The sequence below is a fragment of the Polypterus senegalus genome, chromosome 11 (assembly GCF_016835505.1).
Source record: "Polypterus senegalus isolate Bchr_013 chromosome 11, ASM1683550v1, whole genome shotgun sequence".
NCBI lineage: Eukaryota > Metazoa > Chordata > Cladistia > Polypteriformes > Polypteridae > Polypterus > Polypterus senegalus.
In genome coordinates this window covers 162,076,354-162,364,711 of record NC_053164.1, presented here as the reverse complement: position 1 = coordinate 162,364,711, position 288,358 = coordinate 162,076,354, and the positions used below count along the sequence as shown (strand labels likewise).

Genomic DNA, 288,358 nt, shown 5'->3' with positions numbered 1-288,358 from the left:
AACTTAATGTAGATTAATTTAGCCTCCCTTCATGCAACCGAGTCAGGGCTAAATTCAGCCCGGATAACCAGAAAATCCCAGCTTAATTCCTTATCTTGGTTTTGTGCAATACCCCCCTGAAGTGGTTGCTGAGACATACCTGGTAGAAATAATAAGCCAGCACTTAAAAGCCCTTCTGGCAATTGCACCATTGAGCTTGGAGACAGGATGTTACTTTTCAGCAAGTGCTCAACTCACAGGAGGTATTGTATAGAGGTGGTAAAAACTAATAAATCAAGAATACCCTACAGTATGTAAAGAAGTTAATGACTGAACATTTCATATTTATAGAAGGAGGACAATAAACTGAGAAATTCTAAGAACTAACGCTTTAAGCTTTCTATAAAAGGAAAACGTATTCAATTGGAAATGTATAGACCAGCAAGCTTAAACAGCACTCCAGCACATATAAAAATCATTAAAATAATTAATTATAATGAACTAAACATGTGTACTAAGAATCAGCTTGGATTTAGAAAAATAACCTTAAATTGTACAGGGAAAAAAATACCAGCTGTGAGCAGCAGTGCTCAACAGACTTTGACCATATAACCACCATCATGAACCTTAAGAAGGCAACACAGTGAATTAAAGCTGAAAGTCTATACTTCAATCACATCTTGATTTCTTTGTTTCAAATCCATTGTGGTTGTGTACAGGGCCAAAACTATGAAAATTGTGTCACTGTCCAAATACTTACGGACCTGACTGTATGACAGGGAGGAATAGTCTGTATTGTTCTCTCATTGCATACAGTTTAAAAAAATACATATTGTCTCCAACAGCTGACAGAAGTGGGTCAACAAAATATTCACTCAGGAGGATGAATACCTAAAATAAGATATTTCAGGGTGTTTTTTATTTTTTCATTGTGAGATGGCTCTACAAAGGTTTAATCAATCACATATAAAATTTACCAACCTAATGTATCAAAATTTCAAGCTGTCACACTTATAAATGAAAAAAGGATGAGCACTCAATGTATTTTTCAAAAGCACTACGTTCTCACTATAATACTGGAGAGGGAGAAATCCTCATTTATCCATTTTCAAAACTTTCTAATCCAGGTTAGAGTGGTTCATAGTGATGCCACAGGAGAACCATTTCAAGTTCCCAAAAGACACACGAAATAACACTTCCAGAAAGAACCATTATTTATTCAATTCCATAACAGGCTCCATATAGTAAATAATCATAAATAGACAGGTCATGATTTTAAAAGGACATCTGCTGCATACAATTAACACAGGTAGCTTAGCATAGATTAAAGATTTCAGTTTTCTACTTATAAGGAACTTTTTCAAAGCACAAAGGAAGACCTTCATATACTAAGATAACTCTCCATAATGAAATGGTGATTGGCCAAGCAATGGCTCTATAAGGAATGACACAACCTAGTAAAAAACTATATAGTACCATTAAGGAATCATTATTTCTGAGAAAATAAATAGGGTGCCAGTTCATCGTTTAGCACACTCAGATAATAATGCACTCTTACAATGGACCAATTTAGTGTTTCCAACAAAACCTAACCTGCATATTTTTGCAGTGAGGGAATAATACTGGTGTAGCCAAAGAAAAATTCCATGCGGAAATGGGAAAATTTTTGGATATATATGGAGATATATAAATGAGAATAGTTTTTAGATATATACCCAGTGTTTTGGAGTTATAAGGCAGAAGTGTTAAACACTGTATTACTGCTCATAGCCCTTACAGTCACAGTGCATTTTACAAAACAATCTCCAAATGCAGCAATATTAAAAATCAAAAAAATAAAAAATGAAAAAAAGACAAAGTCAGAGAAAAAATTAAACTCAGTAAATTCAATATATCTAAGACAGAGTTGTCGGAAGGAATGCCAAGCAAGTAATCTGAGCAGCCTGTATCCATTTAAGTTAAAAATTGTTTTCTGGGGATAAACTTGGAGTTAAAAATATGTGTGGATTTTGATCATTAAATTTCAGTACGCAGCTTCAATCTTCAGTAAAGTTAAATGCAGAACTAATGCAGAAAAACATTATACTTTAAAAATTCAATTGAAGGACACAAAAGCTCAGCTTGCTACAGCAGGCAATTCAAATTAATTGATAAGCCAAGTATCCTCTATGTGTCCCTGACACAAATTCTCGCACCTTCCAGGTCAACAATCCATTTCACCAGTGACACCGAGGTGAGCTGGTTCAACTCATAGATCAAAACACTTGTTCCTCATTTGTCCTTAAAACTAGTTGGTTCATCTTTCTGCTCTGTCAACAAGCTGCCTGCTGCCAAAAAACAAATGACACATTAGGTTCTTATTTCAAACAAATGGGTGTATGCTCCTGATTTCTCAGTGGTTATAAAGAATGATTTAATACAGTGGTTCTCAAGTTCAGCCCTGGGCACCCTCTGTGGCAGAGGATTTTTGTTCCAGGCATCTGCACTGGACTCTACCCTAATAAAGCAAGCTATTATTTACCAGTTTACAAGTATATGTTTGAAGTAAATTAAGAAATTACAAAATTGTGTTTGCTAATTATTATTGGAATGCAGCAAGCACTGAAAGTTTCTGTTATCGTTTTATAAGATCTTCATTATCATCATGATGTTAATTCAGCTTCTTCAGCTGTTCTGGTTATTTAACCTATTATTTACTAATGAGCACATCAGTCGGTCTGACACTAAAGTAGTTTCAGCCTTTCAGTATTTAGTGTCATTAGCCTTGGTGTCTACTTCGCTTGTCATTGTCATTATTAGAATACAATTAAGGAAGCAAACTATAATGAAAAAGGTGAATTAAAAGAATACTGTATTTATAAACTGTTACTAACACTCCCCTATTCAGTTTCTGTTCCCTGTATCCTCATGTAGGACTTGGTACCTCTGCTTTATTGCCAAGTTGTTTGCCTGCCATGGCAAACTCACCTCAGACTAAGAAACATTGGAATCATTGGCTACAAGTGTCCTTTAATCAGACTGGCTGGCCCAGAGCTGTAGAATGGCTAATAGTGGGGAGCTGGGGCCTCATGTATAACGCCCTGCATAGAATTCTCACTATAACATGGCGTAAGCACAAAAGCTGAAATGTGCTTATGCACAGAAAAATCCAGATGCAGGAATCTGGGTGTACTCCAACTTCCACGTTCTTCTGCTACATAAATCCAGCATGAAAACTAACGTACGTGCACGTGCCTTCTGTTCCGCCCCAACTCCTCCCAGAATTACGCCTCTTTGAATATGCAAATCAATATAAATCGCCCTTAAGCTCAGCCTTCCATGAAAAGACAATGGAAGAAGCACAGGGGAAAATATAAGAATTTCAGTGAATACTAAGAGGAGGCAAAGGAAAAACATGCTATTTGTTTAATTAAACCGTGGTATAATCAACAAAAGGAAGTTGATCGAGTGACATAGCGTGTTGGAGAAACTTGAAAGCTCAAGTTCAAAAAGTCACACAATGCCAAAATAAAAAAGAAATCACATATCAAAGTCACAGTGAAAAGGCGAGTCGTAGCCCACTGTCTGAGTGTCATATGAAAGCTTATTAGGGTACAGACAGAAAAAAAATAGGCACACAGTGGGAAAAAAGCACGAAATGTCAACTTCAATCTCAAAATTTCCACTTTAATCACGTAGTTTATTTTGTTATTAATGTAGAACATCATAAACGTCATCTTAAAATCGTTTAATTAACCAGTTTCTCAAATCACATCGTAGTTAAAGTAGCACGTTAAATGCTTTGTTTTGTATGTGATCTTCTATGTGCTCTATGTGTGTGAATCACTACTTGCTTCTTAAACCGGCTCTCTTCCTCCGACTGGACACAGAATCCATTACATTTGTGATATTACAGCTCTCTGAATAACTAAAATACTGAGATGTATACGTGATATCATTTTAATGATGATAGGAGTTAAAGCACGTTTTTAAACATGGGTTTCACGGCGCAGTGATTGTGTTTGACCTTCGATGAAATTATTTATTGCAGCAGTACTCATGGGCGGCTCTAGGCAGAGAAAGAATTGGTGGCCCCTTTGCCCACCAATGTCAGTATGGTATCTTATGCACGGTGGATGGCCACGTCCGTTGCAGACACTGTATAGCTGCCTCGTGCTCATGACACAAGTGTTTAACTTTTGTCGAAATTTGCAGCTGCGTTTTTAGCTGTGTTGTTATTTTCTCTTTCTGTTTTATATTCAATATATATTGGCATGGCCGCCCCTGCAGTCATTGCTTTTCTTTCTCCAAGTAACCGATCGCCACACAATCAGCTCTGTAATAGAAGTTAAGCCATCTGTAAGCTTAGAGCGGCGATTCTTCAAAACGTTTAAGGAACATTGAACTATCTTCGTAGTACATGTTTAATTATTCTATCCTTTACGCCAGTCCCAGTGAAGAATATGGATTATTTAAATGAAGTTAAAGTTTTGCCTGTATAATATAAAAAACATATTTTGCTTATTTCATCTTAAAAATGATATCGTCATCATATGTAAATACGCGCTTTATAAAGTGGTGCAGGTTGTGCAATATTATAACTGTAGTGCAAGTTTACAGTGAGGTGATTGTACTTATAAGTACAAACAGTTCTACAAGGAGCAATTGATTGAGTGCGTTTATAGTTCTTGGGATAAAACTGTTTCTGAACCGCGAGGTCCGTACAGGAAAGGCTTTGAAACATTTTGCCATGGCTGAGGTAGCGTGTGCTTGATTCTGTATCCTGATAATTCTCTTTCCGATCAGCTGCTGCTGTGATTCACACTCAGATACAGTGATATAAATACTCAGAGTGGTGCAGTGAGAGTAATATGGAAAAAGATGATCCGCTGTGGCAACCCTAACGGGAGCAGCTGAAAGAAGAAGAAGAAGAAGAAGGTGCAGTAAGAGTAACAACGCTAAAGCAGTTATGGTATTTGGAATACTATGGCTATTCCCTGGATCATTATATTGTTACAAGTTAATTACAATCAGATGCATTACACTAATAAACGATATGTGGTTAGTTTCAGTGTCTTTATAAAGCCGCGTCAGGAAAATAAGGAGTAACCATACAGGAACAGTAGCACTGCTTTGACGCTGGGTGCTGCCAGTCTGCAAAACCGACCGGAGAACTTTCGGACGACAAGGTATGAGGTACCGTGGAAAAGTGCGTGGCTTTACGCCAAGTGTAGGTTTTATACATCGCGATTTGAACGTGGAAAAGTTCTTACGCAACATTTCTGTGCGTACATACCGTTTATACATGAGGCCCCTGGCTTTTTGGCCGAGGTCTCCAGGACTGTGACTCCTTTTCTATAATCTGGTAGCGATTCTACAATATAATTAGCCGATGGACAGATATCGCTTATTAGTTTTGTTGATTCGTTTTTAATTTGTTTCTGATGTATTTGAACAAATGTGTATGTTCATATGTGACAGTTCTGTATTTACTGAGTGGTATAATCTATTCTTGCATCTTGCAGAGATGTCACAGAGCTCTGTGCCTGCATTTGCTGGGGAGCGCTGTGCAAGAATAAAGTAGTTTCTACAATTATACTGTATTTCTGAGGCGGCAATGATAGATTTACCATCTTGCTCTGTGAAGAGGATTATTTGTGTTCCCTTTTGTGCAATGTATTCACCTCTGTTTTCGACACCCATGACATGCCCAACCTAGCTGGAAGGGGTTCTCTTTCTGAATTGCCTTTCCCAAGATTTCTTGCATTTTTTTCCCTACAAGCTTTTTTCTTGGGAGTTTTTTCTTGTCTTCTTTGAGAGTCAAGGCTGGGGTCTATCGAAAAACAAGGCCTATTAAAGCCCATTGAGGCATTCCTTGTCTGACTTTGGGCAATAAAAGAAATAAATTATTCTTGTTGTTATTGTTCTTTATGTGAAAACCATTCCATTAATTCAACTAAATATCCCTCATGAATTACATTTAGCTCCTTTAAAATTCTCCAAACTATACCCAGGCAAGAAAAAATTGGGAGCATTGGAATCTAGCTCCAGCATCACCAGGCTATACGTTTCGGTAATGCATTAAATTAAAATAAATTTAGAAAAAAAACTCTTTAAACACTTCTCAGACAGTCCTGCTATCACAATTACTCCTAACTGAATTGGCAGGATTTGGTGTACTCTTTGCATAGCTTTAAAGTACGCACAGAGATAAATCAAATGTAATGACCTATACCACACTACTAGCAAGCAGAGTTGTCTTGTTCAGATGGAAGAATCTCAAATCACCTTCTACAGCTCAGTGATCTGTAGAATCTCAAATTTGAATGAAAACAAATTCTCTTTTAGGGGATGTGTTGAAAACTTTTTAAAATAACATAAGATTCATTAATATTATTTTAGAATAAAGATGTTGGGCATATCTTTGAATTTTTATCCTATTAATTGTTCTATTGTACTCAAAAAGTTAGATTTTTTTTCCTTGTGTATGGGTTGAATCTTGATTTTTCCCTTTGTATTTCTATTTTTCTTTGTTGCCTCTTTACTCATTTTTTAGTAAATGATTGTACAGTATATGTTATGTTATTATTATATATTTCATTGAGTAAAATGCCATTGTAATGTTTTGGTTTTCAAAAATAAAACAAAAGGTATATTTTTAAAAGTTCTGTTTTGTACTTTTCACAATTAGTATTCCTGTTACTATTACTATCTTTACTCTTAGCTAGAGGGCAATGTAAACTGTTACTATATGTCCTAATAACTTGGAAAAAGATTCAGTAAAAGTGATTAAAATTTAATATCATCTAACTCTTTTACTGACTGCTGATCAAATACAAAAGGTGGTAATGAAAATTTTACAGAAATGAAAATGAGCAAACTCTCAGTCAATATGCCAGAGCACAGAGAACAACCTTTTTTAATGACTTCAATACTAATTTTTCATGGGATCAATTATATAGCCTACATTATGAATATACTTCTAGTTCGCCATGGCTCAAGTGGCAGCACACATGCTAATAAGAAGGCAGTTTCAGCAGTGTCCATGCCTTCACCAGTACACCTAACTGTGCAGCAGGAGCAAGGGTCTGAAAATACTCTGGCTTTGTGGCAAATGGGCACAGAAAACCAGAAGATACGTGCAAGCCTGTATGCAAGATTTGCAAGCGAGTCAATACAAAAAATTAGAGATTTATGTTTTTGCTCAATTATGGAAAAATTAGAAAGTATAAACTTGTAAATTGTTGCATTTGAAGTAGGGATGTGTTGTTTATTTTTTTCTACAAGTTAAAATATATTTCACAGTCAGTTAAATGTTTAATGCTTTAAGGCAAGGGTTTTCAATTATCTTTATCATGGTCGTTCGGGGCAGCACTTTTTAGCAATTGAGCTCCGTCACGCCCTCAATTTTTAAACACTCTCAACAAAGTCTACTACCATAGCATGTTACTTTTATTTTATTATGTGCAATTTTAAAATGATAATTTAACACATTTACTATATAATGTAAAGTGCAATAACTTTCAGTGCTCAGTTGCATAAACAGTGATACTCCTCTGCCTACTCATATATGTCCAGCTGTGCTTCAGAGCATGCAGTAAGTCAGAGCTCATTTGCAGCCCAACAAAAGCATGCCACAGCTTAACGGAAGAGCATGTTGACATGCTAGTCTTTCTTGCAAAAAATTTGGAAGTTACAAAGACATTTTTTTATACAAAACTGAAATATGCATAGTTTGCCTTTATGCTAAGTCTTTAAGTCTGTTAGTGGTCTGTTTGTGTGTTACTTTTCTGAAAAAATGTTTGCAAAAGACCACATTAATGACCATTTTACTTGAATTTTTATTTAATGTTTGGTTTAACATTTTTACTATACAGTTTACAAAAGATTGCAGTACGTATTCAATTAACATTTAATGACATTTGTAACATTTCATTGTACTACCTCAGTAACAGCATTTGTCTCCAATGTAAAAAAAAATGTAGAGGAGTTAAACTTCTTTACTTTTTATTCTTCACAGAACTTTATCCTTACCTTTTACAAAAGGCTGCACTACTTTAAGTATTTACAAATTTCTGCTATATTATTTGTTTACATTAGTGTTAAGATTTTAAAGCAAACAGAACTGTAATTTATTTAAATAAAAGTTTTATTGAGTTACCTTAAATGCTGATTGGGTATCAGAAATGGTATCAAACTTTTTTAGCATTGTATAAAAAGATTGAAATTTAGTATTATGACAACCCTAGCTACTGCTGTGGTGTTAGCTAGTAACAGCCAGTCAGTGCTGTTAAATGTAACCACCGTGAGGTAGATGGATAGACTCAGTGGTAAGAATGGCTCATAAGAGAAACATGCAGAGAGACACGAGAGCTTATTGCCAGCAGATTTAATGTGAATTCTGGGAAACCAATGCTGCTTTTATTAAGTGTGCCAGCTACAGTAAATCTGCTTTACATTTTCTGCTTGTGTTATTCCAAGCAAGTAAATATTGTAAACAAGTACACGTCTGGTTAACCTGAAATTGATTCTACATTGTTTAACATATCCATAAAGTTCCATTAATGGGTCAGGTGTCTACAGAACAGTTCACAGTGTTAAGGAAAGATGCAAGAAAATGTTTTTGATGTCATAGAAACCAAAGCTGCTGTGTGTAAATTCAACAACTTTTTTGAGTCCTGGAAGTGGTGGTAGCATCAGACTCAAAAAGCAAATATGGTAATGCTAGATAGCTAGCATGAATATGTACTGAACATCATGTCAGTAAAACATTATTCCCATTAAAGAAAATAAATACATGAAATTTCTATGTAGGGCCAAAGATTCATTGAAAAATGCAGTTCTACTAATGAATACTTAATATTTATACACTGTGTCCACCAGGGGGCACAGCAGCTCCCCAAACACCTGACATAAAAAACAAGTGCAGCACAACACAAGGTTTTTATTCAGTGGGAAACATTTTCCCAGTTTCCCACCAGCAATGAGCACAGTGCAGAAGCACAATATAGCATTTTTCATCTTCCGTTTCCTTCTGTCTTCTGCCTCCACTTCTCCTCAGACAAGTGTCATCCTCTCCCTCCTGACTCTGGCTCCCTGAAGTGAGGTAGACAGCTCCTTTTATTTTAGCCACCCCAGGAAGTGCTTCCCAACATCTGCCCACATGGTCTGTCAGCACTTCCGGGTGAGTTAGAAACCTCACAATGTAGGGCTCTTCAGTCATGTTTAGACTTTACACTTTACATGCTTCCATTGGGAACTATAATTAGAAAACATTAATTTCACTTATATGCAGATGATACCCAATTACACTTTTATTTCAGACCAAATGACATTTCTTTCTCTGATGCTATCCTAAATTAATTGTGCCAGTGAGTTAGAGGATTAGATGGATGAGAACTATTTGTCTCTGAATAAAGAAAAAACATAAATATTAGTTATTGGAGGGGAATAATGCTGACCTCATCCTGAGTGACAACATTCTGTCACTCTTTAACTCAGTTGGAATCACTGTTAGTTTTATTGAACAGCATGCAATTTAGGTATTTTTAATACAGATTACAAAACTGTCCAAAACATGTTTTTTCTATCTTAGAAATGTTGGAAGATTAAGATGTTTTCTAAATGTGCAAGAATGTTTGAATTCATACAATTATTTTTAGTAGGATTGACTATTGCATGCATTATTCACTGGCTACTCGAATTGTTTTTATGCAGCTTTCAGTGAATCCAAAATGCTGCTGCAAAAATTATTGCATGAACCAGAAAATACAAACACATAACTTCAGTTCTCAAGTCCTTGACTTGTTTAGGGCTGATTTTAAAAATCCTCCTTTTAACTTACCATTACTTACAAACCAAAATAATCATTAAGATCTTAAGATGCTGGCCTATTTAAGATTGTAAGATTGTTACAGGTCCCCAAAGCTGCAGAGTAATCTGCCTGCTTTAAGAGATGCCCTTTCAGCCTCATCTTTTAAATCCCAGCTTAAAAGTAATTATTTTTGCCTAGCATACCCTGACTGGAGATGCTGATTAACTGTGCATACTGCATTTCTGTTTATTATTAATCATTTGTACAGAAATATAAGTATCACAATATTTTTTTAACTTTTACTAACCCTTGTCTGTTTTGTTTCTCTTCTCAGTATCTGGATGTGGCACTTAATGCCACTGCTCTACTGCCAGACTGCTCTCCAGCATGAGGAAATATCACCTTAGATAAAGGAGCATTGGGATCATCAGATAAAAAGACTTTCTCATAATATTGGACATCCAGCACAGACTTTACTACAGGAAACCCAGGAAGGGGCAGGCATTCAGTTGGCAGATGCCTCCAGGACTGTGACTTTGTTTTGGACTTTCTCTTTTACAATTTTAATCTCCTTCATTGTCAACTGGTTATAGTTCATCAGTTTATTAATAGGCAGATATTGTTGGATTCCATTGATGTTTAATCAGATTCTACTTTGTTCTCTGTGTGTTTTAACAAATATGTGTTTATTGTGTACCACTTTTGTGTGTAGTAATTAGCCTAATATATATTTGCAATTTAACTAAGAATTCGTCACTCAGTAAAGAGCGCTTTAAAAAAAAAATGTAAATGCCACGGGAGTCAGGACAGAAAATGCATCTGTGATGATACATAAAAGAGGCAGTAGGCAAATGATTCAAGCCCCACTACTGCAAACTGTAAAAGAAAAAGGGATTCACTGCATTTATTTTAATTATGAATAGGCATGGATAACTACATAATTCAATATGGATTGCATAAGAAACATAGCTAAGTAAAAAAAAAAGTCCAGCACAGAAAAATATGAAATAACTTAAGAGACCACAGTTGTAAGGAGGCAAAATCAAACGGTAACTATTTTTCTATAATTGAAGCTTAAATATGAACATCATAAAAAACTGGAAATTTCTCCTTATTTAGTCATGCTGAAATGCACTTGCAATACTTCACCTTTGTAGGAATAGTAACATGGCAGCTTGAGCCTGATTGTCTGCAAAATAATTTTTAAAAATAACCCCCTTCAAGAGGTAGAATTAAGAAGAAAACCTAAAAGGCACGGTGATTATGTTTTTTGCGTCAGCTGTGAAAAATAAAACTCCGAAAAACATGACCTATCCTTGCAATTTTAAAACCACTTTAATGAATTAAGGGCTATGCAGAGGACTGAGTCTGTCCTTGCAACACTCGGCCCAATTGAGGAACCAAATCTAGGTAATACAGCAGGGCATTGCATGGCACACTCGCTAATGAACCATCAAAATAGATTAACTTATTAACATAAACCATGTCAAGAACATGAAAACTACACACAAACAGTGACCAGAGTAAGATTTGAGTTCCGTCTCCTTGAATTGTCAGGGAGCTGCAGTAAATACTGCATCATGATGGTGCCCAAAACTACAAATTCAGGCATGCATGCTATTAATATTATTAGTAATAGCAGTATTACAATTAATTTTTCATTTAGAAAATAATTCTTTAAATTGCCCATGTTATGTAAGTACAATCTATTGTTTACTGTAAAATGCTACATTACAGAAATGCTAACATATTTACTGTATGTAAGTCGACTACTAAATTAATTGACACTGAAACTATATTTCAAATAATTTTCAATTAAAATTAATAATGATTCCACCAAAACATGTTTATTTTTTATGATTTTATTTACGATTATTAAAAAAGCAGATTTTGATTGAATTTTGCTTGTGTGATCTATAAAGCATTGCACCAATACTCAATAAAATAATAAAAAAAAAAACATTTTAACAATTCACTACAAAAACAAAGTTGAAACCATCATATTAAAAAATGAATCATGTGAATGCCCTTCAGCAGCATGAACTGCCAGGCTTATAAAGATTGACAGGAAGATGAATGAGGCAATATAAAAAGAAATACTGGGGAAAAAAACTGACCTTCACTGAAAGCTGAACCTGGAGAATAAGTGTGTAAATAGAATAATGATCCAAAACACTACCTTAGCAGTGAAATAAAATCAAGAAAAATTTGCATTCATCCCAGATGGCATCCTGATTTAAATGTTATCAAAAATCTATGGCAAATTCTGGCAATTGCTATCCATCACTAGTTCATATGTAACTAAATACAGAATGTTGAAGCTTTGCAGTAAGGAATGGGCAGATGCTGCTCCACGACAATCTGCAATGCTAATACTTTTCTGAAAATATTATTGAATTATCAGCAATCAAATATGCATCAACAAAGCTTTCACCCAGCGTGAGGTGAATACTTAGAAATCCATCCATCCATCCATCCATTTTCCAACCCGCTGAATCCGAACAAAGGGTCACGGGGGTCTGCTGGAGCCAATCCCAGCCAACACAGGGCACAAGGCAGGAACCAATCCCGGGCAGGGTGCCAACCCACCGCAGGACACACACAAACACACCCACACACCAAGCACACACTAGGGCCAATTTAGAATCGCCAATCCACCTAACCTACATGTATTTGGATTGTGGGAGGAAACCGGAGCACCCAGAGGAAACCCACGCAGACACGGGGAGAACATGCAAACTCCACGCAGGGAGGACCCGAGAAGCGAATCCGGGGCTCCTAACTGCGAGGCAGCAGCGCTACCACTGCACCACCCCAAATAAAATATATATATATATATATACACACACACATATACTGTATATCTATTGTAAGAATGGACGCTGTGTAGCGCCCGACCCAACACAGATTGGACATGGGAGGCACATGTAAAATAAAAACAGTTTTATTTTTCTTTGTCTGTGGGCTACGCCTTCCCCGTACCCACAGACACAACACAGTCCCAAGCACTTAAGCACACAAATAAAGCAAAGCACTCTTCTTCTCATTCTGGCACCACCACTCCTCCCAGGCAACCTTGTCCTCCTCCACTCGACTCTGGCCCTGAGTGGTGGTCGCTGGCTCCTTTTATAGTTCACCCGGAAGTGCTCCAGGTGCTTGATCAGGGGCCGCCTGCAACACTATCTATCTATCTATCTATTGTGGCGGACGACCGGGTTCCATGCCCGGCCTGGACGCCCCTTCACTATATATTCAGGGGGAGCAGCCCTAGACAGTGCAATACCTCCCACTGGACGCTGGATGGCTGCCCCCCACCCGGGTTGGAGCGGTGCCTCAGCTTCCCGCAGGGCTCCATGGGGGATGGAGTTCTCCATAGCCCTGTTGGGTTCTGCAGGCACTGTTGGCCCATTTTGGGCACTGGTTTCGCCACACCTGGAACTGCAGCCGGATGTTGGCAATCAACCACCTGCAGCACTTCCGGGTACCCAATAAAAGGAGCCAGCGACTACCACTCAGCGGCCATAGTCGGGTGGAGGAGGACAAGGTTGCCTAGGTGGAGTGGTGGTGCAGGAGGAAAAGTGTGCGGTTTAATTTGTGAGTTTGTGCTTGGGACTGTGTAGGGCAGGGGTGCCCAATACGTTGATCACGATCGACTAGTGGATCGGAAAGGTAGTGCAGGTAGATCGCATTGCATTCAAAAAAAAATTTGTAAACGTTAGTCTATATATCCTCCCTATGGCATTTGCCACTTGATTAACATACGGGGCGGCCAGTCTGAGATCTCTTTTCTTCTAACACACTGGTCATCCCGCACGCACAATCAAACACACGAGCTACTGCAAAACTAACACACTGGTCATCCCGCACGCACGATCAAACACGCGAGCTACTGCAAAACTCTGGCTATCTAAGTGATCTAGTTAGACTTCCAATTTATATCGACTAAAGAAGGGATTTTAAAAAAAAATTTGTTTGGGGAGGGTATGGGCTGGATGTGGAATTGGAAGAGGATTTTTTTTCTCACAATGTCACAATCGAACTGCATTTGTCTGATTTGTCAATCTATCATTGCTATTTCAAAGAAGGAAAATGTGGAAAGGCACTTTCGAACTGTTCATAAAAACTACAAAGCTGACTTCCTTCCGAAAACTGATCTGAGAAAGAGAAAGCAGAGGGAACTAAAATCGCAGTTAATTGGACAGCCGTCATTTTTCACTCGGCTGAATTCAAAAGCAAAGTCACTCGATCATTATGCGTAAGAAGTCCTTCCAAGATGGAGAGATGATAAAAGAGGCCTTCGTTGAGACAGATGGCTAGGGAGAAATTCCTGCTGAGTTTTCAAGACCCCTGGCCGGAGAAAAAGGAGTTTCTCCTTATCATTAACATGCAGAATACAAGCAACTTAATAACGATCAATGGCTGCTAGACATGCCATTTTTTTTCCGATCTGACCAACATGTTGAATGAGCTTAATTTACAGCTGCAAGGAAAAGAGAACTCCATGGTCAAAATGATAAGCTCAGTTAATACTTTCAAACGAAAAATGCAACATCTGTCCTCAAAGCTGCAGCGCCTTGATTTGGAGAACATCCAAAGCTTCGCGTCAGAGCTGGAGACGCAATGGAAGGCGTGTGCACAACTTGACAGCATACGCCACACAGAGCAAATTGAAAATTGCCTATCAGACTTTGACAGACGGTTTCAAGACTCAAGACCATTTAGGGAAGATGTTGAGGATGATTCACTTGCATCAGAAATTGCAACACTGTTTCACCTAAAACTCCTCTACAGTGGAGGATAAGATTTTGACACTACAGGATAACATTCAGCTGAAGTCTGGGGCTCATGGACAGTTTTGGAACTTACTCACAGAGGAAAAGTACCCAAACATGAGGAAATGTGCTACCTCCTTGACTGCATTATGCGGCTCTATTTATTTATGCAAGTCAGCCTTTTCCCACATGAAGATTATTAAATCCAAATACAGTAGTGACCATAAATGTATTGAATTGTTATTGTGCCATAAAGGTTATTCAGTTATGCAAGGTACAACAACAACATATATTTTATGTATAAAGTAAACTCAGTATATACATATATATATATACATATATATATATACATATATATATATATATATATATATATATATATATAGCAAAATACCAGCAGCAGAGAAGTAGTGTGTTAAAGAAGCAATGAAAAGAAAAGGAAACATTTTGAAAATAACGTAACCTGATTGTCAATGTAATTGTTTTGTCACTGTTGTGAGTGATGAGTGTTGTTGTCATATATATATATACACATATATACATACATATATATATCTACATATATACACACACATATATACACACAAATACATATATATATATATATATACATACATACACACACATATATAAACATATATATACATATACATACATATCTACATATATACACACACAGCTATTTCGTATCAGTGCAATACGCTGTTTGTTAAAACGGTTGACTCCCGCTCTTACGTGCAATAACAAATCAAATCATTCAGTTGTCTTTGCTCATATGTCATTTTAGAGCTGGACGCCTGGCATCTTTTTTTGGCCACAAGTTCGTTTATGTTTGGTGTGAGGTTCTGTGTTGTGGAGATTCTCAGGATGGATTGCAGGTGCTCATCAGTGAGGCGACTCCTGTGTGCTGTTTTGTTAGTCTTTATCACTGAGAAGAGCTTCTCACACAGATATGTGCTACCAAACATGCACAAGGTTCGAGCCGCATGTAGACGGACTTTTTTTGTGCCGTGCAAACTCAGTGCGCAATAACTCTAGCTTCGCAATAACTTGCAGCATCATAAGGTAGACTTGATTAACGCGGTAAGTGTTCGGCAAGGCAGCTGAAGCGCTGCATTATGGGATCTGTAGTTTATTGTGTTACCAGCGCTTCATATACCCGGGTGTGGTGTTATGGGTCCACAGCTCGTTGAGAAAAGGCCAGTCATTTTAAATAGATAATCACCGCACCGAGGCGGCCGTGAGGCGCGTTGTGCGCCGCGGGGCAGTCGTCGATGTGGGCGTTTCTCACCGTGTGCACAGGTGAGGAACTGCCCACATTCGTGATTGCTCCCGTGGCTAATGCTACAGCTGTAATGGCCCCTCACGTTTTAAAAAGAAGCGCGAGTCGGTTGTGGGGGGAGAAAGAAACGTTCGCGGTAAAAAAATGGAGAGAGGAGAAAGGAGATGAGGAAAGAGGACGGAGGTTACAGGGAGGGAGGAAGCATGCGGTGCAAGAGAGACGGACAGGCGGTGTGTGCGTCTGGTGAGCGCGCGATCGAGCGCTCGTGGGCAGCTGTATGGAAGCTGGGTGTTAGGCCAACACCTAGACGTTTGAGTTGAGGTTGCTCCCGCTGAGTGAGCAGGTAGCGGGAGTGCCTAGAGGAAAGCGACGAGCCGCAGAAGGCCGTGGAAAGGCAGCGGAAGTCGGGAGGCTTGGTGGTGGAGTCCCCAATGTGAGCGTCCTGGCTATTGGGGTAATCAAGTCTCGGGGACTGGGATGAGTGCCAGACCGAAGCCAGGGATCGGGAGGTCTCCAGTCTCATGCGTGTGTTTCAGGAGGGCAGCTGCAGAGAGCATCTTGCCTGCTGCTTGGCCCAAACGGGATTAGGAGGTGAGACGCTAACAGAAGAGCACCGGATTTGTTGTTGGTTTTTAAGACTGCTTCCTAAAGAAGATTTTAACCTCTCGTTTTTAAGGATGTGTTTTTTTTTCTATTTATTGATTTTTAACCTCCACGTGTTCTTTTTATGGGTTATTTATTTAATGAAGAACTGTGAAGAACTGCACTATTTATGAACACTGTTTTTGTTGGTTTTAAATAAAAGCACTTTTGCACTTTCTACCTTCCCCTTGCTCCGTAATTTGCCTCCATTGACTAGCTCACTCGGTGACATTATCGACGGTGTTGGGTTCAAGTGCTTCCAACAGCAAAGGGAGTGTGGAGCCTGAACCCACATCGTCACACCGGGCCATTAATAACAATAATACAGTATATAAAATGATCTCGCGGGCCGGATATAATTACACGCCGGGCCGGATGTGGCCCTTGAGTTTGACACATATGGACTAAATAGAACTTGAAAAGATATATTTTTTCAAATGTGATCGCGCAATTCAGATAGAGTTGACGCGCACTACAGCCTGCATGCCTCAATGAGTCATCCTCCCCTCGCTCTTACTTTTTTACCGTTCATCTAATGAATACACTGAGTATGGCTTTACCAAAACAATCATTGATGGCGAATAAAGTATCCATTATTCGAGTATGTAGATCGGGATATATATATACATATATATATACCCGCGTATCGCAGCGGAGAAGTAGTGTGTTTAAAAGCTAGAAAAAGAAAAGGGAACATTTTAAAAATAACGTAACATGACTGTCAATATACAGTATTTGTTTTGTGAGTGTTACTGAGTGTTGCTGTCATCAAGGATTTGATTATCATTATTTCTTTCAATCAGGTTCGTATTTGTAGGATGTGTTGTGTTCAAGTTACATTCCGTGTTTGTCAATCGTTGTAAAGATGACAGGTTTCATTCATCGATTCGTTTCTTACTGCATCAATAAACAGCTCGTCTTCTTCTTTATCTGAGACCTGACACACTGCATGCACGGGTTTTTTTTACACTGTCTTCCTTTAGCGGGACATTGACTTTTTCCAACGTGTGCTTTGTTTCCGCAGTAGCTGGATTTATGAATATGCTTGTAAGTATCAGGCGCTTCATATTTTTGCTGCCTTTTCAATTGTATAATTCGGTTTTGTTCAGCTCTTTGGAACTGTTGCTTTTATCTGTGCACTGCGTCAGTTCACGTGAGCCACTCGGTGTACATGCATCGAAGGTTCCCAGCTGTGCTGGTGCCATCTCGTGCTATGTCCATGGCTGTATTTAATGTTACCTTAGTCCTGGCACTTAAAACTTTCTCTCGCATTTTCGCCGAGTTTGTACCAAACACCACCCTGACCATCTCATCTTCCTCTCCATAAGCACAGTCCTTCACCCGTGAATATTTACCCGTGGCAGTTTGCTATTGGATTGCCGCTGACAGACGGCCTTATATGGGCAGGCACTAAATTACAAGCGCCAGCGCAGCCTGTCTATGAACTTAATTTAAAGTGTAGGTTTACATCGTGCTTTGTTTCAGTAGCAGAACTCATGAATATGGTTGTATATGTCACTCGCCGCTTCTTATTGTTTAGCTGCCTTCTCAATTATATAATGCATGTTTTCTTCAGCTTTTTGAGGTCTTCCTGGTTTTCTATGTACTGCGTGATTACGTGGGAGGCGTGATGATGTCACACGAAACTCGCCCCACGGCGTTGAAGCTCATCTCCATTACAGTAAATGGAGAAAACTGCTTCCAGTTATGACCATTACGCGTAGAATTTCGATATAAAACCTGCCCAACTTTTGTAAGGAAGCTGTAAGGAATGAACCTGCCAAATTTCAGCCTTCCACCCACACAGGAAGTTGGAGAATTAGTGATGAGTCAGTGAGTGAGTGAGTGAGTGAGTGAGTGAGTGAGGGCTTTGCCTTTTATTAGTATAGATATATATATATATATATATTTATTTATTTATTTATTTATTTTGTGGTCCCCGGCCAGGGCGCCCAGGAGGACAAGAGGAGGGCTTGTGCCTCCTCCAGACCGAGAGGGGGCGTCCGTCCTGGTTATGCTGGAGGCCTCGGGTAGAGGGCTTGGAAGCCCAGCCCTGTAGGGATCCGTGGCCACCGCCAGGCAGCGCCCCAGTGCCTGATTATCCCGGGAGCCGGCACTTCCGCCACACCAGGAAGTGCGGGGGACGACAGGGGACACCGGACGGCTTCCTGGTGCGCAGCCGGCACTTCCGCCACACGGGGTGTTTCCGCGGGAGATTGCCAGGAAGCAGCTGGAGCCCATCCGGGTTCCTATAAAAGGGGCCGCCTCCCTCCAGTCATTGGCGGAAGTCGGGTGGAAGACGACGGAGCTAGAGTAAGGACTGGAGGCGGCCAGGAGAAAGAGAGGCACAGGACTGTGTGGCCTGGACATTGGGGGATCGGTGCAAGATGCACTGGGGTTTGTGAGCACGGTACACTTTGTAAATATTGTAAATAAACGGTGTGTTGGGTGAAACTATGTTGTCCGTCTGTGTGTGTCCGGGTCAAAGTTCACAATATATATATATATATATATATATATATATATATATATATAAATTTTAATGTAGGTAGATCATTTCAACCTGGTCATTTTAAAAGTATCTCGCAAGCCGAAAAAGTGTGGGCACCCCTGGTGTACGGCCAGTGGGGCACGGGGAAGACTTGTCCCACAGCTGAAGAAACATAAAAGTCTTTGTATTATATACATGCCTCCATGTCCATCCGTGTAAGGTCGGACACCTATGTTACCCTATATAGCGCCTTTGTTAAACTATCTATATATATATATATATATATATATATATATATATACACATACTCATTCCTAAATTAGCATTTATTCATAACTTAAGGTTAACAAATTTAAATGTTTCACTTTAATAATTAAGAGTACTTTAATTAAAACAATTTCATCATTAGAAATTAAATACACCATGTATACTGTACTCTTACTTTGATCGGACTCTGATTTGGACTCACAAAGGCTGACATGTTATCTTTTAAAGGCTGAAACATTAAATCAAGTTAACAGTTTGCTATATTTTTATAAGAGTTTTCTCTAGGAACCTCATATTAACTGAATACTGCTAAGATCAAAAGGAACCTCCCGTTAGTCTAACAATTATTCAGCCTATTCCTGGTATGCAGTTAATATTCTTCCATACTCCTTTCTCTAATTAAAAGTAAACATAATGATACTTAATAAAGGCTATCTTGATGTCAGCATTTGCCTTCTTTTTAAAACAAACAAAATTTGCCTCCATCATCAGAATCAGTGAAACCCTCCCCTCTCCAAATTTATTGCACTCAGTGTTAAGTAACATTCAGAATGGCAGCTGGAATCAGTTGAGACAAACTGTTCAAAAAATAATCTCTACTGCTCTTCTGTGAAATATCTGAAGCAACATTTTCATTTAAGGAAAGCACTAATAATGATTGCAGGGTGTTACATACATATGTTGCTCTTCCTTGCTGGAATTAAAGAGTTTCACAGCTGTGTTTTACAAATATATAATATTTTTATTTGTACATAAAAAAATTGCCTGAATTTATTTTTCCTTTTTAATGTACTATTACATTACCTGGTATTAGTGCCATATAGAGCTTTTTGTACACACACAGAACATACAGTACAACACCAATGAAATATGAAAGCTTGTGCAAAAACTCTGATAATATTGGCTATTGCAACAAACAAATACAAAAAACCTAAGAACATTATGTTGACCATGAAAAAAGAACTTTAAAAAGACATAAAACTTCAATATTTCTGCAAAATTTATTTTAAGAGACTTTCTGCTTATTACCCATTTGATAATGAATTTCTATGGAAACCCAGATTTGAAGACAATAATTTTCAGTTTTCTTTTGAGAGAATCAGTTTTTTGGACAAGTTAAATTAAACTGCCATGAAAAGACAGATATCGATGTTGCTCACAATATTTTTTGACAAATGTGCATAAATGGATTTAGAGTAAGCCTCTCACTAATAGTAGTGGTTGTTTTAATAAAATTAGGTAAGAGGCAGCTCTTTAATAAAAACTTAATCTATAGTGAGGATATTTTCCGGAGAAGGTACACAGACCATTCAGCCAGGATGACTTTTGGCTGCAATATCAATGCGTTCTTATCTTTTATGCTGTACAGTCATGGCCAAACGTTTTGAGAATGACACAAATATTAATTTTCACAAAGCTTGCTGCCTTAGTTTTTATGATGGCAATCTGCACATATTCCAGAATGTTATGAAGAGTGATCAGATGAATTGCAATTAATTGCAAAGTCCCTCTTTGCCATAAAAATTAACTTAATCCCAAAAAACTCATTTCCACTGCTGTTGTGAAGAAGGCTTCAGGGCACCCAAGCAAGTCCAGCAAGCGTCAGGACCATCTCCTAAAGGTGATTCAGCTGCAGGATTGGGGCACCACCAGTGCAGAGCTTGCTCAGGAAAGGCAGCATGCAGGTGTGATTGCATCTGCATGCACGGTGAGGCAAAGACTTCTGGTGGATGGCTTGGTGTCAAGAAGGGCAGCAAAGAATCCACTTCTCTCCAAGATAAACATCAGGGACAGACTGATATTCTGCAAAAGGAACAGGGATTGGACTGCTGAGGACTGGGGTAAAGTCATTTTCTCTGATGTATCCCATTGTTCGGGGCATCCAGAAAAAAAGATTGTCTGGAGAAGAAAAGGTGAGCACTACCATTAATCCTTTGTCATTTCAACAGTAACGCATCCTGAGACCATTTATATGTGGGGTTACTTCTCAGCCAAGGGAGTAGGCTCACTCACAATTTTGCCTAAGAACACAGCCATGAATAAAAAATGGTACAAAAATATCTCTGAGAGCAACTTCTCCCAACCTTCTAAGAACATTTTGGGGATGAAAAATGCCTTTTCCAGCATGATGGAGCACTGTGCCATAATGTAAGTGATACTAAGTGGCTCAGGAAACAAAATATCAAATTTTTGGGTCCATGGCCAGGAAACTCCCCAGACCTTAATGCCATTGAGAACATGTGGTCAATCCTCAAGAAGCGGGTGGACAAACAAGAGCCCAAAAATTCTGACAGACTCCAAGCATTGATTATGCAAGAGTGGGCTACCATCAGTCAGGATTTGGCCCAGAAGTTGATTGACAGCATGCCAGGGTGAAATGCAGAGGTCTTGAAAAGGAAGGGCCAACACTGCAAATATTGACTCTTTGCATAAACTTAATTTAATTGGCAATAAAAGCATTTGAAACTTATGAAATGCTTGTAATTATACTTCAGTATACCACATAAACATCTGACAAAAAGATCTAAAAACACTAAAGCAGCAAACTCGTGAAAACCAATATTTGTGTCATTCTCAAACCTTTTGGCCACAACTGTATTATGGAGAGGAATCACATTTTTAATTCCACAATATCCATGATTGGTTCTGACTTGCACCAAATGCTGCCAGATTAAACTGATTTGAGTATATTGGAACATTCCAATTGGTACGTAAATAAGTGTCGAAGTATAGGGGTGGACAACGGCTAGGCCACATTTTACAGGCATAATTACATGTTCATATTAGCACTGAATCTTCCAAGTAGTAGGGATAAGGTCTATATATATACTGTATATCCAGAAAAAAAACATAGTTTCCCATTAAGAAAGGCAACAAGAAGCAAACAGAAAGAAGAATGTAAAAACTAGCATATCTGATGAACAGAGATAGCATAAACCACAAAGAAAGACTGATGTAAGGGCTAGAATGTCAAATGAACAAAAGCAACAAGACACACAAAGACACCAGCCACTTACTGTCTTTTAAAAAGGCTGACCACCTGCCACAGTCCTTTTCATGGCAAAATGATGAAAGGGGTCCTATGTACAATGAAATTCTCAATGAACATCCAACACTCAATTAATCGATAAACCAGCTGTGTCAACAAAAAAAGCTAAAAATGCTAGCACCATGCAGAACAAAATTACCCATCACAGTGTATTCCAACATGCACAAACACATTTGTTCATACCAGGTCATTTCAGCCACCAATAGACTTAACGTGTATGCTTTTGGAATAAATGAGGGTATAAGGAAACCCAGTGAACACTGTGGGAGAACAGACAATCTTTCACACATGCCAATCCAGATCCCACTCAAGTTAAAGTCTATGGAGAGCACTTCTGAGACCCACCAAGCAAAGGAATTTTAATGACCATTTGAGCCTAGTGTTGTGGAGACCCAGAACCTATCTCCACAGCATTTGACACACGGTTTTATTTATTTTTTATTGCTAATCTTTCGGTTAAAATACTTAGGTGTCAATAGGTCAAAGCAGTATATTATTTTAATCACTGACAAAAAAGTTGCTTGTATTGATACAGAGAAATGTTATATTCCTGTAAACAACAACTTTAAATTCTGACTATTAGGGAAATGAGAAAATACAGGTGTCAATGAAATGGCACTGGTTTACGGTAATACAGACCTATTACTAAATCTGTATCTGAAATGTAGTCTTCACGTGACCTTTATCCTGGTGCTCAAAGTGATTTAATACAAGATTGCTCGTAGACACTCACTTGGTTTTGTGTTTATTTGAATGTGTTCTGTAATTCACAGAAACTGGCATTAAGGCCAGGTATTGCCTGACACTCATACAGCATGTATAACCTTCAGCATCACAACACTACAAATTTGATCAAATCAAATTAAGAGATAATAAACAGCTATTTTAACATAAAAAAATGTTCAAAGTGTTTTACACAATTTACAACACTTCAAAGCCAAAGGTTGACAATATTATTATGAACTACAACCCTGTACTGGATGCGGTTTTCCAAATGCAAAACTAACATTTGGCTTTGCAGCAGTGAAGAAGTAAAATCCGAAGTATTATTCTGTAAAGTCCTGAGTTATAGTAAACTTTTAATGTGGTGCCTGATACATTGATGTGTTTATCAACAGTGATTTAAAAGATTTCAAAGAGCCTCAGTCATTCATCACCAAAAATCTAGACAAAAAACACATGACTAAGAACTGGAAGATATGCCTGTCCATCACATGGCATATATGTAAACACAAAACACTTGCCTGCTCCTGGGCAAAAGTCTGTTAAAGAAACAATTATCTTTACTAAATAGGAAAAGAACAGTATGAAAGGCATAAGGCTCAACCAATGTACTGAATGGCACATTTTATACAGGATCATTTGCTGAATAGTGTGATCAGAAACTAAAAATGCAGATTTTCCTCTTTACAACATTTCTCTAATTGAATATTCGACAACATTTGAGAATTATATGCAGACAAGAAGTCACACATACTCCACAATCTTACATGATTATGTACACCAGTTAATAAACAAACAGGGCAGATATAAAGCACTACAACCTTTGATGAAATATCAACAAACATAACTTACAAACATATTTACAACCTTGATTAAAATCCTAAATTACGTAGAGGACTGCGCAAAATGGATCCAAATATTGAATGACATTCCACCAGATTTTTTTTTAAATGTAAGTGAAGGACTGAAACGAACTTAAAGTAGCTCCGAGCGTTTTTATCAAGAGGTTCACGCGTTAAATTCCCCGAACAGCAGCATCAGACACCATTTAGGAGCTTTAGATCTCGCGACATCAGCTCTCAAATGCCGTGATTTTAGTCAAGCGAGTTGGATTTGTGAATATTATTTATGGTTGAAAACCACGGCGAGAAATTCACATGCATGCAACCACATTAGGGCTCCAAATTGAAAAAGCTCTACAAACGCGTTGACTACAATTTTATTTTTCACAAACTTCAAAATAATAGGTCCTTTCTCTGTCACCCTAATAAAAACACGTCCAGCTGACCCATCCCTCGACATGTAAATTAGTCCCGACAGGAACTGGAGCTAACAAGTGCTCGCTAAAGCTAGCGGTACCCGGCTTTTGGTCAGTCTCCTCCGCAGTGCTCATAGTGGAGGAGTGTCATTGGACGCTGGTCAGATGCATCTTACCTGTATGGTTAGAAGCAGCCATTGAAAGCATAGCGTAGCGGGTATGTGCGCTCTTTTGTGCGGGTGGCTGCGCATCGCAGCTTGCAGGATTTGGACTGATCTCGGAGACAACCACGTCGCTGGTACGGCATACAATGTCGAACTGTCTGCTGCATAAGTGAGCCCATCAAAAAGAAGAAAACACCTTCATCGAGGCCAGTGAAATACACACTGGAAAAAAATGACTATTTGCCTTGATATCCAATGATTTACCCTATAACTGTAATCCAGCAGTTTCGCCTGCACAATTAAGAAACTACACTCCCCTTCATATTGCTGACAACACCTCAGTCTCTTCTTTCTCTGTCTCTTTCTCTCATACACGTTCACTCCCTTCCCCCTCCTGCACCAGAAAATCTCCACGGCTTTACAGCGGTTATTTAGCTTGGAGGATGGGAAATGTGTCTGTTGGCTACGCCCACACTTACATATGCAATATCCAAATTGCCGATGCGATTGACGCGACCTGGCTATTCAGCAAGACTAATCTGAAATATTATCATGAAATCTTAGAAAAAATACACTTTATTACGCTTTGGATTGATTGCTTAATTCAGAGGTGTGATAAAAATAGCATTTAGGTTTTGATCAGGATATTGTGGCTCGCTACAACAGGCACCTTCTTTCTATAGTCGTTTTGTTTAACGTTTTTTTCACTTACTATGCCTGGTGAACTTATGGCTTTCTAAATAAAAGCTGGCATACGTTGGGCACTCTCGGTATTTTTGTTTGACTTTTACATCAATGTCACTGCATCATGCTCCCGATGTTCAAAGTATATTTTCAGATTTTCTTGGTTTTGTATATTTCAAACAGTGCCAAATTCTTTCTTAAATAACAGACACACCAAGCATTTTTACGATTAATTTAAGCACTTGTTTTAATTTCCACATATGTGGGTTACAGTGAACGCATGTGTTCACCTTTCGATTTCAGTGAGCAAACCCACATCAACCTAAGCACGAATGAACTTCCCTTAAACCAACAGACCCACCATCCATTGTTTCAGCGGCTCTTCTATTTACGTGACGCGTTTAGGTGGAAGACTCACTTACTGTAACTGATCAGGGCACAGTATACTTTTACTAAACATCTTGACCTCCACAGAGTGGCATCCCGTCTGATGATAAGTTCCAAATATGCCGCAGATTCTGCCGAGAAGGGTTCCTGCTCCCCGCGATCGTTGACCTGGACACGCGAAATTGTGCACGACCGGACACAGGGGTACATGAATGCGTAATTTAAATTTAAATAGAATTGTCAAATTCACGGTAGTGCTGGACGTAAGCACATAAAAGGACAGGAATATGTACACTTGATTGCAGATCTGGGAGGAACTCCCATCCAGGCCCTTAGACCTAAGCCTTTGTGCAGCAATAAAGTCCGTTTTCATTTTTTTCCCTTTGTTTTCCTTTTGGAACAGTCCCCTTAAAATATTCACCGTATTCACTACATCAGCGTTTATGCATTCATATCACCTTCGCCACTGAAAGGGTGACCTGCTTTAATAATCACTAATCACTTAGAAGTTTAACAATACATCACAAACAGAACCTTTCAAACACGTTACAAAGTTGGGTTAAAGAATGTCCAGAGGGAGTTATAGGAGGTTAAGGACTGCAAAAATGCTTGTGGTACAACAATAATGTACAAAGTACATAATGACTTGATAATATGAGAAATTAGTGGAATTGTATGGTTACTGTTCGGTTGCAATTAGTGCAGAATGCTGCAGCAAGAATCTTGATTAGAAAAAGAAAATTTGTGCACATTTCACCAATTTCAGCATTATTACATCGGTTAACAGTGTCACTTAAAATCTGACTTTAAAATACTGCTAATTTACTCTATGTATATAAAAAATGATCGATATTGTGTGATATTTTCATGTAACCTTTTCATGTAATATTGTCATGCAACACTCATTTTCTTCAAAACCATATGTCATATAGTATACATATATATAACATTTATTTCATCTTATGAGAATACAATGATACTCTCATGTCAATATAACCAATGTAACTCACCTGCATCAAACAAAATACCTTATGTACATCTGCTCTGCCCCTCCTCAAACTGCCACCTTATCTTGGTGGAGGGGTTTGCGTGTCCCAATGATCCTAGGAGCTCTGTTGCCCAGGGCTTTATGCCCCATGTAGGGTCACCCAAGGCAAACTGGTCCTAGGTGAGGGATGAGACAAAGAGTGGTTCTCAACATAACCTCCTATGAAGAACAAAAAATCTGGATGGCATTTTCCCTCGGCCGGACGCAGGTCACTGGGGCCCCTCTCTGGAGCCAGGCCTGGAGGTGGGGCTCGATGGCGAGCGCCTGGTGGCCGGGCCTGCACCCATGGGACCTATGGGAGGGGCCAATGAGGTTGGGTGCAGTATGAGTTGGGTGTTTACCCCGGTGGACGAGAGGGTAGCCTCCCTCCACCTTCGGGTGGGGGGATGAGTCCTAACTATTGTTTGTGCGTATGCGCCGAACAGCAGTCTGGAGTACCCACCCTTTCTGGAGTCCCTGGAGTTGATGCTAGAGGGCATACCTTCTGGGGAATCCCTCGTTCTGCTGGGAGACTTCAATGCTCACGTGGGCAATGACAGTGAGACCTGGAAGGGCGTGATTGGGAGGAATGGCCCCCGATCTGAACCTGAGTGGTGTTTTGTTTTTGGACTTCTGTGCTTGTCACGGATTCTCCATAACGAACACCATGTTCAAGCATAGGGGTCTTCATATTTGCACTTGGCACCAGGACACCCTAGGCCTCAGTTCCATAATCGACTTTGTGGTTGTGTCATCGGACCTGCAGCCACATGTCTTGGACACTCGGGTGAAGAGAGGGGCAGAGCTGTCAACTAATCACGACCTGGTGGTAAGTAGGCTTTGATGGTGGGGGGGGGGATGCCGGTCAGGCCTGGTAGGACCCTTTTGTCCTGTGGGACTCTGGAGGCAGCTGATAGGTACCAGCAGGCCAAGCGGAATGGGGCTTCAGTGGTTGCTGAAGCAAAGACTTGGGCGTGGGAGGAGTTTGGGGAGGCCATGGAGAACGACTTTCACATGACTTTGAGGAGATTCTGGTCCACCATCTGGCGTCTCAGGAGGGGAAAGCAGTGCAGTGTCAACACTGTATGTGGTGGGGATGGTGCGCTGCTGAGTTCGATTCGGGACGTTGTGGGTCGGTGGGGGGAGTACTTCGAACACCTCCTCAATCCCACTAACATGCCTTCCAATGAGGAAGCAGAGCCTGGGGACTCGGAGGTGGGCTCCCCCATCTCTGGGACTGAGGTCACCGAGGTGGTCAAAAAACTCCTTGGTGGCAGGGCCCCGGGGGTGGATGAGATACGCCCAGAATTCCTCAAAGCTCTGGATGACACGCCTCTGCAACATCGCATGGACATTGGGGACAGTGCCTCTGGATTGGCAGACCGGGGTGGTGGTCCCCTTCTTTAAGAAGAGGGACCGGAGGGTGTGTTCCAACTACAGAGAAATCACACTCCTCAGCCTTCCAGGAAAAGTCTATTCGGGGATCCTGGAGAGGAGGGTCCGTCAGATAGTCGAACCTCAGATTCAGGAGAAACAGTGTGGTTTTCGTCCCGGTCGTGGAAAAGTGGACCAGCTCTACACCCTTAACAGGGTCCTGAAGGATGCATAACAGTTTGCCCAACCAGTCTACATGTGTTTTGTTGACTTGGAAAAGGCGTTCAACCGTGTCTCTCGGGGAATCCTGTGGGGGGTGCTCCGGGAGTATGAGGTACCGGACCCCCTGATAAGGGCTGTTTGGTCCCTGTACAACCAGTGTCAGAGCTTGGTCTGCATTGCCGGCAGTAAGTTGAACCCATTTCCAGTGAGAGTTGGACTCCGCCAGGGCTGCCCTTTGTCACCAATTCTGTTCATAACTTTTATGGGCAGAATTTCTAGGTGCAGCCAGGGCATTGAGGGGTTCCAGCTTGGTGGACTCCGGATTGGGTCACTGCTTTTTGCAGAAGATGTTGTCCTGTTTGCTTCATCAGGCTGTGATCTTCAGCTTTCTCTGGATTGGTTTGCAGCAGAATGTAAAGCAGCTGGGATGGGAATCAGCACCTCCAAATCCGAGACCATGGTCCTCAGCTGGAAAAGGGTGGTGTGCCCTCTTAGGGTTGGGAGCGAGATCCTGCCCCAAATGGAGGAGTTCAAGTATCTCGGGGTCTTGTTAATGAATGAGAGAAGAATGGAGCGTGAGATCGCCAGGCAGGTCAGTGCGGCATCTGCAGTGACGCGGGCTCAGCGTCAGTCTGTCGTGGTGAAAAAGGAGCTGAGCCGTAAGGCAAAGCTCTCAATTTACCAGTAGATCTACATTCCTACCCTCACCTACGGTCATGAGCTATATGTAGTGACTGAAAGAATGAGATCAAACAAGTGGCTGAAATGGGTTTCCTCCGCAGGGTGTCTGGGCTTTCCCTTAAAGATAGGGTGAGAAGCATAGTCATCCGGGAGGGGCTCAGAGTAGAGCCGCTGCTCCTCCGCATTGAGAGGAGTCAGATGAGGTGGCTCGGGCATCTGATCAGAATGCCTCCTGGACGCCTCCCTGGTGAGTTGTTCCAGGCACTGGAGGAGGCCCCGAGGAAGACCCAGGACATGCTGGATGCACTATGTCTCCTGGGATTCCCCCGGAAGAGCTAGAAGAAGTGGCCGGGGAGAGGGAAGTCTGATCATCTCTGCTCAAGCTGCTGCCCCCGTGACCTGATCTCGGATAAGCGGAAGAGGATGGATGGATGGATGGATGGATGGATGGACATCAGCTCTGCTAAGAACAGTAAGTAGTTCAGTTGTGAGTTAGCAGTCGACAAACAAGGCCTATGTAATGTCACATGCTTATGAATTGTAAAAGTGCATAAACATTCAATTGTTAGCGAAATCATGACTGGTGATCTTACAGAAGAAGACCTTACACAAATTAAGTTAGATACCTGTAATACTACAGAAAGTAGATTACCATCCATCTTGCGTAGATGACAATACCCAATAGTTTCAGCATTTGTTATAACTAAACAAATTCTTGGGGCCACAGTTTTGAACGTGTTGGAAAATACCTGTGGACCGATAGCAAGCGAAATGAGCTATCGAGGGGGAGGGGTTAGGCTGCCATAAGTGCTGGGTGGATATATCTCCCCTAGTGGTGTATAATCTTGTCCTTTCCTACATTTTAGAATGCCTGTCCTCCTACACTTCAAGTCATAACCTTAGATCTTCTAATGTTGGTCTGTTTATAATTCCAAGAGCCAAGCTTAAAATTAATATTGAGGCAATCTTTTGTGGTTATAAAATCTGAAAATCTTTACCAACAGAAATTCACCAGGCTAATAATTAGGAACATAAAAACACTGCTAAGAACCCATTATTTTAATTTGGCTTCTTGTAGCTATATTTTAGTTGCAATCTTAACAGAATAAAGGTATAGAATTATCATATTCTTCAGGTATTTGCAGTCTTTACTAATCTCTACTTTTCTCTGTCGTTTCTGATTCTTCTGTGCATGTGTTTTGCACCACAACCACCTGATCAAGGCATCTTAAAGCCCCATGCAATGCTGGAATGAAGACAGATGCCACAGCTGTCTATGAGACCGACTTCATTGAATCCTCTTAAATGAAGCCTAAAATTACTTAAGAACATTTATGTTAACTTGAATGCCCACTAGGGACTGGACAATCTTTTGTCCATGGAACTCCTGCAGATTTTGTTTTTTTTTTCCAGCATAACTGGATTCATAACTGGACTCATCTTTAAAGGCCTTCATCATGATATGTATATAAGGATGATACTCTTCTACTAGTTATCTATCTTTTTTATAAGACTGTATAGATTTTTTTTCTTTGTTACATATTCATTAATATTCTTGCCCAATCTTATTTGTTTTTCTTTTCTTTTAACTTTCATTATGACATCTAGGAAGGCACTTTTAACTACATTGCTTTTATGAAAATGTGCTATATAGATAAATGTTATTATTGTTAGCATTATGTGCTATAGAAGACAGGTGAACAGCCAGTGCAGGTACACAACAATCTCTCAAAATATTTAACTCAAACATTTTTATACCGCCCTATCATTTCTTTAACCTCAATCTCCACTTAGCCTTCAATATCATCTCAGTGCTGTGGGTCCCCGACATCTACTTAGTTCTTCAATCCTGTCAACCCTAAATCCTCCTGCTGCTTTCATTAATGCTTGCTCCCTCCCTACCCAAACATCTTTTCACCCATGGTGCACATTCTTAAAGATATAGATGATCCATTTTCCACAACATAATGTGTTCATCAGTGCTGACCAGATCTTAAAATATGTAGGGGTAGTAATTCACATGGGTAGTAAAAACACCCCGTGCAGTTTGCCTATCATTCATACGCTGAAGTGAACTAAATTTATTTGCAAATTATTGCCTACTCCAATTTGGAGTGTGGATCATTATTTTGACACCTCTTACTCAGTTAAACATTGCTTCAGACCTTCTAGTCTCAAAAACTATAGTTCCTTTTTAGTTATTTATTGATGTTAATAATACATTTCTTATTTTCATACCTATAAAAGGCACAAAAAGATGCCAAAAATATTCATTTTTTTTCCACCTCTAGTGGTTATTGTAAAATATATTCTAATGAGCTGGTGTGCATGAGATGGAGGAATGGTTTTAGCACTTTTGCTTTACAGCAGGGAGACCCATAACAAGTGCTGTTTAAGTGCTGTCTCAACACACCACCCTTCACGCTGCTCATGAAGTTCCTTTTATGGCCAAGCTTTTCCAGGTAGCCTCTCCCTTTCTGAATTAGAACATGTCCGTCTCAGATCTGGACCCAGGGCACTACAATATATTTAATGAAAAATGTGTCTTTTTCAGGTTAAGAAAACAGAAGTTTCAAGGTAATGTCATTACACTCACTAATCATGGCAACAGAGAATGGAAACATGTTACAGGCTAAATTACATAAGCAAGTAAAAATGTAATTGTACTCTGCACAAATGACAATAATGAACCAATGAAATTATAAAACTGTTATTAAGGAAATTCTGGGTCATGCTATATTATCTGATATAACAATCTGGCCTTTAAAATGAGTGGGCCATCTCCTGTTCTTTTTTGGCTAGTTTGTCATCCTCTTAAACTCAGTTTACACCACTAAGCTTTATTGCATCTCCATTTATATTGCTGGATAATTTTAATATTCATATTGATCCATGAATGCATTATTACAGGCAATTTGCAGCACTTGTCATAGTAGTTTGACCTGATTAATTTCCATACTCATATTCAAGGACTTTTTAAAATTTAGTGTGTGCTACAGATCAGTGGGACACAAATTTATTTTTCATTGATGCAGACATTTTAAATAACAATGCTATTTTATTTCCCTACAGGTGATATTTACTGTAAACATACTACATTTCTTTTGAAATGTTTTACCAATAAATCCAAGTAAGGTCCTGCATGATATGTGGTGTCCCTGTCTCAGACTGATTTACTCTTACAGCTGATAATAAACTACCATGCCTTACTATGTTTTACTTGGGATAACTTAGCTCACACTAAATGACATATGATTAAGTTTTCCTTCATCCTTTTATTTGTAAACTGTAAAGTTTTATTCTCAAGGATAATACAGTGCAGTGAGCTACAGCAACCAGCATGCAAGAAAGTATACATCTCTAGAAGAACACAGTTTGGAAATGGTTATGTTTAGCAATAGAAACCACACAGATTTCTTTCCTGTTATTAATAAACTTACTTAAGACCACTTGGACCACTTACTTGGTTTTCTACTCCAGAAATATGTCTAAAGCTTTGCACTTTCATGTGAATAAGATTGCTGCTATAAACAGGAAGGGGGCATAATTTGACACATGTCTACCAGCCCAGATGACAGCATTCAAGGCCACTTTCATCCGTTTACATGTATTGAAGGGGCTATCAAAGAAGATGGACAGCAGCATGGAAAAAGGGCAAAATAAATAAATCACTCAAGTATAGACATGTTCAAAAAATGAGTAGTAAACCATGATAATAATAATTTCATTTCTATCATGTAGTTAAAAATATAAAAATCACCGTCGTATGCAGGTAATGCCTTATTTGACATTCACACTGGTAACTCAATAATACATGAAACCCCAGGGTGTTAGCCATGTTCTAATTTTTGTTTCAAAATGGAATTTGTTGCCACATGCAAACAGTACAGAATATAACAATTCCGTGAGTAGCATTCTGCATTTGGTTATAGCCTTTATAGATGGAAGAAACCCCTTTACATGTTGAAATGACAAAAGCAACACATACAGTATACATTTTCTAAAATGATCTGTTTACTTGCAGATTTGTCAGAATGGGTGTGAGTCTGCCCAGCTATTACAGGTTTTCACTATACTAGCACTTTTATTTACTGGAGGAGTATGATTGCTGCTTGAAAACAGGGTTGTTATTACACCAATAATATTTTTTGTAAAAGCCCAATATCAGCGAACAAAACACTACTTGCCTCTGAAGTAGTCCTGAAAATGAAAAGAGTTTTACCCCAACACAAATTAATTAGGTTACAATGAAAGCCTCCACACAACTAACGATCCAAAATAGTATCAGCCCATCCAGCTAAAATAACAACTGGCACTATTAGATGACTTTGTTCCACTAATGTGAGTAGGAGATTGTCTACACAAACTGTGCCAAAGTGCTGATGTAAGGCCATGGAACAAGGCAAGCATACCCGAATAATAACAGTTTATGATGACAGGAAACCAACTGAACCTGAACCAACATTTAAAAAAAGTTATTTTAGTCTAATTAACATTGCAAACATAATTTTCACATTCAGCTCAAACAGGAAAATTACAATAAAAAAATTACACAACTGGCACTCATGAAGGTGACCATTTGAAATTAAATGTCCATCATCTTTAAAGTGCTGTTAAAGTCTGGATACCTTGAATTTCAAAGCCAAACCCAAAAGTCACACTAGAATGCAGTGTAATGGAATAAAGGTAAAAAGAGAGAGCCATATACAGTAGATAACTTCAAAATATAATGGGCCCACTTATTCACTCCATAAATCTGCTGTAATGCATCTGCAAGTCAAAGGCCTTCTATCCCTTACTGAAGGCTTAACAAGAAAAGTCAGTTTAAAATTGTTTTCCATAAAATTGATGAAAAAAAACCTAAGCCTCCTTTTCCTATTGATTTGGAAATTAACCATCTACTTTCAGAAACAATTCCTTTATATAAATTACAATAAATGATAATTCTTTTTCCAATTTCAGTTCCATCGATCCATTCACTTTCTGAACAAAGCTGCTATAATAAACAAGACTCTGTTCTGGTGACTTTGGATGAAGGGTCACACGTACAAATCCGCACACATACCAGTAGATAAGCACAGACTTTAGGTTCCATCTCATGTTTAGGTTTTTCAAAGGTGCTTTTAGTCAGAAGTGAATACAGAAGAACTCATAGTGTCTATGTGGACCAGATGCCTATACAACAGCTGGATGCTATTGAGACTTTCATTGATTTAAAGAGAGTTGGTAAATAATTAACCATTTTAATTTATTTCAACACTGTGCATTTCTGACACATACAATTGGCACTCTTATCTGAAAGTGGTCATCTGTGAATATAGTTTTGTAATAGCACCAAGTGTGGTGGTCTACTTTGCTATTGATGACCCATTCTTGCAAGGAAGCCATAACCTGACAGGAGTTCTTTCATAAAAGATGACCACCTCCCATTTTACCAAGAACCTATGTATTATTCCTTTAACACAAACATTTTGTGTACCATCAACTGCTAAATTAAATCCATGACTTTTCTTATATTTGCACAGTTCAGAAGTGTTTGCTGATTGTTTGCAAAATTGTTTCCTGGAGTTGCTAAGCAATGTGGTAGACAGCAGGACTTTAGGGATCTTCAGCCTTGACACTATTTCAGAAGAATTTAGTAAGAAGAAATTATACATTTTGTTTTGCTGAATTGCCTGTTTTCATTGAAATTTTTATAATGTTGTAGTGCTCAGGAGTAACATTTTTTTTCATCCATTTGGAAACCATTTCCACCAAGCCCCTCCCCACTTAGAGGTTGTGTAGAATTGCTGTGATGGAGCTAAAAACAAGAGTGGCAAATTAAATTCTTGGGAGGATGCACTTGATGACAAATTTTGATTCATCCATTTGGTAGTATACATTATTAGTAGTAGTAATAGTATTAGTATTGATAATAGCTGTGTCTGTTGTCTGGAGATACTTTGGTTTTAAAAGGTTGGATGTGGACCAAACAACTATCCATCCATCCATCGTCCTCCGCTTATCCGAGATCGGGTTGTGGGGGCAGCAGCTTGAGCAGAGATGCCCAGACTTCCCTCTCCTCGGCCACGTCTTCTAGCTCTTCCGGGGGAATCCCGAGGTGTTCCCAGGCCAGCCGGGAGACATAGTCTCTCCAGCGTGTCCTGGGTCTTCCCCAAGGCCTCCTCCCGGTTGGACGTGCCCGGAACACCTCACCAGGGAGGTGTCCAGGAGGCATCCTGATCAGATGCCTGAGCCACCTCATCTGACTCTTCTTGATGCGGATGGAGCAGCGACTCTACTCTGAGCCCCTCTCGGATGACTGAGCTTCTCACCTTATCTTTAAGGGAAAGCCCAGACACCCTGCGAAGGAAACTTATTGCAGCTGCTTATATTCGCGATCTCGTTCTTTCTGTCACTACCCATAGCTCATGTCCATAGGTGAGGGAACATAGATCGACTGGTAAATTGAGAGCTTTGCCTTACAGCTCAGCTCCTTTTTCACCACGACAGACCGATGCAGAGCCTGCATCACTGTGGATGCCGCACCAATCCGCCTGTTGATCTCACGCTCCATTCTTCCCTCACTCGTGAACAAGACCCCGAGATACTCCGGTACTCCTCTACTTGGGGCAGGATCTCGTTACCAACCTTGAGAGGGCACTCCACCCTTTTTCAGCTGAGGACCATGGTCTCAGATTTGGAGGTGCTGATTACCATCCCAGCTGCTTCACACTCAGCTGCAAACCGATCCAGAGAGAGCTGAAAATCACAGCCTGATGAAGCAAACAGGACAACATCATCTGCAAAAAGCAGTGACCCAATCCTGAGTCCACCAAACCGGACCCCCTCAATGCCCTGGCTGTGCCTAGAAATTCTGTCCATAAAAGTTATGAACAGAATCGGTGACAAAGGGCAGCCCTGGCAGAGTCCAACTCTCACTGGAAACTCTTGACTTATTTCCGGCAATACAGACCAAGCTCTGACACCGGTTCTACAGGGATCGAATAGCCCTTATCAGGGGGTCCGGTACCCCATACTCCCGGAGCACCCCCCACAGGATTCCCCGAGAGACACGGTTAAACGCCTTTTCCAAGTCAACAAAAAACATGTAGACTGGTTGGGCAAACTCTCATGCACCCTCCAGGACCCTGTTAAGGGTGCAGAGCTGGTCCACTTTTCCACGACCAGGACGAAAACCACACTGTTCCTCCTGAATCTGAGGTTCGACTATCCGATGGATCCTCCTTTCCAGGACCCCCGAATAGACGCTTCCAGGGAGGCTGAGGAGTGTGATCCCTCTGTAGTTGGAACACGCCCTCCGGTCCCCCTTCTTAAAGAAGGGGACCACCACCCCGGTCTTTCAATCCAAAGGCACTATCCCCGATCTCCATGTGATATTGCAGAAGCGTATCAACCAAGACAGTCCTACAACATCCAGAGCTTTGAGGAACTCCGGGTGTATCTCATCCACCCCCGGGGCCCTGCCATCAAGGAGTTTTTTGACCAACACAGTGACCTCAGTCCCAGAGATGGGGGAGCCCACCTCCGAGTCCCCAGGCTCTGCTTCCTCATTGGAAGGCATGTTAATGGGATTGAGGAGGTCTTCGAAGTACTCCCCCCACTGACCCACAATGTCCCGAGTCGAACTCAGCAGCGCACCATTCCCACCATATACAGTGTTGACACTGCACTGCTTCCCCCTCCTGAGACGCTGGATAGTGGACCAGAATCTCCTCAAAGTAATCTAAAAGTCATTCTCCATGGCCTCCCCAAACTCCTCCTACACTCAAGTCTTTGCCTCAGCAACCACCGAAGCTGCATTCCGCTTGGTCTGCCGGTACCTATCAGCTGCCTCCAGAGTCCCACAGGACAAAAGGGTCCTGTAGGACTCTTTCTTCAGGTTGACGGCATCCTTCACTGCCGGTGTCCACCAACGGGTTCAGGGATTGCCGCGGTGACAGGCACTGAGCACCTTACGGCCACAGCTCTGGTCAGCCGCCTCAACAATAGAGGCACGGAACATGGCCCATTCGAACTCAATATCCCTCACCTCCCTTGGGATGTGGTCGAAGTTCTACCAGAGGTGGGAGTTGAAGCTACTTCTGACAGTGGACTCTGCCAGACGTTCTCAACAGACACTCAAAATACGTTTGGGCCTACCAGGCCTGACTGGCATCCTCCCACACCATTGAAGCCAACTAACCACCAGGTCGTTATCAGTTGACAGCTCCGCCGCTCTCTTCACCCAAGTGTCCAAGACATGTGGCCGCAAGTCTGACGACACGACCACGAAGTCGATCATCGAACTGAGGCCTAGGTTGTCCTGGTGCCAAGTCCACATATGAACACCTCTATGCTTGAACATGGTGCTCGTTATGGACAATCCGTGATGAGCGCAGAAGTTCAACAACAAAACACCACTCCCAATCATGCCCTTCCAGGTCTCACTTTTATTGCCCACGTGAGCACTGAAGTCTCCCAGGAGAACGAGGGAGTTCCCAGAAGGTATGCCCTCTAGCACCCCCTCCAGGGACTCCAGAAAGGGTGGGTACTCCAGACTGCTGTTCGGCGCATACGCACAAACAACAGTTGAGACTCATCCCCCCACCTGAAGGTGGAGGGAGGCTACCCTCTCGTCCACCGAGGTAAACCCCAATGAACAGGCTATAAGTTGGGAGGCAATAAGTATGCCCACACCAGCTCGGGTATATCTAGCCGGAACCTCTCGACCTCGCGCACTAGCTCAGGCTCCATCCCCTTCAGAGAGGTGATATTCATGTCCCAAGAGCCAGCTTCTGTAGCCGAGGATCAGACCACCAAGGTCCCCACCTTCAGCCACCACTCAACTCACATTGCACCCGACCTCCTTGGCCCCTCCCATAGGTGGTGAGCCCATGGGAAGGGGGACCCACGTTGCCTCTTCGGGCTGTGCCCAGCAGAGCCCCATGGGTGCAGGCCTGGCCACCAGGCACTCGCCATCGAGCCCCACCTCCAGGCCTGGCTCCAGAGGGGGTTCCCTGGTGACCCACATCCAGGCGAAGGAAAACGGCATCCAAAATTTTTATTCTTCATAGGAGGTTTGATGAGCCGCTCTTTGTCTCATCCCTCACCTAGGACCAGTTTGCCTTGGGTGACCCTACCAGGGGCATAAAGCCCCAGACAACAGAGCTCCTAGGATCATTGGGACACGCAAACCCCTCCACCACAATAAGGTGGTTAGCTAAAATTGTCGCCAGAGGCGGCAACACAAAAAATTTGCTGCACCACCTTAGTGCAAATGTGCTTTGAAGTACCATGAATGTATGGAACTAAGATTGGCACCCTCCACGTCCTCAGGTAAAACTGAAAAAGCTAGAGGACACTCGAGTCAGATGTCACTTGTAGATGCGTTTGCTAGAGGTACAGCCTATGACAAAAAAAGCAAGTGGTGGACCGAGATAACCAACGCCTTTACAATCCATATAGCTAATGTGTCAGCGGACAGAGATTGTTAATTAATAGAAAGTGTAGATGGTTTACAAAAAATATTTACTATTTATTCCTTTTCTAAGACATGTTCAGTGCAATACAACTTTTGATAAGCACCTCTGGATATTTTACTAAGTCTAAATGCCTCTTTGGATCGTTGAAATTATGCTGTCAAAACTATAGTTTAAGTTGTTTGCAAAATTTGTTCAATAAAAAGGATTTATATTTTGACTGCAACTGTCATGCAATGTGATTCCTTCTCTTCATTAGTGCCACCCCTTTGAAAACTATCACTTCATGGGGCCAATGTTTTTTTGTACAATGCAATTCTCAGGACAGTGGCATAGGTTATTCTTAGCCAGTCTACTGCAGTAATTGCAGTGGAAAATGTGGTTAACATCCACTAATGCATGGGAAAAAAATACTGTCGAATACAGTGAAACTGGTATAATTTAGAAAAACACAGTGATATAGAATTTTGGTCATACCGCCCGGCACTAAATAAAATAAAACTGGTGGAATTGTGATCTACTGTGAATATTTTAATGTTATTTGTTTCAGTACATTTCCTGGATGAGGTCAATGTAATTTTGGTCTGATTTTTTAAATTAAATTGAAATTATTCTGCTTTGTTCTACTTGCAGTGCTATTTGTGTATTAATGTATGGTTTAACTATTTCTACTATGGCATTACAACTTTAAACTCATTTGAGTGCTACAAGACTGTAATCATTACAGAGCGCTATAAAAAAATTGAATTCTCCTAGTTCTAATTTTCCACAGTTTCCTATTTTTCCATTTCTCTTTGTCTCTCAATTTTTCTATCAATTGCCATGCTATGGTCTTAGTTTACAGCATGTCTTGCTATCTGTAAGTAGATTTCTACAATTAGGCTTACTGACATATGTTAGCCCAATTTTCCTCATGTTCTACTTGAGTTGTTTATGCTTTTTCAGGCATGTTGGATACATATAGATAATAGAAAAAAGTCATCAGTTCATTTAAAAATAATTGTCTCAAAATCAATTTATATTGTACATTGTTCCATCAATTTAGTAATTTGTAAATAACATATCTTTATCATCAAAATTCTTTTTAATATTTTGAAATAAAAAGCATAACAACATCCAACTGAGCTGTCTGAACTTTTAAAAGGAGGAATAGAGATGTGTGAAGAATAGTCCAAATGTGACCAGTAATACTTGATGATTAGTGCACTGGAGAAGAGCAACATGTTACTTGTTTGTTGGTCACACTAGCAAGCAAGAATTTTAACTGTACCCTCTATACCTGACAATATCGAGTCAAAGGTCAATCATCTTTGTCAGAGGACAAGTTATGCTATTAAAGTTCCTTATTGATATTTATCACATATTGATATATTGATAGTCAGTGCCCTCATTCAAACATTTCAGGCCTTTCAATATAGCTGATTGTTCTAAAAACATCATCACAATGTTTTGTTAACTGGATAACACTAGTATTATTTAGTTATTTAATTTTCTTTCCAAATCTTTTATGGAAATTCTGGTTTATTATAGAAATCCATTTAATTAAATTTATTCTAAAGCACATTTATTTGGAAAACCCAGCACACTATATCAGAATTACAACTACTCTGTAGTTAGAAAATAATACAAAATTACATGTATTTAAAACACAAAAAATGCAGAAGCTCCAACAAAAAAAAACACTATATAATACAGTATATACCAAAAAATGTCTGTCTGGGTGAAGATTTTATGGTGGCTCCTGCAAAATGGGTACTGTAGTACAGGGATTCTAGTGACCCCCAAATTTTCCATTGCCAGCATTGAGATTAGGACTAGTTGAAAGTGACAGGATGCAATGGAGCTGCCTGAATCTTGAATACTGCACAAGGAGGCAGTGGAAGCTGTTTTCATTGGGAGAACTGGTCTTGGCAGTGGCATTGCAGTTTGGCATAGGCAGGTCAACAGCAAAGATCAGTGCAGGCTGGTATAGGAAGAGGTATGGGTAGTACCCAATGGCGGCTCATGCAAGCATGGTGGTCTCCATGAGAAAGCAAAGAGCATGGTTAAGAAGGGAGCCAACAGAGGAGTATAAGGTCACTTGGTTCAAGCCCTGTGAAGCAATGCTGTTATGTTGCCAAAATAAAACAGGACAATGGTCAGTATGCATGGAACAATTTTTTACTTTACCCAGTATATCTCAATTTCCAGAAAGTGGGTGCTTCATCAACGCATGCAAAGACAGCATGAAACACGGCACTGTCGCAAGGCTGTGCGTATATAACAAATGCCACAGCAGATCACATTCCTGATACAAGCTGTCTATAATGTTCTGCCCATTCAGCCTCTATACGCAGAGCAGTGCAGAAGTTCCAGCATGCCTGCTGTGCCAAGGTAAACAAATGCTGCAGCATATCCACTGCCCCAGGACAATATGAGGAGGACAGTATTAATGCCGCCATGGTGAGGTTCTCAAGGAGTTACCCAGAGCCATCTGCAGTGCAACAAGTAACATCAAATGCTTCCAGCTGATTTGATCAGATTTGTTGAGAAGAAGAGCCAGCCCAGTCCCAGAAGTGGGAAGCATTTGACATTCTGGCTATGGCTATGGATGAGGAGGAGTGAGCGATGGAGTGTTGATTGCTACTGAGACACTGGCCAGGGCCAGATCAACCTTGGATTGGTTGTTTGGGTGAAAATATCTAATTTTAAAAGATCCAAAATACCCGATGACCCCAGGTTACATCAATGATAATGTGTCCCAGTGCATCAGAAGCTGTATAGTTTAACAAACTGGGTCATCAACATTTTTTATTTTATTGGGCACTGGCAGGGATAATTTTATAGTGAGTAATATCAAAAGCTGCGTTTAATTTTAAAAATGTAATAAGAATGAAATTTCCTGCATCAGGGAAAAATAAAACATCATTTACAATACAAGATTAAACTACATATGTGCTGCATCATTAACAGAGCAAAATACAGGCTGAAATCATTTTTCAATGCAATATATATATATATATATATATATATATATATATATATATATATATATATACTGTATATATATATCTTGACATAGTAAATTCGTCACTAGATACTGGGGTCTTCCCAGACTGTCTTAAGACTGCTGTAGTTAAACCCCTACTTAAGAAACATAATCTTGACCCTCAGCTCTTGAAAATTTTAGACCCATCTCTAACCTGCCTTTCTTAAGTAAAGTTCTGGAGAAGGCAGTCATTATGCAGTTAAATGACCACCTAAATAAACATGCTATTCTTGATAAATTTCAGTCGGGTTTTAGAACAAATCACAGCACAGAAACTGCACTCGTTAAAGTAGTAAATGACTTGCGGGTAAATGCAGACAGAGGCCATTTATCTGTTCTCATCCTCTTAGATCTGAGTGCTGCATTTGACACCATTGATCACAACATTCTTAGAAATCGCCTTAGTCAATGGGTGGGCCTCTCTGGCAGTGTCTTAAATTGGTTTGAATCCTACCTGACAGGGAGAAAATATTTTGTTAGTTGTGGGAATTACAACTCAAGACACATGATATCCGATATGGTGTTCCACAAGGCTCTATCCTGGGTCCGCTGTTATTCTCAATCTACATGCTTCCGTTAGGTCAGATTATCTCAGAGCACAATGTGAGCTACCACAGCTATGCTGATGACACACAGCTGTACTTATCAATAGCACCTGATGACCCTGATTCTATTGATTCACTAACAGAATGTCTGACTAGTATCTCAGAATGGATGAATAGTAATTTTCTCAAGTTAAATAAAGAGAAAACTGAAATCTTAGTGATCAGCAATAATGGATACAATGAGGCTATTAGAAATAAACTGGATACATTAGGATTAAAAGTCAAGACGGAGGTAAAAAGCTTAGGGGTGATTGTTGACTGTAATCTGAATTTTAAATCACATATTAATCAGATCATTAGGACAGCATTTTTCACTTAAGAAACATAAGTAAAGTTAGACCGCTTATATCACTGAAAGATGCTGAGAAATTAGTTCACGCTTTTTCAGTCGACTAGATTACTGTAATGCACTCCTCTCAGGACTACCCAAAAAAGATATAAATCGTTTGCAACTAGTGCAGAATGCAGCTGCTAGAATCCTAACTAGGAAAAGAAAATCCGAACACATTTCTCCAGTTTTAATGTCACTACACTGGTTACCTGTGTCATTCAGAATTGACTTTAAAATTCTGCTTATGGTTTATAAAGCCTTAAATAATCTCGCCCCATCTTATATATCGGAATGTCTGACACCTTATATTCCAAATCGTAACCTCAGATCCTCAAATGAGTGTCTCCTTAGAATTCCAAGAACAAAACTTAAAAGAAGTGGTGAGGCGGCCTTCTGCTGCTATGCACCTAAAATCTGGAATAGCCTGCCAATAGGAATTCGCCAGGCTGATACAGTAGAGCACTTTAAAACACTGCTGAAAACACATTACTTTAACATGGCCTTTTATAACTTCATTTTAATCTTAATTTAACTTAATCCTGATACTCTATATGTTCAATTTCCTCAAAATAACTATTCATGGTGGCTCTAAAATCGGTACTGACCCCTACTCTCTTTTCTGTTTCTTTTTCTGCGCCACCACCACCTACTCAAAGCTTCATGATGCTCCAACAATGATGGACGGATTAAAAGGCAGAAGCCTACGTGACCATCATCATCATCAAGCCCTTCCGTGAGAATCCTAAATCCAAAGAGGACTGTTTCATTTATGTTAGGTAGAATGCCCAGAGGGGACTGGGCGGTCTCATGGTCTGGAATCCCTACAGATTTTATTTTTTCTCCAGCCGTCTGGAGTTTTTTTTGTTTTTTCTGTCCCCCCTGGCAATTGAACCTTACTCTTATTCGATGTTAATTAATGTTGATTTATTTTGTTTTATAATTGTGTCTTTTATTTTTCTATTCTTTAATATGTAAAGCACTTTGAGCTACTGTTTGTATGAAAATGTGCTATATAAATAAATGTTGTTGTTGTTGTTGTATATATATATATATATATATATATATATATATATATATATATATACACAGTATATATATATATATATATATATAGAAAGAGACAACTTGGGACGTTTTTCTCACCATCCACAGCAAGGCCCATCTTAACCACAGGTGGGTGTTGTATCTTTCTGCAGTTTCTAAAGGACCAGTACAACCCTAGTATGACAGGATAAGGGGGATCTCAAATCACTGCCATGGTAAGCATACAGGTATTCCCTTGAAAGGTGACCACACAAGAGGCAAACTTATACCAACAGGTTTCCCCATGTATTGAAGAACATATCAGCAAGCAATAATTGAAATGTTACTCCTGGAATCAATGACAGTAGTCACTTTATAACCATTTACCACCACCACACCCATATAGGGAAGTGAGAGCAGGTTAGCTAATACTTAGTACATTCCTCCCTGGGTCCAGCTACAGTGCATCAGCTCACCCAGACAGGGGCAGTTGGGAATGCTGAGCTCTGTCTTACCACACCCCAAACAACACAGGAGTGATGGAAATGTGTCCTTGGGCTCTGTGTCTCACTAGTTGGGCTCAGCTCTTTGTTCACAATCCATTCTGGGCTTGTAACAATCTTCCAATCCAAATAATTTATATATATTAAAAACAGCAGCGGCCCTAGTTCTGACCACTGTGGAACACCACTCTTAACGTCAGACAATTCTGATAGGGTTCCTTGCAACATAACCCTCTGCTTTCTGTGGCTAAGCCAATTTTGCATCCATCCACAAACAACACCCTGAATTCCCACTTCTTTTAGTCTGATGCACAACCTCTCATGTGGCACGTTATCAAATTCTTTCTGAAAGTCAACATAACTAATATCATATGCTCCACTTTGATCATATTCTTTTGTTGCTTCCTTATAGAATTTCAGCATGTTGGCAAATCATGACCTCCATTTTCTAAAACCAATGAATGCTGCTCAGTAAAACTATGTGTTGCTAAGTCTTATCCTTAATAATGCCACCCACTAATTTACCTGTGATACACGTTAAGTTTACTGACCTATAGTTGCTTAAATCTACAAAGACACTCTTTTCATAAAACAGGATAATATTTGCCATTTTACAGTCCTAAGGAATTTCTCCAGTGTGCAGTGACTTCCTAAAAGTATGCATCAAGGGTTTATATATGTACTCACTAACCTACTTAAGAACTCAAGTGCAAAGATTATCTGGTCATGGTGATTTGTTTGATTTCAGCCTATTTAATTTTAGTACTTCTCCCTCTACAATGTCCAAATCATTCAGTACCTCCTTAGTAGTCATTATTACTGCTTGGAGGTATTCACTTCCTCACCTGTGAAGAGCAAATTTAGAGCATCTGTTATTTCACTGTCTGTATTTTTCAATTCCCCTTTAATATTCCTGATGTAATTCAACTCCTCCATGACTGTTCTTTTCCTATTAAAGTACTGAAAGAATCTCTCTGGGTTGCCTTTCTCTTTAACTGATCTATTAATCCCTACCTGCCTTTTAGCCTCCCTAATATCCTTTGTGGAATATTCAGACCTGGACACAAACAGGCAAACACAGAATGTCCCAAAATACACGTTTTATTCTTTTCTGCACCTGCACAACACAACAACAGTGCAACACGACTCACGGCTGCCCTCTCGTGGCCCAGGGAAGGTATTGCTCCTCTCCCGGTCCCTTCAGGCATACCAGCTGGGTAGGACCCCCAGCCATCTGCCACACTGCCCCTCCTTAAGCTGAAGCCCTTAGGGTGAAGCAGCCCATCCCGCGAGGACAGGTTTTCCTCCATGGCAGGGCACCGATATTTTTACGTCCACAGTCCAGTCCTGCAATAGACAAAGCAGAAAAGGGTGCAGAGACATTGTCACAACACCAACTCCAGGCGCCTCTGTCACACCGTACGTACAATGCCTCCACAGATGTCCAGTACTATGGCACTCATAACTCTGGCAAACACCCCTTCTCTCCCGTGCCCTTGGTATATGAAAACAGGATGGGTACGCCTGTACCCTCAGTACCCCAGCCAAGTTTGGGGGGTCTCTCTGCTCCTGCAGAGAGAGGATCCTGAAGGAATGTGAGCATACAGGCTCACATTTCCCCTTGTCAGGCAACCCGCTCTTTTTTTTCCGGGTCCTCCTTTTTTTCTGGGAAGCCCTGACAGTTTGGATCTCCTTATGGGAAACACGGAGACCCCTTGCCACCTGCGTCCCTGTAGAGCTATGAGAGGCTGCAGTCAGATCCTGAAGCAGGGCGCTGTGACAACCGGCCCACAACAGCTGGTGTCTTGCACACGCCTCTGTTCTTTCTGCCCCCACTGTGCGATCAGCTCTCACCACAGCGTTCACTGTAAGAGGTGTGGCTACTTGATGACCGTAACTTTGCTCAACTCTCCAGATTAATTTACGGTACCAGTAATACTTACCTATCAGTACCTATCTCCTAGGTCTCCTCTTCAGAAGGCTGCTGCTCTCTTCTGGCCGCACCTTCCAGCATGCCGACCCTTTTAACAACGGGCTTTTTGGAAATGGCCGTTGTCTTCTGGCTACGCCATGGCCATTTTCTTTCTCATTATGGAGAATTGTGATCATGCAGACCGGGTGCAGTGGTTGCAGCACATGTGCGTGTCACTCTGTCCACAAAATTATTTTTTTCGACGAGTCCCCGCCTTGTATCAAGCAGAAAGTCCTATTTGGGATGCCATTGTGGAATATTCGGACCTGGACACAAACAGGCAGACATAGAATGTCCCAAAATACACACGTTTTATTCTTCACAGCACCTGCACGACACAAAAAAAGTGCACCAACCACCAATAATACAGTCTCTTTGGACTTCTTCTCTCTGCTGCCTCCAACTCCTCAGTTGCAAGCTCCTTCCTCTTCCATCCGACTCCAGCTCCCCGAACGGGGTGAGGTGGCCTCTTTTATATATCACCTGGATGTACTCCGGGTGTACCTGAACTCTTCTTCCGGCAGCACTTCCTGGTGTGGCAGAAGTGCTGCCTTCCAGGGCTCCATAATTGTCTGAGCGCCCCCTGGCTGCTGCCCTCTAGTGGCCTGGGGAAAATACTGCTCCTCTCCCATCCCTTCAGGCATCCCGGCTGGGCAGGACCCCCAGCCATCTGCCACACCTTAATGCTTGCCCTCATGTTCTCATACAACCTACAATTCACATTGGTGTTAATAGTCTTATATGCCTTGTAAGAGCCATTTGCTAGTTATTTAAGTTATATTAAATGTTTGCCTATACATTAGTGCATAGTCTATGGGAAATTCTTATAATCCTCACATGCTGAATTGAATTGGTATATTCTAACTCTGGGGTCTCCAACTCCAGCCCTGGAGAGCTGCTGTGGCTGCAAGTTTTCATTCTAGCTCTTTTCTTTATTAGTGACCAGTTTTTGCTGCTGATTAACATTTCCCTTTATTTTAATTGACTTTTCTTTAGACTCTGACCGCTAAACTGATTTAGGAGTTAAGGAGCCTTATGTTAAATGCTACCAGACGGCACCTGTTTAAGTTTATTGAGAAATTTGTGAGAATTAAAAGGGATTACCTGGCTGGTGCCCCAAATATTTGTAATTTGTTCTGGCTTTGTTTGAACCTGTGTTCAGCCAGCTCACACAATTTAGCATGTCCTGTACCAAAATACATAAACTGGCATTGGTCCGTGGGGAATTTAAGACAGAAAAGGCATAACTAAATAAAATTTTAAGGAAAGATAGACAATAAGTGAGAAATGAAAATTCTAAAGAACCACTGCAGAAGGACAAAACCACAACATACAGTATATGTGCCAGTCACACCAAGGTTCAGAGATATCAGAAAGAATTAGGAGAATGGGAATGATGGGAATTGATGTACAAGGCAAAATCAAAATATGAAATACAAGAATGACCACAACACACACCTGAAGCCAATTCTGGGCCTTCCTATGGCAGTTGTTGTGTTCTTGACTATCTGTGGGAGGGCTTGGCCACTTTGCTACAACTCTAAACTTTCACTGCTTCACTTTGATTTTCTTTTTCTTTTAGCAATTATGTCTGAATAGTAGTTGATAGAAAAGGCAAAATCAAAAGTGGAAAAATAATCACAACTGGAGAAGACAAGAATACCTCCACAATGCAAAACCTGAGACAGAAATCAAAGTCAAAATTAGGAGCATAATGTGAAAACAAGAGAATAAAAAACAATCAAAATATTTAAAGGCTTAAAGAGTGGTATTATTTTTTTCAATCCACCAATTGTTAATGTATTATTAAACAAACTCAAGCAATCACTGGAAGGAGGATGCCTCCTAGAACTACCAAGGCCCTCTTCTTAGAACCACACTACTGTTGCCAGGGTTCTTGCAGCCCCTCCACATTTAAAGAACCTTGGAATCTCTAGTTTGTGTGTCCCTCATAACTTATTGCATGGAACCAGATATTGTGCATAAAGCACTGTGCCGTCTCACACCCTTCTACAATGTTTAATAAGTTTGAAATATGTCACGTGTGACATTTCTCATGACTTTATAAAAAGATTAATATGAATAATGATTAAAAACACAGTGCAGTACAAAAGGGCATTTAGTTATTGTAGTTGATTTAGTAATAGAGCAAGGCGTCGGAGAGAGGTGACGTGTTGCGTGCTGCTCCTCGCAGACTTTTCTACAATCAGTAACCTTGTGTCACCTCCACTGCTACCTGCACATATACTTCTGCCACTGTCTCTGTTTATTCCTAGGATTCTGGTTTTATTTATTTACTTATTTATATTCAATTATTTATTGTGCGTGGGTTTTTTTTTTGTCTATGTTCACTGTCTGCAGGGGCACATGCAAGCAAGCATTTCATTGTACATGGTACTTGTAGTTGTACACATGACAATAAAGAATTGAAAATGAAATTAATAAAAAAAATAGGCAATTATTACAGGAGATAATAGATTATCTAAATAGTTGCATACTTTTTGTTTCTTCCAGAATAATATATTATAATTGTAAAAAAGTAATTTGGGGTTCAGATGTACAGCTGGTTTTCAAGTAGTTGAATTGTTGTCATAAATGTTAGTTACAAAAGGAAGGTAGACCTCCTCCTAAAGCTTCCTTTAAATATATTATGTGCATGGTGGCACAGAGAAACGGGAAAGTTTGGAACTAGGTGTTGGCGACCTTGGGATGTTGGCAGTTATTTTGGTCCAATGCAATCTCATTTAGAACGCCTTACCATTAGTTATAATGGAGCAGTGGAGTGGTGTGCAACGAGTGTTCGCTGTGAAAGCCTTTTATAAGAAAGGTGATAGTGTGACTGCAGCGCAAAGGGAATTTCGGCATCATTACCAGTTAGGACATCATGATCGTGTCCTTTCTGCTCATGCGATTAAAAAATGGGTGCGTAATTTAGAATACACAGGTTCAGCCTTAAAAAAAAGTTCCCAAATGATAGCTATTCAACAATTGTTTGGAAGGCGCATCATTTCACGCAACAGTGACATTCCATGACCTCCGAGATCCCCAGATCTCATTGCTTGCGATTTTTTCCTGTGGAAAATCTTAAAAGCCAAATGTAATGCACGTGTCCTACAATCACTGCTGATCTAAAAGGGAAGACTGAAGAGGAAATCACTGACATTCCTCTTGATATGTTACGTTGAGTAATGCAAAATTTCCACAACAGGCTGTCACAATGTGTACGGAGAAACAGGCAATATCTTCATGAGGTTTTCTTTTAAACATAAAATGAAAATTGAATAAATATTAGTTACCATCTTTAATTGTATATCCTGTACAATACATTTCATTATATGTAGCTTGTAATGTGTTTATTTGTATATTGAACATCAATTGAAAATTTATCGTTTCCCTGCGCTTCCCTGTATTATATTGTAGCGACCCGTGGAGGAGTCTTTTAAGATTTCGAGCCAAACTCTGCCGTGCACCTCTCCGAAGCTGTCGGCTAGCGGCTTGCCAGCGTCATGCACGCAACTGCACCCAGCTCTTTAAGAAAGAGAACACTCGTGCCCCATACACCGCACGACTCCGAGTGTCTCGGTAGTTTGCTTAGATAAAATCTTAGCAATAAAACAGCTCTGTCCTGTTGTATCTTTTTATTACAGAAGATAGTCAGAAACAAAAGCTCACATTATTGCTCGGCCATTGCCAAGGTCACGCACAGAGACACATTTCAATAAATTGGTACTTTTTACAAAATAAATAACCCCCGGACGGCGATGTCCCAAACCCACCCAACCAATTAAATACAAACACACCATTATTTACAACACAAATGACAATACGTAAATGTCGACATACAATAAGCTTTTTATAAATTACCCATAAATTCCCCACAAACTATTTACATAAATTACCATGAGGCGTCACTCCGCCAGCGCTTGCTGCCGGGTTGTTACACAGACTGTAGTAGTAGGGACGAGCCAGACCAGCCACGAATTCTGGCTCATGGACATTAAAGACAAATGCATAATTGGGTTAGACTTGCTGGCCCACTGGGGAGCATGTGTTGATGTGTCCAGGGCCATCCTCTGCGTAGGTAATGAGACTGTGTCGCTCCAATCGGGCTGGAATCATCCTGGAAGGGCTGTTAGCTTGATTTGCCTGGACGCCACGGCTCACCGCTCCGACCGTTGTTCGGAAGATGCAGGGACTGAAGAGGACCCCCAGGAGAGTATTGCAGCTCAGACCAGTGCTCCCCAACGGTTTTCCTCACACGACCACCCATCCACTGAGACGGTTGCTGCTGTGGAGGAATTGGGCCATCGAAGTGGTGAACAGCTGAGCACGCCACAGCAGGAGCAACTCCAGAAAGTATTGAACGACTTTGTGGACATTTTTGCGGCTCGAGAAGAGGACTGCACCAGAACCTCGTTAGTCAAACACCACATTGACACTGGCCACGCCGCCCCCATTCGGTTCGCCCCACAGATTGCCTCTTGCAAACGCCAAGCTGCCAAGAATTGATTCGAGATGGTAACCAACGACATCATTGAGCCTTCGGACAGTCCCTGGGCCGCACCCATGGTCATGGTGCGGAAGAAAACGGGGGGTTGGCGCCCTTGTGTGGACTTTCGTAAATTAAATGCAGTCACTCGAAAAGACTCTTACCCATTGCCTCGCATCGATGATGCATTGGACTATGTGGCTGGATCCCGCTTGGTTCAGCACTTTGGACTTGCGCAGTGGATATTGGCAGGTAGAACTGGCAGCAGAGGACCGACCCAAAACTGCATTCACCATCGGACAAGGGCTGTGGCAGTTTAAGGTAATGCCGCTTTGGACTTTGTAATGCGCCGCCACGCTTGAAAGACTAATGGAGCGGGTCCTAAAAGACATTCCCCGAACCCGTTGTGTGGTCTATTTAGATGACCTGCTGATTCATGCCAGAGACTTTGACCAGGCGGTGCACAATTTAAGGGAGGTCCTGACCGCCATTCGTAGCGCCGGGTTGCGGTTAAACCCTGAGAAATGCAATCTTCTCGCCCGACAGCCGTGAGCAACTGGCCCCCACCAGCCAATATCACTGAACTGCGGAGCTTTTTGGGTTTAGCCTCCTACTACCAAGATTCAGAAAAACTTTGCGACCATTGCCAGCCCTTTGCACCGACTAACGAGTAAGGGCCAACAGTTTGGGTGGACGGAGGACTGCACAGCCGCCTTCCAACAGTTAAAGGCTGCCCTCGCAGCGCCTGTCCTGGCGCACCCTGACCCCAACCAACCTTTTGTGGTGGACACTGACGCTAGCAATGTGGGATTGGGGCCGTGCTCTCACAGAAGGGGAGGCTGGAGAAAGAGTGATAGCTTATTACAGCTGCAGCCTCAGTCGACCGGAGAGGAATTACTGTGTCACTCGGCGGGAACTGTTGGCAGTGATCCTAGCGGTACGGCACTTTCGGCCCTACCTATTGGGCACTAGGTTCACACTGCGGACTGACCATGCTAGCCTCACCTGGATGTTGAATTTCAGGCAACCAGAGGGCCAGGTGGCAAGGTGGATGGAGATTCTACAAGAATATGACTTTGAGATACAGCACCGACCGGGACGGCAGCATGCCAACGCTGATGCCCTCTCCAGGCGTCCATGCCTCAGCAATGAATGTCGATATTGCCGCCGACAGGAAGAAAGGGGGCTGGGGCCATCGTCCGCATCCGCAAGGATAGATGACACTGTTGGAGTAGGGGAGCCGTACACTATTGACCAATTGAGGCAGTTACAGGCGACGATCAAGCACTAGAAAAGGTAAAGGGCTGGTTGGAGACACAAGAACGTCCCGACTGGCAAACCGTGTCGTCACAGGGGCCTGAACTCAAAATACTGGGCAACTTGGAGTTGCACGATGGCGTAATCTACAGGCGGTGGCACGCACCCGGGGGAGGAATTGACCGGCTACAACTACTGGTTCCCCAGGCTTTGCGCGCCGAGGTCCTCCGATGGGTCCACGGAGCGGCTGGATCCGACATTACGGGAACGCTAAGACAGTGCGTCGACTACGGCAGCGGTTTTATTGGCCCGGTGTCGGCAAGACGCAGAGCTACACGCCCACTGCTGTGACGTCTGCACTGCACAAAAGGACCTGGTCAACGCTTCTCACGCGCCATTGCAACGATACCTGGTCGGGCACCCATGGAGAGAATTGGCGTGGACGTACTGGGTCCTTTTCCTGTAACGGAAGCCGGAAATCGCTACGTTTTGGTAGCAATGGACTACTTTACCAAATGGCCAGAGGCGTATGCAGTTCGGATCAGAGTGCCCCACAGCTGCCCAAAAACTCGTGGATGAAATGTTCACTCGATTTGGAGTTCCGGACGAGCTCCACAGCGATCAGGGGCGGAACTTTGAGAGCCGTTTGTTCAGGGAGGTGTGTCAGCGACTGGGGTGAAAAGACCCGGACCACCCCCCTTCACCCACAAAGTGATGGATTGGTCGAGCGATTTAATCGCACCCTGGCCACTCAACTGGCAATTCTGACCAGTCAACACCAGCGGACTGGGACCAACATTTGCCTTTGGTCCTATGGGCATATCGGACAGCAGTGCAGGAGTCGAGCCAATGCACGCCAGCGGGCTGATGTTTGGAAGGGAACCACACGCCGGTGGAATTAGTGTTTGGCTCACCCCCTGAGCCTGAGATTATTGGTGGGCCCGAAATGGATTATTTTAGACGGCTAAAAGAGCGGCTGGACACCGTTCATCGACTGGCCAGGGAGGCCCTGGAGGGAGCTGGAGCGCCAAAAACGGGCTTACGATTCACGGGCTCATGGCCCGACGCTGAAGCCAGGGGACAAAGTGTGGGTATTTTGCCCGCAACGGAAACGGGGATTGTCCCCAAAACTAGCTCACCATTGGCAAGGACCGGGGGAAATATTGGACAAAATATCGGAGGTCGTTTTCCGAGTCCGAATGCCAGGACGAGGCAGACGGGTGGTGCTGCACAAGGACCGTTAGCACCATACCACCCACTGGCCCCAGAACAACAACAACTCGAAAATACAAGCGGTTCTCCAACCTCCACCCCCGGCACCAAATCAGACATTGACAGGACTGAGCCCGACACAAGTGACGGCACCTCCGGCAGGACAAAGCGTATCCGTCGACGGCCAGGACATTTACGTGATTTTATCTGTGATGAGTAGGGTTGTGGGGACACTAACCCTCTTAGGAGGGGCTGTGTAACAACCCGCAGCAAGCGCTGGCGGAGTGACGCTCATGGCAATTTATGTAAATAGTTTGTGGGGAATTTATGGGTAATTTATAAAAAGCTTATTGTATGTCGACATTTACGTATTGTCATTTGTGTTGTAAATAATGGTGTGTTTGTATTTAATTGGTTGGGTGGGTTTGGGACATCGCCGTCCGGGGGTTATTTATTTTGTAAAAAGTACCAATTTATTGAAATGTGTCTCTGTGCGTGACCTTGGCAATGGCCGAGCAATAATGTGAGCTTTTGTTTCTGACTATCTTCTGTAATAAAAAGATACAACAGGACAGAGCTGTTTTATTGCTAAGATTTTATCTAAGCAAACTACCGAGACACTCGGTCGTGCGGTGTATGGGGCATGAGTGTTCTCTTTCTTAAAGAGCTGGGTGCAGTTGCGTGCATGACGCTGGCAAGCCGCTAGCCGACAGCTTCGGAGAGGTGCACGGCAGAGTTTGGCTCGAAATCTTAAAAGACTCCTCCACGGGTCGCTACAATATATACATATACCCTTTCATGGCAACAGTATCTCCTGATGACAGTGGTCTCTTTCAGCAGTATAATGTGCCCTGCCATCTGCAAGAATTGTTCACGAATGGTTTGGCAAAAAGTTCAAGGTTTTGATTTGGCCTTCAAATTGCCAAAATCACAGTGAAATAGAGGATATGTGGGATGTGCTTGAAAAGCAAATCTGATCCAGCAACTTACAGGACTTAGAAGATCTACTGTTAATGTTTTGGTGCCAGATACCACAGAACACCTTTAGAGGACTTGTGGAGCCCATGTCTCAATGGGCCAAAGCTGTTGTGGATTATCAGTGTAAATCTGAAATATGCATATACATCCAGTTGATGTGTTTTGACTATTTTAATCCTACACTGCAAAACATTTTTCTTAACAAGTAAAAATTTCTTATTTTAAGGTAATATATCTAATATTTTGCTCCAAGAGATTAAATATCTCATGTTGCAATGATACTTGCAAGATTATTTTGCTCAATTCAAGATAACTGGTATGAAGATGTCTGACTTAGATATAAAAGTGTAATTCCAAGACAATTTTGACTTAAAAAAGCACAACTGTGAGAGAAAAGCCTGTTATCAACTACAGCGATGAGCATAGCAGGATATATATTCTTATTTCAAAAACCAAAACTTTCTAGGTTTGTCTTGTTTTAAGAAATGAGTAAGACACAAGCCCAAGATTTAAATTAAATTCTTTTTATTCCAGAAAGGTTTTAGAATACAACCTTGATTTTGTTAACAACTATGACATTTCAGATTAACACTTGCCTAATTCAGTGGCCTTTCTCTGTAACTAGTATGACTTAACAGCAGGATTCCCTGCAAAGGGTAGTACTTTGTTATATTCAAATGGTAATATTGTACTTCAAATCGAAATGGTTTCCACATTTTAAAATAAATGACCCTTGTATAAAAAATGTGTCTGGTGGTTTGATGCAAGAGTTTTTTCACTGTGTCAAATAAATGGCTTAATCCAAACAGTGTTGCTGGAATTTATTAACATAAAAAGAAAAGTTAAAGAATTTAGGAATCTTTAAAAGTTTTATATAGTTCAATGATATCCCCATGGTAGTACTTCACAAGAATATATATATTGTTTTTCACTCATATAGTCTCACTGGAATCAAAATTAACCAGCTTCATAGCATCAACAAAACAGGTGGATTTATCCAGGTTAGGGATTTTAATTTCAAATGACAAAACATCTCTATCAAAGAATATAATGTGTAGTGTTGATATGGTTCAAAAGTCGTTTTAAACTGAAAGCCACAAATGAGCAGCAAATAAAACAATGCAAAATCATCTTTGGTGTTAAACAGCAAAAAGCACGAGTGCTGAGCAACTGAAGTCGTTATGTAGTGTAATATACAGGATCGTTCCATTATTTTAGGAAAAAAAATTATTTATGTCAATGACATTGTTGAGTTTATAAAAAGCTAATGGTATAAATACAGTTTCTTTGAAGTGTCCAATTGTTTTTTTAACAAATACGTTTGTTTGTTTTTTTTCTTCAAATATATCCAGCGCTGTTTTTGACCCCTTCTTTGGGTGTAATGGAACGTACCTTTCTTTGAGCATGCGTAAATCCGTTCCCTGTGAAGCGTCCTTAGCTTTCCCGCGCATTAGACACTACATTTCGAAACGTTCTCATCGTAAGGTTATTAACAACGGTACATAGATAGGTAAAAATTCTGCTTTGCTTTCCGCATATAAACCAATAGATGCGCTTGACGAAGTCACACTGGAAATATTAAACGGTAAGTTTCTAATTGACATTTACTGTTGCAGCAGTGCATTCTGTTTTTATGAATCTATCTGTCCACGTTGATACCTATAATCATTACGACATAAAACAAAAGTAGTGGGGCAAGCTAGTTCGTGTAACCATTGCATAAAATTTTAAAAATAAATGTAGGTTTTTATAAGTATTTATTTTTTCATTTCCGGTTTTCACCTTTGCAATTTATCCCGCAAACACTGGCCTGAATGATAACTTCCACCGCACGCAGTTCTTGCATTCGAACATATTGGTACATTTAGCACTTCTCTTGCCATTTTAGGCATAAATGAGTGGTTTGAGGCCGCACAGGAACACCGGACTTTTTTTTTTTTTTTAATCGAGCGCCATGATTGTTAGATTCCATATATACAGAGAGTTATTATGAAATAAATGTTGATTTATTTGTTACAGTGATTTATTTAAAAAGGTGTTAAAGACGTTCTGATACAGACTTCTGCTTGTTTAAAAATAAATTGAAATGTATTTTTTAAAAATGTGCCAAGTTCTAACTGCATTGCACGCGCCTCATGTTATTACCGGTACTAAAAGCGAACACGACCCAGGTCGCTTCTATTTGAGATAAAAAGAAAAACTTTAAAATTTAGAGGCCAGTATTTTAAAATTATTATCGATTTTGTGGTATACACAATTGAAAGCTCATTGCTCAAATATAAAAAGATCGCTGCACTTGAAACTGCAATGGGAGCACATACCCCCTTAACTTCGTTATCAATACCATACATGAGCGAGTCATATAAATATACAGGTATATATTCTAGAGTCGGCCTGAGTGAGACAGTGCTCTTTATTACTTTAATGGCACAGGTGAAGGCCCTAGTCTGAGTGAAATGTTAACGCCCTGCTAATTTTATACACTCACAAATGAAGTTAGTAAGTCGTATGTATCGTGTCCTTGATCAGGCAACACGGTAAATACACCTCTGTAGGATATCGCTACTTGCCTAAAACCTCAGTATGATATACTTGTTCAGAAAGGAAACAAAATCTAAAACATTTATAAAATGGCATGATAATTTGTACTTGTACCATCTTTCAAGAAACTTAAACTTATAAAAATTTGTAAATTTAGCACTTAAAGCCTAAAACCTGAGTTGAAAATGACTGCCGGCAATTTGTGCTGATGACGTCCAAATATGAATGAATTACTGGTCTTCTCTGTTGCTTTCAAGTTGCAAATGTTACAGAAGATCTTCCAGGGACTCTTTCCCATGAAGATCTGAATATTTTCTTCAAAGAAAACCTCATGGCCAGCTGTACATCAAGCGGTCAGCATTACTTATTTATTTTTTAAAGAAATATTGTTGAGCGAACAATGTACTGTAGTTATTATCCCTTTTGCTATATTCTTTTTGTTGAGATTAAAGGCTTATGTAGCAACTTTTATGTCAGAAGTGACCATGTCCTGATGATATTTGAGATCAAGCAGGGGAGAAATATAAATGATAATAGGGAAAAGGAGGACGTTTGATATGAAAGTGATGACAATATAAATATATTTATAGATGTGGAAATTTGAAGAGTAGAAACTTGGGCTTGGTCCTTCTCAATTAAAATTTTCCATAATTCAATAAAAGCAGTTTGAAATGTCACACCTGGGCACAGGACAGCTCATGCATCCATCAAGGCTGTTGCCCCAACATGTTCACCTCACCATATGAATCTTTGCGTAAACACATATTTATGTATGTTTGTCATTTATACAAAGTCTATATTAATTTACATATGTTTTGATAAATTTTATCATGGTGCCAGAGAATAGCGTGTTACATGTTAATTAGCACACAGAAGTAAGAATTTCACAGTACTCATGTAGCACTTATTTAGTTCAATACAACATAATGTGAAAATACTCCATATCAATAGCACATATTGTTTGTGTTTTATCGGGGGGTAAAGATGATGACTACTATCTTGTTTTTAGTTACCTAAAAATTGTAACAATGAAAATATAAGCGGTCAGATATTTGAGCAATGCTGTCTTTGATTACTAATTTCATTTACGTTAAATAAAAGTAAATATTTCCATTTGTCAGGCTTCATCAAATTTCATAATTCATAAACAGTTTATTGATAACTGGTGACTACTTTCAATGTCCTTTTCCTGGTTTTTTTTATAAACAGGAGCTACAGTTTACTGTGCAGCAAGATAACTTACAAGACAGCTGCACATCTCCCTCCTCTTTCTGAATGCAATACTCTTGCAAAAAAAAAAAAGAAATGCCAGTCTTTAAACTACCCCTCAATCCAGTGAGCAAGAATGTTCCAGAAAACTTTGAAGAGAAGCCAGCCCCTCTAAAATCATTCAACTACCAAGCCCTGAATACATACTTCATAGCGACAGTGAGTTGGAGCAGGTCAGACAACACTACAGCGCATAGGGAAAGAGGGGTATTGTATTCTTTCAAAGGATCTGCGCTGTAGATTAATTAGAAATACAGTGACCAACATAGTGCATACACGGAGGACAACAACAAAGGAAGACAAATATACCTCCAAACATGAGGTTTCTTCAATGGTAAAATGTATAGTCATGTATTATCCAAACCTATGTGCAGCTGAAGATCAAAATTCATGGGTGAGTGTAACTAGTTTTTATAGGGGATTTAGACAGAGCAGTCACAACTTGTATTCACTTGCACACTTTTTAAAAGAGTGTAATCTCATTACAGGAACCTGTGTTTAAACAACTCCTGAAAAGGCTACAGAATATCTGCACACGTCAGAAGCGACAGGACTGTATGCCTCAAATAAATAAAGAGATGTCTCGGCATCACCACTGACAAGCCTGATGCTGCTGAAGTCGAGAATTCAGGCGAGGCCGATTCCACTGCATCTTCGGGGAATTCTATTGCTTCAGCGACGCTTGTTAACGTGTCACCTTCTAGTCGTACCCAAGAAGGTACAGCAGAGAAAGAATGTGTACCATCTGGTAAGTGCACAATAGAGATGATCATATCCTATCTTAGTTCATACTGTTTAGAAAACACAAATGATTGGATTATTCATTTACATGTTTTTGCAGCTGTTGACACAATAGTTGACAGCCACTAAATACAGGTCGGGCACTACAAAACACTACAGGACCTTTACAAGAAACCAAAGCCAAATAAATTTGCAGTTACCCAGCTCCTTGATCATGAATTTAATGCATAAAGGTCATTTATAGATTATATGGGAGGCTTACTAGAGATAGTAAATCTCTCTCTCTCTTCCTAGGGTACGAAGCGGAAGCAGACATGGTCGGCAGTGAGGTGAATCGCGTTGTAGTAGAAGAACTCCAGGCACTCGATGAACAGATTCAACAACTCCTGTCCAGACGAAGATACCTTAGAGATCTGAAGGCTCGGCTACTGGATAAACCGTCCTCGCCATCTGTAATCGGCATAACATCCAACCCCGGGTTGTGTTGCTCAAATGAACTTCACCCCCGCACTTCGTAGGAGTGACACCGATGATGACCTCGGCGTATTTCACCTATGTAGGTGGGGGTTCAAGGCCAGAACACCGCCATCGGCACAGGCGAGCATCTTAACTCGGAACTGGTTCGACCCTCTCTGTGTCCCCAGTTCGCCTTCAGCCTCTGGTGATGTAATAGTGGTAGGTGATTCTATTGTTAGAAACCTCAATATCGCATGCCCTAGTCGAAAATCGTTTTGTTTCTTGTCTTCCCGGTGCTCGTGTCCGAGATGTGATGAGACGTACGCTGGCAATCCACAAGAAGCACAAGAACAGGGCAGTTGGAGCAATTGTTTTGTATGCCAGCATAAATAAGGCACTGTCAATCGGAAATCCTCAAGGCTAACTTCGCAGCATTAATTAAAGACACAAAGGAAAGGACCCCATCGGGAAAGATCTTCATTTCAGGTCCACTACCTCTCGTCAGATGATCAAATGAGTACTATAGTCGTATGCTAGGATTAAACAACTGGCTGCAGAGCTTCTGCAAGAATCAAGACATTGGATTCATGAACAACTGGGACTTCTTTTTGGGAAAGACGGTGTTTCTTCAAGCGAGATGGTCTGCATCTGAACAGTTTCGGCACCTGGGTCCTCTCTGAAAACATATCTAAGGTAATCCGTTTATCTTGACTATCTCTGCGCTTAACCCCTTCCGAAATGCTACTGTTGTGCTAGGACATGATAATCGTTTAATAAAATCTTCCGTAAAAGTGCACAACATTAATACTGTAATAACCAATCTCAATGCATGTAGAAAATCTAGGCAATACGGCATAAACACCAATAATTTTTATTAAAATTACTACTTTAGATGAACAATGTATTAAAACTATAAAAAAAGATGATGGCACTGCTCTGTGTATTTTTTGTTTAATCTAATAAAAATAACTTGTGCGTTATTGATATTTGGAACAGGAACTAGTATTCATCTCTGCCCCTCCAAAACATTAAATATGGCACTATTAAATGTTAGAACTTTAATGATGTTTTTTATCAACAATCTTATTAGTGATAAAAAAAAATTGATTTTATTGCGCTAAGTGAAACGTGGCTTAGCTCAGATGGCGCATCTGTTTTAATCTAATCTGCGGCTCCGGATTACAGTTTTATTCGTGCAGATCGCCAAGGAAAAAGAGGAGGTGGCTTGGCAAACATTTACTCGAGCCGGTTAAAGTGTAAAGATGTCAGTTTTGGTAAATTTAAGTCCTTTGAGTATCTCGCCGTTGTTATCCATGGAGATTCTCAAGTTCTAGTATTATTCGTGTATAGACCTCCAAAATTCAACGCGTCTTTTTTTGATGAATTCTCTGACTTAATGTCAATTTTAATTACAAACTATGACACTCTTAATAGTTGGCGACTTTAATTTTCATATAGAAAATCAGCATGACCAAACAGTAAAAATTTATGAACCTCCTGGACTCTTTTGATTTGAGACAGCTCGTTAATCAGCCTACACATAAAGCAGGTCATACGTTAGACTTAGTGATTACTAAAGGACTAAAAGTTGATATAAAGCAGATCATTGATATTGGTCTATCAGACCATTTTCTTCTACTTTTTAATATAAGAAATAATGATAGAAAACACTCATGAGAAGCATATTGTTAAAAACGCTTCTTTGACTCTCAGCAGCTTTAAAACTTACAAACATTCTAAGCAATCAGTCTGTTTATAGTGCCAACTATAATAGCGAGGATAATGTAAATAGTAAGGTGGAAAGATTTAATACTAAAGTGAGAGCTGCTGTTGACATAGTTGCACCTGAAAAGACTGTTAAAAATCTTCTAGCATTATTATACCATGGAAGACCCAAAGAGTGTCTGATTTAAAGAGAACATGCCGTAGAGCTGAGCGTAAATGGAGGAAGACTAAACTAACTATCCACCATGAAATATTAAAAGTTAAAATAACAGAATACAATAACACTGTCCGTCTTGAGATGCGCTGCTATTTCTCTAGGATTATAAATAACAATGCTAGTAATCCCAGAGTCTTATTCTCACAATTGATCGCCTGCTAAACCCAGGTAACTCAAAGGAATGCCTCCTAAGTACTTCCAGTAAAACCTGTGAGGCTATTGCTGTATTTTTCAATCAAAAAATGAATGATATTAAAAAAATAGTATATCTCCCCAACATTAAGGATCCTCCTAAACCCCAGCATTCCGTTATAAACAAATTAAACTCTTTCACTAGGATAGATTTACCTGATTTGCATAATTTCTCAACTAAAACCCTCCACCTGCGTCCTTGACCCAATACCAACAAATTTTTCAAAGAAATATCCGGCGTGCTAATTGATAATGTTTGACATAGTAAATTCGTCATTAGATACGGGGTCTTCCCAGACTGTCTTAAGACTGCTGTAGTTAAACCCCTACTTAAGAAACATAATCTCGACCCCTCGGCTCTTGAAAATTTTAGACCCATCTCTAACCTGCCTTTCTTAAGTAAAATTCTGGAGAAGGCAGTCATTATGCAGTTAAATGACCACCTCAATAAATTTCAGTTGGGTTTTAGAACAAATCGCAACACAGAAACTGCACTGCACTGCACTGTTAAAGTAGTAAATGATTTGCGGGTAAATGCAGACAGAGGCCATTTATCTGTTCTCATCTTAATAGATCTGAGTGCCGCATTTGACACCATTGATCATCATATTCTTAGAAATCACCTTAGTCAATGGGTGGGTCTCTCTGGCAGTGTCTTAAATTGGTTTGAATCCTACCTGGCAGGGAGAAAATTCTTTGTTAGTTGTGGTAATTACAACTCAAAGACACATGATATCCGATATGGTGTTCCACAAGGCTCTATCCTGGGTCCACTGCTCTTCTCAATCTACATGCTTCCGTTAGGTCAGATTATCTCAGGGCACAACGTGAGCTACCACAGCTATGCTGATGACACACAGCTGTACTTATCAATAGCACCTGATGACCCTGATTCTCTTGATTCACTAACACAATGTCTGACTTGTATCTCAGAATGGATGAATAGTAACTTTCTCAAGTTAAATAAAGAGAAAACTGAAATCTTAGTGATTGGCAAAAATGGTTACAATGAGGCTATTAGAAATAAACTGGATACATTAGGATTAAAAGGTTTACGGGTATCTGACTGTAATCTAAATTTTAAATCGCATATTAATCGGATCACTAGGACAGCATTTTTTCACTTAAACATAGCAAAAGCTAGACCTCTTATCATTGAAAGATACTGAGAAATTAGTTTCAACATTTTGTTTTCAGTCGACTAGATTACTGTAACGTACTCCTCTCAGGACTACCCAAAAAAGACATAAATCGTTTGCAGCTAGTGCAGAATGCAACTGCTAGAATCCTAACTAGAAAAAGAAAATCTGAGCACATCTCTCCAGTTTTGATGTCACTACACTGGTTACCTGTGTCATTCAGAATTGACTTTAAAATTCTGGTTATGGTTTATAAAGCCTTAAATAATCTCGCCCCATTTTCTATATCGGAATGTATGACACCTGAGATTACAATTTGGAATATAAGATCCTCAAATGTGTGTCTCCTTAGAATTCCAAGAACAAAACTTAAAAGAAGTGGTGAGGCGGCCTTCTGCTGTTATGCACCTAACATCTGGAATAGCCTGCCAGTAGGAATTCGCCAGGCTAATACAGTGGAGCAGTTTAAAAAAAACTGGTGAAAACCCATTACTTGGCCTTCTCATAACTTCACTGTAATTAAAATCCTGATACTCTGTATATCCAACTCATTATAATGACTATTCATGGTGGCTCTAAAATCTGTACTAACCCCTACTCTCTCTTCTGTTTCCTTTTCCGTTGTCCTTTTGCCACCGCCATCTACTCAAAGCACCGTGATGTTCCAACAATGATGGATGGATTAAAAGCCAGAAGTCTGTATGACCATGAACATCAAGTGACTCGGTGAGAACCCTAACTACAAAGAGGGCTATTTCATTTATGTTAGGTAGAATGCCCAGAGGGACTGGGTGGTCTTGTGGCCTGGAACCCCTGCAGATTTCTTTTTTTTTTTTTTTTTCTCCAGCCGTCCATAAAGACCAAGTCTATATTATAGTAAACCAAACTTTGAGAACTTTTCATGCAAAATATTATTACTGCTCTTTGCCAGTGACTGTCGATTTGTGAATTCCAGGTTCCCTTTTCTTCATTGCATTAGAAAGTTGTATACGTACTGTGTTATTCTGAAATAAATGTTTCACATTAATTGTTTTTAAAAAGCCATTTATTACCATTGTAAATAGTCTTGTCTAGCATCTTTTTAAGACCTAACAGAATAATAAACTGACTGACACTATCCTTTATTAGGTATAAATAATGAAGGAAATTTTTAAAGAATACTTAAAACTTTAAATATGATCTATATAAGGTTCATTTCAATTGTTCTTTCGTGTTCTAGCATATTAGTAGGTAAAAATAATACCAGCCATCATCATTTTTGTTATAAATCATTCTTAATGGAAAACTTGCTGTATGTTGTTTTAATTAAAAGGAGAATGTTTGAGTTATATTAGAACATAATGCAAAAGATATTTAATAAGATTTTTTTTTTTTCCCATTAGTGAAAAATGCCATCGCCATGATTAGAGCTCTGCCATCTATATCTTTCCTTCACTTTCTCTACCCCCAAAAAAGCTGGGAAACAAAACATGAGGCATTAGTTCATGGCCTTAAGGTAAAACTTTGCATTTGTACATTGTTTAAAGGAAAAATAAAGACAGTTACTGCAATTCTATCCATCTGTGACTGGTAGCAATTTTCAGGGTTGTTTTTAATGTTAGCTATAGGGACAACATTGTCCATTCATCAGTTTGATTAAAAGGGTTCAACAGAATATAACAATCTTCAATTTTTAGTGATTTCTCTGCTATTTCAATTACAAGCTGTGTATAACTGCTTCTGTTAAAATTAGCCCATTCAGTATTATAAATAAGTAAATGTATAATAAATCTGTATTGGACTACAGATGATAAAATAAATTCAGCCTATTTTCTTTGTTGGTTTTTGTTTTGTCCTGAAGACCTCCAAGAATCCTGATGCCTTTCTACAGCAAAGACTGACCACTGTCAAGCGCTGCCCTTATTGTGGACCAAGATAACTGCATGCTAGCTATTGGCAGTGACCATTTGACAACTTACCTTCCTGCAACATTTCTTGAGGGTATCCTATAGCATACTATTCTGCACTACATCTAACATGTCCTAAGTGCATTGCCGCTGTCCTCTCTGCAGTTCAAACTAAAATATTACTGGGCACAATTTGAAGGGAAAATACAAATACTGTATGCTAGAAGAAAAACTGTGTGAGCCAAATGTAGAACAGGAAATGCATGTCTATGATGTACTGTATACAATTACCATAACATTTGAAAATCAATTAGATAAATTGTAAATAATTTGATATTTTGTGGATTTTAACATGTTAGGTTGTATTTTCTTTGCCCTGTTTTTTGGCAAAGTTACCACTGTTAAAATTTTGTTTATGCATTTCTGATTGTGACAAGATGACAGTCCTGAACTACAATGTACAATAATGATATGGATATGACGTTTGTGTTATATCATCCTCTTTAATAAAACCCTTGTGTGCATCCAGTGTGTGTGTCCTGGTGAAGTGTGCATGCGCGGGGCCACACAGCACGTGTTCAGTCTCTTCCTGTGCATTCCCTGTGCAGAGAGATTCACACACAGGTGCGCACGACAGACAGACAGAGAGGCGTGTGCTTAAGAGACACACACACAGGCACGCACGTGCATTGTTGCAATGTTACTTTTCTTGGTTGTTTATTAAATTACAGATTTTTCAAATGTTCATTTTTTCCCCTGTGCTTAAAACTTTTTAAAAGTTTTTAGCGAGCGGGTCATAAGGCTATAGCGCAAATTCTTGCAGTGTTAGTTTTCTCTGTTGTTCAAGGTTTTCTTAGTGTTAGTCAATGTTTTTACATTTAGTTTACTATTACGCTGTGCTTTCTATGGTATAGTTAACTATATTTGTGCTTAAAAACGGATTATGGTCGTGAACCGAGGTTCCACTGTATCACTGTCAGACAAAATTACAAGCATTTCACGGAAATACAAACCAGTATTACTGAGAGAGAAAATTAAAGGCACACAATACAGTGACACATATTACAGCCACATACAAGGTCCCTTGCCATTTAATATAGACTATTCATACAAATGTTTATGCACTGCTGTTCTAGCGCCCATAATTTTAACCGGCTTAATGTCTAGTACAAGATAATCTTCCTTTGTCAACTAATTTTCATGTGCTTATGTTTTTCTCTGTTTCTGTATTGTAAACACAGCAGTAGTGCTGTTAGATACTGATGTAATACTTAAATAAAGAGCAATGCTAATGATTGTCTTTATTGTAAGTTATCTATTCAGGAAGCCAACATATATCAGGAAATTCTATATTAATTATGTGTCTTGAATGTAGGAATGAATTCCTGTTTCAAACCTCTGCTAAAATATTTGGTTTCAATTTGAAATGAAGACCATCCTAAAATGAATAAGGTAAAAATAGCACAGTGCTCTCTTTTGTAGGTGGACTGAAATTTGTTGTATATGCCATGTTGTATATGTCATATATATGTGTTGAAATTACTTTCATGAATTTTTAAAAATCCAAGTCATATTTCACCCATTTGGCATATAATTTTGCTTATTTCAAGCATTTATTTATTAATCGTGTATTTTTTTTTTTTTGGTGAAATTTTCCTGTTTTAAGATATAAGCTCTGAGAATAAATATAGGACTAGCTATGTCAAGATGAGCTAACTTGTTTCAAGTAAACAAGACTCTTTCTCCACTGGTATTAAGAATTTTCCACTTATATTAGTTATTTATTCTCTTGTTCCTTGCCCTTCACTTTTCAGTGTACTAAAATTAAGAATGCAAAACAACTGAATTTAAATTATTTTCTCATTCAGTGTATTTCCACTGTCACGTCTAATCAAGTAATTTGTTCTAAAAAAACAGCATTTTCTACTTATTTCAAACCTTTGAACACCTATCAGAGTTTTCTTATTTCTAGACTGGAACTAACTTATTTTAAGATTTCTTGGCAAGTAAAATTATCTTGTGGCATGGACAGAATTTCACTAAAGTAATTTTCTCCTGAAATTTAGTGTTTTTCTTATTTCGAGGCTGATTTTGTGCAGTGTATATTACAGCTGTTTTTCTTAAACTGTGACTGTAAAAGAAGGTCCTTAAACATAAAAATGAACTCAAATATGGAATTAAGTTGGTTCTATGGACAACAAAAACAGAATGATGAATAAACCCAAGAGTGACAAATGAACAAGTCCAAGTAATGATGGTCAGTTGGGATAGCTCGAGAAATGCAACACAGTAAATGAAAATTAGGATTTAGTATTTATAATTAGGGAGACAGAAGAACAGGGTGTGGTCTTCTTAGCTTTTTCAAGAGCTTATTCTAAGGTAATACAGTTATTTAATTGATTTTTCAATGAGGTAATAATGAATAAGACAATGAGGAATAATAATCTGTGAATTCTAAGCAATTGAGAAAGTTCAGTTGTAGTCACGTCTGCCTTTGTCAAGTCCAAGACAAGTCTAAAACTGCAACTAATCGAGATGGAGTCAAGACCAAGTCTAAAACCAAGCATTAAAATTGAATTTAACTATTATACTAGACTCCAGTCTACTGAACCTCTACAGATTCACTTTAACCAATGAATTAAAGCATGGAAAAGGACCTCACCAGTCTGAGCAGGAGTGTACACAACAGGACACTGAACTGTAGTAGTGGACATGTAGCTGGAATATCAAACATAAATTTGATATTTCGTCAAACTATAGAAATGAACAAATCCAAATGTTAACGTGCTTGTGCATCTCAGTCCTAAATGCTGAAACCTGTTGGAGTTATTTAAAGTACGACAGAAGTCAGTGGTTACACTTGAGAAACAGGAGGACAGATCTTCTTTCATTTTAAATTTCAACACATTACTGAAAACAAGAAAAACATGTAATTTAACTTTTTTCGTCTAAACAGAAAAACAGTTTGTGGACAAACGGATTGACTTTTTGCAATTATTCTGCAAAATTGAAAACAAATTAAAATTGCTAACCACATTTTTCAGCAGTTGTATAAACCTTCCAACTGCAGTATTTGCAATTGTCTGCTAACTCAAGTCTGCCTAAGTGATAGTTTATGGATTATTACTTTCTTTAAAAATACACAAAGTTCAAATAATCTAAACAGCAGTGGACACTAGTATATTTCGTATCTAGGTAGCCAAAATATTTTAATCCAATTAATATGTTTGTGTGTATGTATTTATAATATACAAATCCAGAGAAGTATAGATGTTTTCAATCAAATGAAACTATGCCTGTTACATGTATCTATCTTCTATCTTCTATACTAATAAAAGGCAAAGCCCTCACTCACTCACTCACTCACTCATTCACTCACTGACTCACTCACTCACTCACTGACTCATCACTAATTCTCCAACTTCCCGTGTGGGTGGAAGGCTGAAATTTGGCAGGTTCATTCCTTACAGCTTCCTTACAAAAGTTGGGCAGGTTTTATATCGAAATTCTACGCGTAATGGTCATAACTGGAAGCAGTTTTTCTCCATTTACTGTAATGGAGATGAGCTTCAACGCCATGGGGGCGGAGTTTCGTGTGACATCACGCCTCCCACGTAATCACGCAGTACATAGAAAACCAGGAAGACCTCAAAAAAGCGCTGAAGAAAACATGCATTATATAATTGAGAAGGCAGCGAAACAATAAGAAGCGAGCGAGTGACATATACAACCATATTCATGAGTTCTGCTACTTGAAACAAAGCACGATGTAAACCTACACTTTAAATTAAGTTCATAGACAGGCTGCCGCTGGCGTTTGTAATTTAGTGCCTGCCCATATAAGGCCGTCCGTCAGCGGCAATCCAATAGCAAACTGCCACGGGTAAATATTCACGGGTGAAGGACTGTGCTTATGGAGAGGAAGATGAGATGGTCAGGGTGGTGTTTGGTACAAACTCGGCGAAACTGCGAGAGAAAGTTTTAAGTGCCAGGACTAAGGTAACATTAAATAAAGCTATGGACATAGCACGAGATGGCACCAGCACAGCTGGGATCCTTCGATGCATGTACACCGAGTGGCTCACGTGAACTGACGCAGTGCACAGATAAAAAGCAACAGTTCCAAAGAGCTGAACAAAACCGAATTACACAATTGAAAAGGCAGCAAAAATATGAAGCGCCTGATAAGCATATTCATAAATGCAGCTACTGCGGAAACAAAGCACACGGTGGAAAAAGTCAATGTCCCGCTAAAGGAAGACAGTGTAAAAAAAACCTGTGCATGCAGTGTGTCAGGTCTCAGATAAAGAAGAAGACGAGCTGTTTATTGATGCAGTAAGAAACGAATCGATGAATGAAACCTGTCATCTTTACAACGATTGACAAACACGGAATGTAACTTGAACACAACACATCCTACAAATACGAACCTGATTGAAAGAAATAATGATAATCAAATCCTTGATGACAGCAACACTCAGTAACACTCACAAAACAAATACTGTATATTGACAGTCATGTCACGTTATTTTTAAATGTTCCCTTTTCTTTTCTACCTTTTTTAACACACTACTTCTCCGCTGCGATACGCGGGTATATATATATGTATATATATATATCCCGCTCTACATACTCGAATAATGGATACTTTATTCGCCATCAATGATTGTTTTGGTAAAGCCATACTCAGTGTATTCATTAGATGAACGGTAAAAAAGTAAGAGCGAGGGAGGATGACTCATTGAGGCATGCAGGCTGTAGTGCGCATCAACTCTATCTGAATTGCACGATCACATTTGAAAAAATATATCTTTTCAAGTTCTATTTAGTCCATATGTGTCAAACTCAAGGGCAGGGCCACATCCGCCCGGCGTGTAATTATATCCGCCCGAGATCATTTTATATACTGTATTATTGTTATTAAAGCCCGGGTATATGAAGCGCTGGTAACACAATAAACTACAGATCCCATAATGCAGCGCTTCAGCTGCCTTGCCGAACACTTACCGCGTTAAATCAAGTCTACCTTATGATGCTGCAAGTTATTGCGAAGCTAGAGTTATTGCGCACTGAGTTTGCACGGCGCTTTGGTGACTTTGAAGAACAAAAAAAGTCCGTCTACATGCGGCTCAAACCTCGTGCATGTTTGGTAGCACATATCTGTGTGAGAAGCTCTTCTCAGTGATAAAGACTAACAAAACAGCACACAGGAGTCGCCTCACTGATGAGCACCTGCAATCCATCCTGAGAATCTCCACAACACAGAACCTCACACCAAACAGAAACGAACTTGTGGCCAAAAAAAGATGCCAGGCGTCCAGCTCTAAAATGAACATATGAGCAAAGACAACTGAATGATTTGATTTGTTATTGCACATAAGAGCGGGAGTCAACCGTTTTAACAAACAGCGTATTGCACTGATACGAAATAGCTGTGTGTGTATATATGTAGATATGTATGTATATGTATATATATGTTTATATATGTGTGTGTGTGTATGTATGTATATATATATATATATGTATTTGTGTGTATATATGTGTGTGTATATATGTAGATATATATGTATGTATATATGTGTATATGTATAGATATGTATATGATATATATGTGTGTGTGTGTAAATATATATATATATATATATATATATATGACAACAACACTCATCACTCACAACAGTGACAAAACAATTACATTGACAATCAGGTTACGTTATTTTCAAAATGTTTCCTTTTCTTTTTCATTGCTTCTTTAACACACTACTTCTCCGCTGCGAAGCGCGGGTATTTTGCTAGTGTGAAATAAAAAAGGCTGCAGGTATTGTAGAGACAGGAGGGCAGACTAAGCTGGTGTGCTTTTAGGAACAGATTGTGAGAGCCACTTTTTAACAGGCAGAGCTTGGTACAGTTTATTCAATTAAGCCAAGATGCTAATCAAAAATCAAAGTCACAAACACCAGATTTGAACCCAACTGTCACCCAAGAGGGCTGTTTTCCTGGGCAGTGTTCTGAAATGTACCCAACAGCCATGCTTGAGTAAAAATAGAGATACCTTTTCTAGTAAATGGCTCAAGTAAAAGTTGCCCATTAGAAAAATGCTTAAGTTTTAAAGTATCCAATACAGTATATGGTTTCTTATAAGCATCAAAAGTACAAGAAAAAATATAGGATCTTTACTTGTTTTATATATAGTCAAACAAATTCTTACACACTGAAATAACATAGGCTTTGCCAAATAAACATTTTTTCAAAATTTAAAAAAAATGCTAACAACAATAAACCTTTGTAATATAACAGAGCTAACAAAGCTGTTTGTCCTTTCCTCCCATACTTCAGCTGACTAAAACCAAGCCAGAATAATGTGTATGTCTGTGTTAGGAAAAGCTAATATGCAGTAGAGAGTTGCTTAGGGCAGGATGGGTTTAATTATTACATTCATGCATATTTTCATTAGGGTACAGCCTTAAAACATTTATGAGGAAAAACACCCGTTTATTTGGGATTTATTGTTGTAACATAATGGATCCATTAGGATGGGCCAGGTCCCCCTAACAGGTTAACCAGGTGGGCAACCTGTTTAGCTCCTGTTTTTACATAGCTGGCTGCATCTGAGATCACAGTCCACTTGAATAGAATGTCAAAGTTGCCTGCACCACACATACCGTTATAACATTCTGTTTGGTGTCATTATAAACGATTTTGGATGTGCTTTCAGTCTTTGCTTGGGCAAGGCACTTATTGTTTATTAAACATTTTCTTTAGTTGAGGACACATTTTTCTTATGTGAATCCCCTCTGAACTTATTTTACTACATATGCATGAAAATTGTGGGCTGCAGTGATTTATTAAATGCATAGAACACAAAAGGTTGGTCGAGTGTGTAGTGGTTGACTTATTACCAAAGAAGGTAAACAAGTTCTGTTTTGGTTGATTGCATTTTCCATGTAATCTTAACATTGAATATATTGTTTTATTAGAAAAAAAATGAGGCAGGGTGGGTGACTTGTATCAAAAAGAAGTATGAATACATAAATCGGTTTTCACAAAACCATGGCATTTGGAAGAAAAAACAAATTTACTAAAAGTTTTTAACTTTCTTTCCGATTATACAAAGGGATGGGGTCCCTCAGAATGTATTATCACAAAAGGGACAGTTCTTAATGCAAAGTATAATACTTTATGCAACTCTGAGATAGTCATGCACATAAAACTTGAATATTTTGAGCTAAACCAACTTTATTTGACAGTACAGGGAAAATGGGAACAACACATTTTGAAGACTAGACGAGTATTAATTTTGAGTAAAATAACATAAAATAAGTGAGTAATGATAATAGTCCATGAGACAGTGTAACTATCGAAAGAAAATATTGTAACATCTAATAAATATTAATATAATTAGAAAAAGTTAAGTAATGACAGCAAACATAACTATCTTAAATGAAAGTTACTTAAATTAAATACATAAATTGATCATCACCAATAGTTCATGAATAGACACGTCAGTAATTGTAGTTCTTCTTAAAGAAATGTCTATTTTGGCACAGACATTGAGGAAACCACCAGTAATTTGGTACCATATATGACCATTATTTTTTGTGCATGATACATTCAGCAACAATTTATTCCGATCTAGAAAACTGAAGTACAATGTAAAATTATTTTTTTATGTTGTATTAAAATTGTTTAGTAACAATAACAAAGGAAAAATAATAATACCTGTTTTTCTTTCTAGGTTTTGTCAGCTGTTGGTTTTGCAGCAAAAAATATTATTTACATTTTGGCTCCTGCATATTTGCTCTAGGAGAAATGGGCTAATATAATGAAAACAGAACCACGTATAACAATAAAGACATGTTCACTCAAACAGAATCCTTAATATACAAAGCAAATAAAACTGTTTAAAAATCCATCCCACAAAAAAATTCCAATTCATCGTTTATGTGTGCTAACAGATTCTTGCACATTTAAATTCAGTGTCACTTTGCAGTCTTTTGAACATGAACACACTTTTTGCTCATTACATTTCCAGAAATGCTTTTGTTAAGTCTTACAGTTAATACGTTTAGTGTTAATTCAATAAGACTGTCACACATATCCTTTGAAGATGCTTTCCTGCTTCTCAAGAGTTCTTATGTTGAAATTATTTAAAAAAAGAAGGAAAAGATCAGCCCCCTGTGTTCTGTCTCTTCATTACAGCCTATATATGCAAGCAACAAGAATTACAAGAAAGAGTCTCACTTTAGAATGGACGCCAGTCCATGACAGACCACTGTTACTGCCACACATGCAAATATTTCTAGAATTATCTGAAAATAACAGTTTGTATATGCCTTTGAACAGAGGTAACACACTGAAATCAAAATGAATGCATTTAAGAACCAGGGGAATGTGCAATCAAGGATATACATTTTCTATAAAGAAATGAAAAAAAAAAACGCGACTTGTTTAAAACATTTGTTTCAGCTGTGCAGCATAACTTGTGTTTGCATATTCACTGTTATAGCTTTGAGGCTTTGAAGTGTAACAACACTAAGGTGAGCAATTCTGCTCTGAGTTGTTTGAATGTGTCATCTCTCTTCAATGTTAAAAGCACACAGACTAGAGTTCTGTTTATTATTTAAAGCTTGACCTCTGTTAACACATATCAAGGACACAACAATTGCTACTATAGGCAGTCATGCTATACGATGGTCAAGCAATAGTTCTGTCACAAAGAAATCATCTCACTGATGCCATGATGGCATGATCTAGATTCAACAGATGCTTATTTGTTATGTATGAGGATGAGTATGTGCAAGAAGCCATAAGACAGATGTATTTGGCAACATGTTTATGTCCTGGCATCTGACAAAAAAGATAATTCTAACTGGCATTTGCAGAAGATGCCTAACAGCTTTTGTGTCACTTCCTTGGCCTGTGCCTAGTAACTTGCGATTTTCACTTTAAAACATTGATATTCTGAGAACACTTACTAAAGTCAGGTAAAACATTCTCCAGCACAACACGAACAAAATAGTTGTACACCTTAATCATCATTTAGCCCTGGTTTCTGTGAAATAGCAGATGCTTTTCGTATTTTGCAGGTCCTACACCATTATTTTCAATCCTTAAACATTACAATGCCGCTAGACCACAATCACAGACCTGAAAACAGCACCTCTCAGTCTCACCAGAACTTGCATTTTGTACAGTAGCCAAAGGCAAATACCGTCATTTAGAATGTTTTCCATTAAAAATGCAGATAGAAGACTTTACACGACCATGGCTTGTTAGTTTCTCTGGATTTATTATGCACTTTTACTCACATGTGCATAACAATAGATTTCGTGGAAAACTCTGCTGCAATGCAATATAGCTGAAAGGCAGACAATGCTGTGTGGTGTGAAAATCATTTGTTTAATAAATCTCAGATAGTGTGGAGTGACTGGAAACTGTAAGAAACAAACTAAAAATTATATGATGTTATAATCAAAGTCAATATGTGCCGCTTAAGCACTGCAATCACCGCTGTCATGGCTTCATACAAAAAAACACAACCAGCGCACTAATATTTATTATACATTTATTTTTGTTGGATTAATAGCAATAATTGTGAAAGACCATATTCTATGTTGATGTGGCATAGTAAATAGTCTACCTATCTTTAACAAAGAATTTTTCTTATCATTGCATCGGTGTGCTCTTTGTCATGTTTTACAAGTGAGTTTGACTCTGCTGTGAGAATTTAATAACTTTCATTTAACAAAAACAGCATTTTACAGCCAAAGCACTTCCTGCCTGACCCTGCCCCCCCCCACTCTCTGCCTGTTCCCCCAGAATTACTCCACCCTACTTTATACCCTAACACTTAACAGTATTATACACAAATTATCCCACATCTCCCTTTCTTAGAAAGCAATACTTTTCCTTAAGCAATATTTATAATCAATTATATAATTTAAATTTAGCAAAAATTTTCATTTATTTCCTTTGTCCTTATAAGTCCAGTTTCTTAGGCTTAATTATCTCTCTCCTACATCTGATTCTTGGTGTTGAGGGCTGGTTTGATGAAACTTTTTGACTATGGTGATGCAGTGGAAAGCAAATGTTTTGGCACCTGTGTTCTTCAGTGACATCCTTGTTTTCTGCAGCAAGTGGCTGCGTGGGGATCAAGTGACAGTGGTTGTGGCATATTGTTCCATGAGGCACATCAACTGAGTATGTTCAGAGGGATGGATGTTATTGAACAACTGTTCCATGTATGTTAGAATCAGTCACCCAGACTTCACTTCCAACTGGCAACTTGCTGAGGTCTCTGACTCTGGGCCTTTTGTTAAAAATCTGTATATCTGCTATCCTCTTTTCCCATTTCTGCAAAGTAGTACAGGGTCATCTCCCCATGAACAGCTGACCAGCGCTGTACCTGTTGTGTCAGGTCAGGCCAGGTCAGGTCAGGTTGGGGAGAATGCATTGGTAACAGCGTGTTGCCGGACCAATTACACGATGAAACAGCTTGGGATCCTGGTTGACAACCTCCCGAAGCAGACACATGGTCCAGAACCATTCTCCAGAAATAACCCTCTATCTGCCACAGCCAGGTGTTACTTGGAGCCCCTTTGGACTGGTCCAGCCACTCGGGTCCTCAACAGTGAGGATCCTATGAGACAGATCACCTTCAGGGAATTGCGCCACATGTTTGTAGTGCCATAACTGACACTCCCTCACAATGCAGGTAATGTGCCTCATTCCAGACTCCATGAGCAACCACTCATTCAAAACAAAGTCAAACCAGCAGTACCCAAGGATTTCTCCAAATAGGCACAATACCAAAGGATTTCAGTCTCTCAGGTCACTGGATAGCGTCCATGTCTTGCAACCATCTGGCAAGACAGGAAACACCAGTACTCTAAAGACTTGGACCTTTGTCCTTTTGCACAGACATTAGGAGCACCACACACCCCTTTCCAGTGACCTCATGACCCCCATGCTCTCCCAATCTGCCTACTGACTTCATAGGAACAGTCACGAGAGACATGAATGTCACTGCCGAGGTAAGTATTACATAAGTTTTTATCCAGGACACTTGCCTGCTCCATTGACAGACTGAGGAGATCATTCCTCCCCCACACTATGCGACTCTTCAATTCCACCCGAGGGGTAAACGTTAACATTATACAAAGTTATTGTCTGCTTTACCTGCATTTTTATCACTCTTTAATTTAATATTGTTTTTTATCAGTATGCTACTGTTGGAGTATGTGAATTTCCCCTTGGGATTAATAAAGTATCTATCTCTCTATCTATCACATGTGGCATAATAAAGAAACCATATTACGGCAAAATTCCATGATAAGTGAGCATGTAAACGTTTGTGATTGTCTCTATCTATGCATCAAGTAACGGTGTTATTTTCAAAAGGGATTTCTTACCAATGCAAAAAGTAATGAGTAACAAAATACAAACAAGTTTTTAAGTCATGATTTGCTGTCCATAATGCATGTCAAATGATGGCTTTGTTGAGCAGCTGCTCGGCATGACATCAATCCTCTGGTGAAGCCTGGATTTTGCTTTTAGTGCATGCTGCTCAGTGCCAGCTCTACCCTAGACATAGAGTTAGTGGCCATGGTCCCCAACAGGATTGAGCTTCCAAGCTCCAGTCTCGTGGCCCCGATGCAAACCAGGAGGGCTGCCCTCTTGTGTCCCGGGGAAGGTATCATCTCTCACTCAGACCATCCAATCTCCAGGTGTCCTGACTAGGCCAGAATCCCAGTGTTCCATCAAAATAGTCAATATCAGTATTATCAATGCATAAAACCATATACCAATATTGGAACCGTAGCACATCAACAATAGCGAGCCTCAGTGCCAGAATCATCATATATTTTAACAAATAAAAACAAATGTCACACAGGTATAATGCCCCCACAGATGAACTAAGTACCCCACAATCTCAAATGAAAGCATGCTCATAGTAAAGTCATCCATATAGAAGAAAAGTTAAAAAATAAAGGCAAAACATCTTTCAAATGAATGTATTGTAGGCTGCAATTCAGTACACAACTCCAACAGGATGGCTTTATGAAGTCTAAATTAGCTTATAAAGCAGTCATCATCATGAGGTGAAAATTAATTGTCAGGGTAGGTCAGGTTCAGGGAGCATGCATTGGTACAGCATGTTGTCACACACACCATAGGATGAAGAAATGACCGTCTATCTGTCACAGCTAGGTGTTACATGGGTGTCCCCTTGCCCTGGTCCAGCCACTCGGATCCTCAGCAATGAGGATCCTGTGAGCTGGATCACCCTCTGATGCTCCCTCAAAATGCAGGTAATATGACTCATTTGGGTCTCCATGAGCAACTGCTCATTTGACACAAAGTCAAACAATGGTACCCAAGAATTTCCCAAAGAGACACAGTGCCAAAGGAGTCCAGTCTTCCTCTCAGATTAAGAATAGTGTCCATGTCTCGCAACCATAGAGCAAAACAGGAAGCATCAGGACTCTAAAGTCTTGGACCTTCATCCTTTTGCAGAGATATCGGGAATGCCACACACCCCCTTTCAGAAATTTCATGACCCCCCATGCACTCCCAATCTGTCTACTGACTTCGTAGGAAAAGTCATTGGAGATGTGAATGTCGCTGTTGAGCTAATTAAACCTCTAGATGCATTTGACATTCTCTTCATATACAGACATGCTGCTGAAGGCTGTGCCCAAGAGGTCATTAAAGGCCTGGATCTTGGTTTTTATCCAGAACACTTGCAAGCCAATACACTTAGACTCCTTGCTCAATCTCTTGACAGCCCCTATCACAGCCTCCATTGACTCTCTCTTCACAAACAGTTGCCCCACAACCGTTCAATCCCACAAACCAGCCAAACACCCAGTCCATGCAAGCTTTTAACGCAGAACACACCTCTGATGAACCTCAGAACTGGGAAAAACACAGAGGTTCTGCCTCCACTCTGCACAGTAATCACAGTACCAGTGTACAGACAGGCTTTGAAATCCAGCAACTTCAGGAGAATTCTGCGAAATCTCAGGATGTCCCACAGGGCAGCTTCCTCAACTGAGTGGAATGCTTCCCAAAAATCGACAAAGGCTGCAACTCTACCGATATTCACGTCTGCGCTTGATGAGAACCCTCAGTCCCAGGATGCGGCCAATGGTAGACTTCTTAAGTGTAAAACCAGACTGCTCTAGCCACTGATAGGTGAGCGAGTGATCATGGATCCTATTGAGGACAACCCTAGCAAGGACCTTACCCTGCACCAAGTGCAGTGTAGTTTAATGTATATAGTGTAGACAGCCTTACAACCAGCCTGGAGAAGTTCACCCCAGATACCACAGATCCCTGCAGATTTCCCTACTTTCAGCTGGTTCACAACCTGTGCAATCTCAGTGAGATTGGGTGGTTCACCACTTATTGAAGGATCAACTTCAAGAACCCTGGAACCAGACATGTCCATTGTCCTAGCTGGAGGATCAGCTTTAAACAGCTCCTCAAAGTAGCCAGCCCAGCCATCCATAGCTGCAGTGTCATCCATAATGTCCGTTCCATCACATGCCCTGACTGCAATTCTCTGAGGAACAGATTTGGATATGCATAATGCTTTGATTCTTCTGTAAGCAAGACGTGAGTCATTAGGCTCTAGATGGTGTGTCACTTGTTAACAGACTGCTCTAACAAACGCCTCATTATCCACTCTCAGAGCCCTAGCAGCCATACTTCTCAGTTTCCAGTATAAACCGGAGTTGCCATCAAGCTGTGTACTGCAGCTCCTCTCTATGATATCCAGATCGCCCTGTAAGATGAAACACCTCCTTCTGGGAATACAGGTAACACCTACATAACCCTCAGGAACCTTCAGGTTCTTATCACAGAAGGTCTCCCATATCACATTAGGATCGGTAGTTGCACCTAATTCTGCATGTTCCTTACACAAACTGTATGTAAACTTATTAGAAACAGCCTGATCTTGGAGTCTGGCCAGGTCCAGCCTCATTATTCTAGTATGTGGTAGACTACTGGACCTAATCTGGATCTTCAGCGATCCACAGAACTTGACATTTTACAAAGTCAAAGAATATGGGGCCACTCTCACCACAGTGGTCAGACCCATGGGGACTGACACGATCCTAATGCCAGCCCTGTCAGTGCCAGTGGTTGCACTGAATTCGGCCATGACCAGAGGAGTGTGAACTCGCAGGCACCCATCAACCACCAACCAAAGTTGCAAATAAAATGTTTCCCTCACAAAAGATATCACTCACCACAGTTGGAGCATACACTGAGACAACATACAAGGCACCCAGAGAGTGCCTTAATCTGAGTCTCATAATACACTCATTGAAAGGATTGACATTGCTCCACCACAGCAACAGCTACTCCCTGAGCATGACAGCCATCACACCAACCAGACCAATAAAAAGTGTACCCTCCCACAGAGATCTGGCCAGTCCCAGGTCTGCGCACCTCAGAGACTGCTGCAACTGAAATGTGGAGTTTACAATGCTCCTTCAACAGAAGAGGAAGATGATCATCATCCTGGAGAGACACAACTTTCCACGTAGCCTGAAATTGGGACCTAAGTGCTGCTGTGCAGCGGGCGTCGCCTCAGCACCACACCAGTTGTGATCCTCAACAAGCATGACCCCGCTGAAAACTCCATGAAAACTCTCTCTTTGTATACCCTTCCATTGATGATATTTTCCAAAAGAGCTAATGCTGTCATTGCCAGTTGTGTCGTACAACACACACTTTTTTTGTGTAGACAAAATTGATATACTTAATGTTAATCACCTTATTGTGCAGCCTATTGTGATTGCCATGGTTGGCTAAGCTACTATGACCTGCTTGAACCCAAATAAGGCGAAAGAGGACACAAAGAGATTCTTTCAGTATTTTAACAGTAAAAGATCAGTCATGGAGGAGGTAAAGTGCATTAGGAATATTAAAATAGCGGATGCTCTAAATAAGCATTTTTCTGAGGTCTTCACAAATGAGGAATTAAATAAGCTCCCAGCAGTAAATGGAACTGCTAAGGAGGTACTAATTGATTTGGAAATTGTACAATGAGAAATACTTTTCAAATTAAATATGCTGAAATCATACAAATCTTCAGGACCAGATAATATTTACTCTTAAGTTCTTAAGGAGGTTAGTAAGTACACATATAAACCCTTGACAAATATTTTTAGGAAGTCACTACGCACTGGGGAAATTCCAAAGGACTGGAAAATGGTAAATATTATCCCTTAATATAAAAAGGGTGATAGGACAGATACAAGCAACTAAAGGCCAGTAAGCTTAACATGCATCAGAGGAAAATTAATGGAAGGAATTATTAAGGATAAGATTGAGCGGTGATGTTTTTAGATGGGTGTGGAATTGGCTCAGATACAGGAAGCAGAGGGTGATGGTGTGAGCAACCTTATCAGAACTGATTGATTTTAAGAGTGGTGTTCCACAGGGGTCAGTGCTAGGGCCACTGCTATTTTTAAGATACTGTATATTGTCACAAACTTGACAAAGAGCCATAGCAAGGCTTGGGGCAGCCACCCATATATTGTTTCCTGGCTGCAAAATTGAATAAAGTAAAAGCCCTGATGTGCATAAATGAGAGTCTAAAACAGAACTGAGGGGATAGGGGAAAGGTGGCGGCTTTTAGACGCCAGTATAGGAAATGATGGCAGAGGGGCCGGAACCGGAAAGGTCTTCATTTATAGGCTCAGACCCGGAAGTGATGTCAAAGGGGTCAAAACCAGAATTGACATCATCAGGATCAGTTCGAATTTCCCATGAATGGTCTGCAGAAAACGAGAAAAAGAATCCGTGCACTCTGCTCCATCCCGGTCTAGCTCAGAATTACCCTCATTCAAGTCCTTTGGCTGCCTCCCATATGCACATTTGTGACAATATATAAATAACTTAGGCAGGAATATAAGTAACAAGCTGGTTAAGTTTGCAGATGATACCAAGATATGTGGATTAGCAGATAATCCGTTAAATCATTACAGAGGGACTTTGACAGCATACAGGTTTGGGCAGACTTGTGGCAGATGAAGTTTAATGTCAGTAAATGTTAAGTATTACACACAGGAAGTAAAAATGTTAGGTTTGAATATACATGGGGATGGTTCTAAAAATCTGCCTTGCAGTTAGGGGACCCGGGTTCGCTTCCTGGGTCCTCCCAGCATGAAGTTTGCATGTTCTCACGGTGTCTGCAGGTGTTTCCTCCGGGTGCTCCGGTTTCCTCCCACAGTCTAAAGACATGCAGGTTAGGTGCATTGGCGATTCTAAATTGTCCCTAGCGTGTGCTTGGTGTGTGTGTGTGTGTATGCCCTGCTGTTAGCTGGCGCCCTGCCCAGGGTTTGTTTCCTGCCTTGCGCCCTGTGTTGGCTGGGATTGGCTCCAGCAGACCCCCGTGACCCTGTAGTTAGGATATAGCGGGCAAGATAATGGATGGATGGAGTTCTGAAAATTGAGCATACATCTTATGAGAAAGATTTAGGAGTCATAATGGACTCTATGGTATCAACTTCCAGACAGTGTTCAGAATCCATTAAGAAGGCTAACACAATGTTGAGCTATATAGCATGATGTGTGGAGTACAAGTCCAAGGAGGTTATGCTCAGCCTTTATAATGCACTGGTGAGGCCTCATGTGGAGTACTGTGTGCAGTTTTGGTCTCCAGGCTACAAAAAGGACATAGCAGCACTAGAAAAGGTCCAGAGAAGAGCGACTAGGCTGATTCCAGGGCTACAGGGGATAAATTATGAAGAATGAATAAAACAGCTGACCCTTTTCAATTTAAGCAACAGTAGATTAAGAGGTGACATGATTGAAGTGTTTAAAATTATGAGAGGGATTAGTAACAGTGGATAAAGACTGTTATTTTAAAATGAGTTTGTAAAGATCAAAGGAACACAGTTGGAAACTTGTTAAGGGTAAATTTCGCACAAACATTAGGAAGTTTTTCTTTACACAGAGAACCAAAGACACTTGGAATAAGCTATCAAGTAGTGTGGCAGACAGATGGACTTTAGGGACTATCAAAACTCAACTTGAAGGTTTTTTAGAAGAATTAAGTGGATAGAACTAGCAAGCTTTGTTGGGCTGAACTGCCTATTCTCATCTAGATAGTTCCAATGTTCTAATATGAAGTGCAGTCCAAAAATGTGCAAAGCAATGCATTCCAAAAGTCATTAAATAAATGCTTCAACAAACACTTAAAATTGTGTGTGTAAAATTGTGCCATCAAATCAATAAAGATGTTCTGAGGTGTTTAAAATCCTGGAACTGATCAATAAGATCAAATCCAAAGCGAAGTCAGAAAGATAAGATTACAAATGCTCTTTATCCACTCCCATCAACCCTGTTATTACAGATAGTCATCTGCCAGATGTATCTCGATACATCTCTCATCTATCTGTCACCTCTATCAGTACCCATGCATCTGAACTGCCGCTGTGTCTCGTCACTGCAGTCCAAGAAGCTGCCACCCCGGATGATAACCACAGCTCCCCTAGAACATCGTGTCCTCACTCCAGTGTGCCTCCATGTCAGGACTCCATCCTTCATTCTGCTGCTATGGCTGCTCTCACCTTTGCACCAGCTCTACCTTTCAGCTTAATCAGCTGCAGATAGTGCAAACATCCCTCGTAGCTCTGACCTGCGCCCAGAAAAGTGCTTAATAGTACAGATGCTACCTCACTCATCCTCCACAGTTTACCTTTCTAATATTCATCAAACACTTTTACAGTATCATCTCTGCTTTCCATTTCTTGCCTTCCCTCTTACCCTAACTCACTCTCATTTATACTCTCTTTTGTGCTTGGCCAGTGCCTTCTGACACTTGAGCAGCTGCCACAAAGCACTTATCAATTAACAATGGCACGTGCGTGTCCCTACACTCACCTGAGCCACCCTGGATTGTACTGCTATGAAAATGATTACATAATTTTAAAAAATTACACCCCTTTTGCCTCACAACAGATATGCATTAGGCATTATTACAAACCCTGAAGACAGCTGTATTGACAGAACATGTGAGTTAACAGTGTAAGTCTAAGAACATCAGAATGTGACTGATGCATCATTGAAATACACAATAAGGTGAGACTTCATTGTCCTACCGCCTGGAGTTGATAAAATTCCAACATTAAGAAAGTCTACATAGGACTTAGAATAGTCAAAATTTAATATAACATTCAGCATATTTTCATGCCAAGTTCATATTTTATAAATCCTGACTTTTGCATAAGAAATGACTTATGTGCTTTTAAAAGGTTATGCATGTTTGATATGAGTTCCATGGGATTGTTTGCTGCCTTCATTATTGTCTGCACAAAAGTTGAATGGTCTTCTTTTTGTATATTTTGCAGTATTTCTCTGTTTATTCTAGTTAACTGTCATTTCAGCGATGTGCTTGTTAGGTTACTTGATGACTGTCAACATGGCTCAATGTCTGTGAGTATATTTTATGATGCATTGCCATTCTGGCTAGGCTGGCTCTCGCCTAGCTCTTAATACAGATGCATCCCTGTAATCTTCAGCATCCCTGAGACACTGATGAAATAAATGGGTAGCAAATTATTAGCTAGCTTGCTTGTTTTTTAATGTTTGCTTAATTTATGAATTTTGATGATTGAAACAGCCAAGTTCCATTTTGCATGCTTTTTTCAAAAGTTGACCCAAAAACTCTTTGGTATTCATTTATTACAGCTCCTGCCACCATCCAGTGCCCTGATCTTCCACGGTTCATTGTTTGTGGCTTTACATACTCTCATCTGCCTTGTGCACCGTCTGCCTGCACATTTCTACCTCACACCACGTATTTTGGGTCAGATATAACACAATCTGTGCTTACTTTCTGTACCTCCTTAAGATGATAAAAGCCAGGATCCTTCTGCAGCCTAGCTGGCAGATCAATGGACTTTACCAGCAAAGCAATCCTAAAGTGTTTGCAGATAAGCGGCCTGTATTTGTGCCCCCATCCTCCTCCTTTTCTCAGACTCTGCACCAGAATAAATGTCCCCATTCTTTTACACATGGAGAAAAAAGGCTCTAGATGAGATGAAAATGTGCATAGTAACGATACCAGTTAGTTAGTAGTAAAGCACCATTTTTGCTTAATGATTTTTTTGTGGCAAGCAAAAATTCATGTTCTGCTGCGAATTTAATTACCATATATACTCACATATAAGTTTGATCTTGAAATCATAAAATCAGACCCTGACTTATACACCCATTCAAAAATATGACACTTATTATTATTATTATTATTATTATTATTATTATTTTACATCTTCTTGCTTCTTTCAATCTCACACCAGTTTCTCAGACACATCGAATTTTGTTCCAGCAGCATAGTTACCAATTTCTTTCGCCAATTCAACAACGTTTAATTTAGAACCAGCTTCATATTTTCTTGTGATCGAATGCTCCATTGTAGATAAGGGATGCTCTTACAATAAAGGTGTATGAGGGTGTGAGATACAAAAAACACAAAACCGTGCAAACGTTGCAATGGAATAGTTCAGGTATTACCATGTAGTCACGTAGGCACAATACATAGAAAAAAAGGCAGTCTGCTCCATGGTTACTCTCTCAGGTGGGCGTTAGCATATCATAATTTCTTGGGCCAAATAGCAAGAGTTTTCCGCATTTGACTTATACGACCGACATTATAAAATACCGTAAATTATACGGTAAAATCAAGCCCTGACTTATCCACGGGAAAACTTAAACATGAGTATATACTGTAAGTGAGAATCAGTTTGCTCATCACTATCCAAGAGCTTTACCTGTTTATTTGAATTAAACATTTTCTCTGCATTCTTCCATTAATATGTGTTGGTTGCTATAACACTGCAATTTTCATTTTCTATAAATAAGGTATAAAGTAAATAAAATATTGCTATAAATATAGTATCTGTTTATTAAAAGATACATCGATTGGAGGTTATCCTATTTATTTTTAAATGAAATAGAAAATTAGAACAATCTAGATGAGAACAGGCTATACATATCCTGTTTTATCAAGTTCCTGGATTCATTTAATCATCGTTGGTAAATAAACCAAACAGTTATTACTTTAAGCTCCTTCTGCCTTACCTTTTTATAAGTTTGATGTAAGTAGAAAACTTTGAAACAAAGTAAAGGTTATCTCCTTATATAGACAAAAATATTATGTTGATAATGTGACAAAAAGGGTGCAGAGGACAAATCATATATATTTTTTTTAAATCTCGCAGGTGCAGGGAAGAAATAAAGGGTCTAGAAAATTGTGACAAGAACAGGCCATTAATTCCCACAAGCTATTCACCTAGATTGTCCAAAATAACATCAACTTGAGATCTAATGTCCCTAATGTCCTACTTTCTACCATACTACTTGGACATTTCTAACATTTGTAAAAAATCATCCCTTAGCAATTTTCAAGCCGTCCTCCTGTTGTAGACTTTATTTTAAAGTGACAACTGTGACCTATAAATTGGTTCATAATTTTAAACTCTTCAATTATTTATCCTCTTAATCTGCATTTGCTTAAACTGAAAAGGTTTGACTTCTTCAATCTCTCCTCATGGCTCACATCCCTTACTCCTGAAATTAGTGTAGTTGCTGTTGTCTAGAATTTCTCTAAGCGCTGCTATGTCTTTTTTGTAATATGGAGACCCCAAACTGAACATGGTGCACCAGGTGAGGCCTCACTAGTGTGTTATATATCTTAACTATAACCTACCTAGACTTATACTCACACCTTGTAATGTACAACCTAACACCCTATTTACTTTTTTTGATCACTTCTATGTATTATCTTATTGTAAATAGCGATGAGTCCACTTTAAATCCTGGGTCCTTCTAATAAAGTATACTTTCAAGTTTCAGATCTCCTGTTGTTTATTCAAATCTAACATTTATACTTCCCACATGTGATGTTCGCATTTACTTAAATTAAATTTCATCTGTCACAAATCTGCCTAAACCTGTATGTTATCTAAATTCTGTCTAACAATTTAGCTAATTCTGCTCTTAAGCCTAGTTTCGTATTATGGGATACTTAACCAGCTTATTGATTACATCCATCCATCCATTATCCAACCCGCTTTATCCTAACACAGGGTCACGGGGGTCTGCCGGAGCCAATCCCAGTAAACACAGGGAGCAAGGCAGGAACAAACCCCGGGCAGGGCACCAGCCCACCGCAGAGCACACATACACACCCACACTTCAAGCACACACTAGGAACAATTTAGAATCGCCAATGCACCTACAGTTGTGCTTGAACGTTTGTGAACCCTTTAGAATTTTCTATATTTCTGCATAAATATGACCTAAAACATCATCAGATTTTCAATTAAGTCCTAAAAGTAGATAAAAAGAAACCAGTTAAACAAATGAGACAAAAATATTATATTTGGTTATTTATTTATTGAGGAAAATGATCGAATATTACATATTTGTGAGTGGCAAAAGTATGTGAATCTTTGCTTTCAGTATCTGGTGTGACCCCCCTTTGCAGCAATAACTGCAACTAAACGTTTCCAGTAACTTTTGATCATTCCTGCACACCGGCTTGGAGGAATTTTAGCCCATTCCTCCCTACAGAACAGCTTCAACTCTGGGATGTTGGTGGGTTTCCTCACATTAACTGCTCACTTCAGGTCCTTCCACAACATTTCGATTGGATTAAGGCCAGGACTTTGACTTGGCTGTTCCAAAACATTAAAAAAGATAGAGAAAGAGAGCAAGCTATATCTAATCTATCGTTTTAATCCTTATAATTATAACTTCCAACGTAACAATAGGCTGCTTGGCAATAACTCGTGGGGAAATTGGAAATTAAGGTTAAAGCTGTCTCACTTCCAGTTAAGACTACAAAATGACATCAAAGATTCAGAATCAATGTCTCCATGATGGGACAGTTAACTTTGTGAGCAGGAATGTTAAAGGCCTGAATCACGAATTAAAGAGAAAGAAAGTATTCTCTCACCTAACAGGTCTAAACTAGTATTTTTACAGGAGAACTGCTTACTAAGTAAGGATCAGTTCCGGCTGTAAAAAGGCTGGACTGGCCAAATGTTCCATTCCAGCTTTACAAAAAAAAAAAAACTAGAGTTGTTGGAATTCTTATACGTAGAACAGTCTCACTTGTAGTATCAGATATAGTACCTGATCCGGAAGGGAGATATGTGATTGTCATGGGCAACTTATTTAACTGTAAAGTGATTTTGATAAATGTTTATGCACCCAATGTCAATGATAGGGAATTCATGCAAAATGTATCTGCATCTATTCCCAATGTGAACACTCATAAAATTATAATGGCTGGGGACTTTAATTGTGTTTTAAATCCACTCTTAGATAGGACTTCTATCACAGGGGGGATGACATCTAACACTGCAAAGACAATTACACAGTTTTTAACTGACAACAACTTATCAGACCCCTGGCGGTTTCTAAACCCAAACTCAAGAACATATTCCTTCTACTCACCAGTCCATCACTGCTATTCAAGAAATTATTATTTCTTCATAGATAATAATTTCTTGCCTGCAATTAAATCTTGTAAGTATGACACTATTGTTATTTCTGACCATGCCCCTCTGATCTTGGAGCTGAAATCATTATGCCCCACATGCTCATCTCGTAGATGGCGTCTTAACCCACTTCTATTAGCAGATGAGAACAAATCAGTTTTTTTCTAGAGACAAATACATCCTCAGAGGTCTCTACAGGAATACTCTGGGAAACTCTAAAGGCCTTCTTAAGAGGACAGATTATTTCATATCTTTCCCACAGAAATAAATTAGAAATCAAGAAGGTATCAGAGCTAACCAGCGAAATTACTAGAATAGATCAAGAACATGCCAGGTGGTCCAAGTGAAGCTCTTCATAGGAAAAGACAGGCTCTGCATTTAGACCTTAACCTCTTAACAACCAAGGAAACTGAACAATTCGTTTTTAAATCAAGGCATCATCACTATGAACTTGGCGAGAAAGCTAATAAGCTGTTAGCTCAACAAATCCACAAGCAAGATGTTCACAGTACAATCCCAGCAATCACCAACACAAACAGAGATAAAATCATTGACCATAAAAATATAATGCACACATTTAGAGACTACTATAAATCTTCTACTGAGTTCAAAGAAGACAAAACACAATCTAATGCATTTCTGGATACATTACGGATACCACAAATAGATACTTTTATTGCAGAGGAATTGGATAAACCTCTGGTGCTATCAGAATTACTAGATGCTATAAAGTCACTTCAGAGTGGGAAAGCAGCAGGCCCTGATTGCTACCCTGTCGAATTTTTTCCAAAACAAAACAAGGACTTATTACAATGTGCATCATACAGACCAATTTCACTTATGATTAATGATATTAAATTACTCTCCAAAGTCCTAGCTAGAAGGATATAGAAAGTGCTGCCTTCGGTAATATCACAAGATCAAACTGGATTTATTAAAGGCCCACACTTAGCTTCCAATCTCCGATGCCTGTTTAATGTAATATATTCACCTGCAAAGTCAAACACCCCGGAGTTATTATTATCATTGGATGCAGAAAAAGCATTTGATATTATTGAATGGAACTACCTTTCACTACATTAGAGAAATTTGGGTTTGGCCCGAATATTTGTGCATGGATCAAACTACTATATAACAATCCAGAAGCCTCAGTTTGTATTAACAACATTTGCTCAGACTACAGTACTTTAAACTAGAACGTGGTATCAGACAAGGATTCCCCCTGCCACCACTGCTATTTGCCATAGCCATTGAACCACTGGCAGTCCACTGTCGAAATGCTTAACAGATAAAGGGGATTATCAGAGAAGGACTGGAACAGAAAATTTCTCTATATGCAGATGATATGGTTTATTATATACAGTGCATCCAGAAAGTATTCACAGCGCATCACTTTTTCCACATTTTGTTATGTTATAGCCTGAGTAAAAAAGTTTACTTGAGGTTTTTGCAAATTTATAAAAAATTAAAAAAATTGAGAAAGCACATTTACATAAGTATTCTCAGCCTTTGCTATGAAGCTCAAAATTGAGTTCAGGTGCATCCTGCTTCCCCTGATCTTCCTTAAGATGTTTCTGCAGCTTAATTGGAGTCCATCTGTGGTAGATTCAATTGATTGGACATGATTTGGAAAGGCACACACCTGCCTTTATAAGGTCCCACAGTTGACAGTTCATGTCAGAGCACAAACCAAGCATGAAGTCAAATTAATTGTCTGTAGACCTCCGAGACAAGATTGTCTTGAGACACAAATCTGGGGAAGGTTACAGAAAAATTTCTGCTGCTTTGAAGGTCCCAATGAGCACAGTGGCCTCCATCATCCGTAAGTGGAAGAAGTTCGAAACCACCAGGACACTTCCTAGAGCTGGCCGGCCGGCCATCTAAACTGAGCGATCGGGGGAGAAAGGCCTTAGTCAGGGAGGTGACCAAGAACACGATGGTCACTCTGTCAGAGCTCCAGAGGTCCTCTGTGGAGAGAGGAGAACCTTCCAGAAGGACAGCCATCTCTGCACCAATCCACCAATCAGGCCTTTATGGTAGAGTGGCCAGACGGAAGCCACTCCTTAGTATAAGGCACATGGCAGCTCGCCTGGGGTTTGCCAAAAGGCACCTGAAGGACTCTCAGACCATGCTGTGGGGATGTTTTTCAGCGGCAGGAACTGGGAGACTAGTCAGGATACAGGGAAAGATGACTGCAGCAATGTACAGAGACATCCTGGATGAAAACCTGCTCCAGAGCGCTCTTGACCTCAGACTGGGGCGACGGTTCATCTTTCAGCAGGACAACGACCCTAAGCACACAGCCAAGATATCAAAGGAATGGCTTCAGGACAACTCTGTGAATGTCCTTCAGTGGCCCAGCCAGAGCCCAGACTTGAATCTGATTAAACATCTCTGGAGAGATCTTAAAATGGCTGTGCACCGATGCTTCCCATCCAGCCTGATGGAGCTTGAGAGGTGCTGCAATGAGGAATGGGCGAAACTGGCCAAGGATAGGTGTGCCAATCTTGTGGCATCATATTCAAAAAGACTTGAGGCTGTAATTGCAGCCAAAGGTGCATCGACAAACTATTGAGCAAAGGCTGTGAATACTTATTTACATGTGATTTCTCAGTTTCTTTACTTTTAATAAAATTGGAAAAACCTCAAGTAAACTTTTTTCACATTGTCATTATGGGGTGTTGTGTGTAGAATTCTGAGGAAAAAATGAATTTAATACATTTTGGAATAAGGCTGTAACATAACAAAATTTGGAAAAAGTGATGCGCTGTGAATACTTTCTGGATGCACTGTATTAGACCCACAAAATACTGTGTCTGCAGTCTTAACAGCACTTACAGAATTTTAAAAGATCTCCGGTTTCAGAATTAATTTGAATTAAAGCACTGAGGAAGTAGATTCTCTCCCCATTTCTTTTTCTCTCCATTATCTGTTTCCACCTAATAAACTCATCAATTTATTCATTTTTACTATTTTTAAGTTTTAGTCCGTTAGCCTTGCTCTCTTTCTCAGGGGTGGGGGTTGATTTGTTTTCAGTCCTATTTTTTTTGTAAAAATTTAACTATTTGTATGGAATGATTACAATAAAATCAATAAAATGTAAATGCCCTAGCTAATACATTTGCCCTATTCAAAGAAAAGAATATTATCTTGAATGCTTGCTTTAATGCATTTCATGGTGAAAATGGCACCAAGTGTAAAACTTAGGTTTCCAAATGTTTATTAATATTATGATTTTTTTTTTTTGTGTTCTGTGTAACAATTGCCACCTGCGGCTGCTCTCAGCGCAAGAGGAAGTCTGTTTAAGAAGCACACAGTGGTTAACAACTGGGTCAATGAACAGTTACAATATGAATCATTTAATATGCTAAATTGGTTACAATGGGGTTTGAGAAACTAGTAAAATAAACATCAGTTTTAAGATGATGTTTATGATGTTCTTCTTTAATGACAAGATAAAATACAAGATTAAAGTGGAAATTTTGAGATTAAAGTCAAAATGTTAACTTTTTTTTTGATTTTATTAAAATCAAATAGCATTCCATACAAATAACTTTAGTTTAGTTTTACAAAAAAAAGGTTCAAAACAAATCAACAATCAAAATTTCAACTTTTAATCACAAAATAGATTTTATTTCCCACATTGTGTCCCTATTTATTTATTTTTTTTCTATTCTGTGGCACTAATAATCTTTCGTACCCGGGCCCATATTTATCAAGTGTCTCAAAATTACTCCTAAGAATTGCATTTAAAGTCACACCAGGATAAGAATTTGTAGGAAATAATTATATCTAAACTTTCATAGTCCTAGTCCCAGTTAAGAGTAGGAATTCACGTCTAAGAATGCATGACGTTACAATTTTACAGCACCTCTTGCTGTAAATTACCACTCATGATTAATGTTCTGTAGTTTTCTGATATTAACAGTAAGGCTTCACCAAAAAGATGATAATAACAATAATATATTCAAAGTAATGAGAGAAGAAGACACACATATTAAGGTAGGATACTACACTAAGCTTCACTTAATTGTTGCCACTTGATCACAACAATAGTGTAATGCTGGACCTCCGAGGAGACCACACAGGTGAGGTCAATGGTGTAGCTGAGGATGGAGATACAGCTGTGACCAATAAGTGACATAAAAAGGGACTAGGACAGCCTACTTAGAGACTACCCTCAAAGAGAATCTGGAAGGAAAGACTGCACGATTGGTACTGCACTGCCTGACAGCGCCAGATTCCTGCTGCCTTTTGATCACTGACGACAGTGTCTCTCTTGGCTATGTTCAGGACGACAATTTAGCTTCTAGCAGGGCATACAATAAAGAAAGCATTTAGCAGTTACTGGTGTTTTTCAATTAGTATTCTTTGCCATCAGGTCATTATATTGGTGTTAGGAGCGAGGCTGGAGACATTTTAAATGACCTGAAAATGTAGTACTGGCTCTGCGCAGACTTTGGCAACAACGAGCCAAAAAGCCAACGCCACTCAGGGACAGCATTGTGCCCAAGGACACGGCAACCTGATCGGAGATCTGGAAGACTTTAGCAACGCCTGGCCTGCAATTAAACAACAGCCTCAGGAAGAAAGGTCTGCATCAGCCAAGTGGGGTTCCTTGCCAGGGCTAGAACACCCCAGAGAAGCGTGATGTGTCCCACGTGTCCAAAGAGGTATGGACTGAAAATGGGGCATTATGATGGAACAAGCTCCTGGGAGGTGTACTGGAGACGTTTCTAGGTCATTTCTGTGGCCAATGGATGGGAATCAGAAGAGCAGGCAATACATCTAGTAGTAACTGTAGATGGGGAGGCTATAAATGTATTAAAAGACCTATCCCACAGAGATGATGGAACTAGACACACTGCTGATTGCCTCTAAATGCCGCTACGGTCATGTGGAGACACCACTGGGCCTAGAGTGGCAGCTACATTCTCAGTTATGTCTACCAGGGGAGCAGCAGGGAATATTTGCATCCCAAATCCAGACCTTAGTAAGACATGCCTATCCCCATTTTCCTAGTATGGCCCAGGATGAGTCTGCATGGGGAATATTTTTACACCTCACTCAACCCACTGCCTTCAGTCAAGCATTAAGGAAGGCAGTCAATTGGAAATTTTTACAGGGGAAAGAAGCCACCTTAGAAGGGATAAGCACAACGCCCATACAAAAACACAATTTTAAGATGATGTTTATGATGTTCTTCTTTAATGACAAAATAAAATACAAGATTAAAGTGGAAACACACTTCACACTCCACACCAGCCCACCCAATTCGTCTAATGCATCAGTCTTAGCCAGACACTATCTGAAGTGGAAAGAGGCAAATCCATCTGAGCTGTCCAGCTTGCACAAACAAAGCTGAATGCCCAAAGTTCAGGCATAGCATCTGGGCCACAGAGAAGCAGTGGTTGCTAAGAGCTTCTTTTCAGTCCCCAGGCAGACAACATCATGCTGACATCCCCTGCCATCTCCCCCCAAAGAATGGCACCACTGATATGTTCGCTCTGTAGCCACGTGGGCCACATACAGAAATTCTGCATGTCTGGCACAAGAAACATGATCTTTGGCAAGGCAAAGCAGGCAGGAAAATGCAATGGGTCTGACGTGAAGGGAACAGCTTTTGACCCAGTAACAGTCCCAGGAGCCCAGAGGCCCACTGAATCATGGCTGCTGGCTGCCATAGGGCAATTTTGACGTGGTATTAAAACTGCCACTTGTACACCTGGATCAGTGGCTGGGCGGTGAAAGCCTTAATTGACATGGAAGCTACTTAAATAATGTGACATAATCCCCAAGGGCACACAGGGAAGTGGTTGCCTTGAAAGAAGAAGCAAACATAATTGAGCTCAACGGGTTTGGGAGGCAACATATGAAACCCCTGTATATTGGGGGGTGGGCTTTTTAAAGGGCACTGGGGCACAACTGGATTTTGACACATTTATTGCATGGAAGCAAGAGGCAGCAAGGGGCACTTTACCACTCTGCCGCCCAGGTACAAGTGGATGCTCTTTTGCCACAACCACAGTGTTGTTCTACTTGGAACAGCATTCTCAAAACAATGTGGATAAAGAACTGTGAGGGACTGACACCCCCACAAAAGCAACAGCTGTATGAACTTCTGGCTAAATACCAACAACAGATTTGCTACCTCCCCTGAAGATTTAGGGCAGACCCACCAGGTGACACACAAGATTAAAATGGGCGAAGCCCTTCCCATAAAGCAAAGCCCTGGCAGATTCCCCTGGCTCACCACAAGCCGCTGATTCTGTACTGAAGGACATATTAGACGCGAGAATCATTGAACTGTACAAATCTCCTTGAAGCTCACCTGTACCATTAGTAAAGAAAAAGAGCGGCAGCTGGAGATTCTATGTAGATTAGAGGCATGTGAACACAGTCACCCACAAAGACCCATACCCTCTGCCATGCATCGACAAGTCTTTGGATTTGATTGCAGGGCTAAGTTGGTTCTTATTACTTGACCTCCAGAGTGGTTACTGGCAGGTAGAACTTGCAACTGAGAAAAACAGCATTCTTTATTGGAGGCAGACTCTGGGATTTCCATGCCTTAAAATTCAGATTATGCATTGCCACTGCCACTTTTGAACGATTTATGGATTGTGTCCTAGCCAGATTTCCCCCCACACAGTGTCTACTACACTTGGATGACTTACTAGTATATGTTCAGTTGTTTGAGATGGCCTTAAGTGCACTACAGGATGTGCTGGCAAGGCTGAGGGATGCAATTTAAAACTGCATCTAAATAAATGTTATCTCCTGTTCCTGAGTTGCGTCTTTCTTCAGCCCTGTGTTGTGTCAATGGCATTATGGGGGCAGAGAATATTTGTCTTAAAAATGGGGGGTTTGTGTGCTCTAACTGATTTATTAAATGGCAATTATTTCTGCTTCCAGTAATGCCAGACAAGATAGGGAACAGCAAGTACCTTTCTCTCTCCACCCCTTCTTTTCCATTACTGAAGCATATGCTGCCTATCTCCCTTTTCTCACTCACTCACATATTTCTCAAGGGCTTGATATTGTGTATGCGTACTCCATATTTGATAATGTAAAATATATTTTGTAAAAGTATAATGTCGTATGAGACTATTGAACTGGAATACAGTAGAAAGTCAAGTGTTTCCACCTATAAATACCCAAACTTTCATTTAAAATGGATGTATTTCTGAAAATGTTGACTGAATTATTTATGCCAGTACAATGAGTAGTATAAAATTTACTTTACTGCTCTTAAAATTTAGCTAATGAATGGCTTCATAGGCTTGCTTTTGTGGAGTGAAACCTTTTGATTGCTTTCCTTGTACTTCAAAGATCAGTTTCATCTGAGGCATTAGGTAGCATTAACTGAATTTGCAGGTCAGCATATTTATGGTTATGTGTAGTTGTTAGATAATTATAAAGTATTAAAATTATTGAAATGCTACATAATAGATTTGCAGAAATGCATAATGTTATATACAGTATAAACGTCTACTACTGGAAGTGAGAGGACGAGTCGGGGTAAGGGCTCTACCTCCAAGGAAACAGAGAACTTTCTTAGCCGCTAATAACACAAGTGATGCCAGCACGTCAGCAAAACAAAACCTCAGAAGAAAGACAAAGTCGCTTAGCTACTAACATCAGCAAAACAGTATCCTTTTACTTTTCCTTCCGCTGCTAATACACAAGTGATGTAAGCATGTCTGCAAAATGAATCCTCCTAGGAGTGAGACACCCAGAGTAGTTCCTTTCAATTACCTGACATCTCCACATTTCAATTTTTTTTCTGGCAATTTCAATGGTTTCTAGAACCCCGGGCTTTGTACAACTGCAGCGTACTTTGCAATAAGCGCACCAATACTGTCTTAAAGAGGATATGATGCGAGTGACGCTGGAAAAGAAAGTTACAATAATCACTTCATTACACGTGCTGTCAAGGGCGTTCCGTGACTGATGCTATGGGTGTTCCGTGTCTGACGTCAGAGGTATTGCGGTCTGCAGTTTCACTCTGTTGACACAAGATGAAATTCTGTTCGCAACATTACAGTCTTGCTGTTTGTATAGAAGCCTGTGCCACTAGATCTGAAGCTACTTATTTACATAATGGAATGCAAGCTCACACTACGGGTAACTCATCCCTGGCTGAAGAAACTTGTCAACACCTTTATATAGCCCTCCCTTCAAAATCACATTCCCCAGCGTGGGAATCACAAAATTAAGGAACATTCATTCAGACCAATAGTACGAATAAGAAAACAAAAGACCATGTTGTGCTGAAATCTATAGAACACATGTAAAAATAGTATTGTGTAGTGACCCGGCAGTCAGCGCTGGCGGCATGATGCATTATGGGTAATTTATGTAAAGTTTACTTTTGTGTTAAATTAGCAAGGCAATCGAATTATTGTTCCTGTTGTAATTGTTGTATGTGTTTGTGTTCAATTGGTGGGGTGGGTTTGGGTTATTGCCGTCCGGGGTTATTAAATTGTAATAGTTACCATCAATGAGAAAGATGGCTTTGTTAATGACCTTGGCAATGGCTTTGCAATGAGTTTGAGCTTTGTTTTCTGACTATCTGCCTAATAAAGAGATACAACAGGACAGAGCTGTGTATTGCTAAGATTCATCTAAGCAATTATTGCCGAGACACTCGGAGTCGTGCGGTGTATGGGACATGAGTGCTCGTTACTTAAAGAGCTGGGTACAGCTGCGTGCATAACGCTGGCAGTCCGCTAGCCGACAGCTTGGGAGAAGTGCACTGCAGAGTTCGGCTCTAAAAACTTTAAGACTCAACCACGGGTCGCTACATTGGTGTCAGAACTGGGATCCCAGGCTGTTTAGAAGACGCCGTTATGGAACAGAGTCTTGAAGATTTAGAGCGAGCCATCTTAGAGAACAGCGTTATGTTAGAGCGCCTGATCAGCGTAACTGTGCGGAGAAAAGAGGCAAACTGGCCTGATGGTGCCAGTATTCCCCGGACAGTGTTACGATCTTCTAGGCATGGCCAGAATGAACCTTCAGCTACCGCAACGATACCCCAAGTTACCAGTCGGCCGGTCCTCCTCACACGGTCACCTGCTAAGCTGCCGCGATACAGCGGATTGACGCCCTTGGAGCCATACCTTGCACAAGTAGATCTGGCTGCCCTCCACAATGGATGGAGCTGCGAGGAAGCTGCGACACACTTGGCCCTTGCCTTGGAGGGTCCCGCACTTCAGGTACTCATTGATCTGCCACCGGAGGAGTGTCGTGATCTTCAGGCTCTCACCACTGCTCTCACCCGTCGCTTTGGACAGAGAACCTCAGCAGAATACAGCAGAGAGAAGCTGACTAACCGACGTCGGCGTGAAGGTGAGAGTGTGGGAGCCTTTGCAGCTGACATCAGGGTCTATACACATAAAGGTTACCCTACTTTCTCGACAGCAGCGAGGGAGGAACTCAGTCTCCATGCTTTCCTGCGGGGCCTTACACCAGAACGTCTCCGCCAGCATGTCTGTCTGTTGTCACCCCGAGATTTGAGTGAGGCACTGCGAGAGGCTGAGCGGGCTGAAGAGGTGCTACAGGCTGAGTCGCCGACAAGTCGAACGCCACTCCCGAGTCGACTAACGAGAGCAGTTAAACGAAGGGTGGAAGGGGACCAGTCTGAGGGCGTGGAGGTCAGTCGCGCCCAACCAACATCAACCCCCCGACAGAGACAACGAGTAGACCGCTGTTTCCGATGCGGAGAACCAGGGCACTTTGCCAGGGACTGCCCTGCTCCAAGTCCTTTGCCTCGTACAACATCACCGCCGGGAAACGACCTCGGAGTGAGGCTGTGAGGGAACCCTCGCTCCGTCTTTCAGCACCCCTCCACGATGACTGCCCTAAAGTGGGGCGCTGTGGGTTTTCCACTGGACTGTACCTAGACTGCACTATTGACGGGCGGCCATGCAGTGCTTTAGTGGACACGGGGTCCACTATTTGTTTGCTACAAAAAGGAGTGTTGCCCGAAACCGCTGGTCCTCTTCCAAAGGACTGGACCCCCACCAATAGCGAACTGCGCACTGTTACGGGTGAACGGACAGTAATGCCCGGAAAGAAACTGTTATCTGTGGTAGTAGGGACGAGCCAGACCAGCCACGAATTCTGGCTTGCTGACATTAAAGACAAGTGCATTATTCAGTTGGACTTGTTGGCCCACTGGGGAGCACGTGTTGATGTGTCAAGGGCCGTCCTTTGCCTTGGTAATGAGACTGTGCCGCTCCGGTCGGGCTGGAACCGTCCTGGAAGGACTGCCAGTGTGGATTCACCTGGACACCACTGCTCACTGGCTCCCAACCGTTGTTTGGAAGTTGCAGGGATTCAAGAGAACCCCAGGAGAGTATTGCAGCTCAGACAAATGTTTCCAAATTGCTTTCATCACACGACCCCCCATCAGCTGAGACAGTTGCCGCTGTAGAGGAATTGGGCCGTCGAAGTGGTGAACATCTGAGCACGCCACAGCAGGAGCAACTTCAGCACCTATTGAAAGACTTTGTGGACATTTTTGCGGCTCGAGAGGAGGACTGCAACAGAACCTCTTTAGTAAAACACCACATTGACACTGGCCACGCCACTCCCATTCGTTTACGCCCCCACCGATTGCCTCTTGCGAAACGCCAAGCTGCTGAAGAATTGATTTGCGAGATGGTAGCTAATGACATTATTGAGCCTTCGGACAGTCCCTGGGCCTCACCCATGGTCATGGTGCGGAAGAAAACGGGGGGTTGGCGCCCTTGTGTGGACTTTCGTAGATTAAATGCAGTCACTCGCAAAGACTCATACCCACTGCCACGCATCGATGATGCATTGGATTATGTGGCTGGATCCCGTTGGTTCAGCACCTTGGACTTGCGCAGTGGGTATTGGCAAGTAGAACTGGCATCAGAGGACCGGCCCAAAACTGCATTCACCATCGGACAAGGGCTGTGGCAGTTTAAGGTAATGCCGTTTGGACTTTGTAACGGACCGGCCACCTTTGAAAGACTAATGGAGCGGGTCCTAAAAGACATTCCCCGAAACCGCTGTGTGGTCTATTTGTATGATCTGTTGATCCATGCCAGAGACTTTGACCAGGCTGTGCACAATTTAAGGGAGGTCCTGACCGCCATTCGTAGCGCCGGGTTGCGGTTGAACCCAGCAAAGTGTAACCTTCTCGCCCGACAGACCCAGTTTCTAGGACACGTAGTTAGCGAGAGTGGGGTGGCTACCGACCCAGCGAAGGTGGCTGCCGTGAGCAACTGGCCCCCACCAGCCAACATCACTGAGCTGCGGAGCTTTCTGGGTTTAGCCTCGTACTACAGGAGGTTTGTAAAAAACTTTGCAACCATTGCCAGCCCCTTGCACCGGCTGACGAGTAAGGGCCAACAGTTTGGGTGGACAGAGGACTGCGCAGCCGCTTTCCAACAACTAAAAGCTGCCCTCATCAGCGCACCTGTCCTGGCTTACCCTGACCCCAACCAACCTTTTGTTGTGGACACTGACACTAGCAATGTGGGGGTTGGGGCTGTACTCTCCCAGAAGGGGGAGACCGGAGAGAGAGTGGTAGCCTATTACAGCTGCAGCCTCAGTCGACCGGAGAAAAATTACTGCGTCACTCGGCGGGAGCTGTTGGCAGTGATCCTAGCAGTATGGCACTTTAGGCCCTACCTATTGGGCACTAGGTTCACGCTTCGGACTGACCATGCTAGCTTCACCTGGATGTTAAATTTCCGGCAACCAGAGGGCCAGGTGGCAAGGTGGATGGAGATCCTCCAGGAATACGATTTCGAGGTACAGTACCGACCAGGACGGCAGCATGCCAATGCTGATGCCCTCTCCAGGCGTCCATGCCTCATCAACGAGTGTCGATATTGCCGTCGACAGGAAGAAAGAGGTCTGGGGCCATCGTCAGCATCAGCAGGGCTAGATGACACTGATGGAGCAGGGGAGCCGTTCACCACTGACCAATTGAGGCAACTACAAGTGAACGACCAAGTGCTAGAGAAAGTAAAGGGCTGGCTGGAGACCCAAGAATGTCCCGACTGGCAAACCGTGTCTTCCCAGGGGCCTGAACTCAAGCTACTACACTCCCAGTGGGGCAACTTGGTGCTTGCCACCGTCTGTAGATCACGCCATCGTGCAACTCCAAGGGGGGGAATTGACCGTTTACAACTTCTGGTTCCCCAGGCTTTGCGCCGAAGTCCTCCGATGGGTTCATGGAGCAGCTGGATCCGGACACTACGGAAATGCTAAGACAGTGCGTCGGCTGCGGCAGCGTTCTATTGGCCCGGTGTCGGCAAGATGCAGAGCTGCATGTCCACTGCTGTGATATCTGCACTGCGCAGAAAGGACCTGGCCAACGCTCGCATGCGCCATTGCAGCAGTACCTTGTCGGGGCACCCATGGAGAGAATTGGGGTGGATGTACTGGGTCCTTTTCCTGTCACCGAAGCCGGAAACCGTTTTGTCTTGGTCGCGATGGATTATTTCACCAAATGGCCAGAGGCGTATGCAGTTCCGGATCAGAGTGCCTCCACAGCAGCTCAAAGATTAGTGGATGAAATGTTCACTCGATTTGGAGTTCCGGACAAACTTCACAGTGATCAAGGGCGGAACTTCGAGAGCCGTTTGTTTAAGGAGGTGTGTCAGCGGCTGGGGTGAAAAGACCAGAACCACCCCCCTTCACCCTCAAAGTGATGGACTGGTCGAGCGTTTTAATCGCACCCTGGCCACTCAACTTGCCATCCTGACCAGTCAACACCAGCGAGACTGGGACCAACATTTGCCTCTGGTCCTGTGGGCATATAGGACAGCCGTACAAGAGTCAAGCCAGTGCACACCAGCGGGGCTGATGTTCGGGAGAGAACTTCGCACGCCAGTGGATTTGGTGTTTGGCTCGCCCCCTGAGCCTGAGATTGTTGGTGTGCCTGAACTGGACTATTTTAGGCGGTTGAAAGAGCGTCTGGACACCGTTCATCAACTGGCCAGGGAGGCCTTAGAGGGATCTGGAGCTCGCCAGAAACGGGCATATGACACCCGGGCTCATGGTCCGACGCTGAAACAAGGGGACAAAGTGTGGGTGTTTTGCCCACAAAGGAAACGGGGACTTTGACTCACCATTGGCAAGGACCTGGAGAGATTTTGGACAAAATTTCGGAGGTAGTTTTCCGAGTCCGAATGCCTGGACGGGGCAGACGGGTGGTGCTGCATAAGGACCGGTTGGCACCATACCACCCACTGACCCCAGTACAAGAAAGACCTGAGAATCAAAGTGGCTCTCCAACCTCCACCCTCGGTGCCGAGACAGACATTGACAGTCTCAGGACTGAGCCTGGCACGGGTGATGGTCAGGCAGGCCGAAGCGTGTCCGTCGCCGGCCAGGACATTTGTTCGATTTTTACTGTGAATATTAGGGTTGTGGGGACACTAACCCTCTTGGGGTTCTGTGTAGTGACCCGGCAGTCAGCGCTGGCGGCATGATGCATTATGGGTAATTTATGTAAAGTTTACTTTTGTGTTAAATTAGCAAGGCAATCGAATTATTGTTCCTGTTGTAATTGTTGTATGTGTTTGTGTTCAATTGGTGGGGTGGGTTTGGGTTATTGCCGTCCGGGGTTATTAAATTGTAATAGTTACCATCAATGAGAAAGATGGCTTCGTTAATGACCTTGGCAATGGCTTTGCAATGAGTTTGAGCTTTGTTTTCTGACTATCTGCCTAATAAAGAGATACAACAGGACAGAGCTGTGTATTGCTAAGATTCATCTAAGCAATTATTGCCGAGACACTCGGAGTCGTGCGGTGTATGGGACACGAGTGCTCGCTACTTAAAGAGCTGGGTACATCTGCGTGCATAACGCTGGCAGTCCGCTAGCCGACAGCTTGGGAGAAGTGCACGGCAGAGTTCGGCTCTGAAAACTTTAAGACTCAACCACGGGTTGCTACAATATAAAATAATGCTAAAGGCTGACGTGTGCTCTGCAAACGTTAGAGACTGTTGAGTTTTTGGTCTATTCTGTGGTGTGAGATTTAAATAAAAAAAAAACATTTTGCTCTTTTGGGTTTTGGTTGCCACTGAGGAACCGTGTGGGAGTTTTTAAAAGGTTTTTTTCCCTTTAGAAGGGGTTTTTTTTTTTTTTTTTCGCCCGCACAAGAGCAAAAGTAGCTGGGTGTTTGGAGTTGCACTTGGAAAAGTTACTTGTACTTGTACATGTACTTGTTTTTGTTATCTGTATTTGAATTAGTATCGAGGAGGCAGGGTAGAAAGCAGCAGTAACTGACATCGGCATTTGTAAGCAAATAACCGTGTCGTCGTAACAGCGATTCCTTAGTTTAAGAGAAAAGGAAAAAAAGGCTGCGGCTGACTTCAAAGCAGTAAAAGGTGGAAGCTCAGTAGTGCGAAGGTAAGCGGCCTGCGTTAAGATGCCGATCAGGTAGTAAAGTTCTATGTATTTGTTTATTTTAGATTAAACAGTCCTCAGCAGTCCAGAGGTAGAACAGTTAAGTAGGCGACAGCGTATTGGTTCATTAATACGGGGGAATACAAACAGTGCGAGTGAAGAGCTTATAAGTAAGAGGAGCACAAAGTTAGGAGAAGAGACAGAGAAAAGTAAAGTTAACCTCATAGACAAATCATCTAAAAAGTCCAACATCCAACAGGACTTGCATTGTACTGGTCTCATTATTAAAAGTTTTGATATTAAAATTTGATTTGGGATTACTAAACTGCCTTAACTTTTTTTTTTCTTAAAATTAAATTTATTCTTCTTTCAGTTGCTCCTTAACTTAAATGGTAACACTAAGATCTGCTACGGATATTTTACACCTTTTCCCTTTAAGCTCCAGTACTGTTCTCCCTCTCAGCTGCCTGCTGTTAAAGTTAAGGAGCAGCTGAAAGAAGAAGAAATTTAATTTTAAGAAAAAAAAAGTTAAGGCAGTTTAGTAATCCCAAATCAAATTTTAATAATGATGCCAGTGCAATGCAAGTCTGGTTGGATGTTACTTTTTAGATGATGATTTGGAAGAGCCAGTTGTCTATAAGGGCTACATCTGCAGGAGATGCCAGCTGATCCAGCACCTCGAGCTCAGGGTCGCTGAACTGGAGGAGGAGTTGGCTGACCTGCGTTGTAATAGAGAATTGGCGGACTTGGCCCAGGTGTCCTTTAGAGAGATAGTGTGCACCCCTAAGGTGGCGCGGGAGGAGATTCCAGACCAGACAGGTAGGAATAGGTGGGTCACGGTCGCAAGGCGTAAGGTAAAGGGTGCACACTGTCCGGGGGCATCAACCCCAGAATTAGAAGTGTCTAACCGTTATCATGTCCTGGCGGAGCTGGACGGTGACTCTGATAATTCTGAGGTGGTAGGCAGGGTTGAGGAGCCCCAACAGGCCACCGCAAAACCAGTTCCCAAAAAGAGAGAGGTACTGATAGTTGGGGACTCAATCATTAGGGGGATTAAAGCACAGGTGTGTTGCCTTCCGGGAGCACAGGTGGGAGACCTCCCTGGAAGGGTGGATAGGCTTTTGGCCAGAGCAAGGGTGGATCCAGTTGTCATTGTCCATGTTGGAACAAATGACATACATAAGGGTAGTCTGTAAGTTCTGCGATCCAAATTCAAAGAGTTAGGTGCCAAGCTGAGGAGCAGAACTGACAAGGTAGTCTTCTCCGAAGTTCTGCCTGTGCCACGCGCCAGTCCAGGTAAGATTGAGGAGATTAGAAGGCTTAACATGTGGCTCAAATCTTGGTGCAGGATAGAAGGGTATAGGTTTATGGGGCATTGGGACTCCTTTTGGAACAGATGGGACCTGTTCCGCCATGACGGTTTACATCTGAACTGATGGGGCAGCAATGTATTGGGAAGGCGTATGTGTAGGCTAGTCGAGGATTGTTTAAACTAGGAAATGGGGGTGGGGGTAGGGAGTTTAGGACAGGCCAAGTTTAGATCTATACATGGAAGAACAAACAATGGTGTAGAAATAAAAACGCACAGTAATGTAAATTCTAAGCAAACATTTAAATGTAGAAGGAGTAACAAAGTATCAAAAATAAGGTAAGTTGGAGTTGTATGTAGCAGAGCATAATTATGATATTATAGCAATAACGGAAACCTGGCTAAATAACAAAGATGGGGATGAGTGTAACATAGAGGGATACACATTTTCTTAGGAAGGATAGACAAAACAGAAAAGGAGGTGGGGTTGCTGTTTATGCCAAACAGGGTTTAAATGTAAGACCTCTTCAGTTGGATGATCAGCCCCATCTTAGTGAGGACATGTAGCTTTGTCTGGAAAATATTAGGGAAACAGGTCTTATTTTAGAAGTGTGTTATAGACCACCCAATTCAGACACTAATTTCAACACACATCTTTTTAGTAATATCAAAAAGGCAAGTTTACAGGGAGATATTATAGTCATGGGGGACTTTAGTTTTTAGAAGTAATCAGCGACTGTTTTTTAACACAGCATGTTAAAGCACCGACATGGGGTGAAGCCTGTCTGGATTTAGTGGTTTCAGGATAGAATTGAGGGTGTAGAGGTGATTGAACCACTAGGGTCAAGTGACCATAATGTAATACAATTCTCAGTATTTTGTAAGAGTACAGATGCAAAGACTAAAATTGTTAAGTTGAACTTTAGTAGGGCTAATTTTGAGCAGATGCGACAAAGTCTAAGTAGGATAGACTGGAATAAGCTTTTAAATGTGGAGACAGTCGAGGAGCAGTGCAACAGGTTTAAAAATGTTTTACATGTAATGCAGGACAGATACATACCTAAATTTGGAATTAATAGGAAATTAAAAAAAACTCCACAGTGGATTAATAAAAATTTAAAAAAGAAGTTGCAAAGGAAAAAACTGCTTTATAAGGCATCTAAGACTAATGACTGCAAAGTGAATCGCAGAGCGTATGAGAACATGAGGGCAACCATTAAGAAGGATATCAGAGAGGCTAAAAGACAGTTGGAGAGGAATATAGCAGATAAGGCGAAAGAAGACCCCAAGACATTCTTTCAGTATTTTAGTAGTAAAAGAACAGTCAAGGAGGAGGTCAAGTTCATCAGGAATAGTAAAGGGGAATTAAAAGATACAGACAATGAAATAGCAGATGCCCTAAACTTACATTTTTCTGAGGTGTTTACAAGTGAGCAAGTGGATAACCTGCCAGCGGTAAATGAGACTACTAGGGAGGTACTGAGGGATTTGGAAATTGTAGAGGGAGAAGTGCTGCTCAGATTAAATAAGATGAAATCAAACAAATCACCAGGACCAGATACTATTTAACCTTGTGTTCTTAAGGTAATATTACTTAATATAATATATTTCTTAATATAAACCCTTGACACATATTTTTAGGAAGTCACTGAGCACTGGAGAGATTCCTTGGGACTGGAAAATGGCAAATATCATCCCATTACATAAAAAGGGTGACAGGGCAGATCCAAGCAACTATAGGCCAGTAAGCTTAACATGCATCGGCGGAAAATTAATGGAAGGAATTATTAAGGATAAGATTGAGCAACACATGGCAAGGACAGGAGTTATTCTGAACAGTCAGCATGGGTTCAGAAGAGGGAGGTCGTGTTTTACAAACATGCTGGAATTCTATGAGGTTTCAACAAAAGCATATGATCAAAGTCGAGCTTATGATATTATTTATCTGGACTTTCAGAAAGCATTTGATAAGGTGCCACATGAGAGGTTGGGCATCAAGTTAAAAGAAGTAGGAGTTCAGGGTGATGTTTTTAGATGGGTGCAGAATTGGCTAAAACACAGGAAGCAGAGGGTGATGGTGCGAGGAACCTCATCAGAACTGGCCGATGTTAAGAATGGTGTTCCACAGGGGTCAATGCTAGGGCCTCTGCTATTTTTAATTAATATATATACTGCTCAAAAAATTAAAGGAACACTTTTTAATGAGAGTATAGCATCAAGTCAACAAAATTTCTGGGATACTGATCTGGTCAGTTAAGTAGCAGAGGAGGTTGTTAATCAGTTTCAGCTGCTTTGGTGTTAATGAATTTAACAACAGGTGCAGTAGAGGGGCAACAATGAGATGGACCCCCAAAACAGGAATAGTTTAACAGGTGGAGGCCACTGACATTTTTCCCTCCTCATCTTTTCTGACTGTTTTTCACTAGTTTCATATTTGGCTACAGTCAGTGTCACTACTGGTACCATGAGGGGATACCTGGACCCTACAGAAGTTGCACAGGTAGTCCAACTTCTCCAGAATGGCACATCAATATGTACCATTGCCAGAAGGTTTGCTGTGTCTTCTAGGACAGTCTCAAGGGCATGGAGTAGATTCCAGGAGACAAGCAGTTACTGTAGAAGAGCTAGACAGGGCCATAGAAGGTTCTTAACCGATTAGCAGGACCGGTATCTGCTCCTTTGGGAAAAGCAGAACAGGATGAGCACTGTCAGAGCCCTACAAAATGACCTCCAACAGGTCACTGATGTTAATGTCTCTGACCAAACAACCAGAAAGACTTCATGAGGGTGACCCAAGGGCCCCATGTCCTCTAATGGGCCCTGAGCTCACTCTGCCCAGCAGCATGCAGCTCGATTGGCATTCGCCATAGAATACCAGAATTGGCAGATGCACCACTGGTGCCCTGTGCTTTTTACAGATGAGAGCAGGTTCACCCTGAGCACGTGACAGAAGTGAAAGGGTCTGGAGAAGCCATGGAGAACATTATGCTGCCTGTAACATCATTCAGCATGAGCACTTTGGTGGTGGGTTAATGATTGTCTGGGGAGGCATATCCATGGAGGGTCACACAGACCGCTAAAGGCTTGACAAAGGCACCTTGGCTGCCATTAGGTATCAGGATGAAATCCTTGGACCCATTGTCAGACCCTATGCTGGTGCAGTGGCTCCTGGTGCACGACAATTCCTGGCCTCATGTGGTGAGAGTATGCAGGCAGTTCCTGGAGGATGAAGGAATTGATACCATTGACTGGCCACCACACTTTCCTGAACTAAATCCAATAGAACACCTCTGGGACATTATGTTTTGGTCCATCCAATGCCACCAGGTTGCACCTCAGACTGTCCAGGAGCTCAGTGATGCCCTGGTCGAGATCTGGGAGGAGATCTCCCACAACACCATTTGTCGTCTCATTAGGAGCATGCACCGATGTTGTCAGGCATGTATACAAGAACACAGGGGCCATACAAAGTGCTGCGTACAATTTTGAGTTGCTGCAATTAAATTATGGCAAAATGGACTAGCCTGCCACATAATTTTTTCACTTTGATTTTTGGGGCGTCTTTGAATTCAGGGTTCTGTAGGTTGATCATTTTCATTTCCATTAAACGATGTGGCATCCTTTCTGAGTAAATCAACATGGACACATATGCATTCAAATCTGTGCATTTTTAGAGAAATAGACTAATTACAGGATGGAGGACAAAGTATAATAGCCAACTCCATCCATCCATTATCCACCACTTATCCGAGGTCGGGTCACGGGGGCAGCAGCCTAAGCAGGGAATCCCAGATCTCCCTCTCCCAGGCCACCTCCTCTGGGAGGTCCCCGAGGCATTCCCAGGCCAGCTGGGAGATATTCCTCCAGCATGTCCTGGGTCTGTCCCGTGGCCTTTAACCAATGAGGCATGCCTGGAACACTCCCCCAGGGAGGCGTCCAGGGGGAATCCTGACCAGATGCCCGAACCACCTCAACTGACTCTTCTCAATGCAAAGGAGCAGCGACTCTACTCAGAGTTTCTCCCGGAAAACTGAACTCCTCACCCCCTCTCTAAGGGAAAGTCCAGCCACCCTGCGGAGAAAACTAATTTTGGCCGTTTGTATCCACGATCTTGCTTTTTTGGTCACTACCGAAAGCTCATGGGCATAGGGGAGGGTAGGAACGTAGATCGACTTGCAAATTGACAGCCTCACCTTTTGGCTCAGCTCTCTCTTCACCACGACGGACTGTTGCAGTGCCCGCATTACTGCGGATGCCGCACCAATCCATCTGTCAACCTCCTGCTACATTCAGCTTATAATAGCCAACTATCAAAAACTCCTAGTTAGTTTAAAGGTTGTGAAACCCTAGAAATTACTTCCCTCCATTGCTAGACACACCTGCACCTACATCCACAGTGGGGTAATTTAATGTTGTCAAAATAAGGGTACTTTTGTGGTCCAAGCCCACAACACAGTCGGTAGAACGTGCAAGTTTCACTTATAAAATGAACATACATGAAATCTAACTCCGTCTCATTCAACCATGTGGTACATCTATTAACATGAAATGCATAGCGCAGGTGCTTGATGTATATTAGTAACATTTAACTAAATAAAAAGCTATACCTTTTTATTAAAAACCACAAGAGCACCACAGATGCAATGTTTGTTGATGAAGTATAGAGAAGGCCAGAAGGAGTTGCACTGCATCTTTGTTGACCTGGAGAAATCATATGACATGGTACCTCGAGAGGAGCTGTGCTATTGTATGAAGAAGTCAGGAGTGGCAGAGAAGTATGTACAAGTTGTAGAGGATATGTACAAAGGAAGTGTGATAGTGGCCAGGTCTGCAGTAGGAGTAACAGACTTATTCAGTGTAGAGGTGGAATTAAATTAGGATCGGCGCCTGGTGAACTACAATGTTTAGTAAGGACATTGTAATCTGTAGTGACAGTAAGGAGCAGGTTGATGAGACCCTGGAGAGGTGGTGATATGTTCTAGAGGAGAGAAGAATGAAGGTCAGTAGGAACAAGACAGAATACATGGTTGTGAATGAGAGGGAGGTCAGTGGAATGGTGAGAATGCAGGGAGTACAGATGGTGATGAATGAGGAGTTTAAACACTTGGGATCAACAGTACCGAGTAAACATGGATTGTGGAAGAGAGGTGAAAAAAAAGAGTTCAGGCAGGGTGGAATGGGTGGAGAAGAGTGTCAGGAGTAATTTGTGGCAGATGGATATCAGCAAATGTGAAAGGGAAGGAGGGTCTACAGGATGGTAGTGATGCCAGCTGTGTTATATGGACTGGAAAAGGTGGCACTGACCAAAGGGGAAAACAAACAAACAAACAAACAAAAAAAAAAACACAGAAACCGGGCTGGAGGTGGCAGAGTTTTAGAGATGCTAAGATTTGCATTGGGTGTGACGAGGGTAGGTAGGATTAGGAATAAGTACATTTGAGGGTTGGATAATTTGGAGGCAAAGTCCGAGAGGTGAGATTGCGTTGGTTTGGACATGTGCAGAGGAGAGATGCTAAGGATAGAGCTGCCAGGCAAGAGAAAAAAGCAGGCCTAAGAGAAGGTTTATGAAAGTGGTGAGAGAGGACTTTCAAGTGATCAGTGTAACAGAGCAAGATGCAGAGGACAGGAAGATATGGAAAAAGATTATCCGCTGTGGCAACCCCGAAAGAGCGAGCCGAAAAGAAAAAGGGGATTAAAAACCACAACTATTCACTAATTTTACATTTCACACAGAGGCTGCTTTAAGAATATGGACCGAGTAAGATCAAAAATGTGGTTATGTCATTTCAGACCTGTATTCTTAAGAGTTTTTTGAAGCATTATGAAAATGTAACATCATGCATTTTAAAATTAAAAATTAACCTCCAAAACATTTTAAAATGCTGGTTAGTGTTTTAATCAAATGCAAATTTATTTATTTAGCTAATGTAGGCACTGTACAAATACCTATCATGTCTGTTATTATGCAACCTAAAATTAAATATGCATTACAATAAGAGAAAGGAGTTGAAAGCTACTATTTCAATTTCACATTTTTCATTAAAAAATGACCTGATTATCCTATTTTAATATTAATAATAAAAACAATGTACTCAAGCCAATATACAAATTAAACATCAAACCTACAACTTAACACTCAATTTAGACTTGGCATACTATACATTTCCTTAAGTTTCTTTGTGAAACAAAATTCAAGAAGGAAAAAAAGTGAGATTTGCTTCACCTCAATAGTAATACAGAAAGAAACTTTTACTTCTATTTAGACTTTAATATTAAAAGATTAGTTAAGCATCACTGTTCTACTCTAGAACACGATCAATTAGGCACTAATTTGAATTTAGTTAACCTAATTACAGCCAACTACTGTTAAGGATATTTTGGTTCTTGGCACAATAGACTTCCAAAGATGGACACTTCTTTGAAAGAAGTAACAAACACAACCATATTCATACTTTGTATTTCTGATGCTTTTGGAAAAAATAAAGAAAATTGGTCAAATAATGTCACTACAATATTAGGCAATCACAAAACTACTTAATTTGGTTCAGTGTCTTGACCGTTACGAGTTCAGGCTCCCAATACTGACCACAAGGGCCAACCCTGGCTAAGATACCAGTTTATATTTTGGCACACACAAACACACCCACATATTGGGATGATCGGCTATCCAGATTTGGGAATTATGAAGTCTACTACATCACCTGGATCAACAATGAAGTGCAGGTCTTTGTAGCAGATTTTCCCCAAAAGAAAGGAGGGGGAAAAAAAAACAAAAAAAAAAACCCATACACCACACCTCACAAATATGATTAACAATATGACTTCAAAAAACACTACCATGCAGTTTCCATAAAAAATAAAATATGCAAAGAACAAGAAATTATTTACAAATTCCTTTATTGTCCAGAGGCTTCATACTTTTCAATATGAAAAAAAAAATTACATGGAAAAAAGTGGAAAAAACAAACAAAAACAAATTAAGTGTTTTTAAGAGGAGACAGTAAAAGGATAAGATTAAGACAGTGCAAAAACAAAAAACATACTGAGCTTTTCTCATTCAGTAAAGAGTTCCTTTATTAGATTTTTAAAATTATCATTAAGGCATGTATTTTAGTTTGCCAGTTTTAGAGTTTAGGTAAATGTTTAATATTTTTCATAATTCACTCTGTCTGCACTATGTCAACAATGATCTTCCCAAATTTATACCTGACAAATATTGCAATATTACAAATTTCGGTCAGCTTTTCATGCCTACTTTTAAAATCCAACCTGCTGCTTACTGAAAGATCCTTCACTTTATTCCACTAACCTCTATTTCTGATGATCAGGACCAAACGTTTCTCAGCGCTAGCCAAAATCACACCCCTTTTCTCAGGACTTAAATGTTCATCTGTTTGGATCCAACCTACTACCCACCTTCTGAATCCAATTTCATAATGCGAGACGCATTCACAAACCAGATTTGGAGTACAAGCAAACACATAAAACGTCCAACATGTGTAATTTGATGAAGTAACCTAACTGATGCCTGTTTCTAAAAATGAAGCTGTTCAAAGTGAAACGATTACCCCAATACTGAATGGTAAAAAGCTCAGTGACAGAATTAAGATCAGCCTTTAAACAACTCTACCCTGCCCTCTATTCTTCCCAACTTTTTCTTTAGGGCTCAAATTTTAAGCATCCTCTTCAGCTTCTTCCTCAAATTCTCCTTCTTCTTCAGCAGTAGCATCCTGATACTGCTGGTATTCAGACACCAGGTCATTCATATTGCTCTCTGCTTCAGTGAACTCCATCTCATCCATCCCCTCTCCAGTATACCAGTGAAGGAAAGCTTTGCGCCTGAACATGGCAGTGAACTGCTCTGAGATACGCTTGAAAAGCTCCTGGATAGCTGTGCTGTTGCCAATGAATGTGACTGCCATCTTAAGCCCTCTGGGTGGAATGTCACATACTGCAGTCTTCACGTTGTTAGGAATCCATTCTACGAAGTAGCTGCTGTTCTTGTTCTGAACATTGAGCATCTGTTCATCAACTTCCTTCATGGACATTCTACCACGGAAAACTGCTGCCACAGTGAGGTAGCGACCATGGCGTGGATCACAGGCTGCCATCATGTTTTTAGCATCGAACACTTGCTGGGTAAGCTCAGGCACAGTCAGAGCACGATATTGCTGGCTGCCTCGGCTAGTAAGGGGTGCAAAGCCAGGCATGAAGAAGTGTAATCGGGGGAAAGGGACCATGTTTACTGCTAATTTACGTAGATCAGCATTAAGTTGACCAGGAAAGCGCAAACAAGTGGTAACACCACTCATTGTAGCAGAGACAAGATGGTTGAGGTCTCCATAAGTGGGAGTCGTCAGCTTGAGAGTACGGAAACAGATATCATAGAGAGCTTCATTATCAATACAGTAGGTTTCATCTGTGTTTTCCACAAGCTGATGTACAGATAGGGTGGCATTATAAGGTTCTACTACAGTGTCTGATACTTTTGGAGAGGGCACTACACTGAAGGTATTCATGATCCTGTCAGGGTACTCCTCTCTTATTTTGCTGATAAGAAGGGTACCCATGCCAGAGCCTGTGCCACCTCCTAGAGAATGAGTAAGCTGAAAGCCCTGGAGGCAGTCACAGCTTTCTGCCTCCTTCCTCACCACATCTAGAACAGAATCCACAAGCTCAGCACCCTCTGTGTAGTGACCCTTGGCCCAGTTGTTTCCTGCTCCACTTTGACCTTAAGGGGGGGAAAAAAAGGGGAAAAAAAATAGTCAAAATAGAGTGTACAGTTTTAATTATGTATCAGTTATGCTATGCTTGGCACTGTTTTTATACTCTTAAAAGAATCAAGTGAATTTCCCCTTCAGGGATCAACAAAGAACTATCTGGGTACAATCTGCCTATCCATATTATGCATGACATGACCAGTAACCTTTTCTGGAGCAACCATTATGACGCGTTAGAAGTTCCTGCTTGAGACAACTCCATGGTAAACATGCAGACAGAATGGGGTTAACATTAAACTTCCTTATCAAGCTCAGATGGCGTAATAGTACAAAAATCTACACCAGCCAACAAACCTAAGGAACTTATGCAAGTGGACACATGTAATGTATGCAGATACTTTTAATTACTTAGGTTTATACCTCAGTGAGGATAATGAAACAACAAGTAATCACTGTATGAAGTATACCATTACTTCCAAAGTAGTATATTGGCCCAGTGGTTTTCCACCCAGTTAGTGGTATGTACTTTTTTTTTTTTAATCATTAAACTAAACCATTTGAAACCATTACAATAAAGCCTCCCCACATACCCTATGGGCATTACAGCCAAGTAACCTTTCTAGGTTGAGGGTGAGCATCTGTTGGCTTCTTTTACACAAAGTAGAAAACGCACACATACAGTTTCTTCATTGTCTTTTTCAAATGAAGTAACTCCACCCATAAGACTGCAGCCCCACATATCCCAACATGTTTTAGATGTGGGTGAACAGCAAAACATGTTCATTCATATTCTGGTTAGTGTAGTGGTTTATGCTCAAAACATTTTCTTCCTGTGGCAACCTCTAACAGTGCTACATTTTTGATAGTTCATTGATACCTGCACCATCGGTCCCCGATTTGGACAGCTTAAGCAGGAAATATGTACAAGTTTTCTAAAAACAATGGTGGAACCAATATTACTGCAGAAAACACAGTAGATATACAACAATTTAAAACATGTATTCGGAGACAAACAGGATCTTTGAAAAAGGGTATATATACAGTATGTTTGTGATAAACCATAATTAATTATTTTAATTAAACTTACACTTACACTGGTAATTCAAGCCTAGAAAGACTAACATAAGTCAACAAGCAAATTTTGAAGTGACCTGGCTTAATCTTCATGCTGGGTCTATTAAACTATAAAAATTAAATACAGTACAGAAAACAATGCTGCTGGAAAGTAAAGGAAGGGGAAAAAATACATTCAAGATATTTGACACACTGTAAAAACAATTCTGCAATAAAAACTAGAAAAAATACTGCATGGCATTTGGGTTCCATTAGGCTTTTTGACTTTATTTTATCTATGGCAGCACATGTTAAAAGCATGGCACAGTAGTTAGATCAATGGCCTCACAGTTCCAGGATATTCTGCCCGAGTCCCATCCCAGGGACTCTGTGTGGAATTTGCCAATACTCCCTTTGTCTGTGTTTGTTTTCCTCCAAGTACTAAAGATATTATCCCCATCCCAAAGCAATACCCGGTTAGGTGACTGGGCAATGTGTATTACAGTTGTGTTGTTAGTAAATGTGGCTGTGTGTGTGAAATTTGAATGCACCCCATGCCTTGCATCTGACGCTGCCAGGGCAGGGCCCAATTCCTTGTAATGTAACAGACAGCACACATGAACTGGTTTCCCTATAAAGACAAGTTTTAGTCCACTGCCTGGCCTAGAGGCCAGGGGATGAAAAAAGCAGGATGTTCCCTGCAAGACAACTGGTTATCCTGGTGTCATTGCCGGATAGGTTCAAGGTTCTTACCTGGCCTGTTGGCCAACTCAGCGGTAGAATCTGGGGAGTTTAAGCTTGGACTATTTACTTCCAAAATATGCTTGATGGCAGCATCCCTGGGTTAGGATTCCTACATAGACACTTACAGGACATGCTGGGACCTATAGTCCCATGGGGCAGCCCTGTTTCGTTACATGGAGGCTGCCAGGATAAGCTGGCAGGGTTTGTGGTCCTTACTTTTCCCCAACTAACCTGGACGTGCTTACAGCAGGATAAGGTGAAGCACTGAAGTACTCCTGGGTAGGAGATGGAGTCATATTGTAGAGGACAAAGCTTGCATGGGATTAGTGGAGGAAAGAATGAAGAAATGAAGAGAATTATTTATATTGTAACAGTGCTTATGCAACCTTGGAAAAGAATCCTGTTAAAGATATTTGGGTTGTAATAAATCTCACATTTGAAGCCAGACTTGTCTATATGATTTTGTCTGGGGTATGGGCTCATGTAACTGAATTGCGCAGGATTTACAGTGTATGGATGGATGTGTGTTAACAGTGTATAGCATTCTTGGAAGACCACTTTGCAAATATAAGTTGACTCAAATTAAATTACCACACTGAAATCTTACCAAATACAAAGTTATCTGGTCTGAAGATTTGTCCAAATGGTCCAGAGCGCACAGAGTCCATTGTTCCCGGCTCAAGATCAACCAAAATTGCCCTAGGTACATATTTGCCACCTGTAATAAAATAATTTTAAAAAAGTAAAGCCCAAGCCGTTTTTGCTCTGTAACATACAATTTACAACTACAGTGATTTTTATTGGTAGAAAATAGTAGTAGTAGAAGAATGTACATTTAAACTATCAACTAAATTTAAGAATACAAATAACAAAAAGGGGAGGTTTGGTAGTGAAGTACATCTGTCACACTGTAAAAAACCGCATCCAATCAGTGCCCCACAAAAACTTAATGAATGTTACTTATCCCCATCTGACTGAGCCAAAACAGTCACCATGTTCACCACATCCTCATGTTTGAATAAAAGATTGGTTGGTTTTATCAAGACAATTCAGTTGTCATGAAATAGTGTAGAATATGCAGTGCCCAGTCACTGCAGAGAATTTTCTGCTATGAAGTGTAGCCCTTATACTCCATAAATGGATTGCTTTATAGATTCACATATAAGGAGCAGCCAAAAAAATAACACTGTATTTGCCCTGGCTTTATTTTCACAGATTGGTTATATGTGTTAAGATGCTTCCATTTATGTTAAAATAGTATATCTGTTTTAAAGACATGCAACACTGTGTGCCACGTGCCACATCACAGACCCTAGATTGGTATTGAAGTCACTGTCACTATTTTCCTGGCAAAAGGTTTATGATCAACTTCATTTCTCTGTCTTCATACATAAAGGCAATTTAAATTTCATATAAAATCATGCATTTTAAGCTTTTTAGCAATATAAGAGATTTCCATATACTGTACATTCAAGAGCCCCTTTTGAAAAATGGCATATTGTACGACTTTTGTATATTTACTGTTGATGTTATCAGCCATTCAGAGGGCTGTTATAATATGCTGTATTTTAGATAAATAGATACAAGGTTCAGGTTCTTCCATGACAACCTGGCTAGTATGACTGGATCAGCATTATGTTTGACCAAGAGTATATCTTCTTTAGTGTGATTTACTCATACCAATTTTAGTATTCAATACAAAAAAAAAAAATCACTGAAAGAAAAGATTTTAGATGTGAATTGTGAAGATGTTGCACTAACTTACAGGTTCACAAAATTTTATTTTATGCATTCTGTCAATGTTCCCATTGTTTACAAAACCAAAACGTAAAAAATTCACTTCAGTTTGTTTAATTTTTCTGCTTGCAATTCTACACTACATAGTTTCATTCCTAATGAATATAACTACAAGGCTTAATTTTTTTTGAAATTTTATTAATTTTATTGCAATCATTCCATACAAATCAATCAACTTTTACACAAAGTAGGATTGAGAACAAGTCGACCCTCACCCCTGAGAGAAAGAGCATGGCCAACGGAGTAAAACTTAAGGCTTGTAAACATACCTAAATTGATAAGTTTGATAAGCCAATAGAGATGAATGGAGAAGAAAAATACAGAAATTGCTTCCTCTGTGCTTTAAGAGCTTATTCTAAATTACTAATTAGATCCTGCCATATTTTTAAAAAAATCTGTACAGATCCTGAGTATTTGATTTTTTCCAATTTCAAATAGTATAAAACATCAGTTTCCCACTGACTTAAAAGAAGAGATTGGATTCTTCCAGTTTAGCAAAATAAGTCTGTGTGCCAAAAGTGTAGTGAATGCAATCAGTTTGTTTGTCCTCCTCCAAAGGCTTAATTTATACTGGATCAGAGAACATGCAAAATGTGAGGATAGTTTGAAAAATTGAAATTTTGTAAATCTGTACTTGAAACAATATAAAATTACCACAAGCAGCAAACTTAAAGGTGCACAATTCAAACATGACAAACTTTTAAATTAATTCACGGACTACTCTGATCCAACAATAACTGGTGCTGATCTTACAGCATGATATAGGCATATTGATAATCCATTTCAACTTGTGTATTTCGCCCATGCCATTTGGCATGCTTTCTAATGCTTTTCCTGGAGAAAGCCTCAATCCTTAGAATTCGCAGTACAGGTAAGAAATTTTCTCAAAAAGACTAAAGTCATTCCTTTGCCCCTCTTCCTCTAATTACTTTTGTCTGCTACATTTCTAAACTCTGTTCCCTGTGTATACTTCTATGCTCTGCTGCCTCAATCAACTAATACTTTCCTCTGTGTTGTGGTCATCTTTATTTTTTTTTCATTGTACAGTTTAGATGGCAAAAATAGAACATTACTGAATGGTTAAGTATTAGATTGTATTTTGTTTGATTCTGGCATTTCATTGATCAAACATAAAAACTAGTGCGCTAAGCTGATGGCACAGTAAAAATGTGAAAATATAAAAATTACAATTTAAGTTAAAAACTGTGTGTTAAATGCTGAGCCATACATCAATCGAGTATCTAACTCATAGCTGTCACAAAAAGGTAGATTGAAAAAAAAAAATAAAATTAAAAACATCAGTTTGACAGTTCTCAGTAGCTAATTTTGCTTTTATGACATCAGGTAGCATGTTTCTACAATGATGCTGGGAGTGCCTAGCCAAGTGTGTAAGTTGCTTTCCTAGTGAAAAACAAAGCTATGGGTTTCTTTCCTTCTCTGCCTCACTTTACCTCCAAGTATCAACTAAACTCTGACTGCTCCGTTGTTAATGAGGAAATCAATATACAGCTATTGTGTTATTGCATTACTTCACCTAGACCCAACCTGCATTGTTAAAATTTGAGTGAACTGAAACATGGTTGGGGGAGTCTATATTAAAAATTATAATAAAAATAAATAATCACACAACAACCACATTTTTGAGGATAACAGGCCAGACAATAGGGATAAGACACTTTACTACTATAGGGGAAATACCATACAGATCACCACTTATTAATTATGACTGAAAAATCACATGATGTGATGCTAAATACTTAGTTGAAATGTAACAGTCCAGACATGTATAGGAATGAGGTGAAGAAACCCTTGTAGCTTGAAATACGCCCTACCCTGTGGATTGGAAAACATCTTCATTCTGTTGATCACCAATATTAGTGAACTCCTTTATAATTCAGACACCCCAGATTCATGGTGAATGGATGGCAATTAGACACAATGACAACAAGAAATTCTGGACCGAGAAAGTGTTAAAAATATATATTGATAGATATAGACACATACATATACTGCTTTGAAAAGTGCATTAAATTGAACACAAATGTGACATTGATCACACTTTAATTACCTGTGGCTTCATTGTAGTAAACGCTGATCCTGTCTAACTGGAGGTCACTATCACCATGGTAGGTTCCTGTTGGATCAATGCCATGCTCGTCACTGATAACTTCCCAAAACTGTGGGGGCGGGTAGGGGGGAATGGATTTTGGAATAAGCATGAGAAGACCAATCAGTTATTAACCTAAGCAGAACAACATGCATACTTATTTTCATTGACATTTTGCTTCTTGTGATTTACATACCACAATTTACTAAACATGAAAGTTAAAATTGGAAGCCATAATATGTATATGAATGGAGATAAGCATACTTTAACCTTATGTTTTAATGTCATCCTCATGATTGTCAGTCACTCTCTTCAAATCTAAAAAGATCTTAAAGTACAAACACTATAAAAGGGTTAAGAATTACCAGCTATTTCTAGGACCAGCAGCAGTAAGAATTTCTTTGCCAAATTGCCATTTGACCTTCATTTAAAGTCTGGTTTAGTTTCTGCATGCACAAACATCTCCCCAGAAGCGGTGCCTCAAATAATGTACGTATTATAAAACCCATCTACCTTCCTTTGAATGAGACAACAAATCATCCCTACAACAGCCAATACATAGTTTGATACAGAAATATCCTGAAAGCAATGCCATGCCTGATACTACAGTATTAAACTGAAAGCAGGCATACGTACTGAACACAAGTATATAAATGTATGATTTTAAAATGTTTAAATTGTATTACAAAGTGAAGGAAAAAATAAATATGCTGTTTATTCAAAATTTTCATATCTGTGTAACATCATAAGATATTTACATTATAACTAAGGCATTTAACAGATTTTGTCCTTCACTGTAAGTTATGCCAAAGCAAGACTTGAGCTTTCATTTAAATATTCTGCCCGACTGTAATTGAAGGATGCCAAAAATACATTTTTGCGCAGAATTGTGCAACTTCTACTTTTTCTTCTTTAGTGTTTGGCTTAAACAACCAGTACTGCGTTTGGAAAAAATAAGACTGATAATATGTGGATTGTTGACAAGTAATCAATGCTGCTTGCTCAAGTTCATTAAAATAAATGTCCATTGCTTTTCCTTTGAAGAACACAGTAAACCTTCTATTTTTGTATAAAATGTGTTATAGATAATCTCAGAATTTGCAAAACTCTGTCTAGGGAAAGAAAACCAAAATTCTGATTAAAGCCCTTTCTTAACTCAAGGGATCTGTCTTTCTTTGATCTAGAATATTCATCTTTCACTCCAGTCTGTCAGGAAAAGGAATTAATATTTTGTATTTTTTCTGGTTTGCTTGTTAGCCTAAGATCTTTTTAGCAAAAACAAACTTGCCCACTAAGAGGAAAATAGTAAATCTAAAACAGTTCACATTTGTGTTTAGGGTAAGCATAGTTTGGGTCTACTACATGATAAAATAATGAAGTTTGACAAACAAGACCACTGAATCTTAATTGAGTTAATAGCTAATTTGTTGCAACAATTCATTCAGATACTTTATAACCGTTAACAAGCTTTCTGGTTTTACTACATGATTGGGTGGTTTGTTCTGCATGACCATTTATTTATGACTGATTAACTGTCTTGTTTACTGATGCTCCTAATGCATTAGGATATGACAATACTACATGATTCCATGTCACAGAGAAATAATTTCTTAAATACTGTCTGCTTTTCCTTTTCTCCTCTCATTACAATTTTAAGAATAGACTTTGAATGCTACACGCTATGGATATGCTTTTTTTGATGCATGCAATTAACATGTTTAACTTTACTGTAATACTGCACGACAACTGAACTATTCTTTAACACCGTACATCACTTTAAAAATACTTGTATCAGACTGAACTAAACTTCTGAAAAACATTCATACACATAACATGCCATTCTTATTATACCAAAACCTCCTAGCCTACAATTCCAAGGCATGCCAGCATCACTAACTTAGCAGTTAGCAGGTTTCTCTGAAACTAGGTCAGCTAACATAGCTTCCGCCAGCAAAGCCACACAAAAGTGGCAGCCAGTGTGATCTGACAATCAGTGTGCTTTACAGTCCTAAAACGATGGGACAAATTAAATTTTCCGGAGGATATACATGAAGAAAATTATATCAGTTACCTGTAGAGTGTGTAAAAGCTGAAAAATCTTGACAAAATACTTTATCTAATGAAAACCTAATTGAAAATTATTTGTTTAATTTCATTTTAATTGCGTCGAGGGGTTTTTGATCAGAAACAACTCGCGTCTCACATACTACTGCATATGCATTAAACACGAAAGCCTTTAACACAAATATTCACCCGATAATCTAATTTTTGGTGCCACCTAGTGGTGCTGAATAGCACTGCTTCGCCACATCACTATAGTCGCTAATGCGTTCCTCAGCTTGAGGGTTGGCAGCACTGTGGGTGTCTGTTCCCATCCCCTTGCTTTAATTTGTCTAGTCTGTAAGATTTCCATCAAGGCCTGATGTTTCTTCAAAGCCATGTTAGCTCGAGTAACAACTCTAAATAATCATAATGTATTTAAGAGTGAGCCATCCTAGACAGGTATACTGCTTTGGTCGGAGTTCAGAAAAAAGATGGCCAGCTTATTGATATTAAAAACTTTCGCACATAAATTTCTCCTTGAAGACAAACAAAAGACATAACCAGATATAACCTATGTATCACATTTGACAAAAACGTTATTAATAAGGTTTTGTTTTATTTGATTTAGTATGCATAACCTAAAAAGTCAACGAACCCGGCTGGAAACGTAACTATGAGCTAAAATAAAATCGCTAATCGATTTCCTCCCTATAGGCAGATATGCGCATTCATTCCCCTCCCCCGTACTAGTCCCTTGCCCGCCTTTCGTATTGGCGCATGCGCAACGATACAGTGTTCTAGTTACTGCATCTGAAAAATGGAGACACCTCCCCCTACCACTACCGTTCATAACCAACACCCATCTCTCCTGCAGCGTGGGTACACATAAGCAATATCACCACGTCCAATACATAACCTAGCATTTGGTGCAACATTGCCATCAGCAAGTGCACAAAAAATTGCACTAGGATCGATCAGGAAACCACCCCTGTAACATTTCAGAAAGCAAAATAAATAGATCGATCATTCACGTAGATATGAAAAAGTACATATTACCCAACGATACATTTGCGTCATTTTAGTAATCAATAATACTATCATTTTGTCTACTTTCTAGGTAGAGATTCAAAATGAAAGGCACACCTCTCTCACAGGCGGCAAATGGCTATTCGTCGATTTCCTGTGGTAATAAAATATCTTGATCTAAGAAGTTAAACTCAAAAGCCGCCCAACTAAAGCACAAGAGTTTGCAGCGCATGCAAATGGCGCGACGTGCCCAGCCGTTAGGGAAATTGAAGCTAAGCGGCGCGAACAATGGAGATTAAAGATTTAAAAATGAAACGATAAAATGGCGCTAGTTTCACGTTGGCGAGGTTCAGGAATGCAGTACAAAGAGAAAAATAAAACGCCTCGCAATAGAAGCCTAGATGGGTGCGGACGGGTATTTCCAAAAAAATGTATTGGATTTACCGCATTATCAAACAGTCTCCAATCAGCTCCCGATCTCAGTCTGCAACCCTATTGCTGATTCGTACTTAAATAAGCGGCCATTTTATTCCGTTCAGATAACGGTTCTATTCTTCAATTTGGATAAAGATGAATGTATATCTGCCATATCTTTTGAAAATTAACATCTACGCCAATAATAAATTGCATGTCTACTAATTATATTAAAGAAATAAGTACAATAGAATGAACGCGCATCGTGTTATTTGAAAATAAATTATTCCTAAAAACAGATAAATTGTTCAAATTAATTATAACGCCAAAAATATGCATTAGTTTTACATGTCTTATTTTCTACCTCACTAGACCTCACGTTCACCAGCTATTCCGGCACTTTCTCGTTCTTAACTTAATGCATGTTATTTTTATATCGACATGCACGACAGGCGAGCATGCTTTACTAAGTACGGCAGCTACTAATCCCAAAACCCAACATTTACTTTTTTGGAACAATGAGAAACAAATTACATTTGGTAGAACCATATCCAGACGAACCTGCCTGTTTTAACAATCAAATGCTCCTTAATCAAGAACACATCTCTGGTTATTTTTTTGCGTCTCTCACCTTGGCGCCTATCTGATTTCCGCACTGGCCAGCTTGAATGTGCACGATTTCCCTCATGGTTACAGCTCAGAAAGCGTTAGTTGATAATTAACAGAGCTCTGGTTCTTTTACTCTTGTCAAACAGAAATCAGGATGAAAGGAACCCAGCACCCGACTGCAACTCGCACACCACCGCTCCCGTCCGAAATGCGCAGATGGGACGGCCTAACCGGGACAAAGATTTTATACCCCTGGATTATGGCCAGAACGAGGCTGCCTCTGGCGATTGGATGTTCATATCACGAGCGACTGTAAAGTGACTTCTTTTTGGAGGACAGTTGAAAGGAGGGCGTTACTTAGCAGAAACTGGGCTGGAACGATGACAGGAAACCAAAAGGGAGTGCCGTTTGGTAGCATTGTGGGGAATGTAGTTAAATTTTAATTATCAATGACTTGATTTTTTTTTTTAAATCTCAGCGATTGACTCCCGTTCTTTTAGGAAAAAACACAGTCACCAACCACACTGAAGAGAGGACTCTATTTATTGCTGAGGAAGCTGGGTACGTAAAAAATAATTTTCAACTATTATTACATTATTACTTATTACACTTCTGTCCAAATACCAGCAGTTCATGAATTCTACGCCATCTTCTTAGGAAAATCCCTGCCTTGAGTTCTGGCCGTTTAACATTTTGCAGAAAATTAAGACATCCTTTCTTTTGGTTTATCGCACAGTACTGTATGCATGACTGTTGAAGATACACGGTGAGAGAAAAGGAAAAAAAAATAACCGCGAGCTCATGGTTATATTCATAATAGCAGAAAATGAAAATGTAAAAAATGATCCCACTTTGAATGGTTATCAATCAGATGTGTAAACAGGTACTTTAGTAAAATAATTTTCAACTCAATTTCTTTACGAGAGACAGCAGATCATATTGATACTTTGCACATATATATGCAACAAAGCCAAAATAAAACAAAAACGTGAATATAACGGTTTTTGCTTTGCAGTTTTAAAAAATCAATTGATAGACACGATTTTAACTGCAGAAGACAAAGTGTACAAATATATTCAAATATATTTGGCAATCTGTACTATTATATCCGTGTGTATCCCACCCTTTAAACATTTTCCGCGAACATTTAATCTAGCGTCAAAATGATCTCACTGTGCGTGGCAAACTAAATTAAATGTAACCTCCCATTTTTATACCCCATCTCCAGCCATAGCTAGAGTTCATTTTTAATAAATGGGAGTATTTGATATTATATGGCTTTCTGGTAGGATTATTGCTGTAATTTCCTATTGTTAAGAATTACGTCATGTTAAGGGTGTGCGCAGAAGGCTGCACCCATACAGCAGTGTATGGGGTTTTGCTTTACTGCATTACAGCACCCAATTTACAATTTCTCCAGTAAATGTGGTTACGCGGATAAATAACGTGTTACGAGTCTAGACAGAAACAAATCTAGGATAATCGAGATACACCTTCGATGCTACAATACTAATACGACTAAGTAACAAAACAAGAAAGCAAGAATACAGCATAACACCTCTCACTAAGAAGTAAAAAAGAAACGGCCCGTGTAAACAAAATGTCTTTTAATGCTGAACGCGATTATCTTTTACACTGAAACTTTTCCTGTGTGAAATCTGCACATAGCAGTACACTTCCTACAAGCCCCAAAAAATCCCCTTTCTGTGATGGGGGTGGTATGAAACAGATAGAAGATTGATTTTGTCGTCTTTTACCAAAAGGAATTTATTTATTTATTATTGGGTTTCGAGGCGAGGACTGCTACAGGTTGTGTTACAGGGCAATCAATACCGAATACGGATTTTTTTTTGCTGTATGATATAAACCGAAATAATATAATCACATTAACAAAACACAAAATAAATTGCATCTCCTCGTAATGAAGAGGGTTTGATAAAAACAACAGCCTACCGCCTAGACTGAAAAAGAAATGCAAAAACAAATTAGCAAATATAATAAAAAATGATACAACGAGGAGAAAAAAAATATCGATACCTGTTTCATTTATCTCAAAATTAACAATACTGTAATGGGTCATATGCTCAAGACATTAATTTATTATATCCGATTCATTTAGCACTTTGTGTGTTTTTGCAGTAGATTATTTTAATGCGTAGTATATTACTGTTTTGAAGTTTTAAATGTCTATGTTTGTGACCTTAATGTTTCAATCCTGCTGACTCAGTTTCCGCTGTGAAGCTGTAGGCGACGTCCGGCGCAGTGTGGGCGTTGGTATTCTTGGTGCATCCTTCTTTCAGTCTGAAGCATTGCTTTTCCATTGTGCTCAATCACATACTGTACGTGATTTACACATATTAATTACTATACGAACACTTAATAATACGTAAAACACAAATATTAATTCGTGCTTTATGTATTTTTTTATTTATTTTTTTTAACGCAGGCACCGTATTTATACTCCAGTTGCTTTGTTCAAAAAACCCGACTCCACCCTTTCCCAACACCTCGTGAATTTCCATGTTATTTTTACGAGTGTCTGTTGCACAATGGTGCAATTATTATCAATGCTCCCTCTCGTTACACTACCTCTGGAATGCTGGAATACCAAAACCAGTAACCGTATGTGTGATCTTTTAACGGTTTATCTCGTGTTTCGTGATGGGAAGGGTGTTGATCGCTTCTCTTATTTCCTCTTTCTTATTAAAATTTGCAATAAATCCTACAGGTCAATAAATAGTTGCGTATAAAATGCATCATACATTTCTTCTGACTGTACCAGAGCAATCCCAGCAGTACTGACCACAAAACAGCCCCAGACTGGACATCATTCCTTAACTGGGCCCACTCACAAACACCTGTGCTCACTCTGCACGACTGAAAAATGTATTCTTTTATGGCACTTTACTGAGTTGTGTGGTTCATTGAAGAACCATTTCATGCCGGGAAGGGTTCTTTGCATTAAAATGGTTGTTTGGGCTTTGAAAAGGTTCTTAATAAGAGGACAACACAGAAATGTTAAAATATCTACTAAGATACTGACAGATCAAGAAAACCTGCACTTAGCTTGTGTTGCTATACAGCAAGAGTTTATTCAAAATCAGGAGCCCATTGGTATTTCACAAGTCTAATCATTTATGGAACCTGTTACTTATCTAAATAAAAAGTTCTTTCTGAAACCTTCATATGTATGGTTCCTTTGAGAAACAAAAATGGTTTCTCTATGACACCGCACTTTGGCACTTTTGTTGTTAAGAGTGTAGGACCAGTTTTGAATTGACAACTAATGTAATGTATATGTCTTTTTGATCTGGCAGGAAAGCAGTACCCAGAGAAATACCCACATAGAACAGGGGGGACAACAACAACAGAAATTTCTATAGTACATTTTCATACAAATAATTTAGCTCAAAATGCTGTACAAGATGACAAAGAAGTAGTTACATGCAAAGAAAAACATTAAAAATATATAAGAATAATTCATAAATAGCATTCAAAAATAAATAATTCCCATTTAAATAAGACAGATCTATATTTAAGGACTCTTATTTCTCTTAATTATATAAATGTTTTTTTAAGTCTCAAAATGGTAGTCCGATGATAAAGTCAGTTGGCCAGGGTAGACAGAAAAAAAACCTTCAGATAAGCAGGAGAAAGAAAAAAATCTGTAGGGGTTCCACGCCAAAAGGCTGCCCAGGTCCCATTGGGCATTCTGCCTAAAATAAATGTACTTAAATAGCTCTTTATTGTGTGTTTGTTTTTTTAAGACTTCATCTTAGAGGATTCAATGCATTGGGCAGTGGGTCTTAAGGCAGGTTGGGGTATCCACTTTCATTTAAAACTTTAGATGTCACAGGTGGCTGTATAAGAATTTGATGAGCTGGTGGAAGTGCAGAACACCACCAGAGAAGAACCAGAAAAGAAATAAAGAAAAGTAAAGATTCAAGAAGATTCCACGTTCACTGAGATTTATGAAAATTCTATCTATATCTAGTTTATTATTGGTAGAACTAAAATTTAGCTACGTAAAATGCTAAAAAGTGGCTTTTTTGGGAGTTTTTAAAAACGATCTGCAGTGTTAGCCTGAAATATTTCTATTTCTAAAGTATTCCAGACTTTACCCATTTGGAGTATACTACAGTAATCTAGGGAACTACAAACAAAATCATGAATTACTGTAACTTCTCAGCATCTTGCAATGTAATAAGAGGTCCAACTTTCACAATTTTCCTTAAATGGAAAACTTCAGTCTTGTTAATATGGTTAATATTTAATTTAGAAATGTAAGTTTAGGTCAGAAGTCCATGGTTACATCTAAATTGTTTACTACTTTTCTTATAAAGCATTAAATGTATTTCTAATAGCCTCATTAATTTCATTTTTATTAACAAAAAAGCTTTCTGTTTTTTCCTTATTTAGCTTGAGGAAAGTACTACACATCTATTCAGAAATACAAGACAGACATTGGGTCAGAAAGCCCAGATCATCAGGGTCATCAGGTGCTATTGAATGATAAACCTGCGTGTCATCTGCAAACCTGAGGTAGTTCACCTTGTGTTTTTAAATAATCTGGCCTAATGGAAGCATATACAATAACAGCAGGCCGAGAACAAATCCTTGTGGGATGTCATATATATAATATCAGGTATCTCTAAACTACAATCACCACAACTAACAAAGAACTACCTGTTAAATGAGACTGAAACCAATTGAAGACACTGCCTGAGAGGTCCACCCATTGACCAACATTGTGGTCTGTTTTGTCAAGTGCTGTATTCTAGTCTTGTAGAACAACAATATGGCCTCTGCCTACATTAAGGTCATTTAAGTCATTCACTACTATAAGCAGTGCAGTTTCTGTAATATGATTTCTTCTAAAATCTGACTGAAACTTATTAAGAATAGAATGTTTATTTAAATAGTAATTTAATTGCTGAAAAACTACTTTTTCTCGAATTTTATTTAAAAAAGGTAGGTTAGAAATACAGTCGTCTGAAAAAGTTTGGGAACCCCTCTTAATTCTTTGGATTTTTGTTTATCATTGGCTGAACTTTCAATGATAATATGACATGTCTTATGGAACAGTAGTATTTCAGGACTGACATTAAGTTTATTGGATTAACAGAAAATATGCAATATGCATTATAACAAAATTAGACAGGTGCATACATTAGGGCACCCCAACAGAGATATTACATCAATACTTAGTTAAGCCTCTTTTTGCAAATATAACAGCCTCTAAATGCCTCCTATAGCCTTTGATGAGTGTCTGGATTCTGGAAGGAGGTATTTTTGACCATTCTTCAATACTAAATCTCTCCAGTTCAATTAAAATTGATGGCTGCCGAGCATAGACAGCCTGCTTCAAGTCATCTAATAGATTTTCAATGATATTCAAGTCAGGGGATTATGACGCCATTCCAGAACATTGTACTTCTCCCTCTGCATGAATGCCTTTGTAGATTTCAAACTGTGTTTTGGGTCATTGTCTTGTTGGAATATCCAACCCCTCAGTAACTTCAACTTTGTGACTGATGGTTGAACATTATCCTGAAGAATTTGTTGATATTGGGTTGAATTCATCCGACCCTCGACTTTAACAAGGGCCCCAGTCCCTGAACTAGCCACACAGCCCCAAAGCATGATGGAACCTCTACCAAATTCGACAGTAGGTAGCAGGTGTTTTTTTTGGAATGCGGTGTTCTTCTTCTGCCATGCAAAGCGCTTTTTGTTATGACCAAATAACTCAATCTTTGTCTCATCAGTCCAAAGCACTTTGTTCCAAAATGAATCTGGCTTGTCTAAGTGAGCATTTGCATACAACAAGCGACTCTGTTTGTGGCTTAAGTGCAGAAAGGGCTTCTTTCTCATCACCCTGCCATACAGATGCTTTGTGCAAATTGCGCTGAATTGTAGAACGATGTACAGATACACCATCTGCAGCACGGTGTTCTTGCAGGTCTTTGGAGGTGATCTGAGGGCTGTCTGTAACCATTTTCACAATCCTGCGCATATGCCACTCCTGTATTTTTCTTGGCCCGCCAGACCTGGGTTTAACAGCAACTGTGCCTGTGGCCTTCCATTTCCTGATTGCATTCCTTACTGTTGAAACTGACAGTTTAAACCACTGAGATAGCTTTTTGTAGCCTTCCCCTAAACCATGATGCTGAACAATCTTTGTTTTCAGATATTTTGAGAGTTGCTTTGAGGATCTCATGCTGTCACTCTTCAGAGGTGAGTCAAATGGAAGCACTTACAATTGACCACCTTAAATACCTTTTTTCATGATTGGACAAACCTGTCTATAAAGTTCATGGCTTAATGAGCTAATCCAACCAATTTGGTGCTGCAAGTAATCAGTACTGAGCAGTTACATGCATTCAAATCAGCAAAATCACAAGGGTACCCATATTTTTGCACAGCCAGTTTTTCACATTTGATTTAATTTCATACAACCAAATACTGCTTCACTAAAAATCTTTGTTCGGAAAACACCCCAGTAGTCAGATGGTCCTAGGAAATGAAACCACCATTATCTTTTTTGTTGAAAGTAAATTATTATGCAAACTTTTTCATATGACTGTAGGTCTAAGATTGTTAAGTACAGAGGAGTTGAGAGTATTTTTCTTAAGCAGGGGTTTAACTACTGCAGTCTTTAGACAACCTGGGAAGATCACTGTTGTGACAGATAGGGGGCAGTATCGCTCTCTTGAACCCCTGTCCAAGACTCCAGACACCAGATAAAAGTCCAAATGTTGACTTTATTCTCATGCAACAGTGCACAAAGCACCTTCTCCTCCACAATACTCATACAATAAACCAATAATCACTACAATAAATGCTCCACCACTCCCAGACGCATTGCCACCCTTCCACCCAGCTCAGCTTGGCGTCTGGGAGCTCCCACAGTCCTTTTTATAGTTCGTGACCCGGAAGTGCTTCTGAACCCTCAGTCCATGTGACTTCTTAGCACTTCCGGGTCAGATCAAAACTCTTCTTTTTCTTCACCCTGGAAGCACATCATTCCCCTTGTCCATGTGACTCAGACGTACATCCGGGGCGTAGGGCAAATGATATTCATTGCTCCTCCGTGCAGCTCCATCTAGCGGCACCTGGGGTATCCAGCAGTGCTGTGTATGAAAACACCATTGTCCAAGATTCCCTGCTGGTCTTCGGGGCACCTCCATGCTGCAGGGAGGGCTCCATCTGGCGGCCTGGGGGTACTGGCCGGGATGACAAGCCGGCCATAGACCACTCTGTATGTAATGACAACTTCATTATGTCAAGTACACTATCAATTAGCACATCCAAAATTTATTTTAAAAATTCTGTTGGGACTAGGTCAGGGACACAAGTGGTAGGTTTTAATTGAGAAATTATCTTACAGAGTTTAGGAAAACCCGTATCAGTCAAGGAATTTAATTATCTAAACAAGCCTGATGTTGTTCTACAGATTTCAATGTGGAGGCAGGTATTATAGGCTGCTGAGTGAACTAGGATTAGAAGACAATCAATCGTTGAGAATAAAAATCTTGCATTTCCAGCACTGCCTTTTAACATTTTAGAAACATAGGAATGCATCTCAAGACAGACTATTCTGTTATATTCAGCTGTATGTGTTTCAATATTTCAGAATGGATTGTTAATTTAGTTTTCCTCCATTTATGCCCAGCCCTATGACACTTTCCCTTAAGATCTGACACTGTATAGAGTTTTCCAAGGTATTATAGTGCTCGATGATATCCTAACAATTTTTTCATTGGTCACAATGTCAGCTGCAGTTCTCACTTCAGAAAAGAAAACCCATTTTACTGATAACATTGCTGGCTGTGCTAGGACAAGCTCTACATTCAGACTGATGATTGAGAATATGAGCAAACATAGATACTCCAGATTCATTACAATAAAACCTTTTAACAATATACTGCTTTTTAGTTCTAGTTTCCAGTATTTCTACATTCAAAAGAATACAGAAATGGTCAGATATGCCGATATCCACAACCTGCCTCATATCCGCTTTTAATCCTTTTGAAATTAAATCTAGTTTCTGCTCTTTCCTGTGCATAGGATGGCTGACGTGCAATAAGTTAATAAATACTCTTGTTTATTGTCACACTAGAGCTGAAACAACATCACTATTATTCATTAATGTTTACATAGAAGGATTTACTAGCTAGAGCACTAATGCTACATAAGGTCATTTTATAAGTCATGGGTTGGAATGATTTCATCAAACAATTAATGATAGGGATATTTTTTAAATTGTAGGCGTTAATCCCTCATCATATACTGTTTTTAATGTGTTTATTACTGGTTACATGTGGCTTAGCCAATTCAAAACCAGCTTGGCTAGAGATATAATGTATTGTAAAATAGGATACAAACAAATATAAAGAGTTAGGGCACCACCTTGGTTATGCTATATAATTGTATTTGCCAAAAGTAAATTAAAATATGCAATAAAATCAGAGTAGTCTTTTCAGACTGGAGTTCTGTTTAGGAATTGAAATAAGTTGATTTCCAGGTTATGAGTTCAAGTGGCAGGAAAGGGAGTTTCCAGCTGGACAGATGCAGAAGTGATATCAGCTGTGGATTGTCTAATGTTCTCACAGTTACTAGTGTAATCTTCCAGGACAAGAGGATGCATTAGTACACAGTACCCTGTTTCAGCAGGTAATTATCATCACTAAAGTAAATAAGCTGTCTCTCATGCACATATATGCAGCAGTTTAATAGTATTAAATTTGATTTCAAATTGTCAAAGCTGATAAATTACTTTGCAGTCTCAATATATGCCAGGAATTAAAGGAGAATCTGAACCTAGGAGGTGTGAAGCAGCAGTGCCAAGGAGTACTCTGCCATGTGCCAAGGCGGAATGGACAGAGATATCACACGGTATAAACTTTTCAGGCATAAAGAATAGGTTTGTTTGTGCAATCCACTTAAACAACTACATAAATCTTCCCATGATTTGGTCTACAGTGAATTCTTCTAAAACATCAAATATGCACCAAGTCACATTGCTTCTCACTTTTGGGACCACATCATGTTAATGAAGGATAATTGCACTTACACTCCTTTGTGCATTGATAGATGTGAGGACAGCTCCTCAAACTCTCTTCTGACACTGAAAAAATAAGGTTGCTGCAGTCCAATTTTTGAATGAGTTAAACTAAGCCTACTCCTAAATCCTTCTCATAAGATGTACTTTCAATTTTCAGAACTCCCATTGTGTATTCAAACCTAACATTTTTACTTGCTATGTGTAATACTTTAAATTTACTGACATTACATTTTATCTGCCACATATCTGCCCAAGCCTATATGCTGTCCAAGTCCCTCTGTGATGATTCAACGGACTCCAGATTATCTGCCAATCCATCTATGTTGGTATCGTCTACTAATTTAAGCAGCTTGTTACTTGAAGGGCGGCACGGTGGCGCAGTGGTAGCGCTGCTGCCTCGCAGTTAGGAGACCCGGGTTCGCTTCCCGGGTCCTCCCTGCGTGGAGTTTGCATGTTCTCCCCGTGTCTGCGTGGGTTTCCTCTGGGTGCTCCAGTTTCCTCCCACAGTCCAAAGACATGCAGGTTAGGTGGATTGGTGATTCTAAATTGGCCCTAGTGTGTGCTTGGTGTGTGGATGTGTTTGTGTGTGTCCTGTGGTGGGTTGGCACCCTGCCTAGGATTGTTTCCTGCCTTGTGCCCTGTGTTGGCTGGGACTGGCTCCAGCAGACCCCCGTGACCCTGTATTCGGATTCAGCGGGTTAGAAAATGGTTGGTTGGTTGTTACTTGAATTCCTATCCAATTTATATATATTAGAAATAGCAGCAGTCCTAGCACTGCCCCATATGGAACACCACTCTTAACATCAGCCAATTCTGATAAGGTTCTTTACACCATAACCCTCTGCTTCCTGTGTCTGAGTAAATTTCACACCCATCTACTAATATCATCCTGAACTACCACTTCTTTCATTTTGATGCCCAGCCTCTCATGTGGAACCTTATAAAATGATTTCTGAAAGTCAAGATAAATAATATCATATGTCCCAATTTGATATTCTTGTGTTGCTTCCTCATATAATTCCAGCATGTTAGTAAAACATGACCTCCCACGTCTGAACCCATGCTGACTGTTCAATAAAACTCCTGTTCTTGCCAAGTGTTGCTCAATCTTATCATTAATAATTCCATATATTAATTTTCCTGTGATGCACGTTATGCTTAGTGGCCTACAGTTGCTTGGATCTGCCCTGCCATCCTTTTTATAAAACAGGATGATATTTGCCATTTTCTAGTCCTTCAGTCTAGTGCACAGTGACTTCTAAAAATATGCATCAAAGGTTTCTATATGTATGTACTTACTAACCTCCTTAAGGACTCTTATGTATTATCAGGTCCTGGAGACTGGTTTGATTTCAGCCTGTTTAATCTAAGCAGTACTTCTCCCTCTACAATTTCTAAATCCCTCTGTACTTCCTTAGTAGTCCCATTTACTGCTGGGAGGTTATTTACTTCCTCACTTGTGAAGACCTCAGAAAAATGCAATTTTAGAGCATCTGCTAATTCACTGTCTACATTTTTTAATTCCAATTTATTATGCCTGTTGCACTTCTACTCCTCCTTGACTCTTCTTTTACTTCTAAAATACTGAAAGAATCTCTTTGGGTTATCTTTCACCTTATCTACTATATTCCTGTGTAACTGTCTTTTAGCTTCCCTAATATCCTTCTTAATGGTTGCCCTCATACATCCTATGATTCACATTGCTGTTATTAGTCTTAAATGCCTTATACAGCTGTGTTTCCATTGCAGCTTCTTTTTTAACTCTTTATTATCCCATTGCAGAGTTATTTTCATATTTCTTACTAATTTCAAATTTAGGTATGTACCTGTCCTGCATTACATGTAAAATGTTTTAAATCCTGTTCCACTGTTCCTCGTCTGTCTCCACACTTAAAAGCTTATCCCAGATTATCCTCCTAGACTTTGCCTCATCTGCTCAAAATTTGCCCTACCAAAGTAAAACTTAACAGGTTTAGTATCTGTATCTGTTCTAAAACACTGAGAATTGTATTAATTATTACCAGTAATGGTGCACTGCACGATCAAGTGCGTGAAAACACTTGACTTGATCATTCATAGCTTTCATACTTTTTCTGTATGTTTAACATTCATTTGCTCAGAGGTTGATGTGTTTGCTGCTTCCTGAGCAGCTCTTCTTTTCTCCACCCTAGCGGCCTGCTTGTTCTCTTCTTTTGTCATGTTAAAACTGATTAAGTCAGTGTTTGTGTTCTAATTATTTAGTACGTTTTCTTTAATTTTTCACTTAAGCTGGCATTTAAGTCTTCAATCTGCCTCAAGAATGATTTATGATATGAAGAGGTAGGGGAAGTGACGCCGAAGGTGGTAGGGATGAGATCTGTGCCCGTACACATACGTCGCACTGCCGCCCTACTGGACACTGCCGAGAGTTGATTCTACAATAAAATAAAATAAAAATAAAAAGAGGAATAACCTTGGAGGTCAATCATCACCCCGAAAGCGGATAGTACACGTCAAGAAGTATATGTTTACCAAATTGCAGGTCAATAGGTCAAACGGTTTGCGAGCTACAGGTGATTTAAAATCCTGGGCAGCCAAACAACCAGCCATGGTAGTGTATTATATATAAAGATATTTTATCACATTGCTCTGGCCAAGAACCTATCCATCCTTCCATGGAGGTCTCCCACCTGTGCACCCAGAAGTCAACACATCATGTCAGACTCTCTGTTTCTGGAGCAAACCTGTGTTTCACTCGCCTTAATGACTGAGTCTCCAATATCACTGCCCTCTCACTTTCTGGGAACTGGTTTTGATGTGGCCTGTTGGGACTTCTCATTCCTGCCTACCACCTCAGAATCTTCAAAGACACTGTCCAACTCCGAAAGGATGTGAAAATAGTTTGACACTTTTAATTCTGGGGTTGATGCCAATGTATACCCTTTACTTTACACCTTGTGACTATGACCCACCTATCTTTACATGTCTGTTCTGGAATCTCATCCTCCACTAAGTTAGGTGTGCACATTATTCCTCTAAAGGACACCTGAGCTAGGTCCACTAATTCTCTACACATGCTAGTCAACTCCTCTTCCAGTTCACTGACCCCAGGGCTGAGGTGCTTTATTAGCTGGCATCTAATGGTATCTAATCTAATTTTTGGATCAATTGATTAGATCATTACAAACAAAGTGACTGGATGAAAAGCAAACATGACAAGGTGGTCTTTGGAGATGTTCTGCCTATGCAACATACTAGTCCAAGTAAGACAAAGGACATTAGAATGTTTAACATATGCCTCAAATCATGGTGTAGAATAGGATAGCATAAGTATGTGAGGCACTGGGGTCTTTTGTGGAACAGATAGGACTTATGCAACCACAACAGCTTGCATTCAAACTGGAGGGGCAAAAATGCATTGAGAAGACATATGAGTGGGTTAGTTGAAGATTGGTTAAACTAGAGAACAGGAGCAGAGAGTTCAGGATGGACCAGGTTTATATCAGAGCTTAAGATTTTCTGGTAACATGTCAGGTTTCTGTCATATGCCCATTTTATATTCAAAGAAATATTCACCATTACATTATTTTATTAAAGCAGCAGTAACCATTTAAAACAGCAAGAATATGGGTTTTGGATACATTTAAAAACATGTAATTGTGTTCTCACAGTTACTAGTGGCAAACAAGCAGGGAAGCCTTTTAACTAAATCCTCAGCAATCAGGAAAAACACTTACATTTACAGTTGTATTATGGCAATCATGATTATAATTTAAAATCATGCATGGTTTCACTGAAATATAATAAGAAAACCTATCTGCTCATTCAAGTAAAAAACAAGCCTTTTGTTATTACAATTTTTTCTTATTATGGAAATAGCTCTGGTAGAAAAAGTAGACAATGTGAGCACTCTTTTAGAGTGCATTAATGGGGGCCAATCAAATGTACAGTGGTGTGAAAAACTATTTGCCCCCTTCCTGATTTCTTATTCTTTAGCATATTTGTCACACAAAATGTTTCTGATCATCAAACACATTTAACCATTAGTCAAATATAACACAAGTAAACACAAAATGCAGTTTTTAAATGATGGTTTTTATTATTTAGGTAGAAAAAAAATCCAAACCTACATGGCCCTGTGTGAAAAAGTAATTGCCCCCTGAACCTAATAACTGGTTGGGCCACCCTTAGCAGCAATAACTGCAATCAAGCGTTTGCGATAACTTGCAATGAGTCTTTTACAGTGCTCTGGAGGAATTTTGGCCCACTCATCTTTGCAGAATTGTTGTAATTCAGCTTTATTTGAGGGTTTTCTAGCATGAACCGCCTTTTTAAGGTCATGCCATAGCATCTCAATTGGATTCAGGTCAGGACTTTGACTAGGCCACTCCAAAGTCTTCATTTTGTTTTTCTTCAGCCATTCAGAGGTGGATTTGCTAGTGTGTTTTGGGTCATTGTCCTGTTGCAGCACCCAAGATCACTTCAGCTTGAGTTGACGAACAGATGGCCGGACATTCTCCTTCAGGATTTTTGGTAGACAGTAGAATTCATGGTTCCATCTATCACAGCAAGCCTTCCAGGTCCTGAAGCAGCAAAACAACCCCAGACCATCACACTACCACCACCATATTTTACTGTTGGTATGATGTTCTTTTTCTGAAATGCTGTGTTCCTTTTACGCCAGATGTAACGGGACATTTGCCTTCCAAAAAGTTCAACTTTTGTCTCATCAGTCCACAAGATTTTCCCAAAAGTCTTGGCAATCATTGAGATGTTTCTTAGCAAAATTGAGACGAGCCCTAATGTTCTTTTTGCTTAACAGTGGTTTGCATCTTGGAAATCTGCCATGCAGGCCGTTTTTGCCCAGTCTCTTTCTTATGGTGGAGTCGTAAGCACTGACCTTAATTGAGGCAAGTGAGGCCTGCAGTTCTTTAGACGTTGTCCTGGGGTCTTTTGTGACCTCTCGGATGAGTCGTCTCTGCGCTCTTGGGGTAATTTTGGTCGGCCAGCCACTCCTGGGAAGGTTCACCACTGTTCCATGTTTGTGGATAATGGCTCTCACTGTGGTTCGCTGGAGTCCCAAAGCTTTAGAAATGGCTTTATAACCTTTACCAGACTGATAGATCTCAATTCCTTCTGTTCTCATTTGTTCCTGAATTTCTTTGGATCTTGGCATGATGTCTAGCTTTTGAGGTGCTTTTGGTCTACTTCTCTGTGTCAGGCAGCTCCTATTTAAGTGATTTCTTGATTGAAACAGGTGTGGCAGTAAGCAGGCCTGGGGGTGGCTACGGAAATTGGACTCAGGTGTGATACACCACAGTTAGGTTATTTTTTTAACAAGGGGGCAATTACCTTTTCACACAGGGCCATGTAGGTTTGGATTTTTTTTCTCCCTAAATAATAAAAACCATCATTTAAAAACTGCATTTTGTGTTTACTTGTGTTACATTTGACTAATGGTTAAATGTGTTTGATGATCAGAAACATTTTGGGTGACAAACATGCAAAAGAATAAGAAATCAGGAAGGGGGCAAATAGTTTTTCACACCATTGTAACTTGCAACCATTTTAACTTGTATCAATATGCTTTTGAATGAAGGAGTAAAGAACGGTAGCAAGATTAAATTATCATTCTTCTCTTTGAAGGTGACGGACATGTCTACAGTTGTCCATCCAATAATCTGTCCATTTTCTAACAGGTTTAATTAGTTAAGGGTTGTGGGGAGCAAGTTCCCGTTAGGCTGTAATAGGCACAAGGTAAGAACAAAATTTGCAAGGGACATCACAATCACAGACATCCATATATCTTCATTCTGTTATGATTGGTATTAGTTTTTATTTAATTGTGAGCATTTAAGACTGTTTGCTTTCCTTTTTATGTGAATATTGGTTTTGGAGGTTGTAGAATTCAATTCCATTGTTACTATCTTTGTAGAGGATTATTCTAGTATGTTAATAACTATTTTGAAACTTTTTGATGCCATTTTGGATTCTGTAAATTTGAATGAGTTTTGTTATGGAGTTGTTACACAATTGATCTGGAAGTGTTTAGGTTTCACTTCCAAGATCAAAGGTATAAAGTTCTTGCCAAACACTTCCTCCCTATCTGAGTCTGTGTAAAGATAAGAAAAAATAATGTGTTTATTTAGTTAGAGCTTCTGGTAAATTAATTCTACTCTGTGTATTTTTGACTACACATTTGGGTTTTTGGTTTTGGCTTGATTGTAGTGTTTAATTGACTTCCTGGTTATAATTTTTTCTTGTTTTTACTGGTTCATGACTCTTCTTCTGCTCCTTTATTTAAAAAAAAATCTCTGTCACCTACATGGTGTCAGAACACATACAGGGGGACATTTTACAATATTCAGATAATCTAATCTATGTCTTGGAATGTGTAAGGAAAATCTGTGTATCCAGGTAAAAATAAAGCAAGTGTACAGTATATGTTTTGCATGTTTTGACTGTATACTGTATGTAGATTATGTGACACGAGTACTGTAATGTGAGTTTTTTTTCTTTTATCTGTGGATGTTTTTCATGTTATTTGCCTTTACACAACTCTGGTGCCTTCGGTGATGTCATAAACTTCTTTCTCTATGTTCTGCTTGAAAACGTGAGATTTTATTTCTGCCACTACTACAAAGGGGTAAGTTGCATAAAAAATAGTATTTTTATGTTAATTATTAATTTAACAAAACAGATTTTGGGCAGATGTGGCAAACATAAAAAAGACAAACTGAATAAGGATATTTGTGGAATTAGTTGATGAGCAGTGGAGCAGGTTACAATTATACAATGGGTATAAAGTTTATTAAGAATGTTAAAAGGTAGTTAGAAATAAATATTGTGGAAAAAGCAAGAGCACACAAAAAGATTCTTTTGGTATTTTAGACCAATCAAGGAGGAATAACGTGTATAAGGAATAGGAAGGGTAAAGTAAAATATACAGACAGTAAAACATTAGATGCTCTAAATTTGCATTTTTTTTAATTTGTATTTATAAGTGAAGAAGTCAACAACCTTCCATCAGTTAAAGGGACAATTAAAGGGGTATTAAGGAAACAATCAAGCATTACTTGGAAAGAATGGTTGTGTTAGTGAGTAGTAGCATTTTTGAAATTCTAGTGTGACCAACATCAGAATTTTCCTTTATATCAGCAGACATTTCTAATGTTATCATAAATGTATGTACTGTAACTGATGCTATCTGTTCCTCTGACTAGCAAAACATCTGCAAACCATTCACATCGCAAAAGAAATAATAAAGCAATGTGATACTGATGTCTGATGTTTCTCAATTTATATCACACCATTGTGATACCCTCAGACCATTTTCTGACAAAATACAGCAAATACAGATCTAAACTTTAAATAAGCTGAGGCCTCACAACCATTCATTAGCAGGAAACTGGCTATGGACAGCCTAAACTGAAACAGCAACACTTTACATTTAGAACAATAACATGAAAAGAACATGCAGACTACACACTCCGCATGACTCAAACACATGTCTCTTGAGCTGTATGACAGGATTGCTAGATGTTTGCTGGATAGTGAACGTCCATCAAATAATTGAAAAAATGTTTTTCAGCGTATCTGTGTTTTTTCCACTCTAGGACTCATTGCTTTTCTTTAAAACAGGGCCATTTTACTGCTGTCTTCTTTTTCATGCAATGGAGGAAGCATGTGTAAGACTTCCTTGGTATCTTTACTCAAATTTAGTGCAACTGGTCAATTCTCTGCAGTATATGAAGATTAAGATACCACTCAGCCTCATCAGCATAATTATTGTGCTCAATGAAACTTTGATATTGAACTGTTTTCTTCTTCTTTTTAAATTACTATTTCTGCCCTTAATGGAGCTGATGGTACTGGAATGTTCGTAGCTCTTTGCTATCTTACAAAGCTCAAACCAGAAGTGTAAACATATGACTACAAAAAAAAAGAAAGAAAAAGACACTATTCATATTAAAACTGAGGAGAATGTAGGCTTAAATGGAAAAAAATAGTTTATACCTGTGCACACACAGTCATAATTAAACCTAGAACACTGTAGCTCAAATTGGACCATCTCCATCATCCAAAAACAGGTTTGAAGCATCTGGCATGAAGATATTTTCACATAATATAAAAAGCAATATTTTGTAGATAAGAAATTATCTTAAGGATAGAATTTTTTATAATTGTTTAAAGACAGAAGTAACAGTTGTTATAAACATTTTAATTAATTATTTTGCACAACAACTGGTGAGGGTGTTCTCTACTGGAACATAACAAAGAAGTTCCACTGGTGGGTAGTCAGCATTGATTTCAGTGAGAAAGACCGTTTCATAATATGCTGGAATAATATGAGGAAGAAACAAAAGCATATGACGAGAACATTATATATGATATTATTTATTTTGATTTTCAGGTTAAGAGGACTTTGTTTTGAGTCAATTATTTTTTCAACAATAATATTTCAACCAGGGGAGACTGATATTTGGAAAAACATATTCATAACCTGTTTAAAGTAGGAAATGGGAGGGCAGGGTGATTAGGGCAAGCCTGGTTTCAAAGCTAACCATGCATCTGTAGAAGCTAGTTATAATACATAGAAACATTCAGGCATTCTCAAGTGTCTAAGAAATAAAGGTGTTTTTGAGTGTTTTTGACTATTGCCAAGATGTATTGTTTGTAGGAGCTGAGCCAGGAACTAATTTTAAGAGGAGTTACAAAGTATATACCATATTTATAATTTCATTTATGATCAATAATTTGGAACTGTCATATATTTCACATGTAGGATATGAACCTAAAATTTGTCTCGTAACTGTGCCTATGATTGTTTATAGATAGATAGATAGATAGATAGATAGATAGATAGATAGATAGATAGATAGATAGGTCAAATGGACATGTTGATCGCTGGAAACATGTCTTTAAACAGGACTGATTGAAACACGGTACCTCAATAAAGAGTGATACTGTATACTCATCCATCTATTTTCTAAACCTGCTTTATTCTGAGCAGGGTCATGAGGAAGCTGGAGACAGTCCTAGAAAGTATAGGGCACAAGGCAGAAGAGTTCCCAGACAGCCTGTCCAGTATATAATGTTCATCTTAATTGCTGAATGAAGATTAAGAATTGTGCAAAACTAATGATTATACTTTACCATAATGCTCACATGTGAGGCTGAATGGAGAATAAGGATTGTGCATCACTAATGATTATACTACTACTACTTCTACTACTACTAATAATAATAATAATCTTCTTCTTCTTTCAGCTGCTCCCATTAAGGGTTGCCACAGTGGATCATCTTTTTCCTTATCTTCATGTCCTCAGCATCTTGCTCTGTTATAATAATAATAATTCTTTACATTTATGTAGTGCTTTTCTCACTACTCAATCTTCTACCACACAGGGAGGACCTCAGATGAGAATCCATGATCTCCTGTACCATATTGTTCACATTTGAATTTGAATAGACATCTTATTTCAAAAATGTCTTTAACAGGAAGTCAAGATGTAGCAGCTTGTATAATGATAAAGGTATCATAATAAAAACAATTTAGCTCCATTATTTGCCAGTTTAATATTTAATTCCAAAGCTGTTTCAAATTGTCTTTGGTTTTGACAGGTTTTCAAAAAGTATTTGTAGCACACTCCAAACATGAATTCTGAAATTAGAAGATATTGACACAAGTTGGTTAACTGGGAGGAGACAAAGAGTACATATATGAGGAGAATGCTTTTTGTTTGGCAAAATCCTCAGTGGAGCCCCTCAGGGCTCTGACATTTGATTCTTACTTTTTCTGATTAAAATTAATGTCTTACATTCCAGTGTAATTACTAAATTTGTGAAATTCACAAAAGATACTAAAATTGGAGGGCTAGCCAAAACCTAGAAAGTAACAAAAATAATTTAAAAACACCCAGGCAGACTTCAAAAGTCAATAAATACTTGTAAAATAAAGTTTAGTATCAAAAAATACTAATTTCCATGTGTAGGTAAAGGGAAAGGTAAGTATAAATCAATATAAGAGATACTGTCTTATAGGAAGAAACTTCAAAAATGATTTAGGAGTATTGTTGAAGCATCTATCTCATAATCTAAGCAATGTACAGAAACAATAAAAAAAGTATATAAAATATCTGGTTGTATCATAAAACTCAGGGGACATTATGCTCAGTCTATTTAATGCACTAGTAAGGAATTGTAGTGGACTCAACACTATGAACAGAATGAGCAGTATTCAGAAGCAATTAAGAAGGCTAATGGAATGTTGGATTATACAGTATAGCACAATGTGTAGAGTATAAGTCCAAGAAGGTTATGCTCAAGTTTTATAATAGACTGGTTTGACATTACCTGGGGTACTGTGTACAGTTTTGGTCTCCAGGCTACAAAGGTGATATAGCAGCACTGGAAAAGGTTCAGAGAAGAGCGACTAGGCTGACACCAAGGCTACAATGGATGAATTATGATTGAAGATTAAAAGAATTGAGGCTCTTCAGTTTAAGCAAAAGAAGATAAAGAACAGACATGATTGAAATATTTAAAATTATTAAGGGAATTAATGCTGTGGGGTAATACTGTTACTTTAAAATTAGTTCATCAAGAACATGGGAATACAGTTGAAAACTTATTAACGGTAAAATTTGTACAAATATTACTAAGTTTTTCTTTACACAGAGAACCATTGACACATGGAATAAGTTACCAGGTAGTGTTGTAGACAATAGGACTTTAGGAACTTTCAAAGCTAGACTTGACATTATTTTGGAATTATTAAGTAATAGAACTTGCAAGCTTGTTGAACTAAATGGCCTGTTCTCACCTAGATTGTTCTTATGTTTTAATGCTTATGTTGTCTCCTTTTTGTTACCTTCCTTGTTTATCTTAAATAATTTTATATGTAGTAATTATTTAATACAGTCAATCCTTAACTTTTGTGGGGGTAACTTTTCTACAAAATGGAGTAAAGGGTCAAAGACATGAATGCTAATACTGTACATTGAATCCATGGAAAATAACAGGTTAGATTCCCGTGACCACCAAAAACTGTAATCTTTTGCTGGGGATTGCTCAAAATACACTTTTCTGCATAGAATTCTTTTTAAGGAAGAATTATTTCTGGTAACATGCAGTTTTAATAGCACAGTAATTATACCACTAGTCATTCCCTAGAATTATGTGACCTTTCATGCTAACATCTCAATAAAGAAAACTTTATTGCTGCTATCGGAAGATGCTGAGGCTGGAGAGTTCTCAGTATCACCTCCAGCGCTGTGTCCTTCACAGCTGGTGGATGGTGTTGGAGATTATGAAGGATGCACTGGCTTGAAATAATCCATTGGCAACGTGTGCTTCTTCTGCAGGGGTGTTTCTGGACATACAGTGCATCTGGAAAGTATTCACAACGCATCACTTTTTCCACATTTTGTTATGTTACAGCCTTATTCCAAAATGGATTAAATTAATTTTTTTCCTCAGAATTCTACACACAACACCCCATAATGACAATGTGAGAAAAGTTTACTTGAGGTTTTTGCAAATTTAATAAAAATTTTAAAAAAACGGAGAAATCACATGTACATAAGTATTCACAGCCTTTGCTCAGTACTTTGTCGATGCACCTTTGGCAGCAATTACAGCCTCAAGTCTTTTTGAATATGATGCCACAAGCTTGGCACACCTATCCTTGGCCAGTTTCGCCCATTCCTCTTTGCAGCACCTCTTAAGCTCCATCAGGTTGGATGGGAAGCGTCGGTGCACAGCCATATTAAGATCTCTCCAGAGATGTTCAATCGAATTCGTCTGGGCTCTGGCTGGGCCACTCAAGGACATTCACAGAGTTGTCCTGAAGCCACTCCTTTGATATCTTGGCTGTGTGCTTAGGGTTGTTGACCTCAGACTGGAACGATGGTTCATCTTTCAGCAGGACAAGAGCGCTCTGGAGCAGGTTTTCATCCAGGATGTCTCTGTACATTGCTGCAGTCATCTTTCCCTTTATCCTAACTAGTCTCCCAGCTCCTCCTGCTGAAAAACATCCCCACATCATGATGCTGCCACCACCATGCTTCACTGTATGGATGGTATTGGCCTAGTGATGAGCGGTGCTTGGTTTCCTCCAAACATGACGCCTGGCATTCACACCAAAGAGTTAAATCTTTGTCTCATCAGACCAGAGAATTTTGTTTCTCATGGTCTGAGAGTCATTCAGGTGCTTTTTGGCAAACTCCAGGCGGGCTGCCATGTGCCTTTTACTAAGGAGTGGCTTTTGTCTGGCCACTCTACCATACAGGCCTGATTGGTGGATTGCTGCAGAGATGGTTGTCCTTTTGGAAGGTTCTCCTCTCTCCACAGAGGACCTCTGGAGCTCTGAAAGAGTGACCATCGGGTTCTTGGTCACCTCCCTGACTAAGACCCTTCTCCCCCGATCGCTCAGTTTAGATGGCCGGCTAGCTCTAGGAATAGTCCTTGTGGTTTCGAACTTCTTCCACTTACGGATGATGGAGGCCACTGTGCTCATTGGGACCTTCAAAGCAGCAGAAATGTTTCTGTAACCTTCCCCAGATTTGTGCCTCGAGACAATCCTGTCTCAGAGCTCTACAGACAGTTCCTTTGACTTCATGCTTGGTTTGTGCTCTGACATGAACTGTCAACTGGGGGACCTTATATAGACAGGTGTGTGCCTTTCCAAATCATGTCCAATTAACTGTATTTACCACAGGTGGACTCCAATTAAGCTGCAGAAACATCTCGAGGATGATCAGGGGAAACAGGATGCACCTGAGCTCAATTTTGAGCTTCATGGCAAAGACTGTGAATACTTATGTACATGTGCTTTCTCGATTTTTTTATTTTTAATAAATTTGCAAAAATCTCAAGTAAACGTTTTTCACGTTGTCATTATGGAGTGTTGTGTGTAGAATTCTGAGGAAAAAAATGAATTTAATCTATTTTGCAATAAGGCTGTAACGTAACAAAACGTGGAAAAAGTGATGCACTGTGAATACTTTCCGGATGCTTTGTATGCACACCAGGCAAGGGCCTAGAAGGGCCTCTAGTGGTCAGAGTGCATTACTGCAGCCCTCACAAGATATTCCTATCTTTATTTTGTTTAGAAAAATTTGGTCACACCAGACCAGAGCACAAAGAAATGTTTATGTCATGCAACTTCATGGTGCCTGCACTGTCTGCACTATGCACAGTACAATCTGTGTGCTGTTGCATACACTAGTACAGGATGGGGTGTCAGGCGTCTCATGCAATGTGCAGTCTCCTCACAATGTGTGCGCCATGCACATGACAGTAAGGTAGAGCCGCTTTAACTTCAGTAGTTAGCCACTGCCAGGACCAGAACTCATGACTCACCTTATGCTCTTCTCACCTGACACAAAGCCTGCCAGACAGACACACAGCTGGGTCCCAGCCCCTCCTCCTCTTCAAACGTGGTGCCACAGGGTGAGTGACGGGTGACCTGAGTGCAGTTCATATTCTAGCGAGTGACTAAGTCTAGGCAGCTTCCTCCTGTCATCGCCGCTGTATGCTTGCCTTGTTCCTCAAGTTGGGAGGTACTAACGTGAGGGAGTGAGTCTGAGGAGAGGAGGTTGCGGAGGCAGGAGCACTCGCATTGCAGCAGGGACACTGTGGCCACTACACCACCAGGGATTTTTAAAGAGTATATACACTCCAGGGAGACATTACACACAAGGACACATTTAGCACTACACAAGCTCAGTACCAGCTGCAACCCCCCAAAAAATGGCCCTAGTTGTGACACAACAATGACCAGTCACACTTTGATGGAAAAGCAGTAGCAAAAGAAATGGAAGTTTTTTCCAGATTTTCCTAACGCTAACATGACCACACTGGAACTGTTATCTTTCTTGCAAGAAACTAATTTAAATGAAATACATCCAAATATGTAGATAGCCCTTAGACTAGTCTTAAATATGTTTTTTATATGCAAATTGGTTCTATTTTGTTATTTTATTGTTCTATATAAGTTTTCTGTGTTTTAGTAAATATCCAATTTACATGCAACATCTATTGTTAAATTATTATTTTCATTTTCTATTTACATTTATTTATTTTTAATTAAATAAGCGATTAACTTGTGTTAGTAGCATATTGTGTGTGTGTGTGTGTATTTGTGTATGGGGGGCAGACTTTCATGCCAGGGGCACCAAATAGGTCAGAAACAGCCCTGTTCATGCACCATTTGAGATTCCTAAAAATGTTGTCATATGAGAGCATAGCAGAAGCAAGTTTATGTTTAACCTTGAGGCTGCGATTGATGATGGGATCAGGAGCCTTGATGTCTCCATCCAGCTGGTAGCAGCTGACAGCAGCTGATGATATTCCAGCGTGAAGTTTATCTAACACCTCTATTTTCTCACTAAGCCACCTCACTGACTTTGCACATTTGGGCTTATAGCCTGAAGAACTTGCACTACACTTTGGTGGCATAAGTGCAACACAAAACGTATTCTTTAAGCAAAACAATAAAAATATGCAACAAAAGCCTGGGGAGCTCTATACTCTACAACAGTAGGATGAACAAGACCTCCCCAAACTTCTGTGCATTGCGCCTCTTATCTTTGAGTTTACTGTGCATAACTGCAAAGCCCTCAAATGTGCACAGATGGTGTAGTACTTCTTTATATTCCTTGCTTTGTGCCCCAGTAAATACAAGTTATTGTCAATATACTAACAACCCAACTGTCCTTCATTCACTCAGAATCTGGAGCCAATGTAGGAAGGAGTTCAAAACAGAGAAGCTTTTATCTGTGGCACCTCTACATGATAACCATCTTTTTCCACCCTCTCCAACTTAAATAGTTTTTAATGTTTGGAAAGTGATTAAATCACTTATGAAATTTATACGTAAATAATGTCTTTGCAGGCAGCACGGTTGCGCAGTGGTAGCACTGCTGCCTTGCAGTTAGGAGACCCGGGTTCACTTCCCGTGTCCTCCCTGCGTGGAGTTTGCATGTTCTCCCCGTGTCTGCGTGGGTTTCCTCCCACAGTCCAAAGACATGCAGATTAGGTGGATTGGCAATTCTAAATTGGCCCTAGAGTGTGCTTGGTGTTTGGGTGTGTCCTTCTGTGGGTTGGCACCCTGCCCGGGATTGGTTCCTGCCTTGTGCCCTGTGTTGGCTGGGATTGGCTTCAGCAGACCCCCGTGACCCTGTGTTTGGATTCAGCAGGTTGGAAAATGGCTGAATAATGTCTTTGCTTCGTACTAACAATTACATTGCAAATTTAGCTTTCCATCAACACAATTTTCCACTATTTCTAAATTAGAAACTTTGCTAAAAAATCTGCTCAATTTTCCTCACCTCCCATCTATTTCTACTCTATAAAAAATATTGATCAGTCTTGAGGACTCAGACAGCATTTCTATAATTTATAAAAACATTTTAAAGTCCCTTTCTTTGAAAGATTCTAGAGTACAGTGGGAAAAGGATCTCTTACCCAACATTTCAGAAAAAAAGAGGAAGGCAGCCATGCACAGAATTCACTCTAGCTCCATATGTGCATAGCATGCAATAATTAAACTTAAAAACTTTAATTGAGCACATCCATCTCATTTAAAATTGTCCTAAATGTTTCCAGGGCAAGATCCAAACTGGGGCAAACTGTAAACATTGCAATCGAGCTGTAGCCTCTTTGGGCTATGTGTCACAATCATTCCTAATCTATTAACAACTGTGTTTGGTGTACTACCAGATGGGCTTAAAGTGGAGGATTAACAAACTGTAATTGCCTTTAATTCACTACCAGTACATAGACTTATCTTGCTCAACTGGAATTATCCTAGACCACCTTTTTTAAGTCACTAGGTAACTGATATTATATACTATTTGGAATTGGAAAAAAATTAAATTCTCACTTAGTGGATCTGTTCAAAAATTTAAAAAAATCTGGCACAATCTAATCAATAACATTTTAGAATAAGCTTTCATATTGGGGGGAAAGGATTATCTTTCCTCTTTTCTACTCTTAAAGTTTTACTCTGGCTATTGGCCTTCCACTCTTTCTATTGAGGAGTGGGTTGAACTGAAGTTAGTTAGTTTAAGTATGACTTGTTACTATGGCTTTAATAAATTCAATAAAACAATAAAATAAATAAAAGAATGTGCACAGATGCTGATTAAGCATCTCCTTGTTTTGTATCCTCATGAACATTTATGTGTCCATAACACTGTGAAAATATCAAAAATGTAGCAATAATACATTTGTACATGGACATATTTCTAGGATCTTCCAAGTTTGGTCTTGGTGAGCCACAAAGGTGGCAGTTTTTTTTTTTCTTTCAACACATGTTCTTAATTAAAAACAAAGTTATTGGGGCTGAAACCAATAATTGCTCAAGCAACATTGTTGTGCTTTAGTTTAGTTAACATGCTACCCACTAATTAACTGCTTCTTTTAGTCTTAAACAGTTTCATTCACTGTGCTAACCATGTCTTGTTTTCTTAAAGCTGCCAATTAACAATCTGCAAATCAGAAATGATCACTACATAACTTGGTCCCATGTATAGCTTTAGGAATCATGAATCATCTGTTTTAATAAAAAAAAGTGAAGGAATAAATTGATGAACTGAGAATTATTAATCTGTTCTTGGCCTAATTTGGAGACTGTCATCAGAAAGGTAGTATCTACAGCATAAGAACGATGTGATGTGGCAGAATAAAGCGAAAAAGGCTTTTAATTAACAAACTGAATTGAAAGTAAAATCTGCAGTCACTATAGCACTTCTGGACTGAACTTGTAGACTCTAGCCGCATACAGACCTGTAACTGAGGGCGTATTTTAACAAGTGAGTTGGGTATATACTTACCGTATGTGATGGCATCGTCTGTCCACATGTAATGCAGCGGGTGTCATTTGTGAGGTGGATCGGCGACCGACAAGGCATTCGGCTTAGGAGGCCTACCGACAGTTTATAGAGTCTCGATCATTTCCGAGGCCTCCTTGTAGGAGATTTTCTAGCTTCAAGTATGCATTTGCCGACGTGGGACGCAGTTCTCGCTTTTAGTTTCTCCTTGAAAAAGCGTCTCCAATGCGCGTGGCAGAGGCAGCCAGGATGAAATATCCACGCGCGCATAAGCGCTGCTATTTAGAGAGCGCGTGTGCACGGCAGTGGTACAAGGGTATGGCTCAGCCAGTGGTACAAGGGTATGGCTCAGCCAGTGTCCGGTGTCCGCTGAGAGAATGGAGAAAGAATAAAAGCCTAAGTTATTAACAGGAAGGGATGGTTGGTTTTATGCTTTGAGATTCTGCCGATCGATGTTCCCTCAGGTGGCCGAGGAAAGGCTGTAAGTTACCTCTTTGAGTATATGGGTGTTGGTGGGAACTGATAAACTGTAGACTAAAAGGCTTCTGGGCTGAGCATTGTTTAAGCAGCGCTAGTTATGGGGTATTTTTTTCCTTTTTTGGGAATAAGGAAATTTTGAAAGACGTGAGCCAGTAAAGGAGTGTTTTAAAGTAATATTTATATGCGTCCTTTTTATTGAACCTATTTACTGTGCTTTTTGGTTAATTACTTTTTCTTCTGAGCACCGCGTTATTTATTTAGTTTTGTACTCAGTTCTATATCACTTTTAAAGTGCACTTGGATGTTTTAATTATTTATTAATAATGAATTTTGAACAATAAAAATATTTTTTTTTTTGCACAAATGCATCTCTTTCACGGTCACGCATATCCCTTTCCTGATGTCTTGCCTACACTTACTGATCGATAAGTACTCTGGGACATTAACAATAACCAAAACAAATAACATCAGTAATAAAAAAAAGGTAAGTGTTTCTAATTTGATATATATGAACTTGACAAAATATGTAAATACCTAACAATACAAGTGACGGATCCTCAAAAATGGACAATAATAACAAGTAGCACGAACAAACTTACAGTGAAGGTGCTTGCTCAGTTTTGTCTGAAGTCTTAGTTACATATGAAACAGATAAATGTATGAAATAAGGCAGTGAAATGAGGTAGGGTAAAAGTTTGTGATTTTGGTTATATAACATTGAGTGCTGTGATGTGTGTTTGTTGCTGCCAGAAAGGCAGACCACTTGTTGCTGGGATTTGTGTTCTCTTCAGGTATCTTTTGCCATAAATGTTCTGTATGAATGAGAATGCGGCCTTTAGTAGTAAACTGGACCATTTTAATCAAAAGCTACAAGGCCTTCCAGGGCAATTACTTTATCAGCCTGTGGTGTGTTTAGTATGTACAGTATGATTTTTCTCTTCCATCTGTAAAATTATTGAGAATAATGGTTGAAGAGACTGTCTGCCTTCAACAAAAAGTAAAGGTGCTGCAGTTTTCTTAACATTAATAGCTGGTCCTGTGGTACCGTGATAGACTCTTGGTGAGGTGGCTACTTCCTCAGCAACCATATTAATGTCACTGAGAGCATGAGCCCTCCAACTCTGCTGAAATGCACAATTTTGACTATGTTTGAAAAACAGATTATTTTTATAACATTATGTGGTAAGTAAAAGTTTTTTCTTTTTTTATTACTGGAAATCAGACAAAACATGTCATCAGGGGTTTTTATAAAATTTTTGTGTCATACACAGTTATGAGTAAATATGACAGCAACAATGGACTATACACACAGCATACATGTATTCAGAGAGAGTGTTAGATTTGTGTTTAACAAGTCTAACAATATGTGTGTCCGTGCATGTGTCATGAGAAAATGATACTGTATGTTATGGTATTAATGGTGCATGTACATATTTTTTCTGTTTTTGTATAAATGATAAATACTATAGAATCATCAGTACATCCACTATCCATCCATGTTTTCTTGCATATTTATTTCAATTGAAGGAGCTGCATTCTGTCCTTGCACAGGTACAAGGCAGGAAATCCATCATTGTATCTTGAATACACTTGAAATAAATATTTTTTTTAAATCATATTTCACATAAAGAGCCATAAGATCAAGTACACAATTAATTGTTAACTTGGTTATTTTGGGTTAATACCACATTTATATTCATAACACTAATTTGACACATTTTAAATTTTTAAAATTTCTAAATTTTCAAAAATGTTTAAAAGGTTTATTTTTTTTGAATAAATAAAGCTGAAATGTGCTTGCTTTTGTATATTAAAATTAAGAAGTTGTAAGCAAATGTAAAAATACTAGTGTTTTTTTTTTTTCCCAAAACTTTATAATCATGACTGGACTAACGGTCCAAAATTGCGGACAAGATGTGGTAGGCATCAAATTCCAACTTTTTTGAATTTGGGTTAAGGAAATTTGAGAAATATAGAAAATTGCTATGAAAATGATTAAGGCATGTTAGTCCTCCTGTACATTAGAGGTCGCTGCCGTACTGGTCATCGATTAGGACTGCTTTCCTGACATGGGCGTAACCTTTGTTTTTGTAGGAGCTGCTTCTAGGGTGCGAAAGAAGCCCACAGGCCTTGGGTTCACATTTATAAATTGGAAGCGTACCGTTTTTTAAAATAAACAAAAGATCGTCGATATTAAAGCAGGTGAGTTTATGATAAACGCTGTCCCTGACTTCTGGAGTCCACTTTAAGTCACATTTTAGATTTTGAACTGTGTCTGTTGTGTTGTCTTTTTCGTTCGCACACGTTCATGAATTTTAAGTTACTGAGAAACTACAGTTCTCACTATAGTAAATTCAAAATTGTTTGCATCAGAGAGAAACGTCCTCTAAAAACATATATAGTTGATAAATTGCTTAGTGCTTAACGTTTATATAAAATGTAATCTTCAGTGTTTGTACTAAGTTATTTGGGTTTTACAATAAACGATGTGATAAACCAATTCAATGCTTACAAATAAAGGGAAAGAAAATTGGATTCTCAGCAGTTCGGCTTTTGACTTTTCATTAGATGCAATCTTTGAGTGGCGATTATAGACGTGATGACTTTAAATTTCCTTTTATTATTTCAGTGCAAAAGGGCTGTCCCAGCAAACATCTTTTAAAAAGCAGAACATTGCTTTGCTTTAAGTGTTGTAATTCGTTTTTGTTTTATAACCACATAGTGAATATGCAAGCAGCATCAGCATTCATCGGTCTGAACCTGCTTACATACATGCATGAGTACAGTACAGAAAACGGGCATTGCTATAACTACCGCAGTCATGCAGTCGCAAATACTGGATATTTTAGAACTGGAGCAGGCAGAATAGCGGATTTTTTTGGAGAGGGATGATATCCACACGAACATTGGAACCTAAAAATAGCATGACACTTACTGAACCACTTATTGAATGATGGAACTTAGAAAAAACTAAATGTCAATATCTTAAGTGAAAATAGTGTATCTTCGCATTTACATGATGTTAAAGGAATCGTTTTAACCTTGTCAGAAAATATGATCGCCATTTTGATGACCTGCACCCCCGAACCGTAGTAAAAGGATTCAAACACCGATGAATGCTTGAACTAAAAAAAAAAAAAGTTTTGTAATGCATCTGCAGCAAAGTGTTGAACACTAAACATCAAATACATCTTATTTTACCTTTCTAACTTTCTAACAAGTCTAATTTAGTAGTATTTAAAATGACTGTGTCAGCTAGCAGCTGCTATAGGGAAAACCGTCAAAGGTTTATTTCAGTATCTGCGTTAGAGAAGGTGAGTAAGGGATATTGATGTAAAAGACATTTAATACACATCTGAAATGCAATACAATGCAATTCTTTTGGAGTTCGCTTGTTGCATTTTTTTTTTTTAATGCCCATCATAGAACTTTTCATTATATTTATTTCCAATTGGTGTTGCAAGTTTCTTTTACTGTTTTATCTATTATGTTTTACCTTGTTAACTCATTTCATTTAATGATTAACTTCAGTTCACATGTTCAGCTGATTCTCTGTAGTCATACAGGCATTATGCTAGTCTTTTGTTCCTTTGTGGGTAGTGGGGAGCTGCTGCCTTTTCAGAGCAAAAGCAGGAAAAAGAGAGAAATACATTGTTTATAAAGGTTAATGAATCAGTTTTGATAATGTAAGCACATGCTGCTTTTTTAGTGTCACAGCTGTAGTTGTCAACAAGCCAAGTGAGCTGCAGAAAAAAAAAAAATGAACACGATTCCTTTAAAATAATACTACATGTTACACTTGCACCTGAACACACAATAATATATTTACCTTGGAATGACATTAACATTTGTATACATGACATGACCTAATTAGTCACTAGCATATGAAAGTGTAGATACACATTACTCTGTACAATAAAATTAAATATTAAAACAATGTGAAAAGCACTAATGGACTTTTTGTCTGCTGATAACTACAGTTCTGGTAGGAACATAGCAAAAACTCTTAAGAGTAGAAACCCTTTGGTTTTAAATGCAACCTTTTTTTTTTTTTTTTTACAAACTCCAGTTTTCTTTTATAAAAAGGCTTTGTGTTAACCAGCCTACCAACATGCCTGTAACCAGAAACAAGCCCAGCTTCAATCAATACCATCAATACTTAAAATGGTTAAAGCAGCAAGTGGTCACTGGCAACTGTATTATGTGATGATAGTAGGGGACTTGATCATTAAGGAGTTTTAAAGCACTGGTGTGCTTATGAGACAGAGAGTCTCACAGTATGTTGCCTTCTGGATGAACAGATGGGAGAGCTCCTTGGAATGGTGTATAGGCTTTTGGCCAGAGCGGGGGTGGATCCTGTTTTCATTGACCATATTGGAACAAATGACATATATAAGGGCAGACTCTCGGTTGTGCAATCCAAATTTAAAGATTTAGGTGCCAGGCTGAGAAGAGAACTGACAAGGTAGTCTTCTCCAATGTTCTGGCTTTGCCACGTGTCAGTCCAGTTAATGAGGGGATTAGAAAGCTTAACATGTTCTTCAAATTTTGATGTAGGTTAGAAGAGTATAGGTTTATGGGACATAAGGACACCTTTTAGAACAATTGGGACCTGTTCCACAATGATGAATTACATTTGAACTAGAGTGGGACCATTGTTTTAAGGAGGTGATTGAGTATGTTAGTGTCAACTATGGAATGTTTTGGGGGAGTTTAGGACAGGCCAGATTTAGAATGGTACATGGAGGGATGAAAAATAGTGTAAAAATCAATATGCATACCAATGTAAATTCTAACCCAAAGATTAAGTGCAAAAGTAAAATAAGTAACTATTAAAGTAGCTTACCTTAGTGCTAGAAGTATCAAGTATTTCTTCTTTTTCTTTTGGCTGCTCTTCCATATCCTTCTGTCCTCTGCATGTTTTTCTGTTATATCTATCACCAGCATGTCCCCTCTCACCACATTCATAAACCTCCTCTTTCCTGGCAGTTCTATCCTTAACATTCTTCTCCCAATGTACTCCGCATCTCTCCTCTGCACATGTCCAAACCAATTTAATCTCGCCTCTCTGACTTTGTATCCTAACTGTCCAACTTGAGCTGACCCTGTAATGTACTCATTTCTAATCCTGTCCATCCTCGTCACACCCAGTGCAAATCTTAGCTTCTTTAAATTTGTTACCTCCAGCTCTGTCTCCTGCTGCCTGGTCAAGTACTATCGTCATGTAGACCTTCCCTTTCACTCTTGCTGATACCAGTCTGTCACAAATTATTCCTGACACACTTTTCCACCCTGCCTGCACTCTTTTCATCTCTGTTCCACAATCACCGTTACATGTCATTTGGGCTGAGCATAAATTATGATATAGAAATAACAGAAACCTGGCTAAATCGTAAAGGTGATATCGAGTATAACATATAGTTATACTTTTTTTTTTTTTTAAATAAGGATAGACCGGAAAGGAGATTGGTTTGACCGTTTTTGTAAAACAATTTACATGCATGTCTTCTTCAGTTGGATGAATAGCCAATTCTCCTCAGTGAGGGCTTGTGACTTGGTCTGGAAAGTATTAAGGAAAGAGGCCTTCTTTTTGGATTGTGCTGCTGACCCCCATGCAGATTGTAATTTCAATGTACTTGGTTTTTAATAATATTAGAGAGGTAAAAGTACATGGGAATAGTGTAGTGGGGACTTTAACTACTTAAATATTAGCTAGACTAACATTGCAAATAGCGGAATACAAGAGTGTGAGTTTTTAAATATAATCATTGACTGTTTTTTTTTTTTTTTAAAACCAGTGTGTTTTAAACACCAGTGCAGTTATTGAACCTCATGAGTAAAGGGACCATAATATAATACAATTCTCAGTGTTTTGGAAGAGCATGCTAGTTAAGTTTACAGAGGATACCGTCAGTCTTGGGCAGATTTGTGGCAAATTTTAATTCAATGTAAATTATTGCACTTATATTTTGAATGTAAAATGGGAAGTCTGAAATTGAAAGTACACCTTATGAGAAGGATTTAGGAATCATAGTGGACTTGTCACTATCGACTTCTAGACGGTGTTTAGAAGCTATCAAAGGAAGTAACAAAGTTTAGGGCATATAGCACTATGTGTAGAATACAAGTCAAAGGAGCTTATGCTTAAGCTTTATAACACACTGATGAAGCTTCACCTGGTGTACTGTTTGCAGTTTTTGTCTCCGTGCTAAACAAAAGACATAGCAGCACTAGAATAAGTCCTGGGAAGAGTAACTAGGCAGATTCAAGGACTGCAGGGGATGAGTTATGAAGAAAGATTAAAAGGTTTCAGACTTTTCAGTTTAAGTAAAACTGGTATTAAAGGGTGACCTGTTTAAAATTATGAAAGTAGTTAGTACAGTTGATCCAGATGGTTACTTTAGAATGAGTTCAACAAGAACACAAAGACACAGTTAAACTTTTTAAGGATAAATTTTGCACCCACATTTCAGTTTTTCTTTACACAGAGAATCATAGACATGTAGATGCCAAGTAGTGTGGTAGACAGTAGGACTTTAGGGGCCTTCAAAACCAGACATAAGTGTAATTCAGTCAAGCAAGAACAACTTTTGTACACTTTTCAAATAGGATTTTGCCTCCACTTTCCTATTTCCTTTGTAGGAACTTTAGTATCATTCCTTTTGATAAAGTTAGCTGTATACAGGTGCTTGCATGCAATTTTTTAAGCAGATGACATTAGGATACTGGATTTAAATGCTTATTTACACTTGGTATGGAAAAGAATTTTGCACTTTCCAATTACATACTAATGTTATCAAGTGGAAATTTAAGAAATGGTGCATTTCACATAATGTATTTATGTTTAATTTGTTTGTTTTATTCATGTTTTGTGCTTTTCATTTATATTAATGTTGTTTATGATTGTTTTTGTTTAATTAGGGATGTGACAAGTACAAATACTTCTGTACCTAGTCAATGCCAAAATGTAAAATATAACAGTTCATGCTTTTTTATAGTAGTAGTAGTAGTAGTAGTAGTAGTGTGAAAGTCGGTACCGTACTGCTGAGTGACTGCAAGTGATTTGTTACTTCAGAAAGCACAGTAATATGTTACAAAAGTGTGTGTAAAAACTTTACTTCGAAATCTGACCGTGCATGCTCCCAACCTAGGCTAGGTTGTGCTACTGCACTTCATTAAAACATCTTGAAAAGAAAACCTGCAGATGTATTGTCTGGGGGGAAAAAAAAGTTGTTTTTGAGGCTGGAGAATTTTAGCGTATGAATCCTGGAATCATTTAAAATGATAAATGTCTACAGGTGTCTATTCAAGCATCCATCTATTTTTGTATGGTCACACACTCCCAGAGTCATGCATATGCAGTAATGTACTGTGTGCTGGTGGCAACACAATCCTGTTACTTTCTCCTCAGGAGGAGACTGTCCTGGTGCTTACTGGAAACTTTTAGCTGATCACAGGATCCACTAGAGGACGTTGGACTCTCAGGCCACCCTCATGAAGTCTGTTTCTGATTGTTTTGTCAGAGACATTCACACCAGTGGCCTGGTGGTGTTCATTTTGTAGGGCTCTGGCAGTGCTCCTCCTGTTTCTCCTTGCCCAAAGGAGCAGATACTTGTCCTGCTGATGGGTTCAACGGCGCAGTCCAGCTCTCCTAGAGTAGCTACCTGTCTCCTGGAATCTCCTCCATGCCCTTCAGACTGTGCTGGGAGGCACATCAAACCTTCTGGAAATGGCACATACTGATGTGCCATCCTGGATGCTGCCAGCAGTAACGCTGACCATAGCCAAATGCAAAACTAGTGAAAAAACAGTCAGAACAGATGAGGAGGGAAAAATGTCAGTGGCCTCCACGTGTTAAACCATTCCTGTTTTGTGGGTTGTCTCATTGTTGCCCCTCTAGTGCACCTGTTAATTTCATTAACACCAAAGCAGCTGAAACTGATTAACGACCCCCTCTGCTACTTAACCGACCAGATCAATAGCCCAAAAGTTTCATTGACTTGATGCTATACACTGATTATAAAGCGTTCCTTTATTTTTTTGAGCATTATGTTTTAGGGCACACTATTGTCCACTTTAATAATGGACATACAGTGCATCCGGAAAGTATTCACAACGCATCACTTTTTCCACATTTTGTTATGTTACAGCCTTATTCCAACATGGATTAAATTCATTTTTTTTCCTCAGAATGCTACACACAACACCCCACAATGACAACGTGAAAAAAGTTTACTTGAGGTTTTTGCAAATTTATTAAAAATAAAAAAACTGAGAAATCACATGTACATAAGTATTCCGCAGCCTTTGTTCAATACTTTGTCGACGCACCTTTGGCAGCAATTACAGCCTCAAGTCTTTTTGAATATGATGCCACAAGCTTGGCACACCTATCCTTGGCCAGTTTCGCCCATTCCTCTTTGCAGCACCTCTCAAGCTCCATCAGGTTGGATGGGAAGTGTCGGTGCACAGCCATTTTAAGATCTCTCCAGAGATGTTCAATCGGATTCAAGTCTGGGCTCTGGCTGGGCCACTCAAGGACATTCACAGAGTTGTCCTGAAGCCACTCCTTTGATATCTTGGTTGTGTGCTTAGGGTCGTTGTCCTGCTGAAGATGAACCATCGCCCCAGTCTGAGGTCTAGAGCGCTCTGGAGCAGGTTTTCATCCAGGATGTCTCTGTACATTGCTGCAGTCATCTTTCCCTTTATCCTGACTAGTCTCCTAGTTCCTGCTGCTGAAAAACATCCCCACAGCATGATGCTGCCCACCACCATGCTTCACTGTAGGGATGGTTTTGGCCTGGTGATGAACGGTGCCTGGTTTCCTCCAAACGCGACGCCTGGCATTCACACGAAAGAGTTTAATCTTTGTCTCATCAGACCAGAGAATTTTGTTTCTCATGGTCTGAGAGTCCTTCAGGTGCCTTTTGGCAAACTTCAGACGGGCTGCCATGTGCCTTTTACTAAGAAGTGGCTTCCGTCTGTCCACTCTACTATACAGGCCTGATTGGTGGATTGCTGCTGAGATGGTTGTTATTCTGGAGTACCCCTGGAGCTCTGACAGAGTGACCATCGGGTTCTTGGTCACCTCCCTGATTAATGGCGCTTTTCCACTGCATAGTACGGCACAGCACGGTTCAGTACAGCTCACCTTGGTTCGGCTCAGTTTGCGTTTCGACTGCAGTTTAGTACCGCTTTAGAGTGGGCGGGATTATTCACGTGTCGTTATAGTTGCGCTGCCTCTACTGCCGTGAAATTTTTTTTTTTTTAACTTGTCCCTACACTGTAAGTCCGATGGTAGCCGTGTGCACCCAAGAGCTTAGCGACCTCCTGAAAAACTTTTTCATTCCGCGTCGCCCCATCCAGCTCTCGCTGGATCCGCTCCTCAGCTACCAACGAGAGGAACGTCTGTACTTCCTCAATAGACCACGAAACAGCCATTTTTGGTTAAAACAAAATGGTGCGTCCGAACCTTCGCTGGCTGTGCTAAAAATCTAGCGGGTCTGTTGTGTCTCATGTCGCAAGTTCAGTGACGCAGTAATGACGATTTTCTCCGGCCAATCCGTGACCAGCAGAGTTTACACGTCACGTTTTGGTAACGGTTCGGCGCGCTTGGAACCTCGGCTGGGGTGGTACTAAAAAAAGGACCAGGTACTATTCCCAGTGGAAAACCCCCCAAAAGTGAGCTGAACTGAACCGTGTCGTGCCGTACTATGCAGTGGAAAAGCGCCATAAGGCCCTTCTCCCCTGATCTGATCCCCGATTTAAGGTGGGACGGATTTACGAGTTTTTTTGTAGGCTCTGGTAATTCTAGTGTTAAGGATTGTGAAATGGACCTGGCCTTTTAGGCAAATGTTTTGGTCTCCTGTTAGAGATGCTTGAGTATTTTTGCTGTTTTGTTTTCAAATTCTCCTTTTATTAAGATTTTTGTTGCCTTCCTCTGTACAAGCCAGGGGTTGAAGGTGATTCTCATCCCTAGTTGGGTATTTTGAGTTTAATTTGAGACATTTGTGTAAGTATATTTTTGAACATTGAGAGTTGAGTGCATTTTAGCCTGGTGTAAGCCAAAGCCAGGTCCAAGCTATTTTGCCTTTTGGTGCAACTTCTGTAGGTTGGCTGAAGGGCGTCCGGTCTTCTTCCCTGGCTATTTTTGAAGGCTTCACACCCATTTGGCTATTTATTATGAGTAACCTGCCAAACTCGGTCAATGAGTGGTATTTTTGAGCTGAAAAAAAAAATCCAGTCAGCACTGCACATGATTATACAGTCATTTGTCATTAATATATTTTTATTTAAAATCTAACAAAAATGGTTCATGCAACATGTTACATGTTTTTAATATTAAATAATGGTGACAAAGCAAACTTTTTTTTTTGTATACCATTATTCACATTAGTATTGTAAACCTTTCATGTTTTTATTAGGTTCATTTTTTTTCTTTCCCTCTTTCAGCTGAAACTCTTAAGTGAAAATGGTGTTTTACACATGTGGCCCTAATGAAGCTATGGTTGTGTCAGGTAAGCTTTAGCATTTTAAAGATTAATTTCTTTTGCTTTAAGTGTATTGAGATTTAATTGAAATTACATTAAAATGTATCCGATTTTGCCGGTAGATATTTAAAACACATTTACTTCTGTATTGAATAGTTATATTTATGAGTGTGCATTAGTTTTGGATAGGTGGTAAAATTTTGACTTTAGCATCAGTACTGGCTTTTGGACCTCAGTACTGGTATTAAAATGATTCTGAAGCAAATAACAGATAACTCTAATCAATCCCCCCACTTTACTTTAGCCTCCCTGGTGCTCCACACCATTGCCCTGCAGCATGCTCCACTTCCCTCTTGATAGCTGTGAAGTCCTGATCATGTTTTACTTCATAAAGTAGACGAAGTGGCTGGTTTTTCTAAAGTAGACGAAGTGGCGGTTTTTCTACAGCTGCAAAAACGAGTATCAGTAGAGTCAAGTTTGGAGGTGTGGTGAATTGAGTGGAAAGTGGACGGTAATAAAAAGCCTGAAATGCAGGTACCGTACAATTTTAAAATATGATCTTTGGTAATTTTCCTGTCCTGGTAATACCATACAATGCCAGTGTGCATTACAGTGAACTGTTGTCCTGTCCTCTGGTAGTGCCTGCCTTTCTCCTGACGCTGCCAACATAGGCTTCAGCCATTATGAAAGAGTGGACATGAGTGGGTGATGTCATTGTTTATCTACCTGCTTGGGTCATGGTGGTGTAGTGAGGAAACTAGGTTCACATTTCGGCCTCCTTACTGGCTGAGCTTAGTTTGCACATTCTTTCTGTATCTTTTTACAGGATTTTCTCCAAGAACTTTGTTTCTTTCCATATTTCAAAGATGTGACTAATAGGTTAGTTGAGTTGTCTGAAGTGCACGTATGAGGCTCATTTGTCATTTTTGCCTGATTCTGCCAAGATAGGCTATGTCCCTGCAACTTTATTAAGATGGTTCAGTAAGTGGTTGGATAGGTGGAGGGGAGCAGGAAACGGATAATCTAGGTGTTTGTCAGCATGACAAGTATATTGTACTGTATTTCAGATAAGAGTATTACTCAGTTCTGTTTAAGTGTGATTATAATTGTTTGTTTGTAAATTACAGAACATTTTCTCTGATATTAGTCTTTTCTTCCACCCCCCTCCCCACCCAGGATTCTGTCGCTCTCCTCCTCTTATGGTTGCTGGTGGTCGAGTTTTTGTGCTTCCCTGCATCCAGCAGATACAAAGGTATGTGGTACATTCTTCCATTAAGTTTTAATGCTGGCTGGCTTGTGAAAAAGTCCACCACAGCTGCCCTTTCAAACACCCACTCTTAGAATGGTAGAAAAGACATTGAATGTAGTTATTTCCTGAATACATCTAAGTTCAACTTAATGTGTCTAAAAAGTTGTGAGTACTTCAACAAAACTAGGTGGTTCTAGAGTTTGATCTAAGCTGTTTAACACATATAGATAGATCTTTCTTGTCATTGTCACTTTTACAAAGGAACAACAAAATTAAAGGTGCAGTTGACTCAGTGTGAGGCATAAGAGTTAAAAAGAAAAGAGAAAAAATAACAAACCAAATAGTAATAAAAGTACTTTACAAAATATACAAATGTCACTGGTTGACTTAAGGTCTATATTGTACATTGGGAGAATGATATGGAGCAGTTTTATTCTGAGTTCAGGGCCATGATTGCTTTTGGATAAAAGCTGTTTTTAAGGCGGTTTGTCCTGGTTTTCATTTTTCTGTATTTTTTTGCCCGATGGCAAAACCTTGAAGAGGCAATGACCGGGATGTGATGAATCCTGTGAAATGTCTATTGCTTTTTTGTGGCATTGGGAGGTGTAGATTTGTTCCAGAGTGGGGAGGGTACAACCAGTTGTTCTCTCCGCTGTCCTGACGACCCTGTGGAGCGCTTTCCTTTCTGAGGAAGTATAGCTGCCGTACCACACACACAGTCCGTATGTAAGTGCACTCTCGATGGAACAGTGATTAAAGGCAAGGAGCAGATTTTTGGGAAGATGGTTCTTTATGAGGATTCTCAGAAAATGCAGTCTCTGCTGCACCTTCTTGAGCAGCTCCTTGTTGTTGGCGCTCCAGGTCAGGTCATCCTTTAGCTCAATGCCCAGAAACCTGAATACCGCGACCCTCTCCACACAGGCCCCACCAATGATGAGTGGCTGGATGTCAGTTTTGTTTTTTCTAAAGTTAAAAGCAAGCTCCTTCGTTTTTGTGGCATTGAGGAGCAGGTTATTGACACTGCACCACTCTGACAGCTGCTCCACCTCATCCCTGTATGCCAGCTCACCCTCCATGCCCGAGATGAGTCTGACCACTGTCCTGTCATTTGTGAACTTTATGATCTTGTTTCTATGGTGAGTGGGGACACAGTCATATGTGTAGAGGAGCGGGCAGAACACACAATCCTGCAGCGTCCCGGTGTTGAGGCTGAGAGCATTGGAGGTGTGGGGACCCAGCCTAACCCTCTGGGAGTGACCAGACAGGAAGTCCAGTATCCAACTGCAGGTGAGTGATGGATGTCCCAGATCTGCCATTTTGGACACCAGTCATTGTGGTCACAGCGTCCTCCGTAGAACTCTTTGCTTTGTACATATAATCGGGATAAATGGAGAATAGGAGAGTGAAATGTATCGGATAAGATCCTGGAGGATTTTCGTTAGTCTAAAAATTTCCACATAGAGAGGTGATGTCATTGTATGATTTATCTTATGTATTTTTTTTGAAGGAATTGACTCCACTTTGCTCTAGCTCTGTCAAGTTCATGTTTATTGCATGTGTTGCATATATTTCACTTTACTTTGTACATCACCACTCTGTAGAACCATGATCGAGTATTACTTATCAAACATGAGTTTTACCGTGAAACCTCTTGATTCTTCTTTTCAAAAGTGATATACCAACTCAATAAAAATTTGAATTTTTCTTACTGTATATAGTTCAGAGATTTGTCCGGATGGTTACAAGAGCAACAGAATCCATTGGTCAGAGCAGGATTAAATCCTGCATACGGTCTCCATGTGAGACACAGCTGTCCCAGCAGAAGGAAAATGCCATAGTGTAATGTGGAAGCTGCTAAAGAGTGACATGCCCTGTATGTGTACTAATTACTGCAGAAGGGCAACAGGCAGAGGCACAAGCATATGTGGGAAAGAGAAGCAACCTGTAAAGAAACATGCAATGTTCACCCAAGGATCTATAATAATAATTACCTAACATTTGTCATAAGCAAAGTTAAGTGCTTTTCATAAGTCAATAAAGGAAATCATCAAAATTTAAATTTGATTACATATATGTGGTGGTTTACCTATTGTTAAGGACAATTTAAAAACAGCACAAAATACACCTGCAAATGTCCAAGTTCGCTTAATAAAATATACTAAAAGAATACTTGTTCAAACACTAGTAAAGTTTATAGTCATTTAAACCCTTGTGAAGATGAGATTTAAAATAATGTAAAGATTTACGAAGTTTGAGTTTGTTGGGCAAACTATTCCAGAGCTGAGGTACTCTGATCAGAAAAACGTGGTCTAGTTTAGTCTATAAATTAGCTCTTGAACAGTCAATAGGTTCTTGCTTTGGGGATTATAGCTGTATACAGATAAATAAGGAGCTGATTATCCACAGATAAAGTTTTATCTTTCTCATTAAGACAATTTTAAGACACCATGCATAATGAATTCCGTTTCTCTAAAATTCTAAATACTGTGATCCTAGAGATATTAACAGTACGATTAAAAACATACCTACACTACATTCTTTTGATTCTAAAAATTTATGCTAGAATCAAGCAAAACTTGCATTCTTTATAAGATTGTTAAATTGATGTATTGCCAAAAAAATAAAATGTTATGATCTAATTTGACTATGCAGGTGATTTAGGTCTATAATGACAATTTTTGTTTTTATCAAGGTTTAGTTGAAAAATGTTTTTAGACATCAAGTCCCCAACATCTGCAAAACAGTTGATTACTGTTTACTGTCTACAGGTCTGTAGAATTATGACTTTACAGGAACATATGCATTAATTGAGTGAAGTTACCATAGAGTTGCCAGGGATGTGGAGTGGTATCACAGAATCTCCACTCCTCAATTTCTGATTAGACTAACATATTTACTGTGTTGATTTGAAGTACAAGATACAAGGCATTTCATCACTGCCAACATGAATCAACAAGCTAGTTTTAGCACCCTAACCTTTTAAAGTTTGGGTTTAAAGGCTGTTGTAACTTTTTTTTTATATTAAATTTAGAAACCTTGAGTACCATTAAACGTAAGAGACAACTTGCACAATTAAAAAAGGGGTAGAGGTAGGTGACTCTAGTGACTTGTGACTTGCTTGATAATATATAAAAAATGACTTAACTTGCCTATTGGTGACTTGTGACTCAACTTGGGCGTAAGATAAATGGCTTGCAAAGTTTTACGATAAAATGCCACAGTTATTTTTCAAGTTGCATTCATTTAACTTGCCTTAAATATATTATAAGTAGTCCATACCTGGATGAATCATCAGGACTAATCAGCGAGTTGCAGGGCAATAATAATGGAAGGGATCCAGACCAGAGACGGTCAATTCTGAATATTTTCATTTTACTACAGACTCCCTGTAAAGAATGGAATGGCTGTCCGCAAGATCTGATGGACAAAAATCACTGTTGTGACAAGAGTGTCCTCAAACTTTGTCATTTCAAGATTGATAAAGGCAGTTGTGTTGCTAGAATTTTGACTCCACGTATTGTGATTAACGTGTCATTATGACTAACGTACCACTTCAGCCATGGAAACCAACACCTGTCTTCTCAAATGCATATCAGCTCCCCTGACCCTGTTTTGCTCTGCCCCTCCCTAACCCTGAACAATGATTTTTATATGGGTCCACAAAAGCTTGTGTAGATCCATGAGCCATCAGTCAAATGCTTTGTATCAGCTGTAGCTGCTGGAATAATTAGAGGAGATCATTGAATATCCTGAATTTGACACCCACCTGATGGCGTTTCTTGCCCCTGTGATCTGAGCTCACCCAAATCAGAAAGAGATTCCACCATTCTGTCATGCTTGTTCCCTATTATCTCTGTTTTATGCATGCTCTGTTGCATTTGTCACCATGTGTCTATTTGTGTGCATTAACTGAATGTTGTTATTACTACATGCAGGTTTTTTTATTTTTTTGGGAAGCCTCATTTTTAAAAAGTCTTTGTGATGATTTAAGAGCACAAATGATTATATACCCAATCAAACCATCCTTTGCAGTTCTTAACATCATGTTCCAATCTGTATCTTTTTATTATACTCTATCTATAACAAACCTTACCCCAAATAGTGGTGATATGTGTCATACAATGGCAGTACAACCCTCTGATTGACATTTTAATATGCTTAAAGCATAAAACATAACACATTTTATTGCATCTTTTTACACGCATGTACTGTATATCCATATATTTAGAAATACTTAATGTTTTTCACTTTATTATTTTGTGATTTCCCCACCCCACATTTTCCCCAGTACGGCTGAGCTACAAACATTTGTGAAAATTCCTTCTGCAGTTGTTGCTTTTTTGTTTTCTTGCATGCCTCACAAAAATCATGTCAGGCACTCCTATTCCCTGCAGGAGGTGCATGAGATTCCCAAGTTTAGCTGTGTTTTAGCACCAGTGCACTGTAGCTGATAGATGGAAACCTCGGCAGCTTGAATGGGAAGCTCAGGAATGTGCTGCTGCTGTGTTTGCAGACTCCAAATGTTCATTGTTTCTTGCTCTTAAGTAGCTCACTATACTAAAAATGATCGCACACTGTGACCACGCAAATTGGAATTCTTTTGAGTCTGAAGCCACTCCTTGGCCTAATGGAATGTCCGCTCATACGCTCGTACTGATTGCAACTTCTTATAAACATTACAATATTTTTCATTCATCACCCCTTTTCCTAACCTGCTTTTCCTGTTTAGTCTATGTTTTACATAACTTATCAGTGAGATTCTGTCACCGAACAAAGAAGGTGGCAATGTGGTGGTGCTCCTTTGGTCTTGCAGGCAGTGCTTGGAGTGAATTGGTCACAGTGACGCATGATGCTTCATGGGAACTTACCCTTTCAATATCAGACTAATATACAAGCGCTCCCACCTCCGTGTGTACCCTGTGTAAAAGTAATAACGAACTGGGAGGAGGAGCAACACGGGCTAAACAGTATTGTTAGTAATTTGGTTTCTCTTACCATTTTTTTTCTTAAAGACCATGTCTTTACAAATGTCCAATAACAATCAGCACTCTGCAATATGCGGTTAGAATGAGTAAAAGTAATAAGAGTAACTTCTAGTTTTCTGTTGGTAGACATTTATTCAAATCTGTTTTATGAGGCAGATGTATTTTTTGTGGTTTTGAGCCAATTTGGCATTATGATTTAGAGTAATTTAAGAAAAACTTGGAATGAATTTGCCTTTGAATACTCGTAATGGCCTTGCCACATACTGCTACGTGTGTTATTTTGCAGTAGTCTTTGAGACAACAAAACCGACTCCTGTGTCCCATGCTAAATTTCCTATACCCTAGTGTAGATGATTTCTGTGATATATGCATAGAGCAGCTAATTATTTGGAATCCACAAGCGTAAATGACCCCAATGCTATGGTACTGCTCGTGACTTAAAATGATGTGAACTTTTAAGGCATCGCACATCCCTTTTCTGATTATCAATTTTTTTTTTGTATACAGCTCCACAGTTCCAAAAAGTTTAAGAAACACTATATTAGATAATGTTGAAATACCTAATGTAGATTAAGAGATGCTAGAGTTAAGATTGCCACAACACTTTAATTCATTGGCTGCATTCCAATATGGAGAGCTCGCACTGACTCTCTTGTGTTTGTTTTCTTGTAATATGGAAACTTTGATTTGTTTCATGGGAGGTGAGAAAATACAACATTACACAAGCTGAACACTGCAAAAGGTATACAGTAAAACCTACAGCATGTTATATTTTTGTGATGTTTCAGTCTATTTTATTATCTTTCATAACTACAGTATGTCTGTTTACTTTTGTTTGCTTGAGATTATTGTGGTTAAATGAAGTGAGGGTAGTAGGAAGCACAGTGTTTGCATGGTACCAGAAGTAGAAAATAAAAACCCTGAAAGGTGCATCTAAAGCAGGTGGGGATCTTAAGTGATTAAAACAGGTACATTGTTCACAAATAATGGGGGGAAAAAAGTGCTATATTGGGGTCTCAGAAGAGCACAGTCCATATATAAAGCATTCAAGTAGTTCAGTTGCTAGTTGCTCATACCTGGCATTTGTCACAGATAGCCTACTGAATATGCCTGGCTTAGGAAGCCTCTAGCCAAGGTTAGTCTGTACAGATGTGAAGTCAACTCCGTGCCAAGAACAAATGCCTTCCGCACTCTACTGAAAAATGGAACCACTGTTGTCATCGTCATCCAGTGGAAGACCAAAACGATGATTACACTGTTTGCTTATACATACAACTACAGCCGAAGAGAAGCCACTGAAACAATTATACTGTTATATATTTTTTGAGCCAAAGCTGCATTTTAAAGCAAGTTAAATATATCCTTTCTTTTGTCCAATTTTTCTTTTAACATTCCCAATATGGTTACTGAACAGGTTCCCATGGAGCATTCATCCCCTGCTGGACACACCCTCATTATTCTGAGTGGCAGATTGTGTACTGGTAATGCCTTCATACAGTTACTTGCTGAGCAAAGAAGTGAAGCCTTAATATTCTGCAGTTGCAATTTTTTATACAGTATACCCTGAAGTGTGTGGCGTAGTGGTAGCTCCACTCCGGTTCTGGGTCTTACCTGAATGGAGTTTGTATGTTCTCCCCACGTTTGTGTGAGTTTTCTCCCAGAGTTGAAAGAAATGCGGGTTCGGTGATTGACAATACTAAATTGGCTCTAGTACGTATATGTGTGTATGCCTTGCGATGGATTGGCCCTGTCTGTGAATTTATTTCTGCTCTGTCTTCTTGCCAAACCCCTGGGAAGGGTTTCCAGCAGGTTTGAAAAAAAGGGATGGATGGATGGATGGATACTCGGAGATGACCTTTCAAAAATTTTTGTTTCAATATTGTGTGACAGTGACATATTAGATACAATGCACTTAGGAGACTGTGAAAAATCTATTATATATAAGTTTCTTCAAAATAAAACAATTGTTTTATATACCAGTCATTGTTCTTATTAGGAACTAATTTCTCTGAGAAAATTTAATTCTGAGTTTATATGTTTAGAATAGGTGACACACATTATCATAATTTAGATTAATTGCAGTAAGTAGGAAAATGTAAGTACTTTATTTACTCAAGTCTTCTCCAGTATGATTTAACTAAACTTGCTTGAATAAAACTAGTGCCTTGACTTGGCCTACTTGATTAAATCCAGCAAAATAACTTGCTTGAATTTAATCTTTATAACTTGAAATATGAAGGTCAGGAATTTAAGGTTGTTTGTTTGTGCCTTACACATGTAGGATGTCGTCTCATCGGATCTGTTTTAATCAAAGTTGTAGTTGGTACATTTTTGTCTTCTCCGACCCAAGCAACCTAATTGCTTCAGACTCCACAGTCCTGTGAAGGATATATTGTGTTTGCTAATAATGTAGCCATGATGAGCATGTATATGAAAAAGGATGGGATGGAAAAGCATGGGGAAAGCATGATCACAAATGCCACATAAAAGGGTTTATTTGTGTGGGAAAAGATAAACTGCTGTAAGGTAATCCCCAGTTTCATGACCCAGTGGTGTCACCTACAATAAATATGCAATGGTCTGTAGTATCAGAAGCTGTATATAGGTACAGCAGTACAGTACAAGCAAAGACCATTTACTAGCTTTAGCATTCATTAAAAGATTATAGTGACTAAGAAATTAAGTACTGTAATAATGCCAAAAATCGGGTGATTACTATTACAGCTTTCAAGAACATAGTCAAAGATAAAAAGTAATTTTAACAATTGCCTGTAATTACTGAAGCATGCCTGATGGCTGATACAGACAGAATTAATATATTAAGTGGATAGGACTAGGAAGCTCTGTTGAATTGAATGGCCCATTCTCCTATGGATTGTTCCAATACAGAAAAATCTGTAAGTAGCTTGGAAGATCTTTGAGACAGAATTTAGCTTTCTGATGTTGCAGAGGTGTTTTTTAATTTATAATATGTATATTAGGGCAGGTGTGATTTTCATTGAGATATATTTTATGGTTAACTGTTTATACTCTTCATTCAGTGTCAAGTATTCTGCAATTTGTAGTATCCTAAATCTGTCTTGCTTTTTCCTTCCTTTTTTTTTCTGTAGAATATCTCTGAACACTTTGACTCTTAATGTAAAAAGTGATAAGGTGTATACAAGGCATGGAGTACCAATTTCAGTCACTGGAATTGCACAAGTAAGTTAAGAGAAAGCTTTGTTTTTCAAGCCAATTGAAATGTTGCACACAATTTTTTTACATGTAATTTTAAGTCTTCCCCAGTCCAGGAGCAGTTTGAGGTAGGAGCAAATGGAATGAAGTGTGATCTATCAACAGAGAAGGAGCTTGCCACAAGGTAATGGTGGTAAGGTAATGGTAACCATGCTAATCTTTCAAGCAGAAAATTCAGCTTTAATTGTAGTACATTAAATTAAATCTTTTAATCGGAAAATGTAACTCATTTTTGTTATAGTCCCAAGTGACACCAGATGGAGGCACATGATCTTCAGAGTTTTTGCATTTTTGGGCTGCAATTGTAATCTCCACCATTACACTACCATCACAATCTACTGGCAGTGTTTCTCTGTTCTATTTGAAATGATTATAACCACACAGAACAGATTGGAATTACAGATCATGATTAGTCTAAATGCATTATTTTTTTTCACTTTACATTTACAGAATTCCTTTGAAATAATTCCCAAGGGAAAACTGGGTACCACAGATACGCCTACATAAATAAAGCAAGCATTGTTGTCCGTCTGTTTGTTTGTATGTATGAATGAATGTATATTTGTTATGACATCACTCAAAAATGTATTTTGATGAAAATTGGAAGATAAATCAAAGATGAACCAACCTTAAATATAGTCAGCACTGACTCTTGTCCGTTATGCTTTCAGATGTTACAGTATGTCTGAAAATGATGGGCTGAAGGTCAAAGACAATCTGACTAAGGTTGCTTGAGGCAGAGTGAGTGCCCCTGTTAAAATGTAATACAGGAGCATTCTAATCCAGCCATCTCTTCTACAGTTATCTTAAGTGTTTTTGTAGCACTTAAACGCTTGTATGTTAAACAGATCAAGATACGCATCTTGCAGCTGTTGCGCCCAGTATAAAAGGGCCTCTGCTAACAGATTAAGACATCCTTTGGGCACGAGGCATAAGACAAAATGCAGTTTGATTCATGATAATTTTTAATCTACATTACACTGGGGTCAGGGAAAAGACACACACTTCTTTGCAGGAAAGCAAAATCATTTTTATTATAGGCTAACATCTCGTGATGAGTATGATGAACCCAACTATAACAAGGCACACTGTTCTGTTGAGTATTCATTTAATATATATTGATATATTTTTCTTATACTTTAGAAATGGTGAATACTTTGACTCATGCCTGTACTAATTGTAGTTATGTTTTAAAGAATGAGAACTCAAAATGTTAATTTGTTGCTTTAAACTAGCCCTATTGTCATTGTAGTTATTGACTAGAGCTTTGGTTTTGCAAGCTGTGCTCTACAGAAAGTAGCTGTTATACATGAGGGAAATGCATGCACACACTGGGGTGGAAAAGTGGCCCTTAAACACAGTGGCTGATTTAGTTTCTCCGTGCTTAGCTTTGTTTCAGTTCCACCACTCCATCTCACATGCTGCATAGTCCCATCTTGCCAACACCGCCCTGTTTTCCATTGTCCAGCACCTGTGCCAATTTGAAGTCTCCTTCTGCTTACTTGAAGTCTGAACTAATCAGACCCTCTCACTCCCCACCTCTTTGCAACTACTCCAGATTCCATGCGTCAAAACTGAGTGATTTTTACAAAAAAGATCATTTTAAGAGACAATTTCTTATTAACACCACCACCATGATCAGCACAGGAGCTAGGAGAAAGACATCAATATTAGACTACTTGGAGTTTGCCAGCCATGCAGATACTTTGGGAATTGCAAGCAACAGAAATAGGGAGGAGGGCACAACAACGGCAAGTACCAGTGGGATGGATGGCCAAGTAAAGCTAGAATGTCTCCCGGACAGGAGAAGGGGGTGTTCTGTGTGGAAGAGAAGTGAGCTGTGGAGTGGAAAGAGAAAGGTCAGGAAATTTTGAGAAGTAAGGTGATGGGAGGCAGGAGTGAAATAGAGGCCGAGAGTGGATGTTGCTTTAACAAGAGGTTGAATGGAAAGCAGAGGAGTAAGTGGTGTCTACTAGGTTTGATTGAAATCTTGGACTGGTGGTGTTGGTGCATGGCTGAGAAAGAGATATGGTGTGACAAATTGTCCTGTTAAGGGAACTGACAACAACAGCACGGTTCAGTTGACACGTCCCCTGCTACTGGAACAGTGGGGAATACTGTACATAAATACAGAAGGTGCAGGAAAAGAAATAGTAAATTCTTTATTGGTTTGACCCTTACACCTTAATAAACTTTTTTTCTTTGACTCATGTGACTTCCTTCCCTTTCCCCGTTCTCTGATCAGGCAAGAGGCTGCTTGCGTGCTACTGTCATAAACTGAAATCTGAAGAGTGTAATGTAATATGCCATATCACACTAACACAACTATCACTAGATATATCTTTTTCATTTCTTAACTTCTGTCTTTCCAGGTCAAGATCCAGGGACAGAACAAGGAGATGCTGGCGGCAGCTTGTCAAATGTTCATGGGAAAGTCGGAAAGAGAAATTTCTCAAATTGCTCTGGAGACATTAGAGGGACACCAGAGAGCTATAATGGCACACATGACTGTGGAGGTAAAGTAAGATGCTCACAACCAACCATTACCCAACCCGCTATATCTTATCGACAGGGTCACAGGGGTCTGCTGGAGCCAATTCCCAGCCAACACAGGGTGTAATGCAGGAAACAAACCCCGGGCAGGGCGCCAGCCCATTGCAGGGTGCATACACACCAAGCACACACTAGAGACAATTTGGAATCGCCAATGCACCTAACCTGCATGTCTTTGGACTGGGAGAGGAAACTGGAGTACCCGGAAGAATCCCACGCAGACATGGGGAGAACATGCAAACTCCATGCAGGGAAGACCTGGGAAGCGAACATGGGTCTCCTAACTGCGAGGCAGCAGTGCTACCACTGTGCCACTGTGCTACCAAGATGCACACATTTTAATAAAATACAACATGCATGTAAACCTTTCGAAAATATAAAGGAAATTAATTAATATATAGTGAGACTGCTTTACTCATGCAGGAATAACAGTCTTTAATTTTCGGCAGCATAATACTGTAACTCAAGATTTAATTTTATACTACAAACAATGCTGTATAGTTTCGTCTTCATTTAATGTGGTATAGAACTGCAAAAAGGGTTGTTGCACATTTCCTTTGTTTTATTTAATTTCTATATCCATTCTAACTTTGTCTTGTATTCCTCTGAGGAGAACGCCCGGTTACATCTCATCTGCATGTTGTTCAGTCAATAAATTGACAAGCCTTGCATTTTCACTGCAGTTTTCTTTTCTCGTAAATTGTACTTGTTAAATGTGCTGTCTCCTCTTTACAGAACAGCTAACTGATAGGTTGTTGTATTTCTCTGTGGCTTATTTGTTTATTGGGCACATGCAAAAGGTAGTATAATTTTGCGGCTAAGGCTATAGCAGCTCCTAATTGCAAAAATGTGCAAATGAAAACAAGTTGTGTGTTTCGTGATAAGCTGGCATTCCATCCTAACTAAAGGCAATGTCACATTAAGGTTGGCATTTCAGGTTTTTCTGACCAAAAACTCTGTTGTTTTTGAACCATGTGAAATTACTTCACTACAAATTGCAGCCATATATTGTTTACAGAGCGAGCACGATCTTCCAGCAGTCGTGCGCCCTGGTTTCTCTAATAACCAATAGCATGTTGCCTAAAAGTGTGGTGCTTTACAAAGGATTAACCGCTGCAGCAAGTTCAGCAGCAACCCAAAGTTTTATCTGTCTGTCATCTGCCCTTTAATTCTTTATTCCATTCTGTTATGGTATATAAAATATGAGACGTTAGAGCTTTTATTCTGTTTGTGAGGGTCAGAACACTTCTGTTTCTTATTCTTTGGCACTACATTCTATTTATTTACTTCTAGATGAACATTCATTGGTTCATTTGGTTGTCAACTGCCTGCACCTTTGAATAACGAGAAAATCAAATCTGTTTGATTTTATCCTAGCTAGTTGCGAACTTGTTTATTTTAGTCGTTAAGCATGTCACATTAGATAATTGACTTTGCAGGAGCCTGCCACTTACTGGCCAAACTTAGTAAATGAAGACCAAGACTGAAAATTGTTGGAAAAGTTGTCTAATGTGACATAGGCTTAAGTTGCCTTGTGTTTAGATGCCTCCTACATTATAAAGACATTTTCACCAGCTTTGCAGGAAAAAACATTTTACTGAAAAGTTGGAACAGCTACAAACTTGGCTACATACAGTCGACAATTTCAAACATATTTATTGAGTGCACTAACGACTGATAGTTATGCCTTCAAAATGTACTGTTATAAAGTTGAAGGCTAACAGATAAGTGGTGCTTTGGACAAATTTTTCCAGTCAGTCATACAACAAACAGCTTTGCTGAAGAGCTAACTGGTTCCATGTAAACATAGTGACTTGCAGGAAAAGTGGCTGTGTGTTTTGACAATAATGCATGACATATTTTAACTGTTACAGCAATTCAGTCATTGACTGATTTAACAAATATCTTAATTCTGATGAAAGGCTACCTGAGCTTACCTGGATCATAAGTGCTTATTCAATGAGGGTCAATTCATACTTTCATACAATATATGTGTAACTGTGCTGTGAAAGTCATGCACAGACTTTTCTAGTTGATTAACTAAAGTAAAATAAGATTAATAAAAATGCTTTTTTAGGAGCAGGAGCAACAAAGTGTATCTTCTGCTTAAGTATGAAAGGGCATGTGTCCATATTTATCATACACATAGATATTAAAACTTCATCTCTCTGCTGAAATATATGGAAGCCCTAACAGAAAATAGACTGTGCACACACTTGACACTCACTTCTCAGTAATTTAAGAATGCATTTTGAGACACATTTTCACTCAGTGTTCACTAAGTGTTAAAACAAATTCTTGCACTCATTAAGCATAACTAGAACATTTTCTGTCAAATTTATTCTTGCAGTATTTTTAGTGTTACTAAACAGAGTATCCAGTTTTAAACAAGTAGCACAGATTAATCGATCAAAATATATAATCCATAAATTCGATGGAAATGTGCGAGTTCCCTAATTAGCGGATTTTTTTTTTTTCTCGTATTTGATGTTAAAATGCCTTTTGTCACTGCTTTTAATTACACAGATGCAGTGACGTGCCTTTTTAAAAGCAAAGCTGTTTTTGTTCTTTCAGTCTTCAGAAAGTCAACTTTCTGTGAAAGTTGTTAAGCATATTATTTATGATTTATTCTATATAAGGTATATACAGTAGTTGCTGGTTAAGGTACTTCGGTTTACCAATCATTGAGAGCTGTTTTATTTTCAAGAACCACTTCAGAATGACTTGTACACTCAAAATCACAGAGGCCATAGTTTTGCTTCTGATTGCTCTGGGGCCTTTTCCTGATAGGATGGTATTATGCATAGTTTCCTAAGTAGATATTTTCACCATTCTTACCCAACACCTTGAAATTCTGAAAATATTCTAGTGAACCATTAATATCATAGGACAAAGTAACCAACTATTTACAGTTTTTTTATGTTTTATTTCATACCCATGATTTGCTTTATTGGGACTGTTTAAGATCATATCCTTGGTTTATTATATTTAGATTGTACCTTCATAAGATCTCCACTTCTCTACATGGCTGCTGGGGGGGTTTCATTCTATACATACTTTGTCGCATGGCATGTCAGTGAGCCGGGTGTTCACGAATTGTCGTTTGCCTAATTTGTAGAGGCAAAATGGGGGAGGGGGAGAGAGAGCAATGCTTTTTTCTTTTTATCCCTTCTACCCCAATAACCATAAGTGCCAACATAACAATTGGCTCCATAGCCATAACACCTGGCAATAATATCTATGTCAAAGCTATCATATGTAACAATGTACTCCCTTAACCTAAGACTACAAAATGTCAACAAAATTGAACTGTAATGTCAGGGTGTCAATCATGAATTAAAGACAAAGAAAATATTCTCTCACTTAACATCTCTAAATGCCTAGATAGTATTTCTACAAGAGACTACCTTATTAAGCAAGGATTTGTTTCAGTTGCAAAGAGAGTGAACTAGCCAACTTTTTCACTCCAGCTATACAAAGAGAACTAGGGGTGTGGGAATTTTTAATACACAGAACTATTGCACTTGTAGTGTCAGATGTAATCTCTAATTCTGAAGGGCAATATGTCATGGTGACGGACAATTTATCTAATACTAAATTTATTTAGATTAATATCTATGCACCAAATGTGGATGATAGAGATTTCTTCCAAAATGTATTTGCATCTATCCTTAAAGTGAACACTCGCATAATAATGATTGCCGGAGACTTAAATTCAGACCTAGATAGATCCTCTGCTACAGCAGCGATAACATCTAATACTGCAAAGAAAATTACACTGTTTTTAAATGGAAAATAACTTACCAGACCCATGAAGGTTTTTAAATCCTAACCTAAAGAGCATACTACTTCTCATCTGTACGTCATTATTACTCAAGAATTGATTATATCCCTATAGAAAGTAATTTATTGACCACTGTCAAATCTTATAAGTGCAAAGCTATTGTTATCTCTGTCCATGCCCATCTGATTATGGAGCTTAAATTACTGCATCCTACACACTCCTTGTGTAGCTGATGTCTTAACCCCCTATCATTAGTTAATGAGAACTATACTATAATTCATATCTATGCAAATTGATTCTTTTCTTGAGACAAATGCAGTTATACTTTGGGGAAACTCAAAGATTAGATTATTTTATTTTTATCACAAAAATAAATTTTAAACCAAAAAGGCATCTGAATTATTCGGCGAACTTGCCAGAATAGATCTAGAATACATCCGGTCTCCAAATGAGGTACTTTATGGGAAAAGACCAGTTTTCCAATCAGAATTTAACCTATTGACTACTAAATTAACAGAACAGTTCATCTTTAAATTGCGACATCATTATTATGAACATGGAGAGAAGGCCAATAAAATCTAAGCCCAACAAATCCACGAGCAGGAAGTCTGCAATGTAGTTAACTTGCACATTTAAAGAGTACTGCAAGTAATCTACTCGGTTTAAAGAAGATTAGACACAATCTAATGAGTTTTTTGATTCATTACAGATACTAGATACTCAGTGGTGTTGAACTGGATAAACTTCTGACACATTCAGAATTACTAGATGCTATAAACTCACTTCAAAGTGTGAAAGCAGTTGGCCCTGATGTCTACCCAGTGTAATTTTATAAAAACAAATTTCAAATGTGTTAGCTACATTGTTATTTTAGCAACTTTTTATAGAAGCTAAAGACAATAAAATTCTACCTCAAACTTTTCACCAAGCATTAATTACCATCTTTGCTTAGAAAAATAAGGAATTACTATGACGTTAAGATACACTCTACGAAGTTCGAGCCAGAAGGATTGAGAAAGTGCTTCCTTCTGTAAGATAAGACCAGACCAGATTTATTAAAGGTAGACACTTCGATTCTGATCTTCAACATTTATTAATTGTAACATATTGACCTAATAAACTTAACGCACCAGAGATCTTGGTATCTTTTTTTTAGATACAGAAAAAGCATTTAATATGGTTAAATGGAACTATCTATTCACCATATTGCACAAATTTGGGTTAGGCCCAAGCATATTTACATGAATCAAACTACTTTATACTTGTCCAGAAGCCTTAAACTAGGATGTGGGACTCAACAAGGATGCCCCTTATCGACTTACTCTTTGCAATTACCACTGAACCACTGGCTGTATAATTTTGAAATGCATTAGAGATAAAGGGGATTTTCAGTGAAGGACTTCAACAGAAAATCTCACTATATGCAGGTTGTAGTGAAGAATTAAGATGGTTCGGGATTAAATTACAACCACTACACACATCTGGTCTGAGATGAAAAGATGTCCAAATTCTATTTATTAATTTCTTCACAAGTTATACAAATGTGAAGGTATAGTCTAAATAAAATTATAAATTAGCTATCCCAGTTTCTTTCTCTTAAATTTGTCGATGTTAACATTAGTCATTAACCGGTACTTTATTTATCCAGTAGATGGCGTACTGCACTCAAGATAACATCAATATCAGGAAATTGCTAGAACGTTAAACCATAAAGTATTTACTCAACTTAAATAAGTAACTTATTCTTAACATATATACATATTATACATGAGGAAACCGTAATACTGATTCTATAAGAAACAATGTGTGAAACTCAAAATCGCGTCTCTTCAACTATACTTTAGCTTCCTCAAAACGTCTATTTTAGAAACTGTACTAAAATATATATCCAAATTACAAATTTAAACACAAACAATATATTTGAAGGACAAACAATTAAATTCCACTTACTTTATATATAATTACGCCAACTTTCACATTTAACAAATGAAGCTGCTACTCTACTGTTAAGACTCCAACAAACTAATCTATAAGGTTCAAAGTGAAGAAGCCCTGTGATTGGCCAAGTTCCAACTCGACACAAGCCTATCACAATAACTAATAATTCAAGGTCAACGATATCTAATTAAAGGGAAACAACACATAAGTACTATATTGCCTTTTCAACACAGATGATATAGTACTATATAATCTGACACACGGAATTCCATGCCAGAAGCATTAGCAGAATTTGAAAAGATATCTGGACTCAATCAATTTGAATAAATGTGTGCTTTTTCCATTGAAATCTCTAGCCCACAATATTAAACTGGACACCTCATTTATCTTGGCAGATCTGTTTAAATTTCTAGTGGTAAATATCACACATAAATGTAAAGCTTTTTTTTTTTTTCAACAAACTTTTGCTAGTTGCATGGAAAAAATTAAACAAGAATGGAATAAATGGTCTACCCTCCATCTTACATTAACAGGGAAAATCAACATTGTCAAAAAAATCCTTCCCAAGCGGCTTTTGCTATTTCAAAGCATCCCCATATACATTAGCAAATCATTTTTTAAGAAATTAGATTCAATCATAACCAAATTTATTTGGAATTTGAAACATCCACACATTCTGCAATGACCTAAAGCAGAACAGGACATGGCACTACCTAACTTTCAATTTTATTACTGGGCGGCAAATATATCGGCTAGAAAGACCTGGACGTTGGCACAAATTGATGGATAATCACAAGCGTTGTCTGCAATAGAAATAAAATCCTGCAGTACTTTATATTCCCTGCTCTATGCCCCAGTAAATACAAATTATCATCAATACACTAATAATCCAATTACATTTCATTTTCTCAGAATATGGAAACAATGTAGGGAACACTTTAAGAGAAAAAAAGCTTTTATATGTTGCAACTCTACATGACAACCACCTTTTTCCACCCTTTCAAACCTATATAGTACTTAATGTTTGGAAAATATCCAGGATTAAAACCTTCAGAGACTTGTTCGTAGGATGCAAATAAATTGTATATGTACAACTATGCTTCAAATTTAATTTCTCATCAACACAATTCTTCCACTACTTTCAAGCTACAAGCTTTGCTTAACAGAACTTGCCCAATTTTCCTCACCTCCCATCCAGTTTTATTCTAGGAACAAATATTGATCAGTCATGAAGACTGAATATTTTACAGTCCTTTCCTTTTAAATATCCCAGGGTACATTGGGGAAAGTGTCTATCACTTAATATTTCAGAACAGGAGTGGAAGGCAGCCATGCACAGAATACATTCTAGCTCCATATGCAGAAAGCATTCTGTCATTCAACTTAAAATCTTTTATCAAGTGCATTTATCCCATTTAAAAATGTCAAAAATGTTTTCAGAGCAATTTTCAACCTGTGAACATTCTAATCTAGCTCCTTTTTCACTGGGCCAAATGTTCTTGGTGTGCACCAAATGAACCACATTTTGGACAAAAATCTTTAAATGTTTATCAGATAGCCTTAGTGTTGTAATCACTCTGACCCATTAACTCTAGAATTACCAGAGTCTATGAAAAAACTTGTAAATTCCGCCCACCTTAAATCCCTTCACACCTCTCCGTCAGCATCTTTTGTCTTGTAAATGTGTCGATAAGCCCAAGCAGCCTGCTATACCATCTCCCCACCGCCACAGAACGGGCAAGAAGTTCTCCCAGTTCCTGCCTTGATTATCATGTGTGTTCTGTGTCTACAACAATCTATGTAAGCGCATCGTTAAAACCGAAACATTTTTTATATTTTATTAATACAGTAGATTTTCGCTTATCCAACATAAACAGGCCAGCAGAATATCAGATAAGCGAAAATGACGGATTAATGGGAGGTGTTAAGAAAAAGCCTATTAAATGTCAAACTGTTATAATTTTACACATTATGAACCTATTAGTCATGTTTTACAACAAAACAGAAAAAATTAACTGAAAAAATGAAGTTACAGTTTCAGAATTGCTTGAAGTTAAAAACAGTATGTATTGTACTTAAAGTTCAGTCCTGTGATGATTTAAAGAAATTTTTGATCGTAGTCTGCTTTCCTGACGAGTGCCGTTTCATCGCTGCCAAGTCTCTCCATATTTGCAGCATCATTGTCGATTCCTGTAGCTGCTTCTTGTTGCTCAATGTATTTAATTGCAGTTTCTAGAGCCTTAACTCCGTCACTCATATAGTCAACATCCGTACGAGTGTATACTGTTTACTACAGCATTGTGACTGAGTATATATTAGAGATGCCCCAATATGGGAATTTTGGCCCGATATTTGATAATGTCTATGTACTTATCTGCCGATGCCGATATACATATTTATAAGATACAGAGAAAAATGTCTGTAATTCTTGTCCAGACAGATCAAGTCTCAAAGTGAACATTTATTTGTATAACAATTTTGCACACCGCATTCAATCATTAAAAACAAATGATATCTGCCAAATTTGGCTGGCTACCTGTTGGTTATATGGGAAACAGTTTTGCAGGTTGTTGCTTTAAATAACACTTTTCTCTTTCTTTTTGATTGAACAAATACAACAAATTCAACAATAATCGAAAAAATGAAAACTGAAAAAAATGGTAAAATGTACAATGACAATGAAATAAGCAATACCACTTAAGAATAACATCTTTTGCAGATTATTTACAATAATTAAAATGGCTTCTGCTCAACCACATTTGGCTGGCTATGTGATCCTTTGTTTTACAGTCTGCAGTATTAAATATCACAACTTTTTTTCTTTGTTTTTGATGGAATAAGTCTAACCAATCTATAATTTTAAAAAACAGAAAAGCGTACAACAGTAAAGAAATAAATAACTTTTTTCTGGAGGCTTATTCTTTTCTGTTTTTTTAAGCATGATGGGGAGGCTTTTCTTAACGAACTAGAGCATCTCTGCCTTGTCGCAGAAAATTCTGTTTCTCTTTTCATTGATCACATTAGAAGCCAAACTGAATAATCTGTCGCTGTCCACTCTAGTACATGGGGCTGACAGGAATTTGCGTGCTACTTTGGCAATGGTAGGAAACCGACTCCAGTTGTTGTTCCAGTATTTCAGTGGATTTTCATTCCTCGGGACTGGTGCTTCAGAAAGGAATCCCTGCACCTGCTGAGTAGCATGCATACATTTACAGTATTCTGCGTCATCTTTCATATCTAAAAAGATAGATCTGCATTTTGGCTTTTACCAGGCCTGTCAGATTAAGATTCGAATCCTTATAATAAAAATAAGTATATGGCATTTGAATTGAATGCATGTCTGTATTGTATTTGCTGTTTTTTGAAATATTTTATTATTAATATTTTGCTTTTCACTGTAGATCATGATCTGCTTACAAGTTGCTCATTATTGCTTAAGAGACTCAGGTGGAAACAGTGGCTTCCATGAATGTGATTGGCTCGCACACAAAAAGCAACATAAGACACACAACGCACTGACACTTTCTAAAGACAATGTTCAAAAGAAAAACAAACAAAATTGTCAGTGATTGCTTAAACAAAGTAAATGCAATCATTTTTTTTCTTTTTTTCCCTTATATCCCTGTGCCTAATTTTTTACAGTAAATAAGCTGAAGCATTGTGACCCTTTAAGTGTTTAACAAATGAAACAAGTGTATTAAACGTGTTACTTTGTTGAGGTCTTAAGTATTTTGTGTACAAACCGGATTCCAAAAAAGTTGGGACACTAAAAAAATTGTGAATAAAAACTGAATGCAATGATGTGGAGATGGCAAATGTCAATATTTTATTTGTAATAGAACGTAGATGACAGATAAAATGTTTAATCCGAGTAAATGTATCATGTTAAAGGAAAAATATGTTGATTCAAAATTTCACGGTGTCAACAAATCCCAAAAAAGTTGGGACAAGTAGCAATAAGAGGCTGGAAAAAGTAAATTTGAGCATGACGAAGAGCTGGAAGACCAATTAACACTAATTAGGTCAATTGGCAACGTGATTGGGTATAAAAAGAGCTTCTCAGAGTTGCAGTGTCTCTCAGAAGCCGAGATGGGTAGAGGATGACCAATTCCCACAATGTTGCGCAGACAGATAGTGGAGCAATATCAGAAAGGTGTTACCCAGCAAAAAATTGCAAAGACTTTGCATCTATCATCATCAACTGTGCATGACATCATCCGAAGATTCAGAGAATCTGGAACAATCTCTGTGCGTAAGGGTCAAGGCCATAAAACCATACTGGATGCCCGTGATCTCCGGGCCCTTAAACGACACTGCACCACAAACAGGAATGCTACTGTAAAGGAAATCACAGAATGGGCTCAGGAATACTTCCAGAAACCATTGTCAGTGAACACAATCCACCGTGCCATCCGCCGTTGCCAGCTGAAACTCTACAGTGCAAAGAAGAAGCCATTTCTAAGCAAGATCCAAAAGCTCAGGCGTTTTCACTGGGCCAGGTATCATTTAAAATGGAGTGTGGCAAAATGGAAGACTGTTCTGTGGTCAGACGAGTCACGATTCAAAGTTCTTTTTGGAAATCTGGGACGCCATGTCTTCCGGACCAAAGAGGACAAGGACAACCCAAGTTGTTATCAACGCTCAGTTCAGAAGCCTGCATCTCTGATGGTATGGGGTTACATGAGTGCATGTGGCATGGGCAGCTTGCATGTCTGGAAAGGCACCATCAATGCAGAAAAATATATTCAGGTTCTAGAACAACATATGCTCCCATCCAGACGCCATCTCTTTCAGGGAAGACCCTGCATTTTTCAACAAGATAATGCCAGACCACATTCTGCATCAATCACAACATCATGGCTGCATAGGAGAAGGATCCGGGTACTGAAATGGCCAGTCTGCAGTCCAGATCTTTCACCTATAGACAACATTTGGCGCATCATAAAGAGGAAGGTGCGACAAAGAAGGCCCAAGACGATTGAACAGTTAGAGGCCTGTATTAGACAAGAATGGGAGAGCATTCCTATTTCTAAACTTTAGAAACTGGTCTCCTTGGTCCCCAGACGTCTGTTGAGTGTTGTAAGAAGGGGAGATGCCACACAGTGGTGAAAATGGCCTTGTCCCAACTTTTTTGGGATTTGTTGACACCATGAAATTCTGAATCAACATATTTTTCCCTTAAAATGATACATTTTCTCAGTTTAAACTTTTGTTCCGTGATTTATGTTCTATTCTGAATAAAATATTAGAAGTTGGCACCTCCACATCATTGCATTCAGTTTTTATTCACGATTTGTATAGTGTCCCAACTTTTTTGGAATCCGGTTTGTATTATAATCAATTATTAGAAGACAGCATTTTTCAAAGTAATAAAAAAATGTAAAACGAGTTTGTGTTTATTTATGAAACTATTTAGTTAACACGCACGGAACAAAAATATGAAGGAAAGAAGCATAGGCTATAGTTGGCTCAGTCGCTTGATGAAAACTAGCGATCTTTAAAATGGGTGTGTTTAACACAGAAGATGCCGACCGTTTAACTAATGACTAATAACAATATGGGTTAACAATAGAAACGTATAGGCTGATCCTAAAAAGTTACGTGCAAAAAAAAAGCTCTGTAAAATCCCAAAGTCGTGTCCAGCACGTCTTAAGTAACATGAAGCCAAAGTTAGTGCAAGGTAAAACCAACGTACTGCTCTTTTACATTCGATTGCCGTTTTTAGATTTTTTTATACATTCGAATTGTTAGAATAGTGATATTCGGTCCGACAGCCCTAGTTATTTACTTAAAAGAATGTTGTAAAGAGCTCCACAGAGCTGCTTTTTATATATATATATATATATATATATATATATATATATATATATATATATATATATATATATATATATATATATATATATATATATATATATATATATAAAAACTCACCTCCGTTGTCATCTGGCTGTTTTCCCGGGGCATGTGTTCTCTTCAAGAATTTCGTTGTACATTTCAAAGAGCGTGCATGCATGCCACCTCGACATTTATCTTGGCCCTTTTCTGTTGTGGACCATCTATCTGTGATTCACTGGTTTGCATTTCGTTCGATGCAAGTTCCATCTGAGCTTGCAAAATTTTTAGTGCCAGTGATTTTACATCTGCATCGAAATAGCGGTCTTTGTATTTCGGGTCTACAACAGTGGCAACACAGTACATGGATTCTGTGTAAATATCAATGAAACAATTGTTTACAGCATCCAAGAGAGCGCTTTTACTGGTTTTGACTCCGAAGTCAGTACGAGCGCTTTTAATCTGCAGTTGTTTTAAATCATTAACTGACGGAATAAAGTTAGAAGCCAAGGCTTCAGAATGGCAAATTTCTTTTGTCAGTTGTTGAAATGGAGCAAGGAGTGTGATTATGTTCTCAATCAAACCCCACTGATTCGGCGTTAGAGTTGCAGGTAATTCAAAATCTGAGGCATAAGCCCCAAAGGCTCTTGTCTGCTCCAGCAAGCTTTGCAGCATATAGAATGTGTTGTTCCACCTAGTCGAAACCTCTTGTTGAAGCATTTTTGACTGCATACCAAGTTCAGTTTGTATAGTTTTGAGACGCGAGTTGGTTAATTGTGAATGCTTAAAAGTGACTATTTTTCTGCCGATCGCTATTGTATCCGAGACCCTGCACTGGGATAGTACGCCGTCGTTCACGACAAGCTGTAACGTATGAGCCATACGTGGCAAACGTGGGATCCTGCATTCCTCCGTAGCCTTTGCAACGTTGCGTGCATTGTCTCGTAATACTACATTAACATTCTCTTTGGGTATTTTTCATGTTTCAAACATTCTTTTAAACGCCACGTTTGATCCAGAGCATTATTGTGCGTGCAAGATTGCTTTCTGCAATTCAAACTTGCGGTCGATCCACTGAGTAGTTAAACTAAGCATATTAATAGCACACGTATCAGATGTCCATATATCAGTGGTAAAGCTTATGGCTGTGTCATCTTTAGCAAGGAGTTTGTGCACATGACTTTCCACAATCTTATGTAACTCTGGAAGCGCTATTTTAGAAAAATAACGGCGACTGGGTATCTGGTAACGGGGCTCAAGATGCTCAAGCAGCCTTCGAAATCCCGTATCTTCTACAACAGAAAATAGCTGATCGTCCAGAGCAATAAATTCCATTACCTCTGCAGTAATTGTTTGAGCTTTAGGGTTATCTTTATCACATATCTTTGATTTCTCAAGTAACTGATCAACGCGTTGAGCTACTGTAGTTTTTGATTTTGTGCGCGGTGGCGCAGGATTCTCCTCTCTTGCTCTAAGGAATTCTGTATATTTGTCAGGATGGCGTGTCTTCAAGTGTGTAATTAAGTTGGTGGTATTGAAATTTCGCACTTTGGTCCCTTCACACAACATTAGTCGAACAAGTGTTGCAAATGGCATATTTTATGTTGCTCTCACTCACTTTAAAAAAAACTTTCACACTGCAGACATTTTCGCACAGTAGCCCACAAACGTCTGGCACATCCGGAACACAGTGAATGCGTCGTCAATATCGGTTCGAATTATCAGTCCAATTAAGTCATCGGTCCGAAGCCGATAACACCCATTATCCGCCGATACAGATATAAATCCGATATTATCGTGCATCCCTAATATATACACACACACACACACACACACACACACACACACATACATACAGTCTTTGGGGTGCGAGCAGCTGTTGCTGGGGGTGCCAGAATCCATGATGGAAGAAAAATGAAAAACATTATTTGTACAAAATCTTTATTTATCCATTCCTAAATAATTAAATGGGCAGGCTATTTCATATCAGTGCAATACGCTGTTTGCTAAACGGATGACTCCCACTCTTACATGCAAGTCTACCTGGATATAATGAACTAAATTTTAAATAGAAGGAATTTTTATTTAGTCGACAGAATATTATTCCGGAATAAATCAAATCAAACCTTAAATAACTTATTTTGCTCTCCATAAAAATATATCCTGTCTAAATTATACAAGTTAGAAATAAAGTAAATGTTAAAAGAACAAACATTCAAATTTCTTTACTCTTATGTAATTTTATATAAAAAATAAACTTAAATTTTAAATATCCCAAAAGATTTTGCTCTCCATAAAATATATCCTGTCAAAATTATACAAATTCAAATATGAACATGGTGCATAACAAAACCTGGAAATATAAATAAAATTTGTTCTTTTCAGCAATAACAAATCAAATCATTCAGTTGTCTTTGCTCTTATGTCATTTTATGAGAGCTGGACGCCTGGCATCTTTTTTTGGCAAAAAATTCGTTTGTTTGGTGTGAGGTTCTGTGTTGTGGAGATTCTCAAGATGGACTGCAGGTGCTCGTCAATGAGGTGACTCCTGTGTGCTGTTTTGTTAGTTTTCATGACTGAGAAGAGCTTCTCGCACAGATATGTGGTACCAAACATGCACAAGGTTCGAGCCGCATGTAGATGGAGGTGGAGCATTTGTGCGGGAATGGACTGAATAAACTGTGCGGGCCATGCAGTATCGTACTTTGCCTTCAGTGTGCCATTACACTGCAGCTCAATCACCTCCATCTGAATCTGCACAGGTGCAGTTTCCACATTGATGGCAAATGGGTTGCGAAACAACTCAAAATTCTTTTTTGTTCTTCAAAGTCGCCAAAGCGCCGTGCGAACTCAGTGCGCTCAGTTTATCAGCAAAGTGCATATTTGGGAACACCGTAGTGCCGACTTGGTTCAACATTACTTGGCAACAGGGAAAGTGGGGCAAGTTGCACTGGTGCATTTGTGTCTCCCATAAAAGTAGCTTCACTTGAAATCACTTTGTGATTTTGCACGGGTAAAACGTCTGCTGACGTGTCAGATTTTTTTAACTCTTCTGCTTTCTGTATCTTGTGCATTGCATTCAGGTCTGTCAGGTTATCTTGATGTTTTGTGTCATAGTGCCGTCTTACATTAAATTCTGTAATTACAGCCACATTAGCTCCACAAATGAGACACACGGGTTTACCGGCAATGTCAGTAAACATATACTCAGCCTCCTATCGGTTTTTAAAGGCTCTATGTTCAGAATCACCTTTTCTCTTCGGCATTGTGTGGGCTAGCTTCGCAATAACTTGCAGCATCATAAGCTAGACTTGATTAACGTGGTAAGTGTTCGGCAAGGCAGCTGAAGCGCTGCATTATGGGATCTGTAGTTTATTGTGTTACCAGTGCTTCATATCCCTGGGCCATTAATAACAATAATATATAAAATGATCTCGCGGGTCGGATGTAATTACACGCTGGGCCGGATGTGGTCTGCGGGCCTTGAGTTTGACACACATGGACTAAATAGAACTTGAAAAGAGAGATTTTTTCAAATGTGATCGCGCAATTCAGATTGAGTTGACGCGCACTACAGTACATCGAGCCTGTGTGCTATTGTGGTTTTTGCCTGCGTGCCTCAATAAGTTACCTTCCCCTCGCTCTTACTTTTTTACCGTTCATCTAATGAATACACTCAGTATGGCTTTACCAAAACAATCATTGATCGCGAATAAAGAATCCATTATTCATAAAGCTTCAATTGGTGATCTGTCTTTCTGCGTTAAGCGCATATTTTTTCATACGTCTCAAACCAAGGGGATGCGAGGCTAAAATGAATCGGGAAGCGGTCGGTCGGTCGTCTACATTTTGTCATTTATTACTAAAACATGAAAAACGTTCCTGTTTTAACGATGTGTTAGATAATCAAGATAGATCAGATAATAAAGGCAGAAACTGGGAGAACTTATTGCCCGTTCTGCGGTAGCCTACTTGCTGCTTGGGCGACACATTTATAAGAAGAAAGACTCTGGCAGAGAGGTGTGAAGTGATTTAAGTTTGGCTGGATTTAGTTTTTTTGTATGCTCTTATAATTCTTGTATTATCAAATACGTTTGGTGTATTTCCAGACAGGCTTACAGTGGAGAAGGACAAACAAATTGTAATTCCCTTTACTTCATGATCATGCTCAACCAGAAGAATCCACCCCACCACTTTCAAGTCAGTGGGTAACTGATGTTCTATACTACTTGAAAGTGGAAAATATCAATTTCTCGCTTAGAGGATGTGGTCACATTTTTTTTTTTTAAATAATATCAGGATCTAATCAATAACATTTTAGAATAAGCTTCCATTTTGGGGAAAAGGATACCATATTGGTTGCTGGCTCTCCTCTCTTTCTCTTGGGTGAGGGTTGAATTTTGCTTTAAGTTTGACAGCTTAACACTAGAATTACCAGAGCCTACAAAACAACTCGTAATTCCGTCCCACCTTAAATTGCTTCTTAAATCCCTTCACACCTCTCCGCCAGCGTCCTTTGTCCTCTAAATGTGCTGATAAAGAGAAGCTAGGAGCAGCCGGCTATTCCATCCCCCCACCAATTTAGAACGTGCACGAACTTCTCTCAGCTCATGCCTCGATTGAGTATCTGGGAGTGAAGTGGAGTTTTAGAGTGGAAATAATAGATCGTTATTTGGAACACACGCATTTCATGTCTGTTCCATTTCTACAGTAATCTGTGTCAACACATTGTTAAAACAGAAACGTTTTTTATATTCTAGTAGTAGATGACAAAATGTAGGCATAAACTATATAATGTATGAAGCCTGAAGTCCAAGTAACAAAGAAACATTTTCACAAAAGGTTCAAATATAACACAATTACACTTTTATTCAAAAATATAACTGCAGAAACAAAAAGCCGCCTTAACATGCGACATTGATAGTTGGTTGTTATAACTTCCTCCGTGGTGCAAAAGAATCAGTTCTTGCCTTGGAATCAAAAGGTCGCGAATTCGATCCTGAACCACTCTGTTTTGAGAAGTAAACTGCTCTTAGTCTTACAGACTGAAATCAAATGTATGCTTTTATTCTAAAATAGTAACAGCCGGTGCAATTTATGATCATTGTAAAGGTTAGCTTTTTTTTTTTTTTTATTAATTCACTTTTCATTCTCTCAGTCGCGTTCAGAATCAATCCATACAACCCCATCTGACACGAGAGAAGACGCTCTATAGCTCTGCAGGGCATGCAGAGGAGCGAATGTTAAAGTGCAGTAACTTCGGTGCTATATGCAATCATCAGACACTCCCCATCTGCCCGTTGTTATGTTATACTTTAAAACTTTTCAAACGGGCATGCTCAAAAAATACACGTGTAATTCCACGAAAAGTGCACGCAGACACTTCATTTCGCAAACAAAACAAGTGCACTTTTATTCAAAACTACCTGTATAACCGAAGAAAAAAGAAAGCAAGTTACAGTAGGCGATTGATACGACAGCTTGCATGGTACAAATGCTAAGAAGTGCAGATTTCCATTCCGTGCTATATAAAATCATCACATTCAAATATTAACAGTTCCCAGACACTCAAGGACCGTCCTTCCTACATTTACGACACGTGTACTTGCTGCAGTGCACACACCTCTCTGTGCTATGGTTCCTATTACACTGAATGAGCACCTGACACTGTACTTTCTTCCCTGGGGGAAGGTCCCACATCAGAGAATTTCCAGTTCTTGCATAAATTCACACCCGATCTGACGCTGTTCGTTTTCAAATAATAATCCATTAGTTACTTTTCGTGGCATTACACGTGTATTTTTTGAGCATGCCGTTTGAGCATGCTCAAACACAGGAACATATGTTGGTGTAAAAGTATAACAAAACAACGGGCAGATGGTGAGTGTCTGATGATTACATATAGTGCCTAAGTTACTGCTCTTTACCATTCTCTCCTCTGCATGTCCTGGAGTACAAAAGAAACGGCATACAGCAACATGCGGGGACTGTCAGGAGCACTCAATAAATCTGAATAAAAAGAAAATCAAGTGATGGTGAGATACGAAGAAGGCAGCTTCGCCAGCGTGTTTGTGTCAGCAACCTGGAGGGGCGGGGGAGGGGCTTTAGTATGCATCGTGGTACACTGCAGAACTATAGCACGTCTTTATGTGAAAACAGCCGTGTCAGATGGGGTTGTATGGATTGATTCTGAACGCGACTGAGGGAATGAAAACTGAATAATAAAAAAAAAAAAGGCTAACCTTTACAAGGATCATAAATTGCACCGGCTGTTACAGACAGAAATCATCAAATGTATGCTTTTATTCTAAAATAGTAAGACTAAGAGCAGTTTACTTCTCAAAACGGAGGGGTGCAGGATCGAACTCGCGACCTTTTGATTCCCAAATGGGAACTGATTCTATTGAACCACGGAAGCAATTATAATAAACAGCTGTCAATGTCGCATGTTAAGACGACTTTTTGTTTCTGCAGTTATATTTTTGAATAAAAGCGCAATTGTTGTGTTATATTTGTACCTTTTTCTTTGATATTTGGACTTCAGGCTTCATACATTATATAGTTTATGCCTACATTTTGTCATCTACTACTGGAATATAAAAAACGTTTCTGTTTTAACAATGTGTTTACACAGATTACTGTAGAAACGGAACAGACATGAAATGCATGTGTTCCAAATAACGATCTATTATTTCCACTCTAAAACTCCACTTCACTCCCAGATACTCAATCAAGTCATGAGCTGGAAGAAGTTCGTGCACGTTCTAAATTGGTGGGAGGATGGAATAGCCGGCTGCTCATAGCTTTTTATCAGCACATTTAGAGGACAAAGGACGTTGGCGGAGAGGTGTGAAGGGATTTAAGAAGCGATTTAAGGTGGGACGGAATTACAAGTTTTTTCGTAGGCTCTGGTAATTATAGTGTTAAATGCTTGTCCATGCTTTTATCTCATACCATCTGGATTATTACAATTCCCTCTTTTCCTTTGTAAATAAAGCTGGTTTGTCTCTTCTTCAGACTGTCCAAAATGCAGTCGCCGGGGTTTTAACACATTTGCACAAATGGACCCATATTTCCCCAATTTTTCACTCTCTCTATTGGATCCCAGTGGAATTTAGGATCCTGTTCAAAATTCTGGTTCTTACTTAGAGTTCTGCATGGTCATTTTCCGCAATATATTATGAACTTCCTTCAACATTACACCTCGGGCCATGCTCTTAGATCTGCTCATTTAGATCTCCTTTTGGTTCTTTGTACCAGATTAAAGACTGTGGGGATTGCAGATCTCATGTAATTGCTCCAAGGTTATGGAACAGTCTTCCACTGTAGTTGAGATTAGCGGGATGTATCAAACTGTTTAAGTGTAAGCTTAATACGCATTTGTTCAGACAGGCATTTGTGTATCCTTGTTTTGTATTTTGTTTTTTGATATTTCATTTTATTCTGTGTTGTATGTTTTTATATTTTGTGTTCTTTGTTTTTTGATATTTCATTTTGTTTAATGTTTCATTGTTCAATGTCTTTTGTCTGTTAGGTGCTCTAGAAATAAATTTTACTTAACTGTATTTTATCTAGTGGTGGAATCTTTTGTGTTTATAATCTGTTAAGCTTGGAAAGATTTCTTGTAAAATGCCTTGTTTTCCCCAGACATAGTTATTATATACAATATACAGTGCATCCGGAAAGTATTCACAGCGTATCACTTTTTCCACATTTTGTTATATTTCAGCCTTATTCCAAAATGGATTAAATTCATATTTTTTCCTCAGAATTTTACACACAAAGCCCCATAATGACAATGTGAAAAAAGTTTACTTGAGGTTTTTGCAAATTTATTAAAAATAAAAAAACTTGAGAAATTACATGTACATAAGTATTCACAGCCTTTGCTCAATACTTTGTCGATGCATATTTGGCAGCAATTACAGTCTCAAGTCTTTTTGAATATGATGCCACAAGCTTGGCACACCTATCCTTGGCCAGTTTCACCCATTCCTCTTTGCATCACCTCTCAAACTCCATCAGGTTGGAAGGGAAGCGTCGGTGCAGAGCCATTTTAAGATCTCTCCAGAGATGTTCAGTCGGATTCAAGTCTGGGCTCTGGCTAGGCCCCTAAATGACATTCACAGAGTTGTCCTGATGCCACTCCTTTGATATCTTGGCTGTGTGCTTTGGGTCGTTGTCCTGCTGAAAGATGAACTGTTGCCCCAGTCTGAGGTCAAGAGCGCTCTGGAGCAGGTTTTTATCCAGGATGTTTCTGTACATTGCTGCAGTCATATTTTCCTTTATCCTGACTAGTCTCCCAGTTCCTGCCGCTGAAAAACATCCCCACAGCATGATGCTGCCACCACCATGCTTCACTGGAGGGGTAGTATTGGCCTGGTGATGAGCGGTGCCTGGTTTCCTCCAAACGTGGCGCCTGGCATTCACACCAAAGAGTTCAATCTTTGTATCATCAGACCAGAGAATTTTGTTTCTCATGGTCTGAGAGTCCTTCAGTTGCCTTTTGGCAAACTCCAGAAGGGGTGCCATGTGCCTTTTACTAAGGAGTGGCTTCCGTCTGGCCACTCTACCATACAGGCCTGATTGGTGGATTGCTGCAGAGATGGTTGTCCTTCTAGAAGGTTCTCCTCTCTCTCCACAGAGGACCTCTGGAGCTCTGACAGAGTGACCATCGGGTTCTTGGTCAACTCCCTGACTAAGGCCCTTCTCCCCTGATCGCTCAATTTAGATGGCTGGCCAGCTCTAGGAAGAGTCCTGGTGGTTTCGAACTTCTTCCACTTACGGATGATGGAGGCCACTGTGCTCATTGGGACCTTCAAAGCCACAGACATTTTTCTGTAACCTTCCCCATGTTTGTGCCTCGAGCCAATCCGGTCTCGGGGGTCTACAGACAATTCCTTTGACTTCATGCTTGGTTTGTGCTCTGACATGAACTGTCAACTGTGGTACCTTTTTATATAGACAGGTGTGTGCCTTTCCAAATCATGTCCAATCAACGGAATTTACCACAGGTGGACTCCAATTAAGTTGCAAAAACATCTCAAGGATGATCAGGGGAAACAGGATGCACCTGAGCTCAATTTTGAGCTTCATGGCAAAAGCTGTGACTACTTATGTACATGTGCTTTCTCAATTTTTTTTATTTTTTAATAAATCTGGAAAAATCTTTTAAACTTTTTTCATGTTGTCATTATGGGGTGTTGTGTGTAGAATTCTGAGGAAAAAAATGAATTTAATCCATTTTGGAAAAAGGCTGTAACATAACAAAATGTGGAAAAAGTGTTGCGCTGTGAATACGTTCCGGATGCACTGTATATCCAAAATTACCAGTGTTATTTTAACGAGAATCATGTGTTTTGTATATGTGATAATTGATTTTTTTTTTTTTCCTTAAGCTTCTTTATTAGTTTTTGTTATCAAATTTGCTACTTCATGGAAAATTTATATTATATGTGCCATATTTAAATTATCCCATGTTAACTACATTTTTATAGAAGTGTTCTTTAATATCACAGAAATCTATATATCTGATTGATTAGATAAGAGCTTGCTTCTCATTAAGATAAGTTTGTTTCAGTGAAATGTCCTAAGTGCTGGATTCTCCAGAAAGAAAGATGGAGTTTTCAGATATATACAGTATAGTGTGAGAATAGAGCTAGGCTTTATAGGCACTTCTGCAAATGTGGCTTACCATTTTTTAAATTCATATATATTTTTTTTAATGGCAGGAGATTTACAAAGACAGGAAGAAATTTTCTGAGCAAGTGTTCAAAGTGGCATCCTCTGACCTAGTTAACATGGGTATTAGCGTGGTCAGCTACACGTTAAAAGATGTCCATGATGACCAGGTAATGTTTCTTTAATTGATAAGTAAATTGTCAAAGAAATCACTAATGCATGATACACTTTAAATAAATATTTGTTTATTTTATTGATCACTTTGTTTAAATAGGCAGTCATATTAGTGAACACTTCAATAAACTTATTGAGTGTACTGAATGTATTAAGTACAGCATATGTACAGTAAGTTTGCCATAGAGAAATAACACAAGTATGAAAACTGACTGAAATTTAACAAGGAAAGGCTAAGTTTGTTAAATATTATTTTTCGTTTTTGCCTTTTTATCCTGCATATGTAATAAATCTCTTCTCTTTTTTTGTGTGAACTGTTTTTTGCTTTGAAGTTTCACTAAACCTTTTTAAACCAAACTTTTATTGTGCGGAGAAATTTCTTTTGTTATGCATTTAACTCATGCTGGATCCTACCTTTCCAACTAAGTAGCAGCTTGATTTTTGGAAAATTGGAAAAGACGCAGCTACATTCGTAATAAAACTGTTACGGCTGGGCAAGTTAATTAAACCTCATCCATGAATTTTTCAAATTCTTTCTCTTTCAAGATAATACGACGACCATGAAATTTTCTGACTTTTTTCATTTTGTGTTGTCTTGAAAAATGTGCCGAAATCCGCTTCTCAATAGCTTAGTGCAAATAAATGATACAGTAGCACAAATTAGTAGGGAGACACCCCACCCCCCATTCATGGAAACTTGTACATTTTTGTACGAGCATTTTTTGCTTTGTTTTATATTTTATATTTTCATTTTCTATTTAAATTTGTATTTTCTTTAGTTTAGATTTTCTTAGTCCTGCCTGAGACATTGCTGGTGTATAGTTTGTTGAGGAGCAAGTCCAGTTGATGTGTTTATGAACAATGAGTCAACGACCAACAAAGAAATTCAATGCAAGTGAAGCCCTGGCTGAAATATTGAAGGAGTTGTCGGATTTCGATACATCAGACAACTCAAATGAAGAGGACATTGATGATGGAAGTGGCACTGTGTCAAGTGATGAGGAAACAAAAATTGATATTGAAACTGCCCCACGGAGATGCAGCAAATGTAACTAAGAAGCGACACTGTCGCATGTTCTCAAGGGCAAAGGAGAGAAAGATAAAGGCCACTTGCTCCCAGTGCAAACTTCCAGTTTGCTAGGAACATTCAGATCGTTCCTTTTTGTGTCTGGCCTGCAAACAAGTTGAGGTTGAGGCAGATTCTGAGTGACTGTTCTGTATGCGAATCAGACGTTTAATTGACATCTTGTTTTAGTGCTACTGTGACTGTATTTTATATGATTTGGTGAGCACTGAACATGCATTACTATTACAAAGGTAACCTGTAAACCATTTAAAATTTACATTACATTTACTTCATTTCAGGTGAAGTTTCAGGCAGATTTAATCAGTTTAAAATGGTCTGCAAGATGGGGGTCTGCAAGACCCAATTCATGGAAATGTTATAAAAATCGCATTCATGGATGAGGGTTAACTCTGACAATTATTTTAGCGCATGTTAACATAGTTTTTGTTATTATTTTGAAAGCCTCCATTTCTGTAGCGGTCAGTAGAGATCAGTTATCCTCTTGTTACAGCGCTTTTCAATTCGCTTTTGCTAGAAGGAAAGTTAGCTTTGCTGATTTGACCTTAATTCCCTGCGCGTGCATGAGTAGTGAAGAGCAAATGGTATCTAAAATGGCATGTGAAGAGATACCAAAATGAGAGCTCAAAGCAAAACCTTTTTCATATTATTGCTGAATCGGACTCTGATTTGTCGGACTCCCATTTTGATGCAAGTTATCTGGAGATGTAGGTTGAAAACGAAAGTCAGGTACTGGCATCAGCTGATCGTGGTGCTGAACACGTTTGTGCAGTTGATGCACCTATGGCAAAGTTCGCCTGGGAGGATAGACACGATGACAGGAGGTACAAACCATATTGGGTCTCAATGCAACTGCCACCTGCACACACCTTGTTCTTTCTAGAGATTGAAAATGTTAAAGTTGATCCATTCCTGCATTACTGTAAAATTGATTTACATTTTAAAATTTTCTTCAATCCTCATATTTTTCTCTTTTAAACACTTAAGCGTGTCTCCCTGTAAAAGCTCCAGCTTCCTATAGGTGTAGTTAAAAAGAGTGGTCTGAGCCTGTCTTTGTGTTACAAAATTTTAATAATATGAAATATTAAGAAAGGTATTATGTTAAGAGGATTAATTAAAGAGTAAGTAGTTGTTGGTCTTTTTGTGTTCAAGTTGAAAAATAATGTATCCTTTTCACAAAGGTTTGTGTATTGCTTATTCTTTGTCATAGTAAGAAATTTTATACTACAGTAGTGTCTATGTTTAAAGCTCAGTAGGACAGAGGTAGCACATAATTGAAGCATCCAGAGGGAGTTGGAATGAATATAGGTCAACATTAGTTATGTTTAGGCCTTTATTGGAGGGTTAACCTTTTTAGAAACTAGAAAGCTGAAGTCTGCCTCTTTTCTGCATGTTTAAAATTACCTGAAAAATGTTTTCGTTTATTTATATATTTTTTTTATTTAAATGTAACATTGAGATCTCCAAATGCAAAATTTTATAATACCCATTTATATTTAAAATGGAATATTTTATACAATGAAAAATTATTGTAAATACCCTACCTTGGTTTACAGCTCAGAATAGCTATTTTTTTTCCCCCATTTTCATATTTCTAGAAAGCATAGTAAAATACACCACATAGCCAGAAAAACAAAAAATACTGTCAGTAACTTGAAAATGTCATGATTTTATTTTTTGGTCTGAAATATTGTATATATTTGTTTGAAATTGTCATTTTCATCTCTTATTGCTATTTCTACTTACTAGCTGTGTTTAGAAATTTGGCTGTATAATGAGCCAGGTTTTGAGGGAGACCCTACAAGTAAATAAGCCGACGAGGTGAAGTAACCGGCAGCCTATATTGTGATTCTGCTGAATGCAGAAAGCACCCAAGCTACTGCAGAAAGGGATAAAGATGAACTCTACACTGGCAGAAATTGTGGTGTAGTGGTTAAGGCTTTCGACTTCAAACCCTTGAGGTCTGCTACTGACGCTGTGACCCTGAGCAAGTCACTTGGCATGCCTGTGCTCCAATTGGAAAACCAAAAGAAATGTAACCATTTGTCTCATAAATGTAAGTCGCCTTGGATAAAGGTGTCGGCCAAATAAATAAATGCAAATGAATGTTATTTGCTTATGTTCTGTGCCCGTGGAGGGCACATTTACATGTTGTGCATATGTACATTTCAGCACATACACCTGACGTTTTCTGGCCTAAAATACAGATGGCTTCACCTACCAAAAATATTTAGTTAGTTTAGAATTTATCAGGAAAATATGTGATTTGGTGGACTGTTTTCTGAACTTTTAATAGTGATTGGGAAAACTAAAAATTGGATCAACTCTGTTAGTTTAGACAATTAAGATACTTCTGATATGGCTTCTGTCTCTCCATGTCCCGCTGTATTCAGCACGCAGCAGCAATTCAGCTGCATGGCAAGTGGCTAATAGTGATACAGTGTTCTAAGAAGTCAAAATGTAATCCCTCGGCACCCAGGGCACTAATTTGGACCCAGAACAGATTCTCAGCACTCTGCAGCTTACCGTGGAGCCTGAGAACAATAAAGAGCTCATAATTGGTGAGTACATAGTGCAGAATATTAGAATTCCAAACCATGTTAATCCAACATTTAATGTTCCTCCCAGTAAATTCCTCCCAGGGTGAGGGTATCTGACATTGAAGCTAAACTGAATCTTCAGACTGACAAAGTAGTGCCGACATTCAGCAATTAGGTAGATGCTAAAGATATTTATTTACAGAAATCTGGTATTAAAGGGGATCTTCATCTCTCTATGCACTAAATCAAAAAATTGTCGGAATTTAATTGTGTCTGGCCCCTTACTAAGTTTTTGTAGAGGGGATGTGATTTATAGCAGATTGCATTCACTTCACTGCTGGTTAGAAACTTGGTGTGCAAGTAAAAGCATAAGCTTTGTGAATAATTGGGAGGATTTTTAGGAAAGTCTTGGATTTTTCAAGAGGGATTGTCTTCATCCTAACTGGAGGGGTTCTTTTGTTTTATCCCAAGATTTAGCACCAAAACTGCCAGGTCGATTGATCCAAGCACCATCCAGACTGTAGTCTTATGGCCTTAAATCGCAGAATGTTGTTTATCCCACCTGCTACTATCCTGTAGCTGTCCCCAGAATCCCTGCTATGGGGCATCTTATAATTTTATCCTTTAATGTATTCCTTAAATGATTTGAGAGTAAAACATGATGTGCATAATTAGACCAAGAGATAAATCCAGATCCTCCACTGGGGTACCTGTATTAATAACGTAATTCAAATTAAAACAAAAATGTACCACTGGAAAACCTTTTGCAATTTTAAATGCTACTTATTAAACATTCACTCTCTTGGAAGTAAAGATGCTTTGGAAAATGACATTATATTAAGTAAATAATCTGATTGTTGTCTTCTCACTGAAATCTGTATTAGTAGATCTGACACTATTCCCCTAGCTAAAGTGTCACCAGACTTTAATAAATCTTGAGATATTCTGGTCAAGGAGGTGGCCTTGGGATAATGCCTTGTAACAAAATGCAAATCTCTCCTAAAAATGTAGGCAAATTCACATCTTTTTAGGCACTCGTTTTATATATTAAAACAAATTCCAGAACAATATTCATTGTTCATGACTGAATTTGGCAACCTTTTTATGTGATTTTTGGCTCTAAATTATGATTGTGTAGTGTTGATGGGGGTTTTAATTCACATGATGTGGAAACTGACACTTTTACCAAATGTTTTACATATTTGTTAAATTCAGTAAGATTTTGTCAGATTGTCAATGGTCCAACTCACAATTAGATCTAATATGAAGTTATGATTATAACGTACAGCGTTGATTCAAAATGTAGATATTACTCCATTAAATTATTTTTATACACTCCTTAATTACATTTAATTTGGTTCTGGCCTTACTGGTGCAGTCACAGATTAAAACAGAGAGAGTACATCATTTTATTGTATCTCTGCTTCAAATTTGTAGATATTTTGACTAAGTCAAGTGTAATCGTGGAAAACTATTTAGATCAGCTAACATCAAATTATAATTTGACTTTGAAGAGGTTTTGGATACAGTGGCTCCTCCTAAAACAAAAGTGATTAAAAACATACAGAAATTACCCTGGTTTAATGAGAGCACTCAAGCTGTTAAATTAGAGTGTTGGAAACAGGGACGCAGATGAACAATAAAGCTGTGTGAACGCTGGCCCCGGCACAGACAGACGGACAGCATATTTTGCCCAACACACTGTTTATTTACAATTATTATTATGTACAAAAGTCACGTGCACTCACAACCCCAGCGCCCTTGGCACTGAATCCCCCAAAGTCCAGGGCCCACAGTCTCTGTGCCTTTGTCCTGGCCGCCTCCCGTCCTCGCTCTCCAGCTCCGTCTGCTTCCTCCCGACTTCCACCAATGACTGGAGGGAGGCGGCCTTAAATAATGCCCCGGATGAGCCCCAGGTGTTTCCGTCCTTGGCCACGCCCAAGCGTGGCGGAAGTATCGGCCGTCTTCCTGGCAGCTCTCCGGGTGCCACACAAAGTCTTCCCCCCGGCACTTCCTGGTGTGGCGGAAGTGCCGGGCTCCCGGGATAATTAGGCACCGGGGCGCCGCCTGGCGGTGGCCACGGGTCCCTACAGGGCTGGGCTTCAAAGCCCTGTACCCGAGGCCCCCTGCCTAACCAGGACGGACGCCCCCACTCTGTCTGGAGGAGGCACTCGCCCTCCTCCGGTCCTCCAAGGCGTCCCGGCCGGGCTCCAGCCCCAACCGGCAACCGCACGGGATAAACCGGCATCGGGGCGCCGCCTGGCGGTGACCACGGGCCCCTACAGGAAGGGCTTCCATGCCCTCAACCCGTGGCCCCAACAGAACCAGGACGGACGCCTCGCGGTCTGGAGGAGGCACAAGCCCTCCTCACGTCCTCCTGGGCGTCCCGGCCGGGCTCCCGCCCCGGCCGGGGGCCACAGTTGCAGGTCTTTCGAACTGCATGAACAGAAAATGTTAAATATTAAAAAAATGCTCTCTTTAAAGCCTCCTGAGAGTATTGTTCTAAATAATAGCTTAGCCACTGTTCTAAATGGTACACGAGGATTACTATTGTTATCTAACAAATGGAAATTCAGAACTACAGTGCAGTATATCAATAGACATTTGCAGTATATCAATAGACATTTGCAGTGTGTCAACAGACATTAGCAGTACAGACTTATTAACTTTAATGAGAATATCAAAAATATATTATTGCAGATCCAATGTTCTCCTTAATTAGATGTTTTTGGGAGTTAAAGGAGTGAATGGATGAGAACTACTTCGTCTCTGAACACAAATAAAACAGAAATGTTAATTATTGGAAGGAATGATGCCGATTACAAAAATAATTTCATTATTTAAATCAGTTGGAATAACCCTTCATTTTACTGAATCAATCTAGGCATTATCTTTGACACTAGCATGTCACTTAAAGTGCCCATTACAACACTTTACAACATTGCTAATACTTCATTTTTTTCCCATCCTAAAATTGTTGGAAAACTGAGGTGTTTTCTAAATATGCAGGATACTGAGAAATTAATTAATGCAATTCTAGTAGGATTGACCGCTGCAATACAGTGTTTTTTGTTTCTTCAAATTCTTTATACAGCTTTCAATTAATTAAAAATGCTGCTGCAAGAATTATTACAAGAAGAAGAAAATACAAACACATAACTCGTAATAGTTAAGTCCTTACACCGGCTACTAGTTAAATTTATAGCAGATTACAAAATCCTCCTTTTAATATACAGGGTGGTCCAGATCTAATTATGCAAATCCAGATTGTCTGGATGACTTTGATTTATGTGGGGATGATTCCAGTTCAGCGTGAAGACGATTCTTCATGTTGTCAGTTCGCACATTTCTCGATGGTCTGGGATTTTTTGGGTAATTTTTCTATATAATAAACTTAATAAGTTATAGCGTAATGAAAATTGCATAATTAGATCTGGACCACCCTATATAAAGACTTAAGTTCAGATAAGCAGAACCTTTGCCATTAATCATTATTTACAAACCAGAGTAACACATTAAGATTTCAAGATGTCAGTCTACTTATGATTTCAAGGATTAATAAAATTTTATTGGAAGCCTGTGCGTTTAGTTTCAGGGCCCCGAAGATGTTGGAATGCCGCGTTTATATCCATGCTAAAGACTCGCTACTTTAAGGTAACATTTCCTGAGTAGAGCTGCTGTTTAGCTGGGAATACTGCATCTCTGTTAGTGATTAGTACAAAAATATAAATATGTTTACAAACTGTTACTAACCCTCACCTATTATGCTTCTCTTCTTTATAGTCTTATGTGGCTTTTGGTGCCACTGCCCTACTGCCAAGTTGTTTGCCTGCCTGTGAAAAAGTCATATCAGATAAAGGAGCACTGATTCAGCTTTAAAATGGCCAATAGAGTGGAGGCAGCGAATTGTCTGAGATCTCCAGGACTCTGTCTAGCTGTCTGTAGAACCACTGCTAGATTGTAGTAAAGGAGTCAATTAGCAGATGGACAGAACTCATACAGTTGTTTTTTGTTTATTAATTAGTTTCTTCTCTTTTATGTATTTGAACAAATCTGTATCCTCATGTGATAGTTCTGTATTTAATGGTATACTCTGTTCTTGCACCTTGTCTTGTAGCTTCTGCTGTTCTATTTTATTTTTGAGGTGGTAATGATAATTAGCCATCCAGCTCTGTGAAAAGGATTACTTGTATTCTAATTTGTATATTATACAGCAATCCCTCCTCGATCGTGGGGGTTGCGTTCCAGAACCCGCCGCGATAGGTGAAAATCCGCGAAGTAGAAACCATATGTTTGTGTAGTTATTTTTATATATTTTGAGCCCTTATAAACTCTCCCACACTGTTAACATTATTAGAGCCCTCTAGACATGAAATAACACCCTTTAGTCAAAAGTTTAAACTGTGCTCCATGACAAAACAGAGATGACAGTTCTTTCTCACAATTAAAAGAATGCAAATAGATCTTCTCTTCAGGAGCAGAGAATTTCAGAGAGAGAGAGAGAGAGCGCTCGCAAAGAAAAGCAAACAATCAAAAAATCAATATGTGTGCTTTTAAGTTTGCCACGGAATTTTTTAGAGGAGCGTCAGTATCTTCTAAGCAAACAGCCTCTGTGCAAACCGCTCCTCTGCTCACATCTCCTCCGTCAGGCGCAGAGAAAATCAGAGAGAGAGCGAGATTAAAGCAAACCATCAAAAAATCAGTAAGTGTGCTTTTCGAAGCACCGCGATAAAGCGGCATTTCTTAGAGGTGCTTCCGTATCCACTAAGCAAACAGCTTCTGTGCAAACAGCACCTCTGCTCACAGCCCCTCCGTCAGGCGCAGAGAATGTCAGAGAGGGTGAGATAGAGGCAGAGACAAGCGAACAATCAAGCTCCGCGCGGGATGCATATCTTATAGCATTCAGGAGTTTTAGTTAATATGTAATACATGCTCTGATTGGGTAGCTTCTAAGCCATCCGCCAATAGCGTTCCTTGTATGAAATCAACAGGGCAAACAAACTGAGGAAGCGTGTAGCATAAATTTAAAAGACCCATTGTCCGCAGAAATCCGCTAACCAGCGAAAAATCTGTGATATATATTTAGATGTGCTTACATTTAAAATCCGCGATAGAGTGAAGCCGCGAAAGTCGAAGCACGATATAGCGAGGGATTACTGTATTCTCCTTTTTTGACATCCTTTGTATGCCCAACCTACCTGGAAGGCGGTCTCTCCCTAAATTGCCTTTCCCAGTATTTCTTCTTTTTTTGAAAGTTTTGTCTTGTCTGTTAGGGTGACAAGGCTGGAGGGCCTTCAGTAAACAGGGCCTGTTAAAGCCTACACTTTACCTTGGAGAAATCCTAGAAAATTGGCTAAATAGGGGAAAACATCCCAAACTTTTACCATTGTTTACTGTTTCATTTAAACAATACTGGTAAATATATCTATGTCCTAAAACTTCTAGCATTTTTTAAACACAATTTTGAAAATTTTCTGCGGTTTTTATTTAATTTTGTGGTAGATTTTCCACTGTTTTTAACATAGACTAGATATTTGGAAGGGGATGAATTACACTCATCGTTGCCTTCTCAACAAGTTTTTGAAGTGTATAGTCATGATATAAAGTTATTTCAGAAATGCCTGTTTAATGATATTCCACAGTCATCAATAAGTCTTCTTGTTTGTGGTGTTTTCTCTCCAGGATTACCTACATTCACTTGGAAAAGCTAGAACTGCCCAGGTACAGAGAGATGCCCGAATAGGAGAGGCCCAAGCCAAGAGAGATGCAGTAATCAAGGTCTGTGTATATTAACAATACCATTACATTAACAATAAATTAAGGGAACACTTAAATCACCCGTCAAATCTTGATATTTAAAATATTCAAATGGAAAATTAGCTTGTATGCACTGCCAACAACATCCTGACATGCCTCTGATGAGATGATAGATTCTGTCATAGAGGATCTCCTCCTAGACCTGGATCAGGGTATCGTTGAGCTCATGAATTGTCTGTTGCAGTACTTGGTAGCACCAATGGTGGAGTTGCCAAATGTGGTATTCTCTGGCGAATGCCTGTTAAGGTGCATGGTGATGGGCTCTGAGTAGATGGCCCACTGGAGGATGTTGGGCCTTCATGCTGTTCATGCCACCCTCATGGAGTCAGTTTTTGGCAGCTTTGTCAGAAACATGGACACCAGTAGCCAGCTGTGCGGTAATTTTGTAGGGTTATGGGAGTGTTCCTCCTCGCCCAAAGGAGCAGATGCCAGTCCTGCTGCTGGGTTGATTTCTTTTTACGGACCTCCTCTTGTAACACCGGGTATATCCTCTATGCTCTTGAGACTGCACTAGGAGACACAGCAAACCTTGAGATGGCGCATATGGATGTGCCATCTTGTAGGAGCTGAACTACCTGTGTAACCTGAATCCGTTGCAGGTACCTCCTCATGCTATCAGTAGTGACAAGGACACTAGCAAAAAAGCAAAACTAGAGAAGAATCGGTTAGGAAGGATAAGAGAGCAGCTGTCTGTGGCTACTACCTGCAAAACTATCCCATTTTTTGGGTTGCCTCACCACTGCACCTGCTGTCTCTTTCATTTGCACCAAACCAGGTGAAGTTGATTCACAATCACTTATGCTTCCTAACTGGACAAATTGATTTTCTCGAACCGTAACGAAATTCTGCAATGATTAAGTCGGGTCAGGTTGGGTAGCATGCACGAGTACAGCTTGTTGTCGCACCCACCACAAGACAAAACTGCTTGGGATCCTGTTTGGCAAATTTCCAGCCAGTCCCATCCTCTGGAAATGACAATCTGTCTGCCGCAGCCAGGTGTTACGTGGTTGTCCCCTTGGCCTGATTCAGCCCCTCAGGTTCTCAACAATGAGGATCCTGCGAGCTGGATCACCCTCTGGGAATTGCGCCACATGGCCGTAGTGCCATAACTGCCACTCCCTTACAATTTAGGTAATGTGCCCTGTTCAAGATTCCATGAGCAACAGCTCATTTGTCACAAAGTCAAACCAGCAGTACCCAAGGATTCTGTGAAGAGGCACAATACCGAAGGAGTCCAGTCTTCTGTTCAGGTCACTGGATAGTGTCCATGTCCCTCAACCATATAGCAAAATAGGATGCACCAGGACTCTAAAGACTTTGACTGTCGTCCTTTTGCAAAGATTTTGGGAGCACCACACACTCCTTCCAGTGACCTCCATGACACTCCCCCCATGCTCTCCCAGTCTGACTACTGACTTTATAGGAAGAGACACCAGAGACATGAGTGTTGCTGCCGAGGTAAGTAAACCTCTCTCCACAGACAGATGCACTACTGATGGCTGTTCTCAAGAGGTCCCTAAAGGCCTGGATCTTGATTTTAAAACAGCACACTTGCAAGCCCAGACACTCGGACTCCTCCCTCAGTCTCTAAAGAGCCATTATCAGAGCCTCCATTGACACTGCGATCATCAAAGCATCGTTGGCAAAGTCAGGTTTGGTGAATCTCTCTTCACCAACAGATGCCCCACAGTTGCTGGACCCCACGACCCTGCTCAACACCCAGTCTGTGCAAGCATTGAACAGAGTAGGAGCAAGAACACCCTCCTTTTGAACCTTCTAATCAACTGGGGAAAAACCACAGAGGTTTTGCCTCCACTCTACACAGCAGTACTCGCAGTACCAGTGTACAGGACAGCCATGATATCCAGCAACTTTGAGGGGATTCCACGAAATCTCAGGATAGCCCACAGAGCAGCTTGATCAACTAAGTTGAATGCCTTATGAAAATTGACAAAAGCTGCCAAAAACTCTGCCAATATATGTGTTTGTGCTCCATGAGAACTCTGAATGCCAGGATGCGGTCAATGGCAGACTTCTTAGGCATAAAACCAGCCTGCTCCAGTCGCTGGTAGGTGAGCAGGTGATCATGGGTCCTATTGAGGATGAATCTAGCAAGGACCTTTCTCTGCGAAAAGAGCAGTGTTATCCCCATGTAGTTGCTGCAATCCAGGCGATCACCCTTTCCAGATAGGGATGACGAGTCCCATTTTCCAGTCAATTGGGATGACCCCATCTCCCAAATGGAAATAAAGATTGTTGCAATGCAAGGACACAGTCTTACCACCAGCCTGGTCAAGTCCACCCCAGATGCCACAGATCTCTGCAGCCCTCCCTACCCTTAGCTGGTTCACCACCTGTGTGATCTCTGTGAGAATGGGTTGTTCACAGCTAATTGGTGGATCAGCCTCTAGAACCGTGGACCCAGAGATATCCAATATCTTAGCCGGATGATCAGCTTTAAACACGTGCTCAAAGTAGCCAGCCCAGCAGGTCACAACTGCAGTGTCATCTGTAAGGACTGTTCCAACACCTGCCCAGACTGTGACTCTAATATACGTAATACTTCAATTCCTCTGTAAGCAGGACGTGGGTCACAAGACCGTGTCACTTGCTCACAGATTCCTCAAACAAACGCCTCCTTATCTGCCCTTGCCCTGGCAGCCGTCCAGGTCAGTTCCTGATACACATCGGAGTAGCCATCAAGCCGTGCGCTGCGACTCCTCTCAATGATATCCAGGGTGCCTGTGAGATGGAACACCGAATTCTGGGATCACCAGTAACACCAACACAACTCTCAGCATCCTTCAGGGTCTTGTCACAGGTCTCCCGCATCACATTAGGATCAGCCATCACACCCAACTCCATACGTTCCTCACACAAACTGCCTACAAATGGTTTTAAATGATTAAGTGTTGCCTTAATTTTTTTTGAGCAGTGTATTTTTATTGTCTTAAATGATGCATGGATAAGAACACTTTGTACCTATAACTGCTGTTTACTATTTGCTATTTTTTACGACTTATCTGCTGAAATGTGTGCATACACTGTATTTTTATTTTGTGTGTGGTTCTTTATTTTTTTCTTTTTGTTTAAACTCAAACTGCAGCAAGCTTTCTTTAATTACTGATGACACCAGGTGATTGTGAACCTCTAACTGATTAAATGAGCTGTTTTTCCTGATTTTTACAAATCTTTTTTTTCCAAAGAACTACTTCTTCCTTTTTGTTAGTGGAAAGTTGGAATCAGGTGAGATCCCATCTTAAGAGACAATGTGTCTGATATAGCTTTGTGATATTTGGCAGACCTTGCTCTTATCAACTGATTGTTTGAGTCCTCCTTTCAAATGATACAACATATTAAAGAGGTACTGTTTGTGTTCTTTCAAAGATTGGCAAAACACTTTAAGGCCTTCTATTAAATATATATGTTCCCAACCATTCTTTCCATAACTGTTTGATACGATACTGATACTCCCAATTTATGCTTAGAGGCATCATTTTAAACTGAAAGAACACAACTGGGCAGGTAAAGGCTGTCTTCCTTATTTTCTGAAAGAGTGATCTGATTGTATCCTCTTCTGAGATCTATCACGCTAAAACTCTTGCTTCCACTAAGGCTACCAAGAGCATCTTCAATTCTGTAGTTAGTGTAGTGATCTGGAAATATTCACCGATTTAGGGTTCTGTAGGGCTCAGTATCTGTCTGTTCTTTTTATACATCTCTACTATGGGGGAGGAATAAGGGCTCCTGGACTCCGTAATAATGGTAACATCCTTCAGTTTTCCCAATTGCTGTCTTACATCTACAGTTTCAGCTGGGGTATGCCACAGAGATCTCTCCCTAAAAGGTTTATCCTCAATCGGGCTAATTTTGTGTTGGGTACTCCTAACACAGTCCATATCAAATTCATGACAGGAGAAAATAACTTTCTGTTCCAGAAGATTTTGAGCTAGTCTTTTTTTCCAGTCTTTGGGCACAGAGGATTCTCCAAAACTGAAGGAGTCAAAGGTCATTTGATTCGAAGAATTCCTCTCACGAAGGGAAGGGAATATTAGGCTCAACCTATACTAGGAAGATGTGAACAGTTGTCATACCCCACTTCAGGGTTACAACCAGATTGGACATTTTTCTAGCAGTGACAGTGATGCTTCTTGAGGGTACATCTTCAGTTCTCTGCACTTCTAGCCTTACTAGTAGTGCCTTTAGAAATCTTTGCTTTTCAGGATAATCTTCTAACAGTGCTTCAATAGAGGACTTTCCTGGATGTTTCATGATCCCCTTAAATCCTGACATTTCACCAGGGAAGAGTATTATGGGCTTTATATGTGAAAACCACACAGTACATCGACTTGAATCATTTGTCTGATCAGTTATCCTCATTACCTTTTCATATGCATCTTTCATGAACGAATAAACCACTGAAGTATTAGGGAAATCTTTCCCAACCTTTTGGTCACATGCTTCAACCATCTTTTTTTTTTATATATAAACCATGGGAGTATTTGTTCCTGCTATAATGGGCACTTCACTTTTCATGACTGCATCCGGACACACCAATACTAGCGAATCAATGGTCTCAGTAATTCCTGGTAAAGATCCTGAAAACTCAAGTCACAGCACTATAATTCCCAGCCAAAATTTTGTTCCCCTGATTACCTGGTTTTTCCCAATACACACAAGTAAAATTGTATGTTCTTATCGGTGCAGCATTTGCCTGCAGATAACCACCTTTGTTTTGCAAATGTGTCAATTAACAATAGTGAACCTGCAATCGCCCATCCCCCATTCTGCCAGCATAATGTCTTTTCTGACACAGTAACACTCTCCATCGCAGCCAGAATTTTCTCGCATGAAGCTCAAGTCTGTGTTGAATATTTTATATAGCAATGAGTTGTAAGGAGTTATATCGGTAATGATATATTGTTATTTGAAATACAGTATGTACATTTCATCTGTGTTCTGTGTCTGCAATGATCTGTATGAATGACTTTTAATCAGACAGACAGACTATTACAAATTTATCATATCAGATATAACTCCTCGAATTTGAAGCACATTTTTTGAAAAAAAAAAAAAAGTAATAATAAAATACATTTTATTTATATAGCAACTTTCCCATATGGGCTTCACAGTCTGAACCCTTTTCACAGCAATGTCATTTGAACATTTTTTTTTTTTTTTTAAATGCAGTTTTTATTCTTCAGTAAAATCACACTTGCTTCATTACACCTTGTGTAAAAGTGTTTATTTTATATTCCAGGGCATGCTTTCTGTAGGAAATGACGAAGTTCCTCCGCAAGGCGAGCCAAGAACACTCGTCTTTTCGTGTCTTTCGTACGTGTGTGTTCACTGCCACCAAGTCAAGTGACATTGTTGTGAAGGCATAGATATAGAGATTAGGGATTTGTATCCCAGCACCTAGAGCTTGAGTAATTCATTTTTCTTATTTTATAATTATTGTTGTTGTATAATAAAAACACATTTCATTTGAGTCTGCTTCTTGTTTAATACTAGTATGAGACTAATGTGTCTATAAAAAAAAAAACCACACAGGGTATGACAGAAAATATTCCATGTCCTGGTACAGTGTGGCATAGGCATACTTTTTAAACTGTTTAATTTTATATTTCAGCAACCACTTGATAGACATCAAATCTGTCTGTGTCTTTCTCAATATCTTGCACATAAACACACAAGTCTTAATTTTTATACAATCTGAAACTAGAACTTTACACAATGTGTAGAAATAATTTTCGGTTGGGAGTTGTAACATAGCAACACCCTCAGGTGATCCACCAGAACATGTAGAACACATCAACCGGCATTCATTGGGATTATTTTCTGTCCTGCCCCATGTATTTTTTGGATGCATTAGAGTCATATAAGAATTGAACAAGAACCAGACTTCAATCAAATGTGTTTTTTATTATATAATAACAATAATTATAAAATAATAAAAATGTTCAAATCACTCCATGTTGGGATGACCTGGGATATCGTTAGGCAACTGCGTTACCTTTGCACCCTTTGCATTGATATCAAAAGTAAAGACTTTCACAAAAAGGCACAAGCTGAACCCCATCACAGCAATGTTATTTGACTTGGTAGCAGCAAACGCACATGTACTGTACAAGGCATGCACAGGGTCCATAGACAAAAGACAAGTGTTCTTGGCTTGTATTGCAGAGGAACTTTGTCATCACTTCTTATAGGAGGCATGTTTATTCAAAAATAAAAACTGAATCAGAAAGAAATCATTCAAATGACATATATATATGTTGTATATATATGTATGTATGTATATATATATGTGTGTATGTATGTATGTATATGTATGTGTATATATATATATGTGTGTGGTATGTATGTATGTATGTATATATATACTAGCAAAATACCAACTTACAGGAGAAGTAGTGTGTTAAAGAAGCAATGAAAAAGAAAAGGAAACATTTTGAAAATAACGTAACATGATTGTCAATGTAATTGTTTTGTCACTGTTGTGAGTGATGAGTGTTGTTGTTATATATATATATATATATATATATATATATATATATATATATATATATATATATATATACACACACACATAAACATATATATATCTATACATATACACACACACACACACACACACACACACACACACACACACACACACACACACATATATATAAACATATATATATACATACATATCTACATATATACACACACCGCTATTTCGTATCAGTGCAATACGCTGCTTGTTAAAACGGATGACTCCCGCTCTTACATGCAAGTCTGCGTGGATATTATGAACTATCGTATTTGTTCAAGTTCTATTTAAATTTTAAATAGAAGGAATTTTTATTTAGTCGACAGAAATATCTTTGGTAGGAATGGTAAAACAGACAGGAATATTATTCTGAATAAATCAACTCAAACCTTAAACAACTTATAATATTTTGCTCTCCATAAAAATATATCCTGTCTAAATTATACAAGTTAGAAATAAAGTAAACGTTAAAAGAACAAACATTCAAATTTCTTTACTCTTATGTAATTTTATATAAAAAATAAACTTAGATTTTAAATATCCCAAAAGATTTTGCTCTCCATAAAAATATATCCTGTCAAAATTATACAAATTCAAATATGAACATGCTGCATAACAAAACCTGGAAATATAAATAAAATGTGTTCCTTTCAGCAATAACAAATCAAATCATTCAGTTGTCTTTGCTCATATGTCATTTTAGAGCTGGACGCCTGGCATCTTTTTGGCCACAGGTTCGTTTCTGTTTGGTGTGAGGTTCTGTGTTGTGGAGATTCTCAGGATGGATTGCAGGTGCTCATCAGTGAGGCGACTCCTGTGTGCTGTTTTGTTAGTCTTTATCACTGAGAAGAGCTTCTCACACAGATATGTGCTACCAAACATGCACAAGGTTCGAGCCGCATGTAGACGGACTTTTTGTTCTTCAAAGTCACCAAAGCGCCGTGCAAACTCAGTGCGTGTGCTCAGTTTATCAGCAAAGTGCGATTTGGGAACACCGTAGTGACGACTTGGTTTAACATTACTTGGCAACAGGGAAAGTGGGGCAAGGTGCACTGGTGCATTTGTGTCTCCCATAAAAGCAGCTTCACTTGAAATCACTTTGTGATTGTGCACGGGTTAAAGCGTCCGCTGAAGTGTCAGATTCTTATTTAATTATTCTGCTTTCTGTATCTTCTGCATTGCATTCAGGTTACCCTGATGTTTTGTCTCATAGTGCCGTCTTAGATTAAATTCTGTAATTACAGCCACATTAGCTCCACAAATGAGACACACGGGTTCAGTAAACATATACTCAGCCTCCCATCGGTTTTAAAGGCTCTATTTTCAGAATCAACTTTTCTCTTCAGCATCGTGTGAGCTAGCCGCAATAACTTGCAGCATCATAAGCTAGACTTGATTAACGGTAAGTGTTGGCAAGGCAGCTGAAGCGCTGCATTATGGGATCTGTAGTTTATTGTGTTACCAGCGCTTCATATACCGGGCTTTAATAACAATAATACAGTATATAAAATGATCTCGGGCGGATATAATTACGCCGGGCGGATGTGGCCCGCTGCCCTTGAGTTTGACACATATGGACTAAATAGAACTTGAAAAGATATATTTTTCAAATGTGATCGCAATTCAGATAGAGTTGACGCGACTACAGCCTGCATGCCTCAATAAGTCATCCTCCCTCGCTCTTACTTTTTACCGTTCATCTAATGAATACACTGAGTATGGCTTTACCAAAACAATCATTGATGGCGAATAAAGTATCCATTATTCGAGTATGTAGATCGGGATATATATATATATATATATACCAGCGTATCGCAGCGAGAAGTAGTGTGTTAAAAAGCTAGAAAAGAAAAGGGAACATTTTAAAAATAACGTAACATGACTGTCAATATACAGTATTTGTTTTGTGAGTGTTACTGAGTGTTGCTGTCATCAAGGATTTGATTATCATTATTTCTTTCAATCAGGTTCGTATTTGTAGGATGTGTTGTGTTCAAGTTACATTCCGTGTTTGTCAATCGTTGTAAAGATGACAGGTTTCATTCATCGATTCTTTCTTACTGCATCAATAAACAGCTCGCTTCTTCTTTATCTGAGACCTGACACACTGCATGCACGGTTTTTTACACTGTCTTCCTTTAGCGGGACATTGACTTTTCCAACGTGTGCTTTGTTTCCGCAGTAGCTGGATTTATGAATATGCTTATATGTATCAGGCGCTTCATATTTTTGCTGCCTTTTCAATTGTGTAATTCGGTTTTGTTCAGCTCTTTGGAACTGTTGCTTTTATCTGTGCACTCGTCAGTTCACGTGAGCCACTCGGTGTACATGCATCGAAGGTTCCCAGCTGTGCTGGTGCCATCTCGTGCTATGTCCATGGCTGTATTTAATGTTACCTTAGTCCTGGCACTTAAAACTTTCTCTCGCAGTTTCGCTGAGTTTGTGTCAAACACCACCCTGACCATCTCATCTTCCTCTCCATAAGCACAGTCCTTCACCCGTGAATATTTACCCGTGGCAGTTTGCTATTGGATTGCCGCTGACGGACGGCCTTATATGGGCAGGCACTAAATTACAAACGCCAGCGCAGCCTGTCTATGAACTTAATTTAAAGTGTAGATTTACATCGTGCTTTGTTTCCGAAGTAGCAGAACTCATGAATATGGTTGTATATGTCACTCGCTCGCTTCTTATTGTTTCGCTGCCTTCTCAATTATATAATGCATGTTTTCTTCAGCGCTTTTTTGAGGTCTTCCTGGTTTTCTATGTACTGCGTGATTACGTGGGAGGCGTGATGATGTCACACGAAACTCCGCCCCCATGGCGTTGAAGCTCATCTCCATTACAGTAAATGGAGAAAACTGCTTCCAGTTATGACCATTACGCGTAGAATTTCGATATAAAACCTGCCCAACTTTTGTAAGGAAGCTGTAAGGAATGAACCTGCCAAATTTCAGCCTTCCACCCACACGGGAAGTTGGAGAATCAGTGAGTGAGTGAGTGAGTGAGTGAGGGCTTTGCCTTTTTTTAGTATAGATATGTATGTATGTGTGTATATGTATGTGTGTATATGTATGTGTGTATATGTATGTGTGTATATGTATGTATGTGTGTATATGTATGTACAGTGGAGGAAATAATTATTTGACCTGATTTTGTAAGTTTGTCCAATGACAAAGAAATGAAAAGTCTCAGAACAGTATCATTTCAATGGTAGGTGTATTTCAACTGTGGCAGATTGCACATCAAAAGGAAAATCGAAAAAATAACTTTAAATAAAAGATAGAAATTGATTTGCATTTCATTAAGGGAAATAAGTTTTTGAACCCCTACCAACCATTAAGAGTTCTGGCTCCCACAGAGTGGTTAGACACTTCTACTCAATTAGTCACCCTCATTAAGGACACCTGTCTTAACTAGTCACCTGTATAAAAGACACCTGTCCACAGAATCAATCAATCAAGCAGACTCCACACTCTACAACATGGGAAAGACCAAAGAGCTGTCCAAGGATGTCAGAGACAAAATTGTAGACCTGCACAAGGCTGGAATGGGCTACAAAACCATTAGCAAGAAGCTGGGAGAGAAGGTGACAACTGTTGGTGCGATTGATGGTCATTTTGTGCTCCTTCCATTTTCGAACAATCGACCTCGCTCTGGGGCTCCACGCAAGATCTCACCTCGTGGGGTGTCAATGGTTCTGAGAAAGGTGAAAAGAATCCTAGAACTACGGGAGGAGTTAGTTAATGACCTCAAATTAGCAGGGACCACAGTCACCAAGAAAACCATTGGAAACACATTACACCGCAATTGATTAAAATCCTGCAGGGCTCATAAGGTCCCCTGCTCAAGAAGGCACATGTGCAGGCCCGTCTGAAGTTTGCCAATGAACACCTGAATGATTCAGAGAGTGACTGGGAGAAGGTGCTGTGGTCTGATGAGACCAAAATAGAGCTCTTTGGCATTAACTCAACTCGCTGTGTTTGGAGGAAGAAAAATGCTGCCTATGACCCCCAAAACACCGTCCCCACCGTCAAGCATGGGGGTGGAAACATTTTGCTTTGGGGGTGTTTTTCTGCTAAGGGCACAGGAAACTTAATCGCATTAACGGAAAATGGACGGAGCCATGTATCGTGAAATCCTGAGCGACAATCTCCTTCCCTCTGCCAGGAAACTGAAAATGGGTCGTGGATGGGTGTTCCAGCACGACAATGACCCAAAACATACAGCAAAGGCAACAAAGGAGTGGCTCAAGAAGAAGCACATTAAGGTCATGGAGTGGCCTAGTCAGTCTCCGGACCTTAATCCAATAGAAAACCTATGGAGGGAGCTCAAGCTCAGAGTAGCACAGAGACCGCCTCGAAACCTTAGGGATTTAGAGATGATCTGCAAAGAGGAGTGGACCAACATTCCTCCTAAAATGTGCGCAAACTTGGTCATCAATTACAAGAAACGTTTGACCTCTGTGCTTGCAAACAAGGGTTTTTCCACTAAGTATTAAGTCTTTTTTTGTTAGAGGGTTCAAAAACTTATTTCCCTCAATGAAATGCAAATCAATTTCTATCTTTTATTTAAAGTTATTTTTTCGATTTTCCTTTTGATGTGCAATCTGCCACTGTTGAAATAAACCTACCATTGAAATGATACTGTTCTGAGACTTTTCATTTGTCATTGGACAAACTTACAAAATCAGTGAGGGGTCAAATAATTATTTCCTCCACTGTATATGTATGTGTATAAGTAAGACACCAATGGCACACGCAGGAAGGAGCCACGCCAGAGGTGAATCGCCATATGCAGCGTGTAAAACGGTTTGCGAGGGGTATCCCATGGGATCCTTAAAACAATCCTTTACAACTGAGGTTAAAACACAATGAAGTAAACAGTCTTTAAAAGCCGAGTTTTCGGTTACGACGTAGGAGGATAATTGTGTGTTGGTTCGTTCCGTGCATTGTTACAATGTTGCTTTTCTTGCTGATTTATTACATTACCCATTTTTTTCAAATGTTAATTTTCTCCCTGTGCTTATAAATCATTAAAAAAACGGCCTGACTATGCGGCATATGGTACGCCGCGGGTTGGCTAGTATAAATGTATTTTATTAAATATTGTTTTCGATTATGTATTTCAAATTCAAGCAGTTATTTGATATGATAAATACATTTGATTTGAGTAATGGTCAGTTGCTGTTTGAGTAAAAGTCATTTACACAGATTACTGCAGACATGGAACACATAAAAAGCATGTACTGTATTTCAAATAATGGTTTTTCATCACCTGTGTAATTCCTTACAACTCTTTGCTATATTAAATCTTCAAGGCTGGCTTGAGCTGTAAGTGAGAGAATTCTGGCTGCGATGAAGAGAGTTACTATGTGAGTAAAGGCATTGTGCTGGCTGAACAGGGGATGGGCAAGTACAGGTTCAGTGTTGATAACTGAGACATTTGCAAAACAAAGGCAGTGATAATTGGACAATTGCTGTGCTGATAAGGACCTATGATTTTTCTCGTGTGTGTTTGTGGAATGTAGGTTTTTCAGTAAGAACAAAAAATTTCATAGGCATTGGGAATTGTAGTGTTTAAAGATAAACAGCCATCATACTTCTGAGAACATAAACCCCATATCTCCCAAGTTTTCAGTCTTAATCAAAGGTAAATGCTTATGGTACTCCTCATAAAAAGATCAGCAGAGTAATTTGAGACACTTGCAAGTAATGTTTTATCATAATGCCCTCTTATCTGTATAGAAAGATAGAGTTGGGTCCAGCTGACCCTGAAGGGAGCACAGCTTTCTCTTTTAATTCATTGCATTGGGTGGAACATGTCTTTTCAGGAGCTTCAGTCTCTGCTGAGCCACTATTAAAGTACATGTGCAATGCCACTCCTTTTTCAGGAAAAGATCCCAGTCGTCCCATGGGACAGAGACTCTGCGACTAAGGTCATAAAGCTTATGAAGTTGCGAAAAGTGCGACAGGAGCTTCCACCTGCAGCTAAACTCATTCGCGTACTAAGTGCCATTGGACATGCACTTTGTCAGAATGCCCTTGACGATCAAACTGTTTTCCTTTAGGGAGCGCTAGCTCCCTGGTTGGAATAAGTTCTTTTGCAATTGCAACGTCTTAAGTAGCCTGAAACTATATAGATATAATATTAAAAGATGATACCTCTCCCATAGTGATACAGCAGTAAGAAATCACATAAGAGAAAATAACTTAAGCTTTCTTTAATGATGATTTACGCTGCATTACAGATGAAGGAATCCAAATGCCAAGACAATTACTAAAGTGGGAGTTCGATGTATACATTCTGCCATTTTCGTTGCTGCGCTGGAAGGTTTTCACGACCAGATGATGATATCGCCCATCCATCTTTTGGCTTTGTGGTGTTCGACTGCTGTCCAAGTCTTTTATACTGTTTCCTCCATGTGCAGGCCCTTAGGGAAATCATGCCATTCCAAGCAAGGCAAAGAGAGGCATGCTGACTCTTAACACACAGAAAGAGTGCATGTTGCTCATTTGTCTCTGTCTATCTTGTCCTATGCTTGGCCTAGCGGTTCTAAATGCTGAGCCCCTTTGTACTAAATCTGGCTTAGCTGTGCATGTAGAAAAAGAAAAGCAGATTTTAAAATATTTGCACAGAGCACAGTGACATTAAACTTATTATTCTGATTACACAAACACACATTCGATGTGGCTTTTATATAAGTAACATATAAATGCTTTTCATATACAGTAAAGACCATCTCAAAACGTAATCACAATCCGAACTTTGCATGATACCTTGCCGAGCTCGGCATGCTTTGCTGTTTTGTTGAAGGAGTGTGGCAGATTGACTGGCATGGGAGTACACCCGACCTCTTGCTGCATCCAAACAGTGCCATCTTTCACCTTTGCACCTGGTGCAGCTATGTTGTTCTTATGTGTGAGTGAACGTTTCCTGCGGGGAGGGCTTCTGTTCTCTTTCTCCGAAGTAGAACCCTCATCCTCATCAGAGTTCACCTCTGTTATAGTCCAGTCAAATTGGGGAGCATGCACTGGTACAATGTGTTGCCACACCCACTACATGACGAAACAACTCAGGATCCTGGTTGGCAACCCCCCAGGCAAATGCATGGTCCAGTTCCACCCTCTGGAAATGACCCTCTATCTGCCACAGCCAGGTGTTGCGTGGTCCACCCACTTGGGTCCCCAACAATGAGGATCTTATGAGCTGAAGTGCCGTAACTGATGCTCCCTCACAATGCAGGTAATGTGCCTCATTTGGGACTCCATGAGCAACCGCTCATTCGACACAAACCAACGGTACCCAAGGATTTTTCCAGAGAGACACAGTGCCAAAGGAGTCCAGTCTTAGTCTCAGGTCACTGGATAGCGTCCTTGTCTCGCAACAATATAGCAAGATAGGAAGCACCAGGACTCTAAAGACTTGGACCTTCGTCCTTTTGTATAGATATCGGGAGCGCCACACACCCCTTTCCAGTGACCTCATGACCTCCCATGCTCTCCCAATCCGTCTACTGACTTAATAGGAAGAGTCACCAGAGGCATGAATGTCACTGCCAAGGTAAGTAAACCTGTCGATAAGGTCGACACTCTCTCCACAGACAGACACACTGCTGATGGCAAGCCCAGACACACAGACTCCTTTGCTCAGTCTCTCGAGTGCCCCAATCAGAGCCTCCATTGGCTCCGCGAAGATCACAGCATCGTCGGCAAAGTCCAGGGGCCTCATGTATAACGCCATGCGTAGAACTCGCACTATAACATGGCGTAAGCACAAAAGCCGAAATGTGCTTACGCACAGAAAAATCCAGATTATACATGAGGCCCCAGATCCGTGAATCTTTCTTCACCAGCAGATGCCCCGCAGCCACTGGACCCCACGACCTTGCCCAACACCCACTCCATACAAGCATTGAACAGAGTAGAAGTAAGAACACACCCCTGATGATCCCCAGAATCAAGTGGGGGGAAAATGCAGCGGTCCTGCCTCCACTCTGCACAGCACACACAGTACCAGTTTATAGGCCGGCCATGATATCTAGCAACCTTTAGGGGATCCCACAAACCCTCAGGATGTCCCACATGGCAGCTCGATCAACTGAGTCGAACACTTTACGAAAATCGACAAAGGCTGCAAAGAAACTCTGCTGATATTCATGTTTGCACTCCATGAGAACCCTCAGTGCCAGGATGCGGTCAATGGTAGACTTCTTAGGCATAAAACCAGACTGTTCCGGCCGCTGGGAGGTGAGCAAGTGAACACAGATCCTATTGAGGATGACCCTAGCAAGGACCTTACCTGGCACCGAGAGCAGTGTTATCCCCCTATAGTTGCCTCAATCCAGGCGATCACCCTTCCCTTTCCAGATATGGACGACAAGTCCCATTTTCCATTCAGTTGGGATGATGCCAGTCTCCCAAATGGAAGCAAAGATTACTTGCAAATGCCAGGAGGACATCCTTACCACCAGTCTGAATATGTGTCAACTCTGATACCACAGATCCCCGCAGCCTTTCCTTCTCTCAGCTGGTTCACCACCTGTGCAATCTCAGTGAGATTGGGTGGTTCACAGCTAATTGGAGGACCAGCCTCAAGAACCATGGACCCAGAGATATCCAACTTCCTAGTCGGAGGATCAGCTTTGAACTGCTCAAAAGTAGCCAGCACAGTGGGTCACAACTGCAGCTGTTCTAGCACGTGTTTTTTTTTTTTTTTTAAACAGCAGTGTCAGATTGGTGGGGAGCATGAACGTGACTGAGAGAATAAAACTGAAAAAAAAACTAAACTTTACAAGTACCATAAATTTACACCAGCTATTACAGACTCAAATAAAATGTATGTTTTATTGCCTCCAGGCAGATGTTTCAGATCCATAAAGACTAAGACAAATAGACTGAGAAACAGTTTCTGTCCTTCAGTGGTCAATCTGTCCGAGTGCACCTTCATTCTAAGTTAACATTAGATAAAAGACAATTGCAATATAATGTATGTATGAGTGGAAAACAGTGTTCTGCTGTTATGGACAATTTTGGACACTTATTTTATTTCATTATTTTAGTTATAACTTGAGTAATTGTGTTTTGTTTTTGTTTTTATTTATTTATTTTTTTTCCTGCACTGGAAAATTGCACCTAAAAATTTTGTTGTACAATGTGTCATTGCTACAATGACAATAAAGATTTTGATTGATTGATTATTGTATAGTAGTAACAATAAGAGCCGCTCACTACTCAAAACGGTAATTCTGGGAAGCTGCTGGACTTGAACCCGCGACCTCTTGATTATGAGTCGGCAAATATTATCGCTGTACTACTCAAGCGGTCGTGTCAGCGTCGTACCCTAACCGGATTTATTTTTCTTTGGTTATATTTTTGAATAAAAGTGCACTTGTTTTGTTATAGTGTACCTTTTGTTAAAATGTTTATTTGATATTTGGACTTAAGTCTTCACACATTATATACTGTATTTCATGTCTACGTTTTGTCAGTAGTACTGTAACATTAAAAAAATTTGTTTCAGGTATGTGTTCAGCATTTTCACATTTCCTATCATCCTACATTTACAAAGAATATTGTAGACACGGAACACACATGAAATGCAAGTGTTCCAAATAACGATATATATATATATATATATTTTTTTACCCTAGTCAACTCCAGGCTCCTCACACCCTGATAAACAAGACTTGAGCTGGGAGACATTTTTGCCTGAGTTCAGCTGCAGCAGTTGGGTGGATGGGTTAGCAGGCTGCTTGTGCTGATCAGCACATTTACAAGACAAAAGACGCTAATGGAGAGGTGTGAAGTAATTTAAGGTGGACCAGGATTAAGAGTTTTTTTGTAGGCTTCAGGGATTCTAGTGTTAATGCAAAGGCAGGTCCAATCTGAGAACTTTATACTCCCTTTCTGCAGCACATTGTGGAGAAGCTTATCTAATTTGACTATATGCACAGAGAGCTTTCCCTTTTTTCTTTTACGGTATTTCTGAATGTCACCATCAAATCAGATGCATTCTCTGTGGGTCCAAATGCTGTCTCTGGAAGCTTAATGAACTAGAAGTACCTGATTTCCAGCCTTAACAAACATCACAATATCTGCTGCAGGTCATCTAAGACATTCCAGTAGTCTGTGTTTCTTCGCATTATTTGAACACTGCTGTTCTTCAAGTATATGTATAATGTAGTGATGGGAAGGCTATATTCTGTAGGTCAGCGAAGGATTTTCCCTCCTCTTATCTTAGTAAAGAGAGAAGCCTAATTTGGACCTTCTCACCCTTCCTGCTGTCAGATGAATGAGATGTAGTATTAAGTACTTAAGTGGGCAATGGAAGAGCTTCATCAGGAGCTCCAACAACAGCTGGGAGAGAATTTTCTGATACCCTCTTAGAAGTCTCAAGTAAGAAACTGCTCCCTGCCTGTCTCATCATGGCATCATCCACACTCTGTTGTCTTGCCAGTTTCTTTAACTGTGGCTAACATGGTGTATGTGTCTGTGTTTGTTCTGTCCAGCAGCACATTGCTTAACACAGCAGCATTCTTAAGTGCATCATACTTCACAATAAACCAGGCACTGATCAAAGTAAACCTTTGTAAATAACAGCAAGAAAAGAAAAACAAAATTGTTAATGAGCTCCCACAAATGTTATCCCTCCCACAGTTAGACTGTCTAGTTATTTAGAGTATAGGGTAAATTTACTGAAGGGATATACATCTAAAACAATCAAATTAAATATCCAACAGTTTAGATTAATCAGTTATACCAGCTGTTAAAAAATGCAAAGTTATGCTTTGTGAACACTCATGGTCAAGTTAACTCCACAATATACACATTTTCTTTTATGCACATGTACAGTTGTAATCAGAAATATTTAGCTCTCTCACCTCAAAAGACATTGAAGTGTTATGAATAAAGGTTAATAAAGATATGACAAAAAGCCTGATTAAACAACAAAATATGTATCAAAACATTTTTATAGTTATTTTGAGAACATAAGATGTGTTAAGTTTTAGTTAAAAGGAAAAATGTAACTATTTTCATAATGTGCATGTGCACTATCATTCCACCACCAGCTTCAGTACTTTGTGGAGCATCCTTTAGCCTTTTTAACTTTGAATATCTGTATTTGGTAAGTGTTAAGCCTCTTGTAATGTTCAGTTTTTGGGAGATTTTCTTATACCAGATGCATTTCAGATGCAGTGAAATAATTTCCTCTTTCAGCGTTTTTCTGAAAGCACCTTAGTCTTACTCAAGGTTACAACTTCCCTTCAACACATTCATGGGTGGGGTTTATATATGCATCACAGTTGAAGCCAATTAAGGATCACTATTGAATTCCTAGAAGCTTAGTTATGCTTTTGCTCTACTTTTGGTCATTAAAAATTTGCAGAAGGTTTTAAAAACAACAATATTATATAGGGGTTGAATAATTGTGACACGGCTATATTTATAAAATATCGTGCTCCTTATGAATACATCATCATATATTTTTTTTGTTGATTTTACATGTAGCTCAACTGATAAAGAAGTCATCCACAGCAAAATCTGTTTCTTTGAAAAACCTTTCATAGGCAAATCCTTGCAACTATGTCTATACACAAACAAAAATATTTTCTTTTCCACATGTATATAACTACACACACAGATTATTAATACTCCACACAATAATGGATGTGTTTATCTCTCTATTATAAAAAAAAACAAAAAAAAACTTGCAACAAGACATGATGTTCTGAAGCGAGATGCTTCAGAGAGGCAGAGACACTTTCACTTCCCGTGACACGGTCAAGTCCCATCATACTGACATCCGTTGGAAGCATGTTCCTGTGAGATGGTGATCTAGGCAAGGAAAGTAATAATCAGCCCGGAACAAGTGGAGTTGAAAACCTTGCAGGTTCAAACGGGTTTAGAAATAAAAGACAAAGGTAGGTCCACACAGGGTCAGAAATTAAAGACAAAGAGTAAAAAGACATAGTAGTACTTCGAAAAACATTGGCGCCATACACATGCAGAGCAGGTTCCAGATTATGAAAGCAGTGGAATTCGAAAGGCTCAAAAAAAAAAAAAACTTGGCGCAGTACACACACAGAGCATGCAGGTCAACACTGGGTGAGAAGTAAAAGACAAAGTAGAACTTCATAAAGATTTTCAAAAACATTGCTGCCATACACATGCAGAGCATGTTACAGATTAGGAAAGCAGTGGAATTCGAAAGGCTCAAAAAAAACCTTGGTGCGATGCACACGCAGAGCAAGTTAAAAAATATGACAATACTACAATTCGAATGTGTCAAAAAAAACTAAGTACTGATTGCATTTCCACAAACAAACAGAAATTATTACTAGGTGAAATAACGGAACAGCAAAAAGAGATTAAATATATGGACATAGTTAATATGTCGGAAGTATGTAGATACTGTTAGGCTTTACAGTTTCGGAGACTTGTAGATCATCTAATTCGTGTTGCCATCAGGGAAAATTACCATACGCGATGAGAATCTGTGTTCCCGCAACAATTACGGCTACGACAAGTTTAATTTCGAAAAAAACACAATTTGGTCAGGTGTATACAGTATTTATGATCCTGGAGAAGCGAAATCGAAAGAGTTAAATGATTCAACGTGATAGAAGTTTTGCAGCCAATAATGGATACAGAGCCATATGTCCAAAAGTATCGCACTTTACACGAAAGATATCAGCAAAACACGGACAAAAATATTCTTTGATTTCTATATGATTCTGAAAAGTCACACTTGCATTTATAATAAGCCCATATGTGAGGAATTGTCAGCGATTAATACTTTCGAAAGATGGAGATATCAAAGACAGAGTAGATATTCATGTATATCTAAAGGCAAAGCATGATTCGGCATGTATGTCAAATGCATCGCCACATGCCGACCCTTTACTCTTTCCTTTGCTGTTCCCAGATGGCAAAACAGAATGGTTGTACAATATGAAACAAACGCATTCAGAAAAACGAATAACAACCACACAGTATTTTGGGTCAGGATTAGTAATATGTTCCCATGTATGTAACCCATTGCTATCATCTCAACGTCTATTGCAACATTACATCTCTTCTTTGATTAATTCGAATCAAGCTCACGTTCACAATTTAAATATCAATAGTTCAGACAAATTCAAAATAGGTAAAACAGTAATATTACCATCATCATATCAAGGTAGTCCAAAAGCATTGCAACAGTTATATCACGATGCAATGGCAAAATCCAGAACTATCGGCCGGCCAGAGTTCTTTATTACAATGATGTGCAGTAATCCGCGCAATACTATACGTACAATATCTGCAGCTTCTTGAGAACAATGCCACCAGCTACATCGGTTCAGGATATTCCCACATTCCTAAGTAGATTGTTTTATCAGAAAGTCTTGTTTTTATTGAATGAACTCGAAACGGTATTTGGGCAAAAATGAGATCTTGATATGCCATTCGTATTAAAATGTTTAAACAGTTTCCTGTCAGAATAGCTTTTGCAATGATAATTAACAAATCACAAGAACAAACATTTGAAAAAGTCTGTTTATTTATGAGACAGAGAAACGATATTCACTCAATACGTTGCATTATCACGCTGTAAGACCAAAGAAGGAATCAAAGTTCAATGTGATCTTGAAGAAACGTTCATTCCAAATATTGTTTTTTATGAAGTTTTAAAATAAAAAGTGACATAATGCATATGTAACAATTCCCATGAAAAAAAACACTTTACATTGTTTTTCTACAGGACCAAACCTGGGGGTTGGCGAGCAAAGCAAGCAGGGGGCGTAAACCCCTAGTCTGTGTGTGTGTGTATGTGTGTTTGTATGAATATATTGATAGTTAACTTCAGTTACACTGCCAGTAACATGTAAATTAAACAATTTCTTTTTCTTCTGTTATATTATTGAATAATAAAAGTACACTTGTTTTGTTATACATTTTGTAAAAATGTTAATTTGATATTTAGAGTTCAGTCTTCACACATTAGACACTTCACCTCAACATTTTGTCAATCATTACTATTACTTGAAAAACATTTCTGTTTTAGTGATAGCAGGCTGTTCTGACTGACACATTTGCAAAACAAATATCCTGTCTTATATTAACACATGATCTCAAACTAGTTCAAACTAGAATGTGGTACTCGACAAGGGTGCAACCTATCCAGGTCTGGTTTTAAAACACAAAATCTTTGCACATTATTATTTTATGAGTGTTCATATTAGGAATTTGTAATTGAGACCTTTGATATACTAACTCACAAAGTTCACTGTTTGGTCATAGAAACATTGCTTTTAAACATTTGTTGATATTTTATAGTCTTAAATTAAGGTAGGACATTATTACACAAGATTAGCATTAACCTTGATTTCTATTTTTCCCTTGAGTTATGGCTAGGAAGCCTATTGTTCTGTTGACACTTACTGTACAATTTTGGTTGTAAAAAGAATAGATTAGAAATGGCTTGCTTTCTTTCTCTAATTACACCCCCCGCCCATTTTTTGCCTTCCCAAGTGAGGCTAGACCATATTTCCTGAAGTCCAAGTTCACTGATATGCCTGGTGTAGCTCAATTGATAAAGTAGCCAAGGTTTTTGCTTGATGAAATCAAAAGGCTGCCTCATGATTTCTTTTATACTTGGCTTTTGGAATAATAAAGGAGTCCACTATCAGAAGGTCCAAGTTTACAACTTGGAAATGCAGGTAGTCCCCAGGTTACATACATCCAACTTATGAACGGGGCTGCAGCTGCGACGCATGTGCCTCAGTAACTGCCGCTTGTTCAACTTTGGCCTGGGGGCGCTGCAAGCAGTGGCTGGATGGGGGCGATTTCGCAGTGTAGTGTCCCTCGGGTTGCTCCCGGCAGCAAGCGTGATCCTTGGTCCATAGTCACCGGGGCCACAGTTATCACTCATGTGCAGGACGGAGGCTTGATGGGGGCGGTTCACTGCCCTCCCACTACACTTCCGCAGCTACTGCTCCTGACTGGACGCAGGCTGGATGGAGCAGAGGGGGGCATTTCACTGCCCGCTCACAGCTGCCCCGTTCATTCTCGGTGGGTGGCTGGTAATGCTGCAAGAGGTGACTTGGTTGTGGCTGAATGGAGGCCATTGAGGGTGAGTGGGGAGGCAGGGGGCATTGTAGTGTGCCTCAGGTGGCTGTCTGTTGAATGGGGGCGGTGGTGGGTGATTAACTACCCGCCTTTGACCGCACCGTGCTCATTCTCGGTGGGCGGACGCTGCAGGCAGCATACTGTAGTGGAAGTGACTGTATGGTGAACCGCCCCTCGCCGCCCCCATTCATTCTCAATAGCAAGCCTGCTTGTACTGTTACGCACGTAGCAGGAAGTTGTCTTTTGTAAGTATATCAGACGTGCTGTCGAGGGGTGCTTTCCTTCTGTGATAGCGTGTACAGTGTTGTGCAGAAGTGCTCATCTTAACATTTTCTCTTCACCCTTCAAGAATGTCTCTGAAACACAAATCTGATACAAGTGCTGGTGATGCAGTAAAGAAGAGAAAAAACCTCACCATTGAAAATAAAGTAGAAATAATTAAAAGGTCAGAGAGAGGTGAAACTCCATCATTCATTGGCAGAGCACTTGGTTACAGTTGGTCAACGATAGAATTTATTAAAATAATGTACCTGTTCCGACTTGCATACAAATTCAACTTAAGTGAAAACCTAAAGTCCCTATCTCGTACGTAACCTGAGGACTGCCTGTATAGGAAAGAGTGAGATTATTTATGGTTTTATATACCATTATCAAATGTATTCCCAATAATGTTCTTGCTGAAACTGCATGTGTTTCAAATGCAGCTGTGCATCACTTTGGTTTTAAAGAGATGTTACACCCATCCTGTTCTTCAGACCTGTCCACATAAATTCCCCAGTCTGAGGGCAGAAAAAAATAGTATTGAATACACTATGGCATTGTTGAAGAGGTCTGCAACAGAATCTAGGCATAATGTTTTATCTGAGCAGCACACTGATTGATTGTGAGCATTGTATTAATTTTCATGGGGATAATGAACATAAAAGATTTTTAGTTTTTATTCGTGTTGCTCATAATATGTTGGGCTTATGATTTTTTGATCACTCAGTGTGTGTATGTATGCTTATATTAAAGTTGGATTGAAGTTTGAATCCAAACTGTAATAGGGGTTTGGGGTATTGTATTATTGTGTTAGAAGTTTTATTTTCCTTAAACCACTAATAAAAAGGAGAACAGATAAATAGTACTGAGTGATGAACATCTATGATCTAAAATAGAAATAATGTTACATTATTTTGAGGTTTAGATCTTAGTCGTTAATACTATTTAAATCATAACTGTATTTATAAACTTGCTGCTCTTTATTCCTCATTCTTAGTAGGATTTTAGCAACCTTTTATATGATTCAGTTATCAATAATGATAAAGTAATCTATGAATGAATTTAGTTTTCACGTAGATATTGAAAACGATCCCTTCAGCATACAAATTCTGCCACTGGTTCTTTCTGAAATTGTGAATTTTATTTTTATGTCTAGAAACTAGATGTCTACAGAGAACCTGATTTGATCTGCTACATCTTTTGGTTCAGGAGGTGAAAATATATGAATGTCAGAAATGATAAAGATAATCAGGTGACAGATCCAATGGCATGGAGTTTCTGAGGCCTTTCATTTTTAATTTGTCTCTTTATCTGACAAACAGGAAGCCCATGCAACTCAGGAGAAAGTCTCTGCACAGTATATGAATGAGATTGAGATGGCAAAAGCACAGAGAGACTTTGAATTGAAAAAGGCTGTGTATGACGTAGAAGTGAATACAAAAAAGGCGGAATCTGACCTGGCTTATCAGCTGCAGGTATGTATGAATGTCTGTCTTACTTTGCTATTTAACAACGGGTTATTGAATTGACAAATTTCAAATAATGAATAACTTTTTACTGTAAATTAAGTTTATTACATATAATTTTGACAAATGCCCATTCTCAATATTATCATTGTGTTTTTAATTATGTTGAATCAGAAATTGAATATTTATATATATATATATATATATATATATATATATACATACATACATACAGTGGTACCTTGGTATACATCCTTAATCCGTTCCAGATCCCAGGACTTATACCAAACGAATTTTTCCCATAAGAAATAATGGGAAAATGATTAATTCGTTCCCATGAAAAAAAAATCCTATTGTTATTGGCATATTATACATTAATGGGATTGTATAAAATAATTTAAACACTGCTTAATACTAAAATACATAAATACAAAAGCAATTAGATGAAATAAATGAAAATGACTTGTCCGATAAAAATTAGTTTAATTTTACTGCACAACAAAGGAGAGCGTTACAGCTCTTCCAAAGGAGCCTCTTCAGGCAAATGTGAAGCACTGCCGTTGTTCTTCTGGCAGTCTTCAATCCAAATCCCTAAAACAGATTCCATCCAGGCTACTGCCTTATTACATCCACTTACAACTCGTTTTGCACCCTGGTTAAAAGGACACTGTGGCCATAGATCTTATATTCCTTTCCTACTTTTTAAATAAAAAGAATCGTAGCCTTCAACAAATCCAAAACATTTACCTTTTCGGCAATCATTAACATCTTCCGTTTGCAAATTGGGCACGGCCCCTGAAGCAGTAGTAGATCGTTTTTAAGCCATAATGAAGGGCTTGACTATGCACAAAGATAAACACAAAAGAGCACAAAATGTAACTCTTTACACAGTGAAACACGTTGATGCTGAATGAGCGAGACGAGACTTCCTGGTTAACACTGCATTCAGCACGCAGGAACTTAACTGCGTGCTCTGATTGGTTAGCTTCTCAGTCATCCGCCAATAGCGTCTCTTGTATGAAATCAACTGGGCAAACCAACTGAGGAAGCATGTACAGGAAGTAAAAAGACACATTGTCCACAGAACCTGCGAAGCAGCGAAAAATCTGCGTTATATATTTAGTTATGCTTTCATATAAAATCCACAATAGAGTGAAGCTGCGAAAGTCGAAGCACGATATAGTGAGGGATTACTGTACAGGTTAAAACATTTTTTTTTTTGAAGGCGCGCACCTGGTATACCACACGTTATTCTAGCACACGAGTCGTATTCCAAACAAAGGTTGTATACCAAGCAAAATATTTCGCCTCTAAACAGGACGTATACCAAGTTGGACTTATTCCAAAGCAGACGTATACCGAGGTACCATTGTATGTGCATGTATTTATGTATGTTTATATATATATATATATATATATATATATATATATATATATATATATATATATATATAAAATGTGTGTGTATGTATGTATGTATATATATGTATATATAATGCAAATTTGAGTGACTGACTTACTCACTTATCAACAAAAACACTACATTTTGCTAAATTGTACATCTAGGGCAGTAAATATCCATTAAAGTGTTACATGGTATAGCGGTAATGAACTATTAAGTATACTCAGCACACATAGTGGCATTCAGTAATGTTATTATGATGATTCAAAAGTGATTTGTTCCAAGTTCGTTTAAAATTGCTGAAAATCACAATGTTGTATTGGCATAAAACACTAAATTTAGATCTGCCTCATAAAATGGATTTGAATATCTACCACCAGAAAACTAGAAGTTACTATTTACTTTTACTCACTCGGACACTGTCCTTGGTTTGTTTTCTTTATACCATCTTCTGGGCAAAAAAAATAACACTGCATGCATTACAGAAAAAAATTGTACTTTGTTGTTTAATCGTGGCTTGGCTATAGCATATATTTTGCTTTTTCATAACATGCTGCAAAAAGTGCGTAACGTTGCTTGGTATTGTGAGCTTGCAGTGTACAATGTGAATGCAAAAGCACAGTGTCACTGGCTTTTAAAAAAAATGCAAGGCACTGCTTTTATATATAGTGTAATCAGTTTATTTCAAATTTATTATCTGTTGTACACAGTACAATTACACTCATGTTTAAACGGAAGCAGTGTTTAAAGTGGAACCTCCTAATTACTTATTACTTTTACATGATGGTGCAGGGCCTCCCCATTGGAGACTGGTACAGCGCATCACTTTTTCCACATTTTGTTATGTTACAACCTTATTCCAAAATGGATTAAATTCATTTTTTTCCTCAGAATTCTACACACAACACCCCATAATGACAACGTGAGAAAAGTTTACTTGAGGTTTTTTCAAATTTATTAAAAATAAAAAAACTGAGAAATCATATGTACATAAGTATTCACAGCCTTTGCTCAATACTTTGTCGATGCACCTTTGGCAGCAATTACAGCCTCAAGCCTTTTTGAATATGCTGCCACAAGCTTGGCACACCTATCCTTGGCCAGTTTCTCCCATTCCTCTTTGCAACACCTCTCACACTCCATCAGGTTGGATGGGAAGCGTCGGTGCACAGCCATTTTAAGGTCTCTCCAGAGATGTTCAATCGGATTCAAGTCTGGGCTCTGGCTGGGCCACTCAAGGACATTCACAGAGTTGTCCTGAGGCCACTCCTTTGATATCTTGGCTGTGTGCTTAGGGTCGTTGTCCTGCTGAAAGATGAACCGTCGCCCCAGTCTGAGGTCAAGAGCTCTTTGGGGCAGGTTTTCATCCAGGATGTCTCTGTACATTGCTGCAGTCATCTTTCCCTTTATCCTGACTAGTCTGCCAGTTCCTGCCGCTGAAAAACATCCCCACAGCATGATGCTGCCACCACCATGCTTCACTGTAGGGATGGTATTGGCCTGGTGATGAGTGGTGCCTGGTTTCCTCCAAATGTGACGCCTGGCATTCACACAAAAGAGTTCAATCTTTGTCTCATCAGACCAGAGAATTTTGTTTCTCATGGTCTGAGAGTCCTTCAGGTACCTTTTGGCAAACTTCAGACAGGCTGCCATGTGCCTTTTACTAAGGAGTGGCTTCTGTCTGGCCACTCTACCATACAGGCCTGATTGGTGGATTGCTGCCGCGATGGTTGTTATTCTGGAAGGTTCTCCTCTCTCCACAGAGGAATCCCTGGAGCTCTGAAAGAGTGACCATCGGGTTCTTGGTCACCTCCCTTACCAAGGCCCTTCTGCCCCAATCGCTCAGTTTAGATGGCCGGCCAGCTCTAGGAAGAGTCCTGGTGGATTCAAACTTCTTCCACTTACGAATGATGGAGACCACTGTGCTCATTGGGACCTTCAAAGCAGCAGAAAATTTTCTGTAACCTTCCCCAGATTTGTGCCTCGAGACAATCCTGTCTCAGAGGTCTATAGACAATTCCTTTGACTTCATGCTTGGTTTGTGCTCTGACATTAACTGTCAACTGTGGGACCTTATATAGACAGGTGTGTGCCTTTCCAAATCATGTCCAATCAACTGAATTTACCACAGGTGGACTCCAATTAAGCTGCAGAAACATTTAACGGATGATCAGGGGAAACAGGATGCACCTGAGCTCAATTTTGAGCTTCATGGCGAAGGCTGTGAATACTTATGTACATGTGCTTTCTCATTTTTTTATTTTTAATAAATTTACAAAAATCTCAAGTAAACTTTTTTCACATTGTCATTATGGGGTGTTGTGTTTAGAATTCTGAGGAAAAAATTAATTTAATCCATTTTGGAATAAGGCTGTAACATAACAAAATGTGGAAAAAGTGATGCGCTGTGAATACTTTCCGGATGCACTGTACATATGTATATTATTATACATTTTATAATATGGAAGAGAGGAGGGATCCCCATGAAGCATGGAGCACTGCTGGTACCATCCCATTTCAAGCCACCGCACTGCCACTTTTCTTGTCCAGAGCCTGATACTCACTGCCTAGTTGATGTACAATAAAACATCATGAAGATGGGCTTCAGCCGCCTCGTGACCCTGCCCAGGATTAGTGGGTTAGGAAAGTGGATGGTGAATGAAAAAAATAGTATCGCGTGAGGCTTGTATTATGCGTTATAGCGCAAGTGAGAAGGTAAGGAGCAATGTGAGGGTAGTCTGTGTTTCAGGGGTATTCCCAGGGGCGTCTTTGTCCTCTTGGGGTGCGATCACCCCTCCAGCTTACACCTTCCCCCTCAGCTTTATTCACATTCTCGTGAATCAAACGACTCTCTGTACCAGGTTCAGGTAGTCATGATAATACATCTGCGTTGATGTGTTCAGAGCCTGGTCGATGTTTCACTGTGAAGCTGTAAGGTTGTAAGCCCAGAAACCATCTAATGAGGCGAGAGTTTGTGTCTTTCTGTCTGTACAACCATTGAAGTGGAGCATTATCAGTTACCAAAGTGAAGTTTCGTCCCCACAAGTAATAGCGAAGCGCTTCCACAGCCCACCTAATTGCCAAGCATTCTTTCTCAATTGTAGAACAATTACGCTCCCTAGGAAGTAATTTCCTACTCAAATATGTGATTGGATGTTCTTCTCCATCAAAAATCTGTGACAGGACTGCACCTATACCAGATGCACTTGCGTCTGTTTGCAAAACAAAATCCTTTGTGAAATCCGGGTTCCTTAGAACCGGATAAGAAGACAATGCTTTTTTTAAATCGCTGAAAGAGCGTTCGCAGTTTTCTGTCCACAAGGTAGGTCGGTTTTTCCTGCCTCTAGTAAGTTCTGTAAGGGGAGCAGCTCTATGTGCAAAATTTGGAATGAACCTTCTGTAGTAACCAGCAAGCCCCAGAAAAGCGCGTACCTGTTTCTGTGTTTTTGGTCTCGGGTAAGCAAGCATTTCTTCTATTTTCCTTAACTGTGGCCTGAGTAAACCCTTGCCCATAGAATAGCCTAAGTAATGAGTCTCTGAGATGCCCAGTTTACATTTCTTAGGGTCAGCAATAAGGCCAGCCTGTCTCAAGCTTTCAAGAACAGCTTGAAGCCACACTCTGTGTGTTTGCCAATCATTGCTGAAAATCACAACATCGTCAAGGTATGCCCCGGAATATTCAGAATGAGGAAGCAGGATCTGATCCATCATACGCTGAAAAGTTAGAGGTGCTCCGTGTAGACCAAACGGGAGTCTTGTAAATTCATAGAGTCCGTCAGGAGTCGCAAATGCCGTTTTCTCACAACTGCTAGCCTCTAAAGGCACCTGCCAATAGCTTTTCGTGAGATCTAGCGTGGAGATGTAGCTTGCCTGACCCAGTTTTTCCAACAGTTCATCGACACGGGTCTTTGGATAAGCATCGAATTTAGAGACCTTATTCAAGCGTCTGAAATCGATACAGAACCGAACCGAACCGTCTTGCTTTGGGACTAATACGACTGGGCTGCACCAGTCACTGTTATTTTCACGAATTACTCCCAGTGTCAGCATCTTTTTTACCTCTTCGCACACAATATTTCGTCGCGCTTCCGGAATCCAGAATGGCCGCATCTGTACGCGAACGCCAGGTTCAGTGGTGATTTTATGTTTTGTAATGTTAGTCTTGCCTGGTAAGTCTGAAAAGACATCATTTTTTCGTTCTATGAAAGTTAACAGTTCTGTCTTTTGCGTGTCAGTAAGATCGTTACCAATGGTAACATCGGTCTGAGAAACGGCAGCCAAGGAAGTGTTAACCTCTTGTCGGTCGTGCCATTCCTTCAAGAGTTTAATGTGTAAAATCTGGAATGGTTTGCGCCGGCCTGGTATTCTAACCTTGTAATTCACCGGGCTCACACGCTCCTCAATAATGGCGATGGCGGGGACCTGCCATTTAGCTAAGAATTTGTGTGGATCCGAGGGAACCAGTACCAAAACACGATCGCCAGGTTTGAATTCACAGAGCTTACTGCGCCTATTGTAAAGATGCTTCTGAGTTTCCAGTTCTCGTTGTTGGTGTTCCACAGCAATAGAGGAAAGCATAGAAATTCTGTCTTGCAACAAAATTAGTCAATCTGCAGCTTGGACCTTGAGCTGCTCTCTCGTTACCTATCCATTCCTCAAGTACAACATCCAGGATGCCTTGCAGCCGCCTGCCGAATAACCACTCGAAGGGACTCAAGCCAGTGGACGCACCGCGTACAAAACAAAAGGTAGGACAGTGTTCCTGGTTGTGGAATCATTATGAGCAACTCGCCTGATCATCTGTTTCAATGTTTTGTTAAATCTGTTTTATTGTGTTGTTCCAATGCACATAAAGAAAATAAACATGTGTATACCAAAACATTTATAATTGCAACAAATTTCTGGGGAAAATGGTGCATTTTCTGGAAAAATTCCAGGGGTGCCAATAATTTCGGCCATGATTGTACCTCTTTCAACAGAAATGTCAAGGAAACTGATGCATCCGTTCCTTTATTTTTCAATTGTGAGTTGGATTGAAGGGGATACTGAATTGATGTGGTTGTAGAATTAATTTAGCTGGTTACTTCTGAATATGACAAATGTCGTTGATGTAGCATATTTAGAGTTTGTTTGAACTCAGAGCCGTGCTTTTAAATTAAGGATGGGGTTAGGGTTTTCTGAGGTCTGGTGGGACAGGTTTTAGATTTTTTCACCTGGCTTTTCAGAATGCATTGTGGTAAAATAGCATTCGAATATTTCATTATTTCAGTGAGGCTTTCCATGTCTAACTACAAAGAGGACTATTTAATTTATGTTAGGTAGAATGCCCAGAGGGGACTGGGCGGTCCCGTGGCCTGGAACCCCTGCAGATTTTTTTTTCTCCCGCTGTCTGGAGTTTTTTTTTCTGTTTTTCTGTCCACCCTGGCCATTGGACCTTATTCCTTTTCTATGTTAACTAATGTTGTCTTATTTTAATTTCTTATTTTGTCTTTTATTTTTCTTTTCTTCAGTATGTAAAGCACTCTGAGCTACTTTTTGTATGAAAATGTGCTATATAAATAAATGTTGTTGTTGTCTGATCAGGAGTTGCGCTGGACAAGAAGAGTGAGATCCTCTGGTAGGTCATGGACTAGATAATCATACAAGACCGTTTTTGACAGTTCGTTCCATCATATTGTCCACTGTGTGTAGCCAGCGCACCAGCTTCTCCCAGATATTAAAAGCCTGGAATCTTGTCAGCCTGTCCATGTCTATCTATCTATCTCTGCATTTTCAAACGTGCACATCGGCTCTCAGGAAACACCTAACTAGAATTTCTCACTTGACTACCTTGTAATCTGTAGCCATCCTCCTATCCAAGTCATAGGGCGCTTTCCCAATGCAGGAACTTCATTATCAGAAACTGAGTTCCTGTACAATGTAGACCTTGGACCTGGGCACTTTCATGTTCTGCTTTCCCACTGCACAACAGAAACTTTATGCAAATTATGTGATGTGCAGTGGGTCATAATTTAAACTGTTGACATAATTTCAATAAGCAGCAGTACAGCCACAACAGTGCAGAATTAAGGTGGTGGTAGTTCTTGTGCTGTATGTCATCACAAATGCATTTACTGCTATTTCAGAGAATCAATTTAAGGAATTAGTTGACTGGATTAAAAAATAAAGGAAAGCTGGAGTGCAAAAGAGAATATGACTTTGACATTGAATTTCAAAGACTCAAGATTCCAAAGCAGAAATAGGATGGCAAAAAAAGTTACTGATAATATTATAAATTAAATACACATGTATTAATACTGTAATGGAATTCAGATTTCAAAGTAATCCACGTGTTTTGATACAAGGATAACATTTGTGATCTTTTCAGAACAATTCATCGCCCAACCTCTACCTGCGATAGTTCTCAGTAGCATGAAAAATACATACCCTGGACTAGGAACTGAAAAAAGTACATTGAATTACCTACCAGGATATAGAAATGACCAAAGTATCTGCAGTGGAACGGCTATAAAAGTTCCTGTGTTTCTTAAAAAACCCTGGTTCCTGAAGAAAGTTCCTTTGGTGGAAAAGTGGCTATAGTGTTTACTTTGGGCATCACCTATAAGGAAGGAACATTGGTGCCATACTGCTGTATACTCAAAGATGAGAAGGCATGCCTCTACGTCATCCCAAGTACAATGGCATCAGTACCTAGGATGGTCTGTTAATTATATCAGATTGGAGTGCTTCATCTGCCTTGCATCCCACTTCTGTTTTGGCAAACGAGGTCCTCTGCGATGCTGCTCGTGCCTGGAGCAGAGTGATATGCTCACTCATCTTTTGAGTGACAGTAGTGAGATCTGAGGGTTTGGTTATTGTGTCCAATTATCCAAACAACTACACTAATCTCTAAAAGAATACGAGCAACACAATACATCTTCGGGGTCTTATTACAAAGCACAATTTATTTTTGCTTTGGCAATGCAATCTTTTGAAATTAATATAAAGATAGTCATTGTCTTTGTATAACAGAACTTAAGTTGCTTTTGTGGTTATGCAGTTTGTCACCATCGTTTGCTGGTTCAGTAGTGAGCACTGAGTGACAGGGTATCAATTTCTTATATACTCATCCCAGCAGAAGGGCTGGAACATCCACTTGGGACAGGAATTTTTGTTGTTTGATAGCATGTAATATGCATAAAAGTGTTTTTTCTTTGTAAATAAAAACAGCTGAAATTCAGCTGAAAAAGAAAAAAACAGGGTTTTATATGCTCATTCATATGAGTGCAGTGGCTGTAATTTGAAACTGTCATAACCTGAGACCTTTCAGTTGCTAGAAGGCACAATGGTGGAAACAATGTCAATAGTACCATGATGGGAAAAAAATTGAGTGTAAATTTAAAGTCTTGCATGTTTTCATGGTGCTTCTTAATTTTACGTAGTATTACTGGGTTGTTACATCAGCTCATAATGTTGATGATTTGTATGGTGCAGTGGTTCTAAAAATAAAATTATTTAACATTATTGTTAAATATTTGCAAAATTAATGAATTGTTCTTCATTGTCGAATTACTCCTTTTGCACTGTTTGAGTCCATTTAATTTTTTTTTTTTTTTTACTGTGAAGGGAAAAAAACAGAATGAGGATATATTTATAAGGTTTCGTAAATAAACTATGGCCAAAGACATTAGCTGCATGAAGCAGTGATTAACAAACTATTTTACATTATGCATCATAATCAGTGTTTTTCAGCTTAGGTTTTTATTAATGTAAAGTTGAGGTTTTTTTGCCTGGGTTAATATAGCAACCTGTTTATTTATAGGGCAGTGTTCTGCTATTGCTTTTCATAGGTAGCTAAGACAAAGCAGCGTATTGAAGAAGAAAAAATGCAAGTCCAGGTTGTGGAACGGTCTCAGCAGATTTTGCTACAGGAGCAGGAAATTACCCGTAAAGAAAAGGAGTTAGAAGCAAAGGTGAAAAAACCAGCTGAAGCTGAACGTTACCGTCTGGAGAAATTGGCAGAAGCAGAAAGGCAAGTAAACACAGTAAAAATTATGTTGTACTAAGCACTGCAACAGTCAGTATTGTGATTTTATTAGAAAAGTATTTATTAATCTTAAAGTGTGCATTTTGTTGTGTTAATTTTTTTTCTGTTCTTTCATTTGACTATCTGCTCCGCTTAAATCAAGCTCTCAAGGAACGTACCTGCCCAAAACAGAATACCAATCCACTTACTGACACACAGAAAGGCATTTCCTGTTTGAGCTATTCTCAGTCAGTTAATTAACTATGAGAAGTCTGGTTCTATTTTCTTTGTTTAAATGTTGCCATAATAACCTCTGAAAAAGAAACAAGATCTTTTGTTGGACATGCCCTAAGCATAAGCGATTATGCTTATCAAAAGTTTGCTCAAGAGCATCTTTTGACTTTTATACTTAGGTGGATTGCTGTCTCTGCCTTAAGTCAGTAAATTTGACAAAACTCACTATAGAAACCTACATAGTAAATTCCAAAACCTATAAAAGTGGCTTGGTTCTCTATAATCCCAGATTTATGTGCCAGAACTGTTGCATAACAGGTTGCATTTTACAGCATGAATCTGTGCCTTTGTGCCTACTACAGTTAAAAATGTAGGCAAAGTAATGGTTGACAGTCAATCCTATAGCATCACCTGTCCAAGTGAAGGGGAACACGAGGTTAAAATATTGATTTCGGCAATCTTTAAAACATGAAATGAACACACTTATTGCATGAGTTAAACCGTGTATGTGGAATGCAAGAAAGAATGGCAGCAGTGTGTGAGGGCTTGGTTAAGTCTTTCTTTGCAACTTATATCCGTTTCATTATAACACATTTTCCACTATTCCAACCCATTTTTTATACTGTCTTTTTTTCTTTTTATCTTAATTATGTTAGTACAATTTAAATCTTTTGGTCTCTTTTACAGGGATTTGGATATATTATTAATGCACTTGTGTGTGTTTATAGTTTTATATGCACGTGTGCATACTTTCATTTTTGTAGTTTTCTGATAACACTATTAACATACTATAGATTATAATTAAAACTAAAATATACAAATATATATATATTACAGGTATATCAAGAAGTATTGTGCCTTTTGAAATAATATTCTCAACTATCCAAATATGGCTAAACCCCATTCCTTTTTGATCTGACTGTTCCATGTTGTACCCCAGGTTTTTTGTACCTGGACTGTAATGTTAGATTTGATGACATTTAATTGATTATATCTCTGTTTACTCATTACTTTGTTGTTGCCTGGGGTTTTTGTCTTTTAGGTGTTTTTTGTCTGTTGGTATTATTAGAGGACATGGATGTTGTTATATTTGGTCTTAGCCTCACTTGGGGAGGCAAGATGGCGGTAGGTCGTGGGGGACAGAAAGAAAGCAAGCTATTTCTCTATGTCTTTTACCCAACCTAAAATTGTACGTGTCAATTTTTATGTGGTAGCTTACTAATCACAACACCCAGTGATAAAGATGTGAAATAAGTGATAATGCTGAAATCTGAATTAATTTGCTGCTTTTACTTAAGATCACTGAGTATCTCTGATGCTTAGAAGGAGTCTATCTCTTATCGGTCATTTAACTTTGTAAGCCAGGATATCAAATAATGACCTAAAGAGAAAAGAAAGGATCCTCCCGTCTCACAGGCTTAATGGTTAAGATGATGTTTTATAGAATACTAGCTTCTAATGGAAAACAGAATGGTTCAGAAAATCTTTCATTCCAGCTATAATAGGAAAACCAGAGGTGTTCGAATTTTAATCCATTAAACTATCTCTCTTATTGCAACAGGTGAAGTATCTAATCCCATTGGGCACTATGTCATGGTGGTGAGGACTTATTAGTATTCAAATCTGAAGTGATTCTGGTAAACATAATCCATCTAATGTGGATGACAAAGACTTTATGTAAAATGTTTTTACATAGCCCCTTTTCCAAAAAAGATGGAAAGCTGTGTAAATGGTAAATAAAAACATGATTTGTGATGATTTAAAAATAATGTAAACCCTATATTTAATTGAAAAAGGTACGAAGGCAAGATGTCAAATATAGAAACAGATTTTATTGTTTTTTGTAAAATATTCGGTAGGTATAGAAAAGAATCCCCCACTTTCAAAATATTCACATTGCGTTGCTGCAATACACAACAAAACAGTTTAGGATCCTGGTTGGCAACTCCCCTAGGCAGATACATGGTCCATTTCCACCCTCCAGAAATGACCATCTATTTGCCATAGCCAGGTGATATGTGGGTGTCCCTTGGCCTGGTCCAGCTGCTTGGGTGCTCGGCTATGAGGATCCTGCGAGCCAGATCACACTCTCGGAATCATGCCACATGGCCATAGTGTCGTAACTGGTGCTCCCTCATAATTCAGGCAGTGTGTCTCATTTGGGACTCCATGAGCAACCACTTGTTTGACACAAAATCAAACCAGCATTACCCAAGGATTTTCAGAGGAGACATAGTACCGAAGGAGTCCAGGTCACTAGATAGCATCTATGTCTCAAAACCATATAGCGAAACGGGGCACTAGGACTCTAAACACTTCAACCTTCGTCCTTTTGCAGAGATATTAGTAACAACACACAACCCCATTCCAGTGACTTCATGACCAACAACCATGCTCTCCCAGTCCATCTACTGACTTCATAGGAGGAGTCACCACAGAAATGAAGGTCACTGCCAAGGTAAGTAAACCAAATGACAAGGTCGATATTCCCTCTGTAGAGAAGACACACTGCTGATGGCTGTTCCCAAGAGGTCAGTAAATGCCTGGCTCTAGATTTTTACCCAGGACACTCGCAAGCCCAGGCACTCAGACTCCTCACTCAGTCTCTCGAGAGCCCCGATCAGAGCCATTGACTCCTCAAAGATTAGAGCATCATCAACAAAGTCAAGATCACTGAATCTCTCACAGATGCCCCACAGCTGCTGGACTGCACAACCCTGCCCAACACCCAGTCCATGCAAGCATTGATGAGAGTAGGTGTAAGAACACACCCCTCACCAGCCCCAGAATCAACTGGGAAAGATGCAGAAGTTCTGTCTCCTCTCGGGTTGTGCTGGAGCTACTTCAGGGCTTTAAGCATTTGGATCATGTTGTGTACATGGAAAATTTTTATACATCACCAGAATTGTTCATGGAGCTACAGAGCAGAGGGATTGGAGGATGTGGCACAGTGAGGGCGAACAGGAGATACATGCCTTCACCGTTGAAGCCAGACAGGCTGAAAATGAAAAGAAGTGATAATCCTTTTTTCATTCTGGTGGAAATCTTGGTGGCAGTGGAATGGCATGATATCAAACGGGTGACTTGTCTCTCAACAGTACACTACATTTTTACCACATTTCTCATAGTCTTTGCGCAAGATAGAGGAGTGGGTTGGGGTGGGGGTCCTTTAATAGGCGATGGATGAATGAGCACCCATGCAGGCTAAGTTTTATTCCACTGGCTGAGCTCTACCTACATATTCAAAAAGGCATCAGATCAGTTCCATTAACTTGGTGGAAGAGAACTTTACCCACTTTTCCACTTTTGTGGGGATATTTGTATGCTTTAGTGCTTTTGAAGTTTCTTGTTGCCGTTTTATCCATGCCAGTGGATAAAAGTAAATAAAAATGTCTCTGTACATCACTTGCTTCTATTTGCTTAAGGCATCTTTCCAGTTTGACAGGTAGGATGTATTTGGGGCTATTACTTTATCCAATCTTAATAATTAAGGGGAATGTTCCTACAATTCTGGCTGAATTTTTACTGTTGAAGTGCCTCAAGCTTGACATTTTAAAGACACAGAGGAAAGAATGAAGAAGAGGAAAAGTTGTCTCAAGCATAAAATTCTGAAATGTCATGTCTTATGGGTGATTTCCACAAAAGGTCAGAGATCATGCATAAGGTGGATATTCTATCCTAAGTTTTAACTATAAAAAGTAAACCTCTGCAAGAAAATTGCAAGCAGAGGGAATGAATTTGCACTTAACGGGTCTTAAGGAAGTAAGGGAAGCAACTAATGTGACATTTTCAATTTTTTCTTTATTTCATTTCTTGTAACCATATTTATGATATACATCATTTTAACATGTAAAACTAGTAGTGTTCTTTTTATTTAACACATTAAATGCATTGTTTTTTATTTACATTTACTACAATTGATATTTCCTTAAACAGGCTCCAACTGATCATGCAAGCTGAAGCTGAGGCTGAAGCTGTCCGGGTAAGCTTATCTTGCTTAAATCATTAAAGATTTTTTTGTAAGTAACTTTTATCTAACTCACTAGCAACCGTATTATTTTTACTTTTCTATTGTCAGTGTCGTAACTATGATCAAAGCCAAAGAAGCCTGCTTAACACAATACCTAGGCCCTCACTAATTTAATAAATTCTAATAGTATAATAAAGTAACAATCATGTATGTCCTTTGTTTCATTTTTATTTTCGCCAGACCTTTATTGTCATTAGTTTTTTTTTTTTTTATTTCATGAAGGAATCATTTATGTAGAATAATAGGTAAATTATTTGTAATGTGTTAGATTACACTGGTAAGTTTTACTTTTTTGTAATTGGTAAATTCCATTTTTTTATATCAGGTTATACTGTATAAAGTTTTTTAGTTTTAGTAAATTAAACACATAAGTTATCATATATTGTGTCTTGTTTTTAAGACTGAATAGCTTTTAACACTAAAATTACCAGAACCCACGCAAAAACTCGGAATTCTGGCCCACCATAAATCCCTTCGCACCTCACCTTTTGTCTTCTAAATGTGTCGATAAGCCCAAGCAGCCTGCTATACCATCCTCCCCACTGCCTCATAACGGGCAAGAAGTTCTTCCAGTTCCTGCCTTGATTGATTATCTGGGAGTGAGCAACGCAGAATTGTAAGGGGAAATAATTTGATATGTGTTTTGTGTCTACAACAATCTATGTAAACGCATTGTTAAAACAAACGTTTTTCATGTTTTCAGTAATAAATAAAATGTAGACATGAACTATATAATGTGTGAAAGCTGATGGCCAAATATCAAATAAACACTTTCACAAAAGGTGCAAGTACGATATGACAGCTTCCATGATGCTGTGGTTTGAACTGCCGACTTATAATCCAGAGTGAGTTTGAAATTTACCATTTTGAGTAGAGAGCTGCTCTTATTGTTAATATTATACAATACAACCATACATTTGATTTGTGTCTGAAACAGCCAGTGTAAATTTATAGCACTTGTAAAAGTTAGCTTTTTTTTTTTTTTTCCTCCACTTTTATTCTCACAGTCACAATCATGATACAACACCCACCCCCGGCCCCATATCTGACAGAGTTACTTTTTATCTGAAACTGGGAAAGACTGTAGATGTGAGTGGTGTTTTGAGACAATGGAACTGGAAATTCTCAGATCTGGAGGGATAAAAGCTGACACACAAACGCTGGTGAATCTGCCTTCTTCGTATCTCACCGTCACTTTAATTTTTTTTTATTCAGTTTTATTGAGTGTTCTTGCTTACACTGAATTAGTATGCACCTTATGGTCCATGATGTCTAAGCCGCACTGACAAAAAACAGAGACATAGGTATATATGATATTTGGAATAACTCATTTTATGACCTGTATATAGTACATTTTGGAAAACGTGGCACTGATGCAACATTATTCATATTCATTTGAATGCGCTTGTAATCAGATTTTTTTTTGATCTTGCCAGTGTCCACTTTTTGGTGCATGGTGCTGTTTCTTTTGTACTCCAGGACATGCAGAGGAAAGAATAGTACAGAGAAGTCAGTTCTGCGTTATATGCAATCATCAAATTCAAATGTTAACAGTTCCTACAACAACAACAACAAAACATTTATTTATATAGCACATTTTCATACAAAAAAATGTAGCTCAAAGTGCTTTACATAATGAAGAATAGAAAAATAAGAGACACAGTAAGAAAATAAAATAAGTCAACATTAATTAACATAGAATAAGAGTAAGGTCCAATGGCCAGGGGGGACAGGAAAAAAAAAAAACTCCAGACGGCCGGAGAAAAAAATAAATAAATAAAAATAAATAAAATAAAAAAATAAAAATAAATAAATAAATAAAAATACCCAAGGACCGTCCTTTCAACGTTTACGACATGTGTACCTGTTGCAATGTACACATTTCTCTCTCTATGCTGTGGTTCCTATTACATTGAAGGGGCGTCTGACACTGACTGACTGAGTTTGCTTTTCTGAGGGATGTGGCTGTGTTGGCACAGAAGCTTGTCGATGTTGCATCCTCTTTTGGTTTATCTATCACCTTTTCTTAGAAGAAGCAACAACGAAGTTCCTCTGCACAGTGAGCAAAGAACACTGTTCTCGGTGGCCCCCGTACATGCCTTGCACAGTACATGTGCGTTGATTGCCGCCATTTCAAGCGTGTTATAGCACACAGCAACCGCCCACCTGCTTGCTCCTGCTCGTACTAAATAAGCTCACGCCTTCTGGCGCACAATGTCAATGCAGCACTAGACAAAAAAGAAAGAGACAAATATATGTGACATTTTAAAGAAATAATTTTATGACCTGAATAGTACCAATCAGAAAACATTGTCTCACTAATGCAATATTATTTGAAAACGAAAATGTTCTGAGGCGGTGGGGGGATGGTGTAGCAGGCTGCTTGGGTTTATCGACACATTTAGAAGACAAAAGACCCTGACGGAGAGGTATGAAGGATTTAAGGTGGCCCGGATTTCCACATTTTTTTTGTTGGCTCTGGTAATTCTAGTGTTAAAAAGTTTTTCTACAAATGTCTCAGTGCTAAAACTACCTTACCATAGAAATTAAATTGTTTATTAATTACCTGATCTGCTGATATAAGAAAATGTTCATTGTAAAGAAACTAAAGTTGTGGTTGGTTATTTTATACTGAATTTATTAAATCCTTATTTACAAACATTGTTTATCAAAATTAAAGTACAATTTATCAAGCATGTCTTTTAATCGGCATATTATCATTTAGGAACATGCATACAAATATATCTTCCCTATTAATGCTAATTGGCCAGTTTACACAATTTTAAATAGGTAGTTTTAACTTTTATGGTCAGTGATTAATTTCGTTGGACCTATAAGAGTGTTAATTGTTTGGATGAATGTAAAGTGTGTGTCAGACATGTTCACTTTTTTTAGCTCTGTGACAACCTGGGTTGGCTGCAGCTGCAGTGACATCCTTGAACATGGGACCTTCGATAGTCATGTGTAAGATGAGCTGGGCAATGAGTACACATAACAAACATATTGGTAAAAAAGTGCAATACTGATTTCATTAACAACAGCCAACAAACCAATTAATCCGTGTCCAAAGTGCAGGGTAAAATAATCCTTAAAAAAAAAAAAAAAGTGTCTCTCTGGAGGTTAAAATTCAAATACAGTAATTTTCGACTCCATTTGGGACAGGCCATTTGGCTGTATGTTGGTCACAAAGTATACAGGTCATTGAAAACTAAGTCTCTGTGGGTCTGGTTATCACCATTAGGCATACTTTACCTGCCAGTACAGAGTAGCACAGACTAATGTTTGAGTCTTGGCATCTGCATGCTGGGTCCTTATCTTTTCTCATTTCCTTGATGCTTTCAGATTTTTGCTATGTCTAGATTTGAAGGTCCCCAAGGTGCTTTCTGTCTGTGTCCATATGAGCAAAGAAATATTTTCTAACATTTGTACAAATTTGACCCTAGAATTGCCACCTTATTTGTGGTGGAGAGGTTTGCATGTCCCAGTGACCGTGGAAGCTATGTTGTCCAGTACTGAAGCTTCTGGTAGGGCCTCCAAAGGCAAATTGATCCCAGGTGAGGACTCAAGATCAATTCACAACCCCTAAGGATGCAGATCCACAAACTTAAAAAGACTACTCCATCCAGTCCATAGCAAACACCATGTTCATACATGTTCAAACACCGGAGTTCATGGCTAATAAATGTACTTAGTTTAGTACCAGAGCACCTTAAGCTGAAGATCTTTGATCAATTTTAAAATCTTATCACCAAATTTGCAGCGGTATGTTCTGGATGCTTGGATGAAGTGAGAGGTAGACTTGTCAACTGTTCACCACCTGGTACTGAGCTGGGACAAACTTGGAATGCCCAAGTGAGTAGTGAGAGTTGAATTTGGAGCATCTGGGGGAGGCTCCTGTCCAGAAGACATACACCTCCAATCTCTGAAAGAGCATTCTTACTTGTATGTCTCCACAGAACAGTGACAATACCAAAAAAGATGCCCACGTGAAAAATATAAATAACATGCAATGTATACAATTGCACACTATACTAGCTGTCCCCCTTGGCTCCACCCACGTAGTACTGAAACAGGACAAACTTTAAAAATGAATAAAAAAAATTTTAAATAGTATTATTCTGGCCAAGTGGAAGGTAGGTACACTCCAACATCAAACTTTGGCACTGTATCTGATCATGATGGCAGACTGTCCACCGCGTTGGGAGAAAAGAATGTGGCCAGAAAGCACGTGTCCGTGATATCTGTGGCATTTAGCAGCTATCTTCTAAAACACACGTAGCGCTGATCTCTCTCAAAAACAACTAATGTTATTCCTTAACCTGTAAGTGCAAATAAATCTTCACCGTAAACGAACTAAGATACTTAGAGCAATGAGAGAAGTCACAAAATCAACTAGAATGTTCAAGCAAATCATAGAACAAAAAAACCTATCTCTCGTGAAAACCAGACGGACGTTGGATTTTATATACACTGCTCACAAAAATTAAAGGAACACTTTAAAGAAACACATTAGATACATCAGATCTCAATATGAAGTTGGATATCTATACAAATAACGACAGGGCAATGTCTTAGGAACAAAAGGATGCCAAGTCTTTTAATGGAAATAAAAGTTTTCTGCCTACAGAGAGCTCAATTGTGTAGACACCCTAAAATCAGAGTGAAATGAAGATGTGGCAGGCTAGTCCATTTTTTCAAAAAGTTATTCTGCTACTCAAAATGCTTTTCAGTATCTTGTGTGGCCCCCACGAGCTTGTATGCATGCTTGACAACGTCGGGGCATGCTCCTAATGAGACGACAGATGGTGTCTTGTGGCATTTCCTCCCAGATCTGTATGAGGGCATCCCTGAGCTGTTGTACAGTCTGAGGAGCAACCTGGCGGCCTAATGGACGAAACATAATGTCCCACAGATGTTCTATTGGGTTTAAGTCAGGGGATCGTGAAGGCCATTCAATTGTTTCAATTCCTTCATCCTCCAGGTACTGCCTGCATACTCTTGCCACATGAGGCCGGGCATTGTCGTGCATTAGGAGGAAACCAGGACCTACTGCACCAGCATAGGGTCTGACAATGGGTTCAAGGATTTCATCTCGATACCTTATGGCAGTCAGAGCACCATTTCCTACGCAGTAGATGTCTGTGTGTCCCTCCATGGATATGCCTCCCCAGACCATCACTGACCCACCACCAAACCTGTCATGTTGAACAACGTTGCAGGCAGCATATCGTTTTCTTGTCTTCTCCAGACTCTTTCACGTCTATCACAGCTGCTCAGGGTGAACCTGCTCGTCTGTAAAAGTACATGCCAGTGGTGGACTTGCCAATTCTGGTGTTCTTGAGCAAATGCCAGTCGAGCTCCACGGTGCTGGGCAGTGAGCACAGGGCCCACTACAGGACGTCGGGCCCTCAGGCCATCTTCATGAAGTCTGTTCCTGATTGTTTTGGTAGAGACATTCACACCAGTGGCCCTCTGGAGGTCATTCTGTAGGGCACGAGCAGTGCTCAGCCTGTTCCACCTTGCACAAAGGAGCAGGTATCGTTCCTGCTGATGGGTTGAGGACCTTCTATGGCCCTGTCCAGCTCTCCGAGAATAACAGCCAGTCTTCTGAAATCTCCTCCATGTTCTGGAGATTGTGCTGGGAGACACATTAAACCTTCTTGCAGCACGTGTGGATGTGCCATCCTGGAGAAGTTGGACAACCTGTGCAACTTCTGTAGGGTTAAGGAATCGCCTCATACTGCCAGTAGAGATGATTACTCAAGCCAAAACTAGCACGAGTGGAAAACCAGCCAAAAAAAATCAAGAGGGAGAAACTTGAAATGACCACCAATACAGCTGAAAGTGATTAACAATGACCTCAGCTGCTTAACCAACCAGAAAATTATCAGACAGGTTTAATTGATTTCATGCCAAGCCCAATAAAAAAAGTGTTCCTTTAATTTTTGTGAGCAGTGTACATACGGGGAGAGTCAAAATTATGTCAACATTTGAATGGCGGAAACAGTTTATTCACAAAACATGCTTCATACATGCAAGATGATTTACAGGAATGTCTCAACCTTTTCACCATCATGTTTAACACACGTACCATATGTGGCACATAAATTGTCCACAAAAATTGTATACAAGTACAGTGGTACCTTGGTATACGTTCTTAATCCATTCCAGATCCTTGGACTTATACCAAACAGGACATATACCAAATGAATTTTTCCCATAAGAAATAATGGGAAAATGATTAATTCGTTCCCATGAAAAATAAAATCCTATTGTTATTGGCATATTTTATACATTGATGGGGTTCTATAAAATAATTTAAACACTGCTTAATACTAAAATACATAAATACAAAAGCAATTAGATGAAATAAATGAAAATGACTTGTCCAATAACAATGAGTTTAATTTTATTGCACAACAAAGGAGAGCGTTACAGCTTTTCCAAAGGAGCCTCTTCAGGCGATTGTGAAGCACTGCCGTTGTTCTTCTTCTGGCAGTCTTCAATCCAAATCCCTAAAGCAGATTCCATCCAGACTACTGCCTTATTACATCCACTTACAACTCGTTTTGCACCTTGGTTAAAAGGACACTGCGGCCGTAGATCTTATATTCCTTTCCTACTTTTTAAATAAAAAGAATCATAGCCTTCAACAAATCCAAAACGTTTACCTTTTCGGCAATCATTAACATCTTCCGTTTGCACTTAGGCACGGCTCCTGAAGCAGTAGCAGATCGTTTGGAAGCCATAATGAAGGGCTTGACTATGCACAAAGATAAACACAAAAGAGCACAAAATGTAACTCTTTACACAGCGAAACACGTTGATGCTGAATGAGCGAGACGAGACTTCCTGGTTAACACTGCATTCAGCACGCAGGAACTTAACTGCGTGCTCCGATTGGTTAGCTTCTCAGTCAGGAGAACTCAAATGCGTGCTCTGATTGGTTAGCTTCTCATTCATCCGCCAATAGCGTCCCTTGTATGAAATCAACTGGGCAAACCAACTGAGGAAGCATGTACAGGAAGTAAAAAGACACATTGTCCACAGAACCCGCGAAGCGGCGAAAGATCCGCGTTATATATTTAATGATGCTTTCATATAAAATCCATGATAGAGTGAAACTGCGAAATATAGCGAGGGATTACTGTACAGGTTAAAACTTGGCCCTTTTTTTTTTGAAGGCGCGCGCCCAGTATACCACACGTGTTGTTCTAGCACACGAGTCATATTCCAAACAAAGGTCGTATACCAAGCAAAATATTTCACCTCTAAACAGGACGTATACCAAGTTGGACTTATTCCAAAGCAGACGTATACCGAGGTACCACTGTATATACATAGCAGTACCATTAGTGTTAACGTAATTTTGACTCGCCCTGTATATACTAGCTGTCCTTTGTGGGTACACCCACATAGTTGTGAAACAGGACAAACTTTAAAAATCGATAAACAAACTGGTATCACAAGCTAAGTGGAGGGAAGGTACGCTCCAAAATGTGGTTAGAGGTAGACGGACTCGAATGGAGGCTGGTGAGTAAGTGAGGAGGGACCCATCCAGCTCCCCACTCTTGACGTCACACTACCCTCCCGTCGACCTGTAGCCTCTGTCTCGGATTCGCACAAATAAATTGGTGCCACAACTGAACTATAATATTTAGCATGATGAGAAAAGTCACAAAATCAACCGGAATGTTCAAGCAAATTATAGAAAAAAATCTGATCTAAATCCGTTAACACTAGAATTCCTAAAGTTGACAAAAAAACTTGTAATCCCGGCCCACTTTAAATTCATTCGCACCTCTCCATCAGTGTCTTTTGTTTTGTAAATGCACATCGATCAGCACAAGCAACAAGCAGCCTTCTGTCCCGTCCCCCACTTTGACTGAGCTCAGCTCAGGCAAAACCTTCTATCAGCTCAAAGCAAGGCTTCTTATCAGCGCGTGAGATCTGCAGTTGTATAGGGTACATAATACAGTATATCGTTATTTGGAATACATGCATTTCATGTGTGTTCCGTGTCTACAAAGATCTGAGTAAGTGTAGGATGAAAGGAAATGCGAGAAATGCTGAACACATACCTAAAGCAGAAACATTTTCCATGTTATACTAATATTGATGTGAAGTGTATAATGTGTGAAGACTTTATTCCAAATATCAAATAACATTCAAGAATATAACCAAAGGAAAAAAAAACCTTCAATTTTACATGTGGAAGTCAATGAGTTAAGAACTCAAGCTCAAATGTCAACCGACAGGGAGTTTACAGTAATCCCTCCTCGATCGCGGGGGTTGCGTTCCAGAACCCCCTGCGATAGATGAAAATCCGCGAAGTAGAAACCACATGTTTGTATGATTATTATTATATATTTTAAGCCCTTATAAACTCACCCACACTGTTAACATTATTAGAGCCCTCTAGACATGAAATAGCACCCTTTAGTCAAAAGTTTAAACTGTGCTCCATGACAAGACAGAGATGACAGTTCTTTCTCACAAATAAAAGAATGCAAACATATCTTCTCTTCAAACGAGCGCCGTCAGGAGCAGAGAATGTCAGAGAGATAGAGAGAGAGTGACAGAAAAACAACAAATCAATACGTGCTGTTGGGCTTTTAAGTATGAGCACCGCGATAAAGCAGCCGCAAAAAAGGGAGCAATGTGAAGGTAAGTCTTTCAGCATTTTTTAGAGTAGCCTCCGTATCTTCTAAACAAACAGCCTCTGTGCAAACAGCCCCTCTGCTCACACCCCTTCCGTCAGGCGCAGAGAACGTCAGAGAGAGAGAGCGCGGGAGTTTAAAGCGAACAATCAAAAAATCAATACGTGCTTTCATTTCTTAGAGGAGCGTCCATATCCTCTAGGCAAACAGCCCCTCTGCTCACACCCCCTCTGTCAGGCGCAGAGAATGTCAGAGAAAGACCGAGAAAAGCAAACAATCCGCTCGGGGAAGCACATCGTATATCATTGAGGAGTTTTAGTTAATATGTAATACGTGCTTTGATTGGGTAGTTTCTCAGCCATCTGCCAATAGTGTCCCTTGTATGAAATCAATTGGGCAAACAAACTGAGGAAGCATGTACTTTAAATTAATTGTCCACAGAAATTCGCGAACCAGCGAAAAATCCGTGATATATATTTAGATATGCTTACATTTAAAATCCGCGATGGAGTGAAGCCGCGAAAGTCGAAGCGTGCTATAGTGAGGGATTACTGTATACGTATTCTTGAATGGTGCAGAGGTAAGAACCGCTGCCTTATAACCCAAAGATCCCGGGTTCAAGACCAAGTGTGTTGAGTAGTGAGCTCCTATTATTATTATTATTATTATTTATTTCTACAATATGATAAAAACATTCATTTTATTTGAGTCTGTAAGACCCGGTGTAAATTTAAAAGTTAGCACTTGTTTTTTTTATTATTCAGTTTTATTCTCTCAGTGACATTCACATGGTACAACAAACCTGCCTCTCCCTCTCTGAGATGATGGCATTTATCTCCATTCTTTTCACACGAGCATTGCTGTGGCTGATTCCTGCTCAGAACTATTTTTTATATCTGCAGTCAAAGATAAAATGTCCCATGACCGCTATCAGACTGGACATAGGCAGAACCATAGCAACAGACAGCTTCTTCACAGCACTTTCGCTAGCTAATAGACTGCTGCACTCTGCTTGGCACCATAAAATAAAATGGGACTTCCACCTGGAGCTAAAGTCACTTCAGTACGTGAGCAATTCACCACACTTCTACTGATAGTGCCGTGCTAACGGTGTATGCGCCCAAAAAGAGGAAGCCTTTGCTTTCAGTCTTTAACAGCCGTTGTAAAGTTTGGGCACATATTAGCTGGCAAAAGCATGCTACATACAATTGCACATTCCTGCCATCAAGCAGTTCTTGCTTTTGGTAGTGACTTGACTTTTGTTGATGGTCATTGCAAAATGTAATACATATATATATATATATATATATATGTATGTATATATATGTGTATATATATATATATATATATATATATATATATATATATATATACACAATGTATATGTATGTATGTATGTGTATATGTATGTATGTATATATATATATATATATATATATATATATATATATATATATATATATATATATATATATATATATATATATATGATTTATATATATATATATATATATATGATTTATATATATATATATATATATATATTATATGTATATATATATATACATATACTTGTGTGTATATGTGTGTGTGTACAGCTTTGGTCTATGAGTGCAAGGGAAAAATAATACAATATAGTCTAAGTTATTAAACAGTAAAACATTAACGTTTAAAGATGTACAGCTACATTGAGCACTACTGGAGTGGTTGCGGGTAAACTACATTTTAAAGACTGTGTAACACAACAGGTAAGTAGAACTAACAGCAGCTAAAATGTATATGGATCATCTCTCGGTAGTAGATAACTTTTGAAAGGCGCTACACGACGGCTGTGGTATAGAAATTACATTTTCTATGTGAGCGTTCAAATTTGTGCCTCTGGTAATGTGCCTTACCGGCATTTAAAGAAAATTAGTTTTGTGTCCTCTGCAGTGTTAAGAGAGAAAGGCTTTGGTTTGGGATAAAAGGAAAAAAGGTGTAAAGAAAGGAAAGTTGCCTTTTTCTTTTATATAGTATAGAGATGTGTTAAGCTGGCGTTATGATAGCCTTTTGGGGACAGTCGTAGTGGGTCTTGTGTAGACTGGTGAGACGTCCCTGCCATTAATCGGCTGTGATGGCACTGTCAGTCCTCCACTCCTGTGTGTGTCTTCATAATCCGAGCCGAGGACCTCATAATCGTATACGCGCAAAAGAAAGTGCAAATCGCCTTAATATTAGTTTGCCGCGGTGTAGAAAAGGGATCCCGTGTTTGCACTTGTCTGGGCTATAGCTCAGGGGGAGGATGAAAAAAATTAAATGAAAAAAATTAAAAGTGCTCACTTTGACTTAAGTCAGAAGCGCAGTCAGCGTCTCAAAGGCCGGCACAGCTATGCACGCGCGCTGGTTGCTCGACTTTTGCTGGGCAGGAGACCCCAGTTTTTGCAGACACGTTCACGATATCAAAAGTCTCGGCGCTCTTTGGAGGTCATTCATATATATATATATATATATATATATATATACTATATAGCAAAATACCCGCTACTGGCGGAGAAATAGTGTGTTAAAGAAGTAATGAAAAGAAAAGGAAACATTTTAATAATAACGTAACATGATTGACATTGTCATGAGTGTTGCTGTCATATATATGCCTGCCTAAATAAGTCACCCTCGTTTTGCTCTTACTTTTTTACCGTTCATTTAATCATGGTTAGTGGCGGAAAAATTATAAAATGGAAGAAGGATGGCTTTACCAAAACAATTATTGATGGCGAATCGATTATTCATAAAGCTTGAATTGGTGATCTGTTTTTCTGTGTTAACCTCATATTTTTTCATACTTCTTCTCAAACTAAGGTGGTGCGAGGGTAAAATGAATCGGGAAGTGCTGATCAATGTAATCGGTGTACCAGGAAATCATGCATTGACAGAAGCTCCCCTTTGCTTGTAATGCAAAGTGTGATTAAATGCATTATTTTTTAACGCGTTATGGAGCGCATGCATCGAAGTTTCTCAGCTGTGCTTGTGCTAAGAAAAGGAAAGATTTTAAAAATAATGTAACACAATTGTCAATGTAACCTTTTGTAAGTAGTGCCTGGAGGATTCAGAGTGTGTATTAACTTGTGGATTTTTCTGTATTTGGTGGCAGCGTCACAAAGTCGATTCCGTAAGACTGCGTTATCTGCAGAGCTCAGCTCAGAGCGAAATAAGGTGAATGGGAGGGGAGATGATGACGTGACTCCCCCACCCGCCTTAACTGTCAATCCCCCACAAACACAGTCTCGGAATTTGCATAAGCACAGCCCTTCACCTGCAATTTTAACTTAGTTACAAAGTGATCAAAACTCTCGTTCATATCCTGCGTCCTCTCATTAAACTTGTATCCCGCATTACCCGTGGACATGACAAACGCCAGCGGCAGCCTGTCTATGAACTTAATTTAAAGTTTAGGTTTACACCGTGTTTTGTTTCCAAAGTAGCAGCACTCATGAATATGGTTGTATATGTCACTCGCAAGCTTCTTATTGTTTCAATGCCTTCTCAATTATATAATGCATGTTTTCTTCAGTGCGTTTTGGAGGTCTTCCTTGTTTTCTACGTACTGCATTGACAGTCAGTTCACGTGATTACGTGGGAGGTGTGATGATGCCACACGAAACTCCGCCCCCCACGGCTTTCGAGCTCAACTCCATTACAGTATATGGAGAAAAATAGCTTCCAGTTATGACCATTACACGTAGAATTTCCAAATGAAACCTGATCAACTTTTGTAACGAAGCTGTAAGGAATGAGCCTGCCAATTTTCAGCCTTCCACCCACACGGGAAGTTGGAGAATTAGTGATGAGTCAGCGAGTCAGTCAGTCAGTCAGTGAGGGCTTTGCCTTTTATTAGTATAGATTACACCATAGAATGCACAGTGTAATAGTAAACTAATATAAAAACATTGAATAACACTGGCACAAAACACCCAGACTCCCTGCTCAACTACACAAGCAGGCTTGCTCGTGCTCCCTCTGTCTCTCTCTCTCTCTCTCTCTCTCTGTAGCGCACACACACACCAACCACCCCCTCCCTCCCCTGTCAGCAGCATATGCAGCACTTTTTTTAAAATGAGTTTTAAGCACAGCGAAAATAAAAGGAACATTAGAACAAATCTGAAGTATATCTAAAAACCAACCACAAGCAACCAAATAATTAACCAGATCACGTCATTTTAGCCTTACAGCCCGATCACTGTAAACTCTTTTTATAAAATGAGTTTTACGCACAGCGGAAAAAAAGGAACATTTTAAAAAAGAGAAAAGTAACATTGCAACTAATCGCGCTATGAACAACTCCATCTGTAAACACTTTAATGAGTTTTAAGCACAGGGAAAAAAGCGAACATTTGAAAAAAGAGAAAAGTAACATTGCAACAATTCACGCTACAAACTGAAAAATTTACTTTTGAAAAATCCGTAATACAAAAAACACCAAGAAAACTAACCTTGCATGAGTTGAGTTCTGGCATGAAGTGTTTTCCTTCAGGGGTTTTCTCTCTTGTGATTTCTTGGGTTTCTGGTGTTTTTAGCTGTTTAACTGGTGGGAGCGAAAGCCTCATGCAGCCATTCCAAAAAGAAAGTTCTTGTGACCTAACCCTTCGTGTTTGCCCTCCAAATTACTGGCAGTCTGGCTTTGTTTACATTATGCTGCTTGAAAGCACCAGGGTTCTCAAATTGGTAAATGAGTAAACTGGTAAACAGTTTTTCCACCTCTTGTAATTTCTTTCTTTACTTTGATTTCAATTTTCTTCAAAACTTTCTTCTCACCACTCTTCACTTGCTTAGAAGCCATAGTTAACTGCAAAAGCACATGAAATACTGTAGAGCACAAAGAGAGTGCACCTCTGACTGAGAACAATGAACAGGTTAAATGAAAAAGCCAGGCAGGCACGCGGCTTGCTCGCTTTCTCTCTCTCTTTTTCTCTCTCAGCCTGCCTGTGCCGGGGGTGGAGTTGGGTTCATGTGCATGTACTGCCTGCTACTCAGAGAGAGAGTCTCAGCTGTACCCCCCCCCTCCCCCTATGCAGAAGGCAGGCAGGCAGGCAGTACGTGCATGCGAACCATCCCCTCCCCCTCCCCAGCAGGCACTTGGCTAGCTCTATTTCTCTCTCTCTCTCTCTCTCTCCCTTGCTCGCTGCACAGGGAGAGACTGAACATGTACAAAACGAAAGGGAAACTGGCTTGTTCGTATACTGAGTGTGTGGTTGTGAACCAAGGCAAATGTTTGGCGAACTTTTTGGTCTTGAACCGAGACGTTCATGAACCGAGGTTCCACTGTACACCTTTTCACCAGGTCTTACATTTTTTTTTCTATGTGGCTCAAATACAGCGCTGTACACTATGTTGCTGTTGTGAAATTGGAAAAAAAAAAATTTAAAATGTGTCGTGTCATTACAATCGGTAAATGAGCCAGTTTCATAGTTCTATAAGATTCATGAATATTTTACTAGATGAAAAAGCATAATCTATGGGAGGTTCCTAAAACCCCCGTAAGTAGAATTGTATTGGTATATTCTTGCCATTTCTAACAACTTTGAGTAAACATTATTCTTCAGTTAGTGACCAGCCTTGTTATTTAGGTACTGTACCGTATGCTTAAGGCATACAGAAGAAGAAATTAAGAACTTTTAAGTATAGAAAGAAGAAATAAAAAACGTTTAATTACAGAAATAGCTAAAGTTTTTCAAGAAAAGAGAAGTTTAGAGAAGAAACATTTTTCCTTTTTTAGCCTTTTATTCTACTTGTGTAGCTATTTTTTTTCTTTTATACTTGTGTGAATTATTTGCTTTTAACTTTCACTAAATATTTTTAAACAAACTTTTGGACTGAGAGATTTCTTTCAGCACTCGTTTTACCCGTGCTTAATCTTGCCTTACACTTCGGCGGCTACACTAACATTTAAAACCTGCCTAGGATTGAAACTTGCCTAAGATTGAAAGCTTGAAAATTGCCTTTGATTAAAATAAACCTCTGTGTTCTACGCTTGAAATTGGAATGCGACGAAAGAATGCAACAACAACTTGGAAAGACTCAACAGGTACTTTTAATCTTTGTCTTTGATCGGAGTTGTACATATTTGAGAATGGCTAGCGCTCCTCGTGAGACTGTATACATTATAAAGGAGCTTAAACACCTAATGAAATCGTTATGGCACCTGACTCCGGCATCCAGAGGAAATATCAGAGAGGTGTTTGAGGAAGTCAAGATTATGACGTCACAAAGGACCATCTCCAAGACGACGGAAAGCCGTTCAATTCAGTGACAACTAAACTTCAGTCTGAAATGGATTGCAAATACAAACAATTATCTGATGCAGTGACATACGTAAAGGATTTACAACAAAAGGAATTTGACAGTGAAATTGTAGAATCAACTATCAAAAGGAATGTAAAAAGTTATATGATTAATTTTTACCTAGATGTTACAAAAGGACTTTGATGCTAAAATGGAAAAATTTTGTACATTTTCAGGTAATACATTGGATTGGATATTAGAAGTATGTCAAAATAAAAGCCTCAACCAGCAACTTGACTTTTCTGGTAAACAATTTAGGGATTACAGAACGAAAGATGACATTTCTCCTACAGTTAAAGATTCCCAAATGTCAGCAAAATCTAAAAGTTGCGCAAGTTCAGCGGCTACATCAGTTAGTGCCCTCAGATTTCAAGAGGCAGCACACGCTGTGCTTTTAGCTAAAGCTGAGAACCAAAGAAGGCAACAGGCTCTAGATATGGATGAGATACAGTTGAAAGCCAAAAGAGTAGCTGAAGAAATACAGCTTAAAGCACAGCTGAAAGCTAAAAGAGATCAATTGGAGTTGGAGGCAGCTATAGCAGAATCCAAAGCAAAATTGAGAGATTTCTTTCGGCACACGTTTTGCACGTCCTCGACTTTGGTGGCTACAATCAGGAATATGTGATGCTTGAATATAAAAGCACCATGAATGCATTTGTATGTCTGCATTTTGCTTCACCACATCGAACCATTCATTAAACATCGAAGTGTGCACATCGATCTTGTAGGATCCTCAATGCAGCTTTCTGTCACATGTAGATAGTAAGCAGAGACTCTTGCGTCACATTCCAACTTTTATCACACCGCGCCCTCAACATTTTGCTGGTACTGCAACTCGTGCACGTGTCGCGTTAATTTCTGAAGACTTGCTCAGAGGATGCATCAGATGAATGCTGGGAATGTGTGGCAGCAATGATGCATGCGCATACGTGTTCTGAGCGTGAAGTCTAAACTAGCCCCAAGTCATTTATCTGACATTGTTTGGTATAATGGTTTGTTTCAATAACAATTCTTTCATATCATCATCAATAAATAACTTAAAGTAAATCTGTGGATCTTGGCTTTCTACATTAATTTTTATTCCTTCCTTCCCCACAAAATCAAAACGAGGTGGTACTGGTTTATCTGAAGCAGGGTCAACAGAAACCCATACAAGAGCATCATTTTCAGTTTTACTGTCCTTTTTTAGTTTCACTGCATAAAGACAGATTCACTTCATCATCACTGCTGATGAGAGACTCCGGTACATCACTACTCGTATCACTGTCAAGAGCATGCAACACTTCGGCTGCTGATAAACGTTTTTTGCAAGACACCATTATGAGGCTAGGAGAAGAAGCTTCTACACTGTTGCCCGGATAACTTTCGAGACTGCTGCTTATATAAGACCCACCTATACCATTGACTGAGTAACGCTCGGGACTTACACTGTTGACACTTTTACAGCTTGAGTAGTCCTCAAGTCTAACACTTAAGAGTGACGTGTCTGTACAGTTGATCAAGTGACACTCGGGACTAACTCCTTTAGCACTGTTTTCACAGCCCAGATAATGCTTGGTCCCAATACTAAGGATATAAAACTTAACAGTTTTGGTCTTTGCATATGCACTCTTCAAAAACAGTGGGAATTATATTATGGTTAGTTGACGCTAGTACTTCAATCACCTCTATGCCCTGAATTCTTCCTAAAATATTACAAAATACTAACTCCGTGCAGACTTCCCACCACTGTTGGAGCTTTAACATATTGTTTTAAAAGCAGTAACTGAATACATCTTTAAAACTACTGCTCTTGTACTCTGCCATTTACAAAGTTAGTCCAGTTAATATTTGGGTAGTTCAAGTCCTCATGTCTATAATATCCCCCAATAAAGTTGGCTTTTAAATATTACTAAAACACATCTATATTACACTCCTAAAATAATGCCACTTTCCCTAATATTCCTCATCCAACTAAAGAAAACATACATTTAAATGCTGTTTGGCGTAAACGGCAAATCCCCTTCTGTTTGGTCTGTCCTTACTAAAAAATGTGTACCCGTCTATATTATAGTCGTGCCCATCTTTGCTATTTAGCCAGGTTTTTGTTATTACTATATGTTAATTCTGCTCAGCTACATACAACTCCAGTCTTTTTTAATGTGTTACCTACTGTACTTTAAGTGCCAAACTTTGGGTGAGAATTTACTTTATTATGCATATTTATTATGTACCATTCTAAGCCTGAACTGTCCCCCTTCCCTAGTTTAAACAATCCTTAATTAGTTACAGTGGTGCCCCTCTGCTTCAAATGTAACCCTTCATGCCTAAACAGGTCCAATTTATTCCTAAAGAAGTGCCTATAAACCTATACCTATACTGCACCAATATTTGAGTCACGCGTTAAGCCTTCTTATCTTCACAGTCTTACGTGAACTCGTATGTGGCATTGATAGAGCTTTGAAGAAGACTAACTTGTCATTTCTGCTCCTCAGCCTAGCAACTAACTCTTTAAATTGGATTGCAGAACTGACAGTCTGCCTTTATATATTTCACTTGATTCAACATGGACAGTGAAAGTTGGATCCACTTCCACTCTTTCCAGGGAGATCTCCCACCTGTGCATTCAGTAGGCAACACACTGTGCAACACTCTTTGTCTCTGGGCCAAACTTGTTCTTGAATCGCCAACTATCTCACCTCTTTCTTTATGGGGTCTGATTTTGAGATGGCCCATTGGGGCTCCTCATGCCTGCCTACCACCTCAGAATCTTTAAAGACAATGTCCAACTCCACAAGGTCTTGAAAACAGTTTGACACTTCCCATTGTGAGGTTGATGCCCGCAGACTGAGTACACCCTTTGCCTTACACTTTTTGATTGTGACCCACTTATCTCTATGTGCCTGGTCTAGAGTCTCCGCCAGCCCCACCTTTGGGTTGCACACTAGCTCTACTACAATGCATGCCAATCAACTCCTCCAGTTCAACGACCCTGAGCTTGAGGTGTTGTATCACCTGACATTTCCTACAGCCATTTTCCAAAAAGTCCAACATCTAGAAGGACTTGCTTTGAACTGGCCTCATTATTAAACTTTAGCCTTGGATTTTAATGGGTAAGTTCTGCATTTTGTCAAGTTATTTCTTCACAAACATGAAATACACACATTTGCCATGCAAAATTGTGTTCTAAAGTTAAGCACTTTCTATAAATAAAAAAAAATTATATATGTTGCTTGTCCTGGCACTTTACAATGCAGAGTATGGGACACGGAGGAAAAGCTTAAAAACTTACCACATAAAATCATCAGTCATGCCGATAGAGTTTAAAGAGGAAATGTAATTGGTAATTTGAGAAGTGTATATGATGGTTCCTTAACACTTCTTTTTTTAACTGTTGTGTACATGAGTAGTAGTGATATAAATACCCTTTTTGGGGAAGACTGTCTTTAAATTATTGTAATTTGCCTTTTTTAATACTTTTTTCAGATTAAGGGAGAAGCTGAAGCTTTTGCAGTTAAAGCCAAGGCCAAGGCTGATGCTGAACAAATGTCCAAAAAGGCAGAAGCATTCAAGCAGTATAAAGAAGCTGCAATGGTGGACATGCTACTGGAAAAACTTCCTGAGGTAATATATTTGCTTGTAGTGGATTGTACTCTTTTTACAACCATGTTATGGCTAGATTTAACTGGCTTTTCTTTTGTTTAACGATAACATGTTTTATTTCTCCTGAAGGTATATTAATAGTGTTTTGAGATGACAAAGTAATGTGTTAGCCAAAAAATAATTCATTTATAAGTAATTTTGTGCAGCATATTAATTTCGGCTAAAGCGTATTTCTTAAGTGAAAATATGTGGTATATAATCCAATTGAAAAAAAAAAAGCACTGGCATCATTTATAAAGCTGAGTATTACTATCCTATAAATGAGTGAAAAACTATAACCCTTCTTCTTTCGGCTGCTCCCATTAGGGGTGTTTCCTTAAGAGACATTAGCTCTCCGGAAATATGTTCTTTTGAAATTGCGGCATATTAAGTAACTAAACAATATAGTAATATGATAGAAAAGGCGATATCCCTCCCATTGTGATTATGGGTGTATAAGAATCACATGAGAAAAATATACTTTTAGCTTACATTTACTGACGGTTTACGCAGTTACAAACGGGAAGCTGATGACAGACTTATCAAGGTGGGTGTCTTGATCAACGTAGGCTGCCATTTTTCGTTACCACGCTGAGAGGATTTTTGGACGGAGGTCCAAACAGCTTCAAAGGGTTTGGCTATTGTACAAGCCTTTTATACTGTCTGCTTTACGTGCTGGTCTTCTCTGGTCTCCAAACAAGGACAGTAAAGACGTAACCCCACCTCCAACAAGAATAGTACAATGCTCACACTGCAGTTCTCATTCTCCCAACAAGGAAAGAAGATTTTGTGCTGACAGAAGACAGAAATATACTATTCTGTGTTTAGGTTGACTATACAATCCTCCAGTTGTCTTTGGCTATCTAATCCAATGCTTGGTTGGCAATTCTAAATGTTGAGCTCCTGTGTACCATACTTGGTCTGCCTGTATCAATAAATACATACCAGTGTGCATAGAGACAGTAACATTAAACTTAATCTTATAACAAAGGGTTGCCACAGCGGATCATCTTCACCCATCACCTGCATGTCCTCTCTCACCACATCTGTAAACCTTCGCTTAGGCTCTTTTTGTCTTCCCTGGCAGCTCTATCCTTAGCATCCTTCTCCCAATATAGTCAGCATCTCTCCTCTGCACATGTCCAAACCAAGACAATTTCACCTCTCTGACTTTGTCTCCCAACCGTCCAAATTGAGCTGACCCTCTAGTGTACTCATTTCTAATCCTATCCATGTTCATCACACACAATGCAAATCTTAGTATATTTAACACTGCTACCTCCAGCTCTGTCTCCTGCTTTCTAGTCAGTGCCACTGTCTCCAACCCATATAACATAGCTGGTCTCACTACCGTCCTGTAGACCTTCCCTTTCACTCTTGCTGATACCCGTCTGTCACAAATTACTGCACTGTCTTTTCACCTCTATTCCACAATAAAAAAAAAAAAAAACTATAAACCTATTATTGTCAAATGTTGCTTTATTGCTAACAAACTCGGGATACATAGACATCATCATATTTCATGCTTCCATTAATTCTATAGTACAACCTATAGTACTTTCAGAAAGTAGTCACTCAGTATTGATTATTCTGCCTTGTTGCAAAGTCAAATAAAAGCATAAATAAATGGGATTTTTTCTACTCCAGTAGAGGTATTTCTCTGCAATTTTAAACTTAGTTTTTTGATGTCTTCAGATTAAAAAGATGAAATTTACTTAATTAGTAAGTATTCACTGTAACAAACAAATTTGGGCAAGGTAATGAATTTTAAGAGATTCGATTATTAATGTAAGGTTATGTTGCTTATGACTGCACCTGTGTTCTTCTGTGTGATTTCATAATAAATTTGATTGACTTTTTGAGGTGTCAAGATGAGAAGTTTATCAAATTATTAGAAATGCTTTGAATCTTCCTAGAACTACTAGCAATTCTGTTGTAACAAAATGTAAAACAACATGGTACAGCCCAGACTGTACTAAGATCTAGTTGTTGTACCAAATTAAGCAGCTCAGCAAAAGGTGGGGATTTTGAATCATTACAGAGGGACTTGGGCAGGTTTATGGCAGATTAAATTTAATGTACAGTGGATATAAAAAGTCTACACACTCCTGCCGAAATTGAAGATTTTATGTAATAAAAAATGAAGCCAAGAGGAATCCTGTCAGAAATATTCTACCTTTACTGTAAAATTGTAATCTGTACAAAGAAGGTAAAAACAAATTAGAAACTGTTTAATGAAAAAAGGAATAAAAAAACAAAATCCTACAAAACCTTGGTTGCATTAATGTGCACACTCCCTAAACTTAATACTTAGTTGAAGCAACTTTTGATTTTATTATAGCATTCAATCATTTAGTTAAGAGTCTATTGGTTTGGCACATCTGGACTTAGCAATTTGTGCCCACACCTCCATGCAAAATATTTCCAGATCTGTCCAGTTATGAGGGCATCACCAGTGCAGAGCTCTCTTCAGGTCACTCCACAGATTTTCAGTTTGCTTAATGCTGGGCCATTCCAGAACACTGATACGCCTTTGATGAAGCCATTGTTTTGTTGATTTTGATATATGCTTTGTGTTGTTGTGACTCTGTCTTCCTAGCACATGTTTGAAGGTTTTGTGCCCAAACAGACTGATACTTAGAGCTATTCATGATTCCATCCACCTTGAGTAAAGTCCCAGATCCAACGGAAGAAAAGCAGTCCCAAACCATGATGCTGCCTACATTATGCTTCACTGTCATATGGTGTTCTTTTGATTACATGCTGTGTTGTTTTTGCACCAAATATACCTTTTGAAATTATGGACAAATAGTTCAACATTTATTAAGCATTTTTCACATGGGTGTAGGAAACTGTGTATACCTTTTTGCAAAGTTTAGCCGGGTTTAAATGTTTATCTTTATGAGAAAAGGCTTTCTCACTACCCTAGCCCACAACACGGATATATGAAAAATTCCACTGATTGTTGTCACATGTAGAGAACAAACAGTACTTGCCAGGACATTCTGCAGCTCCTTTAGTGTTGCTGTAGTCCTCTTGGTGGCCTGCCTGACCAGTTTTCTTCTGGTCTTCTCATCAGTCTTGATGGAATGTCCTGTTCTTGGTAGTCACTATTGAGCCAGATTTTTCTCTACTTGATGATGACTATCTTCATCGTGCTCCATGGGATGTTTAATACCTTGGATACTTTTTTGTGCCCCTTTACTGATTGATACCTTTCAATGATAAGATCCTGTTCATGTTTTAAAAGCTCTTTGGAGTATGTTGAAACCAAGACGATATCAGAATAATCCTTACAGTTTCAGCCAAACTTTAACTGAGACTGAGGAGATCGTTCCTCCCCCCACACTATGCGACTCTTTAATTCCACCTGGGTGGGGGGTGGTGGTGGTGGGGGGGGTTAAACGTTAATATTATACAAAATTATTGTCAGTCTGGTTTACCTTCATTGTTATCACTCTTTAATTTAATATTGGTCTTTATCAGTATGTAGCTGCTGGAGTATGTGAATTTCCCCTTGGGATTAATAAAGTATTTATCTATCTATCTATTAGGCCAATTCCAGGATTTCAGGGATGAATTATGAAAAGACTTAGTACAGAGGCTGATACTTTAAAATGAGTTCAATAAGAATACTGCAACACAGTTGGAGACTTGTTAAGGGTATATTTTGCACAATAATATAGGAATTATATGTTCACACAGAGAACCATAGAGGCTTAGAATAAGTTGCCAAGTACTATGGTAGACAATAGGACTTAATGGTCTTTCAAAACTAGACTATATTATTTTGGATTAATAAAGTGGATAGCACCGGCAAGCTGTGTTGGTTTGCATGGCCTATTCTTGTCTAGATTGTTGTAATGTTGTAATATAAAAAAATATAGGTTGATTGTCAGAAAAGTAACTAAGAGACCATCTTTAACCATTCAGACACATTCCTGAGGAGGAAGAAACTTCTGAGAGAGTCCAAAATTAGTTCCCGCATGGGGTTGGCTAAAAACCATTTGACAAAACTTGAAACATGTTAGAAGAAAATTTTGTGGTTTGTTAAAACTGAAATTAAGCTGATTGACTTGAAAATAATACACACTGTTTTCATATAAACCAAGTGCATCCCAGCACCAAGTAACACCATGCTTGCCATCAACCATGATGGTGGAAGTATCCTTGTCAGTAGTGGCTTCCAGCAGGAGGAACTAGAAAAGCTACAGTACTTTTATAGTTAATCAATCTAGAGAAATAAAAAATCATTATTCATTTTTTTAATTCATTGATCTGTTAAATTAATTGTGTTAATGAGTATTGGGAGAAGGATGTTAAGGATAGAGCTGCCTGGAAAAAGGAAAAGAGGAAGGCCTAAGAGGAGGTTTATGGATGTGATGAGAAAGGACATGCAGTTGGTGGGTGTAATAGAACAAGATGCAGAGGACAGAAAGATATGGAAAAAGATGATCTGCTGTGGCAACCACTAATGGGACAAGCTGAAAGAAGAAGAATAAGTGAAATGATATTGTTATGATGAGTAATAAGAAATGGTAGTCAGAGAACAATGGTGAAACTCTTTAGGGGAAAAAAAACATAGTGGAACTTCGAATGATTTTGAAAATAGACTTAAAAAAATCTAGATTTCTTTGAGACATCACTGAGGTGACAGTGTGTTAGATTTATACAAAAAAAAATAAATGTTCATCATAAAGTACTCTGTTGGTTTTGTTCAGATTGACTAAGGTCAAGAGGACTTGACGCTTTAAAAGCTCACGTCTTTAGGTGAAAAAATTAATTTGATGTATGAATTACACTTTATCCATCAATCTTTTTCTGACCACTGATGCTGTGCAATCTAGTTCAACAAGCAGTTACACGTACTGTGTGACTAAACCAGTGCTGTGCACAAATACATGAAATCTGAGGTGTAACAAACAACTGTGTGATTGCTCACCATTGCTAGGATTATTGCCCCAGTAAGACTTCTTTAAATAATATACAACAATTTATTTTCATCATGTATATTTTGAGCACTATTTCAGGTAGTGTACCTGAATCTCATTGTATGTGTTAGCTTATCTTATGTAAGTTTTGAATAGTTGACTGATTACAAATGTTCATCATAGAAAAATTTAAGCTTTGATTAGTATGCCAATCATTATTTAACACAATAGCATCAACTTTACAATGTGAATAGCTATCTAGCTATTCATAACAGATAAAACTATTCATATTACATGGGAAATTTACCAAATAAATGCTGTACATGCTAAACTGAAGTCATACTACAGACTTCATTAAATGGTTACAGAACATGGCTGACAATGTCAAGTGTTGCTGCTTCCTACAAGCAGAGCATGGTTTGGCATTTACTTTTGACACTGAACAGGGCTCAGCATTAACAGTTGCCAGTGCAGTTTGCAACCAATTCTTGGCCTTTGGTTGACATCTGTGGCAATTTTTTTATTAATGTAGTATTTCCACAAAATCCCCTAACTCCAAAGTGGATCAGAACTAGCTGCATTTTGCTCATTTATGTGTGATTGGCAGGTCAATATACTACCTACTAGCTAAATCACTAGTTGGTTTTATGATGAAGATCAAATTTAAGCTGCACTCTTGCATACTGGAGTTTGTGGTTTTCCTTGTTGCCTTTAAAGCAAGTTAAACAGTAATGACTAGCTGCCATGCAGGGCTGTGTGAGCAAGATGCACATGTAACAAAAATGCTAAAATTAAGTCTTCTTTAGCTCAGTGGTAATCCAAGACTTGTAATTGGAGTGACCCATTCGAATCTAGCTGGGAGATGAATGTGAAGATTTGAAAAATTTGACAGACCTGTGGCACAGCTGTACTAAGATATTTTAAATCTAATTAAAATTCCTTTGCAACTGCCATTGTACCTTCTTGTACACTGTTGAGTGGCATGGTTTTTTTCCTCATGAAGGGTAGTCAAAAATGTTGGCAACTTTTGTTAACCAAAGCAGGTTAAAATATTTGACTTGCTAAAAAGTCGTGATTATTTAAAAAACTGTGAATGTTAAAGTTTATTGATCTTACTGCATATAAATCTCATAGGAGGCACCACACTAAACATTTAAGGGAGGTGTTCTCAGCTCTGATATGAACATTTTAGCTTCAATATGGAATAACTCGAGATAGTATTTTTTTAAATGTTAGTATATGATCACTGTTTCATATACAAGCCAAAACATAAAAGAAAATCAAATGTTACCATTTTAAAAATAGACTCTACTTAAAAACTCTGTTAAATGCTGTATCCCTGCCCATAACTTGATGGTTTGGGAATCATCATTACAAACAGTAATTGTTATACTGACATATTCTCCAAAAGATTTGATTCTAATCTTGTAAAGCTAACCTTCACAGTGCTCTGCAGTGTAGTAGCAGCCCAAGATCTGCTTTCACGCTTAGCTGGAACTCTGCATCTTGTTAATGAAGGTAGAAAGATTTGCAAGATGAGTACAGGATGGAATGGGGTAAGGTAAGCATGCCACTGCCATTGTACCCATTAATCACATACCACTCCAGCTAGAGCAGTGACAAATGGCTGCTGCACAGTTTAGGTATTTTGGTTATGATTGCATCATGCTTTCTTTGAGCATTTCAATGTGGGGGAAAATGTGACATGTGTGGAGGCCTTTTACTCTAGGAAGGTAATTCACATGGAAAAAAATGTCCCTTATATTTAAGAAAACTCCCCACATTATATGTTTGAGGAGTTTCATTTTCAGAGCCATTCTGTAGCATTGTAACTGTAAACGTGTCTGGCAGGATCAGTATTACCTATAAACGAACAACCTTATGTTGTTTACTTATAGACAAATAGAGGATAGAGAGCAAAATTATTGTTTAGTACAGCTTTTCATTTACCCAATGAGAAACTAGACCATCAAGCTATAAACCTGAAATGCTTCTTTTTTTGTCAAAAAGAACCTGCCTGTAATTTAATTTCAATTGACATCAGTTTCATTGTTGTTGTTTTTTTTGTTTGCACTGAAATATGCAGAACATTGCTACTTGTTTTTGTTTACATGACATTATTTAGTATGTGTATGTATATATAATAAATTGTTTAAAATGTAGCATTGTCTTAAGAATAATATTTAAATTGCTGATAATGTGCTAAAAAAGGTGGAGAGTCTAGATTTAGAGGATTTAAGAGGATGGAATTGATGGGCCTTGTTGGACTGAATGGCCTATTTCAGAAACGTTTTTCTAATGTTCCAATATCTATACTGTTGATTATGCTATCGTGATCCTGGGCTTTATGCTCTTAAAAATACTGTCAGAAATAGGAAAACTTTTTTTTTTTTTATATTAATAAAGCACTTTTCACAGAGTCATAAAGAGCTTTACACCATAGAAAACAATTAAAACACACAGTTAAAAAAACGTAAAGGATAAAATTAAAGTAACATTTCAACAAATAACCATAAAACATAAGATCCAAAATGGATGCCCATATGCTAACCTAAAAAGGTGCCTCATCAACTGTTTTTCGAATATGTCAAGTGTATGAACAGCCCAATAAGCACAAGGCAGGCTATTCCACTATTTTGGTGCAACGGATTGAAAAGCCTGGATTACATGACATAAGTGGGTGATTGGTAGTATAATGTAAAATTTCTGAAATATATTGTGGTATTTCACCATGCATAACTCTGTTGGTGATTGCTAAAATTTTAAAATAGATTCTAAATTCCACAGGTTTCCAATAAAGAGAAGATAAAATTGAAGTAATATGAGACCACTTACTGGAGCAGGTTAACAATCTACAGTAGCAGCAGCATTTTTAGTACATTGAAGACGCAGCAACAACATCTTTTTTTTAAACATGTAAAGAATTGCAGTAATCAAGACATGAAAAAAAATTAAAACCTGCACTAACATGTCACTTTGGTACTATTCTTCTTAGCTTTGATATAATCCTCCGATGATAAAAACAAGAATGAGATAAAGGATTTAACATGAGCATCAAGTTTTAAAGATGGGTCAAACATAACACCCAAGTTCCAGGCACAAGATTTAAGGTTGAGTGAAACAGCTGAAATCCTGAGACTGATCTCTGCATGCAAATGAGCAATTATTAGAACCTTATTTATTTATTTATTTAGAATTGAGTGTTAAAAATTTAGCAGCTAGCCATGTATTAATTTCACTAAGGCATTTAACCAGGGCAGATAACTTATGATGGTGTTGTGATTTAAAAGAGCATGGAAGCTGAAAGTTCTCAGTATAAATATTAAATATCTTTAAAAGAATTTAAAATTTGAACACAAGACAAGGATGCTGGAGCTGACATGTACTCATTTGCACTAACTGAGAAACTCCTTTATGCCAAATAAGAAGAAAAACAGTCTAAGGCAGTTCCAGAGATACACACGCAATTATTTAACCTATTAATTAGAAGCATATGGTCTACAGTATCAGATGCTGCACTATGACCAAAAAGAGCAAGGACCGTATACTCCCCCACATCAATAGCCATCAGAAGATTGTTACCCACCTTAAGATTCCACAGAAATGGCACTTCTTGTTTCTTAAAGATAGACTGAAATTTATCTAAAATCATAGTGGGTCGGATAATGGATGGATGGATGAATAAAGAAAAGCAGTCAGCTGTGATTTGACTGCCGTTTCTAAAATTTTATTTAGGAGTGAGAGTTTAGAGATAGGCCTCAGACTATTAAAATCAGAGGGATTAAGACTAGTTTTTTTCAATAAAGGCTGCATAAGTAGCACATTTGAAATAAATAGTAAAACACAGTGAGGAGAAAAGAATTTATCATGGACACCAAATTTAGGCCAATCAAGTGAAGAACTCATAAAACAGAGACATTAAAAGAATATCCAACTCATAAGAAGGATTTAAATTCTTGATTAAAGTAAGAACACTATCAAGATACCGAGGAAAAGGAAATCGGAATGAAACAGCACTGGGATCAGCCTCCATCGACTTTAGAAAAGCAGAGATATTTGCTCGAATGGAAGTAACTTTCTCAACAAGGTAGTTGAGAATATTATTCAAGTTCAAAGATTATCGCCATGTGCACAGTAAGGAAACACATTTCCCTGTACAATGAAATTCTTTCTTTGCTGTCCACACCAAATGACATCAATAATAAGTAGCAGATAGATAATAAGTAACAGAGGCAGCATAAAGTATAAAATCAGAACAGAAGTATACAGTGTAATTGTGCAGGTAGGTGTGTGATGGACAAGTCCAGTACAGTTGTGTGAGGTAGATAGAATGAGGTTAACCATGGTTATAAACTCCAGTCAGTTATTTAGGAGTCTAATGGCCTTGGGAAAGAGAGTTCTTTAGCCTGGAAGTCCTGCATTTCATACTTCTATACCTCCTGCCTGAGGGTAGAAGTGTAAACAGTTCATGTTGGGGGTGGGTGGGGTCCCTGAGGATCGGGGTGGGTGGGGTCCCTGAGGATCGAGGTAGTTCTGCGGACTCTGCAGTTGTAGATGCTCTGCAGAGAGGGCAGTGGGATCCTGGTGATCTTCCCAGCAGTCTTTACCACTCTCTGCAGGCTTTTGTGGTCCATAGCAGTAATGTTGCCGTGCCACACGGTGATGCAGCTGGTCAAGATGCTCTCAACAGTGCAGCTGTAAAAGGTTGCAGAGGATCTTAGTCGACATACCAAACTTCCTCAGAAAGTACAGCCTCTGTTGAGCCCTCTTGACCAGCTGTGTGGTGTTGTGTCTAAGTGAGGTCCTCACTGATGTAGACGCCCAGGTATTTAATGCTGCTAACCCTCTCCACTTCAAGCCCTTGGATGAACAGTGGCCGGTGAGGTCTCCTCTTCTTCCTCATGTCCACTATCATCTCCTTCGTCTTGTCTGTGTTGAGGGTGAGGTTGTTGTCCTCACACCATGACGCCAGACTGTCGGCCTCCCTCCTGTAGGCCGCCTCATCCCCACCAGTGATGCGTCCAATCACTGCGGTGCCATCTGTGAACTTTAGGATGATGTTATCTTTGTGGGAGGCGACACAGTTTTGGGTGAACAGGGTGTAGAGGATGGGGCTGAGGACACATCCTGTGGGGTGCCTGTGTTTGTGATAATGGTGGCTGAAATCCTATTACCAATCCTGACAGACTGGTGCCTGCCAGTCAGAAAGTCTAGGAGCCAGTCACAGAGGGTGAGGTGCAGGCCAAGTTCAGACAATTTATGAATGAGTTTTGGTGTTGGAAAAAAACAGAAACACTAATAGAGACACAAGAAACAATGTTAGACATAGAGTCAAACAAAACTTGGGAATTAAGTGTGCTATTTGATACTAAATACTCAAAATACAAAGGCCTAGCATTCCTCACTGTGGTGTTCTAAGTGCAACAATGGTTTATTTGTTTATTGAAATAATCTCTGGTAGTTTAGGCTTTTTTATGCAGTTTAATTTTATTTACTGGAGCACAGTACCAGGTAAAAACGAAACTAAAAATAATTAAGTTTTGGTAATAATGGCTTTAAACAGTCCTGCAAGGCACAGTTTCATTAATAAGTTTGCGTACTTGTAGATCACTTCAGTTACTCCCAATATGGTCTGTTAAAAGTGGCAATCACGTTTTCAGTTTTGCAACCAAAACCTGAATCAAAATTTCCTGTAGTTTCACTACAGTTGACAGTAAACCTTTTAATTTTTGTCACCTGGTTCAGATAAAAATGTTAGAAAATTATATATTAGAAAGAAAAATGAATCAATAATGCTCTGTTAGTCTCGATGGGCAATGAATGTATATTTTCGGTAGAAGTTTACAGAAAGCGAGGCAAAAAAAAATAATGAAAATTTTGACACATTGATGCAAGACTAATTCTGCAAGACTTTTGCAGCATGGGTAGGAGCTATTGTGTATTTACTAATCAGATTTAGGAAATCATATAGGTTTCTAACTTTCTATCTGATTAAAATTTGATGTGACTAGGCTTAATTTTTGTTTTTTAAAGTGCATTTTAAACACCACTGCTGTAACATAGCTGACAGATGTCATCTTCTTTGTTACTGCATTTAACATTTGGAGACTTAATAGAGACATAATGTGAAAAACACAAAGGGGGGGCACTTTCTCAAGGAACTTTAGAGGGGATGGATCCTCCTCGAAAAGATTTTATGTTAAATAAATTTGCTTAATGTTGGTTTAGCTCAATTTAATGTGGTTATGTTCAGCTATATCTGTTCTTCTAATGGTAGATGGCAGCTGAGATCAGCAAACCCATGTCCCAGGCCAAGAAAGTGACAATGGTTTCTAGTGGAGCAGGAGAAGTAGGACCAGCTAAGCTGACTGGTGAAGTGCTTGAAATTATGAACCGTCTTCCTGACACTGTTGAGCGTCTGACTGGAGTTAGCATCACTCAGGTAAGAGTAAATGGAAGTGAATGAATGAGGTCTTGTAGACAAAGTTCAAATTGGCTATGTCTGTGGAGTATAGGTTGATGCACAATTGTATGTTTGTATTTATTGTTAACAAATCTGTTTAAAATAAAATGTTATGCTTTATGAAAGTAATCCACCTATTTTGTGGATTTTTCACTTACTTTTATGTTGCAATTTTTGAAGATGTGTGTTTGCTTTGCATTATAAAAGCATAATGAAAGGAATTTGTTAATTTCTAATTTAAAATGTGAAACTCATATGTCTCTTTGAAAAGTATATCTTCTGTTTGTTCCAACACATTCAGTGCTGGATTAACCATTTAAGCAAAGTAAGCACATGCTTAGGGCATCAAGGGTAAAGGGGACACCACAAAAATTTTTCATGGCCAAATTTATCACATAAATTATTAAACTAATTCATTTTATAGCCATTTTCAAAATTTAGTGAAAAATGAATAATGCCTCCCTGTACCTCCCTATGCCGTCACTGTTCATAGACGGCGCCTTACACAGTGTGTTCTGCATACTGGTGCCATCTACGATGGGGAATTCCCATTTCATGGTGATTCCCTTAAACACCATGTTATGTCAAAATATTGTGAAAATAATTCAATTAAAAACAATATGTTTTTATATTTTTAAATAGTAGTTAATAGTTGATTAAAAATTATCATGTAATTGTGTTTCGTGAATTATCTGTTATTTAACTTAAAATAAATTTCTAGTGCGTAGAAAGCATTATTTTCTGTTTTAAGCAAAAACAAAAAAATCATCCCAGTTTGAGGAAAAAATATTTTGGTAAGTCTTATTTAATTCTATTCTTGGATATTTTTAAATTCATTTACATTATGTAAAAGTGAAAATTGTACAACTGATTACTATTGGATAAAATTGTTTAACTATTTTTACTAATAAAGATTTATTAACAAAATGTTCACAAAATATTCTTCAAATCTTGTACTAAGACTATGTGTAAATACAGTAGATTTGCTAAATTGACACAAAAGCCATAAATAAATTAAATAATGAAAATGGTAAATGTATGGTTTTCATGTCAAAATGAAAACCATACATTTCAAAAAAAACCTTTAATATCAACCCCAAATGTTAAATTTTGTAAAATTTCGGATGCCATTTTCTCTTTAAGTAATGATAAAAACGCGATCAGATCTTTATTGAAAAGCAGTGCCGTGCAAAATAAATTTTTAAATCAATTTACTGTTGTACTACTGTTCGATACAAGGTCAGACCTACACATTTTGCAATCACAACCCTTTTTTCTGCTTTCATAACAAATTTTTTCCAGACTCTGGAAGTCTCAGGTCTCACCTTCTTTTCTGTCATTTTCGTATAGTCTGCCATTTTTCAAATGTGTTCACAACTGAATGACAGTATTCCCAATCCCAGCACATGAAAAGTATACCCATTGCATGATGCTGCCACCACCATATTTCACCATAGTTGTGTTTCTTAAGGTATGGGCAGTGTCAGTTTTGCACCACACATACCACTTTGAAGTTTTACCTAACAAGTTCTATTTTTGTCTTTTCTGACAATAAAACCTTCTTAACTGGTTCTTTCTCATACTTTGTAGCAAATGCCTTATGTATTTTTATGTGGACCTTCTTAAGGAATTGCTTCTTTCTTGCTTACCTCTCATAGAGGCCTGTTTTATGGAGAAAATTGTGGACCCATGCACCTTCACTCCAGTTTCAGACAGAGCATTGCAGACTTCTGAGAGTGACAGTTGGATTTTTAGTAGCCTCTCTCACCATTTGATGTCTTGCTCTGATGTTTAGTTTTGAGGGGCTAGTAAGAGCGTGGGTGTTGTGATGAACCTTCCATTTTCTGATTATGGATCCAACATTGCTTAACACTAGAATTACCAGAGCCTACGAAAAAACTCGTAAATCCATCCCACCTTAAATCGCTTCTTAAAATCATTCACAGCTCTCCACCAGCGTCTTTTGTCATCTAAATGTGCTGATAAAATCAGACTGCAAGCAGCCGGCTATTCCATCCCCCCACCGACTTAGAACGTGCACAAACTTCTCCCAGCTCATGCCTTGATTGATTTTCTGGGAGTTAAGTGGAGTTTTAGAGTGGAAATAATAGATCCTTATTTGGAACACGCATTTCATGTGTGTTCCGTTTCTACAGTAATCTGTGTAAACACATTTTTAAAACAGAAATTTTTTTCATATTCTAGGAGTAATTGACAAAATGTAGACATAAACTATATAATGTATGAAGCCTGAAGTGCAAATATCAAAGAAACACATTCACAAAAGGTACAAATATAACAGAACAAATGTGCCTTTATTCTAAAGTGTAACTGCAGAAACAAAAAGCCGCCTTAACATGCAACACTGAAACCTGTTTATTATGACTGTCTCCGTGGCGTAATAGAATCAGCTGCTGACTGGGAATCAAAAGGTCGCGAATTCGATCCAGCACCACTCCGTTTTGAGAAGTAAACTGCTCTTAGTCTTAATATTTTAGAATAAAAACATACATTTGATTTCAGTCTGTAACAGGACGTATACCAAACAAATTTTTTCCATAAGAAATAATGGGAAAATGATTAATCCGTTCCCATGAAAAAAAATCCTATTGTTATTGTCATATTATACATTGATGAGGTTGTATAAAATAATTTAAACACTGCTTAATACTAAAATACATAAATACAAACGCAATTAGATGAAATAAATGAAAATTCTACCGCACTTTTTAATAACGTCCGTTTTTCACAATCGTAGATGCCGTCATTCTCGGCAAACGGTATGCAACAGTCATGTCCCGGATACGCATCCCACCTTCATACTTTTCAACAATCAATTCAAATTTACGTGAAAAAACACAATCACATTGTGACGATGCAGGTTTGCTGTATGCTCCCATCTGCTGTCGGGGAGCCCTTGAACCCTACGTCGGTAATGTGCCTCACTGCTAAGCTCATCGGTAACAACAAAGCAAGGAGATGGTGGAAAAAGTGCAAAGTGCTATTATTAAAACAATCAATAAAACAAGGTGTTCAAATTAAAGTGCAGACTCCAAAGTTCCAATAAATAATCCATAAAATCAGAAGTGAAACGTGGAGGTTAAAAACAATACAAAAAAAACAGGTAAAAAATACAGCAGGAAGCTTTCTTTAAAAAAAAAAAAAAACAAGAAGAAGAAGCCCGGTGCATTTTTACCTGGCGGCCCCCCTGCTTCCCAACAGGGGAGTCACCCTACTTGCAGCTGACCTTCACTCTGCCTACTTTGGCTAATTCATGTGCGTGTGTACGCACTCTCTCTCTCGCTCTCTCTCTGTCTCAACCTCCCGTCCTTTCTTTTTCCTCCACTTCTAGCTCTTGCGCTCCTATTTATCAAGAAAAGCAGCCCCAGGAACAATCACGAATGTGGATGGTCTCTCACCTGTGCACTTTGGTGAGAAACGCCCACATCGCGAATCACCCTGAGAACCTCCAGCCACACAACCACCATGCCCCCTCACCAAGCCGCGAACGTGGTGATTATTTGTTTTAAAGCTGGCCTTTGACAGGAGCTGTGGACCCGCTATACCACACACGTGAAAATTCACAGAGAGTTATAGCACGGGTTGTTCACTGAATGCTAGCAACTGGCGCACTGACGCTCGTGGGCAGTCGTGGCTTTGTCTCAAGAGAGGTAAACAAGGGTAGCACGCGAGTCATATTCCAAACAAAGGTCGTATACCAAGCAAAATTTTTCGTGTCCAAACAGGATGTATACCAAGTTAGACTTATTCCAAAGCAGATTTATACCGAGGTATCACTGTAGTTTTATAATACCAAGTCTTTAAAGGTGATGCCCAATGTTGAGTGAATGTGATGCCCAATGTTGTTGCTTTGTTGGTGCTTAGGGTTCAAGTGGAGGATTCTTCTTGGGTTGGAGTCCACTTTCATTTTGCTACATGATCCTTTGTTGTTTTCTGTGATGTTGCTTTCTTAGCTTGATTTTTGCTATTATCCCCTTTTCTGTGTTGTCTACAACTCATAGGAAAACAACATTACTTTTTTTTGGCATAAAAGTTAAAATACTGAATTTCCTTTCTTGGTAACTGCTTCTGAGTCTTCAGACTGCCTCACAGTTTAGCTTCGCAAATTGGTTCACAGCTCTCAGGCTCACAGAGAGAAGAGTGTCATTTTGGAGAGTGAGAGCAGAGCTCTTTTTTGTGTTTCCCCAAAGTCCCATTAGAGATCCAGTATTCCCCCGACTGGATGAGTGAAGGTGGTTTATGAAGAAAGGTGGATCCTCTCATTATTCGATTCCAGTTGCTTCCAGTTACAAAATTAGGGTCTCTTTATAAGCGGGTTCTTCTGTCCATCGTAACTGTCATTCATGAATTTATTGCTCTTCTTACTTGAGTCAATTTCATGCCTTCTAGCACAAAAAGTCTACAGAAGGGCCTATAGGGAGATGTCAGTGCCACTCTGATGTATACTTTTGTTATCCATGCAGATCCTGATACAAGTTGTAGTTTAATCTCTTAGTTTGGAATGTAAGTGGCATTTTGAGCAGCTAGATGTCTGCTAAATCCGCTGCCTTAAGAAGCCTGAGGCCCTTATGTATAAACAGTGTGTACACCCCTGTTTCTACGCTCACTTCGATATGTATAAAAGTTAAACCTGGTGTAAAGCCAATAATTTAACGGCAGGGTCCCCCCTTTGCGTATACACTTTTATGCTTGGTTTTGCAAACTGGTGGCACTCAGCATTAAAGCAGTGCTACCGTTTCTGTGGTCTGCTTTTCTTTTTTAGATTCACGTCTGTGATGCAGGTTTTATCAAATATATCAAAATTAACTGCATATCGATAACAAATTTAATTCACTTGACTTGATTGCAATCATTCTGTAACAATATAATGGTGCACGGAATGGCCAAAGTATTTCAAATACCATGGCTGCTTTGGTATAAGAAGATAAGTGGAAGAATTAGAAGAGAGCACATAATTATAGATGATGGCGACTGGCTTGTAAGGCAATTTGATTTCTAACAGCTTTCCTCTTGGGGTTGTGTGCTGAAATGGCGCAGACTTTGAGAAATTGTGCTCTACCTGCTCTTTTGCAAATTCGGTCTTCTCTGTGGTTTTTAGCTACAGGAACTTTTCAACTTGAACTTGCTGATCAATTGGGTATTTCACAATCATCACTGAGTTGCGCCATGCCAGCTGTACAGGATGGTATTATCCGCTTGTCATCCAGATATACAAGATTTCCTTACACTGTGGTTGAACGGGCAAACATAAAAGCACAATTCGCAGCAACGTCTGGTTTTCCAACTGTAAATGGAGTGGTCAATTTCACTCGCATTACTATTGCAACGACGCCGGACAAGTTATATCAGCCAGGGATAAATCGCCAAAAGAATGAGGTGACATTCCATCAAATATAGCTGGAAAACATATACAAACGGCAGCTCCGCACAGTTGCAGGTGTTTTCTTCAACTAGTATAGCAAAAGGCAAGCAGTCTTTTTAAGGATAGTAAGTCATCTCAAAGAAAAGAACAGAGAATTGGTCCATTGTGGCACTTGGTGTGTCGCTATGCTATAAAAGCACCTTGAGAAAATTAATTTGCTTATGTAAATAGAAAGCATTTCAACTGTATTAATGTACTGCTCTGTAGTGCACAGAAAGTGTGTTGCAGTGTTCAAGCATGTACCTGAAGAGGTGCACAATGATGAACCTGACCCACCAAATGGTCAGCCTAGTCGGACAGCATCACAATAATTGATTTCACAAACCGGTAATCAGATGCAGCATTTATTTTTTAACCAGTCCATTTCATTTGTTGTCAGTATCAGATAGTACAGCCCTTATATTCCATAGTTCATTATCTACATCTCCTATAGCATTCACTATTATATTTTGTGACTCCTGAACAGTCCATCAGTACACAGCCAGGTGGCCTCCCAGCAGTCTCTGAGGCTAAGGTGTGTGTGCAGCACCTGAAGACTTTTTCGGCACAGCAGGATCATCTTTGTGTGACCATTGAATGGGGGGTCAGATTTTGTAATATTGTCTGAAACGCAATAAACAGACAGTGAGCTGCAACTCACCTTATCACGTCAACTGTGATATATGACCACTTCTTTTTTCTTTCTGGCACTATGTGACTTTCTGAACTTGAACTTTCAAGTGTCTCTGCCATACTTTTATTTCTTACTTTGTTTCCACTCTGTAAGCTAACAAATAGTACATTTTTCACTCCCTGCATTTGCATTCGCTAAAATTCTATTTTTTTCACATGCCTTTTCCATTGTTTTTTTTTTCTTGAAACACTGAACAGAAGGTGATATTTATATTGATTTGCATATGAGCATATTCAAAATTCTGTGAGGAGTTGGGGTGGAGCTGTAGCCATGTGCTTTAAATTTCACAATTATTAGGGTTTATGAAGGGAAAGTACATGGAACTTATGCACAGATTCATGCATCTGGATTTTTTGTGCCTACTCACATTTCCACTTTTGTCCGTACACCATGTTTTAGTTTAAATTCTACGCATTACGTTATACATGAGGACCCTGATGTACCACTAAAGCCTAGCAGAATGGCCAATGCCCACATTGTCCTACACATTTAAGAAGGAACACAAAGTGAACATACTGTTACATGGAAGCCACCGTTTTGATGGCGTCAAAACCATAATGGATTTATTGAGTTCAAGCTTGTGTTATGTTCTTTGGCACAGAGGGCAACACCTTTTTAGTTTTATTGTTTGCTCATACTTCCTTCTTTAAATGAATAGTGTTGTCAGTAAAGGTTAGACTCAGGAAATAAGCAATGAGCTACCAAAACTCCAGGGCCTCCTGGATGTTCTGTAGTTTTTAAGATGATAAAGTCAGTTTCATTTTTGGGTTTTAAGGCTACCGCTGTGCCTTGCCCATAAGTAAGCAAACAGCTTGAAAGTAGAGCAGTGGCAACAAGAGCTACAGTAAAATATCCAAAAGAGTAACTGAATACCAACGGATTAGTATTACAAATGCAATATGTGTATGCTTTTTCCCAATAAATCTTGCATCTTTTCACAATTTTTTTGTTAAATTGCTGCTGTTTAAGTTTATTTTTAATGTGTATTTTTTTTCAATAATTTGTGTTTTGCAGGTGCAGTTTACTGTATATGTAAAGTATGTCAATTTTTATAAGTTATAAATAGTAAGTTATTGTTGCCATCAGAAAGGGGTTTCAGTTATTTCTTTGCAAACCAAAATCTTTTGTGTGATGTTTTACTCAGACATCTCTCTAAATGTTAGATTGTCAAACCTAAAAAAGTAAATAATTTATTTCTGTTTTAACAGATTGGAGGGAAACCAAGCCGCATGGGCTGACCTTATCGTCAAATCTTATGGGAACATCATACCGCCTCCTTCCTATTCTTCCTTTCTTATTAATTATTGCATGCTTCTCTTTACTGAATGTGAATTTGTGGCATTACTGAATACTATTAAATTTTTTTTCTTAACTTGTTTGTTTTTAAATATTAAAAGATAACAAGATGGAAGCCAAGGAGCAAACAACATACTTCAGATTGCAGCATAAACTTGAAAAAACTTGTGTAATAGTTTGTTTTTGTTGAGATACATTACTTATACCTATCATACATTTTTGTACATTTAAAGTTTTGTTTTTTCTAAAAACAGTGGTGTTAATGTGTATAATTAGAAATTCAAAATATCCTTTCCAAACATAACATTTTTATTTATCTCTGCTCATACATATACTGTTGTCAATCATTTTATGCTAAAAGTATTGGTTAGGAAAATACTTTGAAACTATTTTAGTTTTTTTATTTTTACTTTTTTTGGTTTATATTTTGAGGAAGTATATTTTTAAAAGTAAACATTTTGTTAGTAATTGTGAAGCAAAATTAGGTTAACTGCAGCTTTTCGTACGCATGTAGCTTAATCATTACTGATAACTATGTGTCTTAATGTGATTCATTCAACATTAGCTTGTTAGTTTGGTTTTAATTGTGATATAGCTAATTTATTAGCTATTATACATGTGTATTGTAAAATAAAAATCATAAAATCTGCAACAATTATGAATAAATTAAAATTTACAGTGTCTGACTTTTCCAAAATAACAAACAATGATTGTACTTTTTTTTCAATAGTTTTGACTCAGAGTATTTAAAAGCATGCCATAGATTTTTTTGTGCATGTTGCTGTTAGTAAAAAAAATAAATGCATCTGCGTTTTGGGTTTTTATGTAAGTTGTAACTGCTACACTTATTAATCATTATATAGACATTAGCTTTAAACATTAGGAGGCTTGCCCTAACAGTTCCTAATTATTATTACTGCTTGCTATGTGATATTTCTTCTGCCTTTTTGTGCTTATTACATTTCTAAATGTGTTTTTTGTTTACACTAATGTATAAAATAAAGTTGGTCAAAGTAGTCTTAGAACTAAATTAGCTGATTTCAACCACTACGTTTAACTGTGTTAATAATGAAGTAGAAATTAGAATGTGGTTTTTATAAGCTGTACTTGATGGCCAGTCAACAAAGTAGTACTAATCTTAAAAAAATGACTCTCGCTTGAGACAGAAGTAGAGGTTAATTTCTGTTGTTTGTCCAATGTAAGATTTGTCTTTTAGTTATGTATGTAACTGACAATACCTAATATACATGCTGATTTCTTACAGTTATTACTTTTAGCTTAGGTTTACAGTATGCATTTTGGTTTCCACAGATGTAACTTAAATCATATGTTTTATTTAAAGAGACCTTTTCATTATCAGATTTTAAGGAGGGGATTTTTTTCAGGGCATGCAATCTGATGTTGGTTTCAGTTGTCATTCTGTCATATCTGATTTCTACTTTACTATCACTGTGAATAGTTTTCTAATCGCAATCCATTTATTATTGCTTCTCTGAAGAAAAGAATGATCTAAATGATTAAGTGCCTCATGTACTAAGAAAAGGATCATTTCTAGGAAGCAGTGCCTGCCCTTTTGTATGTACTGACAAATATTTCCATAAAATTACATACATATTTTACAGTCTGCTGAGTAAGCAGTTACATGAATTCTCAGGGTGTTAAAAGTAAAAAAGTAAATAAAAAGGCAGCAAACTATGTAATGAGTGATTCCACGTGGAATACAAAAGCATGCTATCAACAGCAGAAAGGAAATGAGCAGTAACATTGCAAAACTGGAAATCAGGTCAAAAGAAAAACATGCTGGTGTGTGATGTTGACTAGAACTTTGCATGAACTGAATAATATTAGTTAGATTACTACTAGTTAGACTAAGACAGCTAAGATCTTATAACGTTCCTTGTAAAAAATATATTTGTTTGTCCCTTATGTCTCTGCATTAGACTACATGAATATACTAGGAATATTTTACGTTTTTCAACACTCTTCACTGTCATATGACTTTCCATTTCAAGGAAAGTTTTTGTTGCAGGAGAATCTTTAAATGTTTTTCCTGCATGATAAAAGGTTACTTGTGGTACCTTGACTATCAAGTATTGTTCACAGATACATTAATTTCAAAAAAATGCCAAAGGAGAAAAACCTACCAATTTAAGAACACTTAAAAAGCATTTAGGTTTAATATCCAATTTTTTTTTTGTATTTGTGTTAATAAAGGTTAACAATTCCTGCAGAAATTGACTAGTATAACAGCAAACAAGGCTGTAGTATACTGAATTTAAACAATTGGAAACAGTATTCCTGCATTATATTATTTACTTTTCACTTAAGTTGTTGGAACTGAATCATTTGGATATATTTGTGGTAATATAAAATGCTTTGATTTCTTTCTTCTTTTTGAGCCTTTCCACAGGATCTCATATGAACTTACACAAAGGTTATAATTTTTACACACTCTGTTTACTTTTGTGTTTCACTAATTTCAGTGTTTCTTCTGCACTTTAACCTATATACAGTACATAGAGAATCCTCTTTTTTTCCCAGAATTTTTCATTTGTTTTCAACACTTTTCCCTTTTACCATGGCAATTGTCAAATATTCTGCTAAAGAGAAAATCTCCTATAACAGGATGCTTTGTTCATTATGATTAGATTGGGATTGATGATGGTCTATTGAATTTTCACTAAACATAATATTTGTCTTCACTTTTGTTTGTGGCAGTATGTGTTCAATATCCTATTTGGTTAGTCTATTTACTAGTTCCTGCATGGTCTTAGAGTTGCCATATGCCTTCCCCTACTGAATGAGTCTTGTTCCAAGGGGTATTTAAGACCTGCAAAATGTTTTACAGCCATTTTCTTATTTGTGCCTTTTTACAACTTTTCCCAAAGATGGCCTCAGATTTTCAGTGAAATTCTTTTTGTACTGCTTAATTTTAGATTTGAAATTTGTTTAGGAAAAATAGATTGTAATGCTTCAGTCTGCTGCAAGCTTTATAAAAAGTTAATGCTGTGAAGAAATTCAAATGTTGATCAGTTAGCCTGCTTGCTGAATATGTTTTGGTTTAATATACATAATAAAATCTGACAAAATATTATTGTGTAATTTTATTTTGTGTGAGTCATGTAAAAGATTAAAATTTGTATTGCCTTTTAAAACTATGGCCTTGTTTTGTTTTTTTGTATTACTGCTTTTCACAATCTACTTTACCCCTGTGCATAAATGAAAAGTTAACAATTTCCAGTATCCAAAGTTATAGACTTTGATAGATACGGGCTCTGTTCTTGATGTCGGCCATGATGTTTTCGATTGAAGTATGAATGGGGGGACCCATATGCTGATTTGCCTGATCATATACCACCTGAAGGATATGTCATTTGAAACATTAGCATTCTACTTCCCCCCAAGCATTTATATTAATTTGAAAAGTGTTGGCAACACTATATGCACTTGTCACATTTTAACAGCAAGAGGAATGGTCAGGGATTAGAATAAGGTAATAATTTCTCTTGAGTGTAACTTTTTTTCCCTCCTGTACTCCTCTGATGAAAAGATACAATGATGAGAGTTACAAAGTAATGGTGGGGTACAGTATCCCTTGGTTGCCTTGACCTGCCTACTGTCATGGCCGAAATTATTGGCACCCCTGGAATTTTCCCAGAATAAGAACTCAGAGCTCTCAGAAAATTGTTGCAATTACAAATGTTTTGGTATACACATGTTTATTTCCTTTATGTGCATTGGAACAACACAAAAAACAGAAAAAAAGCCAAATTTGACATCATTTCACACAAAACTCAAAAACCGGGCTGGACAAAATTATTGGCACCCTCAGCTTAATATTTGGTTGCAGGCCCTTTGGGAAAAAATAATTGAAATCAAGCACTCCCTATAACCATCAACAAGCTTGTTACACCTCTCAACTGGAATTTCCGACCACTCTTCTTTTGCAAACTGCTCAAGGTCTCTCAGATTTGAAGGGCGCCTTCTCCCAACAGCATTTTTGAGATCTCTCCATAAGTGTTCAATCGGATTTAGATCCAGACTCATTGGTGGCCACTTCAGAACTCTCCAGCACTTAGTCTTCAACCATTTCTGGGTGCTTTTAGAGGTATGTTTGGGGTCATTGTCCTGCTGGAACACCCATGACCTCTGACGCAGACCCAGCTTTCTGACTCTGGGCCCTACTTTGTGCCCCACTATCTTTTGATAGTCTTCAGATTTCATGATGGCTTGCACACAGTCAGTGCATCCAGCTCCAGAGGCAGCTAAACATCCCCAGAACATCTTAAAACCTCCACCATGTTTGACTGTAGGTACTGTGTTCTTTTATTTGTAGGCCTCATTCCATTTTCTATAAACCGTAGAATGATGAGCTTTACCAAAAAGCTCTACCTTGGTCTCATCTGTCCACAAGACATTCGCCCAGAAGGATTTTGGCTTCCTCAGGTAAATTTTGGCAAACTCCAGTCTGGCTTTTTTATGTTTCTGTGTCAGCAGTGGGGTGGTCCTGGCTCTCCTGCCATAGCGTTTAATTTCGTTCAGATGTCGACGGATAGTTCGAGCTGACACTGTTGCACCCTGAGTCTGCAGAACAGCTTGAATATGTTTTGAAGTTGATTGGGGCTGTTTATCCACCATTCGGACTATCCTTTGTTGCAGTCTTTTATCAATTTTTCTCTTCCGTCCACGTCCAGGGAGATTAGCTACAGTGCCATGTGTTATGAACTTCTTGATTATGTTGCGCACAGTGGACAAAGCAACATGAAGATCTCTGGAGATAGACTTGTAGCCTTGAGATTGTTGATATTTTTCCACAATTTTTGTTCTCAAGTCCTCAGACAATTCTCTGCTCAGGTGTTATGAGAGCCCATGTTGCTCTGATAGTGGCCTTCAGCTCTTCTGAATTGTTTGGTCTGGCGTATTGCATCTTCCTCTTCACAATACCCCATAGATTTTCTATGGGGTTAAGGTCAGGCGAGTTTGCTGGCCAATCAAGAACAGGGATACCATGGTCCTTAAACCAGGTACTGGTAGCTTTGGCACTGTGTGCAGGTGCGAGGTCCTGTTGGAAAATGAAATCTGCATCTCCATAAAGTTCGTCAGCAGCAGGAAGCATGAAGTGCTCTATAACTTCCTGGTAGACTGCTGCGTTGACCTTGGACCTCAGAAATGGACCAACACCAGCAGATGACATGGCACCCCAAACCATCACTGACTGTGGAAACTTTACACTGGACCTCAAGCAATGTGGATTCTGTGCCTCTCCTCTCTTCCTCCAGACTCTGGGACCTTGATTTCCAAAGGAAATGCAAATTTTACTTTCATCGGAGAACTTTGGACCACTCAGCAGCAGTTTTGTCTTTAGCCCAGGTGAGACGCTTCTGACACTGTCTCTTGTTCAAGAGTGGCTTGACACAAGGAATGCAACAGCTGAAACCCATGTCTTGCATACGTCTGTTCGTGGTGGTTCTTGAAGCACTGACTCAAGCTGCAGTCCACTCTTTGTGAATCTCCCCCACAGTTTTGAATGGGTTTTGTTTCACAATCTTCTCCAGGGTGTGGTTATCCCTTTTTTCTACCCCATCTTGTCCTTCCTTCGCCTCTCTATTAATGTACTTGGACACAGAGCTCTGTGAACAGCCAGCCTCTTTAGCAATGACCTTTTGTGTCTTACCCTCCTTGTGCAAGGTGTCAATGGTCGTCTTTTGGACAACTGTCAAGTCAGCAGTCTTCCCCATGATTGTGTAGCCTACAGGACTAGACTGAGAGACAATTTAAAGGCTTTTGCAGGTGTTTTGAGTTAATTAGCTGATTAGAGTGTGGCACCAGGTGTCTTCAATATTGAACCTTTTCACAATATTCTAATTTTCCGAGATACTGAATTTGGGACTGTCATTAGTTGTCAGTTGTAACCATCAAAATTAAAAGAAATAAACATTTGAAATACATCAGTCTGTGTGTAATGAATGAATCTAATATACAAGTTTCACTTTTTGAGTGGAATTACTGAAATAAATCAACTTTGTCATGATATTCTAATTTTATGACCAGCACCTGTATATAAAGAATAATTGGACAGAGCACAATTTCACACTTAACAAATTATGCCTTGGTGCTATAAGAAAGTGAGGACATACAGTACACGTTCATTTCATAGGAAGAAAGTATTTATTTATTTTAAGTACAGGTAGGTGGCTGACAAAGTGGTTAAGAAGGGCAGTAACATTGCACCTAGACAGACATCTAGCAAGAGAGCTCCAATCAGGCAGTAGAAATGAACAAGTGAATTAGGAAATAATATCAGTAAGCAAGTTTTTGTTTTTTTTTTTCAGTAAGAAAGAAGTAGGGTGTAAAAAATTTACTTGATAGAACAATTCTTAGCAGGCAGGAAACCCTAGTACAATTTTTAGAGGGTTTTTATTAATAGGAAGGAATTCATATAGAGTAAGTGGAGAGCTTCAAAGTAAGGAAATAAAAAGTGGGGTGCAAAGTCAAGAAAAAAGGCAGGGAAAATGTTAACTCTAATAGCTTTAAAGTAAGACACAAAACAGGAAGTCGTGGGGCACAGTATTGCAGGTGTCTTAAGGGGCCAGAAGGTGTAAATCATTGCAGTACTTCTTTATTCTCTTAAATTGCACTGCTCAAAAAATTAAGGGAATACTTAAATCATATGTTGAATCTTGATGAACAAAATATTCCAGTGGAAAATCTTTACAGAGTAATACTGTGTAATTTGTTAAGAACAAAATCAACAGCCCATTAAGGGCCAAATTCATTATCACATCAAAAATTTAGCTCACAGGCTGATTCAATTTGTGTGAATTTCATCACATCAACTCATAATTTGACTCGGTAGTGTGTATGGTATGCCTAATCCACACCCAACAATGTGTGGGCATGCTCCAGACGAGATGGTGGATGGTGTCCTTGGGGATCTCCTCCCAGACCTGGATCAGGGCATCAGTGAGCTTTTGGACAGTCTATGGATATGGGGATATCGTTGGTTGTGTTGATTTATTATTGATTGTTGATGCATAACGTCCCAGTGGTTCTCAATTGGATTCGGGTCTGGGAAACATGCGGGGCAGTCAATGGCATCAATGCTTTTGTCATCCAGGAACTGCCTACACACTCTGGTCACATGAGGCCGGGCATTGTCCTGCACCTGGAGGAACCCAAGGCCCCACTGCACCAGTGTAAGGTCTGACAATGGCTCTGCGGATTTAATTCCAGTTCCTAACAGCAGTCGGGTACAGTTGCCTAGCACATGGAGGTCTATGAGACCTTCCAAGGATATGCCTCCCTAGACTATCACTGACCCACTGACCTCCAAAATGCTGGATGATGTTGCAGGCTGCAAAATGTTCTCCACACCATTTCCAGACTTTTTCCATTTTTTTTTTATCTATAACCACATATGCTTCCTAACTGGACTGATTGATATCAATGAAGCTTTTTTTACTTTGTGTTAGACTGGGACGATTAAGTGTTCCCATAATAATTTATTTTTTTGAGTGGTGTAGTAATAATTTGTTTAGATGTTGGACATTTTGGAGGATAGCTTGGAAGAACTGATCCTCCTTGAATGCTGTATCTGCAGGAGATGCCAGCTGGTCTAGCACTTTTAGCTCAGTGTTGCTGAAATGGAGGTTGAGTTGGCCAGCCTGTGTTTAGTAAAGAATGGGTGGACCTGGCCCAGGTATCATTTGTAGAGATAGTGTGCACCCCTAAGGGGCTGCAGGAGAAAACCCCAAATCAGACAGGTAGAGATAAGTGGGTCATAGTCACCCTAGAATTGGAAGTTTCAAACCGTTTTTGGGCCCTTGCAGAGCTGGAAAATTCTGAGGTGGTAGACAATACAATACAATACAATACAGTTTATTTTTGTATAGCCCAAAATCACACAGGAAGTGCCGCAATGGGCTTTAACAGGCCCTGCCTTTTGACAGCCCCCCAGCCTTGACTCTCTGAGAAGACAAGGAAAAACTCCCAATAAAACCTTGTAGGAAAATGGAAGAAACCTCGGAAAGGCAGTTCAAAGAGAGACCCCTTTCCAGGTAGGATGGGCGTGCAGTGGGTGTCAAAAGTAGGGGGTCAATACAATACAATATACAGAACAGAACAATTCCTTAAGACAGCATAATAATAAAATTTTTAGAAGTACGGTTTAACAGTAGATGATATGACATAATTAGGTTTGGATATTTTTAGAGTCCTGGAGACCTCATCCATCAGCTGCCTCTCCATTTGGCCATGCCACGGCTGAAACGTTGCTCCGATGAAAGGACCCTCTTTCCCATGATTCCTGTGATCCTCCATCAGGGATGACTTTACCATAGGCAGGCAAACAACTTGGCAGGTGGGCGTGGCACCAATGGCCACATTTGGGTACCGAGAAAAGAAACAGAATAGGTGAGGGTTAGTATTCAAATATAATTATCATGTTACTTATGTTTTAGTGCTAATGACTAACAACAGAGATGCAGTATGTACAGTTAATCAGCAGCTCTAGTCAGGATATGCTAAACTGAAGTAGTGAGTCTTCAGCCGGGATTTAAAGGCTGAGACCGAGGGGCATCTCTTATGGAAGCAGGAAGACCATTCCACAGTTTAGGGGCCCTGTAACTAAAAGCTCGACCTCCCACTGTTATTTTATTAATCCTTGGAATCCTAAGCAGACCGGCATCTTGAGATCTTAATGTGCGCTCAGGTTTGTAAGTCATGATAAGTTCAGACAAGTAAGCGGACCTTGGCCATTTAATGCTTTATATGTTAAAAGGAGGATTTTGAAATCTGCCCTAAATTTAACTGGGAGCCAGTGTAAAGATTTAAGAACTGGGGTTATGTGTTCATATTTTCTTGTTCTTGTAATAATTCTTGCAGCGCATTTTGGATTAACTGGAGGCTGTATAGAGAACAGTTTGAACAGCCAGTGAACACCGCATTGCAGTAGTCAATCCTACTAGAGATAAATGCATGAATTAATTTCTCACAATCCTGTTTATTTAGAAAGCCTTAATTTCCTAATATTTTTAAGATGGAAAAACATGTTTTGGACGACTTTGTAATATGCGCTTTAAATGACATGCTAGAGTCAAAGATAACTCCTAGATTGCGGGCTGATTCAGTAAAATTAATTGGGATTCCAACTGAGTTAAATGACGACAAAATATTGCTGTGATCAGCGTCATTCCCTCCAACAATTAACATCTCTGTTTTATCTGTATTTAAAGACAAGTAGTTCTCATTCATCCATTCCTTTAATTCACTAACACAACTAATTAAAGACAACATCGGAGAAACTTCATTTGATTTAAATGAAAGGTATAACTGGGTGTCATCTGCATACGAGTGAAAATTAACATTATGTTTCCTAATGAGAGATCCCAGTGGAAGCATGTAAAGTGAAAACAGTAAAGGTCCCAGTACTGAGCCCGGGACACCATATTCAACTTCTGTGTATAATGATGGAGTACTGTCAGCACATTTCTGTACATACTGGAATCGATTTGATAAATAAGAACTGAACCAAGCGAGCACGGGCCTGTAAGCCCAACATCGCTTTCTAGCCTGTGCAGTAAAATAGAATGGTCAATGGTGTCAAATGCTGCACTTAAGTCCAACAACATAATTACAGTGGAATTTCCTTCATCAGAGGATATCAGAATGTCATTTACAACCCGTGTTAGTGCCGTTTCTGTACTATGACCAGTGCGAAAGCCAGACTGGAATTTCTCAAATAAATTGTAATGCGTAAGGTGTGACTGAAGCTGACTGGCGACTACTTTCTCTAGTATTTTAGAGAGAAATGGTAAATTTGAAATAGGCCTATAGTTATTTAGTATGTGTGGGTCTAGGTCTGACTTTTTAAGTAAAGGTTTAATGACTGACACTTTTAGTGCATCAGGTACTGTGCCATGCATAATGAACTATTGATAATGTTTAGAATGGTGCTACAAGAACATCCATTGCACTTTTACTAGTTTTGTTGGCACTGGATCTAGGGAACAAGTAGTGGGCTTCATTTTAAATTAAAGTTACGACTTCCTGCTCAGTTACAGGATTAAAATTATTAAAGTGCTGAATGCAATGTGAGACAGGGTCTGCTAAGCTAGTATTTGGTTTGTACTGTGATGCTGAGATCTGGGATCTTATATTTTTAATTTTCTCATTGAAGAAGTTCATAAAGTCTGTACTGCTAATATCTGTTGGTATTTTGCACTGTTGATCTGAATTCCCATTTGTTAATTTAGCCACTGCTCTAAAAAGTACCCTAGGATTTTTATTATTGCTATCTATTAATGTAGAATAGTATTCTGAGCGAGCTTTAAAGAGGGCCTTTTTATATTTATTAACACTCTCTGTCCATGCAATTTGAAAGACATGTAGCTTTGTTGTTCTCCATCTGCTCCAGTTTTCGACACTCTAATTTAAGAGCTCGAGTGTTTTCATTAAACCAGGGAGAGTTTCTATGTGCTTTGATCACTTTTGTTTTTAGGGGAGCCACTGTGTCCAGAGCATCTCTCAAGGTCACATTATAATGTGATATTAGCTGATCTAAATTGTTTTCCACGTTTACATTTGATGTTAACTGATCTAAATGGTTTTCCACAATTACACTCGACTTACTCAAGGTATCTATAAATTTTGAAGCAGAATTACAATCTAGATGTCGCACTGTCTTTGTTTTAATCTGCGAGTGCGCTGGCATGGGCAGAACTAAATCAAACGTAATTAAGAAGTGATCGGAAATAACTACATTTAATGGAGTAATATTTAAATTTTGAATTTCAACTTTGTAAGTTATAATTAAATCTAATGTATGGTTATGATTATGAGTTGGACCTTTGACAATCTGACAAAATCCTACTGAATTTAACAAATAAGTAAAACATTTGCTAAAAGTGTCAGTTTCCACATCGATGTGTACATTAAAATCCCCCATCAGAACTACGTGATCATAATTTATTGCCAAATCAGACAGAAGGTTGCTAAATTCAGTCATGAACAATGAATATGGCCCTGGTGGTCTGTAGACTAGCACTATAATTGTGTTGGAATCTGTTTTAATATTTAAAATGAATGCCTCAAAGGATGTAAAGTTGCCTAAATTTTTAGGAGTGATTTGCATTTTGTTACAATGAATTATTCCATTCAAAGCCCGCAGGAAAAAGAGAGGTTGTGACAGTGGGGAATTCAATCATTTGGGGGTTTGCTGCAGAGACAGAGTCTTGCCTGGTGTGTTGCTTTCCAGGGGTACAGGTGGGAGATCTCACTATAAGGGTTGATAAGGCTCTTGCATGGAGTGGGGGTGGATCCAGATGTCATTGTCCATGTTGGAATGAATGACATACATAAGGGTAGTCTGTCAGTTTTGTGATCCAAATTTTAAAAATTAGGTGCTAGGTTGAGGAGCAGAACTGACAAGGTAGTCTTCTCTGAAGTTCTGCCTGTGCCAGACCTGATAAGACTGAGGAGATTAGAAGGCATAATGTGTGACTCAAATCTTGGTGTTGGGTATATGGTTATAGGTTTATAGTACTTTGGGTTTTTTTTTGAAGAAATGGTACCTGTTCCACCATGACATGTTACATTTGAACTGGAGAGGCACCAGTGTGTTAGAGAGCTGTATGAATAGTAAAATACTGTTTGAACTAGGTTGGGGAAGTATGGGATGGGACAGATTTTGAACTGTACATGAGAAGATGAAGAATGGTGTACAAACAAATTTGCATAGTAACACAAATTCAAACCAAATGTTTAAGTGCAAAAATAAAATAAGTGAGCTGGAGTTGTGTGTAGCTAGGCATAATTATGATATCTTATTATATTATGATATCATATCAATAAAAGAAACCTGGCTAAATAGCAAAGTTAGGGATACATATGACATAAATGACATTGTTAAGGATGGATAGACAGAAGAGAAAGGGGGGGGGTGGGATTATATTTGTATATATGTATGTATGTATGTGTGTGTGTATATCAGAGATGGGGACAAGTCGCATATGATCAAGTCCAAGCAAGTTTCAAGTGTTAACCATCAAGTCTCGAGTCAAGTCTCAAGTCACAGTTAAGACAAATCAAGCAAGTCAAGTCAAGTCAAGGGTTCACCCTAAGCAAGTCAAGTCGAGTCCTGATAAGTTTCAAGCCCAGTCAAGTCAAGTTGCAGTACTAAAACAAACAGAGGTTAAATTTTCGATATGTTTATTTTTGCACAGAAAATTTTTTACAGAAAAGATGAACTTATATACATATATTATGTATCTTATTTGCATTGCTATATTTAAATTATATGCATATCTGTGCTACATTAATATCTGAAAATAAAATTGTGTTGCTTACACAAAATGTTTAAAACTAAGAAATCCAGTCTAAAATGTATAATGCAATTCAATCTGAAAGGATTAGTTTACTTTGACAACAACAATGTACAGATAATGTACTCACCCCCTTGTCATCCAATATGTTCATGTCTTTCTTTCCTCAGTCATAAAGAAATTGTTTTTTTTTTTTGTTGTTGTTTTGAGGAAAACATTTCAGGATTTCTGTCTATATGTAATGGATATGTATGGCGCCCCGAAGTTTGAACTTCCAAAATGCAGTTTAAATGCAGCTTCAGAAAGCCGAAATGATTGGTTATTTTCCAAACAAATTGACAATTTATATACTTTTTAGCCTCAAATGCTGGTCTTGTCTCCTCTCTGTGCAGTCTGTGTGATTCGGGTAAATACAGTTAATAGATGTCAAAAAAACAACAATCTCTTTTATATCTTTAATGTCAAAAACATCCTGCAATGCTGTTTTAACCTTTTTTTGTAAAGGGCATTTGAGCTTCTATACATGTTAACTGTGTAAACACTGTGTCTGCACTTTTGCTACAATCTAAGACTGTATTTTCCCGAATCACACAGACTGCGCAGAGACAACACAAGACCAGCATTTGAAGTTAAAAAGTATATAAATTGTCCATTTGTTTAGAAAATAACTGATTGTTTCGCTAGATAAGACTCCTCCTCCTCGGCTGGAATCGTTTAGAGTCTTCTGAAGCTGCATTTAAACTGCATTTTGGAAATTCAAACTTCGGGGTGCCATACATATCCATTATATAGAGAGAAATCCTGAAATGTTTTCCTCAAAAAAACAATTTCTTAATGATCGAGGAAATGTTTTATATATGATGCTTTAATACTTATGCTGTCCATTATAAGGCACAGTAGGGATTTACTCACTCTTTTTAATCTAACGTTAGTGATGAATCTCGTTAATTAAAAAGAACGGATCTTTTTCATTTCAGCAGAATATAAATATAATGTATGTTAATATAGCCCAGTGATGAAGTTATGAAGCTTAATCGTCATCTCTGCGGTGGACGCGCAATATACACGTTTCATACATAATATATAATCTGATATATTTGTTTTCTATTTGAACTGGTTTCATTGTTATACAGCACACAACATTTTGTTGTTATTGTGAGTGTACACAAAAAAATTATAGACACTTAACGTAACCGATTCGAACGATGAAATTATTCTTGTCTGTATGACCAAAAAGTTTTGAACGAGTTATTGAAGGAGAAGTGATTGTACCGACGCTTTCATCTTAGA

At 39.1% G+C, this 288,358-nt stretch overlaps 3 protein-coding genes and 1 long non-coding RNA gene across 7 annotated transcripts in view; 2 read left to right on the top strand and 2 right to left on the bottom strand.

Annotated features, from left to right (window-relative positions):
• The window catches only part of ptpro (protein tyrosine phosphatase receptor type O), a 257,646-nt gene extending 232,790 nt beyond the window's left edge, over nt 1-24,856 (bottom strand). For all 3 annotated transcript variants that reach the window (XM_039769992.1, XM_039769991.1, XM_039769993.1), the window contains exon 1: nt 24,433-24,856. In XM_039769992.1, the coding sequence (XP_039625926.1) occupies nt 24,433-24,507 (75 nt within the window). In that variant the 5' untranslated portion in view covers nt 24,508-24,856. The remainder of the gene's footprint in view (nt 1-24,432) is intronic.
• Nucleotides 24,857-62,619: 37,763 nt separating this feature from the next.
• Nucleotides 62,620-64,065, top strand: LOC120538534. The gene is made up of 3 exons (XR_005635480.1): nt 62,620-62,660; nt 63,317-63,429; nt 63,775-64,065. It is a non-coding gene; the product is annotated as an uncharacterized LOC120538534 (long non-coding RNA).
• Nucleotides 64,066-109,038: 44,973 nt separating this feature from the next.
• LOC120539667 (tubulin beta chain) lies at nt 109,039-120,793 on the bottom strand. Its single transcript, XM_039769990.1, has 4 exons — nt 120,592-120,793; nt 116,439-116,547; nt 113,181-113,291; nt 109,039-110,787 (listed from the first exon to the last, which is right to left on the bottom strand). The coding sequence occupies exons 1-4, from the start codon at nt 120,646-120,648 to the stop codon at nt 109,730-109,732; spliced, it is 1,335 nt and encodes a 444-aa protein (XP_039625924.1). The 5' UTR covers nt 120,649-120,793; the 3' UTR covers nt 109,039-109,729.
• Nucleotides 120,794-120,993: 200 nt separating this feature from the next.
• LOC120539666 (flotillin-1-like) lies at nt 120,994-277,903 on the top strand. 2 transcript variants are annotated; one of them, XM_039769989.1, is made up of 13 exons: nt 120,994-121,130; nt 157,383-157,447; nt 158,597-158,672; nt 166,765-166,855; nt 169,261-169,404; nt 190,730-190,849; nt 200,160-200,255; nt 223,532-223,684; nt 232,907-233,088; nt 237,253-237,298; nt 255,787-255,924; nt 267,151-267,315; nt 274,661-277,903. In XM_039769989.1, the coding sequence occupies exons 2-13, from the start codon at nt 157,402-157,404 to the stop codon at nt 274,688-274,690; spliced, it is 1,287 nt and encodes a 428-aa protein (XP_039625923.1). In that variant the 5' UTR covers nt 120,994-121,130; nt 157,383-157,401; the 3' UTR covers nt 274,691-277,903. The 2 variants fall into 2 exon arrangements, with proteins under 2 accessions (XP_039625923.1, XP_039625922.1); XM_039769988.1 differs by lacking the exon at nt 120,994-121,130 and adding an exon at nt 149,025-149,132.
• The last annotated feature ends 10,455 nt before the right edge of the window (nt 277,904-288,358 follow it).

What these genes read in the sequence shown, in the direction of transcription:
- LOC120539667 (XM_039769990.1), bottom strand. Translation starts at nt 120,648, where the DNA reads ATGAGGGAAATCGTGCACATTCAAGCTGGCCAGTGCGGAAATCAGATA. An exon ending in GAAATCAGATAGGCGCCAAG is followed by an intron (nt 116,548 to 120,591) that starts GTGAGAGACGCA and finishes CCGCCCCCACAG; the next exon opens with TTTTGGGAAGTTATCAGTGA. An exon ending in ACCAGATAACTTTGTATTTG is followed by an intron (nt 110,788 to 113,180) that starts GTAAGATTTCAG and finishes CCCCCCCTTAAG; the next exon opens with GTCAAAGTGGAGCAGGAAAC.
- LOC120539666 (XM_039769989.1), top strand. Translation starts at nt 157,402, where the DNA reads ATGGTGTTTTACACATGTGGCCCTAATGAAGCTATGGTTGTGTCAG. An exon ending in CTGAGGCTGAAGCTGTCCGG is followed by an intron (nt 237,299 to 255,786) that starts GTAAGCTTATCT and finishes TACTTTTTTCAG; the next exon opens with ATTAAGGGAGAAGCTGAAGC. An exon ending in TACTGGAAAAACTTCCTGAG is followed by an intron (nt 255,925 to 267,150) that starts GTAATATATTTG and finishes TTCTAATGGTAG; the next exon opens with ATGGCAGCTGAGATCAGCAA.